Genomic DNA, 288,358 nt, shown 5'->3' on the forward strand with positions numbered 1-288,358 from the left:
TTGTCATCACATACTGAGACTGGTGAGTCGGTGTTCATGACTTTATCTTTTAGTTACCAATTTTTCAGTAATAAAAATCATTGTTATTGATTTTCATAGGCTTTTTTTAGTCATGCACATGGTATAATTATTTAAGTTGATGCTAATTGTATTTTTTGCCCTTTCGAAAGCACCAAATGGGTTTAGTGTCTATAATTTCATCTTCTCATTACTACTACAATGAACGAAACATTCGTCAACATTTTTCAAATAAATCTCGGCTATTAATATTGAAACTATTAATCATTAGCAGCTCTTCGCTGTTTCCTTAATAAATCGTAGAAGCCTCTTCTAATATCCCTCCCATTTCTCTCCCTGGCTTGCCTTTTTGACTGTTCCCAATATTATTCTTCCATTTTTCATCTTTAAGTCAAAAATTTCCTCATAATATGTACAGTATAATGTAGGTACAATGTAGGTACGCCTCGGAAGGCTGGTTTATTCAGAGACATCTGTTACTACGCCTAGGGTACTTCACGCGTTTCCTCTTATTCACATTATTCTCAACTAGCTAACCGATTTCATCTCCCATTCCTTATAATTCGTGATGCGCAGAAATAATTAGTCAATAATATTAATTAGCTATATTTTAATGGTGCATGTACATTTAAAAACTTCTATTTTTCTGCCGCTGTTCAGACAAAACTCTCGAAAAAAATAATTTGTAAGCTATCTTCGTGTGTTGGACTATGATATATAAAACTTATTGCAGTGAACACTTTTGACGACCATCAATCTTTAAAAATTACCGTATGTTTTATCTGATGCCATATTATTATATATTTAACATTATACAATTATTTTGACTATTTGTATGTAATATTCTATGTTGCAATAGATCATTGTAAAAAAGTTGAAGAAAAACGGCGTGAAAGCATTTCGGCTTGCGATTCCCTGACGCCACACGGATTGCTCTCAAAACTTTGATCTGAGGAGCTAATGTTCTATTAAAATGCCAGTAATATTAATTATTATAATGTAACAATAATGAACACGGTTATGCTAAGTCACGTCTATTAAAATGTTTTGTTCTTCATTCATAGATGGCAGCACATGTGTTGACTCAGAATTAAGATTTCAATTAATTCACTTGAATGGGGAGCGAAAATTAAACGGTCGTGTACTTTCTCTAGCTATTATTACCGGTCGTGTGTCATTCAGCTAGTAGAGAGATAAATGGCTATAACTCAACAACGGATTATAGGATTTTTTAAAAAAATGGGTTATTTTTCAACATAATCGCCTAAAGCATTTATGCACTTTTCCCGTCTTCCTTGTAGCTTCCTAAATTCTTTGTCAAAGAATTCTTTCGGTTGGCCTCGAAGCCACGTTTGCACCGCTTCCATGACTTTCTCGTTGTTGGCAAATCTTTTTTCACGTGAGGCGTCTTTGAGTGGTCCAAAGAGGTAAACACCAGAAGGGAAAAGGTCTGGACTGTACACGGGGTGAGGTAAGACCTCCAACCTCTTCAACCCGGCGAGGGTTGAATCTTGAATTTTTTGCGAACGGGAGAAATGGTGTGTTTCCACTCCATACTTTTGTCTTTTGGCCTTAGGATCGTAATGATGGATCCAGACATCCTCGAAAGTCACTATTCTGCCAAAAAAAGCGTATCCTTCAATCAAAATTCGTTGCTTTAAGTCTTGACTAATGGGAAGTCTCGATTCTTTATGAGCATCACTAAGCTACCTGAGAACCCATCTCGCACACGTTTTTCTGCGCTCCAATTCGTTATGAATGATATTCAGAACAGTTCAGTCACTTACTTGAACTTCCTTAACTAGCATTTCAGTAGCAATTCTGCTGTTATCGCGAATAAGTCCGTCGGTAATCGATTCCAATCCGAAGGATCAGAAACTTCGCCTGGACGTTCACTTCAGGGTTAATCAGCCACACGTTTTCGGCCACTGTTAAACCGATAATCCCACTTGTAAACATTCGCACGGTTCATCAACAACTTTCCCGTATTTTATCAATAATCTAGAAAGAATTTCACTTGGTTTTACACCTTCGGCGATTAAAAATCTAATAACAGAGCGCTTCTCTTTCAAGGTGAAATCTTCTAGTGGACTTGCCATGTTGAACTGAAGATTTTGAAATTATATTGTTATAAAATAATCGAACGGCTGGTCATAGTTTATCCCAAGGTTGCCAAATAACATTTCTGAAAAAATGATAAAGATTTATTGAATAGTTTTTAAATGAGAGTATTTGTCTCTTTACTTATCGAATAAACCTCGTATATCGTTTACAAACGTATATTATTATTTATACCGACAGCTGAGCAGACGCTTCGTACATATTGCTGTTTCATTGCTGCTGCTAATTTCGATAGTCCCGGATTATATCTTTGAAAGTTTACTTTCAAAATGCATCAGTTTGTTATTTCGAATTCGGCGTTCATTATGCCCGGAAAAATTAAATCGCATATTTCCAAAGCATCCGCAAAATCGTGTGCACAGAGACAACACCACGATGAAGAAACTTCCAAATACATAAATACAAAAATATCTACAATTCGAATTACATCCAATTAGAGACGTACGAATAACCCTCCCCCACCCACGATGAACAGCGGTCACAGAATTGCCAATTGCGGTGTGGGTGACTGCCAATATCCCATTCATATTGTTCTTCACCCCATCCGAATGCTTCCACACTCCTTTCTCGACGGAGTGTCACTTGATTGCTTGCATGAGGTTTGCTGATTTGGGCGTTAATCTCTGTGAATAGATATATCTCTTCTTTTTATTTTGCTTCATCTTCAAGAAATTGAAATGGAATTATCGATACAAGAGCAAACTGCTGCAACGTACGTTCAAGTTTTCAGGTATCCCAGTTTTATTCTCTGAACTGGGAGTAGATAAAAGTATGTGTTTGAGTTTATAACTCGCGAACTATCTTTAAATGAATAAAAGATGGCTCTACCGTACAGGGCACAGTAGTTAGTATATCTGCCGCTTGAGTAATCATTGTTTCCAATAATCAAAATGGCATGGTTTATTGTGTACAAGAATACTACGTAATGAGTCGGTTTTTACGGTGAGCAAATTTGGAATCCATTCTACAGAAGCGTTATCGGCGGCCATGGAGTCAAGGCTTCAATCTGGAAAATGTATGCGTCCCTAGGAAGAATATTTGAGAAGTAGCAGATGTTTCAACTCTTTTAAATTAATATTTTTTTCAGAAAAAACAGCACAGGAGACTTAAGAGGTGGTAAAACTAATATTTTTATGCAAAGGATAATTTTATAAAATACAGGTCGTTCTGGTTCCAAATTGTGTGCCCCCATGGCTTTTTCAATCGCCCGTAGTATGTCAATGCATCTTTTGAATCCTCCCCCGTTACCCGAAAATCTTACCCCTACCAGTTTCTTTCAACCTGTCTCCAATTGTGCAAATGCCCTCAGCTTCTGGTTGTCCAACCTAATAGTTACGGATACAGCTGCAATCATACTGATGACATGTTGTAAAACTTGACTCACCGTTGCTAAGGAACTTTTAAATGTTTGGTAAGAAGAAAATGTTTATTATCAATAAAAGTCGATTGCTGTATTGGAATTTACTTATATATAATGAAGGTCAGCTGTAAAGCAAGTGGTTTCATCTTATTCAGTAAGTAATAATAAAAAAGATTATTTTTTGGGAGGCAATAAACAGATGACCCTAACCATAATGTTTGTTCTTTACTCTATCTTGATACTGAGAAAGGCAACAAAAAATTTCGAACTTATTTGAATCAAGACGCAATTTTCCTCCACGGGAGAAGAAATTCGAAGCTATTGGGACTTTCAGCTTAGCACTAAATTTGATCGCATGTTAAAATTAATTTAGTTAGTTTAATTGGTATTAATTTAAATAGTGATGATTGTAATACTGGTGAAGGGAATTACAGATAAATATAGAATTTTTGTATAAGTATCAATTGATTTCGGTCCTTAATATTGATTTAATCGTAAAAGCAACGTCAGAAGAACGAGTATTCAGAATTTTGTTGCAGTGGAGCCGACTTTTTTAATTAGGAAATTAAAAAAGTTTTCAAAAGCTCCTCACGAAATCGAAGGTCTTTAATGATTCTCTCGGTGTCGAGAGTTAAAATACAGTGCTTCCTTAAAGTGCTGCAATTAGTCTTGCTTTTTGCCTCCGTGAATGGCCAGCCTTTTCTCCAATCGCGCCTCGTCAGACTCATCATACCGCAAGCTAACATTTTTCTCAAGTTTATACGATGTCCATTGATCCTTATCCCTTTCTTTGATCAACGCTTTCACCGGTGAATCCAGAATGACCTGCCACGTGTATTTTACCAAGGCCGTAATACAAAGCCGACTCTTAAAAGCATTAGCGTGACCAAGATCGACTTAAATTCGACCTTGATACAAAATTCTAGTTTCGCGGTCGTAAAAATAAGGTTCTCTCAAGTGCTGAGGTATTAGGCGATTATCTCAATCAAATGTCAGTCATAAAAATTCATGCAGAAGAAGATACGCACGTAAAAATACATATATATCTGCTGTGCCACAAAAACAAAACTGATATCCAATCCTGGACATTAGTTTTCAAATGGCTGGACAGATTATTCTGGTACTCATGTCGCATACGGTCTATATGTAAATTATTTTCTCTTAAATGATGATAGAGTGGTGCTGTTTATAGAAACGCGCGTCTTTATTGTTGCATTGTTTATGGAAACAAGCGAACAAAAACATGGCTGACCATGTCTAGACTGACCGAATCACGTAGCTAATCAAAAGATATGGGCGCCGTTGAAATTACAAATTTTTAAGAAAATATAACCATTGACGATTTACTCCCATTGTATCTGACAGAGAGATGGTGGAGGCTAAAAAATCCAAAAATGAAGATGTGTTTGAAGAATTACTGCGATGCATGAAATCAGTTTTTTTTATTAATGAAAAATGAAATTCAATTCAATAAAGAAATTTTAACTTTGAGATTATAAAACGGTTTTATTGTGTTATAATATTTGTTTAATGTTTTGCGTTAGTGAAAAGTATTCATGCAGTTAGAACACTCATGTTTTATCATTTTTTTTTCTTATCGTATACCTCACATGACTCATGGATCTTCTTTCTGCGGGTGTTGAATGCGGACTCTTTAAATTTATTGCTGGTATACTTTATTGCAGACCACAATTAACTAGAAAGGTTTTCCAGTGATACATTATAATGTAATTCCGCAGTGTACGAAGACCGAGTTAAATTTGTCCATGTTTTGATTTTGAATGTTCTGTTTACAAAACATTCTTTATAATAACAACATTTGACGTGCTGCTTCCAAGTAACCAAGTAAACATACGGTTTGGCAATTGTGATTGGTCGACGCTTCAAGCTTTGTTGTAAGCACGAATGAAGTTCGCCTGTGTACCTTAGACTAATACGAAAACTGAACCAAACCCACCCGATGAAAAATGAAATATTTCCTTCAATAATATCGCCATATTTTCACACAAACTGTCTCAAATCAAGACTAACTTATTGGACGACTACACGCAAAGATTCTTCCATAATGAGTGGCCCGCGAAAAGTTATAGACAAACGTAACACACAAGTATTGAAGATCTAAATATTCCGAGATTTACTCTGTGTTGGTCCATATTAAGACTAAATCCCGAAAGACTTAGATCTTAAATATTTGCACACCGCCTTCACAAGGAACACACAGGCACTAGAATTTTTCAGATTTTTTTGAAATCCAAGGTATGTAGAGCATTTGTGGAATTTTTTTAAAAACTTCATTCTTCCTCAAAATTTCACTGGCGAAAACATTTTTAAGATCAAGTTGTCATACCCTGTGGGCAATATTTCCACGTGAAACCTAATACCGGTACTTAAAGAAATAAATATCACTGCATTTTAATTGGTTTTTCGGCACAAAAAAACTGAATAAGTCATGCAATATGTATGATTTAGAAATGGATTGTGATTGATAATGAATGCTACTCTATTCGCGAAGTTTCAAAGAGGTTTCCTTGATATTATTTGGTTACATATTTGTTGTTTAATTAACTTTTGTACCTCAGTGTTTGACGAGAAATCCATTGAGTGTGTCATGGTTTTTGCTTAAAGGAATAAGAAACCTTCCAAATAAACATTTTGATCGGTTCCTATGGAGTATTGATAATCTACGTCTAGCTGTATAAATTGACGAAAGTGTCTATTCACGACGGAAGTTTAATGTACAAGTATAGACAGAATGTACAAACTACAATACATTTGGGATATAATTTCTGAGAGGCCCGGCCGTGTTTTATATTCGTAGTGCCCGATAGACCAGATAAAATTACGAGAGATTAAGTGTAGAAAAGATAATTTAAGGAGTCATTTTTGTCATGAGTGATTAAGAAGGGATCAGAATAACGTTTTCCGACCGCGCTAGGGTGAAAAAGTATTGTGGGTGAAAATTAGTCTGTGTGTAATCACCCCTTGCCACACACCCTAGCGGTGCAGGATGAAGTGTGGAAAAATATTCGTCTAACACTAACAAATCCCGCCTTCATAAAACGAATTATTTTAACGAAAATATAATGATTAATGGAAGGCTAATCGCCGAGGTAGGTTTTGGATGGATCCAGGGACACATGTGTTTAACACCCGCACTTACTGATCCCACCTAACGAGTCACTAAACAGACATAACATTATGCATTGCAATAAACCACTCGTTAGTATTCCTGTGTTGCAATTATAGAAGTTATAGTGTTTTCTTTGGAATCAGGTGATCTTTAAAAAAACATTATTGACAGTTTGGGACCACCTTCCTTAAACGTACAAGTAATCGAAATTTAAAATTTACATTCAATTAGCAGAACGTGTTCGCGGTGGTAAAGGTTGTAGGTAGGTCTGAAATAAAGTAATTTTATTATGCGGATGCGAATAATACCCACTCCACTTCCCATTTTGACTCATGGCGTATGGTCGGATTCTCATTAAGAATAACAGCCCACACGTTTTATTTAAAAAACAAGGTTTTTCTTTACACCGTTTTTATATCTCCCGCGGAGTAATTACATCCGAGTTTCGTAAACAATCATAAATTTTGTCCTTATAATTCGATTATTCGTCTTATAAATGCATTAAGGTTTGTTGTAAATATTTATTTTGTTTTTTTAAATGTTTTTTGCAACAGTTCGTTATTTTTTTTAGAATCACTGCTCTTTCCCTTATTTTAGAAAACTAATAACGTATGAAAGAATACCATTAAGATAGGTATAATTCGCTACGGATATACATATTTTACTTAAGTCATAGCTTACATCATTAAACTTTCTTGTACAAACTGGAAGGACGTCTAGTTAGCAGTGATGTTGAAAATGTATTATTACTTCCATCGTACTACGGTAGGAGAGATCATGTCAATAAAATTAGAGAGATCAAATGTAGAAAGATAGATTTGGGATGTAATTTTTCCCACGAACGATTAGGGATCAGAATAACATTATCCGACCGCGGTAGGGCTATATCCGGTCAAAATTAGTCCGGTGTGTGTTCACCCCCTGCCACCCACCCTAGTGGTGGCTTGCAGGGTACTAAAATAAAATAATTTCAGGCCTTTGAACGTAGGAGATCAAGCTACAACAAAATGCAATGGAAGATCGACAAGATGTCGGCAAGTCGAAGCTGCTCGAAATTGGAATAGGCTGCGATTTCACCGACACGAACCGTGCTTTCCCTAAGTCTGCCTAGTGTTTTTCCAGTTGAATCGTCGTCTACTCTTCTTCGTCTATTAACACGTGTGTGCATTTTTCACACGTGAGGTGAGGGCCATGGGAGCAAAATGCACGAATTTTCCCAGTAACATTTCGGTCGTGACATCGGGAAGAATCCGAGTGGAATTTGGTCAGTAGGCGAGTAGGGAGAAAGGGGGGGGAGGGAGGGAGGAGGTCCTTCAATGACTCAGTTCGGCGTGGCAAAATAACCCACATTCGATCGCATGCGAACAATATCTAGCAAAAAAGATTCGCATTCCCACCGAGCTGCGAATTCCGCTCCCTTATCACCCGACAACAATGCAAACAAACAAACCTATCAACGCCCATCACGTGGCAAGGGCGAACGAAGCGTGGAATTTCGTCACACGCATCAGAATCGCATTATTTGAGTGCCGGATTTACGTAAATACTAAATTCTCGTTTTTCAGGTGGTGACGGGGGTGTGATTCAGGTGTAAACTAGGGACTTCGGCCGATATATTTATCACCGTCGACGTATTGGATTTGAAATTGGTCTTTTTCAGATTTTGAAAAAAAATGAAAAATATTAAATGTTAGCCATTGTGCTTTTTTTTAAATGGCAAATAGTTAAATGGTTAATCATCGATTACGATTCTATTGCTGTTAATTAAGGCTTTGTGGTTCACTTTATGTTGGGTCACTACGCGCCCATTTCTCAAATTTTTAATTCGGGTTGGAATTCCATGCTATTTCCTCATACGGAATTTTTTAGTGATAATAAAATGTGCTAGACCCGTTACTTGTCTAGTCACTTGTCCTCTTAGGCATTCCAAGAATTTTAAATTTTACAATACAGCTATCCAAAGGAGGTGGGAAAGGATGATAGTAGTAGTAGTTTTGAGGGGAGGCGACCGACAGCTAAGGTCATTTGCGCCATAGGGGAAGGACAGGAAAGGATGAAGGGTGGAGAGAAACCCGGCGTCGGCATTAGCCTACTCTTTACGAAAGGCGCCAAGGGGTCCGCGGCTTAACGTCCCATCCGACGGACGGCGTACTCACTCAAAGTGCCCTCCACAAAGCACCTCAAGTAGGGATCGAGATACCTCTGAAAAATATTCAACACCGCCGGGATTTGAACCCGCGCCCTCAGGGTGGGAAGCCAGTACGTTAGCCCCCGCACCATCTCGATCCCCGGGAAAGGATGATGTAGAGCGTTTTGATAGAGGATGGAATGCTGAAGAATACTGTGATATATAGATGGGTGGATGCTATGCGGACTAGTTAGGGGTAGGAATAATATAATCACATGTTGAACGGAAAGAAATGAGGAATGAAGTATGTGGAATTGAAAAAAAGGTTTATTGAAGTTTTGGATGTCAGGTTGTGTCCTGTTAGACATGGGAAAAATGACATCTTCTACACTTAATCTAATCTGTTCTACTCTTCTCTCGAATTTCATTAACATGAATCTCCTACCGTAATACGATGTGTCTAATATCGTAACACATTTTCAACATCATTGATAAAGAGACATCTTTACAATTTTCCTATGTCGGAAATGTTTTGGACCAATATGGTCAAATTAGTAGGGGCATCAGAGATGTATTCGGTTTGGCAAAGAAGCTTTTACAACGAGGGATTTGATGACAGGTACCTTGAGAGTAAGGGTGTTAACAAAAGACTAGCGAAAACCGTGATATGGAGTGTACGTCGTTATGTACGGCACGGAGAAATGTTCATTGAAGCAGGATGATAGGCGTATGAGGGTAAAAAAGAAACTTTACACTTACACGCAGCACGAAACCATGGTCGTGAAATATTAAATCTTTATTATGGAAGTGTGAAGTTTCCTTTTTTACCCTCATAATGAAGGATTACCACATAGTTAAACCTAAAACTGTTCCAATAGGCGTATACTGGTGGCATTTTGATATAATGTTGGTGTGTAGAAGGATAGAACAGATTAAATGGACAGAAAGGAAAACAAACGAGGAAGTGCTAAGCATGGCATGGGGAGAGAGCGGTTGGTTGAGAGAAATTCGAAGAAGGCGAGAAAGATGGATTTAGAGCATTTTGATTGGCGATGGCGAATTTTGAATAATACTGTGATATATATTGGGAAGACGGTTAGGAAAGCGAGGATTGGGTAGTAGCAGAATAGGCGCATGTTAGACGGAATGAAGGAAAGAAAGAAGTAGACGGATTTTAAGGAGAGTTTTTTTTGGTGTCGAGTGTCAGATTGTGTTTGGTTAGGAGAGCCTGCGAAATGTAGGAGTCATCTGTGTGTTTCCATCTAAAACCTGGTAGAATACCAGAAAATAATAGTTTTTTTTGCATGAGCTGAGGTACTAAAAAACATCTTAAGGTTTTCACTAGGCACTTACCTACCGATACTTATTTCCTTGTTTTTTGTTTGTGCTTGTGTGGTTGACGGGTCCCTGGCATAGGAGGACTTTATAGCTTTCTTGTAAAATTGGAAGGAAGTTATACCTATATTTAAATGTTAATGCGTACGTAATTAAAGAGCATAATGCAGGAAATGATAAATCTACTTGATTTCCCTAAGTATTCACTTTGTTACTAGTATGTTTCTACAAATTATTCACGTCAAAATCAACCTACAGAACAAGCTCCACGTACTTTGATGAGGGCTCTTCGGATTAATCTCGTGTGGACACGGCTCAAAGGCTTACTTACTTAGGTTCAGATATGTGACCTCGCAGCTATTGACATAAACATCTGCCGTCCAATTAAGAACATTTTCCCGAGCCTCAGAATACGGCCCCACATAAAAAAACCGGCTCATGGCAAAAGAAAGGTGGTTTCTCTTTATTCGCGATATCTAAGCGAGACCAGATTGAAAGATCTGTGAGTGGGCTGTAAATTTCGAAGGAAATCAATTAATTAGTTTGGCATTCCTGCTCTCCGAAACGGCTGCGCTTCTTCTATAGGCACCTACGATTATACCTTTCTTCACCGACGCCAAATGAAATTTTTTTATATAATTATATTTGACTATCTAGAAAAATTCAAACGGGAGCATGCAACTAATAATGGCAAAAAGTACAAGCCTAGACACTGGGGGGGGAAATATTTTGTATCAAAAGCAGTCTAGTGTGTCTAGTCTAGTCCCCCCCCCTGCCACACACCCTAGCGGTGGCTCTCATGGTACCATTTATGCACTCGCATGTGTATGTATGCGTTACGAGATGGGTGGTAGACGAGAGGAACCGCCCCTGGCGGCTCAAACTCCAGCTGCTCTAGCGCCGAAAGCGCAGGTCAGAATGCAAATTTCAATCTTTAGACAGACTTGACTTACGTGCATAGATGTCGACTTCGAGACAAATATCCCTATTCCCGACGCTTGTTTCACAGTTCTGGATTCGCCCCCTTTGCCAGCGTACGATCTGTTCCTCCAGCTTCTCCCAGACCCGGCAACAGGTCTGCTGGCGTGGCTTTAGGATGACAGCTGAAGTGAGGTTTGCGAAAAAAATAAAGTCGTACGCGGTAGCCGGCGTGTGTGTCGCACGGGTGAGTTGAATACTATCAGGAGAGACTCACGCCCCCAGAGGAGGTCGCGGGGCTGATTTCCGACCTTCCCTTTCGGCAGAAAACGCTTTAAAACCCGACTAATGTGCAGGAGGGAGGTGGGGGTGTTATAAATAGAACCTCCTCTCTTATTGACAAATATGGCGTCCGTGACGACGTTCGGCCATGTTTTCCATTGTTGCATTATTTGCACGTGCGGAGGAGCCCAAGGATGAAGGCGTCCCACAGAACGTAACGTGACGAAAAAGTCAACGTTGGGCTGTGCGATCTTCCGTGCTGATTAATTCTTTTTAAGGCCAACGGTCTTTGTCGCCGAGGATTGAGACTTGTCTTCATCTCATTTGTAACCTCAGAGTTCACTACTTATCCAGGTCATACATTTAGTAAATTGAAAGGGAAAATGCTTAAAAGGTCGTGTGACCTAAGTGAGCACGGTATGAACCATGTAATAAGTGTCAAATGCAATCCCTTAATTTAGGCACACCAGGCTATATATCCCTGTTCCTTTCCAGTTCTGCACTACGTGTCCCGAATTAGGGTGATCAGATTGAAAGTTTGGTTTTGGGGCGGGCGTCATTGGTGTATTTGCCACATGTAGTCATTACTGAGATTTGGGAAGATAGCACTATCACACACAAAAAAGAAAAAATATAATAACACTATATTGACTTAAACGATAACTTACGGAAATAGATGTTGGCAGGTATTTTTACTTGCGTTTTTAGAAATTTACTCGATGTCCATAATTTAATGTGAATACTACTTTTAGCTTGCTCTGTTGTCATTATCGACCCATTTGTTGCGCCTGGTGTATCCGTGTGTGTGTAAATATATAAATATAAATATATATATATATATATATATATATATATATATAATTATATATATATTTATTTACTTATAAAGAGAGACTAATATTTATCTAATACGATCTAAATTGAGAATTGAGTATTATAGCATTTTTGCCTTTCTTAAAAATTTTAAAAAAGAGAAAATAAACTCATGGGCATTGATTTTTTTGGACCGCAGTACAATAGGCATTTTTTTGTAGTGATGAGTTCCACTTTCATTTTTGTACGCTCCATTTGTTCCTCCTCCATTTACGAATCTTTCTTCGCAACGAAAATAATCATCATCTCTCAATTAGCGTGCATGGCCGAATCCGTTTCCCGTCTAGATATAACCCATCTAATGTCTTATCTCCCTCCGCGAAAAATAAGGGCTTTAAAACGTTTCGTTCCCCGATCGCGTGCGACCTTTTGTGAGACTTCAATGCAGACAGGGCAGAATTCAAACAACGCCCTCATGGCGTGATGGACGAGGTAAACAGTACTCCCTTTCCAAAACGCAATATTTTTTATTGGATTTAAATTTATTTTAGCGTAGATCTTCCTTTGGAAAAAAATAGGAAAATATTGATATTACCTTAGCTATTACGCACGTTATCTAAATTTATCCTGCCAATTATTATCGGTCGTTCAATATTCAATATTTACGCGTCTTACGCTTCCTTAAAAAGTCTCAATTCCAATATATGAAACCCTTGGTTCGTATTGAGGAATGTACAGTATCGGCTTATTCTGGATAGGATTGGCATCACCCAGAGTCAACAATACCCGGGTTGTGATGTCAGAGTATCGACTGTTCCCAAGTTTTGTTTGCAGATGCCGATGAGGATTTTTGAGGCTCCATGCGTATACATATAACATCATCAATGACCTGAAGTTTTATTTTTTTCGAATGTTTTTAAGATAGGCAATAGTTTCAGTCATTTATATCCAAAGTTTGGTGATATTGACATGTAAATATGTTAATAGAATAACCTACATGATAACAAATGGATTTTTGGAGTTTGAAAAATGCATTTTTGAATCTGTTTCCCTTTAATATGTGATTAATGACTATTCCAGTTCCGCTGTTTGGTGTAAACTAGTCGATACAAAGTTAGATTGCAAACTTTATCGATTTCGAGATAAACGTTGCAAGTTTGCACTGTCCGGGATTGATTTCTATTTGCTAGTCATTTAACCATCTGCCTCCCACTCACCGAGGTGATAACTTCCGTGTCCTTGTTGCTTAACACCGTTTCTTCATTTGCTATCTTCCTTGCGCAAATGTTCGGCCCATAAACTTCTGGCGCTAACGATCCTGATGGTACTGTTTTATTATGTGGTTTCCACGAAATGTACAGATTTTTCTAACAAATATAATGTGCTCTATCCTGATGTGCTTTAAAGACTGATGTACCATGGATTATTACAAAGGTGCATGTTTGTACTGAAACGAACACACAATTTTCACAGAGGGTAATTTGTATTTGCATAGTACTTTACAATGCATCGCAAGGGTTTGTGGCAGGGGGTCATACCCCAGATTATACAACAGACTACTTAATCTTAAACCTATACTGAAGCCTATCTCCTCCAAGTGATATATCGCATCATTTGTCAGGTTATCAGAAAGTATGGCACAGTCTAATTGGCTATTTTCAATACATTTGGTCTATCTTCCCAAAATTTACTGTGATATTTTGTATTTGCGCTCGCTTTTCTTATTTTCCTACGTAAGATTCATTTTTCACTTCCTTTGACTCCTAAGGCTCATTTCAAAATTATAAGCGGCCAAATGCCTCCATTCCCGCTACAGTTGATGTCTTTATGGGAGGATTCTCTATTCGATTGTGAAAATCAATTTCCACAGATGACTAACGTATGCTAATTTCCCGACGTTACTAGCCTTAGCTGATTTGGTTACCGATCATCAAATATGGCAATTCAGATGCTAACAAACCGAGCAACATAGAAAGTACGAGGTACGTACTTAATTTATTTTCATGTATTTTGTTACCTCTCATAACTAAACACAACCTGATATCTAACACTACAGTAAGCGCCTCCTCAATTCCGCATACCTCCTTCCTCCCTTCATCCCGTCTACATCCCTATCCTATTTCTGCCCCTTCCCCGTTTCCTCAACATTTTGCCCTATGTCACAGGCTTCAACATCCGATAGCCGAGTTCAATGTGCTTTACACCCATCTTTCCTGGTTCTTTTCGATTTCTCCCAACAATCTCCTCTCTCCTCCACCATACCTTGCCTAGCAATTCCTCGTTTGTTTTACTTTCTGTCCATTTCACCTTCTCCATTCTTCTCCACACCCACATTTCAAAAGCCTCCAATCTACGCCTATCATCCTGATTCAATGACGTTTCCTCGCTGTGCAAAACCACGCTCCATATCAAAGTTTTGAAGAGCCTTTTCTAAACATCCTTAATCAACGTCCCAGTCATCAATGCCTTCCTCCTTGAGTGAAAGCTTCTTTGCCTAACGTAATTCTCCTTTTCATGTTACTACGTGTACTACTTCGACAATCTTGGCTGGAAACACTTCATCTATAAGTAAAATATTCCCCTGTCCTAGTTTATAAACTTCTAAATTCAAATCTTAAAATTTGAATTTAGAAGTTTAGAGAGAGTTTAGGAGAATATATATGTAAATATATATATATATATATATATATATATATATATATATAATATATATAAATGTATTATTACGAAATATATCACGAAATCCCGCCATACGGCGAACAAATATTCCTTCACATGGAAATAGATATAAGGAAAAGGGATAGGAGCATATATAAATGACGAACACAGTATATATATATATACACATACATAAATATATATATATATATATATATTCTCCTAAACTATCTCTAATATATATGGAGGCAGGAAAAATGAATGAAGAGTACACTGGTCGGCGGTGGGATGTTGAATACAGGGTTAGAATGTTAGGCAAACGAGGAAAGAGAAGGAACAGGATAGGGATGTTGGACGGGATGAAGGGAGGAAGGAAGTGCTCAGAGATGAAGAGGGACCTGATTTAGAGTAGGTTTCTGCATATTCACATAGGTATAGATACAAGGGCAAACTGGAGCTTAGTCATCAGCAAACCTAACTGATTTTACCAATTCCCCTTCGACTTTCATTCCTGCCTCCACTTCTTCCCATGCCTCTTTAATCATTCCCTCCACATATACGCTGAGCAACACTGGTGATAATGGACAACCCTGCCTTACACCTCTTCCTAACACTTTCTATCCGGACTCTTCATCCCCTACTCCCATCTGAGCGATCTGAGACATGTACATGTTATGGATAATTTTCCTATCCCCCAATCCAATCCTATTTTCTGCAATGTACTGATTAATTTTACCAAGCTCACTCTGTGGAACGTATTCGCGAAATATACGAAACTCATATGCACCATACCATTTGATACGCAATGTGTTTATTTTTGATCGTATTTTTTGGTACCCGCGTGAGAACAACAGAAAGTCGCCAGTTAGCTTGGACCCTCCTACCGAATTACCGGATATATCAAATAGCCTGTGGCCAGAGCCTCCAATCCCTGCAGTGCCTTGCAGATGATTCATGATTCCCCGCTCGCGATCTACTTTTTTTCCTCCCCTCAAAGTCCGATTCTCTCCGTTGAAGTCATAATTATTTTCTCTCCACACCAGGCCTCTGATTCTGTCGCTGTCCCAGCTGATTCTTATCATAGTGGAACTCGTGGGATGATAAGCGTATCTTGGCGCATTCCTAATTAGTCAGACACAGGAAACTTTTGGTGTTAGAATGGCAGCTATCGCAAAGCGGTGTCGCGACAATACTGCTACGTTGTGCCATCCTCGAGGAATTGTTTACCATTGCTGTTTTATGGTGATCAAACAAATTAATCCCCCCATCATATTCATATTGTTACTCGAGCGAGGTTGAGGATAGGTACTGCGCCAGTACGAGGCATACACTAAAAGGAAGGCACATTAAGTGATAAACAAAATGTATTGATTATAAAAAGTTTTTTGACGGTTTTAGTTTCCTATAGACCTAATTTACTTTTCACACAATCGCCGTTCACTTCTAAGCTTTTTTTTGTTACGTTCAACCAGCTTAAATAAATGAAACAGTTTCTGGCGTCACTTGGTGGAAATTCTTCATATTGAAATTAAATTTAAAATACTTCGCCTTTCCACATAAACCACTTTTATTACTACCTAGGTTTCGTTATGGTATAACATCATCAGGACTTTGAAGTTGTTTATGTGGAAAGGCGAAGTATTTTAAATTTAATTTCAATTCAACCAGCTTCTTTAATCCCTCAGCATATTAGTTGGCCGTCTGGTAATTGAACCAGTTGATAGAGGCAATCTTGAGTTCCTCGTTGTCTTCAAACTGAAGTTCGTCAAGCCAGTGTTTCAAGTGCAAGAAGAGGAAAAAGGCGCTAAGTACAGTCTTATTCTTGTCTCAAGCAGTCCAAAAACGCTCGTCCACTCGACATTCTTTGCTCTTTGTGTTGGTCTAGTGGTAAGCATTTTCGGTTCCCACTTTGCGCACTATTTGTGATATCCGAGCTTTTCCGTAACAAACGTGTATAAAGAGGGATGCGTCCAACAAGAGGAAATTGATCAGCTAGAATACTAATCGTCGATCACAAATAGGGTCGCAGGTCTTGGTCCACTTGTTGATCGATTTCATCTGTCTGGATACGGAGCCACTCCGTTTTTAATCGTGCACATTTGTGCGACCATTTTTGAAGTCTCGATACCATTGTCTCATCATGGCACCACTTGCGGCGGAGCGACATGAACATAGCTAGTAGATATGCACATATCTTGTTGGATAACACAATTTGGGGCAGCAGAATAATTAAAAGTATGAACAGCCAAGGAAGTTAAGTCAGGGTTTAATGTTGAGATTGGAGGTTTTCTGAAAACAAATTTGTGTACCTGGATTTTTTTGCGGATACCATTGGTTTTTTCTTCCTGCAAAAAAGGCTGCAATATTCCGAAACGTATGCTAATCGGGAAAGTTATCACATATTAGTAAGCATCAACTTCCTGGGATCATGGGTGTTGGTGTGCAACTATAAAAAAGAATCCCTCTTCAAGGTAGGTGCCCTAGACAACAAAATTTTACGCTCAAAAGTCTACAATATCCTAACCAAATCGTAGCAGTACCAGATTTCATTCTGAAATAGGTTACTAGTTTCAGAGAATGTGAATTTTCCTCTCGAATGATAATGTGATGTTAAACGTAGGTTTGGGGAATTTTATTTTGGCTTTTTAGGCAACAGTCTTCGGTGATAATCGAAAGACATCCATCTATTTTATTCATTTTAATATATTAGAAAAAAGAGAATGCTTAGTCTGGGCGTTTTTCCCGAGTTAACCCTACTTTTTCACAGGGTCATTGGTAGCAGGGTAATGCAATTGATTCCTTTCGGCATTACTTAATGCCAAAAATATGCATTGTAATCCGCTCTTCGATTAGTTATCTTTTGCTCAACAATAAGTACTGAACAATCCGTCATTCGATCAATAATATTTTCATCAACAATACCACTTAGACAACAATTAAATTCAACTTGTGGTTTAATTGTCTGTTCAACGATTCACACTCAAATTTGCTCTTATTATGGTCTTAACTGCCCCATTTTCGCAATATTTGCGCCTGGCTAAAGGCATTGTGCCATAAATATGCATGAGGCAGCGCGGGCAGTAATATGGTAATTGTTGAAGCTGTAAATAATAATTCATGAATTAACATGAGCTCAAATATTCTCTTGACTGATGTTCTGATTCTCGTGCACTTGGTCTCGCTTTCTCAGGGCTCTTTTGCAAACATTGCACGGCGTGCATAATATTTCATGGCATGCTGATAATACTTCGGTTTTACTTCTTTTAATTAAGATACTGTGATATCTGAGCTGGTTCGATATTATCTACCGCCCTTGATGATCACGCTTGTCATTATCAATGCACTAAATCCTGAGATAGAATCGACCCAGGTCCTCCAATCGGTCTGTTTCCAGAAAGGCTAAAACAGCAATTTTTCTCTATGACGTCTGTCATTAATTTATTTCGCCCATCTCATATCCGGAGCATCCTTCTCTCTCCGTAGTTCTTCCCGGTCACTTCCCCCTCCCCCACCCAACGAGATGAATGTTATCATTAGGTCATCTTCTTTCTCAAAATGTGTCCAATAATCTAATCCCCTCTCCTTTTCAGAGTTTTCATATGACTTGTTCCTCTATCCGCTCTCATAGCTGTTGGCTCTTCGTTAATTTCCCCCCTTGTTCCATTTAATCTCCACCATTATTCTGTATAGTACACGCTCCAGCATCACATTAAAAATATTTTTCCAGTCAATCTTCAGCCTCAATTATTATCCGGACCACGCTACCGCAGAGAAGCATGCTCCAGTTATGTGCCTTGGTGAAATGCTGCTTACTGTTCATCAAATCAAAACTTATATTTATCTTATCCAACCATTCGTTAGTTATTTCATTTCGTCCGTTTTTGAGAGTATTTTTCAGAAAGAGGACGCCATTTGTTCCTTCGAAAGTGTTTTGGTAAAAATATGCGTGATTTTCCTATTTACTTTCATGTCTTCAATTTTTTTTTGTTCGTAACGTTTCTTAGACATTAATGTGGTAAATGTTTCAAGATTACTTTAATTGCTTACTTTTTTATATCAGTGCTTGACGTGGGATATTCATTGCGTCATTTAATCAGTTAATGAGACTACTTCTGGATAGACGACATCCTGTTCGGTTCCTGCAGAGAAAAGAAGACATTCTACAGACTTCAAGAATTTGTGATCAAGGTGAGGAAATGAGTTTGTATTTTAAGGAGTAGAAATGAAAATTTCATAAAAAATGCTGCAGTACTTCCATGAGTACGTATAACAAAGTATTCATGGTTAGCGTTAAGCAAAATTAATTTGGAAATGGTTGCGTATTTCCTGTGCAGTTGGAGTATGAGCAGTATGCCACGTTCAGTTTCTTCAACAAAGAGTATGGAATGGAAGTGAGAAGGTAGTTGACCGGGAAAATTGCGTTCGAAATGTTTGTGCGTGTTCCTTACTGCAGAATTCAAAACTTATTCTTAAGATTTGTGTCATTTGCACGACGAATGTCTAATATATAGACAGAATGCATCCAGGGCTATGAGTTTTCGGGTGTATTCACCAAGAGATTTGGCAGTGTTTTATATTCACAGTGCAGGATAGAAGAGCAGGTGCGTTATTGAATGTAATTCAGGAATGTATACATTCCAGGGACGTTAATGGTGTATTGATTGTCGGGCAAAGTTACATAACGGCACTCCACTCGTCTTCGAGGCTACAATTTCATGCATTTGAGTGTAAATACAGAGGGAGAATTTTCGAGATCTAGGTATTCGAGAGTACACTAATAATGTCGACGGACTTTGGGTCCTTGAAAAGAAACAAGACGGAATGTGAGAGTTCAAAGTACCCTAATTCTGTAGATTCATATCTGTGAGAATATTTACATGGTTATATATTGTAGTTCACAGTGTGTGGTCTAGCACTAACATATGGAGAATTTCAACAAATAACGACACTTACTTTCTGAACACGGCCCCTGTTTCGTCCTTCTCTTTGGATGCTATCGCACTGATTTCGCTACACGTTCCCATTGCAAACATTGATAGGTCGATGCCAGTGTAATCATTGTGTGAGCATGTAATTTCTTACGCTATGGACGAGTAGACGAACACACGTATGCCTTGGGGCGTTGATCGTTACCTGCAGCTAGGGCATCCGGCTGATCATGCCCTCGGGCGGGGGTGATTCTCGCGGGGGGGACGGAGGAATGGGAGGGTTAAGTTAGAGGAAAGAGGGTGAGGACACCCAATGTATCTTGGCGTGGAAGGGGGGGGAAGGGTGCAGGAGGATGGGATGGGTCCGGCTCTTTCCGCGCACCCTCCAGGAGAGTTTCGACGTGAACATTTCGGTTCGCGCCTGCGCAAATGCTTCCCCTCCCCGCCACTCCCCCTCCTCGCCTCATCCCCTCCGCTACGGACATTGTCGCCAGAGCATCGCGCGCACAGTGAGAGGAAACAGGTGCCGCAGTGTTGTTTGAGAGCGATCGGCTGGTGCAGCGTTTGGGGAGAATAATTTCGTTACGCGTTCTCGCTCATCGCCCTACTTGTTTCCGTTGGAGTGTGTGCCCTCATCGTCGCTACCCTTTTTGACAGCTCAGCGCCTCCGTGTTAGTGTGTGTCCGGGTGGTGGGCTGTCTGCCGTTTGACTCCGGGATCCTCGTGGGGGAGAGAACATTCCTACAGGATGGGGAAGCGAATACAGACTGTGGCCATGATGACCTGCATGAAGACCCTGCTGATGCTCTTCAATTTCGTCTTCTGGGTAAGGCAGAACACCGCCCTTCCCCACCTCACTCTCGCCCCTCCCATATGCTTCGGTTCCATTGCCCGCAATATCACGACTCTTTCATGGGAGTCGAACTTATTGTTTCCCTGTATTTTGGTGGACCCAGTTTAAAGTTGAAGGTTTCGGTTCGTCCTCGTCAATGAGTGGGTAGGGGCATGCTGGATAGATACCCTTACGCGGCGAAAGATCGGAATTGGTATCCGAGAGGCATCTCGTCGGACGCTCGAATCGATTGCGGATTTGTCTTCTTTGGTCGGCGAGGTCAAAGGTCGTAGTTCCCTGCAAGGTGAATGTGAGCTCGTTAACATACGTATGTGTGTGTGTGCGTTCGTGGGTGAGATGAGAGAGAGGTCGCGGAGTCAGGACGATTTTTTCGCGAATACGGATCGTTACTTCCCCGAGCATATTGCGTTTCCCCCCTCTCTTTGACACCACGTCGCACCGCTTCGTCAGCCTTCTTCTCGGGAAATTGTGCGAAAAACGTCGGGGAGGTCAGCGTGTGCGATTGCGCTCTCGACTCTATTTATATCTAAATAAATGTGTGCATGCATACTCTTTCTTGCCCTCCCAAGGATTCGCATATTTGTGCCGACCCTTCTCAAGGAAAGTGTGTTAGTGGGAGGTTTGGAAAGGATGTAAATTGAAAAAAAAATTCGGCCGGCCGACACCGCTGGAGTAGAAGTCTACCAGGAATCCCGAATCGATAACACCGACGTCTTCACTATCTCGAGGGAAATGGGACAACATTCACGGGTTTAATTCGCTCGCACCTAATTAAATGAGCCTGCACTCAGGGGACGGTCGCCTCTGATGATTTCGTAGCGGGGAACGAAATATTTTGGCATCCTTCCCAGATTTTATGGCAGGAGATGAGTGAGGACCGTGCATTCTCGGCTCGCTGAAATGTGCCCTTAATGCGAAAGGTCATAGGCTTTCCGTCCGTTGATCTACGTGTCAACTGTGGGGGCGGGGGACGGTTAGAGGATTTTATTCTGCGATGATTAAGCGTTCGATAAACGCCGACGCGCATGATTGAATAATTGAAGCACGCGGTTTTGGCGATTCTTACTGATAATAAATGTTTTGTGACGCGATTGTTTTATGCTTTGACGCTAAACAGCAATGGGTACTCGGGAGGTCAGTATGCTCTGAGCTAAAATGCAATTTTAAAAATAAATAACTCCGTCTCCCACTTCATGGGGTTATTCTCTAGGTTAGAATATGCCATCCATATTCTCTTACATGGGCCTTATGTTATTTTTAAAGGATTAAATGTGTATTTATTTGGAAATGAGAATAATGACATAGAATCTATGCAGATTTGTCATTCGTTCATACATTTTAGAACTTAAAATTAATCGGACATATTGAGGGATACGTATGCCTTAATCTCACATCTTTCCCCTCCTTCTGCCCACCCTTTTCACCCCCCCCCTCCCTACCTTCCCCTGTCTCCTGCTGCTGCGTGGTCCGTGTAATCGTTGCGGAAATTCACCCGATGTATAAGGAAACCTTTTTTTTGCATACAAGTCCAGCTGATTACCCCCACCCCCGAATCCTATTAATTTTTTTAGGCATTACGTATTTCACTCTGGATGCAAACGAATTCGGCAGAGATAGTGTGTTCTTTGCCCAAAGATGATATGATGTGTAATGTGCAGTGAACGATAAGCAAGATGATATTCTATTCTTATCCTCGTGTCCAATCCGCTCGCCGATTATCGACCGCTGTTCGAAATAATTCGAAGGAAAATTTTTGCTGCCATTTGCTCAGAATTTTGTTGAAGCGGTAATTATTTCAATTCCACCTCAAGGGTGTCGTTTTATCTTTCGATTTCGCATCCTGCGATACTGTGCGACATGCTGTATTCCTCTGGCTTTAGTGCGAATAAGCAAAATATCCTAGTTTATACCCTCTTTGTAATTACTTTGCAGTTTCTTTCGATTTTTTCGCATGTGCCCCAGTTCGCGAGCGCTTCTCGCTCAAAATCAATCCAGCCAGCTTGTTCGCAACAGGCGTCTGTGAACCCAAAGCTCCAATGTCTCGGAAGTTTCTTCAAATGTGCACCACTCATAAGTAATATTATGCAGCTTTTCGCGAGTCTGATTTTTAAGGAATCCATTTAATTAAATGAAAAAAAAACACCCTTGGACATTCCGAAATTTAACTATACGGACTGCGGGATTACCAAAGATGGAAGTAGCAAGTTGTGGTTGTCAGGATAGCCCTCACCAAGGAGACTTTAAAGCATGTTTAAGCCTTCATCATTAAAAAATGACATTAAATTGAACGAAGGAAACGGTTCAAGAAAAAAATTGTTTGTAGTACAGTTTTTGGCTGTTGTAAAAGTACGATACGAAAGGACGGTAGACAAAACGAGATAATAATCGATGAATATGTGATACTACGGCAGGGTGGTGAAAATAAAACGGACAGACTTGAGTTGCAAATTAATATTGTATCAGAAATCTACGGAAGAGTGAGAAGGAAACTAAAAAAGGGGTCATTTCGGTCGTGGACGTAATAACACTTCCTTTCATTATTTTATCTCTTATCCGTAATGTTCACTGCCGTTCATTTCTTGGTCATATTTAATTGCGCTCCATATTAAAGTTTTCACCTGCCTTCTCTTTACGTACATACAGGGTGAATACCAAAAGTAATGCAATCGAATTTCCCGCGCCGCTCGTATTGGTCGGAGTGGAATCAAACCACTTGGAGCAGGTGCAGGGGAACGCTAAGCTTTGCCACGAAACCGGTCTCAGTGCTCTCCAAGCTGTAAAAGCGGCAGAACACCAGTTATTGTAAACCTCTACGCGCCGACCGTATCACGAAAAAATGGAATCAACGATCAAGCAACGTTACGCGATCACTAATTACTTATGGTACCTGCCATCAACACCCGACTTTTTATGAGCCCTTCTTTACCTAACGTAATTCTTCTTTTTTTAATGTCACCACTGCCCCTCCCACAATATGAGATGAAATTGATTTGTGTTGTACAGACGTATTTCCACTCACAATTTGCTATTGTTGATAGATTTATAAATATGGGAAATTCATAGATCTTTCTCTGGTCACTCTCTGGAAATGTAACTTTACTAAAAAATGGTAAATCATTCGACGCAATGAGGTGTGTTGTAATGCAAGGGAAAAAGTTAGTCTATACTTCAAAGATGAAGTGTTCTTGCGTGACCTCTGTTCGTTTTTTAAATTTGCAATTCGAATTTTTTTTCAAAGTGACACCGATGGATTGATGTCAGCTTCGGAAATGGGGGGAGTCATTTTTCATTGACCCTCATAGCCCCCAAGTATTTCAAAATCTGAGAACGTTTTAAATCTTTATAAACTGTTTAAAATCTGAGATCGAGAAGGTAAGTTTTTGAAAAATCACTGTAAGGCTTTGTTATTGAAATGTTCGCTCTTACATGAAACTAGAATTTGTTATAATCTTACGACTATAGGAAAATCGTAAAGGTTGTCATCCCCCCCACCCTTCCCTCCCATGGCTACGCTCTCACATTCCTTCGCTGAATCCTAGTTGCGCTCCTGAATAATATCGTCCTGTAATTACTACGACATTTCTGTCATCTAACGTATTTGTTTCTTGTAGTTTACGGTAGCCCGTGAGCACTTAACCAACACTCCCTCTTCCTTATTCAGAATTGAGATTATCATCTAGTTGAAGCCTATCAGTTTCAGTTGTCCGCTCATAATCCATTTTATGGCGTAGGAAATACAAGTTCTGTTTTGGAGTGCTGGTTTTATGTCAGGTTAAGGTAAAAATCGAAATTCGTTTATTGCATCGGGACGCCATTTTTTTCAGTTCAATTTCCATGCATTGTTCAGACCTGAGTTCCGGATGTTGAATGCGCAGCATTTTCGTGAGACGACAAAATAATAAAGTTTCTAATTGCGCCGTCTAATTAGCTTTTGTTTTCATTGAAAGTTATACTTTTCGTTGCGGTAATTTGATAAATAATACGACTGATACGGATCTCATATTTTAAGTGAGGGAATGTATTATTTTATATAATTCGGGCCTGGGTCGCGATAGTACAGGGGTAGAACGTTGGAATACTAACCGAAGGGCCCGGGTTTGATTCCCGGGCAAGTCTCTCTGGGCACCCTCAGCTCCACCCAAGCTGTGTGATTTTTCGGGTACCAGATCTTTCTGGGAAACCATAACCGGCACAGGGAAAGGAACTGGCCCTCCTACCCTAATGTGTGAATCTCATACGTTAGTGCTGAATGTCGTATGGTAGTGAATTTCACAATTTAGTACTGGGTGAACTCTACCATCACCTACCAAACCGACCTTATGGTTGATTACTGTATTATTGATGCGAATCTCCTTTGTTTGCATTTAAGGAAAACAACTGTTTGAAAGAGATCTGCGATAATTTCCGTTCTTCGTGAGTGGATTCGAGAAAATTATTAGCAATGGCGTCTGTTTCATTGCAGAGGCATTTTTCGCCCTGGCAGAAAGTGGGAGGATCGTCTTGAAAATAAGGAACTTCGGGGGAGAGGGAAATATGTTTGTAACTTAGCGGAGAAAATGTTCACCGCCTGAAGGGTTTTCACGCAATTATCGACCGGGTTCGTTTAAGCAATATTCCGGGAAGGAAGGGAGCGCCTTTCCCGCGAGACTTCACAGTCAAGCCTTCAGAGTAAACACGTCAGAAGGAGGGGGGTGACGTATTTAAAGGCGTGCGGGGGTGTTGAAAGCACCCCCCCTCCTCCCCCACCTAAAACCCTCCAGCCTCAGCTCAAAAGTCTGAAACTCAGAAAACACCTGAATTCGTCCTCATTTGTTTTTTTTTCATTTCCCCGGAGTTGGAGAGGAGAGAGAAACAGATTTCGTGAACATGGAAAACAAAAGCAAGGCATAAAATATGACTTTCGCATCCGGTGCCCTTAGTGAACGAATGCAAGTTTAATATCTCCTCCCCCACCTAGAGGATGATAATAAAATTTCCAAGCGGAATAAAAAACATTCCGTCACTAAGGTTGGGACGGAAGTGTTTTGTTTGTTTGTTTGTTTATTTTTTTCTAGGTTTCCTCCTAAGAGTAGTATGCAGCGCCATTGTCGTTTCGCGTTTTCTGTAGAAGAGCTTGGTTCTTCTTCCTGAACGAAATTTACTTGTCTTTTCGATAATAATATCCGCTTAAGAAAAAAACATTTTAAAACGAATCCTGCGACTTAATGGGTGACGTCGCCGTAGAAACGGGAGTAAATATATTAGTGTTACGTTCTGATGGTCAGAATGCAAGGCGTCTGCTGAATTTCCATTGGTTTTCCCTGCTCCATTGTTGATTTTTGTATCAATGTCGAGCTTTTCGTATCCTTTAAGATGTCTTGCATCACCTTGAGTGACCATTGCAGTTAAAGAAAAGGGTCATAAGTTCATCATTCATTGAGTTGGGTCGTTTGTAATAGTTAGGCACTTTATTCGGATCTAATGCCATGTATCTCCGGGTGGTAGAAGACTCTCTGTTTTAGGGTTCTGTCGACACCATTTTCACCACGGCTTGTCAATCGGAGGACAAGTGAAAGGTTTTCTAAATCCTCCACTGTTCAAGTATGGGTTTGTAGTAGTTCTCCGATCTATGCAAGTATATCCTGTATCCTGCCAATCTCTTCATTCTCCGCAAAGCCCTCCCTTGTACCGACATATTCCGATATACACTTATCATAGTTCGTCGTAGGCCTTCCTCTATGTATACGAGATCTGCGCGGAAGGTATCCATTCATGCAATATTTTGAGAAGTATAACCTACCTAGAACAATGGTGAGGCCTTATTCCCATCCAAAGTACTCCCATTGGGACCTCACACACTTATCCCAGCATCTCTTTCACTTTTCAATACAATCGGCATAGTCCTTTTTATCGTAATGGTCCTCAGCTCCCTTGTTGCATTATCCTTATTATTTCGTCAACCGACTGATGGGACGACAGAGGTTTTCTTTCAGGGTCATAGCCGTAGACCCATGACTCATCTCCAGTTGTGACCTTTTTTAAGGTAACTTGGGTCATCGTTTGCGGCTTGGAGCAAGTCCCCTGCAACTGCAGTTCGAGATAAAAGAGAATGCGACGACGCAGCTGATGACCATTCCGATAACATGGATTTTGCGGATTGTTTTAAAAAGTGAAATAGACGCTGGGATAAGTGTGTGAGGTCCCAAGGGGAATACTTCGAATGGTGACTAAGGCCTCCTCATTTTTTTAGGTAGTTTATTTTCTAAAAATATTGCGTGGCTAGATCTTTTCCAGATGTAACTCGTAAGATTTCCCCTTGTCTGCATTACCTTCTGTTATGATCTTCAAGTTACCTATCGTTCCTCAGGATATTTCCAAAAAAACTAATTTTCTTTTCTTGTTCAAGTGTTCTCCATAGACTTCTCTCTCTTCGCCCATTCCACGAAGTATTCCATCATTTGTCCATCACCTCTGTCCATTTTGTTTTCATTATTCTTCCGCAAAACCACATTTTCATCTGCTCCAATGTTCTCTTCTCTGTTGCCCTTTTTTTATAAGTCTCACATCTGTAAAAAGAATGAGACTCCCTTTAAAACTCTCTCTTCCTCTTGCCAACACTGGTAATATTTACCATTACTAGTTGCCTCTTTTGATAGCAATCCTTCTACATTATTCCTATTCTGCTTACTGTATCGTCTTTGCTCCATCAATCGCTTTTGATCCTGCTGCATAAATATGACAACTCTTCCACTTCTTCTAGCCTGCCACACCTTATTCTGACTGGAAAATTATTTTCCCTAATTCGATTGCAGACTACATTACCTTGGTCTTAGTCTTGTTTGTCTTGAGATGGTACTTATTTATCCCATTATCGATCGATGGTGACTATGTATCCTAGAGAGTTGGCTAGTATATCTGTGATATTTTCCACGAAGTGATCGCATTAGTATTTTTTTGTTCAGATAATACTAGGTGCGCAATAGTCCCTCTCGCTTGAAGTACTATTATAATGGTTTATAGAGTTGAAGTTCCCTCGCGACTCTTCAGATAGCAACAGGATTGATCCATGTACTAAAAATTACATTTCAATATGCGGGCACATGCTTACTATTTACGCATGTAATTGACGTGCTAAAAATTTAGCCCTAGTTCATATTAATCGCGATGCTATTGAAATGCATTACATTTGAACTTTGATCTCATACTTCAGTAAAATCGTCAAAAAAACCTTGACTCTGAATGCTTTCAACATGAACATGGGTTTTAATAACGTTTGACCAGGATGATGTATAAGACACAGCGAAATCTATTGATACCTGATGGAGACAGATTGTGATAATCATGCGATGAAAGTTTTTCTTACATCTACATCTCGTACACTACCCCGCCAGCCATCGAAAGTTCGCATGGCAGGGGGTGTTAGGTGAGCAGCCTTACAGCATCCACTCCAATACTTCCACAAACACTTGACACCCATGCGATCAACCGAAAGGGTGTTTGGAAGGGTGATAACGGGACAACAATTCATGAAATATCCCTTACACGAATGCCACAACTGTTATAATATTAGTGATTACTCCACTGACTACAAGAAGAATGCAAACAAGGAAATCCATTAAAAATGGTGGGCTCACATGCAATGCTTTCTCTGATTATCGGGTAGCATTCCTCTCACGCAGGACGGACATTTAACTCATGAATTATACCTGCAATTTTATTTGTTTACACGACACGCCGCCCCCGGACACAAGGGTGCTAGGCGGGGGGGGGGGGAAGGGGGGTTAAATGTAACTTGTAGGTTCCTAACTGTTTTCTCCAGTGCCTTCCGATTTCCATATTAGTGTTTCTCCCTGTATTGTGTTTGGGAAAAATGAATACTTGACTCTATCCTTTCGGGAATATATCTCTCTTATTTGGTGGCAATAGTGTCTGTCCTGCTAATGTGATTGTGGGGATGAATAATTTCCCTTATACCCTTGCATGTCGGATGCAAAACTACACGAGTGGCTTCTTATGCATTAGGTTTAATTTGGCCCTGAGTCTTCGCATATCTAAAGGTTCTTCTAGATCTTGTGGTGTGTGTGACGCTTTTTTTAACGAATCCGACGGCTCTTATTTCTATCTTGTCCGATTCTGTAATCAAGTGTTTTTTTAGATTGACCCCGTATGCTCCCCACATACTCTTTTTATGTGGGGGTCTTACCAAAGGAAAAAATAGTATGTCTCCAACTCTTTCTCATAGCTGTGTTTCCCAACTATACGTTTGACGATTGCCAGCTTCTTAGGCGCCTCTCCGCAAATATATCTACATAATAGCCCGCAAGCCGCCGCAAGGGCGTGTGGCGAGTGGTGCTAGGTCACCACCCGTAAAAGGGAACAAAACCAATACATAAATGTAAACCAATACCCACAGTGGCGCATAAATTCAAGCAAAAATCCTTTCATTTTACCCGTATGCAAATACATGTACTATCATCGAACAAATAATTGCACCTTAGGATGCAGTAAGAAATTTACCCAAAACGTGTAAGGTAGAATTTGAAAAGCAAGAAGGCGAAATTCCACTTCCACATGGACATGCCACATACAACGGTCTCCTCCCCAAGGGCACAGGTAGGGAACGTGACCCAACGCTGCAGGTAGCGGGAGGGTCCCCCCCCCCCAAAGAGAGAGGCAAGTGATGGAAGGGGAAACTTTCTACATATTCACCCTGTTGTACATTCAGAGACTTTCCAATCCCATCTCCCCGCTCTTTTGCAAGTCCTTGGCAGCCGGTAGCGAAGAAATCTTTCGTTTGCTGTGACAGCCAACGAATAACCTCTACGGCCAACAAATAATATTTTATAGTGGCCCGAACGGATGAAAATGACTGAGGGGTTATTGGGTGGACTGTACGGTGGATGTATCAAGCGTTTGTAATGAAATGTTGTTCGTAACAACTCCTCCGCTTGCCTTACCGACGTTTGCGACTTATTGACCTACCCGCGTATCTCGAGAACGAAAGGACAGACCTAGGGATTAGAAGCGTGTTACTCTACAGTGATTACGTTGTTCATTCAATCGAACACCTGTCTCCAAGAGCCAAGCTCCGGTCGATGGTCTCTTACCATATGGGCTCTTTGAGACCTTCGGCGACGGAAGATGGATTACAACGCTTTTGAGAAGTTTGCTCATAAAGGAAATTCTACGGATATTTTATTTATTTATCATACCGCGATTAAGATGGTAATGGTGGCAATGATGATATATTAATCTCATTTTTGATAAAAATCAAAAAATGTTGGACCTGAAAAAATAAAATAACTTTTCAATGAATTTTGTAAACATTTGGTTTGTAGTTTTTCGCATCGATTATTGTTCCAGCTCCAGCGTCAAGTACATCCCTCTTATTTGTTGACCATATTTTTGTAAATGTAGTCGGAAAATATTTAATAAGGGTTGTGGTTTTAATTGGAAATGTTGGGAGTCTTTCATTTTTTTCGTGTTTAAAATAGTTTTCAGGTGGCCATTGAGAATTTCTCCGGTTATGAAGATGTGATCGATCATTCGACAGCTGGTCACTTGAACATTCATGTTTCGATCATTTCCATTTAAATAATCCAAGTTAGACCCTTTTGCATTCCTGATGTTTCTGCATAAGGGTGAAAATCAAATTTGGATGTTCATCACTAAGGTTCTTAAAACAATACTAGTGGACGATTCGCGTTTCTTGGAACATTTCCTGCCTTGGTTTGCTTCTGTCTGAATTTTCCAACCGAGCCTGTTTGGCCAATGCAGAGTGCAGTGGACATTTTGTATTCTAAAGCACAAAACATAATTTCATCCAACTGTTCTAAGCTTATCTTTCTTAGTTATGAAAATAATCTTCCCGAATTGTATTATAAAACGAATCGAAGTAATTCACCAGGTACAGGGTAATTTTAGGATCGTGCCAATGACCCAAGCAGTACCATGATACCCGATATTCGTCCTCAATCAAAACCGCATGATGTCATCCATTAATTTATATGTCCCAAATCGTCCTCAAGAGCCGCAAAATATTTCAAGTCAGATAAATTGTTGGGCAGTTTTTCCGAAACGTCCAATACGCGTGTCGTTTTTGATCTTGCATTTCTTTAAAAATATGAGAATGTCATTCAGCGCTAGTTTCGTCGAAATCGTTTTGGTTTTGATGTAAAATGCGGTCTGCAGTCGGAATCAAGATGTCGTATGCGATCAATTTACAAGGAGTGCGTTTCTCTAAAATGATTGTTGTGTGGGACTGTTTATAGAAATATGTGTCTGCATCATTGCGTTTTAGTAGAAACAAAAAAAAACGTAACGAACCCTGCCAATACCCATTTGGGAAGGAATTCTACGTGGTTATTCTAACCGAAGAAACTTTGTGTTGAAACGTTGTTTTGCGTTCCTAAAGAAGAAATAAAAGGGACATGACTGGAAGAAGGTGGTCACTAACTTCCACTTTTCTGTCATGCGCTGCGGAGGGAGGAACCAATTTTGTTTTGCAAGATGAAAGGAGTAAAAAACGCTTCGCTATAAGGTTTGTGAAGCGTCGTTGCGAAAAGATGCATTCCTTAAAGAAGGAGAAACATGTTCTTCAAATATATTAACGCATATTTCAGCAGCAGATTTAAATCATAAAACGTTTTGTAATTATGAAGTATTTTTTTCAATGTTGAGATTATAAAACTTTAAATTTGGTCATAAAAATTATGGATGTGTCTTAGATGAAGATATTCGACAGACATCAAGCAAAAATTGGCTCAAGCTAAGAAGGCGATCATGAAGAAGAGACAACTACTGAGTTCCAAGAAACTGAGGTTGTAGTTCAAGGCAGCAGTTCGGCAAAACGTTCGAATGGAGCATGGGTTTCTATGGATCCGAGATATATAACATTGGAAGAGTAGACGATAGAAGAATAGAAGCAGCTTTTGAAACATTGTGATGAAGATTATTAAATGGGCAGACAAATTGAAGAACGAGGAAGTGGTTCATAGAAGAGCTGAAGAGGACCATATGGGGAGACTCTACGGTGAAGTAAAAGAACTATAGATGGATTGGATATACACCTTGGGGCACACAATTGATTAGTTAGAAATGTAGAAGAAGGGTATATCCCGTAAACGAAGACTAAGAGACAAGGGTGCATATGAAACAAAATAAGAAGGACGTAGAGCAGAGAATCAATCAGGCAGGGGGTGAGAGGGAATGAATTGACACTGAATGGAGAAGGATTGAAGGCAGTGGTAAAACCAAACCTAAGATTGAAATATTGATGATGATGGTCATAACTTTTATTTTTAAAATTTTGCTGGGATGAAAGTATATATTCAGTTATAATTTCTTTATACTTTCATAAAACAATTATGCATATGCACTCACTATTTTAGGCCTTGTAGGACACGTATACCTTGATTTCTTTTATCACATTGAGGGAGTAGGCAAGATATGAGATAGTGTGAGATGATTATGGGTTGCTGCTTTCCTAATTGATGTGCTCACTCGAAGGCGAAGAATGTTATCGGCTGGGGAAATTAAAGCTGGAATATGTCGGGAGTGCTTCCGACCCCGATATATCAGTGTCCCTAGAGCGGCTCGTTAGGATCTCGCCCCGGCTAGATTATACTGGCGGGGTCCCATATTGACAGCCAACTTGACAGGAGGCGATTGAGAACATTCGGTGTTTTCGAAAGGTATCTAATCGCCCTCTCTCTCAAAAGTTTCGCCATTATTCTCGTTACACAGGCGAGAATAGTCTTTCGGGTTAATTGCTATCTGTTTGGTAGTAACGAAACAGCGTCAGTCGGCCATTTTGTTGAGAAAATCAGGTAGAGGGAGGATTCGCGAAAAGACTTATCTTAGAAATCGATTCCATTAAATTCGATTGACGTACTTCTCCATTCATTGACAACGGCATAATCCTTCGAGAAGCATTCCAGATCATGAAAGAATGACGTCATGCTCGCCAATTGGTTGACGGCCCATCTCGTCTGCGTTCTCCTAACATATGGATACCGTAACTGAGTGACCTCTTTGACGCGTAAGGGTGCAAAATTCGCTTCTGGGTGTCGATGCCAGAAGCGAAAAATCCCATGCCATCGCTAAGGAGGAGAATGATAAACAAACTCAACCTTGGTTACGCAAAAGCAATCTCATCCAATCTCTCGATAAGAACGAGATTAAGCTTCCTGTTATATAGATTGAAAGGTTTTTTTGATAATTTTATTTGACTTGCATATCCTTTTTTCAGACCGGCATGACTCATATATTGAACATTGCTATCAAAACTGATAAACTATAAGTCGACGAGACTACTACAGTGTTTAAGAGGAGGGTTCTACTTAATTAGCCATATTGTTTTAAAATAATGTATCCATGTCATTCTCCATTTTACCATTAATATGAAGAACACTGCCGTATCGTTACGGAAATATCTAACAGAATCGCAATCATCCATTCGCAATTGGTCAATTAAACCGCGATATCCACCTCTTCAAAGTTATCTGGTGGCATAAAGATATTCGGAAAACTAACAGATAACCCATTATCCATGCCAGGAAGAGATACAAGAACCAAGTTAAGAAATGTAAGAGCTACCGCGGTGCAGACAAAAATAGCGATCTTAACCTGGTGATCATGGACAGTAGACTGCGATACAAGAAGATGAAGAAAGAGACACAACAACCCAGATGAAACATAAAGATACTGGAAGAAAAAGGCTCAAGAGAAGAGTTCACCAGGGCCATTGAAAGGGAAGTAGAAGGAAGTAATGAAAATACCAGCAATGAGGGTCGATGGAAAGAAATGAAGAATATAATTACCAAAGCTGCAGATGAGCTCCTAATGAGTACGGTGGAAATACCTAAGAAGCCATGGATTACAGCTCAAATAAGAGGTCTCATAGACGAAAGAAGAAAATACAATGACCCAAGAAATGAGAGTAAAGAAGACCTCTTTAAACAGATGTAGGACCAGGTCATACGAGAATGCAAGAAGAAAAAGTAAGAATGAATAGCAAACTACTGCAAGGAAATTTATGGCAACATGAAAAAGGGAAATAGCGAGATGGCTTATAAACTAGTGAAGAGGCAATTCGGGGAAAAAGAAACAAAATCGCAAGACATCCGAGTCCGCTGATGGAAAAATACTAATAGATGATGGCGACATTGGGAATAGATGGAAAGAAATCATTGAAGTACTCTATCAAGCTCCCGAACCACTAGAAGATGGCTCAATTAAAAATGAAAGCATGATAGGTAAATACGATCGGGGTCCGCAGATATTAAGAAGCGAATTCGACAGAGTCCGAGGCAGACCTAAGAAACAACTAGCCACCAGGAGTTGAAAATATAAACGGAGGAATAATCAAGGCACTCGGGTCAAAGCGAGGGGTGCCCTCTATGGAATAATCAAAGTTTGCTACGACAGCGGAAGGATACCAGAAGACTTCGAGAAAAGTATAATGATTGCAATATCGAAGAAATCGAAAAAAGATAAATAAGAAGAACACATAACATTGAGCCTGGTGATTCAAGCATCAAAAATCCTTACTCGGATAATTAGGCGAAGAATAGAAGGAAGGGTTGAAGAAAATCTCTCAGAAAACCAATTCGGATTCAGGAAAACCGTGAGAGCAAGAGGGGCAATTTTCATCTTGAGAGTCCCGGCCGAAAAAATGATACGCTTAAATAAGCCATTATATGTGGCATTCGTGAACTTGGAGAAGGCCTTCGACAACGTCGAATGGAATAAGATGTTCAAGATACTAGAAGCGATTGGTTTGGACTACAACGACAGAAGAATTTTCCATAACATCTACAAGAATCAGGTTACAAGAACGTAAAGGAAATATGGAATAAAAATAGAAGCCAAAATAAACAAAGGATGCAACCTCTCGCTAGCAATATTCAACGTATACCTGGAAGGGACAATTAAAGAAACACCTGAATTGGGTATCAAAGGAGTCAAGGTAAATGGAGAAGAACTCAACATGCTCCGGCTTGCAGATGAAATCGCAGTAGTGCCGGGAACGCTAGAGGACTTACAAGTAGCTCTATGTGCCATGGATCAAGTGCTGGGGGAATGTAATATGAACATCAACAAGAAGAAAACTAAGTGGGTGGAAGAGAGGAGCTGAATGCAGATATCGCAATTCGAGGGGTGAGACTAAATCAAGTGGAATCTTTCATCTACCTGGGCAGAAGCATAACATGGGGTGGAAGAAGTTCGACCGACAGTAAGCGAAGAATAGCCCAAGCTAAGAATGCTTTCATGAAGAAGAAGCAATTACTATATTCAAAGAATCCTAACGCTGGAAACAAGGAAGCAATTCCTCAAGACTTTCGTGTGGTGCATGGCGCTCTATGGTTCCGAGACTTACATTGGAAAATTGGACCAGCAAAGAATAGCAACCTTTGAAACATGGTGCTGGAGGAGAATGTTGAATTCCAAGAAACTGCGGGAGATGCCGCAACAGTAAATTTTAACGGTGTCAACCACTAATATGCGTTTCAATGCAACACTTTCAGAGTGTAAAAACCCTTCTCCGGTCAAGGGTGTTGATTTTTACACCCTGATATTTTTGTATTGAGAATGCTGGAGATTAAACGGGCAGACAAAGTAACTAAAGAGGAAGCATATAGAAGAGCGGAAGAGGATAGGACCATATGGAGAACTCTTCAGCAAAGAAGAAATAGATGGATTGGACACACACCGAGGCACAATGAATTGATTAGGAATATAATAGAAGGAAAAATATAAGGGAATATTCCACGAGGAAGACCAAGAGACATGTACATAGGACAAACTAAGAAGGACGTAAAACAGAGAAGATTGAGGGAATTGACATTAAATAGAGTAGAATGGAGGGCTACAGTAAACCTAGAAAATACTGATGTCATGATCTTCTGTAAATTCTGGTTACTGGATGAAAACGACCGTTGACCTAGTACCACTTCTTATATGCAGATTTTTGACAATTTTCGTTCGGTATCGTCTCTTTTTTATTGCGAATTTAATAAATTGCAAGTTCGTGTTGCATGCAGATTACTGTCAAAAGGTTGCTTTAATTTTAATCTTTACAGCAATTATAATTCAAATACTATGGGAGTTAGTTGGGGCACAGGAAGATGACGCGTTAGGCAAAGAAGCTTTCACAAGGAGGAGTTAATCGATGACAGAGACGTTGAGTAAGGATGTTTTGAAAACTCTCGTTCAAACCTCTATATGGAGCGTGGCCATGTACGACACGAAAACATAGTCATTGAAGCAGGACGATAGGCTTAGATTGGATGTATTTGAGATGCGGTTGTGGAGATGGATGCAAAAGGTTAAGTGGACAGAAAGGAAAACAAACGAGGAAGTGTTAGGCATGGTACAGAGAAGGAGAGAGGGCATTGCTGGGAGAAATCCAAACGAGGCAGGAAAGATGAATGCAGAGCGTTTTGGTTGGCTTTAAAATAATTGAAGAACTGTAAATATTAGGCTGGAGAGGTAAGGGAGGGAGGAAAAGAGAATTGGCATGCTGAACAGAACGAAGGGAGGAAGGAAGTAAGGGGCGAGGCGAGGCTAATGAATGTCCAGCCCTATGTCCATCCAAAACCTACCTTCAATAGTAGATTACCAAGTGGTAACAATTCAAATGGAGTATCTAGAATAAGCTCTGATAGTGGCGATGGGCGTTGGTCTCTCGCGATAGTCTGCACGCAGGTTGTATAGGCACCCTGTGTCTTAGCACTTACCACCAGACATTTAATATTTACCTCCACCATCAACAAGGCGATTAGCAAGATCTTGTGATCCGAATGGAAAGGACTACCCCGGTGTTGCAGTTTCTCACCTTTTCTCTGGCGGTGTGCGAGGCATTTTATGAGACAAAAGAGCCAGTTTGTAAGGGGGACCAAATATGCATTTGCAGTATCAGCAAAGAAAGAATTTAAAGCAGAGGTCTTCTTCCAAATCGTTAAATTCCGACTGATGTTCCCTTTTAACTGCAAAGTGATCAAAGACCGAAAGTAAACGATTTCAATTCGAAAATATATTTTTGGCTTACCAGTCCTTTCTCATGCGCAGTTTCACGTCCCTTTTATGCCACCGTGCTATAGAGGTTTCCTTGATGGCATATCAGCAACGATGCGCATCTTCAGACTGCGGTTCAATGGCGCTGGAACACGTAATTCCACTGTTACATCACTCGTGTGATCTCCTAACAAATGCTTTATTTGGCATCATTAGTTACTTAGCAACGTTCATCAATTTCCGTTGAAAAATATATAATAGCTCGGAACTAATTTCGAATTTATGCTGTGGTCCCTTATGCTGAGGTCCCGGCTGTGGCCCCTTAAAATTTTCTCCCTCTACCTCTATTACGCAATATTCTCCCCGCAATATCACAATTTTCAGCATCCCGATGTCTTTAATTTTGTTCGTCCACTGCTCAAAAATCCTTCAATCTACGCTTATCCTTCTGCTTCAGTGACCAAGTTTCCGAGCCTCACTAATTTACGTTCCCATATTTCCGTTCCGAATTTTTCACTGATCTTTTTTTGTCAGCATTCTTACTAATTGTTCCTATAATGGACTCACTAATGGTAAATGCTAATTTGTTTGGCGTTATTCTTCTCTTAATACCCTTTTTAAACAAAGTGAAATATACTGCCTGCTCTAGTTTATATACCCTCCAACACTTTATATGTGACATATTTCAATGCGTCGACAGTATTTTTGTTCGATTGCGCTACGAATTTCCAATACGGTAATCCCCACTGTGAGTATGATTTCTATTTGCAGATTGACAACATTTAGATAGAGATAAGCCATTTTGTCGTGGCTGGAAAAGGCAAAAAAATATTACCTCGATGTTAAAGGAAATAGAGAAAGCTATATTTTGAATGGAGCGATATAAATTTATCAATAAATCAACAGTATTGTGTATGGATCAATAATGTTGAATTTTTCACGAATTTTATGTCGATATATTTATAAAATATATTGACAGACTGATGCCATCCCTATTAAAGCCCAGTCTATTTTTTTTCTTCAAAATCAAAGAGGAAAAGTTGCACCTCCTTTTGATCAATGAGGCACTACAGTTCAGTGTTGAGTGCAAAAGGCTGATGACTGGACGCAACAAGTTGTTTTTTTAAAGGGATGTCCAGAGCCTGGGGGGGGGGGGGTTGGGGCTTCCGAGATGGGAACAAAACACAAGCAGAGACGTTGATCGCGGCATTCATACATATGTCAACTCTAAGCTCTCTTTTATGACGGAGCTTCAATTCGGATAGCAGTTAAGTTTTGCTTCGCAAAAATTCTTGTAAGTCTTCTAAGGCTAAAATTAATCGGCGACAACATGCGCTTTCTCTCAGAATGAATTGTGTCGTTTTCAATGTTGCATTTGCAGAGGACAACTAGTATTATACATGCCGCCGTATGATCTGCTGCCGAAATCAAAAGATCAAATTAAGAAAACAAATTCTTTTCTCTGAAAAGAGAACGTACTTACCGTATATCTGCACTGTTTTATGGAAGCATGCGTCTGCTTTGATGAACTGTTTATTTTAGTAACACGCGTCGCCTTGGTTGTATGGATATGCGCGTCTTCTTTGTTTCCCCGACAATAGCAACAAAAATAAATAAACAATAACTAATAATATTTTTCATGGTCAGTTCTAAAGTCTTTGCGGTTTTGACATGATTGGAATCTGCTGATGGCAATGAATGATTTCAGTAATTCGTACCGACCTGCGTTACATAATACATGTATGCGAAATTTTGTATCCCATTTTATGCTGTGTTCAGGAGACTTGTAAATCGACTCGTAACTCTCTGAAACAGACCAACGATTGCTGGAATCTTGTGACTCTATGCAATGACACTCGAGATGAATAATTTATTTTTCATTTGCATTATTTTATACCTTTTGAGGCTGTTTGAGAAATGTACGAAAAAATTATCAGAAAGCTAAACACTAGCAAAATTAAATATCAGGTACTCTGTTGGCCAATTTTCTATCACCTCACCAAGAATTTTGGCAATGGCTCGCGAATTCCGATATTAATATCTCATGAAAGCACGTACGTACGAATGCTTGTAGAGACATTCCAAGAGATACCTGAAATACCTCGCATCCATCTGTGCTGTATCCGAACTCCCGGAAATGTAATTAAGAAACTGCTGGACAACATAAAATATGCTACTCTTTCTTGGGATATTTATCATTTTTAGTGATCACGAAAAAAAAATCGTACTGGCTTCCCACCCAGAGGGCCCGTGTTCAAATTCCTGCGGTGTTGAATATTTTTCAGTGGCATCTCGATCCCTACTTGAGGTGCTTTGTGGAGGTCACTTTGAGTGAGTACGACGTCCGTCGGATGGGACGTTAAGCTTCGGACCCCTTGGCGCCTCTCGTTTAGAGTAGGCCAATACCGACGCCGGGTTTCTCTCCACCCTTCATCCTTTCCTGTCCATCCTCTATGGGGCAAATGACCTCAGCTGTCGGTCGCCTCTCCTAAATACTACTACTACGAAAAAATAGCCGCTGCTTAAGAGTGCTAAACTGCTTCAGAGTTAAGAAGTCTGGTCTATTGTTCCCCCGTATTGTAATATATTCATCATCATCATCCTCTAAAGACGGAGCCTTGTCGTTGCAGCCATTGGTCCCTCTCGATACCGTTCTTTTAGTTAATTGTAGGTTTTTACTCTCATAGTACTTTTTATATCACCTATAAATTTCTTTCTCGGCCTTTCTCTTCCTTTTTTCCCATTATTTTCCTCTCCATTTTATTTTCCAGGAGGTTGCTCTGTCTGAGAACATATCCAACAAATTAAATTTTGCTTTTGCTCCAACTTGACCCTTATAGTCACGCCATAACCCTCTATTTTTCCCTGCTTTACCCTAGGAGGCTCCAGAAGGTGTCTTTAATCCGTTATGAGAGTTTATTCGGTTATGATTTGCGATTTGATATGTTTTATTCAGAAGTTTCGCGGTATGAATTCGACGTTAATCACTTGTAGTTGGTAGTGCATCGAATCGCGTGGAATGAGAGATGGAGACGGATTCCGGATCTTCTATTTCGGAATGAAATGGCCTGGAGAGTTTACCTTTTTCCTTTTCATAAAAAAAATTGAGATCGACCCATATTAATGCGGTCTGCTTGCCGTGCAAAGAGCCTGCCTCCAACCGTGAAATCCATCATCGCTGCAGTGGCATTCATCAGCGCCACTGCAAATCTCTTTCGCGTGCTTTCGTTCGCTTATCTTCAAATCGCTCGCCATGGCGACCGAGGATGTTTATTTTTAGCGTCGCCATTGTGTGTAAATTGGAATCCACTCCTTCGTGCGGTGGACGATGCAAAATCCGAGTGCCCCACTTCGCCGTAGATCGGTGAGGCGATCAGTGGTGTAAACTACTCACGCAGAAGACCCTGGTCCGAATCTCGGCGTCGGCAAGATATGTATTCCTGATCCCTGCTTGGGGTGCCAGGTGGAAAGCCTCAAGTGAAGCACGCCGTCCGTCAAATTGGACGCTCTGTTATCCCTTGCCACCTTTTTTCATTCGAATAGGTTAATGTTAATGCACCGGGTTTCCCTCTTCACCCTTAACCCCATTTTCCAAAGTGAGAGCAAAGTACATCAAAGTCGATTTGGAAATCATTAGCGATTCGACTTCTGTGTGTTAATCGATATATTGCGTTACACTTCGATAAAATTTACGATTTAAGAGATTTCGATGGTTCTCTCCTTGTACTGTTTGGAGTAGATCACTTAAATCCGAGTCTATTTATCTCTACAGGAACGCACCTTTAAATCTAGTTAATGCTAATCCTGGGCACTTGCTAATAAACCACTGGCGGTCAGCCATTTTGAAAATAAGGATTGCGGAAAGTAATTGTTCTCCCGCACGACATTAAAGATAAAAAAGGTCGTAAGTTTAACGGCTTGGACATTAATGAAAGATACTTTTTTTCTGGGATTTATTTCTACCTCTGCTCGATGTAAGTTTGATGCCAAGATGATTCTCGTCTTCACAATAGGTAGTCTAATGTTTAAAGGTAGGTTTAGCAATGCCCCAGAGTACCATTGCTCATCATGGTACGACTTCCTCTGACCACATCTTACCGACCTAAACACTTGTTTACCTCAATATTAATTCCTTCCTCTGTTATTCATCCTTCCTAACAACCCTGATGACGTATAAAAACGTATCATTTTCTCATTTCTCTCCCACACTTAACCAACATCGCCCCTTCCTCTGTGACCTTTAACATTCCACATCATCATCTCCCTCCTCCCATTTCCCCCAGAAACTTTTCCTTTCCTTCCGCCATCGGTACTAGCCAAAATCGATATTTGTTTCCCATGGCAGGAATACCTTAATGATGCGTAGGTGTGCAAAAAATATATTCCCCATCGGTTGCTCCAACAGGGGAAATATGAAAACCGATATTTTTAAAAAATGCCATCTTGGAAAACAAGGATGCCTCAGTTTATTTTTCGTACGTTTGGATTTCTGTCCCCATCGGGAAATATTTATCTCAATTCACCTGTGAATGTACTCAAAAAGTTACCCGTTCAATAGTAGTAATCCCATTCAAAATTTTTATGTATCTCGGTTTCATCGTATTGCTATAGACTCTTTTTCAAATGCAAGTATGCCTAAGTGCTTATTTTTGCTCAACACTCGTCCTCATTCACTTGCTTAGTTCATTCAAGGTATTCTACCTATTTTGAAGGTAAAAGTTCTGGACGGACCCTAACGACTATTAACTTCTATGTTTCACGATAACTCCCTCTTTCTTTGCTCTGCGTTATTTATTTGTTCGTTTCTTCGTAAATTTTGCATACCTTGCTGTTGTCTAAGAAGCTCACTTTCTTTCTTCTTACTCTATACCCCGAATACTCAATATTTACCCTCGTACCACGCTATATTCAATGGAATAACTAAAATTTGGCGCCAGAAAGACAATCGCAACAAGACAGAAATAGCTTCTGAACAATAGGAATACATTGTCGTTTTGGACTGTTTCCTGAATCATATTTTCCCGAGTATAAACTTCAAAATGTGTTCAACTATTAGGATGATTCGGACCTATTATACATGTATTGTCTGCGATACGAGTACGATGCCCAACGTCATCCATAATATCACTACCTTATCGACATATCCATCATAACGGGAGGATTGGGGGAGAAATGATTGGGAGGATGAAGTGGATTGTTTGGAGAAATCCAAAGGAGGCAGGGGAATAGTGGATGCAGAGTATTTTTATTGTGGATGAGATTGTTAAAGAATTCTGTGGCATATAGACGGCAGGACGTCAAGCAGGAGAGATAAAGGGGAGGTAAAGGGATATGAGAGATTTTGGACATTATTGCAGGAGAAATAAAGTATGAGGAATTGAATAAGGGTTTATTGTAGTTTCTAATTTTAGGATGTTTTGTTAGGATAGGTAATCTCTGCCCCGGCTGTGCCCATCTAAAACTTACGATATGAGAAATTTTGGACATTATTGCAAGAGAAATAAAGTATGAGGAATTGAATAAGGGTTTATTGTAGTTTCTAATTTTAGGATGTTTTGTTAGGATAGGTAATCTCTGCCCCGGCTGTGCCCATCTAAAACTTACCTTAAATGATACACTACCTAATAATAATATAAATTAACGATCAAACTGCTAATTTGTATTGGGACGCCTATAACCTTAGGGCGGCCCTGACCTCAAGGTTCTTATCCTGTATCTGCTATCACCAGTCACCGCCGATTCTATCGCCCCGAAAGGTGAATTTCTCCACCCGCAAGAGGGCGCCAAGACACCGCCAGAAGGTGGTCTTATTTCATCGCCTCTCAATGCCACACCAATGAGCTCTTTTCCTTGAACAGCTACCAACAGTTATTCAAGCTGTTGTTGACTTACCTAGGTGAAATCTGGCGAAGTTATCTCCTCCAATTTTTCTCTGGCAAGTCGCTTATCTTCATCATTTCCACAGGAGATGGAAGATTTGAGAAGAGAATTCTATGCAACTAGGCAAAGTTGTCTTCTTCAGAATCCCTTTGCCTCTCCATATTATTCTGTATTCACTTGACCTGCCTCCTTCGTATCTCTCCCAACAACCTTCTGCTATGCTTGTTTTCTCTCCCCGTCCATTTCCATTCTTCTCCACGCCATCCGCTCTACCCACTAGACCACCACGCCCCGCTTACATCTATTCGGATACTTAACACTGCCAAAAACCAAGGAGACTCTATACTCTCAAGAAACAACAAATGGACGATAAAGGAACGTCCAAATTTCCGGAATCGGGAGGAAGGCTCCCGACACGCTTTCCTCGCGTTGAAATATTCTTAATTTTTCAAGGTCATAACCATGCACAAGCATGAACGTATGGCATCGAGGTCAGTTCTGAATTTGCTCTGAAATAAAATATTATTAGCTCAAAAAAATTGCGTTTAAATCTCCTGGGTGTAAGATATTTATCGAAAGATATTTTTTTAAACTTCTTCAAGAGATTATTTCCGTCAAGATTTCACAAGCTGTTAGGTTACCTTTTCTTTGGAACATTTATCATGTTTCTTGTTCCCTCCCAGGTCATAACATTTTTTTTTAGTTTTTGACTCTATCCGAAGAATTAAATTCAGTGTCTTTGTATCTTTGACGAGATTAGAGCTGTTTCTCCGCTTTGAAAACTTATTATTGATTTGTTTAAAAGTTCTTCCAACTGTATCCGTGGCAACAATGGTAACTGTTATAGCATTACCAGTACACAAGATGGCGTTTTTCAGAAACGGGATTTTCTATGCACGGGTTCTCTGTCGTTGGAACGGCGAATTTTTCATGTTGTTTGAACGCCGCAGAACCATGAAGCGCATCTAACGTCCAGTGCGTGCTGCGAAGCAGGAAATGCAAAGAAGAGTTAGCAGAAACGACGCCCAACTATTCAGAGAGGTTGAAGAAAAGATGTTTTATTATGAGGCGAAGAAAGAAACGAGTTCCGCTCCGATTGCTGCATATTACCTACTCACTGGTCGAGTGAAAAGAGAGAGGGGGGAAGATTTAAATGAAAAAGTAGGAAAAATCCACACAGTCTACCGGTGCTGTTAATTCGTTTCCGGGATTTATATCTCTCGTCGAGCCAGTCAATTCTCTCCAATTTCCGCGCCGGCTTATGCGATCTATCGGTACGATTAACCCCGAGCCCACCGATTGGGTCGCAACGATTTCCAAATGCATTTTCTCCCGCTTTCGCGCAGCTTTTGCGTTTTTTAATAGTTAAAATGGCGCTGTATAGGGCAAAAGATGAGCTGTTCAGTGTAGTGTGTGATCATCCGTTTTCTCTGCTTGCGTGGCTGATATGAATTCATCAGAACAGTATGACAGTGGATAAATAATTTCCAAGGTTCATCTAAAACCCGCCTATCTCTTGACTGGTTGCCTTCTGAGAAGAACGATTCAAGGAAAAGAAATAAAATGAATTTTTTCAAATCAAATTTCGACATAATAGTTTGTGTGCACGCTTTACACGTGTATTAGAGCACTAATCACATTTGAGTGATTTGCCGTAAGTTAATTTTTCTTTCTTGCCTGTTGGAATTTATGCATACTATACAATACCATACCATATCTGATGTTTTTATCAAGTTTTAAGTGTGCATTGGATTTGAAATAGTTGGACATAATTCCCTCCTCGTACGTTTTCACGTCAATCTCTCTCTCTTGTTTTTGTCCATATTCTCTGTCGATTAAGATGGAATTTGTAATGTTTTCTATGCAATTTTCACAATTTTCAGCAATATTATATATATTTGATTCATTTATGTATTAAATTGTGTTCAATTGGCTTTGTAAATGGGTTTATTCCGTGAAATAAATTGAAAACGAGGTACGAGTGCTTTAAAAACACAGCCCATCTGATTTATTCAAAGCAAATCATGGGGATATACAATTTACATATTACCTTCTTGAAATCGTACCTTTGGCTGAATAATCTCCTGCATGAGAGAATGGTATTTCCAGGTCCACTGTAGTAGGGTCATAGTGAACGCAAACGAAGAGGTAAGCACGGAGCTCGGACAGGGTCCATCGTTGACATTGATTCGGTCCTTTCCCCTGAAATGCAGGAGATTTTCCCTAGGGACGTGACGTGCAGGCTGCCGATCTCACAGGATTCGCGAAACTGTTACTGCGTTTAGCCCATCGCAACTGTGAACGTACCTAGTGCGTTCGCACGGTAGACTGCTGTGAAGGTACTTTTTCATCATTCGTCAAAATAAATAAATAACAATTTTCCATTAAATAAACTGTGAAACTAGATTATTTATATTCAATTCATAATTATATTGTATCATTACTGCAGGAATGATAACGTTTATGGAGACACGATACCCTCCGTTTTTGTCGCATATGAGGAATTAGTTTCCAGGGAGTGAGCTGCTGCAAAAAGGTTAGGATAACCCAGATGACTGGTCCAGTATCAAATCCTATTTGAAAGATTTGCTGAAGAGCATATTGGCGATTTTTTAAAAATGAAATCATTCAATCACGAGATAGGTTTCATTTTGGATATACAGGTATAATATTGTACCTTTATACCCGTATAATCTTGTAAAGAATGGGTGAGGAATGAGGAGGTGCTGAAGAAGATTGGATAAGGGAGAAGTCTCTTCAGTGAAATCCAAGGGAGAAAAGTTGACTGAAGAGGACATGCATATAACAGGAGGAGAAGGGATATTAAACAGAGCAATTGAGGAAACAGTGGAAGGGGAAGAGAGAATGGGTAGGAGGAGATTAAAAATATTGGATAGCATCAATGTTAGAACAAGTTATAAAGAAACAAAGGACAGAAACAGATGACTACAAGAATGGAGTATTGGGCCTGCCATCTGACAGAAAACCAAGTGATGATGTCAATCATCTTCAATCTGATTATGATGTATCCACCTGAAAACCTGGGTTGTGGATAAATAATATTATTTGTGTAAAATTGCATATCTATTCTTTGGCAGATATGTTTGAATTCCACTCAGTATCACCAAACTCTTTGGAATTCTTAATATTTCACAGAATAGTTACGGAGATCATGGAGTGTATTTTCTGCAATACACTCAAGTTAAATCCAGAATTTGTTCATCTTGACCCCGTTACATTGAAATAAATGGATGGAAGCAAATTTGTCATTGCCACCTTCTGAAAAATATTATCCATGGTAAGTTTTATCGATATGGCGGATAGTAATACAAGTAAGCTAAATTAAGCCAGTACTGTTCTTAGAGTGACATCATATAGATTTCACACTTCTGTTATAAGTATATTCATTGTTTTGTAAGCATTTAAGATTTCATATTGAAGATTATGTATGGTATATGGAGCATATTGATCTGTGTTTAACCTCATTTCTGCATATGTTCTGGAGTGAACCAATTTGCTGTCTACTTTTCCCTTTGAGTTCTCTCTCTTTTGTATACAATTACTTGTACCATTGTTGTTTGCTTATTAATGCTTGCAAGTTGTTAAGGGCATAACTTCCTTTTTTCAGCTATATTTTACTTAATTTGTCAAACTTCAAGTTAAAATGAATTTGATAGCATATGTTGTTTTTGTCTGTCATGAGAAATATAATCCTCATTTTCTAATATGGAGGTTGCCGTAAATCAAAAATCACATGCATAATTCTCTGAACCTGCCCCAGGAATTACAGCCTAGATGTGGTGAAAGTTTTTGTGCATTTTGATGGACCCTACACCCCTAGCTGTGCTAGCAGGAATAATTTGTTCCTAGTAGGGTTGCCCATGACAGATAGGTTGAAGGTTAGGAGCCAGATCAAAGGTAGTCCACACAGCGGCTACACAGAATGTGCAGAAAATGATGGAATTAGTTAGAATAATAACTAGGAAAGTTAGGACGATGTTGAGGACAGAACAATTAGAGAATATCAAGTGAGAGATAGAGAGAGGAAATATAGATATTTTAGGTCTATGCGAGGTGAGGTAAAAGGATAGCGAGAATTACTGGAGTGATAGTTATAGAGTAATACACAGTGGAGGGGACGAGAGGAAGCCAGGAGTTGCAAAGTATTGAATAAAAAGGTTGGAAGAAGTGTAGTCAACATAGAGGAAGTGGCTGATAGAGTATTATTGGTAGAAGTAAAAGCTGAACCCACGAGCTTGGCCATTCCACTGGAGAGAAACATCTGATAGTGATGAAAGTGCAACAATTTAGTAATAAGGAAATACAGCATCCATTTTAAAAAGAAACCAGGGAAGAAGGGTTATGAAATGGAACATTGAAGTATTAACCAGACCAATAAGAAAAATGTATCAGCTGTCTGTAGAGAATATCATGAAAGGAAATGAAGCTGGGTACTATAGAGGAAATAGGGGAACAAATCAAAAAAGGAATATCGAAAGCCGCAGAAAAACCATAGGAATAGTAAACAGGAAAACAGCAAGGAAACCATAGATTATGGATGAGTTGATAAGAAAGATGAATGAGAGAAGTAAAAGGAAGAATATTAATGCCGACTTAGATAGAAGGAAGTATAAAGAGTTCAATAATAAACTGAGGCATAAAACAAAGAGGGCAAATGAAGTGTATTGGAAGACGCAGAGCAAGGATATGGTTAGTTTTCAGAGGAAGGATAAAATTTGTGCGCTATACCCGCAAGGTTAAAATACTGTCAGGAAGTAAAAAGAAAAAAAATCATTGTGTACAACCAAAGATAAGTGAGGAAAAATATTAGTTGAATCAGTAAAAGAGAAAAGAATTGTACTTTAAAGAAATTAGACTTAGAGAGAGAACAAAGGCCAAAAGAGAGTAGGGGTAGATAACATTCCTATGGAACTATTGGAAGGTTTAGGAAAAGGCAGGAGGAAGAATTTTTATAGACTTACTCATAACATTTATGAGAGATAGAATTTGCTGGAAGATTTTGCCAGATAAGTTTTAGTTTTTATCTCAAAAACGGGAAAGGTGACCAAATGCAAATACCACAGAGCAATAAATTTTGATTTTACACCCAGCTGAAGTGGTTCTAAGGATTATCAATAAGAGGGTGGAGAGCAGGGCAAATGATAACATAGGGGATGATCAGTTTGGGTTTAGGAAAGGGAGAGGCATTAGTGATGTCAGAGTAGCAATGAGGTCAGTAATAGAGAGTAATACAGAATGCATTCAGGATATATTTGTCTGTTTCCTTGATTTTGATAAAGCATTTAATAAACTGGGTAAAACTAATGAATGTATTGCATAAAATAGGAGTAGATTGGTGGAATAGGACACCGACAACCTATACATGCTGCAGACTGATCAGGTGCAAGTGGCAGATAAAGAGTCGGGATGGGCAATGTTAGGAAAAGACATGAGACAGGGTTGTCCATCATCACCTGCACTATTCAGCATATACGTGGAGGTAATGAATAATGAGGTATGGGAAGAACAGGAGGTAGGAATGAAAGTTGGTGGGGGCTTTGTAAAGTCAGACAGGGATGCTGATGACCAAGCTCGAGTTTGTCAGTGAGCCAAACTGTTGCAAGCATTATTGAGCACAATGAAAAGCCTGGGGTCATTGATAGGTATGAGCACATTGATAGGTATGGGATAAAAATAAATGTAAATAAAGCAAATGTTATGCTGTTTTTGAGATTGATAAAGGCTAAGTTGAATATTAAAATAGTGGTTCATAAACTAGATCAGGTGAATCATTTTACCTATCCTGGAAATGTTCTCAACCAAAATGGTCAAAGTAATGTAGACATCAAGAGAGACATTGCATCAGGCAAAGATGTTTTCAGGAGGAGGATAGAATTGATGGCAGGAACGTTGAGGAAGGATGTTAAAATAAGGTTTGTGAAAACTTTGATATGGGGCATAGTTATGAATGGTGCAAAAACATGGTCTTTGAAGCAGGATGACAGTTCTAGATTGGAGGATTAAGATATGTGGGTGTGAAGATGGATGGAGAAAGTGAATTGGACAGAAAGGAAAACAAATGAGGTGGTGCTAGTGATATGTATGGCCAATATTGAATATTTAACAAACAACTAAAAACTCAAAAAATGAGTTTCACTGTAATGTTCAACATTAGCTCTAGGATTAACACCTTACATATTGACAGCCAATAGCTCCCAAAAAAAAAAACAAATTAAACAACTTTTGTCCATTTTCATTCTCTCAGGAGTCCTCAAATGGCCAAAACATTTTTCTAAAGTCAACTCGTTTCATACCAAACCAACCAGTCATATCTCATAATATCCTCTTTCACCATGGTCGCAAAAATTCTCACAATTTATTGCAATTAGAGCCCTCATTAATGTGCGGTAGACTTGTTCAGATGAAGCGACGCTTTGTCAATTGGCATATTTAGAAAGCTTAATCTTAAAGAGGGCATTCACATTTTTTTCTTAACGGCTAGTTTAGTCTGACAGGTATTAGTGTTCTCTGATTTTGTCTTTTTCTAGAAAATGCTTAATCAATCAATGGACTCAACAGTTTTAGTTGTAACATGTCACATACTATACTTCCTTCCTACCTTAAACGTTGAATCAAAACAATTTTGCATTAAGTATAGGTATATGCTTACCAAATATTTTTCCAAGACGTTTTTACACCTGAAGAACATCTGAGTGGAACACAATAAATTAATGGGTGAATTTATTTTCAGGTCACTGGTATCATAATCTTGGCTGTGGGAATATGGATGAAAGTGGAACTGCACAAGTATATGGAACTCTCTACTGAATTCTCATCGAATGCATCCTACATCCTCATTGGAACGGGTGCATCAGTGATTTTGATTGGATCTCTTGCCTGCTGTTGTACGGCCAAAGGACAACCCGTGCTACTCTACATTGTAAATTTTTTATTTATTCTTTTTAATTTCAATACTTGTTTTAAGTTTTTAGAAATTTTAAGCCTTCATATGTGAAAAGAAAAATTAAAGTTTTATCCGAGATGACAAGGCAAAAGAAAATTTTCTGTTAAGTTTAGTATTTGGTGATGAAAATTTTCATAGATACCGACCTCAATAGTTATTTTAGTGCTAGTATCATTTGCCTTTGCAAACCCATTTGCCTGTGTAATATTTAAATATATATTTAAATTAATCAAATGTGCATCTCAAGTACTGCTTTCATTCAGGTTAAATACATAATTTTAAGACATGCATTCAAATGATGGCTCTAATCTTTGTTGGCAGTATGCAACATTCCTGTTCATCATGGTGGCTTTGGAGCTTGGAGGTGGTGTCTCCCTGTATGCATACCGAAATAAACTGAAGGATGGATTCGCCCAGGGGATTAATGACAGCATCCATGAATATAAAGGTTCAAAAGACCCACAGTCTAGCCATGTTGACTTCATGCAATCCCATGTAAGGAAATAAATAAATGAATTAATTAGTGTACTAGTTTCCCACGTTATCTATGAAAAGGAGAGAGGCCTGTAAATGATTTATTTTTCATGCATTGAAGAAATTATTATTGAAATAAAATTTCACTAGTTCACATTTACAGTTATAAAATAAATGAAACTCTATGTCAACGTAGACCTCAATATCTATCTTTTGATCAAGCATGCTGTTATCTTAAGATGACTTAAAAAATGCCAAGGTATTTTGATTAGGTACTTGATCTTTTTTTTATTCATTGAATAGTTATTCTAATATAGTGTTTGTTGGCACAGTTTATCGAATCTTGTTAATTAATGTATAGGTAATAAGTTTGAGCATTCATTCAAGGGTGGATGAAGGAGAGACTATGCCTTTATTTGCCTTAACATTTCTTGAATTTTTTTCTGTAGCTGCAATGCTGTGGTGAGCTTGGGTATGATGACTGGTTCAACACCACCTACAAGCGTATTCCAATCTCTTGCTGCAAGGAGGCTGATGTTGCCTGTGATACATCCAACTATGACTTAATAAATCATAAGGTAAGATCTGACTCACATAAGACTCCTTTTCAAAATTAGTCTCTTGATTTTGGAGGAAAATGATAGACTTTAATTCTTACTTTCAATTCTTTTTAAATAATATGCATACGATTTCATATAATTCAGGATGGTTTCTTCCTTTTTGCTGTGTTTATCAGCTTCTGATCAAAGTAATATGTCGTTAGGAAGGGTTTTCCCAATTATTATCTCATGCTGTTCCTTGTTGAAAATGATTTAGTCTCACAAATTATTAACATCCGTGAGACTTTCTTGCAATATATATTAGTATATATCTCTCCCATCGACTACAACCTTGACGTTGTGGAAGGGCTTGTGCACTTCGATGAACCCTAGAGGTCTGTTGGCTGGTGCAATGATAATGCTCCTGGTAAGGTCACCCATGCCAGATAGGTCCAACGTTAGTAGCAGATGATAGGTAGTCCATGCAGCATCTGTTCCTTAGTGAGGTGGCTGCAAAGGTGTCTGACACCTTTGCAGTGGGGCTGCCATTGAGTGTTGTTGTCAAGTTAAAAACACTATTGAAGAACAAGGGAAACCATCTCAATTACTATTCGCAAGACTTTTATGAAGGACAAAATGGAGAATCTCAGTCCTGGCAACTAAGGGACTCAGCCCAATTGGCCATGTGTTGTGCCCAGCAGGGGGAGAGGCAAGGCTTCCACGGTTGTCATCTCACAAAAACCTTGGAAAGCAAAATCAACAGCAGCAGAGCAGAAGATGCAAAAAAAGAAGTCTAAATAGAAACTTGGAATATTAGGGCAATAATGAGGTGAGGAAAATTAGGGAACATAAAATAAGAGATGGAAAGAGGAAGTATAAACATGTGTAAACCTAACTGGGCTTTCATTGCAGAAAAATAGCATCAGAGCTGAAATTGAGCCCTCTACTTTCTGAACTTTGCTATTAATAATGAATTTTGTTCTTCAAATTCCTTATTTTGTTCTCCAATGATATCTACATATATGTATTCTTTTCTTTAATAATTTGTTTTATTTGTAACCAACATTGACATCGTTTTTCAATTGATCTTCTTTCTTACTCCAAATGAAATATCATTGATCAAAATTCTGTTGGCTGATGGGGGGTCTTTTTTTGTGATAACAAGTATGATAATGATCTTTATTTTCCGAGGACCTCAAAATATATCCCTGGAGGCAGAGAATTTATCATATTATTTAAAGTAGGAATACCATTAAAACTATATTGTAAGTGTACATTAATAAAAGCTCTGTTATTGACTAAGTCATTGAAAGAATGATATTATTTCATGAACGAAAAATTCTTTAGTTTTATCTTGAACATGATAGAGGAGGTTGAAGATTTGACATGGCCTCTGTCAGTAATTGAGCATTTTAATCATCAGTTTTCAACTTACCTAGCCCTCATAACTCTAGGGTTTGGCCTTAATCTGAGGTTAAAGTTAACCTTTGTTTTAGCAAGACATCATGAAAAATTACTTAAGTTTAGCAAATGGAATCCACTTGATAATCTATTTTATTCTTTAGTATACAGTTAACAGTATTTATAAGAGAACTTATTAATGCTTGCCAGTGTTCCTTAACTGAGTTATTATTCATAGCAAATGGCATAGGCTCCAAAAAAAGTCTGATCTCAACAATTACTGTACTGGTCGATAGTATTTTAAATGAGGGAAGCAATAGCTGTATTCATTATATATGATTGAAAACTAATTCATTTGTTTCATCTGATATACTCACAGGGTTGCTACCAGAAGATTGTTGATTTCCTGAATGAAAACATGGGACATGTTGCAGCTTGTGCTGTCGGGATAGCCTTTTTCCCAGCTGTTGGCATCATTCTTGCTTGCTGTCTGGCTCGAAACATAAACCGTGCCAAGTATGAGCAGATGGCCTAAGTTGCTGCTATTTATGTCCAAGTCAACCAAGAGCAGAGTGTGCAAAAGTGCTGTTTCATTTGTTTTCACTTGAATTAATGTTAAACCTTTTTGGCAAATGTTTTGATTTCAGCAAACTAGGATCATTCTTCGGAGTTCTGGAGTCATGTCATGCGAGAGCAGTATTGTTAAGATGGTTTTTTTTTATTCCACTTTGGTGCAAATGATTAATATGTGCATCATCTCAATGGATTTCTTATCTCTCTCTCTCTCATCTCTCTATCTCTCCCTCTTTTAATCCTTGTGTGCATGGGAACGATTTTGGGTTGCCAAGTAATTTGTTAGAGCCATAAATGCTCAATTCATTACTCAGAAGGTGGTGCAAACATATGCCCTTGTGACGATTAAGCACTTTTTTCAGCTTTGATCATTGTTTTGATCATTTGTTGCTCATTATTGAATGTTTCGGCTCAAAAATGCTGAGTGTTGAGCATTCATATTCTGCTGAGAATTCTCAGAGCAGTTATCAATTTTTAAAAAAATTGATTTGTTTTATGTCGCTACAAACTGGTCACTTTCATTCAGAATGGTTTACAATAGGAAAAAATTTATATAATTTGGATATTGGATAAGGGTGATGATTGTATTTCGATGATACATCAGTCTCTTAAAAAATTAAATCTTTCATCAGAACTTATGATGTACGAAGTGTGTTGATAAAGTAATGAGACTGATGTGTTAAGAATTTTTTTAATCGATTAAAATCACAATTCTGCATTATCTCCTTTGAATTAATTTCCTTGTGAAGCCGTACAGTAAAGAACTCGATTTTTCCACTCCATATAGCAGTGCTGGAACTCTAATGCTGTCATTAATTTTAGTTGGTTGGTTTTGGCTGTTTAAAGGTCTTCTAGTATCCCAAAATGCATCCTTTTAGGTGACTTTCCAATCTTAGATAGAGAAAAAAGTCACCAGGACTAACGCTGGGGGAATAAGGAGGGGAAAGCTACAGGAATGTCCTTATTGGCCAAAGATCATTCACTGAAAGTGTTCCTCCGAAAGATTTTTCCAAACCATTTTCGTTCAACTAATCCCCAATTCATTGGTCAAAACCTTATCGGTGGTGGTTTGTGTCAAATGCAACTGTTCCCTGATCATTCTTGACTCTCATGTGACAGAACCCACAAGAGTCCAGATTCTGGTGAACTTTTGTCAGTTTGCAATTGCAAGCCTTCTGCTGCAAGTTTCATTTTCAATCTGTTTTCCTTATGAAAATGCCTTCACCTACCTGAAGACCTGGGTCTTTGGCAAAAAATTGTCACCAGAGTCTTGCTGAAGCTTTGCAAAAGTTTCTGTTGCACTGTGTCCAAATCTGAAGCAAAACCTGACAGCACAACATTGCTCAAAATTGATATAACCGCTTTTTAGAACGTTATAGAAAAAAATTAGTTCTCAAATAAATTCCTGCAGGCAACTTAATAACTCTATGGAGTTCAAAATTGTACTGAAATAGCATCATATGTTGTCTCACCTTTACTTTGAATAAGAAGTCTCCAGTGCAGTCAGATCAAATGTTATGCTAGCTGTCTCATTACTTTATTCACGCACCTTGTATGTATACAAAACTTTACTTCCACCATCACAAACTTCATACTAATGCCATACAATGTTCGCATGAAACTAAAAATTACCATTATGACTGGTAGTAAAGCAAAAGGAACCTCTGTTGTGTGGTTCTATGGCATAGTCCAGACCCCATTCTATTATTATTTATCTGTGTATGGAAAAGAAATAGCTACTAATAGTGACCACCAGACTGACTTATTTCTTACCAGGAAAGGTTAACGAATGATAGTGCTGCTGAATCACTCTTTTGAGTTCCTCAAATCCTAGTGCTTTTAGGAAGAGATATTATAATGCATTGCAATTTATTTCATCTCTAATTTGGGACAAAACTTGAAAGAAGTACCAGGGAGTCTGCTATTGGCATAAAATTTTGAACCTTCAAAAACTTTCATTCGTACTGTCTACTTTGAACAATGATTTACCTGTGTTAGGTTGGTCCTGAGCTAAATATTTTCCTCCCTCATGATTTCTTTTCAAAAACACCGTTGTACATCCCTTGGGGGCACTTAAAGGTGGTGGATTATACAGGGTGAGGCAAAATAACTTCCTCTTTTGAAAGCATTTTGTGTTTGAAAAAAGGAAGTTACGTTGCTGCACCCTGTATCTTAGGGAAAGTGGCAATCCTATTAATGGACATTTTTGTTTCTTTTTCCAGCTCAGCCTGTAAGTTCTTGTGCTTCTCGGGCTTCTTTAGCCCTCTTCCTCACCTCTTTTGGTCTGTTGGGTGAAGTGTACACCCCTCTTATGCCATTGCTCCATCTATCATTCCTCTTCCAGCCTATTAGGCATATTTTTCATTGCATTAGTCAAGAAATTGCATGATGGAATATCGACCTATTAATCAAAAATTGTGAAAAAAATCTTGCATCCTAAAAATAACTATATTTTGATGTATTTTATTGAAACCCAAAGGTATCTATCTATAAATATATATATTAAGATAATTTTGTTTTGTATAAATTTATAAAATAGCTTTTGCTCATTAAAACAAAGTTGTTTTCCGAAAGATTTTGGTCACATGGTCTTTTACGATGTTGAATACAGGAACACAGGAACTTTTAGTCCCTTTATATTTTTTTATCAAGCGTTTGGAAGTGCTTATATATGGTTGAAGCAGGTGAGATAAATCAGTAGTCACTTTATGAAGTCCAGTTTTGGTATTTTCAAATGAATTGGTATGTACCGATGAAAGATGAATTTCCACAGTTGAGAGGAAGCATGGTATTAGTTATTCCTTTGCATGATTTAGTTCTTGTTATAATTTTTTGAGTTTTTCAAACTCAAAACCCCTGCTAAATGATTAAATCTAAGGTTTGCTGGCTTGGTGATACATGCTGGAGCAAGTATATTCAATAAAAATGCCTATTTCTGTCTCAAATGTTTTCATAGGCTTTCATTCATAGTGTGGGGAATGGACAGCACTTTGTTGGGTATTCACTAATTATGTCTTGGGGAGGGAAATATTTTGTGACTTATTTCTTTGATTGAATAAGAAATCTGATAGAGAGCCAATCATTCATCCCCTTAAATAATGGATACCAGTGTTGCCAACTGGTTTTTCCCTCAGCTGTGTGGAATTTTTCATTATGAGCTGAATCAAACGTTGAACTGAAGTGTTTCATTTTTTATTTTTAGATTTAAGCAATGTATTTTACCATATTATGTGTGTAAGCTTGACCTTGGAAAGGATAAGATGAATGCCAAAAAAAATTTCTTCTAACCCCTAACTTTCCTGTGCTCCTGTTTGATATTGTATGTAAAAATGTGGTAAAATTTAAATTGTTGCTATATAATTTACCATGCATGCAAAACCTAACATTTTGTTTATGGCATTATTTCATGAACTTTACTCTATGCATGACGAATGAATGAACGTGATATATGATGCTCCTGTGAATATGTTCAAGGTCAAGTTATGTTGAGTTCATGAAGGAGTGTGTGTTTTGTTAATGACGAAAATATTTGTGATGGTAATTTATATGGGAAATCTCAGTATTTTGGGTAGGAAGGTAGGTAGGTATATTATTGCACATTTACCTGGCCTGACTATGTTTGAGACTGTTGTTATTTTTGTTTGATTCAAATTGAATAAAGGTTGATGATGATAATAATATTTCTAGATGTCATCTGGTTGTAAAGAAACATATCGTAATATTCTGAATATAATGTGCATGTTTGTGGCGCATGAAAAATATTCAAACAAAATTGGAAAAGTAAATCATGGCCACTAATTGATTTGATGTGCCCTATTTTATGCTTGCTTTTCCAGCAAATGTGCTATTTATAATATCCCTCGCCAGCATTGTACAGAAATCTGATTTTATAAACAATGACTTTCTTCTGCTTTGAGCCATTCACTCAAAATGTCTTGCCTTTTCGCTGATTTTTAACCCCATATTGATGACAGAATTGCTGGATATGTGATGAAAACTCAATTTCAGTGCATCAAGATATGTCCGTGTAATGTAGTGGGCAGGTAAATTAATTTTACTTTTCAAAATTGTACCATAGTAATGTGTAAGACTACCATGACTTCAAAAATATAACCAACAAACAAAGCACAGAGATCAGTATGGTTTTTGATTGTTTCTGAGATCTTAAACAGGCCTGCATGAATGGATGTTATATTCAGAAGATTTCGGTATTGAAATTTTATATTCTAATAGCTTTCTGCAACTAGTATATACTATATGTATTCAGAATATTATATCATTCTAAACAAAGAATAATGTACTAAGTATGAAATATGAAGTGGAAAGTGATGGATGGTGCTTGAGGATTCTATATAGATGTTGCATTTATAAATGTGCTGTTAGATCACAGTACATCTTCCTTGCATTTGCATAATGATTTCAACCTCTTCTGCACTAGTGTACAAAGAATATTTTTTTTGTGTGCCACCAGATGCTTTTCATTACTACTACTCTTTGTGGTTGCAAAAGTTGTTGAATTTACCTAAAGGTAAAAAAATTAGCGGTCCACCAATCATATTTTATCGCTATGTCATGAGTATAGCATGTAGCCCGAAACAATCTCAACATGTTGAGGTATCCATTTTTTAGTTAATGATTTTAGAGAAATCTTTAATAAGACCATTGGATCAGATGAACATAAACACATTACAACAGTTTGATTTATGAGTAAATGAAGTCATGATGCATAAAGTTATATAAAAAAAGGTTTCTACTCAAAGTATAGTTTTTTTTAGCCATAGGAGTTGTTTTTTAGGACTTGCACATGACATATATTTTTAAATAATTAAAAATTTATTGAAGTTCTTCTTAATGATTAAATTTGTAAGTACCCATTCTATGAAAATCTCTCTTAAAATTCATAAACTATTATGTGTGTGTTTCCATAATTAAATAGTACATAATTAGACTTGTACATTTTTGAATCTCTGTTTTTTTATTTGCTGCCTTATATTGCCTGTATTTGTAAAAAAAAGTATACCGAACAAAATTATGCTTTGATTTTTGTGTGAAGAGGCAACTTGAAGAAGACATTGCATCTCATCTGGATGTGTTGTGGCTCCTGTTACATTCATAATTGATGGTGATGTACCAAGGAGGAATTCCAGAGTAAGGAAAATGGTATCTCAAAGAGATACATTTGTCATCTTGAGTGACCATCAAGAAAAGTGAAATCGGTTTAAGATGAAGTGGAAAAATTCAAGTTGCACTTCTTTATTTGACGTCGGAATTTCATTTTGGTGCTTAGAAGAAAAAGAATAAGCCACCTCTTTTTCGATTGGGTGACAACATTTGTGATTCTTACTCCATCCCTGTTGTTTCAGAGTTGAATTATTCTGCTTAACTTACATGACATTTACATTTGTAGCCTGTGTTAACATCCTTTCTACATAAAGCTCTCAATTTATTGAATGTGAATGTTGATTCTATTTTATGCACAATGAATTGCCTTGTTACAATATGTCTGTCATTTATATATAACTGTCTGTGATACATATATATATAACTATATATATACACAAATTTTGGAGGGTGGTCATGAATTGTTTACTGCACTACTAAAAATATGTATATCTTGCGTGATTTTGAAAGGTGTCAAATGACATCAAATAAATCAAGTACATATTACAATATGAAATACCTTTGAAATTATTTAAGTGCATGTTTTGGATAATTCCCATTAGTTGAGTAGTTTGCAGGTCTGGGTAAATTTTTGATGTATTCTCTACCCAAGCACTGCTACCTTTCCAAGCCCCAATTAACAAAGACACTATGTACATGAATACTCAGGACTTGCATTACAATTTACCATGCTTCAAATCCAAATATTTCCTGCCTCCCTTCATTTAGATGTCTATTTTTTTATTAATCGACCTTGTTTTTAACTATGTTCTCATCTCTGCAGTCCTTGTCAACATTCCATTCCCTCGCATTTTTCTCTGTATCCATTTTCCATGCATTTTTTGAATTACTTCTTACAGCTCTCTTTTCTGTCCTAGTGTGTCTATAAATTTGTAATTTATTTTTATTTCTTTTCTTCTCACTTCTTCCTTCCTCTTTTCAGTCAAGGTATTCCCCCAATTAAAGGTAGGTATTGAATGATCCACAATGACAATTATCGCAAATGTATCATGAAATTTAATGCTGTGTGTCCTACATTATTTCCTTCTTCATTACTTCTGTCTGCCTCCATGTTGCCTGAAAGTCTGTTCTATTCGTTCCCCTAACCTGCTTACCCAATGTATTCTCCCTTCTATTATTGCCTCCGCCCACTTTTTCTTCCTTCAATATTTTTACTCCAGCAACTTGCTCTCATCTCTCATGTTATTTGAAACTTCAGGATGTACCTCTCTCCTGTGCAACACTTATTCCCCATTCCAAAAGTCTCCTATCTATGCTGATCCTCTTGCCTCATAGAACAGTTATCAGATCCAGAGAGGACCATTATCCCCCTCCACATCTACATTCAAAGAATCTCTAAGCTACATGTTCTCCTGCTGCAATAACTAAGCTCATAAGCCTCATAATACCATTCTCTATTGGTCCTAGCAGTAGAAGTCCGCTAAAAATTTTTAGCAAGTATCCAGTTGATGGGTACTTTTTAGTTGATATTCATGTAATTTGTTGTATCCACTAGAGTCAAATGTATGAGGTCTGTCCTGAAATGATCCAGCCATGCAATGTTTCCAGATAGTCAATAGAACAAGAAACAGAATATAACTAGTAGAGGCAAAGGCAGAACCAACAAACTTGTGTTATTGTTGAGGTATACATGCCACAAAGCAATCAAAAGGAGGAAGGAGTCAATAGGGTATGTGATCCGTTAAGAGGACATAATCACGTGTGTTACTTCAGGGAAATATTAGATTGTGATGGGGGATTGGAATGCAACTGTAGGCAAAGGAAGAGATGGTGATGAGGTGGGGTATAACGGTTTAGGTATGCAGGATTACTATGGGGAGAAAGAAAGCCATTGCTTCTCCAGGAGACAGTGGTGGGTATACGTGGAAAATGCTAGGTGACCCAGAAAGGTAGCAGTTAGATTATATTATGGTTAGGCATAGGTTTAAGAACAGTGTGATAAATTTCCACAGCTTCCTGGAAGTGGATGCAAACTCTGATCACAATAAAGTTATCATGAAGTATAGCGTACGATTCAAAAAAATTAGGCAGGGTCAGTGGGTTAGGAAATGGAATGTAGAAGTATTAACTGGATTGACAAGAAAGGTGTATTGGCAGTTTGTAGAGAAAATCAAGAATGAAGGATAAGAGCAGAGCACTATTAAGGCAAAATGGGAATACATTAAAAAGGGATATCGAAAGCCACAAACGAAACTATAGGAACCGTTAATGGAAAAATGACTAGGAAACAATGGATCATGGATGAGAGAAGAAAATGGAAGAATGTAACCACAGAGTTAGGCTAAAGGAAGTACAAAGAATTAAATAAGAATTTTTCACAGGTAACTAACAGTGCAAAAGAAGGGTGGTGGAAGACGCAGTGCGAGGATATGGAAAGTTTGCAGAGGAAATCCTGAGTTTCTTTTCATCTAGTTGGGTTTGAACAATTAAGAAACCTACCAACAGAACAAAAAAGTTTGTCCTCTTATGTCTGTTTTGTGTTTTAATGAAAAAACTTTGACATAGCTAGGTTCTTATGTCTATTTGTATGATTTATCCCCATATTTTCAGGGTGAAGAATAGAAGTTTAGGCCTTTATGAGAGTTCGATGGATGTTATTGTTTAGTTGGATAGTGTTGCATAATCATAATTCTATTTTAGGGCTACCAATTTTGTCTTGTCTGTGTGTCACAATAACTCAGATGGAGGAAGGTGTTAAAATATACAGCTTTTGAAACAAGGTCAGCAAAAGGTGTGGGTATTGAGACTAATTCCCTCCTTGGCCAATTCAGATTAATTTACCTTACTTTCATGCCCCCCCCCTCTCTTATTTATCCAAAGTTAGTTGGCTGAGGGTTATTACTAGAATTTTTCATCTGAGTAAACTTTTCTGCTATAATGTGAAGGGAAGGAGGCATATAAAGTCCAATATTTTTATTTATACTTCCATGAATTTACCTACTGATTATAATAATACAAATGTTTACGTCCCTTTGTAGTCACTGTATGATGGTCTCACCTTCATTTCAATTAATAGCATTTGAAAATATGCCTTATTTTTGTAAGTAACACACCTAACTATCTTGAGATTACAGATTCAATCCTAATGCTTAGAACATGCTTAGAATCACTTGGGCTCAGCTAGGAAAAATATATCTCTGAAGCTATGATCTTTTTATGGTCAAATTAAAATTAATCTCATCATTTGGCAAAATCTTAGGTGGGATTTAAACGCATAACCTTTCCAGTGGAGAAAAAGATGGTGGAATATATGGAGAACTCATAGAACTTGGTAGGTGGTAACCTAAGGTTGAATCCAAATTAATATTAATTGTTAGAAGTTGAATGCAAATGGAAAACTAGAAATGTATCACATTGAACCCATCCTATTCCCATAAATACTTTGAATGTCCATATGGGATTCATATTTATTGCTTAAAAGATTTTATATACAGTGTTTACCGCCTCACTAACAAAAATATTCACCTTATTTACAGATGAGTATTTCAAGGACAGTGTTCAGTCTCCAGAGAAACAATTTTTCTATTTTAAGGAGGCTTTGACTCTCAAAAAAATGCCATACTAGTTTATGAAAGTACTTCTTTACTGGGAGAAGAGAATTTTCCTAAATTTGCAAAAACTTTCCACATAATCCCACTATTAATTTGATTTTAAATCCATATAGATTCCCAAACTTGTTCTCACTGGGTCCAAATTAACTTCCGAATGAATTGCTGGTTAGATCAGGGGCAGGAATCATCAAAAGATTAAAACGATATAATATTTTAAAATATCTAATCACATTTACAAATGAGTTTAAATGATGTTTACTGTCAACTTTTTAAAAAATATACCAAAGATAGAAAGGAACTGGATACATGATTTTGGGACATGTTTGAAAAAAAAATACATAGTGGCCAGTGAAAGGTGAAATTATTTGAAGACTCGCAATTTTCCCGGTAATCACAACGATTTCATTGGTGGGATAATCTTTGCTCAGAATCATTAAATCTAACTTTTTCATGTTTCTTGTTTTTTTTCTGTCGGTCTCTAACAAGGAATGTTTCTTTACCTACTAAAGTTCAATTTCAATAATCGGTATATGAAATGATTTTTTTTAATGAATCGTCTAGATTAGCTTATAAAAAATTATCATTCGTCATGATTATGTTTTCATCGTTAAATTCTCTGCAGGATGATGATGTGAGGAAGGGAGGGGTAAAATTAAGGATTTTTATATTTATACGTGAAATTTTATCATCAAATTATATGAATGGATATGAAAATGCCTTAAGATGAAAACTTAGTGAAAAAATCTCAAGAGAACACTTCATTTCCCGCATTAAAATGACCGCTAACTCCTAGGTTAGCACGTTTTCTAAAGATAATGATAATTGGTCAAATTTAAAATTGGACTTAGGAAAAGTGATACATTAACGTTGATTGGCTAATTATTTTAGTCTCAGTTTTATACGCTATTGGCGCTACTAATGCTAAGCGGCGGACGTTTGAAATCAATAAGGACCAATCGGATATTAGCGTCATAACAGACAATTATTCCATCAACTTGTTGAATGATGTCAGGAATACTGGATGTAATCAACAAAAAACTGTATTAATTAGAAAGAAAAATAGTATTAATAATGGATAAGAGACTTCCAGAAGGACATACCGTTTCGTGATCGTTTCAGCGCTCAATTGGGAACCATGCCGGTAAAATCAGGTGAGTTAATTCTCTGGCATGACTCGAGAGCAATATTTAGTGGTTAATTTTGGAGTATATATAATAAATACATTCTTTTACAGTTTAGATTGACTCGGTATGCGTAGCGGCTGAAAATACTCTATGTTATTTACTGCAGAAAGCGGAAATGTATTTTGTACGAATAAGTGCAGCCGCCACAGCTGTGTTTCTTGAAGTTTTCATGCTCAAGGGACCCATTATTCATAATTTTACCTAAATATTCATCAGAAAACTGGTACAACTGACTGTTGGAAAATAATTCACCAATTACTCCGAATAAAGTGAGTAAAATCTACAATTATTTTTCCTCCACAGCTGTAATGTTCAACCTTATGTGGGAAGTTGATTTTAAAATGCATAATGGAAAATTATCTCCAGATTTATGCGATCCTTGTTGTTTTATTTACACCTTCGGTAAATTAGGAACTCTTAACATGCCATGAAGTGGACGATTTTGAATTTTTATATAATGGGTAATATTAGGTGGGGACATACTGAAATTAGGAGGGTAAATAATTGAATTATAATGTTTTTTAATGTAACCCTTAGCCATTGCTAAATTAATGTGGAAATTGAAAGATAATGCATGGGTGGGCCTGCCATTTTTTTGTACAAAGAAAAGGCTGGACTAACACCAGTTTACACCCTCCTCACCTGCCATAAGCTGGTTATATAGTGTCAAGACAGTACTTGGGCCCTGATGTGCAGAAGTCTATAAGTGTAGGATATATGTGTGACATATATAAGTACATGAGTAACTTAATTTCATTAGGTACGTACTTAACCCATAGTTCTCTAAAAATAGAATTTTATCAAGCTAAGGATAGAATAACACTTTTGCAGTAAAACTGGGAGTATTTGAGCACTGAGCAAAGAATATATGATTATTTTCCAACACAATTATTGATCCCGTCTTGATTCTTGAAGGTAGCTTGCAAAGAACACTGCACATGTAATGACATAAATGACTATTCCTTTTGTTTTGGTACCTTGTGAAATCTATGAAAGTATTTTCTTTCAATTTAAGCTGTAGCTTCTTCCTAATTTACTTCAACTTTGATGTAATGGTAGGAGTTATGTGTTTCTATTTTAACTTATCAGCTATACATACTGTAGGTGAAAATATTAGTATATGAGTGCTTGGTAGCATGTATACCTGAACAATTACCAATTTTGTTGGTTCTGCTTTCAACTCTCTTAGTAATATTCTATCCGTTGCTTGTTCTTTGTTTACTATGCTTCTTCCTATCTCTTTATTCAATCTTATGGCAACCCCTCGTTGGCTCTCACTGCCTCTGCTGTGTGTTATTCTATAATTATCACTCCAGTAATCCCCGCTATCCTTTCATCTCACCTCGTATAAACCTAAAATATCTATATTTCATCTTTCCATATCTATTTGTCTAATATTCTCTAATTTTCCTGTCCTGAACATCGTCATAACATTCCAAGTTCCATCGGAGGGCATATTTATACATCACATACATTTGGATTAAGATTGCTTTTGTTAGATCTCCTTCATTTCCACCAATGATATTCAATCACTCATATTCTCTCTGTTTCCTTTACTCATTCCCTAGAGTTTGCTTCAGAACCAGCTTCAGTAGTGCAATACTACCTCACATCAAACCCATCTCTCTCATGATTGATTTACATGAAACTTTTACTCCAGTGGTCTTCTCTCTCTTTCCTCTCACATAATACTAGTGGCATATGACTTTGAAAGGAACTAGAGATAAGACAATCTTCATGACCTAATGACCAAACTCCAAATTTCACTATATCATCCGATGGAAAATCTAAAATTTGGTTTTCCTTACATGAAAGTGAAAAGCAAGAAGTATAGGAAAGGGAAATAGATACTTAGATATTTTCAGTTTCAAGATACCCAAAACACCATAAATGAAGTGTTGTTTTGCAATCGCGGACTGTTAACTGTTACATGCATGTAAAGTGAAAATTGAGCTTTCTAGTAAAGTGATAGGTAAGTAATCAGATACTTATTTAGGACATTTAGTGGTCAGCAGGCAATAAGCCAATGATTGAATAGTGAGCAATCAGCTGAGATGAAATAATGCTATTATCAGTTAACAAAGTCACCTCTCTGCATAAAATTGAGACATCAACACAAACATTTTCTCATATATTGTCAGTCAGCCAAGGGGCTGCAAGCATTGCTGAGTGAATTGGAAATTCAGTGCGACAGGTATGGGATGAGAATCAACATTAATAAAACAAAGGTTATGCGATTTTCTAGAAAGAAAAAGGGCAAGCTTAACATTAAAATAGGAGGGCAAAAACTAGAGCAGGTAGAACAGTTTACGTATCTCGGTAGTGTTTTGGACCAACACGGTCAAAGTAGTAGGGACGTAAGGAGAAGAATTGCGCTAGGCAAAGAGGCTTTCACGAGGAGGAGGGAGTTGATGACGGGGACTTTGAGTAAGGATGTTAAGAAAAGACTCGTAAAAACTTTGATATGGAGCGTAGCTATGTACGGCGCGGAAACGTGGTCATTGAAGCAGGAGGATAGACGTAGACTGGAGGCTTTTGAAATGTGGGTGTGGAGAAGAATGGAGAAGGTGAAATGGACAGAGAAGAAAACAAATGAGGAAGTACTTGGTATGGTGGGAGAAGAGAGGGGTTTGTTGGGAGCAATCCTATGGAGGCAGGAAAAGTGGATGAAGGGGGTGTTGACCGGCAGTGGGATGTTGAAGAGTGTGATAGAGGGTAGAATGTTGGGCAAAAGAGGAAAGGGAAGGAACAGGATAGGGATGTTGGACGGGATGAAGGGAGGAAGAAAGTACTCAGAGATGAAGAGGGACCTGGTGTAGAGTAGGATGATGGATTTTGGGTTTTGTTAGGAGTAATAAAATATTTGTTTGGTAGTTGTGTCCATCGAAAAACCTACCTTAACCGGTAGATTACCTTAAAAAAAAAAAAAAAAAAAAAAATATATATATATATATATATATATATATATATATATATAATATTTAATATCATTCTTTGTGCTTTCAAAAATGTCCAAAATAGTATACTTATCCTCTGTTTGTGAAATCCTTTCATTAGGTTGTTTTTGTCATAATTATTTATGTGAAATTATTTTATGAATAAATGATCATTTCTGACTTTAAAAGAAGGATGCATAAAAATTAATACATGCTAAAATTTCTGGGGTATTATCATGTGAATTCACAGCATTGAAGTGTACTATTAGTCAAAAAGTATTTAAGAGGAGGTAATTTAAATAGATTAATCACCACATCATAATTGTGTTGGGAAAGTGAGGTAGGAATGGAAGTGAGATATGGAATAAAGGCAGGTAGGAAATATGCTGATCTAAAGAATGAGTATTTGGGATCTATAGTATGGTGTTTCAGGATATTTCCTGTCATGTCAGTTAGGGCTTAGGATTACTTTAGCCTGTAATGCCAGGGTTAATCAATAATGATAATGGTGTTTATTAGCTCCTGAAAGACATGCTGGCTACATGCATTGATCATGTCATATTGAGTGCAAATATTCCTGATAAGAATACAATTCAATTGCAATTAGAGTTTGAATACCAATTAAACAGTGACAAAGAAAAAAGAAAACAGTAAAAAGGAGCAGTTACAGCATATATAAGAATAAAATTATGTATTGACAGAAAGAGAAATTAATTCATCCATGGTATAGATTTGATGTTCGCACAGGACTTATAAAGTTTAGACTTGAGTAACAAAAAATTTCAATTTCCCTTAATTATATAGGTAATGATATCAGCAATTATACACCAGCATAACATGAATTTTCAGCAAACATAGCCGATATATTGCATAAATTAAGCAGGCAAATAAATAATAATAATTTATTTCATCCAATGGCATCTGTAATCTATATGCAACTATCCTCAAATATTTTTTTACCCCAATATATAATGTGATCTAATTTTTTAGTGAGGGGATCAAATAAAGATGCAAATTCAGAATTGCTATGTCCTATAGAACAATATGAAGTCTTTAGAATTTGAACACTTCTGGTGGGTCTATTTGCTCCAACCCATAACCCTAACATTTTAAATGATTTACTAATGGTATAGTGAATACGAGTAATGAATCTCAAAACAATATCATAGAAGCAATTGTTATCAGCAATTATTATCAATGTTCATTATTAAAAAATCATTATCCACCATTTTGTTATCCATCCAGAGAAGATGTGTCTTACTTAAACATTTTTCAAGTGAAATAATGAATGAATGATATGTATGCATGAATGTATTCTAATTCATTCTGCCACTTTAATCTTGTTAATAATGCCTCCTCTCCTGCTGGCTATGCTACCTATGTCCGTTTATAGCATCATCTTCTTTCAAACCAGAGTTTGCATGCCATCTTGAAGATATAATTACACTGTGCCAACTGATCTTTATACAAAAATAAGAAACCCCAATTTTTTTCTCCAGTTCTTGAAAGTTGTTTCCATACTTCCGTGCTATCAACATCCTCTGAATATTCATTACAATGCAGAAATTTCAAAGCATAAAAATCATTCCCCTTGACCACGAATAATTTTTAACCTTTCGCTTTTCTGTATTTTATAGCATATTAGTGAATGACTCCATTAAAAGTAACCGTTGCAATATCTCCCGCAGTTTCTTAGAATTTGAATATTCTACATGCATTTTTTGTCAGCTGTGGTAATGAATAACTGATTGTAGCACTTATCCATTGGTAAAATTTGTATTTTACGACTGGGTTTCAATGTATTACATCATCATCAGGTGACCTGACCTGATGATGTAATAATGATGGTGTAATACATTGAAACCCGGTCGTAAAATAAAAATTTTATCAAGTGGAAAAGTGCTACGATCAGTTATTCATTATGTTCGACTTCCACCATATTACAGCTGAAGCTACTCAATTTGAGCTGAGGTAATCTCCCATTCTTCTGCTGCTAATATAACTGTACCAAGATTTTCATGTCATAATATTGAAATACTTCTGATTATTGGCAACTAACTCAAGAGTACTAGGCCCTTTCCTTTCTAGGATACATTATTATTCCATTGTGAAAATTTACTTTTTCTCTAAATGCCATCAAATGTAGTCTTAAAAAAATTATTTGTCAGCAGGAAACTTCAACAATCACTGTTTGAAATTTGCAGCAACCATGCTTTAAGGTGATATTTCCTTGGTGAAATTAAAAAATTGAAGAATCCTTGAAAATTAATCATCCTCAGAATTTAAAGTTGAATTTTACCACAGCTCTCCATTCTCCTCTATCCTCTATTCAGTGTTAATTAATACCCTCATACCTCTTGCCTCATAGGTTCTCTGTTTTATGTCCTTCTTAGTTTGTTTCCTATTTGATCGTCTCTCATGGTCTTTCCTTCAATTATTACTTTTATTATATTTCTAACTAATCAATTGAACCTCAAGATGTGTTTCCAACCCATCTTCTTTTTTGCCGCTGAGTTCCATACAATTGATCCTTTCCTCTTCTGCAATTCTACATAAAAATTCCTCATTTTTCACTTTGTCCATCCATTTAATTATCTTCAGCACTCTCCTCTTCAGCACCTTGTCTGAAAGTCTTTAATTCTTCACTGGTCCACTTTTCAAATGGTTCATGTCTCTGATCTGCAGTGCCCCATGCTCCACATGAATATTTCAATTTAGTGCTTCCTTGTTTGTAACCTCAGATGTTCTTTAACTATAGCAGCTGCCTTTTCTTCGTCAATGCCTTCTAAATATGATGTATATAAGGCTGGAATTGAAATTTATGCGACTTTGGACTCGGACATTTTGAATATTTGGCAATATCAATCAATTCAGTGCCAAATATGTGGAGTGGAGTCACATAAACCGTTAAAAACTAATTAAACTAACTAATTTTTTAAAAAATATGCGCAATAATTCACTCCTGGGAAATTTCTTTCATCCTTCAGGATGGTTGGACTTGGGGGAGGGGGAAATATAAATATAAAAGGTCAAATAAAATACTTGGGGGTCTCACTGGCATCAGTTCTAAAATGGAAAAAAGGCATCATTAGCATCTGTTGAACAGCAGTGAGGAAACTTGGCTTCATCTGACAAATAGTGGACAAATGTTCAAATAAAACAGTTGAAAGAAAGGAGTTCTTACACATATGCCAGACATCATCTAATAATTCCATCAAGAATTTGTGATCCTGTACAGAAGGACCTACTTTAATAGGGAAAAGCAGCCTATTTTGTGAAAAGTCACCATGAAAGCATTCTATTTCTGGAATTCATGGTCTAAGGGTCCCTAAAAGTGTGGCAGAAGAGACATTTAACAATAAGTACAGGAAAATTGACTCTTGGACATGCCTTTACAGGTAATACTTTTTATCCCTAACACGTTACAACAAATCATTTTCAAATTTACACACCCTCTACCTTCCAGCAAGTGCTTTTTCTTTTCCTTCATCCATGCCCTTGATCCTATACCTGTCATGTCTTCACCATCTCACTGCCTCTCCTCTATCAATTTGTCCTACCTCCTTCAGACTTACCTTCATCCTTGTCCTAGCAACCAATTTCTAATCTTCCATCCTACCATGCCTAGCTCTTCATTTTTTAGCTTGTCATCCATTTATTTTTTCCACAATCTCTTCATCTACATCTTGAAACCTCCAATCCAGTTTTATCCTTTACCTCGATAACCACGTTTTGGAACCATGCAAAACTATGCTCCATTTTATAGTTTTTACTAATCTTTTCTTTACTTTTCTCCAGATCGTCACTATCATCAGCTCATCATCTGTAAAAGTTTCTTTACCTAATCCAATCATCCTTTTAATGAACTTTAAATCCCATACTCATCTTTGTCTAAAAAACTTTCATAAAATTGTAAGGAGTTCTATCTTATTTTGATTTATGCCATCCAGTTTCAATGCTTAACTTAGAATTCCTATTTGTTGAGAACCCCATTACCCTCATTTTCTCGTGACTGATTCTACCTCACAAGTATTCCAGTATTCCTTAGTCTGCTCTAGAATGATTGCATTAATTTTACTGACTGTTTGACCAAAGCTTGACCATCTGAAAATGTCAAAGACGTGATTAATTGCGCATCTGTTTCATTCCTACCTACCTCCTGACCTTTCAAAATTCCTTTCTTTCTGTTTCCTCTATTTACACAATGAAATCACCCTGTCACACTCCCTTCTATAAGGCTGCCCATTCTTATTCTTCGTGCAATATGTACTTCCAAATAGACACACATGCAGGTTTCATCAATGTTGCCCATCCATACAACCTAATCTCATCTTCTCTTGCCTCTGGTGTTTCTTAGCACTGCCTTGGCTGCAATCATGAAACTTATATATTTGCTAAGATATTAAACTTATTTTTAATAGTCATGAATTTGAAAGCTGTTCAATTTGAGTTGTCATAAATATTTTTATTCAAATTCTTTTACAATGCAAGTTTCATTTTACGTTATCATGGTACGTTAATGTGCAATGTATATGGTGCTCCTTTAAATTGGGTAACAGGAAAAAGTTACATGCAGTTAGGTCTGGACCATAGGGAGGATGAGGGACACACGTCATCATTGATTTTTGTGAGATAATTTTGATTTTACCATGGTTTTCATGGAACATGCCATGCACAATTTTGCTCTTACCAGGATTTGTTTGGCACCCAGTGATATTATCAATATCAATAATAGTGCTCCTAACATCATTCGATGATATTCTCTCACAATGGCAGCAGTCATGTTGATTGTGAAGGCTAAATGCTTTCAGATTTCACCATGTGTCTTGTTTTATGCTGATAACAGTCTTGCAGTAACAGTTTAGCATTTTCTACCAAGAAGATGGGTGACATCCTACCTAAACCTAAAGAACCAATTCCACACACTGCCTATGAAGGAATTAAGAGATAAAGTGCAGCTGTGGGAAGTTCTAACGTAAGGGAGACAGGCAGATCAATTTAGTGCCACCTCAAGGAACACCAGAGAGCCCTGAAAAACAAACTTGTTCCACCTTTCAGCAGCAAAAGAACATGCGAGGTCGGATGAGGGTAAAAAAGAAACTTTACACTGCCATAATAAAGATTTAATACTTCACGACCATAGTTTAGATGCTTTGAGCATCAAAACCATGGTCGTGAAGTATTAAATCTTTATTGTGGAAGTGTAGAGTTTCTTTTTTACCCTCATCATGACGGAATTCCACAATGTAAAACCTGAAACTGTTATGTTTCGCCCAGGTCGGAGACTGGGCAAAGGATACACCTGGATGAAGGATCTCTAAAAAATCATCCTATTATCCCAGGCTTATCCATAAAGCTGTTGAAATTGCCAAACATTCAGTAAATTTTGAAAGAAGGCTGTTACCAGCTCCACAGCACGTGGAAACAGCTGCTTCAAAATCTGACCAATCAGAGAGCAACAATGCCATCAAGCCACCAATAAAAGGGCAGCGATAATTGCATTGTCACTTTGATTTTAGGACACAAGCTGTAACATTGGTGAAACAGTTTTCAGCAAAAAGCAATACATGCTGTAAAACCCGAAAGCATGCAGCCTTCACCTTCAACCTTCTCTCCAAAAGAGCAGAGACTGGAGCTCCAGGCTCACCTTCCTATGAAATTGATTGCCTCTACTCTTTTGTCACATTTGAAATCATCTTCTAGCTGTGCTATAGGGAATAACAGACTCTCCATTAAACCTCCTGTGGTACTAAAGAGTCTTTGGTTGATTAGTTGTTCAGGAAAAAGCAAAAATTCGATGCAGCGTCATGTAATTCTATCTTAACCATTGGGGAACTCTTACCAGATTGGATGTGCAGAAGTTTTGCCATTCTACCATTATGAATAATCATATATTTTACATGAAGCTGTTAACATTTAAAAAATATTTGCCCAACAGCATAAAAAATACCTCTTCCTTGGAAATTTTTAGAAATAAGCTGAAACATTTTGTTTTACGTAGTCACTGAAAAGTTATTACAGCAACAAGGACTTTCTGGAAGAGTCTTCTTATTATTGAAATTTGACTTATCCTATATTTTACTGTTGTCATATCCTTGGATGAATGAATAAACAAATTCAAATATTCAATTATCTAGATGATATGAACAGCAAATATGAGGGTGAGGCAATTAATAACTTGCAAAACTGGAAAAAGGCAATAATAACCACATTAATTTCCTATGATTTATTTCACTTTTCTACATATTCACCCTGTTGAACATTCAGAGACACTTCTCTTTACAAGTTGATAGCCGGCAGCAAATAAGTCTTTTGTTCACTGTCGCAGTCAATGAGTAACCTCTACGGTCTACGCTCACCCTAATGATTTTTTTTCGGGGTCCCAAACAGATGAAAATCACTGGGAGCTAAGTCAGTGGACTGTATAGTGGATGCTCCCAAGCATTCCCAATGTAATATTTTCATAACAGCTCCTGAGTTTGTATTGTTCGATATTTACAACTTACTTATTGACTTACCCTTGTATTATTTGACTTGCCCGAATATGCTACCAAGCAGGATTAAGCTTTCACCATCAAGTTTCTCTCCATTAACATTGTGACTCCTGGGAATTTACGATTGTTGATAAATGATCTTACCTGTGGGTTGATGAATAGAATTAATTTCTGAGCAATGGTCACGACTCGTCCATCTTGATGGGTAAGTTGCTGGATTCTTCAATGAGGACTTAAAAACTTGCATACCAGATTTTTTGGGTGGAATTTATTTAAATAATTAAAATAATTACATAGGCATAATTAACCATATTCAAATGGTCCACAATATTCATTTTTTCACCAAAAATACTCCTCTTTTATGCCTTTTGAGAGGCTAACAAGGCACAACGTGGGGTAACAATATTATACATGGAAATTACATTAGGTGATGACGAGTGCGGAGCCCAATTCAAAGGTGTAGTTTGTTGTGATTAGTCCCTTAGGTTACCCGAATTATTTTATTAGAGGGTCGCCATGGCCCAATAATTATTACAACTTATTAAGAGGTTTTTGGTTACACTAAACCTCATCTCACAGCCATGATTGATGCACTTTGACACTGACATATTTCGTATCTCTTTAAAAAAAAAAATTCTCAAATTAACAATTTGTTGGAGATGGAACAAATTTAACACCTTAATAACATTGGGGGAAAAAAACACTCCAAACAATTTCAAATATTTTTAATAATCCTGCATTCATAGTCATATAGCACAGGACTCGGTGAAAGTGATTTATTTACAAGGTGGGTGTGTGGTAAGCATATAAAATTCCTACTGTAAGACGGCTGTGCTATCTTATGAGGATTTCTGTAGTAATTCTGCCATTGATTTCCATTTGTTATCCAAGTCATCTTCAGGGTCAATCTTGTATCCCAGTTTAATCAGTGCTGTGATGGAAGGAAAAGAATCAGGGTTCAATCATTGGGATGCATTGAAAAATGTTTAAGAAAGTGTGACATACTTATTATTCGGCCAGGTGGTACGAATGACCTGCAGCACATAATATTCAATTGATACTCAATGGATATTCAGAGTATAGACCATGTATCCAATCCATGAACCAACATATAATGTACATTGCATATCAGCCAAGGGTTTATGATTGTTGAGCACATGAAATGAATCAATGTGATGATAGGTATGGGATGGGAATTAATGCCAAAAAAAATAAATTTTATGAAGTTTTTGAGAAAAAAGAAGGCAAAGTTAAACAAATTCAAAGAAACTGCAGGAGATATGATAACATAAAATCAGAGTCATCTGCTAATGTGTAATACAATGGAACAATGTCAAAGTGTAAAAAAATGATTCACCTTGAGCATGATTCGAACCGGGATTGTGTTTGTTCAGAGAATGACTCAATTAAAATTACCGCGACGGCATTCTCCCACAGTCACTCTGAATTTGTCAAAGGCAAACACCTTTTTGTTTAAATGTTCGCTTCAACCTCATTGGATTGTGGCATAGCAGATACTTGTGACATTGTACGTATTGTCGCCATAACATCTTGATCCTCCGAAGCCCCCCCAACATTCCAGAGCTTAAGGGAATGCCTTGGTGGCTTAACTGGTTTAAAGCACTTGGCTGAACATCAAAGAATCTGGGTTCAAATCCTGGTCAAGGAAAATGATTTTTAAACTTTGAAATTGTTGCACTGCCAAGTTAAATGTAGAAATAGGAAAATAGGAGTTTATTAATTAGAACTGGTGAAAAGTTCACTTATCTTGGAAAGTGTCTTGGATCAAGATGATCAGAGTAGGAAAAATATGAGAAGAAGAATTGCATTAGGTGGAGATGCTCTTACAATTAGCATAGGCCACCGATAGGAGGTTTTTAAGGTAATGTGGCTGTGGAGAAGGATGGAAAAGGAGAAATAGACAGAAAGGAAAATAAACAAAGAAGTGTTAGGTATACCTGTATGTGGGAGGAGAAAGAAGGTTTTTGGTAGAAATCCAAAGGAAACAGGAAACTTGTATGCAAAGCATTTTGATTATCAATGTATCCAGATGTTAGGAATACTGTGATAGGTAGGTCGTAGACTAGGATGTTGTGTTTTGTTAGAAGGCACAAGGGGATTATGACTGTACTGTTTGGCAGCTTGTGTTCATGGTAAAACCTACCTTAACCAGTAGATTACCTAGAATAATGAATAATAATAACATGCCATCAAACATGGTAGTTATCTGGTAAAAATTGATAAACTCCACTTTTGACAGCCTGTGCAGTCTTAGACAGGAAGTTAAAAAAAATTCACAAAAAAACTGAATGATTAAAAATTAACTTTGGCCATATATCGCCGAAGTTCATTGATAATTTTCTATAAACTCTTGCACTCATGCCGTGCCGTCATTGAAAATTAATCACTTACAGCATATTACTGTTTCATCTCTCCTCAGGATTTCGATCCAGTCATTATAGCTGTATTCCTTGCGCACTCCTCCGTATTTGACGGGGAGATACCTTGGATCAATGTGCGTGTGTAGAGATGACATATTTTGTCCGTGGATGTATATCTGTTGAAGTTGAAAAAGAATTTAAATTAATAATCAATGATTAACAGTTCTGTCCATAGTAAGGGAAATACCATGTGCTTTTACCAATTAAATCAGTGCAGCATAATTCTATTGGATAAATTACAGACAGTCTTACAAAACTAGCTCATCAGAGAGGAGTCAACTCTAATTATTATTTTAGCTAAACTTGCACTATTAATGAAATTCGGTGCTAAAAAAAGGACTTCTAATGCACAATAAAACAATATGGTTTACGTCATGAATATGATGAAAACTGAATCAAGGAAAACTGAAATCCAAACAGAAAGATTGAGGATAACCAACATTTTTAATTAAAAATAGCAATTTTCCACAAAAATAAAATTTAATGCGACCGGTTTCAATGTTACTACATCATCATCAGGTGATAGTTAAACCTCAGAGTCCAGTATATATATGATTAAAGGCAAGTAAGGGGAGGGTGGAGGAAAAGAGGGGAAGAGGGGGGAAGGTGGAAGGCAGAATGGGTGACTATGTGAGTGGGGTGGGGGGAAGAGGGTTGGGGAAGACAAGGTGCAAAGACCCTAGGAGTCTGGAGAGCGCGTCGTGGCCGAATGGAGGGGGGTGTCTCGTTGAGGGTGTCCCACGGTGCGCCGCAAAGCTCTTCGGGCCGCGGGGGAAGAGGACGGGATCGGGGGTTTTTCCCTATGGTCGTGGTCTGGGAACAAGGTATCAATACACAAATAAGCACTGAGTTGAAGGGTAAAGATTGGGATCACTGTATAGTTTTAAGGGGGCGCCCTAGCGAGGTTTTAGGGAAAGGGTGTAGGAGGGAATGTTATCACTAGCACATGCCGAATAGGGGGGGGGTTGGATTGTCCCGCAGCGGTGAACCTTCCCTCCTCGTCCGTGAGGAAAGGGGTGGGGACTCGGGGTTTCCCACTTGTCCGGGAAAGCATGGTCTCCGTCTGCAGAGGGGGGGGGAAAGGAAGGAAATATCCAATGAGAAGGGGCAAGGGATCACTGGTCACATGTACGTCTTGGGAAGGTGATGGAGAGGAGGGGGGAGGGTGAAGATAAAAATTGGACTTCGTTGATCAGCTCCAAGTCCTTGCGATGTAAGATTTCCAGCTGTTCCATGGCATCCAGCTTCCTTCCTTTTTCCAAATTGTGAAGCACTTTGAATTCGAAATTGCTGAAATGGTTAGAATCGAGAAGATGTTTGGCAAATAAAGAGTTGGTATGACCTGTTATGTAGCCTTTCCTATGTTCCCCGATACGTGTCGAAAAACTCCTGCCAGTCTGACCAATGTAAATGGCCCCACAATCACACCGAATTTCATATACACCACTTTTGGTGTTGCAGTCTATAGGATCTTTGTTTGAGCATAGGGCTTTATATAGAGTATTGGGGGTATAAAAAGAAATGCGGAATTTGTCTTTGGGAAACCTGTTCGCGATTTTATATGACACAGAGTTATGGAATGGAAGTTTGCACCATTTGCGCTCAGAGACTGTAGTGACTGCAAGGGAGATGTTTAATTTCAGGGTCTGTTTCTTAAGTTTTTTCTTCAGTATATTATCAATTATGCGGACATGGTAACCGTTCTTAAAGGCTATGTGCTTGATCGTATTGAGCTCTCGTTCGAAGTTGGATTTGGACAAGGGGATACTGATTAATCTGTGGATCATGGAATTGAAGCTGGCTAGTTTGTGGGTGAAGGGATGGCAGGAGTCTGAGGGTATCACTTGGTCTGTATACGTGGGTTTCCGAAATATTGAAAAATGATGTGTGCTTCTTTTTATTTCAATAGTGAGATCCAGGAAATTGATTTTATGGTCCACTGCCGATTCCATGGTGAAAGTTATAGATGGGTGGATGGAGTTTATGAAATGTAAGAAAAGGTCTAACTGTCTATCACTGCCTGTCCAGCAGCATAAGATATCGTCCACATATCTAAACCAGTATAAAATGTTATTCTTGAATCTATTTTCACTTAGGATCTTGTCCTCTAAATTATCCATAAAAACTTCTGCGAGGAGAGGGGAAAGGGGTGACCCCATAGCCAGACCATCCTTTTGTTTATAGTAGGTGCCACAGAATAAAAAATAATTTTGGTCTACACAAATTTTGAGAAGTGAACTTAATTCATTAATGTGGTGTTGGTTCACATTAGCGTTGATTAATATATTTTCAGCGTAAATTAAAGTTTCATGCGTCGGAATGGAAGTAAAGAGACTACACACGTCAAACGATACTAGCTTAGCGTTGGGTGGTAAGGTGAAGGGCAGAAGACGTTCAGTTAAGGAAATGGAGTTTTCTATTGAGAATCTGGGTTTGAAGCCTGAGAGTTGTCGATAGATCGAGTTTAATTTTGCTGCTAATTTTTGCACTGGAGCACTGACACTAGATACGACTGGTCTAATGGGCACGTCTTTTTTATGTAGTTTAGGTAGACCATAAAGTCTTGGGGGTAAAGGGTTCATGGTGGTTAAGAAGAATTTTTCTTTATCGTTGAATATGTGGACGCAGGAAGCGATGGCCTCTTTGACACGCTTTTGATAATTGGGAGTAGGATCTTTCGGGAGTACATCAAAGGCGTTGGCGGATATGAACTTTAGGCACTTACTGGTATAATCGTCCCTATCTAGGATGACAGTGCAGTTTCCCTTGTCAGCTTTACTGAGCACTAGTTGGTTTTCTGTCGCATCGGTCGGTCGCATTAAATTTTATTTTTGTGGAAAATTGCTATTTTTAATTAATCATGATATTCCACCATATCACGCCTGAAACGTCTCTTTTTATAACCAACATTATTACCAATTGCTATTCTGATAGCGACATCATTGTAAAATTTCAGTTATTTGACTTGCCTGCATGATAAACATTTTGAATGTTCAACACGGTCTCTATTTATGTTAGGAAGATAGATTTAGGCTTACAATCTTGGTGTTTTGGAGAAAATATTTTGCTTAAAACTAAGCTACAGTTATTATATATGAAGGATGGTTTGAGGGTAGACTTCACATAGTACTAAGTCTTGTTACAGCAGGTAAAAATCACCCTTTGGTGTAATGAGGGAGGTCATTTCCTTTTCCTTTGGCATTACTGTGGTTTCCCAGGTAGATCTAGTACCTGAAGGATTTAACATACCTTGGGTGAAGCAGAGGCATAAAACTGGAATCAAACCCAGGCCCTCAGGTCAGTAGCTCAGCACCCTACCCACTGGACTACCATTCCTCATGTCAATTTAGTGGAAGGTGCATACGTACTAAACATTTATATATGTAATATAATAACTAAAAAAACAAATTGCAATGCTCTGATTTGTCTCCAACATATCCATACTGTTTTTTACACACAGCTAAATTTTTATAAACATCATCATAATTATAGATTAACTGGCATTTGGTTTTTTTTAGCTGGCTTTGCTCATTTGCCCCTTCTCTTTTCTTTATGTCCCTGTTTGGGCATAGCTACTTGCATTGTTGGTGGCAACGAGCCCCTCTGTAGTGTGAGCCAAGTTCAGAAAGGTCGGACAAGTTCAGACAGTTTGCACCAATGGGCATTAAAATTATATTTTCTTCTCTGGTTTGCCGCATAAATCAATTTAACAATTTTTGCTATGATATAAAAGTGTTGCAAATTAATACTTAAGTAAACTTTGTATTTTTTCACAAAAACTTCATTATACTACCACTGTTTCTACCCATGTACCTGATGATGTCACCTGTGTATCAAAACAGGGAGTATTGTCATAAAGATTTTGTGTAAAATTGAAGTTATCAATGTGAAGGTTAGTTAAATAAGTGAGGACTCAGCTCATTTAACACTAAGCCCAACCCAAAGTATGGGGTTCAGTTTATTTCCCTGTTTCATATATGGTTTTCTAGGCAGATCTGGTAGGTGATAAATCACACAGTTTGTGTGAAGCTGAAAGGGTGTACAGAGACAGGTAGAGAGCATTATGTTACAGAGAATCCTTTCTTATGCTGATGGGTTCTTCAAATTCTTTTTCCATTGCTAGTTATTTACAATATGCTGCTAGTGTATGGGGTCCTCATGAAGTGGAATGGCACGCAGCATAGAGGAGCTAGATTTCTAAACTATTCTTATGATAAATTTATTAGTTTATCCAAAATATTAGAGGAGCTAGGCTGGGAATTAATCACAGAGTGAAGGTTAAATTACAGATTAGATCTCTAGCATAAATTGGAATGATGCCACTTTATAAGTGATGCTGAAGATGTACCCCCTTCGTAGCACCATAGGCGAGATCATGTCAATAAAATTAGAGAGATTAAGAATAGAACAGATGGATTTAAGATGCAATTTTTTCCATGAATGATAAGGTACCAGAATAATATTGTCCGACTGCGGTAGGGGTAAAAATATTCGGGTAAAAGTAGGCCTGGTGTGTAACCGTACCTTACACCATAGCGGTGGCTAGAAGGGTACTATATAATATCTATCTGTCCTCCTAGATGTGGTTCGAGTCCTTGTATTTCTATCCAGTTACTGTTGTTCATCATTGTTCTTTGCAGTTTGTCATTGTTTTTGGTACACAATTCATTGGTAACAAATTATAGCCTTCGTGAATAACTGCTCATGTATAATGATTGCTATCCTGTACTCAATTTATAAATCTCTGACATTTAATGATGTGGCCATCTTAATATCTTCTTGTATTATCTTTTTCCCTGTATTTTGTTGATACTCGGTGCTTTGGTAGCATCAATTGATATTACATTTCAAATCACTGGTTATATCTCTTTTTCCATTCAGTTTGCCATAATGCATGTTTTCTTCCGTTTAAATTTGTTCAGTCAATCTGGATCAAGCCAAAACAATTCTTTGAATGTCATTGGTAAAATATAAAATTTATTCTTAAAACTTAAATTAATGAGTCTTTCAGTTTTACTTACACAGAAGGAATAGTTAGTTAAGAGTTTTTACAGTTAGGTTTAATTTCATACGCTGCTTTTGGAGTATATTGGGTTTTGCACAGAGGGTGATACTGATGTTGGTTGTTAGTAAGTAGTACGATTTTTAAAATGCATGATGCCTCTCTTCAAATGTAAATACTAATAATAGATGCATTAATCACTCACCTTTTCCCTTGTCTTTGCATCCAGGATTGCCTTAAAGAAGGTGTAGATCATATCAAACAGAAATGACTGGAGGACAATATGGATGGCATGTATCTTGATAGGAAAGCTAGCCTGGAAAGAGACCGATAGTGACATTGAAAAACAGGGCAGGGCTTTAAATAAAGGTTTTCATTCAGTGTTTAAGGAGAACCAAATTTTTTCAACTCCGAGGTCCCAGTTTTCAAAATCAAGAGTACACACAAACCAAAAAATTTGGTTTGTGTGTACTATTTATATATCATGTGAAGGAAAGTGTCCGCCATCTGATGATCTCATCTTTATATGTATGTACACATACATACATATATATATATTTATACAAGCTAAGCTAAAAATTAAAATACTTGTAGGAGGGCAAAAACTGGAGCAGGTAGAACAGTTTACGTATCTCGGTAGTGTTTTGGACCAACACGGTCAAAGTAGTAGGGACGTAAGGAGAAGAATTGCGTTAGGCAAAGAGGCTTTCACGAGGAGGAGGGAGTTGATGTTGAGTAAGGATGTTAAGAAAAGACTCGTAAAAACTTTGATATGGAGCGTAGCTATGTACGGCGTGGAAACATGGTCATTGAAGCATGAGGATAGACGTGGACTGGAGGCTTTGGAAATGTGGGTGTGGAGAAGAATGGAGAAGGTGAAATGGACAGAGAAGAAAACAAATGAGGAAGTACTTGGTATGGTGGGCGAAGAGAGGGGTTTGTTGGGAGAAATCCTATGGAGGCAGGAAAAGTGGCTGAAGGGGGTGTTGACTGGCAGTGGGATGTTGAAGACTGTGATAGAGGGGAGAATATTAGGCAAAGGAAAAAATATATACATACATTCATTCTGCATTTATTAAAATGTTGTCGAGGATGAAAATGTTAACTATTTCAGCTAATGACTGATGTGGCCATTTGCAGCAACATTTCCCCAGGAAACAAGCTGATCATAGGTCACGGATCATTTTCGTTCGTTTTGTGAAGTCATAAAAAACTTATTGCCCACAATCTCCAAGAGTCACTGAAAATAAGCGCGCGAAGCTTGAAGGTTTTGAATAAGGCGAGGAGTTATCTCACATTCAAGGGAACGCACGACTGCATCAATTAATTTTGTATAGCTTCCGAATGAGAAGGCGTAGCTAATGAAGTCGTGACACATTTTATTTAGTAATTCCTTCAGAGCACCTCTGATCTCGTTAGGGCTTAAGAGGGTTATAATGATCTCAATTGAGATACACGTAGAGGAAGGTGAACAATGTCATGGAATTTCAGAAATGCCAAAAGATTGGCCGAGAGACATACAATTTTCCGTTAAAGTTAAAAAAAGCATGATAGAGATAAGTCTCGGTTGATGGCAATAATAGTAAAAATCATGGCTTTTCAGATAAACAAGATGGCGTGTTTCGTAAAAGGCATTTTCGATGCATACATATTTACATTAACGAAGGATGTGACATTAAAGGTATAAAAAAATAGGTTCATTTATTTCATATATAGAATTCGAGCTTTTTCTCCATTGATGGAATCCTTTTTTTACTCGTTTATAATTGCTCCCATTTATATCCAACGCAACAATGTCAACAAATATAGAATTCCAAATAAACAAGAAGTTAAGTTCCAAGAAACTCATTTTCTATGCTTACACAGGAAGCCCAAGAGTTTTATAGAGGTTTTATGTGAAGTAACCATAACGCTTTCGGTAACTTCCATCATCTCGTGAAACTTAATACATTAATTTCAGGCTGCGAGGAAAAGATATCGGAACAACTTTCCCACGCTTTGATTAAGAATACACGGAGTTTAATGGCGGAGGAATATCGAGTTGCATTTTCTTTTAAAAACGGTGAACGCGCCCGCACTGACACCCATTACCTACTTACGTTTTTTTTGCTTCGGAAATAACGAGGAGTTGGATATCACGCCACCTGAAAGCGAAATTTACCGAAAACTCACTCGTTATCCCCTCGCAGTGGAAAGCAGCAGCTGGCCAGAAAAAAAGGAAAGATCTTGAGTGATGGTACGTAGCGCGAAGAGGATTTTGGGGGAAGGAACGGAATGGCGGGGGAAAGACGCCGATGATTTCTACGAGTCTAGCGCCGGGCCGAAAATCAAAATGTTTCGGTACACCTCAATGTCAGAAAAACAGGAAACACCATTACGCGTGGTTGGTCGCCCATTTTTTCCCATTTTAACTTTAAAACTAAGGAAAACCACTACCTCTAATTTCAAACACTTGGATGAGAAATTTTCCGAGACTCTCTTTAGGCCGAATGAACGAACCTTGAAACAATTAACTATCGAAATTGACAAAATTTTTCGAACAATGAACCGTTTGAAGTTATTGTGATAACCAATTGTTTCTCCCACATTTTCGAGGGAAGATTGATTGGCTCTTTTTTATTAGGCTATCATATTCCCACAATAGCAATGGATATTTTTTTATCAATGTCGTATTATTTAAAAAAATGGATCACTTTTATCATTCCTACCTCCAGTTCTACCCATGCCTCTCTAATCATTTCCTTCACATATACGTTGAATAGCATCGGTGATAATGGGCAACCCTGCCTAACACTGCCCATCCGGACTCCCCGTTCCCCACTCACTCCTGAGCAGTCTGAGACGTGTGCAGGTTGCGGATTAGCCTCCTATCCCTCCAATCTATTCCTATTTTCTGCAATATACCCATTAGCTTTTCCCCAATTCACTCTATCAGACGCTTTTTCGAAATCTACGAGACAGGCAAATACCTCCTGGTTGTATTCTATATTCCTCTCGATTAGTGATCTCATTACTGCAATGGCATCACGCGTACCTCTCCTCTTCCTACACTCAAACTGATCATCCCCTAAGTAATCATATGCCCTACTCTCTATCCTTCTGTTTATGATCCTGAGAACAACTTTAGCTTCGTGGAAAATCAAACTTATTGTCCTGTAGTCCTCACATGACGTGGCCTTTACCTTTTTTGGAATAGGAACTAACACCGGCCGGATTCCTTCCTCATAGATACTACGAATCAGCCCATATAGCCTCTTATTCCGACATTTTCCTAAACATTTTAGTAGTTCCGCAGGAATGTTATCCACCCCCACGGCCTTATTTAGTTTCATCTCACTTAATGCCCTTTCTATCTCATCGTCTAGTATGCCTGGACCTCAGCTATCTTCCTCTATGTCATGTTCCTTTTCTATGTCTAACTTTGTTGGTCTAAGTTCTTTACTATACAGTTCTTCTATATACTCCTTCCATCTCTCTTAGATCTTTCCTGTGTCAACTATTATCTTACCCGCCTTATCTCTAACTGTCAGCATAGATCTTCCTTTCTTACTTCCCGATAATGATTTAAACTTGCTGTATAGCACACCAATTTCACCCTTCCTCTGCAGACTTTCCATATCCTCGCACTGCGTCTTCCACCATGCTTCTTTTGCTTTATTTGCTGCCCGCCTCAATTTATTGTTCAATTCTTTGTACTTCATTTTGCCTAACTCTTTGTTTACATTCTTCCATTTTCTTCTCTCGTCCATCTTTGCAATCATCTCATCCAAGATCCACGGTTTCCTTGTCCTTTTTCCGTTAAGGGTTCCTATAGTGTCTTGCGGCTTTCAATATCCCTTTATTGATACATTCCCATTTTTCTCCGATAGTACTCAGCTCTTCACCATCCTCCATTTCTTCTACAGCCAGTTGGTACTCCTTCCTTGTCAATCCATGTAACGCTTCTACATGCCATTACCTAACACGCCGCCCCTACCTTATCTTTTTGAAACGGACGCTACATTTCATAACAACTAAATTGTGGTCTGAGTCCGCATCCACTCCCGGGAAGCTGTGCGAATTTATCACACTGTTCCTAAACCTGTGCCTAACCAGAATATAATCTAACTGATACCTTTCCGAGTCACCTGGAATTTCCCATGTATACCTGCGCCTTTTGTGGTGTCTAAACCAAGTGTTGGTGATGACTAAGCCCTGTCTCCTGCAGAACTCAATTGCTTTCTCCCCGCGGTCATTCGTCGTGTCTAAACCGTAGTCCCCCGCCTCATCATCATGTCTTCCTTCGCCTACCGTCGCATTCCAATTCCCAGCAGGAACACACGCGATTATGTCCTCTAACTGATCGTTTATCCTATCGACCTCTTCTTCCTTATGGTTGGTCGGTGGCATGTGTGCCTGAAAAATGACCAACTTCTTCGATCCTGCTCTTATCTCTATAAGCACTAATCTATCCGTTACCTGCTCTATGTTGACTACACTTCTTCCTACCTCTTTATTTAATACTATGGCAACCCCTCGTTGGCTCTCGTCCCCGCCGCTGTATATTATTCTATAATTATCACTCCAGTATTCCCCGCTACCTTTCCATCTCACCTCGCATAGACCTAAAATATCTATATTTCCCCTTTCCATCTCTCGCTTAACATTCTCCAATTTCCCTATCCTCATCATTGTCCTAATATTCCACGTTCCTATTCTAACTAATGTGGTCTTCTTCTCCTGCGTCTTCTGTCCTGCTGCTGCTGGTTTTCCCTTGCAAGGGTTCCGTGGGATGACGACCGCGGAAGCCTTGCCTCCCCCGCTGCCCGGCAAGACACCCGGCCGATTGGGCCGAGCCCCGTAGTTGCCAGGACTCAAAATATCTGTATAGTCCATCATGTTAATCTTGGGAATGATAATTGAGGTGGTTTCCCGTTGCCTTCCTCAATAGTGTTTTTAACGTGACACCATCACTTACTGGCCGCCCCACTGGGGTCAGACGCCATTGCAGCCGCTTCACTGAGGAACAGACGCTGCGTAGACTACCTTTCGTCTGGCTCCTAACCTTCGACCAATATAGAATGGGTGACCCTACCAGGAGCAATTATTATTACTCCTGCCAGCACAGCTCTTGGGGTCATTGGAACGCACGAGCACTTCCACCACGTCAAGGTCGTTATTATAAATAAATAAATAAATAAATAAATAAATAAATTAATATATATATACATATAGGAAAAATGGATGCAAAGTATCGGCAATGGGGCGTTGAAGATTGTAATAGAAGGGATGATGATAGGCAAACGAGGAAAGGGCAGGAATAGGATAGGGATGTTGTATGCTATGAAGGGAGGAAGGAAGAACAGAGAGATGAATAGGGGCTTGTAGAGTAGGATGTCTTTTGAAAGAAACAATATTTATTTGGTAGTTGTGCAAATCCAAAACCGACCTTAACCTATAGATTAATTAATAATACCGTATTTTCCCATCGATAACGCGCACCCAGAACATTGTAGTCATCATGAATGTATAGATACCGCGCGCCCAGAGCTTCATCTTTATCTTGAACGTGTATACAGTAGATGCCGCGTATCTGTATACACATATATTTATGCGCGTAAAAATTATATATAGTGGGCGTAAAAATACGTCTATATAGGATGCGTGTGTGCGTGTACAAATACGTCTATGTTTGGAATTTTTTCAATTTTCATTACATAACGCGCATCGTCATTTTTCCGATCATCTGAACATTTTTGTCTGCAGATAACGCGCGCATATACTACCTTGAACAAAAAGTTCCCGGAATAACCACCGTGTGGCGCTCCCATCGTTCCGATTTGAGTTCTGTTTTTTTTGTTAAATTGGTACATCTGTTGTTGATATTCCCTTTAAATCTTAGTGTCATAACTTGACATTTGCAAAAGTTACGTAGCCAAGAGTACATCTATCTCTGTGTGTGTTGGCGATTTTTTACAATTTCAGAAATGGATTTAAATTTGCAACAACGAACTTGTATTAAATTTTGCGTAAAAAACGGATTTAGTGGCGCACGGACGTTGGAAATGTGGGAAAAGTGTTTCGGCAACGATTCTCTAAAAAAAACGGTCGTTTACCAGTGGCACGAGCGGTTCAGAAGTGGTCGTGAGTCAATCGAAGATGATGAACGCAGTGGCAGACCATCGACATCGAAAGTCGGTGAAAAAATTGATAAAGTAAAAGAAATGTTGGTCAATAACCGCAAATTAACCATCAGAGAAATAGCGGAGGACTTGAACATTGCCTATGGATCCGCCCAAGACATTGTGGTTAATGATTTGGGTTTCCGTCGTGTAGCAGCAAAATTGGTGCCAAAAGACCTCAATTTCATGCAAAAAAGAGACCGTGTTGACGTCGCAAAAGACATGATTTGCGAGGCTGAATCCGATCCCACATTCATCAAAAGGATCATTACTGGAGACGAGACGTGGGTTTATGAGTACGACACGCAATCCAGACATCAGGCAAGTGAATGGCGTTCACCAAATGAGCCGAGACCAAAAAAACCACGTCGTTTTCAGTCAAAAAAGAAGGCAATGCTGACGGTTTTCATGGATTACAACGGTGTAGTGCATCATGAATTTTTGCCAGAAGGCCAGACAGTAAACAAAGAGTATTATTTGGGCGTTATGAGACGTTTGCGTGAAGCAATTCGCCGAAAGAGACCAGAAATGTGGGCAGAAAACTCGTGGATTTTGCACCATGATAACGCACCGTCGCACAGTGCTATCATTATTCGTAATTTTTTGACGAAAAATGCAACAAATACCATCCAACAGCCACCGAATTCACCTGATTTGGCTCCCTGTGACTTCTTTCTGTTCAATCGAGTTAAAAAACCATTACGGGGAACGCGTTTTAGCAGCCGAGAGGAAGTAATGGAAAAATCGCAGGAAGCACTGATGGACATACCGAAAACCGACCGTAACTTTTGCAAATGTCAAGTTATGACACTAAGATTTAAAGGGAATATCAACAACAGATGTACCAATTTAACAAAAAAAAACAGAACTCAAATCGGAACGATGGGAGCGCCACACGGTGGTTATTCCGGGAACTTTTTGATCAAGGTAGTACATATGTGTGTATGTTTTCTTACCCCCATTAGCTCCACTATCTGTGAGGCCATAGCTGGTGTGATATGGTAAACGTGTGACAGGGAGATGCCAGACATGTCGAAGATACAGATTCCACCCTTGATTTGGGTTTTAGGCTCCAAGGTGGCCAATTCCAGGATGACCACGGTAGCCCTGAAGAGCTCGATCACGCTGTACTTCCTTGGCTTCCAGTTACCTAAAGGGGAGAGGTAACATGATCAACATGTGAGTCCTATCGTTTTGTTTTCTCCTTCTGTTTACTAAAATTAACAAAAATCTTTTATTTTGAATGCAAACACTACAGTAAGAACTGGGAAATGGTATGTTACACTTGTATAAAATCCCGTTTTTGAATGTTTATTTATATTACTCTTGTATGTATTTGTGCCCAGTGCATGCAAAACATTAGAAGCCGTTACTCTTGCCGTGACGTGTTCACAAACAAAAAAAAAATGAATTCATTTTCTGAGTTATATGTTAGTGGCGGAAATACATTCGTACATAATGGTGAGTTGTGATTTTTTCGGGTACCAGATCTTCCTCGGAAACCATGACTGGCAGAGGAAAGGAACTGCCCCCTCCCCCGCCCTTAACCTGATGTGTGAATCCCACACAAGCCGTTGAGCTTATTTTATTTTAGTATTTTTTTATACCCTTCAAGCCATCGCCAGGGTGTGTGGCAGGAGGTGAATACACATCAGACTAATATTGACCCGATTATTTTTACCATTACTGCGGTAGGACAATATTTTTCTGATCCCTTATCGTTCTTAGAAAAAGGAAATCTTAAATACATATGTTCTACTCTTAATCTCTCTAATTTTATGTACATGATATCTCTAGCCTATCTACCGTAGGACGATGAGGCTAATAATGCATTTTCAACATCACTGCTAAAGTGACCTCCTTCCAATTAATGCAAGAGCTTCAATCTGTAATTTACCCTTCGCTGCATTAAGTGACAACCAACCTAACTTATCTAATAAATTGGATACGCTACTAACGTTTTACAAATCTAGCTCCTCTACGATATCTAGCTGCACCCGATCCAATTTAATGCAATTAATCCAACTTCCATAATACTGGCAGCATATTCTAATTGAGGCCTAACCTGTGAAAGATAACATTTCTCTTTGACCTTTTCATCACATTTAATCAATAATCTTCTACTAAATCCTAATATTTTGTCTAATTGCCGGCATATACCTCGTATGTCTTTCACCCACGAGAGTTTGTGAATTAGGGTAACGCCAAGGTCGGGTAATACATTAATTGAGTCTACACATTCCATTTCGACGTTCCCGATGCAGTAGGCGTTCGGGAGGGAATTGCTCTTTTCCCAAAAATCTATCACTACGCACTTTTTTAAGATTAGTTCTAATGGCTAAGTGTCGCAACTGCGTTGTATTGAATTTAGCTTATATGCAATAACTGCTTAATCCTTAAGACTTCGCATAATCCTCTAAACCACTGCATGGTTGGCATATAACTAATGTTGCTATTAAATACAGACTTAATTTTCTTAATATCAAGATGGATTAAAGATGCCCATGGGGTGGTTTTTTTACACTGAAGTGATTTTTACTGCAATTGAGCTAACTCCATCAATGACTACTCTTTGTACCCGATCATTCAAAAAGTCTTTAATCCAACCCCTCTATGCCGAATGCTTCTAGGTTTGTGAATAGTTAATTATGAGGTACTATGTCGAAAGCTTTCTTAAAATCTAGAAAAACTGCATCCACTGCAACAAATTCTGTTCCAGTGGACGTCCCCTCTTTCCTGAAATAAGAATATCATGATCAAAAAACGTAAGTTGTGTCTCGCAGGATCTACCCTTTCGGAAAACGTGCTGATTTTTCATTAATAACTCCTGACTATCGAGGTGTCTCAGGATCGAACAGGCAGCTATGTATATATTCCATTACCTTGCATGAAATGGATGTGAGGGAAATTGGTCTGTAATTGCTCCGTATCTGTTTTTAAATATTATTGTTACATCAGCCATTTTCCAAGCACTGGGAATTTTGAGACCTACCACCGATTAAAAAAAATATGATTTCTAGATGTGGTGCAATTTCCGATCCTAGTCACTTAAATATAATAGCGGGTATTTGATCGGGTCCGGTGCATTTATTTAGTGTTGCCAATAAAACGCTCCCAACGCTCTCACACTTTCATTGTCACCAACACAAGAATTTCTACAGCAAGCTTCTGCAAGGTCAGACAAGAATCGCTGTTGTGCGGAGAAAAGTAGAGATGCAGCCACGAGCAAGGCGGTGTTGTATATCATACAGACGCCACTAGAAGGAGACACCTCACTGACTTTGATCCAATGCGTTCGTAGAAAGACCAGTCGCATCTTTTTTTTGTACAGATCATGTAAGATATTTCAAATTTTCTTGAGCACGATTGATACAAATCGAAGATGGTATTGTCAGCCTTTGATTGTTGTCATTATTTAGGTATTCTACCGTTTTAAGGTGGGTTTTGGATTGAAACACTGTAAATATCCACATTTCTTGGCCATTTTGACATGAAAAAACCTGACAATCCCAAGCTACGAGCACATAAAACCCTTCTTTCATTCCGCCTAGTTCCTGCATCCCTTCATTTCGTCTAACATGCCCCTATTGTATTTTCCTCCCGCCCACCTTACCTGCCTTAAAGTTCACATTTCACGCTTAAGTATTGGGATGCGTTAGTTGAGTATCTTGGATGAACTTCGTATTTATATGCTATGATCCACAAGCTAGTCGCAAGAAATCGAAAAATGGACGAGGTTAAATATTTTCGAAAGAAATAAAAGTATTTTTCCACACGCGTTTTTAAGAGTGCTTGTTTATCAATGGACGGATGAAGGGTTGTCACCGTTGCGACGGTAACGCCGTAAACCCGGATTGTTGACGGGATTAAATCCCGTTTGAGAAGAGAGACACCTCTTCGCTTTCGTCGTGGGCGTTAGTCGTCCCGAAAATCGCTCGATCGCGACTGAGATGATGTTCTTTTTTCTTTAAATCTACCTTTTATTTTTTCAAATTTTTTCTGATGGGCCCCGAAAAAAATCTCCCTTCACGCGGTGGATCGTGTCGCGAAAGGGAAAGGGAAGTGAAAGGAAGAGGAGAGAAGGTTACGCGCACCGAAGATGGGGAACCTTAACGAAAAAAAACACAAATTCAGAAGAAAAAAATGTGTGTACGATTCGAAAAGAGTGGTGGACTCGCATTTCGGCGCGACCGACGATTCAGAAGCCTCTGTGCCTGTCGCCTCCCCTCTCCCATCATTCCTCAAGAAGTCCATCCTCTTTCCTCTCAAAACTTTCGAAGATTCTAATCGGAGGCAGCATCTGACATGCAACGCGTGTTTTACTTTTGTATTCATCGCCATTATTAGTATTTCGATTCTAATTTTGGCTTTAATGCAGCCCTCAATAATCCTCCATTCAGTGATGCAGTTTCTCTTTCCCCAACTACCTGATAACTAATTCATTCTTGCTGCTACGAAATAACGATAGTCTTTGAAACTTCCTTAGCAACGGTGAATAAAATGTCATAGCGCGCCGATCGATTTTATTATTCTATAGCATAAATTATCGTTCAGGAATGTAACATGCTATGCTTTTTAAGTAAAATTTCAATACATCACTAATATAGCTCATGGTAATAGGGTAAAGATTTCTTCGATTTAAGTCCTAGACCACATTAATTAATGAAATCCAAGATTTATCCCCGGAAAAGTTCATTTGTGCCTTGTGCGTCGGTTATTTACCCAGCCTGTAGATGATGATCCTGTGTCCGTCCTGGTCTGTATAAGGGGGTACACTGCAGACGTCGTCATCGCCGATGTAGGTCAATCGCAGAGGATACACGTCCTTATGGAAAGCCGGGTTCAATTCCTTGAACTTGTAGTAGCGAACCATCTGCGAGGGTGGAAGTGAGACATGTAAAAAATGAAAAGATGAAATTGATACAAAACACGTCCTGCATATTCTCTACATAAATGTAAAGGACCGTGTCTTCCTTGTGTGTACATGTAAAAGTTGGTTGGAAATGGCCAAGTCATGGACAAAGTAAGAGATTTTCTCTATTCATGGATTTTTCGGATGGATTCGCTGGTCACGGATTTTTCTATTGGCAACAAAAGATAATTAAAAAATGTCGATTTTTAAGACAAAATTGACATGCGCAGTCCTTGAGTTAGTTTTCCAGTTACATGGGTCAAAAATATATAGATGGCAATGGTATATTTATTCGATTAAAAAAACTGTACAGTTTTGAAAAAAATACTCCAATTCAACGACAAGAAAAAATATATGAAACATATACCACCAAACATATATTTTATACAAATATATCCTTGGCAACGCAGAAATCAGCCTTCTTGTCCTTTTCCCTTTAACAGTTTCAATAGTTTTTTTTTCTAACTTCGAAATCCCTTCTCTTATATACTTCATATTATCCTCGATTTTGTTCCGCTCTTTTCCCTAATTAAACCTTTTTTCTACACCCTGCTGCTACTCCTTCCTTGTCATTCTAGTTAAGGCTTCTAAATTCCATTTCCTTACCCGCCTCCCTGCCACATATTTTTGGATCGGACGCTACACTTCATGAGCATAAATTGTGGTCAGAGTCCGCATCCGCTCCCAGGAAGCTGTGTGAATTGATCACACTTCCTAAACCTGTGCCTAACCAGAATATAACTTAACTGATACCTTTCTGAGTCACCTGGTATTTTCCATGTATACCTGCGTCTTTTGTGGTGTCTTAACCAAGTGTTGGTGATGACTAACCCCTGTCTCCTGCAGAACTCAACTGCTTTCTCCCCGCGATCATTCTCCGTGCCTAAACCGTAGTCCCCCACTTCATCACCATCTCTTCCGTCGCCTACCGTCACATTCCAATCCCCCATCACTATCAAATGTTTCCCTGCAGGAATACACGCGATTATGTCCTCGAATTGATCGTATATCCTATCGACCTCTTCTTCCTTATAGTTGCTCGGTGGCATGTGTGCCTGAACAATGACCAAGTTCGTCGGTTCTGCTTTCATATCTACTAGTAATAATCTATCCGTTACCTGTTCTATGTTGACTACGCTTTTTTCCTACCTCTTTATTTAATATTATAGCAACCCTTCGTTGGCTGTTTTGACTTCCACTCCATATTAACCTATAACCGTCACTCAAGTAATCCTTGTTATCCTTCCGTCTCACCTCGCATATGCCTAAAATGTCCGTTCTTTTCTCTTTCCATCTCTCACTTTAAATTCTCTAATTTTCCCGGCCTCAGTATTGAGCTAAAATTCCAAGTTCACATTCTAACTAATTTGGTCTCCTTCTTCTGCGTATTCTTTGCTGCTGCTGTCGGTTTTGCTTTGCAAGGCCTTCGCGAGATGATGAGCACGGTAGCCTTTCCCCTCCTACTACCGGGCACGACACACGGCCGATTGGGCCGAGTCCCGTAGTTGCCAGGATTCATTCAGGATAAAGGGCGTATTGATTGGCAGTGGGATGTTGAAGACTGTAATAGAGGGGAGAAAGTTAGGCAAACGAGGAAAGGGCAGGAACAGGAGATGGATGTTGGACGGGATGAAGGTAGGATGGAAGTCCTCAGAAAGAAGAGTGGCTTGATGTAGGGGTTGCTGGATTGTGTTTTGTTGGGGGTCACAAAATGTTTATTTAGTGGTTGTGTCCATTCAAAGCCTACCTTAACTGGTAGATTACTTAAAAAATGCAAACAAACATATATTATATATATATACACATACATTTTCATACATATATATATATACACATACATTTTCATACATATATATATATATATATATATATATATACATATATATATATATATATATATATATATATATATATATATATATATATATATATATATATACATATGTATACACATATATACATATATATACACACACATATATACATACATATATACATACATGTATATATATATTTACACACACACCCATATATAGTATAAACACAAAAACCCGTCAAGTGGTGTACACTCATTCATTCGCATACAGTTGTAAGGAAAAGGGATAGGAAGTTTTATGTCACCATTGACGGGAAATGTATCTTATGCAATGTTAACGAACATAAATATGCGCTATTGACTCACCAATCTATATGCCTTTTCTGCGCTGAAATCCCGAACCCTGAGGAACTTGATGAGGAACGTTTCTTCTGTTCGGTTAGGCAGTTCCATTCTTGCTGTAAAGGGTAAATGACATTTTAGTAGGAACTTAAAGCGAAGGGCCTTTCTTGCCAATAGTGATTTTGTGAAACTGGACTGTACACAACATCTTAAATACATTCATATTTGTATTATTTTGGGTATTAATTAATCATTTTAATGCATTTTCCCAAAGGAACTATCTTTTTATTTGAGACCATGGCTCAGGTAAGGTACATTTTTGTATTAGCGCAAATGTATTCCAATCTTTCTATTGCATTCGGAAGTGGAGTAATATTTAAAAAAATTTTACTGAGCTTTTTTGTGATTGATTTAAGTTTAAAAAGAATGTAAGTTTCATTAAAATAAGTTAAATTAAGAGCAGATATTCTGAAAGTGGATTTTTATAGCATCGACCACTAATGCGGCAATAGAGATGCAGTGATGTTATTGATTCATAATCGTCGAATCTCAAAAATTACGGAATCATGACGTCACACCGTCGGCACCACCTATTATTGTACGAGGTATTTTCAAAAAGTATGGCGAATTTTGAATTTTCGCGGGTTACGTGTTTCATTTTCGATTTTTTTGTGGCGTTATGTTGGTACGTATGTCTCTCTTTTATGCCGAAAAGTTCGGCCATTTTGAATATTCAGTTGATTGTTGACTGTTTTGCTTGGACGTGTTTCGGCTTGTCTTCGATTTTTGCCTGTTCCAAAAAATTGATCAAAGAATCTGTATCAAATTTTGCGCGAAAAACGAAATGAAGTGCGCGGACGCATTCCGAATGTTGGCTGTGGCATATGGAGAAGCTACCCTGGACCAAAGCAACATTTATTGATGGTGCTCTCAGAGGGCCGAGAAGATGTGAAGGACGAAGAGCATGCCGGACGCCCGAGCACATCAACAACAGACGTAAACATTGATGAATTGAAGAAAATAGTAATGGTCAATCGTCGAATTACCGTTAGAGAAGTTGCTGAGGACCTAAACGTATCAATTGGCTCGTACCAACATTGCTCAATTTCGATCAAAAACAGCAACGCATTAAAATTTCTAATGAAGTGTTGGACTCTGTCCGCGACCACCCAAATTTGCTCCAGAGGGTATTAACTGGTGACGAGTCATGGTCGTTATGACGTAGAAACTAAAGCTCGATCATCCCAATGGAAGCTGCAGCACGAGCCAAGACCGAAAAAACCCTACCAGTTCGGTCGAATGTGAAAGTTTTGATTACAGTTTTCTTCGATTGCAGGGGCGTGGTGCATCGTGAGTTCTTTCACAGGGTGGAACGGTAAATGAGGAATATTACCTGCAAGTTATGCGCAATTTGCGTGAAGTAATCGGCCACAAACGCCCAGATTTGTGGAAGACCAAAAATTGACTTTTGCACCATGACAACACCCCTGCTCACACATCGTTACTTGTGTGGCCAAAAACAACACACTAATGATGCCGCAGACACCGTATTACCCAGGTCTGGCCCCCAGTAACTTATTCTTATTCCCGAAACTGAAGAGGCCCATGAAAGGACGACGCTACGCTACGATAGACGAGATAAAGACTGTATCGAAGGAGGAGCTGAACAAGATCACAAAAAATAATTATTTGAAGTGCTTTGAGGATTGGAAAAAATGTTGGCCGAAGTATATAATATCTAATGGGGAAGTAAACAAAACTTTGAGATGACGACCCAAAGTTGATTCGCATACGAATGTAATTGGGCGATATTTTTTCGGACGAATATGCTTATGGATACTTTGACCCATTAGACCCGACGTGAGACTCATCATTATTGCCGCGTTTGCGACTAACGTTAGTTCGTTCTTTCACGCTGTAAATCCTAGAGGTGTTAGGGATTTGCAACGGTAGCAGGTAGGGATGGGACACATACTGTTAATCATGTGTCGTAGATCCTCGAGGGCCGCGGAACGAATCTCCGGCGTTTCCCCCGTCAACTCTCGACACACCTCCCACTCCTCGGCCGTCGCGGGTTCGTTGAAGTCCAGCCGGTTGCTTATGTCCCCGGGATCTTCTATGGTGTTGGAATTGCTTAAGTCATGTGGCGGCATGGCTGCTTGCTCACAGGGCGCCCTTTACCTGCGAAATAACCAAATGAGAAGAGAGACATTTGTAATAGGATTTAACTATAAAAATACTCCTCCTCTGACATGAAAATTAGCTTATCTAAGATAAATGATGAGGAAACTCGATTTGGGATATATATATATATATATATATCCCAAATCGAGTTTATATATATATATGTATATATATATATATCTCATATGTATGATATATATATATATATATATATATATATATATATATATATATATATATATATACATGTTACATATTACATTTTATATTATTATATTATATATTATATTTTTCTAACTCACATTTATAAAGTGAAAAACATAAATACATAAACTTTGTGCAAGGGGATATTTCCTTTAAGTAGATACCTGCTGAAGGGTATACCCTTCAGCAGGTATATATATATATATATATATTGTATATATATATTATATATATTATGTATTATATATATATATATTGTACATATATTACATATATTATATATATATATATATATATATATGTAAAGTAAATTAGACAGCAATAAACAATATAGAAACACAGAAAAGGTCACTCACACACACACACACACATATATATATATTATTTATTATTCGGTAATCTACCGGTTAAGGTAGGTTTTTGGATGGACCCGGCTACTATATAAATATTTTGTGATTCCTAACAAAATTCAGTATCCTACTCTACATCAAGTCACTCTTCATCTCTGAGTACTTTCTTCCTCCCTTAATCCCGTCCAACATCCCTATCCTGTTCCTTCCCTTTCCTCGTTTGCCTAACATTCTCCCCTCAATTACAGTCTTCAACATCCCGCTGCCGGTCAATACCCCCTTCATCCACTTTTCTTGCCTCCATAGGATTTCTCCCAACAAACCCCTGTCCTCGCCCACCATACCAAGCACTTCCTCGTTTGTTTTCTTCTCTGTCCATTTCACCTTCTCCATTCTTCTCCACACCCACATTTCAAAAGCCTCCAATCTACGTCTATCCTCCTGCTTCAATGACTACGTTTCCGCACCGTACATAGCTACGCTCCATATCAAAGTTTTTACGAGTCTTTTCTTAACATCCTTACTCAAAGTCCCTGTCATCAACTCCCTCCTCCTTGTGAAAGCCTCTTTGCCTAGCGCAATTCTTCTCTTTACGTCCCTACTACTTTGACCGTGTTGGTCCAAAACACTACCAAGATTCGTAAACTGTTCTACCTGCTCTAGTTTTTGCCCACCTATTTTAATGTTTAGCTTAGCCTTTTTCTTTCTAGAGAATCGCATAACCTTTGTTTTATTAAATAAATAAATATATATATATATATATATATATATATATATATATATATATATATATATATATATATATATATCTATCTGCGTGCTGATAAACTTGAATGTAATGTTATCAATTACTGTTTATTTTCCAGGAAATTTTGCCGACGAAGATGAGCAGAGTAGTTATGAAGAGTCCCGTTGGGAAGAGAAGCTTTTGGTAAGTAGAGGAAGTTGATTGGGAAACCATAAGTGGAGACGTAAAGAAAATACTAGCAAAAGCTTTGATCGTAGGAGCGTAGGTTTGTACGGTTCGGACACTCGTTTTTCGAGGAAGGAGGATAAGCGTAGATTGGAGGTTTTGAGGCAGCGAGGCAGAGCGCACTTGGAGAAAAAGCATTGTTTCACTCTAATGTGTGATTTTAGGGTATTTATTATCTTGCGTAGGGATTGAAGGATTTTTGATTGGGAATGGAATGTTGAAGACTGTGATAGAGGGGGGAAAGTTAGCCAAACGAAGGAGTACGAATAGGGTACGCGAATATTGGACGGAATGAAGGGAGGAAGGAAATATATAGAATTGTGGAGGGGCCAATTGTAATTTCAGATGTTAATTGTGTTTAATTCGGGGAGGCAAAGGGATGTATTGTTGTATAGTAGTGTCCATCCAAAATCTACCTTAAACGTTAGAATACCAATGAAATAAAAAAAACCATAAACACAGTAATCAACCCGAAGGCGGGTTTGGTAGGTGATGGTCGGTTGGTTGGGGTGGGAGGAGGTTTGGGAGAGTTCACCCAGTCCTAAGCCCTATACGGCGTGTGAAATTCACACATCAGGGTAGGGGGACCAGTTCCTTTCCCTGTGCCGGTTATGGTTTCCCAGGAAGATCTGGTACCCGAAAAACCACAAAGCTTAGGTGGAGCTGCAGGTGCCCAGAGGCTTGCCTGGGAATCGAACCCGGGCCCCTCCGGTCATAGTCCAACGCTCTACCCCCTGGACTACCGCCACCCACACTAATGAAATAATAAGTTGAAATACACATATGGGATTGTCTCTTAGGAGGACGGAATAATTAGACTATCCTCGTCTGCCATGGCTTAGAGTGAATCTGTTTGCGTTAATTACTGAATTATTCGTCTACTGACATCGTCGTACGAACGTTGTCCATTGCTGTAGGGCGTCCTACCGTAGTTTGCTTCAGGAATGTTTCATTAAAATAACACAATGGGCCATATTGATGAATAAATGTTCCAAAAGGGGAAGCTATGACGAAGGAAAAGGGATCGATTTGGGTTGGGCAATCATTATACTTAAGATGGAAAAAGGACGATGATGAAGGTGGTCAGGCCCACTAAATGACGTTTTACCGTAGGATTATTCAAAGAACTACGAAATATGTCGCTGTAGTGAATTTGAACGGAGGTATCCGCTAATATGCATTAAAATGCAAATATTTCAGTGTAAAAATCATTCGCCTAGACGGGGATTCGAACCTGGATCCCAAGTCCCCAAATATTCATAGTGTAGGAGGACGCCTCCGGCTAAAGCTCTGGACATCGAGGGTTCCGGGTACGAATCCCAGAGAAAGCGAACGATTTTTTACACTTTGAAATTTCTGAAGTCTAATCTCTACGTGTTAATATCCGTGACATGGAAAGAATGTCGGTTTAAAAAAATGCTGATTCGAATAATCACTATGCAGTTCTTTTTCGGCAGAGGCTAGCCGAAGGAATGATTTCGTCCTTCTTCTTGTTCCAAAGATCTCAATGAAAGCAAGGGGAACGGTTTACTGGTTTCCATTTTGCTCGGCACTCAATAACCCTCGCGAGTAAGACGTGACTCCCTTTCACCTTGTCACAATTTAAAGGATTCTCTTTCGCTCGTAAGAATGTCGTCGATGCTTAAGGAGCGGGATGAATTCACTCTGGTGCTGCTGCAGGAAATGTGCATCGACAAGTACTCTTCACATTTAAAGTAAAGCCGGCGGCATTATGCTCCATCATCAACTTGAACTGCGTACCTTCATTCACTTGAGGGAGTTGAGGGGGTGATATAACCGATGGTGGAGCAAATAAGGGATTGGGAAAGGAAAAGAGGTTTTCGAGAAAGTCACTTCAAATCACAGGGATTCAGGACGCCGTGCTATGCTGAGAAATTGAAATCCTACGGCTTTGTTTTTCGGAGACTTAAGCTCGACGGAAATGGAACTTGGCAAAAAACTAACCATGCTCTGCCCCTTCGAATGGGCTCATGCCGAAAAAGCAATAATTTGAAGTATCGAGGTATTCCTGTAAAGAAATCGAACTTTTTAAATGACACGGGCACTGCGCAATAACTACTGTGGCGCCATTTTAAGTGGCTGGGAACTCTTTCCAGCTTGCCTTTTAACAATGGTCGTATCAAGCCACAACAATTTCGTAACGAGCTTGTGTGTGTACACGTGTTTACCGTCTTCCGCGAGTTTAAAATTGAAGGATATCGGTTAACGTGAAAATTAATTAAAAATTGGGGTTTCACGGAGAATTTTGGGTGAGACGAAACATGCCTAACGAGGGTATTGGTAAGGGCATTTCAAAACGTGTGCCAAAAGCCAATGGAAGACGATCCGAAATCTGGGCTTCTTATTATTAATTCTCCTCTAACATAAAATTTCGAAACTTTTCAAATACTATCCGTCTTTCCTTTTTAACCTTGTATGTTTCTCGTGTTACAAAGGCACCACATTTCGGAAAAAACATTTAGAAAATCTCTTTCCTAGTTATATTAGAATTCCAATTTCTGTCAAAGGTCTTTATTCGTCTTCTAGTTATATTAGAATTCCAATTTCTGTCAAAGGTCTTTATTCGTCTTCAAAACGCTTTCTTACCCCTATACATCCTATCCCTTTCATATTTCCTCGGAAGATACAGCTTCCATCACTAGCTACTAAGAATACTAGCTACTGAACAATGCATTTTATCTCTGGGTGAGACGTTGCTCTTTCGCCACTCAATTGTAATCACCCTAGCGATGGCTTGCAAGGTATCATGTAGAGTGTAGAATAAAAAAAATACTTCAATCGGTTCCAAACTCAAAGAAGTTCTCCCTCCATTTCCCTTGGGCTGCTGTCCTCACTTTCGGCGGTATCGAATGAAATGCTTATGCCTATGGTTTACTTTCATTTGAATTAAAAAAACCAGATGCTACTATATCATCATTTATTCATTAATTCTATTGTTAAATGTAATGCACTTGGACTTTTAATTCTCTTTTTATTGCAGGGAAAGGACTTCGGCAAGCTGCGATACACCCTTTATTCCTTTTTTGCTACTGGAAGGATGTCTGTGAAACGATGTAATCATCGTGGCAAGAAGAATGTCCACGAAAAATGTGAAACCGTACTTGGAAGAGTGCATGACCTTTTACGGCATGATATCTAAGAGAGTTTTATTACTGGAGAATGCGAGCAACGCTTCACACGTTGACATGAACCGGACAGTCTTATGTGTCGTCATTTTCCACCCTGTTTAGCCAAGCGAGATTAATAGGCACACCTCACTGGAAAGAATTAAGTTAAGATTTCCTTGAGGGTGTTTTGGCGTTTGGTAGTGTGCCTTGTGACCCACCCCCTGCCACGCACCCTAGCGGTGGCCTGCGGGATGCCATGTAGAATGTAATTTTTGCTGTTTCGGGAAATGTCTTCGAGATTTGAAAACTATTATTTCACCCACTCCGAAGTGAGCTCTTTTGAAAATTTCCGGACTCGTTTATTTTTCGCAGATTATATTTAAAAAAATCTTATTAATTGAGATTTTCTGGAGATGTAAGGGAACTTATTGATATTTGCTAATCGGATCCATCACCCTAATTACACCAATACCTTGAGTGAATTGACAGGGTTTCCTTATGGAGTTCCAGTGGAACCAAAGTAGTGTTTTCATCAATTAACATTTATTTTTTTGTGCTACACAGTACCCTTTTTCAGTGAGTTGATTTCTTGTGCATAACATTCCCTCTTCTCGTGTGTTTGTGTCTGTGTGTGTGTGTGTGTGTATGCGAATTTGTATATCGTGCTCCGATGTGTCATTCAAGGACATTGTGAATAGTTTATTTTTAACTGATTTATTAGTGTACCGCGTCAGTTTCATTTTCAATCAATTGTTTCTTGCCCATATTAATTCCCCTCTCCTTAAATGTATGAACAATTGGGAAAGTTTGTGTTTAGGAGTGATGTGAAGTGTCGCTTAAAATTGAACTGAAATAGTGCTTTTTGAAAAAAATGAATTTATTGGCGTCACTACGGTGATCTTTTCTCTTAGTTATTACTTTGCAATTTAATTAATATTTCCCCTCTTCTCTTTTTGTGATTTCGAGCCCCGTTGTGTTTGTGGCTATTATACTGGCTTCCTACGTAGAGGGCCCGGGTTCAAATCCCGGCGGTGTTGAATATTTTTCAGAGGTATCTCGATCCCTACTTGAGGTGCTTTGTGGAGGGCACTTTGAGTGAGTACACCGTCCGTCGGATGGGACGTTAAACTGCGGACCCCTTGGCGCCATTCGTAAAGAGTAGGCTAATGCCGACGCCGGGTTTCTCTCCACACTTCATCCTTTCCTGTCCATCCCCTATGGCGCAAATGACCTTAGCATTCGGTCACCTCCCCTAAATGCTACTACCCGTTGTGCTTAATAACTTTATCAATTCCCACGAAACTGCCATGATATGGTGTTTTTTATTTTTTTTGGACGTCTCGTTAGGGTATCTTTTCAGTTAAGTGCTTGTTGGACACTATAGTTCATTTTTCTGAGTGTACAAGGTTTTATAGTGGTGCTGTGAAGTGGAAGAATAGTGTTGTGATTTGCTTGTGCAATTCTAGTGAAGTGGAGGCTCATTCATTGTTCGAATGTTTCCTATTTTTGAACACCAAAAGTGCGGAGGATATTGTTATATTCGGGAGATTGTGTACGTGAATGTTTGTGTGATGTGAGATTCCCTGTGCTACGTTCGGACCCGGGATCGAGAAGAATTGCCTCCACTTCATTTCCTTAGAGGACGGATCTTCTGGGAATTTCTCAGCAAAGGTAAAGACTTAGAAGTTAAAAGGTATACGGTCGCGGAAGATGGTGGTGGTGATGTCAGATAAACTCAAGCTACTAAAAGTTTTTATTTATGTTCATTAGTAATACAGTCCACTAAAATATGCCCTTGCTTTAGAAAATGGTGTATTAAGTCTATTTAAAATAGGTTATTTGATTGCAAGAAAGCATTTTGAGTCATATAAAAGATTATTCTGATTCTCTGAATGTATGCAGATTCCTTAAATTCACAAAAGACTTTTCATTGCGTACATTGACTAGAATTAATTAGTATAATGCAGTAAATAGGAATATATTGGAGGAAAAGGAGGCTAATCTTCAACCTGTACATGTCTCAGACTGCTCAGGTGCGAGTGAGGAACGGGGAGTCCGGATGAGCAGTGTTAGGAAGAGGTGTAAGGTAGAATTGCCCATTATCACCGTTGCTGTTCAACCTGTATGCTGAGGAAATGATTAAAGAGGCATGGGAAGAACTGGAGGTAGGAATGAAAGTGGGCGGGGAATTCGTAAAATCAGTTAGGTTTGCTGATTACCAAGCTTTAGTTTGTCAGTCAGCCAAGGGGCTGCAAGCATTGCTGAGTGAATTGGAAATTCAGTGCGACAGGTATGGGATGAGAATCAATATTAATAAAACAAAGGTTATGCGATTTTCTGGAAAGAAAAAGGCTAAGCTAAACATTAAAATAGGAGGGAAAAAACCAGAGCAGGTAGAACAGTTTACGTATCTCGGCAGTGTTTTGCACCAACAGGGTCAAAGTAGTAGGGATGTAAGGAGAAGAATTGCGCTAGGCAAAGAGGCTTTCACAAGGAGGAGGGAGTTGATGACGGGGACGTTGAGTAAGGATGTTAAGAAAAGACTCGTAAAAACTTTGATATGGAGCGTAGCTATGTACGGCGCGGAATGTGGTCATTGAAGCAGGAGGATAGACGTAGACTGGAGGCTTTTGAAATGTGAGTGTGGAGAAGAATGGAGAAGGTGAAATGGACAGAGAAGAAAACAAACGAGGAAGTGCTAGGCATTATGTGGGGGATGATGGAGTGAGGGATTGTTCGGAGCAATACAAAGGAGGCGAAGAAAGATGGATGCAGAGCATTTTGAATGATGATCATGAATGTTGATGAATACACTGTGATACATAAATTGAAGAGAACATTAGGCAAACAAGGAATTGAGAGGGAAATTGGATAGTCTTTATGTTGGGCGTAATGCAGGACGTGCAATTGAAAAAGGGGTTGTTGTAGTGTCTAGGTTATCAAGTTGTATTTTATTAGGCGATGCTAAGCAATGTAAACGTGTTCTATCTATGTCCATCGAAAACCTACCTGGAGCGTTAGGTATCTTTGACAACAAAATAATAATAATAATAATAATAATAATAATAATAAAGTATAATACAAAATAACAAGGTAAATGATGGAGGCCTATGGAAAATTTGCCCTCCAATTTTCATCACCATATAAGTTCTTTAATTTATAGGACACTGTCTCAAGCTTAACTTGATGAAAGCCTTTCATACTAAGTGTGAGGGAGAACAAACTTGACAGATTCCACTATAACTTTTAATTTTCACGACCGTGATTTATTTTCAAGACCTGATAATTTTGCCTTACGAAGAAACAATAGTCGTGAAAAAATAAAATTGTATTGGAATCTGCCAAGGTAGACTCCCCTCACTAATGCCTAGTGATTAATTTACTTTCAATTACTGACTGAATTTTGATGTTAAAGGATTAACTTAATATATGTTTTTCTCTCTCGTTGGTTTATAGGTAGGGACAACGCTGGACGACGGACAAGATTTTACCACAGCAAAGGTAGGGATCGTCCCAGGGGTGTACCCGAAGAATAGTCTAAAGTAATATATTTTTGGGATAGATGATTAAAAAAGGCTATGGAATAAAAAAATGATTCCCTCATATTTAGGTGATTACTTGCTCTTCATAAATTTGATAATGAAGAGCATGTACCTAAATGTGGATGTAGCTTTTGCTTCAAAAATGCCATGGTTTTTCATATTTCTCAGGGAACTTGCTCGAATTTCTTAACCTTAATCCAACCAAAAAGCATAATATAATTCATAATCGATTTGCTACGGAAGGGGTTGTTTGAATTAGCTTTGCGCAGTCATTGTATTCGAATAATAATCGCGTTTTTTCTCGGCTGTTAAAGCTTTTTCGATCTAACAGCAAACTGAAGGAAATATGTATAGATTGGACGACATTATGTTGTCCTAAATTTTAAAAGTTGGTTCGTAATTGTTGGAAGTAATTGAACAAAGTTGGGTTGAAAAGTTAATTTGCCTATTTTGTCTCGACTTTTGAACCAATCTTGTAGCTATTAGAAGCAAATTCAGATATCGTTTGAAAGATCTGACGCAGTTAAATAATATAGCTTAAAATCTCTTGATCAGTTCTTGAAAACAGGAGCGAAACTAAAATGTTTTTAAAATTGATTATTTGAGTAAAAAAGTTTCAATAGCTGACGGGAAAAAATATATTGTATAAATGAATGTCTAATTTAATTAATATTAGCTTTTGAACAACGTTTATCGGGCCAAACTATAGATCAAAATACGCGTTTAAGAAGTTAATCGTACTCCTATTACGATCATCTAAATCGAAGGGAGATTCGGTTTATATTCAGCTTTTTTCCTAGCTAATATCTTCATTAAAATTTCGGTAATGCAACTTTTACAATAATAAATAGCTGAAAATATTGACTATTTGTTAAATTCAGCGCCGGTAATCGGGCAGGCTTCAAGTACAGTCATCTCCATAATTCTAAAATACCCTGGCATTGTTGACTCGTTGTCACCATCAACAAACAAACAAAAATGTTGCTAGTTGCGCAATGTTGGCGCGAAAAAAATCTTTTGGGTACACTCTTGGATTGCCTCCTGCCAACACCCGTTCTTTTTCAGATACGTTTTTATTTTTTTCAGGTTCTTCACTCGCTTTGAAATTTTGTCTACCTTTTAGGTTGTTTCTTCAGCGACAAATATGGCTGATTTTCTTCGTCTGTTAGGTGGTAGGGACACAAGAGATATTTACACGACTTTTGCGTTACTCTCTATGCCTGTAATCGCATCTTTTTTCAACGAAACATTTCAAGTTAAGCAATCAGGATGCGTACTTTATACGAAGCAAGACAAAAAGGGACGAAAATGTTTTTTTTTAACTCTTGCGGTTTAAGAAACTGAATTTTCATCGTCGATTTATGGTTGTATGAGGTGGTAGGAAGACGAATTTTTGCTACAATTGACACAATCTATCTATATTACCTACAATCAGATAGTGTAAAATCTGATTTTAAATCTTGTAGGATAGGCTTTAAACGTATCTACGACATAATCACCCAAATTTTTGGTCTGGTTTTTGTTATACTAATTTTTATATTGATTTGGGGAAAGGACATATTTAGAGATGATTCTCAATATGCCTTTAGTTTGTAAGTTTTTTCATTTAAGGTTTTCAATCTATCATAATCCAATTCTAAACCAATTTATTCATTTCAGGAGTCAATGTATTTAGCAGGGCAATGTTTGTTTAGAGCATTGCATTTTGTGTAATGCGAAATATACATGTCACTAATCACTGAGAGTCACGAACGTGAGCTGCTCTTGTGGGGGTTTCTTGAAGAGGTTTTTTCAGGTGGCAACAGATTCAAGTTCGAAGGAAACTCATAACGAAGAGTATAATTCTTTGTACTATATTCCTCCTATGGATCCTCTCACGATTTCGCTGTTGAATAAAATGTCTCAAACTATGACGTGGACGTCTTGGGCTCTTATCTTGTCCAAAAACTGAAAGAATGCTATCCTAAGAACAGGCGCTAAAAACCTAAAGGTAATTAATCTTGGTAATGGGTATATTATTAACTAACTTTGATGATGGTATTGGTAATTAACTCATGCAATGGATATTCATGTCGTATGCGATATACTCGATTATAGAAGAATTATGTTTTAGCTGCGTAAATACTTTTTATCCACTTGGAACAATATACAGAAATATTATAACTAAATAAAAAAACCATAAACACAGTAATCACCCCGAAGGTTGGTTTGGTAGGTGATGGTAAAGTTCACCCAGCACTTAAGCCCTATAGGGCATGTGAAATTCACACATCAGGGTATGGGGGCCAGTTCCTTTCCCTGTGCCGGTAATGGTTTCCGAAAAATCACATAGCTTGGGTGGAGCTGCAGGTGCCCAGAGTGCCTTGCCGGTATGGGATGAGAATCAATATTAATAAAAAAAAGGTTATGCGATTTTCTAGAAAGAAAAAGGCCAAGCTTAACATTAAAATAGGAATGCAAAAACTAGAGCAGGTAGAACAGTTTACGTATCTCGGCAGTGTTTTGGACGAACACGGTCAAAGTAGCAGGGACTTAAGGAGAAGAATTGCACTAGGCAAAGAGGCTTTTACAAGGAGGAAGGAGTTAATGACGGGGACGTTGAGTAAGGATGTTAAGAAAAGACTCGTAAAAACTTTGATATGGAGCGTAGCTATGTACGGCGCGGAATGTGGTCATTGAAGCAGGAGGATAGACGTAGACTGGAGGCTTTTGAAATGTGGGTGTGGAGAAGAATGGGAGGAAGAAAGTACTCGGAGATGAAGAGGGACCTGACATAGAGTAGGATGATGGATTTTGTGTTTTGTTAGGAATAATAAAATATTTGTTTGGTAGTTGTGTCCATCGAAAAACCTACCTTAACCGGTAGATTACCTTAAAAAAAAGTGAGTGACATGACGTGAAATTAAAGGTGACACGATGAACCGTGCATTCACGATCCAACCTCCCGAATAACCATACGTGAAACGAAGTCGTTGACGGGACAGAGGGAAATTTTTCTGTGGAACGAAAATGTTGGCCGAAAATTGAGTATTGTCACGCATTTTGAAGTCTGAAGTGTGCTTTCTCTTAATAGATGGCGGTGACGGTCTTGGTTACGCGCAATGCGATATTGGACGCGCGATCAAATGAGACGCGATAGCACGGAGGCGGACGATCGACCACCTTGGTCGAATTTTACGAATCGAATTTCTGATTCGTTAAGGCTTTGGGGGTGTGAAATGCTTCGCGCTGATCGGTTAAGTGGAGGATGACACGCCGACTTCTTATATTATACACCGTTCCCGAAACGAAGACAATAAAAAATTCAGCGTGAGTTAATTCGAAAGGGTTTTTTTGACAAACGAGTTGCGTGGAAAAAAATGAATGGATGGAAAAGTGAACAGAAAGAAATTAATGTATATCATACCGCTGAAATGGGTTTTCCCTTTAATAATATTTAAAGCGTCGCTTTCACCTTATCCATGCTTTCTTTTTTGTTTTGGAGTGCAATTGATATTTGAAAAAATATTATTATTTAATAGATTAGGTAGTCTACCACCATTTGAGCTAGATTTTGGATGAGCAAATACTGACCGGTACGCATTTCTTTACCTCTTCAAACAAAACAAAATTGACACCCTAGACACTAAGATAAACCCCATTTCATCAATTCAGCATACCTCCTCCCTCCCTTCATTCCGTCCAAATTGCGTATATTCCATTCACCTCCCTCCCCCTACTTCGTCTACCTAACGTCCTCCCTTCTTTATATGACGGTCTTCCCCAAAATTCGAAATAAATCAAACTGCTGTGTGTTTTCTTGGATATCTCCCGAAAACCCTCTCTCTTTCCCATATTCCATGCATAGCACTTCCTCGTTTGTTTTTCTTCCCTTCTGTTTTACATTTTCCATCCTTTTCCGCACCCACATTTCAAAAGCCTCCAATCTACGCCTATCGTCTGGCTACCATGGCAATGTTTTCGCGCGGTACAAAACCACGCTCCACGCCAAATTCTTAATGAGCCTTTTCCTAACAACCTTCAGTCGACGTTGACGGTCTTCCGGAACGCTCGTCGTCTTCCACTGATTGCTGCTTCTTATTGAATCGGGTAAACCACTCATAACACGCAGTATATTTCATAGCGTCCTCACCATGACTCTTGGTAATCAGTTCAAGTTTCCCTGAAGGATTTTCCGAGTTACACACAGAACTTCACTGAACAATGCTGCTCCGTCAAAGAGCTCTTTACCGCGTATCCGATATTTCGCTGATTTCCATGATTATTGTTGCCTCTATCCAGATTTAACAGTTATCTATTGACTCACCCTTGTATACCAACCATATTGTATAATTCTTGCCTCGAACGGGAATATGCATGGTTCAACCCCGGCCGTAATATCATTTCGTAGTCGACGGAATACGTTTCGTCGTGCGGATAGCCCAGCTTCGCCGGCCTCTCTACCTATCGCCATGACTGTAACGGGAGGCGCGCTATCCATACAGTTCGGGAACTTTTTCAACAGACCTCGTATAGTGGTCTAACTGATAAGCAACCATAAAAGGTTAATGGTTTTACAGAATTGACACATCCACCGTCCAACTTTTTATTAGGTTGAACTATTACACAAATAACTAGCCTACCCACTAAAAACTGATAGGTACACCTGCGAGACACAAGAACCGAAGTTTAACCTTTTGATTGATGCTATTCCACGTCAGCGATTTCTGGCGCTGCCATAGAGTATCGTGAAAACCTTAATTTTGAATTTCAGTTCTGTATGGCATAAAAACTTTGTTGGTGTGAGTAGAGGATAAGCACGGAGTGGTAGACCTTTGTAGATGTAGGAGTGGAAAAGGTAAAAGCGATGCAAAGGAGAAAAATTGAAGTCATCATAGGTAGGGTCAATGGAAAAGAAGTCTCAGATCTCCCGTAAGTTTCCACTTCTTGCTTCTGTGGAATGGGTCCCCTCCTCTACAATCATTGGGCCAAGGCGTCGATATTATGGAAAATCTTTAACTTCTGCAGAAATATCCTTCTGCTGAGTAAGAAAAGCTTTTCAACCTTCTGGTGCGAGTAGTTTTTTTATCGAAAAAAAATTACTTGAGCTGAAAACTTGAACACACCTCTTTAAGTATTCTTTATCGCTGAGCTGCGCGACATAACTTTGCAGACAGTTCACTTCACTCGAATATGAAGAGATAAAATTAAGCAAGGTTAGGTATTTTGTTCGGAAGCTCAATGCGACTTTTTATATAAGACAATAACGTGCATTGTCAGTTTCCCCATCATAAGAATGTCACCGATTCATTCGTCCGACATTATATTTGGTGCTACGCTTTATCCAAAACACACTGTCAAAGTCAAGGTTTACGGTCTGGCCTAAGGCAAAGAAGACCATCGGTAAATTTTCTCATCAAAATTTTCTACTGCCTGAATGGTTTTCCTTGATTACCTGCTATTCTTTACCCTCCTCCTCACCCATTCCCCGCCCACATAAGTCGGACAGCCTCGGATGATATACCGGGGCTTTTCTTTTCTTATTAAGCGACCGCTTTAGCCAAGGGTTTTTTTGCAAGGTCAGATAAATGTCCACGGAATATTAAATCGCACGTTCACTCATTTGAAATTAATTCTCTAACCCTTTCGCAATAATTTCTTAATACTAGCACGAGAGCGTGTGTGTTTTTCTTGGGTACTAGGAAAAATTAAAAATAGAAAAACTCATGCCAAGGTCGATGCCACTTTTCGATGCATCGCTGACTTGACTTCACACAGTTTTGAGGGGGGGGGGGAGGTTGGTATTTGCCCCTTTCAAGAGGGAGGGACACCTTAACTGAAAGCATGCCTTCGAAATTGGCTTGAGACATCTTCTCTGTGTGTATATGTATGTGTATATATAAAAAAAACCATAAACACAGTAATCAACCCGAAGGTCGGTTTGGTAGGTGATGGTAGAGTTGACCCAGTACTAAGCCCTATACGGCGTGTGAAATTCACACATCAGGGTAGGGGGGCCAGTTCCTTTCCCTGTGCCGGTTATGGTTTCCTAGGAAGATCTGGTACCCGAAAAATCATTTTAGCTTGGGTGGAGCTGCAGGTGCCCAGAGTGCCTCGCCCGGGAATCGAACCCGGGACCCAGTAGTCCAACGCTCTACCCCCTGGACTACTGCGACCCATGTATATATGTGTGTGTGTGTGTGTGTGTGTGTGTGTGTGTGTGTGTGTGTGTGTATATATATATATATATATATATATATATATATATATATATATATATATATACATACATACATACATGTATACACACACACATCTGCTTAATGCCAACCGTAGTGCATAACGAAGCAAGCGGCAATGAATGCGGCGAGGCGTGATGCTGGCTCTGTTTTGTTCAAGCATCTTAATTAGTGTTTTTTTAATATTCATCTGCATCCCTACCACCTTAGCAGGACATTCGCCAAAGGGTTTCCTAGGCCTTATAATGTATCGATGATAACACCGTTTTACACTATTTTGACTACAACTGATATCAGGACTTTCATATATGTTGGAAATTTGAAAACTTGGTGCTAGATCTGCAGATGAATCCTTTTGGACACACAATCCGACTCTCGACTTACAACTTTAGAAGTTTTTTTGTGTATGGGCAAACACTTCTGTTGCCAGTAAATGCCATTACTCACATTTTTAATTCACACAGATATTTTAGCAGTCGTCATGTCAGATTCAATTCATGCATGGTTCTGTCGAGTCCGGCTGTAAGCAGCACTGTTAAAAAAAAACGAAGACGGAAAACGACAAATGTTGAATTAATGAATTGGGTTCGGAAGAAATCGTTAAGGAACGTTCTGGCGAATCCACACAATGATCTCCTGAAGTAAAGGCTTTGGTAGTTATAGAAATTGTCGGCGACTGTTCTTCAATTTATAAATTGTGAGATATTTCAATCTTCGTGCGCCTTATTCTTCTAAGACCATAGGTTGACTGACATATCACGAACATTTGTTTCCTGCAAAAATACTATTGATTCAGGCGCAACAATCTTTATCTCTAGACATGCCCATGCTACTCTGTGATTGGCATTTGAATAATAAAATGCGATAGGAAATAATCCGGAGAGTTTAATGCTCGACGACGGCCGCCACCTTGTGATTTCTGCCATTATGAATTACCAAAAAAAGTTATGAACTACTCATGTAATAAAAAAATTCCCACTGATGGGGAAATGAAATGCACTCAAGAAACCTTAATCCTTGAAAAAAATACAGTGATAAAGACTAAACCGCTAAAATGTTCAATGTCTATACATAACTGATTAGTTCATATTGACATTTGAAAGACAACTACGGCTCCCTGAACCTTTAAAAAGATTCGCTTTGAACCTTGCGTCTTAATTTAGCAACTGAAGCTTTGAGTGATGTAGGTTTAGGTTCTGTGAGGACCATATGGAAAATATATTAGTAACCTGTCCTGAGAAAGAAAGAAGAAGTAAAGAAAGAAAGAAAGAAGTAAATATACTTTATTTCATGTGGTAGTGGTGTTTCACATTCTTGCTTGTTGTGTCCTGGCTTGCGTGTTGTTGGATGGCTTTCGTGTTGCATCCTGGGGTGCAGTTTTTTGTTGGTTTGCGGTATATGTGTTTTCATGAGTGTTGGATGAAGGGATTTTTGCATGAGTGTGTGCGCTTCTGTGGGTGTAATTTTCCACGTTGTTGTTTTGCATGTGGTATTGTTCCTTTTTACAGTTGGTGACCTAACACCCCCCGTCACACACCCTTGAGGCGGCTTGCGGGGTGTTATGTAGATGTAGATGTATTTTTTTAAGGTAATGTAAGGTTTAAGACAGGTTTTGGATATACACAGAATATGGCTTTAACTTTGATCATGATAGTAACTTTTTAATAGTGATTTTTTAAAAACTATTTGTTGATGAATAGGTCACGGATTAATGGAATGATAAATCAAGCCAAGGAATTATTATTAGGTTTGGTATTCTATCGTTTAACGTAGGTTTCGTTTGGACACAGGCTGACAAGAGATATATTTACTTGTCTTTTCTAAAAAAGGCAAATCCTGATACCCTTAGACACCACAAGAAACCGTTTAATTACGCACACTTCCTTCTTCCCTTCAATACGTCTATCATCCCTTTTCTCTTTTCCTCCCCTTTACAACGCTTGTATAACATTCTCCCATTTTACCAAACCAAATGGAACTGATGTATAACAATTTGGGAAGCACCATTTTCTTTATACCTTTCTACATAGTCCAGAAAAACTAACTTGCAAGGCAGTAAAAGTTTTCCCTTCTGGCTCTCGAGTTCCGTAATAAAAGCTGGGAGGACGAAACTTGGATCACAAAGACGAGTTCATGATATGGTGTAAGGTCAAAGAATTCTGAAAAATTTTCAGTATTTTCTAAAAATTTAGATTTTCCAACGTCAACTAAAAAATATTTATTCGGATAAATCTTTTGAGAAAACTATTCATATATCCAATCGCAATTATGATTCTCTACCCCACTACAGTCTGTCTCTCAAATTTTTTTAAAAATCACTATAAAAAGGTCCGAGTTACAGAATTTAAAAATATTTGGTCCTAAGTAGGGGAAAGCGATTGACTATTGCATGATTTTTCCATTTCCGTCCTGAACTTGATTCACGGCGCGCGAAATGGCGCTGTTTTTCCCTTTCATAATAGTTCCTATTGAGAAATTTAAAAGTGGATCGAGAGAAGTATGGTGTTCACCAAATTAAACGCAAACACGCCCTTGGCTTTGGTCAACCTTGTGGATATGGGGGGGGGGAGGGAGAGGGGCTGACTATTTGTAGGACAGTGTTTCGCAACCACCTCAGAAGTTCCTGAACCCCAACCCTCCCATGGTAGAAAGAAAAATAGATTCATGTTCTGGAGAAAACACAAGATAAGATTTGTATAATTAAATTTTGTAGGGCAAAACTATTTAGTTTTGACACAGGTGAATTGAAACCGTGAGAGAATTACGAATTTGGAAATGGAAAATAAACTTATTGAGACAACAAGTCTTTGGACCCGGAACGTGTCATTACAGATTAAATAGGGAATTATTATCCCTATTTCCCCATTAATGCTCGCCGTGACAGTGATAAATTTGAATTCTGATTGAGACGATGACGTCATAAAAGTGACAGCAAAATGCCTGAATTAAGCGTTCGCGGCGTATTCGACTCTCGAAAATAATGCATGCGTTGTACGTCTTGTAAAAATGGGTCTATTTTAGTTTTACGCAGGTTATCGACCAAATATTTACACTCACAATACTAATTATCCTATTTGCGACTGCAATCATATTTATTTCGATATCTAATCTTTCGAGAAAAAAAACCACATTTTTGAATCTATCCGTTCTACTATCTATCTCCCTGATTTTACACACGTGATCTGATCTACCATAGTAAGTCGGGCCCAGTAATATGTCTTTAACATCCTCAGGTAAGCAACCTATCTCAAATTTACGCAATAAATTTAACCTGTATTTCAACATATGGCCAAATATTGGTTCGAATCCTAAGTCCTACAATCGTGTCATGATACTACTACCTTGTTTATAACAACTTCTCACAAACCTAGCCACTCTACGTTGCACTCGATGTAGTTCAAAAATTAAGCCTACCTCGTAAGGATCCAATACACTAGCAGAGTACTCAAGTGGGACCCAATTAACTTGAAATAACAAAGGTTTTTTAACCTCTAATTACATTTCCCAATCATTATTATTAGGTAATCTACCGATTAAGGTAGGTTTTTGGATGGACGTAATTACTAATTAAATATTTTGTGACCCCTAGCAAAACACAACGTCCTACTCTACATCAGGTCCCTCTTCAGCTCTGAGTACTTTCTTCCTCCCTTCATCCCGTCCAACATCCTTATCCTGTTCCTTCCCTTTCCTCGTTTGCCTAACATTCTCCCCTCTATTACAGTCTTCAACATCCCGCTGCCGGTCAATACCCCCTTCATCCACTTTTCTTGCCTCCATAGGATTGCTCCCACCTCTCTTCGCCCACCATACCAAGTACTGCCTCGTTTGTTTTCTTCTCTGTCCATTTTACCTTCTCCATTCTTCTCCACACCCACATTTCAAAAGCCTCCAATCTACGTCTATCCTCCTGCTTCAATGACCACGTTTCCGCGCCGTACATAGCTACGCTCCATATCAAAATTTTTACGAGTATTTTCTTAACATCCTTACTCAACGTCCCCGCCATCAACTCCCTCCTCCTTGTGAAAGCCTCTTTGCCTAGCGCAATTCTTCTCCTTACGTCCCTACTACTTTGCCCAATCATACTTCTGATAAATTCTAAATTTTTAGTAGTCATTCCGCAAATTTCGCGTATATTTTGTACCCCAGGACATATACTTAGTTTTTGTAACACCGAAATATTTTTACCGATTATACGTTTGCTATGTTGGTTTCCTGTAGGCTGTAGATGTTTTTGGGTTAAAAAAAACTCCTCCTTCAAAAAGTTAATCGAAACGCATTTCTTCAAATTTAATTCTATGGAATTCAAATGAATCATGAAGTTGATTCGGTCGCAGTGCAGATATATTCACTGCGAGTCATTATAGTTTTATATTATTAGTCGTTGTCATATATACGTTCCTGTCGCTATAGTGAATGAGGCATAAGTTCATTACTGGAAATGGAATCGTTTAGTGTATAAGACCAGGTTTATAATCACCCGCTTTCAATCCAGTTGTGTGGTTCAACACACTTCTATCAAAACTCGGAGGACGACGTATGACAACGAACCCTAAAAATCAAGCCTCGTGGACACTGAAAAGCCGTTTTATCCAGTGGGCAAAAGTGGGACCCATTATTGGCGCTGATGGTGTAGTTAGTAATCGGCGTAAATGAATCGATGGCGTCGGTTCAAAACAGTTTAAAGTCTACATATAGGGAAAATAATGCTTAGAAATAACAGGAAAATCAACTTTTCAGTGCGAGTTGTTTGGTCAGAAAATAATCAAGAGAACTCGGAAACGAACCTTTTGTTTGATTTTTTTAGTGAGTTGTTTTTTATCTCTATATAGTGCGTTGACTTTTGCTCATTTGTATTGAATGTCATTAGTTTATTGTCCTCAATGGCAAAAGTGTTTAACTGTGTTATAATTATCATTGCTTAAATAAATTTTTTATAGTATTCTTTTCACTGCTAATCGTTCAAAAATATCTCTTTTTTTTCGAGGGCAAAATAAACCAGTATTTAACGTTAATTTATAAACCGAAGTGAGGACTCGGCTGTGACAGCTTAACAAGCATTGGTCATGCTATTTATGGCCTTTTTTACTAAACGAAATACGCTACCTTGGGAATAAGTGAAAAAATATTTAAAAAAAGATTTTGAATATTTATTTTGTGTACATAGTGAAATGGAAATAATTGTTCAGTAGTTATTTACGAATATAAATTGACAGAATTTCTTTAGAAACAGCTTTTGATGATATATTGTCTAAACTTGATACAAAAACTTTGTTTTAAATTCGTTTTCTTAAAATTTGGGTCGAAAGATAGTATTTTCAAATGGTAGAATTTCAACGTTGGACGAATTGTTGGAAGAAATGTGAGGGCTGTTGGATGTAAATGGGATACAATGGCATTTAAATTCGTTGAAAACAGTAAATTTTCAATCAATAAGGTTTTTTTTGGAATGTTTTCACGTAGGGGTAAAAGATTACTCGTTTTTTTTTAATGCTTAGAAACGTATACAGGTGGCCTCTTTTTAAAATTTGCGAAGAAAAACATGAGAGAAAGGAATTGTTGCGTCGGAGATTTAGTAGCCACAGAAACCGTTTTCATAATAAACCCAGAACAATGAAATCGTAATGGAAAAGTTCCCAGGAGAGAGAGAGAGTGAAAAAAAAGAAAACTCGGGAAAAATGGCGTGATGAAATCAAAATACGTGACTCGGCGGCCTTGAGAGAAGAGGGAGAATCACTTATTTAGTATTGCCATTCATTCAAAGTGGGCATCTTTGCCTCGACCGTATTTATTGCTATGGCTACGAAATGGGAGTGACGGGATGTGCGGTAAAGTGACGAAGCAAGCATTCGCCAGCATTCAAGTTGTTACTTTTTAATATATCCATAAATGCACAGGCGTGATTTGAATAAAACTTTGAGCAGTGAAAGGAATCGTGTTTCCGAATAGGTTCTTTATGGCGCCAAATTACATATCGTTCTTCAACTGCCCTTGATGTCCACGGAATGATGTTTTAAGAGATTTAATTCACTCAGCGGGAATGAGAGATCATTGGAAACGACTTTCGGTAGACGAATCAATGGCAACCAAGGCTGTTCAAGTCGTAATTAGCATTTGGAAATGACCCGGAACTCTCTTCAATTCACAGAAGACGAATTTTGCAACACGAATTTCAACAATTTGCCGAGAGTTCGCAGCACCTTTCTGCACCCCAATATCATCTGCGATGAACGCTTATCATTTCAATAGACTCAAATGCACCAAAAAAAACAAAATAGATAGGTTGATGCAAACAATATTAGTTTGAATCGAGACATTTTTTTTCAAATCATTTCATATTTCTATTATGAGCGCACTTGAAAATTTATTCGCCGAATACACCGCGTTCACTTTTTAATTTCCCTTGTTACTCGGTTGATGTATCACGCCTTCAAAAAGGCTTCACTTTTTAAACATCTCTGACTAGAATGTGAATAGTTTCGCACATATATATTAAAAAAAGATATGCTCTTAACGCCTAAATCACCTAATAGCAAAGAAGATTACCTCCTCGGCGATCCTTCATAAGAGAGATTACGAGCAGAATGTTTCCATTTTAATATTCAACTTTCCAAGCGATATGGAGATCAGTACGCTTTCAATAAACATTTCGTAGACGAAGGTGACTTGCTTAACAAAATATATACGTTAGACTTAGTGAAAAAAAACAACCTAACTTGAATAAGAAATACTTGTTTCGTGTGTGAAAACGCGTGTCTGACTTATTATAATGTATAAGTCAATGTTATTACGATATCATTCATAGAACGTCGCTGGGATTACAACTATAATTTAATCTATGATTTTTATAATATAGGAGCTTTCATAATGAGAGAATTGATAACAGGGACGTCGAGAATGGATACTATTAAAAGACTGTATTAAACCTTGAGCGTGGTTTCGTACGGCTCGGAAACTTGGTCGTTTTTAGCGTGGTGATTTTATTATTGCTATTACAAAGTACCCTGCAAGCCAGGGTGCGTGGCAGGGATATTGATAGGCATAGGCTGGAAGCTTTTGAAATGTGGGTGTGGAGAACGTTGGAGAAGGTGAAATGGATGGAGAGGAAAACAAACGAAGACATAATATACATGGTGTGGGGAGGGGGAGAGATATGTGAAGGCTGTTGAATGACGTATTGATTATGATATAAAGAAATATATGTAACCAAGGAGTTCAGACATTAAAGAAAATAGAGAGGTGGATTAGAGCATAAAGGAGCTGGAATGTAATGAAATAATTGACTTTGTAATTCCACACACTTTATTTAAAAACTCGACCCAGGTTTCGACGTTGAACGTCATCATCCTGATGATGACGTTCAACGTCGAAACCTGGGTCGTGTTTTTAAATAAAGTGTGTGGAATTACAAAGTCAATTATTTCATTACATTTCAATATGTTATGCAAATTCCACAAAGTTACGCCTGAGACAACAAATTTTTTTTTATAAAGGAGCTGGATTTGTAAAACGTTATTATGAAAAACTATATAGAGTATCAAATATATTAGAGGAGCTAGGTTGGGAATAAGTCAATGGAGCGAAGGTTAAGTCGCAGATTGAGTAATGTCAAAATAAATGAATGAATAAAAGCCTCTTGCATAGGTTAAAAGGATGTCTCTTTCAAAATGATGTTGTAAATGCATTATTAACCCCATAGTACTACGGTGGGAGAGATCATGTCAATAAAATTAGCGAGATTAAGTGTAGAACAGATAGATTTAAGATGTCATTTCTTTCCACGAACGATAAGGAATCATAATAACATTATCCGACCAAGGTAGTGTCATGTTACGTACAGGGTAGTAAATACTGAGTACTTACTGGGTACTAAATAAAAACTTAATACTAAGATTAGATGAAATATCTCATTTTTTATGTAATTTATCGTTCCGAAATATATCTCCTGCATTGATCTCAAAACGTTCGCGTCTTATTCTGCAGACGTTAAAAAATTAATCAACAAACTAATTGGAAGGCTTAACCTTGAGCAAAGGAAAGTTGCCAATTATATGCCAATACATACAGTACCGACCTTTATCATCGACGGTAAGATTTGAGTTAAGGTTCCCAAAATTCACTGCCGGTTTCGTTAGTACGATACAAATGGTGCTGCTCAAAATATTTGCTTTTGGCACTTGTACTGCAACAAGGTGACAGCAGTAACGAAAGTAGTTTTTTCAATAAGAAAAGTCATGGATTTTTCAAGTCGAGAAGTTTTGGTTAAATTGCAGTAATTACGGTTAATTTCGATATGCAACATTTATATTTGCATTCTAAATACCTCTCTCATGCGTACATAGTACTACAGTTGATTTAAAAAGTCGACCTATACACGAGTTTAAACGGTAATATTTTGAAGATTATTTGAATGGAATTGTAGCCCCGGAAATACTAAAACTTTTCCATTCGTAATTATAATTATTTCCACAACGCGTAAGGGATCTAATCAATCCTTGGGTATATGGCGCCATTTATTAAATGCATGTCGGTGTCACGTGTTTTCGCCATGGAGACGTGACATTTATAAGTCCGGTTATTTCCTCCCGAGTCTGTATTCTGAGCTTCCACGAGTTAATGTACTTATTTTCCGCTGTAAGGTTACTGCATGCTATTTCCAGAAGTAACACCAAAATGGTATCCCCATGGAGTTCAGTTCACTGCTCGGTTCATACAATTTATTTCTCACCCGGAACAGTCACGTTGCCGAGGAAACAGTTTTTCAAAAAAATTGGAAAGAATTTGGATTTTTTTTTACCCGACCAAAATTGAATCACGTGTTACCTTCCAAATTTGTCGGCTGCCAAATTAACTTGCACCGGGTTAACGTACGTATATCTGCGTAATGGTTCCTCGCGACGTCAAGCGGCATCTTTTTGATCTTTTCGCGGAGAATTTTCACGGTGTAATTACGAAAAAAGCCCGTTGAAATTTGTTTTTATATTTTTTTCCTTATTATTTTTCCGTATTCGAATTAATAAAAAAGTCATTCAAGCGAACACAGTCAAGAATTACTTTCCCTCATTTCGAAAACTGTCACTTTTCACCAGAAAAAATATTTAAGGGAAGATCAAACTGTTTAGGTCTTATTGCTCCGAGATAAAAATGCTCGGATACTTCCAGATATTATTTCATAGAAAGCACAGTTAATATGCTTGTTTACCAACCCGACACTGCTTCACATTATGAGGCTAGCAATGGATCATAGATGCTTACAAATGCGACTCCAGAGACTATTGCAATAATAAAACTGGTGTGATATCATTTTATATTGTTGAAGTTAAAGGAAGGTTTTAGATGGACACAAACTTAAAATCCTTACATTCGTTTAGCACCTAACAAGACACAATCTGGCTCCACATTATTTCTTTAATCCCAAACTATTACATCCTCCTTTCATTCCCTCCAAGATGCTTCTATCTTTTGTTTCTCCATCTATTCCCTGCTTGCCTAACGTCCTGCCATCTATGTTTCATAGTATTAATCAATGTTCGCCGTTGCGAATCAAAATACTCTGCATCCATCTTTCCTGCCTCCATAGGATTGCTCCTAACAAACCCCTCTCTTCGCCCACCATACCAAGTACTTCCTCGTTTGTTTTCTTCTCTGTCCATTTCACCTTCTCCATTCTTCTCCACACCCACATTTCAACAGCCTCCAGTCTGCGTCTATCCTCCTGCTTCAATGGCCACGTTTCCGCGCCGCACATAACTACGCCCCATATCAAAGCTTTAACGAGCCTTTTCTAAACATCCCTAATCAATGTCCCTGTCATCAACTCCCTCCTCCTTGTGAAAAATTCTTTGCCTAACGCAATTCTTCTCCTTACGTCCAGTCTGAGGCATGTACAGGTTGCGGATTAACCTCCTGTCTCTCCAATCTATCCGCATATATCCGTACTGATTTGACCATTTAGGTCGAAAACACTCCCGAGATACGTAAACATTTACTTCTACTCAAGTTTAAGAACTTCTATTTTAACATTGAAATGCTATGAAGTGCTCTATTTTAACAACGAAATTCCGCTTTCTCGAAAACCGCACACCCTTTGTTTTATTGGTATTGATTCTCATTCCCATACCCATCGAACTGACTTTTCAATGCACTCGGCAATTCTTGTGACCCCTTCGGTTGATTGATAAGATAAACCAAAGCTTGTTCAATCGGCAAACCTAACTGATTTTTTGAATTCCCCGCCTACATTCATTTCTACCTCCAATTTTTCCCCCATTCCTCTTCAACCACTTCCCCACACACACACAGTAAAGGTGATGATGGAAGTTTTGTGAAAACGTATACGTCTAACGCAATTTTTTCACTTACGAGATCCATGTTACTTGGCTCGTCTTGATCGAAAACATTTCTAAAACGATTTTACGAACAAGAATTCGTTAGTTACCGAGGCTGCGACGTCAGGAGTCGGCAGTATTGTAGAGCGACAATGATATGAGCGTTACTTTAATAATGACCCAGCAGTCACACCAAAAGCCTAATGGAAAATCGAAAATATTAGAAAATCAAATTAGGTTTTGGAATTTTGAATGATTTGACAACCCTTTCAGTTAAGCGCAACTTTAGGCCTAAAGTTTGACTTTTTGATCGGAGTCCTTGTAGTTTGCTTTTCAGTGTATTTTTTTTAACTCGCAGTGATAAAGTATTTTGGTCTTACCTTTTTATTTTTGCAATTAACGGTTCAGGGGGACGAGTGAAAGTGCAGCGTAAATGAAAGGAAACGTCATTCCTCATCTGATGAACGAATAGGAGTTGACACACAGACATTCCTAACGGTCACGAAGACAGATTTACTGCTCAGTTAAAAATAATATTAAATAGCTCGAATAACATTGCTCGAATTGTTTCATAGTGATAAGGTTAATTAAACTGACGATAAAAATATCTATTGCTGAGGAACTTTTGAAAAAAAAATCAGAACTACCATTAAGGCATTCTCCACCATTATTTTAATGGTGGAGAATGTAGTAACGATATAATTACAACGATTTTAAATGAAGAATGATCATTTCTACCAGATCGCAAGAAAACTTGCGTTGACTTCCGCTGACGGAACACTGGAATCCACATCTACTTCTATATAAATACACCGCGATCAACCAAAAAGGTGTGTGGCAGGGAGTGCAAGCACCGTGTGGGATAGTAGAAGGAAGGATAAGGGAGAGGAAGGGAAAAAAGGTTAAAGCATTCACTAAAACACCTCGTAAAAAATGCAAAATCGTATACTTATCAGGTGAAAACTTAGTTCGAAACAAGTGTTAATATCACCAAATGAAATAATTCTCAAAATGAATCACAACCATTTACACGACAGACCTCCGCCATACCAAAACGGGCCATTCAGAACTGGAAAGTAAGAAAGGGGGAAATTCTAACAATTCATGGGAATTTTCCCCGCTCCTAAAGTCACAGGTTGAAAACGTGACACCCCGCTGTTTGCAGCGGAAAGTGTGAGGCATCACCCCCCTCAAGTGGGGGGGGGGGGAGACCTTCGGAAAAAAACATCAAAAAAGGGTAGGAAATGTTTTTAAGTGTACTACATTAATTTATATTCCAGTCCCATGCGGTCATGCGAGAAGGGATTCGCCAACAAAACACACGAAATCAGTGTAAAATGCACGTATTTAAGTTAAAAAAATTATTCCCTGGACGCTACGGGTTGGAAGAGGCATTTTTGCAATCTCCAATCCTACAGTTACTATTGTCCGTGGGAAGGAGAAGTCTTTGAGCCTGCTGGTTCTGGCATTTATTTCTCGAATCTTATATTGATGATACAAGCGAAAAATATATGTTGGATTTGAATAATGGACGAGACCTCGGAACTGAAACAAATGGCTATGAATCTAACAGCAAATTATCTTTCTTCTAATGACCTCCACCCCAACTCAAAGAATCATTTCTGTGACGCTTTTCATTTATTCATAAGTTAATTAAAAAAAAAATTAAACAGAACGGGGGGGGATCGAGATGGTGCGAGGGCTAACGTACTGGCTTTCCACCCTGAGGGCCCGGGTTCAAATTCCTGCGGTGTTGAATATTTTTCAGAGGTATCTCGATCCCTACTTGAGATGCTTTGTGGAGGGCACTTGGAGTGAGTACGCCGTCCGTCCGTCGGATGGGACGTTAAGCTGCGGACCCCTTGGTGCCTTTCGTAAAGAGTAGGCTAATGCCGACGCCGGGTTTCTCTCCACCCTTCATCCTTTCCTGTCCATCCCCTATGGCGCAAATGACCTCAGCTGTCGGTCGCCTCCTCTAAATATACTACTCCTTAAACAGAACGGTCTACCCTGCGTTGAACCTTTTCAATTTCCCAAATAAGGCATTTTTGCAGTCGAATGAATCTCATGAATTACGCTTGTACCACGTGTACATTACGCATTAAACCAACAATGCTAACGTAAAACTGTATTTTTTCGCGTAATAAATAACATCAATAGAAAATATACAGAACACACTATCTCTATCGAACAGCCATTATCAACCCAGATCTCCATTGTCGCTTTCTGCGCCACTCTGCTGCGCCACAATCTTTCCCGTTCATATGGAGATGTTCGCGCATGACGTCGCCACGGCAACGACGGCTTCTTAAAGGCAAGAGAGAGAGAGACGCTGCCCCCGTTGGCCTGTTGCCTCTTTCGCTTTAAGTTTTCCTCCTCCCCCCCTACTTACATTCCATTTCTTGTCCCGCGGGGGGAAAGACCTTCAAGCGCCATCTAAGAAGGCGCTCTGATCTAAGACAAGGAGCGGTAAGATCTATTGGTCACACCTTCGACTCGCCGCTGCTCCCCTTTTAGAGGGGTGGGGGACACTAAATAGGAAAGCCTGCTCCCGGCATTCGAGGACTTGGGACTTCCCGGAATGATTTATACTATTTTCTATTCCATCCCACATGGTACTCGACAAGCTACCCCTAGGGTGTGTGGCAGGGGGTGTTTACACACTAGGAATGCAACACCAATTACTTAGTATTTCCTCATTTTTTAGCCCACAATATATTCCTGTACAATAGTTCTAATAAGGAAGATCGTTTTGACTACAAGTGCATTCACTACGGTGTCTACTGAGTGAGAGACATTACTCCCAAGTATACGGGACGAGTTGTATGTAATAAGAAGGAAAATCATAAAAGCTAGATGGACTTATGACAAAATATGCACTTGGCTACTTACAGGTAGCATGAAGTAGGAGATATAATTTTCCTCCATAGGGCAATAGTTTACAGTTATCTGGATCCCTTAATCGTTTGTGGGAAAAATTACATTTTAAACTAATCTGTTCTACACTTAATCTCTCTAATTTAATTTGCATGATCTATCCTACCGCAGTAAGATGGGAGTGTATATGGGAGTACAATATTATTATAACACATTTTCAACATAATTTCTATAGAGACATCCTTAACAAATATTGGAAGAGGTTTAATTTGTAATTTAATCTTCGCTCCATTTAGTGATTCCCAGCCTAGCTCCTCTGATAATTTGGTAAGCTTCTAAGTTTGTCATAACAGCGTTTTACAAATCTAGGTCCTCTACGCTGAACGCGATCCAATTCGGCAATCGAGCCAGCTTCGCAAAGATCCAATATGCTAGCCGCAGCATATTCTATGTAGTACATGAGGCACAACTAGCGAAAGAGGATGCCTAAAAATGCTGCATCTAAGCATCTCAAAAAATTAAGATAAAGGTGTCAGCTAATTTTGAAGTGACCTTCGCGGCCGGATGCTTGTGTTTGCGTCCGAAGCGGGTCAAGTTTGTGTTGACGCAACAGGAAATCCCATTATACATTGCACAAGTGAACGGCATAGGATCAAATATTTTACTAGCCCACGGCACGAAAAATAATTTGTCCACTTATATTTAGTTCAACGCGGCCTTGAATTTCTCTTTTTTGTGTGCCGTTTAATGACGACCACAGTCATGATAACCCAGATGGTTGGTTGACATGCGAGGGCAGTAAACTACATACTAAGGCATAAATGCATATATGTATAAAACACATATACACATATACATATATATATATATATATATATATATATATATATATATATGTATATATGCGTGTATATATATAGTATATCTAGATATACTTATACATATATATATATATATATATATATAATATATATATAATATATACATATATATAATATATATATATAATATATATATATATAATATATATATATAATATATATATATATTTTTTTTTATTTTTCATATATATGTGTGTGTGTAGTACACGACGCATGCCCAGTCTGTGTGCATCCGAAACCTGCCATAAAATGTAGGTTACCAGATAATTAATTCAATTTTGGGGAGTAATGGCACGTGAATAACCTATTAGGGGCTGAAAACACGCCTCTATCTTTTTTTCCTTTCATGGTTGCGTAAATGTCTATTACCTTTGCTTGTTTCGCATAATTTTCATCCGTTTTATATCTTAAATGCGATACCCTTTACCTTCAAAGAAAATTTATCGGATGCCTATAATGACTACGTACACTTTTCTGGATGAGTAATTTTCCTCAAGTAACCAGGTGAAAGTTAACGGAGACGGTTAGGATTTTCAAATCCTTAAGAAACTGATGTTAATAATTCCTATTGTCCAACCAGAAGGTTCGCGTGGTCCCATCACGAGCGGTTCCAGATTGTTTCGCAACGATGTCTTTCATCTCATGTCTGACGTAACGCCTTTGTTACCCAACAGTGTTTTATTTTCGACCGGTTTGAAGCCAAATTCACGAGGAAAAAAATATTGTGACCGATTACACACCGAGCCAGAAATTGTATATTTCTTTTGCCCTGGAGACCCCGAGCTAAATCATTTTCTTTCCTCTCGTTCTGGGTAATTTGTTCGAAGGTGTCCCCTAAATCATGGGCGCCATTTTTTTATTTTTGTAAATGGAAGTCATCCTTAATCACCTTTTCCCTTCACTGTCTCAGAAGTTTAAAACAGAATACTACGTAAAACATAACTCATCTATTTCATTGATAAATAATCGATTGTAAATATCCGAGGTACTTGATCTTTGCCGACACTTAAAGATGCGGAAAAATTTAAGTATGATAATCATTACCCTTCACCCTCGATATTGATAATTACGTCAGAGTACTAATTTAGAATGTAATCATAAGAAAAACCAACAAATAAGAAGTTAGTCATTTGACAGCGTCAGTTATTAACATTTAATAAAAACTTAATTTTTGATGTTGCATTCCTTGCGGAGATTGCATTTTTGGTTTGAATATTTAAATTTATAACGGCTTAGGAGGATTTTTGTTTTTTCAAGTGAAAGTAACACCCTGTTAAGTCGTTATGACCGAATGTAAACACATGCATTTTGGGCAATTTAATTCCTGGATATCCTTCTTTTTCTTAAAAACGTCACTCCATGATTTTTTTCGCGGCTATAAGCTAGTAAATTCAATACAAATATTTACTTTGTAAGTCGTCGTCAAGGGCAACCGAAATATGTTTAGACGCATTTTTGTAAATCAAAATGGCGGTATGTAATTCAAATGGCTTCTTCGTTTCATGCCACATCAGACATACCCCATTTTATTCCTGAGAAAAAGCGTGCGGTGAGTAAGTGAAACAAGACAATTTAATTTGCTTTTCATTCGTCTCACAAAGGAACCGTGTAAGTGGTCAATTTCAGTTCAAATTCCGTCATGTTGATTATTATATACCTTTCGAATTGAAGAAAGGTTCTTTGGTGTAATGGCGGAAGTGATATCCGCATATTTAAAAAATTGCACCCGCACGCTTCAATTGCATTTCATTCCGCTTCTTCGATATACTTAAATTTAAAAAAAGTTTTTGTTCCTCAACTGTCTTTTTGACTCGTTTAACTACATTCGTATGTTTTCCGTAATTTTCAATTTAATTATTGTAATTTTTTTGGAGCTGTTACGCGTAGCGAAAAAGAAATTTCATTTACCGTTGACGTCGGAGTCGAAATATACATTCACACATCATTTGTTGCCTCGCCATCCGTTAAACACTTTCGACAATTCTGCGAGAACTGTATCGCCGTTTTTAAAACCACGATTAGCCGAAACCAAGCCCTGACTTCATGCCCATAAGAGGGCCGAAACCACGGTTTGGCAGAATTTGTCACTATGTGAGGAAATCGAAAGATGGGGCGAACTGCATTAATAAGGATATGGCGTTGGAGGTAATTTGGCCGATGCGGGATATTTTGAGGTTAAACGTGCCGAGAGAAATCCGGCAATCGGCATCTAGCCTAATAACGAAGGTCCTCAAGGGGTAACAATATCTAACGACCATTCCAAAGGACGGTTTAATCCACTTGAGGCTTTCCTTACAAAGTACCCGATGGGTATATCACTAAAAATAAGTCTGCCACCACCAGGAATCGAAGCCGGGCGCTCGGGGTGGGGAAGCCAGTTGCTCCAGTCATAGCGATAACCCATCTTGTGGCAGGGTAAAGAGTGATTTGATTTCTAAAGCGTGGACAGTGCGAAAGTACTTCTAAAAATAGACAACATGTGGACATAAGTCTGATTCCATCCGGTAAAGATAAATTGATTCAACTTATCCTATTTTTAAAAAAATTTCTAAATAACATTTTTACAAACTTACGCGATGAGAACCTGCGAGCAACTACGACTGCTATGGATCAAGTACTTCGGGAGTATAATATGACCATTCATCAGAAGAAAATTAAAATCCTTGAGTTGGGAAGGAAGAGACTGTTAGCAGATACAACGATTCGAGGAGTGAAACTAGAGAAAGTGGAATATGTCATCTATGTATGTACCTGGACAGCGGAGAATAACGTGGGATGGATGAGAAGTTTGAACGATATTAAGCGAGGAATAGCTAGCAATTTAAGAAGGAGTTAATGAAGAGTACGGAAGCAATATCGTATGTCCCAAGAACACCTAAGTTTGCAAACAATGAATACATAGTTCGTCGGAATGTTCGTATGGTGCATGGCGCACTCTATGGCTCGGAAACATGGAACGTTGGAAGGGTGGAGGGGATGAAGAATAGAAGCCTCCGAAACATGGAGCTGAGGAGGAGACTGCTGAAGGTTATTAAGAGGGCAGACAAAGTGAGGAATGAGGAAGTGGTACAGGGAAGGGCAGAAGAGGAATTAGAATCATATGGAGAAAGAACCACGGCTAATAAGAAGAGTAATAGATGGATAAGACGCATATACACAATTGATTAGTTAGAAACATAATGTTAGAAGGGAAGATCCCCCATTAGAAGTCCAATACAGGAAAAGCACAGAGGAAACAATTTAAAGAGGACGTAAAACAGAGACTCTATTAGGCAGGGGGTGAGATGGAATTAACTAATAATGAATAGAGAAGGACGAAGTAATGCATTTAAACCAAACTTTAGGATTGAAATACTGGCGATGGCGAGGACATGCTAAACAGCAGGAAAGCCTCTACAAGTTATTCTAGAAAATAAAAAAAATAAAATACCAATTATCATATTTTTAATCAGTGTTAAAGGAAGTCCCCAAAAGGTCGACGAGATTGCAATAATATTTCTTAAAGACAACTGTTCTATACATCTTAGACAGTAGGGAACCTTTTATTCTGTTTGGTTAAGATATCTTCAAATATAAAAAGAGAGGAAAGTTTTTTATTAGGTTGTGAATTTGAAAGATTCTTTCAAAATAGGTTTTCATCGAGTGATGAAGAATTCTGCCATTTAAGAGTTTCATTTTTTTTTAAAGGAGGAAATTAAAGAGATATTGGAGATATAAGTGTACCTTTATTGATTTGATTGAATGATGAGACCGGATGCCCGAATGATAAAAAAATAATGCATTGGAATGTTATTAATTTTTTACGGACTATATATAGGAAAGAAAGTTAATAACTGGTGCCATAATCAAGAAAATTTAAGAATACCCTTCTGGGGGTGAACGTAGGAATTATTAACAACGCTTTGATGAATTTAACCAATCCACTGACTTCATTCTCGTTCAATTACCGAAGATTTTTTTTTTCAAAATAAAGTAACCCAATTAAAATTAAAGGGGAGTTTTCACTTACTTTCGCCTTTTTATTAAAAAAAACAAATGCCTTTACCACGCTCAATTTGAATTAAATTTCTTTTTTATCCGATCCGAGCAGTCATTTTGATATTACAATAGAGGTATCCAACGTACTTTTCACTCATTAAATGGCTAGAATAAAAAGATGACTTTTCTCAATAAGCTGCACATTCGTGGGAAACGTGTCTAATTCAAATTCAGAGGTAACATAATTTATTTTTAAGGAACGGGAGAAGGTAAAGATGGCTGTGTTTCGAGTTTGCAATATTTGACCACTCATTAGGGTTAGAAGAAATAGATGGCATCACCGTTCAGTGCACAGGATTTGCGTGGTTTATGCGCTTGAAGGAGAAGAGTTTTGAAAGCTTAAAATGGCGTCGTTTAGTATCAGGAACGTCATGTATTCATGATCCATTTTATACACTTGCGTGGTTTGGAGATCCATATCGACAACGATTTTTAATTTGAATGAGAGATATGCAGTGTCAGACCAAACATTTGCTTAATTACGTGAGGTAAATTCAATTAAAAAATCTTTTTCTCGAGTTTGAAAAATAAATGATCAGTATTATGATGGCGAGTACTTGGGGAAGGGAAATCATCTGAACAAAGCGATGGCCGAAAGTTTAAATTTAATTTGACAGCTCTGAATGGTGCCTCATGTGATAAACCAAATGGGAGTCAATTTTATTTTTGGTATGAATGCCTATTTACTGCCATTATCAACAACCCGATTTAAATCTAATAAATCTCTGCAAATGCCATAAATTTTCAATAATTTAAACAATGGAGTAATATCAGTGCGCATGCTCGAAAGGAAAACAAGGCCCTATCAACGAAGGTTGGATGCCACACCGCTTGATGGCGTCACTGTTTAATGGGTATATAAATAACTTTGCATGTGACCAGAAAAAGAAAGCGAAATAAGAACATTTGCTATTTTTATCCAATTAATTACCACTATTCGATATTTAATTTGTAGCGCTTTTATTAGCGCTCTACGACTCTGTTAATAGATATAATAGCATTTACCTTAAAACCCTTCAAGAATAAATTAACCTCAAAATATAAAAGGGCGTGCCGAAATAACATTCTTAAAATCATATTAATGAATCTTATGTTGGAGATGTGATAGTTCAATTCCATTTTTTTGAGAGGTACCCAGAATTACCACCCATCAGGACCACGCCATGGTGTTCCGCCAGCGACGCCCTCAACGCCGGCTCTAGGTGCTCATAGCCCCAGCTGTAGAGAGTCTTTTTAGTCGAAATGCGGCGTGGTTCCCCCTAGTGGGAACCACACAAGCTACATCTCCGGTATTCATAAAATCAACATGACCTAATTTATGAACTTGCTTCTCGGATATATGTAGTTTACGTACTTAATATTCTCAAATCTCTAAAGTCTCCAATTAATCGCCTATTGCTTCAATTACCATGTTTCCGAACCGTACAAAACCACGCTCCATTTGAAAGTGTTGACGGGCCTTTTCCTAACATTCTTATAAATATCCCAGTGCTCAACTCCCTCATGTTTGCGTGAAAGCGTCTTAGCCTTGCGCAATTCTTCGTCTTGTCCCCACAACTTCGATCATTTTGGTTCAAAACACTGCCAAGACACTCTATTTCACTTACATCGTCTTAACTTTCATTCTGGTATATCGCAAAAACTTAAGTATTCAGGCTATCGATTTGAACATTACGGCGCTATGATTATTAAATTTTTCTCGATTCAAACGGGTTCTCGCGTTCAGCTGCTGCATGCTTCAGTATTGGGTGAGTAAGACCATTATCTTCTGTCATGACTAATTTCCCTTTCCTTCGTTGCCAGCGGTTCGCGCGGTTGCATGGTAAATGAACCGATAAGACAGTGAGTCATGGTGGCTTATGGGAAGGTTTCACTTTCATGCTCTTCTGGTAGTCATCAAAACGATATCCATTTCGGTAGACAAGCTAGTTAGTAACTCAGGTCACAACTCATATATTTCGTTCCAATCACGCCTCGGATTATTCAAATCGTTCAAATCCGACTCAACAATGGAACGTCAACAACCAATTTAAAGCGGCAGTCAAATGCAGTACAATTGTATACGCCCGCTAATACTCACAGAGGGTCTTGCCCCTAACAGTGAACGAAGCCGGTATATATTAGATCGTTGATTAGAAAGCCTTGAATTTCCGTTGAGAATCATTGTTCACGAGTGGCGAGTCATCTGTTTTACATTAGTTATTTTTTATTATTAGATATGACCCTGCAAGATGCCGCCTGGGTGTGTGGCAGGGGGTGATATCACACACACACTGGACTACTTCTGACCCAAAATACTTTTCCCACCTAGTTCGGCCCGACAATGTTCTTCTGATCCCTTATATTTCGTGGAAAAAATGGCATCTTAACACTTCCTGTGATAAACTTGATAACTATTAATTTTATTGACATGAGTTCTCCTACCCTAGTACGATGGGGGTAATAATATATTTTTAACACCATCGCTAAAAAAGAGATATTTCCAAGTTGTACAAGAGATTTAATCTGTAATTTAACCTCCGCTTCATTAGTGATGCCCAACCTAACTCCTCTAATAATTTTGATACGTCACTCGGTTCATCATAACAAAGTTTTGCTAATCTAGCTCCTATACGCCTCACGCGATCCAATTCGGCAATCAATCCAACTTCGTGAGGATCCCATGATAAGCCAGCAGCATATTATAAATGAGGCCTAACCAGCGAAAGATAACATTGCTCCTTAAACTAATCCTCTCTTTTCCTCAAGACTCCTCTTATTAATCCAGAAATAACAAATCCTATTCTTCCACTAAATCTCCTCGTCTAATAAATCAAACGGTATCTGTTTCAGCGGCCAAGCATGCTCGTCACTTGGGCTGGCATTGTCAAATGCTTCGAATATTTCATGGGTTCCACACATTACCAACACAATAAAAGCAGGATTTGAATGCAATATAACGCCTGGTAATATTCACAGCAGATCTTGCTAAAAAAATGAACAATATAAACATATTCGATCATTGATTAGTTTTGCGTGAAACTAAAGAAAAGTTAAATTTTCTTTGATAATGTTAAATATGAAGAGTATTATGTTTTACTTTATTTTCTCCTGGTTTTTACATTTATTTTGCAATTTGCGAATCAAAAGTATCATGAACTAAAGATATTCATTCAAAAACTTGCGAATAATGGAATATAACGAAAAGGTTTTTCGAATAGTTTCTTAAGTAGGTAAAAGGTTCTGTCATATTGTCAGATATCCTCGAGAAACATCCAGTAATTTCTAACAGATTACTCAGTGCGTTCAAGTTCCAAGGTGACCTTTTTTCTATTAAACTATTTCCACCAAGAAGTTGAAATTCCTGTTACTTATCAACATTATCTCCTCGTACACGAATGCATTTTTCACATAGTCAACGCCTGGATTCCATGGCCGCCGAGAATGTTTATGTGCACAGTGGATTCTCATTGTCAGGCACTGGAATATTTCTGATCGTCTATAAACTTTCTTTGGATTTATCCCGAAAATCCTCCCTCCCCTCCCCACATACTATACTTGGTTCGTCTTCGTTTGTTTTCCTAAGCTGACGTAGTCCATACGAGGTCTGGTCAATAAATGATGGGATTTTGAGGTATTCGGAAAGAATTTTATTAAGTCGTCTATATCAATGTTATCCTTTTCGAAGTATCACTCCATTAGATTTTATACCACTTACGCCAACGCTTTTTCCAATCCTCGGGACACTTCTGGAACTCTGAGCTTTGGTATAGCTTTCAGCTCCCTCAGCGATGCGTTTTCAATCTTATATATACTTGTAAAACGACGACCGTTGAACGTTTTCTTAATTTTCGAGAACAGTAAAAAGCTATGTCTGGCGAATATAGAGGCTGAGACATCGTTACAGTGCTGTTCTTGCCCGAGAATTCACGCCAACAAGCAGGTGGATTATCGTGGCGGTGCAAAAGTTATGAATTGTTTCATCACAAACGTGGGCGTTATTTTCGGCATTGCTTAACGCAAAAATATTCCAATCGCATTTCAGCGAAAGAATCCTATTTCCCTCCCGCAGTTCGTGATTAGCACTATATTAATTGTTGAGGAAGACGATTCAGACAAATTCTGGGAAAATATACAATGACACAATGAGAGTCACTGATGAGTTACTGATCAAGCTTAATGGCCTAATTCGCCTAGCCCCCTCTGCCACGCGCCCTAATGGCGGATTGCAGGGGGAATATGTAGATGTAAGTCCATGTGAACTACACATTTGAAGGATTATGACAGGAAAATGACAAATCAACAAATATATACTTTTTTATTTACAAAGTATCCTACAAACCACTGTTAGGGTGTGTGGCGGGGGTTATTACATACCATACTCCTCCTCATGCAAAATGAATTTTTCTCCTAGCCCGGTCGGACAACATTATTCTGATCCTTCATTCGACGTATCTCTTATAATAATTCCGCTTACTCACGACCTCTCCTGAGTGAAACATACACGGGGGATATGTGGTCAAGTTCATAAAAAATTAGGCTTTATTTGAAGAGTACTGGGTAAATGTGTTGAAAATGTCAAAGAGAAATGTTATCTTTCCCTGGTTATGTCTAATTTAGAATATGCTGCAAGTATATGGGATCCTCACGAAGTTGAATTGATTGCCGAAATGGATCGCGCGCAGCGTTGAAGAGCTAGATTTGTAAACGTCGTTATGATAAACCTAGTAGCGTATCCAAAATATTGGAGCAGCTAGACTGGGAATCACTCACGGAGCGAAAGTTAAATTAGAGATTGAAGCTCTTGCATAAATTGGAATGGCGTCTCTTTAGCAGTGGTGTTAAAAATGTATTATTACCCCCATCGTACCACGGTAGGACAGATCATGTCCGTAAAATTAGAGATATTAAGTAGGGAACACATAGATTTAAGCTGTCGTTTTTTCCTCGAACGAAAAGGGATCAGAATAATATTATCCGACCGCGGTAGGGTTATATTCGGGTCAAAATTAGTCTGATGTGTATTCACCCCCTGCCACACACCCTAGCGATGTCTTCCACGATCCAAAAAAATAATATCCTTAAAAGAATTTGACGTTTAAAAATCTCAGGTGCAAAAAGATCGTAACTGTAGATTTGAAATCTGTTAGGCATGGCCATTGTTAAATATCTGTGCTGTACAAAGCAACCTGGTGTCCTACCCTGTATACTGCCATTTCCCTGAATTTTTTTCTTTTCCGTCAGTCACATACTCAAACAAAGGACTGTTACGCTTAAGCCCCTATGCTTTGCCTCCCCGAAACTTCTGATACATTCCCTCGTCTTCGCCAGCGGAATCTCTTCGACCACATTCACCCGTGACTTCTTAAGACGTCTGCCCCTTGTCCCACCCCTCACTCCAACCATTTCTCATCATTTTTCTTTCCCTCGTATGTACCATTTTGTTTTTGTTTTGTTATTGAATCCAATTCTTTATCTCTATGGTTATGAAATACAAAATTTGATCGAAACTTGCCCATTAACGCCATTGGGATAAAAATTTCTTTTCGAAATCTTTTTGAGATTTTCTAAAAGACTATACGAAAAATGCTTATTTCTGTCCGGAACAAAAAAGTAGTTCAGTGTCCTATTTTAGACTAGGTTTTTGATTGGCTCAATTGATGGAGGTTTCGGATGAAATATTTTTTCTATTCCTTAAAATGTATGCCCTATAGTTTGCGAAAATACCATTTTAATTTGAAATTACTAACTTAAATAACCAACATCCACTATAAATTTTCAAGAAAAATATATTTGTTTCATAAGTTCCTGGAACAGAATTGAAAGACCCACTTCCCGCCTTCGGAACAGAATAAAATTAAGGTTTGAGTTTTAGTTACTTCCATTCTCAATTTTAGTTTTAATTTTTTTCCTCAAAGGTTATCGCCTTGCTAACGCGGATGGTGCCTCACCTTCCGCGTTGGTCACGATTTACGCAATTATTTCACGGCGTTCTCAAGCACACTCTCTCTCTCTCTGTCGAGTTTTATTTAAAAAAAGCAAAAAAAAACTCGTGATAAATTTTCGGTGTGCAACTTGGACATGTGCATTTCGTTTCTCCTTCCGGAAGCGGTTCCAATCTCTCAATGCATCCTCTTAACCTTAATACGCAACAGTTGTGTCGTAAGAATAAGAATTCCAGAGGGAAATGGATGGGGATACTTTCTCCTAACCTCCAAAATATAATTTATTCGGACAGGAACTGATCATGCATTGACCCACTCCATCCTTTCAGCCAAAAAGTATAATTTCGCAAGGGAAATTACGTCATGGGAAGATCGGCGAATCGGCGAGTGATTTGTGGAGCGCTGTGATTCAAATTTGTATCTACCGACTTAGGATAAGTTAATGATAAACCCTAACACCAAAAACCGCTAATACGGCACCAGAACCCTGGCTAATACGTCACCGAATATCCTTAGACCCCGATATTACGAGTATCAGTCAATAAGTAACTCACTAAACTGGATAGAGGCAATAATAACCCAAGAAGTAACTCCAGGAAATTGATCTCACTTTTCTACATATTCACCATTTTGTGCATTAAGAGACGCTAATCCTATCTCTTTGCTACAAGTCCTTGATGGCCGGCAGAAAATGTATTTTTTTTGCTGCCACAACCAACGAGTATCATATACGGCCACCCTAATGATTTTTTAATGGGAGCCCGGAGACATCAAAATCACTGGGGACAAAGAAATGCCCCCTGTAAAAGTTAACAAGATCATCTCTTCTGCCATAGAAAAATCAGCGAATATACGAATGATTGTTTGAATTACGTATCGATTAGAGATACGTGCACGCGTGTATGTTTTACTAAGTTCTTCACCTCCGACGTTTCGGTTAGTGCTTATTGTTGACCTATTTTCGTAGGTATTTGTACATGGGGCGAAAAATTTTTTTTTGGTATTTCTTGCAGTCAAGTATGTGATTCATGAAAGACGCATTAAAAAAATTAAATTAAATAATAAACAATGAGAATTAGCATCCCTTTTTCCGTTCACGCCCTTTGAATATTCAGATAATTGCGGTTATCTCGTCATATTTTGGTGTATTAATATTAACAGGATCGGACGCCCGTGATGTCATCCATCTATCCTGGAAAAGACGTAATAGAATGCAGTTTAGGTTGCGAGCTATCCATTAGAGATAGCAATTGATGAAGGGTTTCCTCGAAATTTCAGCCACATAATACGTTTTCTATCTGCTTATAATACGTCCAGAGATATCACAAAGTGAGCCAGCTATTGTTTCATTTCACTAATTCCTGCGTTTTGTTTCCTTTCAAGTTCTCTCTCCCTCCTCTGCCTCTTAATCTCCTCACGCTGTCCGTCTTCTCCCCGTCACTGTCTTATGTAACCATTTATACACTATCAATATTGAAAAAAAAACAGTTACAGTTTTAAGTTAGATTGGCACATCTGTTTTTGGAACTTTATGGCGCACCTAGTTCGTCGAAAATGGAAAGAAAAAATAATCCGCGTTTAACTTTGAAAAGATTGTCCCGTTATCCAACTTCCCACTTCAAGCGACCTTCAACTTGGTTATATACGAGGGTCATCCGGAAAGTAGTACCCGTTCGTGAAATAAAGACACAAAAGTAAATATTAACAAACATAAAAAATTTTATTTGAAAGAGGATACTTTAAACTACTTCTCAACATAATCTCCAAGCAAATTAAGGCATTTGTCATAACGTGTGACAAGTTTCTGTATTCCTGCTGCATAGTCCTTCGCCGCCAGCTCATTGAGATACGCGAGGGACCCATCTTGCACAAATTTTTGCATAATGCAGATGGTGTTTAACAATTTCATGAACAATTGTTCGAGAAACATTGGGAAAATGCTCACAGATGTCATCAATTGTGACGCGCCGATCGTTCCTCACGAATTCGTCAACTGAGCTCACCAGTTGGTCTGTAATGACAGACGGTCTCCCCGAACGCTCATCGTCGTGTGTGTTCCCCCTCCCCATGTTGAAGTTGCGACACCACCGCCGAACAGACGACTCGTCCATTACATTGTCTCCATACACCTCCTTTAATTGGCGATGAATATCACATGGGCGAACGTTTCTTGCATTGAGGAATTTAATCACTGCCCTCACTTCACAACTGGCGGCGTTCTCAATTTTTTTAAACATTGTAAACAATCACAGAAACAACACAGGCAATGCTAGCGTCACGCAACTTGGCTCAGAGAAGGCAGACAAGCCACTGAAGCTATCTGACCTCGTCCAGCGGCTACTCGCGTCGTCAGCACTTCATGCGGCACGAACGGGTACTACTTTCCGGATGACCCTCGTATATATTATTATTAAGTAATCTACCGGTTAAGGTAGGTTTTTGGATGGACACAATTACTAATTAAATAAATAATTTGTGACTCCTAGCAAAACACAACATCCTACTTTACATCAGGTCCCTCTTCATCTCTGAGTACTTTCTTCCTCCCTTCATCCCGTCCAACATCCCTATACTGTTCCTTCCCTTTCCTCGTTTGCCTATTATTCTCCCCTCTATTACAGTCTTCAACATCCCACTGCCGACCAATACGCCCTTCATCCATTTTTCCTGCCTCCTTATATTTTTCCCAACAAACCCCTCAATATATATGTGTATATATATATATATATATATACATATATACAACCTTGATCAAAAATTTCCCGGAATTTATTCAGAAAATTAAAAATACAAGTTTATTCATCTAAATCTATATTGTCCCCTTCAAAGTAATCCCCATCGACTGCAACACACTTATGCCAGCGCTTGATCCAATCCTCGAAACATTTTTTATATTCGGTTTTCGGTATGTCCATCAGTGCTTCCTGCGATTTTTCCATTACTTCCTCTCGGCTGCTAAAACGCGTTCCCCGTAATGGTTTTTTAACTCGATTGAACAGAAAGAAGTCACAGGGAGCCAAAGCAGGTGAATTCGGTGGCTGTTGGATGGTATTTGTTGCATTTTTCGTCAAAAAATTACGAAAACTGATAGCACTGTGCGACGGTGCGTTATCATGGTGCAAAATCCACGAGTTTTCTGCCCACATTTCTGGTCTCTTTCGGCGAATTGCTTCACGCAAACGTCTCATAACGCCCAAATAATACTCTTTGTTTACTGTCTGGCCTTCTGGCAAAAATTCATGATGCACTACACCGTTGTAATCCATGAAAACCGTCAGCATTGCCTTCTTTTTTGACTGAAAACGACGTGGTTTTTTTGGTCTCGGCTCATTTGGTGAACGCCATTCACTTGCCTGATGTCTGGATTGCGTGTCGTACTCATAAACCCACGTCTCGTCTCCAGTAATGATCCTTTTGATGAATGTGGGATCGGATTCAGCCTCGCAAATCATGTCTTTTGCGACGTCAACACGGTCTCTTTTTTGCATGAAATTGAGGTCTTTTGGCATGCTACACGACGGAAACCCAAATCATTAACCACAATGTCTTGGGCGGATCCATAGGCAATGTTCAAGTCCTCCGCTATTTCTCTGATGGTTAATTTGCGGTTATTGACCAACATTTCTTTTACTTTATCAATTTTTTCACCGACTTTCGATGTCGATGGTCTGCCACTGCGTTCATCATCTTCGATTGACTCACGACCACTTCTGAACCGCTCGTGCCACTGGTAAACGACCGTTTTTTTTAGAGAATCGTTGCCGAAACACTTTTCCAACATTTCCAACGTCCGTGCGCCACTAAATCCGTTTTTTACGCAAAATTTAATACAAGTTCGTTGTTGCAAATTTAAATCCATTTCTGCAATTGTAAAAAATCGCCAACACACACAGAGATAGATGTACTCTTGGCTACGTAACTTTTGCAAATGTCAAGTTGTGACACTAAGATTTAAAGGGAATATCAACAACAGATGTACCAATTTAACAAAAAAAACAGAACTCAAATCGGAACGATGGGAGCGCCACACGGTGGTTATTCCGGGAACTTTTTGATCAAGGTAGTATATGATATATATATATATATATATATATATATATATATATATACATATATATATATATATTTCCCACATGAGGTCGTCCAAGCTCTAAAAGTCCAAAATAAATGAATTTGTAGTTAATGATAGATTATTTAACACAATCACGCCATAGGAACAATGAAAACTTTAATTTCTACCAAATTATATAGTATTTATATAATATGTATCTATTATTCTCCATTAAATTAATTTATTCGTACCAACTTACTGCATCAACATCAACAATTAATACAGCCGTTTTTCCATATCCATCCAGGTTTTATTCATGGCTGAGTTCATGTAATTTCCTCGGCTGCTATTTTATTCCATGCATAAAATCACAAAGGTTTTTGATGTACATTCATCGCTTGAACACGCGGAGAATATCCAGTTTTACTTGAACAAGACGAAAGAATTATAAAAGGAGGCGACTGAAAGACATTGAAAAATTAAAGGTTAAAGAAGGATGTTGAAAGATGTTGCCGTTCTCTGCTTACGTATGCGAAGGCTTTCCATTTCCCTGTGCAGGTAATTTTACATTCGATTGAGGGAGAAACCAAGGGCTTCAGAACGCTGATAGAACGAACACATTCACGCCGAGGAACAATTACAATATAAGGGCCACTGATTTGAAATAATCAAGACTCTAAAACATAAAATTAAATTAAACGTTACTATAATCGCATTGAAAACAGTTCCAGCTGGATAAATTAGAAAATTATGCATCTTCATAGAGCTCCTGGTTTATTTGGATCGTCTTCAAAAAACTGAGATTAGTGCTACGGTGATTTTCTTTTTTTTGCGTGGTATTAGGTGGTTAGGAAGTGTTTTGGAAAACGGTTGGCAATGAAGTTGGGACATTAAAAAACGAATTGATGAGAAGTTAGGAAAAAAGCGCTTACTAAGCCTCGGGAGTTGATTGTGGGCAACCTACGTCAATTAACAAAAGAAAGACAGGCGAATTATCATGTAGTGTAGTTTTGTACGGATCGGAAACGTGGTAGTTAGGATTAGAGAATAATGTTAGAATATTAGGCTTTCTAGGTGTGGGTTGGGAGAAGAATGGCCAAGATGAAATTGACGGAACGGAAAACAAAGGATGAGGATATAGGCATGGTGTGAGGAAGAGACAGAAGGTTGTACCGAAGAAGCTCGGGCAAGTGAATGCAGGGAATAATAGGTAGAGAAGAAACGGTATGCTGAAAAAGACGATGATGAAGAGGGGCGAATGCTACGAAATTGAGGAGAGAGAAGAAAATACGTAAGGATAGGCCTGTTGGATAGGTTTTGGATGGTCACAAGATACCAAATGGTACAGCAACAATTTCCTTGTACCTCCTAACAAAACACAACCCAACACCCTACTCTACGACGAGCCCCTCTTTATCTCCGTATACTTCCTTCCTCCATTCATTCCGTCCAACATTCCAACCCTATTTCTCCCCCTTCCTTGTTTGCCTGACATTCTCCCCTCATCACCGAGTTCCACATCCCATCGCTAATCAATATAATTTGCACCTATTTGTTCTATCTCCTTAGAATTTCTCCCAGCAATCCCCTTTCCTCCCATTTCACTGGCACTTCCTCGTTTGCTTTCCTTTCAGTCCACTTCACCTTTTCCATCCTTTTCCAAACTCACATTTCAAAAGACTCCAAGCTACGCCTATTACCCTGCTTCAGTGACCATGTTTCCAGGCCGTACAAAAATATGCTTCATATCAAAGTTTTTACGAGCCTTATCTTAACATCCTTAGTCAACGTCTTGGTCATCAATTCTCTCCTCCATGTGAAATCCACTTATCCTTATGCATTTCTTTGCAATTCAATATGCTTATATAGTATGAAATTAAAATATTTTTGTGCTATATTTATTGGTGCTAGGCTTACAAGGACACAGTAGTTCGTAGTGCCAGGATACATTAAAAACCTATCCTAAGTCGGTAATGCTAGTAATAAGGTGGCTATGGCAGCAGATTTTGAAAATCATGTAAAATTTCACACAGCAGGTAATTTTATGCTCAGGAGGCAGAATCTATTCGAAATTAGTTTAGGATGCCAAAGTTATTTTTTAATTTTCTTAAATTCACATATTTTCCTCTGTCGTGTCGGAGGTAGGGGTTTGGGCAATTTCCTTCAATATCCCCTTCCCTCGATTGGCACACCTGGTTCGATATACTTGGGGAGTTTTTTCATCTCAAATAATTTATTTCCTTCGGAATTTTCCTGTCAAGTGGAGAATGCGCAGGCTTTTAATTCTCCGACATTATTCTCATTCCAATTTTCATGAACACCGCACTTTAAAAGCCTTTCAATATTGTCATTATACCATTGAAAGCTCAAGTAAAACAGAATGTCACACCAACAATGAAAAGCTTAATAAAACAATGATGGACTCATCATGTGAAAAAATTATAATAATGTAATCATTCAACATTAAAAAGCTTGATGAAATAATGCGAGGACTCCTCCGCTTCCTGAAGTACGACCGCGCATGTAATCGTGCTACGAACAATGAACTAGCCACGTATGGACAATGTCCTTGATAATTTAATTTTTAGGGTCACCACATGAATATTTAGTGTCCTCGAAAGTCTCGTGCTCCTTAACTCATGCGTCAGCGGAGGTCAAGGCATCCGACATTGCTGTGATCCTGCTTAAGGTTCATTGAATTTCATTTTGAAGGGGGAGCAGTGATTTTACTCGGAAATTCATCTTAAAATTAGGTTTGATAGAAGAGGATTATACTCAGCTGGTACTCGAACCCTACGCTTAATTAACGTAGAGTGTATTAAGAGGGGAATTGAGAGACATTTCCTCTCTTATGTCCTCGTCCAAAGTTACCCAGGATGATTGATCTGTTACACGAAAATCACACAATTCCAGTTAAGCTAATTTGAACCTGGTGTCTCTTGGTCAAGCTCTACCCACCTAGGCTACCACGCTCTTAATTAAATGAAGAATACAATGTATCTTTCCACTGTTATTTATTTACGTACAACTAGTTTCAACGCTTGAGCGTCATCATCAGGTAGATACATTGTGTTCTTCATTTAATGAACATGAACTTCCACGAAGTTGACCAGGGAACAATTGAACACCACGCCCTTTCTAAACCAAAATACACAAACAATTGATTTAAAAAATTGCAAGTATGAGGGTGCCAGTTCCCTCTCTCACCCGTAGTTGATCAGAAAGTTGAGGTACTCGAAATTCAGACGATTGGTTACTTGTAAACGCGTCCAAAACCATCACTCGAAAATAAAAAATTATTCAGATTTGGGATGTCATCAATATTTTTAGCATATTACCTCTTTAAGGTCGGTTTTTTAATGGACGCAGACTAAACACCGACACAATTCTTACCCTCGTCTTGCAAAGCAAAACAGTAAAGCGGATTTTAAAATAAACCATTCTTCGATTGTGTGTACTCCCTGCCTACCTTCATTCTATCATACATACAACTGCTGTCTTTACAATCGCCTGCTAAACATCCTGCTCTCTTAAATCACAGCCCTATTCAATCGTTTTCATCGCTAATCAAAACGCTCTGCATCCACCTTTCCTGTCTTCTTTAGAGTTCTTCCAACAACAAACACTCTCTCTCCTACCACACCAAGTTACAGGTATGCCTAGAACTTAATCATCTGTTTTACTTTCCATCTATCTAACCTATTCTATCCATGTCCACATTTCAAAAGCCTCCACTCTACGCTTATCAACTTGCTTTTACGACCATATAGTATTTCTACGCAGTACAAAACCACACTTCATATGAAAATTTTCAAGAGTATTTTCGTAACATTTTTTTACTCAAGTCCATATCATCTACTTCCTCATTCTTGTGTGAGGTATTCATTGCCTTACACAATTTTTCTAACACCCCTACTACTTTGACCATTTCGGTACAGAACACTTCTTAGACAAGTAAACTTTCAACTGATCTAGGCTTTGCCCTCCAACTAGAGCTTTTATCTTTGTTTCTTCCGTCTGGAAAACCTGGTAGCCTTCGTTTCATTGCATTGATTCTCATCCCATACCTTTCACACTGGTTTCTTATGTACTCATCATCAACTGAAACTCCTCTTTGGGTCACTTAAGTGACCTAGTGGGTGTTCTTTATCTTTCTCCTTACTTGTAACTTTATTTTTACCTCCCCCCCTTTACAAACCTAGTGCCAATCAAGTTTGTGGTCTCGGCTATTACATTTTTCATTGGATCACTCGTCCACCATGCTGGCCAACAATGGATCACGCCACGTTGACTTTCGTCGAAAACAAACGAATGTTGACTTAACTACTTCAACAGCTACATTGCATAATCAGTAACTAATTATATTGCAATCATCGAGAATGACCTCAAAGGATATTGGCTACCATTTCATTCACATGATTCATACGTTAATTCACATTCAATTCGCAAAACCGTATATGATTATTGAGAGTGAAAATGCCTTCAAAATATATTAATTTTAGCAATTGAGCCAGGGTAATGTTTTATGTTGTGTTGTATAATTACCAAAATGTCAATACGTATATGATTAATTATCGCAAAACTATGTCGATGATAACATACTTCAACTTTTATTAATATGTTGCCTGTTTATTGATTGGTTTTGGGTCTTATGGCAAACTAAAATACAGTTTTTCATGCCATTCACTTCCGCATGCTTGAGTCTCTAGCTTAACACCTATCTTCACGCCCTTGGGACTACTGCAAGTCATACGCGACTGGAAGGCTAGGTCCTCTCCCTTTCTAATGAATGGAAAAATTCCATTTGATTACCCCCCACGTCCATTTTGCATCTTGCTAGCCCTGTGTATCATTTTGAGGAAACGAGACATTTTCCAGTCGGAGTAAGGCTTTACTTTTCCATTGTTTTTTTTAAACCGTTTCCACTTGCGTAGCCACCGTCATTCCAGGAGGTACCAGGACCCCGAACCGGTTTTGCAGGTCAGCGAAACTGTGTATGTATTTCGTAATACCTGGGTCCAGCACTATTTTTTTCATCCGACTCGGGTCCGCTCGATTCGGAACCGCAAATGCCTACCGAACCAGCGTTCATGGCACGGTAGATATCATTCGGATTTTCCCACCAAAAACCTTCGGTAAAAGTTATATAATTGGCGGTCTACAGACCGATGGAAAGGTTACTCATGCAGTTTTTTAGGCAATGAATGAACTCCTGTCAGCCGGTAACAGTTAAAATGAATTCTGTCTAAGCATTCTGTCAAGCTTTGTCAAGAAAACTGAATATCTCCTGCTCGAAGGAAGATGAATCGGCCTATTTGGATGTTTCCATCAACAGCACAAAACTGTGCCTCGATTCATCGCGCGCACCAACAATCGTAAGGTCTGAATACGGAAATTGAGAAAACTAACTTTATTCGCCGTGGTACCGTGGAATTTCCTCGTTATATCACAAAACCATTGACTTAGTATTTTTTTCACTCAATGACGTGGAGTTGTGGCGAAACCTAAGTGGTGAACTAAATATTAAAAAAAAAAATATATATATATATATATTATTTATAAAATATATTATATATATAATATGTATTATAAACATATAATATATTATATTACATTTCTATATATATATATATATATATATATATATATGTAGAATTACCAAGGCACTCTTGATATTTCATACGAAAGTTCAAACTACACGACCTTAAAGAAGACATTTCTCCGTAAATAAGTCGCGGATTGAAGATAAGTGCGTTCGTGTGACAGGTTATTCACGCTGACAAATTTTTTACGCAATAATTACATTCTGAAATGTTTTGATCCATACAATTGCAATTATTTGGTTGTCTACTGTTTCAGCTAGGTTTTGGATGGAAAAAGACATACGTTTATTATTTCAGAGTTTCAGATAATAATATCTAAGCTTCTCCCAAGAAATCACATACAATAAGCCCCTCTTAAATTCCGCATGCTTCCTTCCTTACTTCCTCCCTCCCTTCATTACCACCCATGAATTGCTCAATATTCCATTCCCAAATGAAACGCTTTGAATCCATCTTTCCTAATCTTGCCTGTCTCCTTCGGAAATATTTCAAAAGTCTTCTCTCCTCCTCCATGTCATGCGTAGCACATCATAGTTTGTTTTCCTTTCTGTCCAGTTCTATTTTTCTATTCTTCTCCATACCCGCATACCACAAGTCTACTACTGCTTGCTATCTACGTCTATCCTTCTGCTTCAATGAACATGTTTCCGCGCCGTACATAATTACACTCCGTATCAAAATTTAAACGAGACTTTTATTAACATCCTTACTCCACGGCCGTCATCATTTCTTTCCTCTTTTTGAAAGCTTCTTTGCCTAGCGCAATTCTTCTCCATATGTCCCTACCACTTTGACCAATTTGGTCCAAAACACTTTCGAGATAGGCGAACTGTTCAAAATTTTCATCATGTATAAGTTTGCTACTTTTATGACGTTTATTCATATTTTCCATAGCTTAGAAGCGTATAAGAACTTCGTTTATCTATTAATATATATATTGGGTGGAATCTGTGACAACAATGCAATCAGCGACAACAATGTAGAATTGGGCGAATTCCAGATAATTTCTAGTGTAGACAATGTAAAAAAATGAATTTTTTCCTTACCTAAGAGTGATTCTTCATATCCTGAAAATCTCTTTGTACCATCACTGACTAAGTGAGCATGGGGCACAGAGCATTTGGTCGTTAAATAGAATTTAAGTGCTAAAATATTCTCTAGGATATATTCTGGTATCACTAAAAAATTCAGCCCACATTGGCAATCGCTTTTTATACTAGATGCCTGGTTCTTTTTGGGAACGGGAATTCGGTCACTAAGATTTTTTCTTCTCCCTTGCAAAAGTACGTAAAGAAGACTAAAATGTTGGCCAGCAGGAACATTTTAAAGACTTGGGAAAGGTTAGAAAAACTAATTTTTTTTCGGAAGTGGTATGTGTAAATTTAACCGTATGGTTCCCAGCAAATATTTCGTTTTTCTTTTTTTTTCTCTCTCTCTCTCGCTGTCGAAAGCACTCGGTATGTGACTCCCCCCCCCCATCCTTTACCCTTAAAATACCCCATCAGATGGAATGCAAACACTCTTACACGACCGACAAGAAAAAGGATGGATAAAATAAACAAAAATTATGGGGCAATTTCAAAACAAAAATTCGACGAGACGGCTTTCCTGTCCCAGAGCCGGTTTCATTTTGACTTAAAAGAATGAAGGGGAAGACTTGACTCCCGTTAATGGAACCTGTTCTGCAGTTTGGAAATTATCAAGCGGATCCCCGGATACCATCGTCCTCGCGTTGATGCGATTCCGGGACGGATAAATACAGCATAACACACACACATACATCTGGGTCTGCGTGTGTAAAATACACACACACAGAGAGTGGGTATTGGTAGTCCGAGGGTTGAGCGTTGCAAATTATACTAATCCAACTTCACTAAGATCCCATATCCTAGCAGGATATTCTCAATTAGGCCTAACCAGTGGAATATAACATTTCTCTTTGAACTTGTCATCACATTTATCCAGTACTCTTCTAAAAAATCCTAATTTTTTTGCTAGCTAGTCCACATATTCCCCGCATATGTTTCACCCAGCAGAGATCGCGAGTTAAGGTAACGCCTAGGTATTTCATTTGAGTCCACACAATCCATTTCCTAATTACCGATGCAATAGGCATTATGGAAGGAATTGCTGGTTCTTTAAAAATTCATCACTACGTCCTTTTTTAAGCTTAATTCTAATTTCCAAGTGTCGCACCAGCGTTGTATAGCATTGAGGTCATCTGATAAAGCCGCTATATCCTCAGGATAACGGATATCACGGTAAACCACTGCATCATCGGAAAGAATTAAACTTAAAAAAAGTGCATAGTGATGAATTTTCGGAAAAAGAGCAATTCCCCTCCCTAACAACTACTGCATCGGGAACACCGAAATGGAATGTGTAGACTCGATTAAATACGAAGACGTACCCTCACTCACGACGTCTCTAGGGTGAAACATATGCTGGAATATGTGGACAAGTTAATAAAAAATTAGCATTAACTAGAAGGCTACTAGGTTAGTCATATCAAAATTTTAAAGAGAAATGTTATTGTTCGCTGGTTGGGCCCTATTTAGAATATGCTACCAGTACATGGGATCCTATTCCTTTGATTTGAGATGATGGAACTTACCTAGTACAAAGCCCAACGGCATGTGAAATTCGCACATTAGGGTAGGGAGCCCATTTATAGACTAGATTACCACGCCCCCTAACTATATATATATATATATATATATATATATATATATATATATATATATGAATCTGTATTTGGCCAATGTGGCTCATCTCTTTCTTCTGGTTATGCGTGCCATGAAACGCACTGTTCCTTCCTGGATGATGTTGTATGAATTCTAACCCACTGTCCTTTCCTCTTGTGCGTTGTCTATTTCTCCTTTGGTGGGTGAAACAGCCCCCTGACGCCATCTCTTGGCGAAAGAATCTAGGCGACATATTAGACCCACGGATCTCAGGGTAACTTACGTTTCCTCGATAGCTCAAGTGGTTAAGAGCATCCTCCTGGCAAGTGGAAAGAACCGGTGTTCGAGTCCCGGTCAAGGAAATATTTTTACTCTTGTGATCCGTTCGATTCCGCCTTCCCCACCTCTATTGTGCTCGTCCTTTATTTGTGTTCCTATCCGTTTTCCTTGTATCTATTTCCTTGTGAATGAATATATATATATATATATATATATATATAATATATACACACATATATATATATATACATATATACACACATATACATACACACATGCATCACAAAGCCACATCCCGTTACAACCATGGATATGATAACGGCAGTTTGTGGTCATCACTAGGTGAGCGGCTTAAGTGGACACCAGGAGAACTGTAGGCACTTGAGACGTGAACTTCATCAATGTTACTAGGCACAGAAATGCCATTCAATAGGCTTGATTCCCATCATATGGTGTAAATTCAAGGCTTAATTTACAGGTTTCAATGATAATTACTTAATTTTTATACGCACAATGCACGCAGGAGAGACAAGTTATAAAGCGACGATAGGCAATGGCTGCACTTGGGAATAGAATAACTTAATAAAATATTGAGTTAAAGAGATTATTGTTGTGTCTTTCGTTGATTAATTAATAATTATTTTCAATTAATCAAGGTTAAATACAATAAATACCTGATTTCGCTTACAAAATTTAAAATAACATTAAATAAATAAACTGTAATAATTATTTACATCGTGTAAGTACGTTTCTAATATTACATCCATTTTTCCCCTTAAGATGATTAATTAGCCTTAGATACTTTCATGATAGTTTCATGTCTAATTACTACCAATAATTTGCAAATTTCTAAAAATTATCGAAAGTGTAAACCTTTTTTTTTCTTTGAAATAAATTTCATAAATAATTATAAGTTCCGGTTGGTCAACTTTGAATGCAGGATTTTCGAGAAATCCTGCTCTTGCAATTGACATTCAAAATAGCGAAGTGTTCAGTTCCTAAGAAAAACAAATTAACTTCAATTTTCAACCAAGTTCATAAAAAACGCATATGAATTTCGAATAGGACGTGATAGGGCAAATGCTCAATAGACTTTTCTATATTTTCCACTCAATGTAATTCTTTTCACGTTCAGCAGGATAGTGTAGGCCTTTAAGCCGATTTAAAATTGTTTTTTCCAAATGTATGTCTGTATGTATATGTATATATATATACTATATATGTATATATATATATATATATATATATATATATATATATATATACATGAAAAAGGATGCCAAGAGAAGGCTTGTGAAAACTTTGATATGGAGCGTAGTTACGGCGCATAGTCTCTCTTGAAGAAGGCCTCTGAGAGGGCCGAAAGCTCGAACAATTTACCGTGTGAGTGTTCTTTTAAATGTGTCTATTCTTTTCTATTTGTGTTATATTGAGTCAGCCCATTATATATACATATAGGTAGGTAGGTGCATGCAAGAGACTTAATCTGTAATTTAACCTTCGCCCCATCAGTGATTCCCAGCCTAGCTCCTCAAACAATTTTGTTGCATTTTCAGTTTCCTATTAATCTACGAAACAAATACGTGCTGTTTGTATTTCATGTTCTTCTCTGTCATTGACAATGACTCTGATGTTATGTTAACATTTGGCTTTCATTAATAGAGTCCAAATCAAAAGCTGATGAGCTGACATTTGGAATTAGGAACCATTCTAGAGTATTTTAACTTTTACAGCACTGAACTAAATAATGTAAACAACAGAAAAACAGAACATAACAACTTGGCAACACCCAATTATTTTTCGACAATTCAGCCCTCTCTTCGGGAAAAGTCGCATGAAACATCTAGAACCGACAATTCGAAATAATTCCCATTGTTTGGAGGTCGTCCACCTCCGAAATGAGTAACAAAGCGATTGCGTTCACTCCACCCCAAAAAAATCCAAGCATCGCATGCGCATGCGCGCGACACATTGTCACCTTTCATATTTACACCTTCATCCATTTGTCGAAAACTTCGCCTAGCCATTATTTTTTTTTAATCGTTTCTGAAATGACAAAATGGTTAAAAATGAAGTTAGAAATATGTCTTAGTCTAGAAGCGCGCAGAAATATGTTTTTAATCCGTTAAAGGTATATATTTAATACGTTTCGATCTGATGAAATTTCCTGAATTGATGCGATGCAGTCCAGAGTGTAACCATGGCGTAGAGAAGCTGAGGATGACGTTGCTACATAAGCTATTGTTATAATTCGTGATTTCCTGCGCACATACGCCTGCGGCACTTAGCATTGCTTGCTTACTTGCTAGTGGCATGCTTCGGGTCACCTGTGCAAAGCTCTCTAAACCTTGACTTCAGAAAAGGTCTCAGTCCCTATGTACTGGTTATGCAAAACAGGTTCGTTTTCCAACTTTCCCATTCGTTGGATGATTGAATGAGGCGATGAGAATCGGTTTCCGAGTAAATAAAACAACTTTTTCATTTCAACATCTTCGTATAGACTTGCGCAATTGATAAAGTTGTCTAGTTCGTCCAAGGCTAACTTAATGCGAAGCGCGGTGGACTGATCCCTCGGCCGACTTACTTCGCATGATGCAAAAATGTCAAAGTGATGACCTCGAAGGTGACTTTCAATATAATGAATCAGTTCCCTTCTTCAAAATACCCAAGTGTGTCGAATGACAGTGACTGCTGCTCTGCTGTTTCCGCGTTCAGCGCCCAGCCTCATATGCGCTATCGTACATGGTGGAAATACATAGGGTCGACCCAAGAATAGCAACTCTAAATACCTGTCTCTCTGACTAAAATACTGAAAATCATAATCTCAATTCAAGCTAAAATGTTCAAAATGAAACTTTTCCTGAGCCTAGAGTTTATTCGTTGAGCTTAAAGATGATCCACCTTGTATTTTAAGAAATATCTTAGCCTTAGGACGAATCTCATACGAATAGTTTCTTCTAAAAATCGTTATTTAAGCGCTAAAAAACCATACCTGCGGTGCCTATTGGACCGGATTTTCAATATTTGAAGTGTAAAACGAAAAAATTAAATCCCCGAGGGATGATTTTTCATATCCATTAAATGTTAATGATATCATAAAATAAATTTAAGGTATTTTTATAAAATACAACCTTAATATTAAGACTCAGATGCTAAAAAAAAGGCCTTCATTATTTCATAGGAGCTCATAAATGTGATTACATGCATATATATTTGTCACTCAGCACAAAAACAAAACATACAGACACATGTATATGTAATTAGGTAATCTACCGGTTAAGGTAGGTTTTTGGATAGACAGAACTACTAAATAAAACATTTTGTGACTCCTAGCAAAACACAAAATCCAGCATCCTACTCTATATCAGACTCCTCTTCATCTCCGAGTACTTCCTTCCTTCCTTCATCCCGTCCAACATCATTATCCTGTTCGAGCCCTTTCCTCGTTTGCCTAACATTCTCCCCTCTATTACAGTCTTCAACACCCCACTGCCGGTCAATACCCCTTTCATCCATTTTTCCTGCCTCCATAAGATTTCTCCCAACAAACTCCTCGACTACCATACCTACCTATATATATATATATATATATATATATATATATATATATATATATATATATATATATATATATATATATATATATATATACATATATATATATTTATATATATATATATATATATATATATATACATATATATATATATATATACATATATATATATATACATATATATACATATATATATATATATACATATATATATATGTATATATATATATATACATATACATATATATATATACATATATATATATACATATATATATATGTATATATATATATATACATATACATATATATATATACACATATATATATATACATATATATATATACACATATATATATATACATATATATATATATACACATATATATATATACATATATATATATATATATACATATTTATATATATATATATATATATATATATATATATATATATATATATATATATATATATATATACATATTTATATATATATATATATATATATACATATATATATATATATATACATATATATATATATACATATATATATATATACATATATATATATATATACATATATATATATATATACATATATATATATATACATATATATATATACATATATATATATATATACATATATATATATATATATATATATATATATATACATATATATATATATATATATATATATATATATATATATATATAGGCCCTCTCAGAGGCCTTCTTCAAGAGAGACCCAGAGTCTCTCTTGAAGAAGGCCTCTGAGAGGGCCGAAAGCTCGAACAATTTACCGTGTGAGTGTTCTTTTAAATGTGTCTATTCTTTTCTATTTGTGTTATATTGTGTCAGCCCATTATTGTGCCGCTCGTGTGAGTTTTTCCGTACAATCATTTTATATATATATAAATATAGACTCATGTGGTGTCTCACTTGAAGAAGGCCTCTTGAGAGGGCCGAAAGCTCGAGCAATTTACCGTGTGAGTGTACTTTTAAAAGTTGCTATTCTATTTCTCTTATATTGTGCCGTCCCATTATTTGCTGCTCGTGTGAGTGTTTCCGTATAATCGTTGGAAATATATATATATAAATATATATAAAATAAATATAAATATATATATAAATTATGTAACTTATATACTCAAAACACAGTAATCAAACCAAGGGTTGGTTTGGTAGGTGATGATAGAATTCAGCCAGTACTAAACCCGACGGCGTGTGAAATTCACACAGCTCATGCCTTCGAAACGCCAGCGCCGAATATCCGGTCTGTTGGAAAACCCATAAGGACGTCATTTAACAGTTTCATTCCTCTGTATTTCTGTTGAAAGGGTACCATGGAATCTATTGAAAAGTTGGAAGAGCAGCAGATTAACAAAAGCCGTGTACTGTCTTATCTCTTTCTTTAAATTAATCACTTTATCAGCTATCAATCATATTACTTCGCCTATCTGTAGTTTTGTCACGCACAAACATCCAACAACGAGAATGAATGTACCTTCGTGGTTGCCACTTCTATCCACTGTTGCCACACTTACGCGCAGGTAAAAGAAAGGAATGCACCATAGAACTTCGACCTCTTCCCCTATGTTACCCCATGCCGAGGTCGGCCACTTCCTTGTTCCCAAGGAGATGACACGTGACTTCGCTCGGTTTTTTTTATTTCTTCCACTATCCCTCCCTGTCCCCTACCCCCCAAATCTATCTCACCCCGGCAGTCATTTGTTATTCCCTGGCCATCCTCGTCACCGGTGATTAATTATTCGTGTCTCCCTCTTCGTTCTTTTGATCGATTCGCGTGCCCCAATCGTCAGGGCACCCAACGTCCTCGCCTGAACCGTGGGGAGAACACGGGAGAGTGCGCCTTGTGAAAGACTTCGGCGCTTTTGGAGTTCCGATCTGAAAACAATTCTGGTTTTGGAACCACGAAAATGTGGTACATATTCTTTATTTTTTGTCTGTGGCGATGTGCAACAAATTAAGATGGGCTATTGAATTGCGGAAATTAAAGTTTACGACTAAAATTAAGAAAAAAATATTATTCTATCCATAGTAATCGACTCCTAATTCTTTCGACGTCTTTTAGATTTAATTTTTGTGGAAGACCTTCGTCATCAAATGGACTGAGCAAACATTGGAACAAATGAACTGAGCAAAATTTTCTTCTTCTCTCGAATTTCTAATTTCCAAAACCTTATAACGATTTAAGACGCTGTGACGACGTTATAAAAGGGTTTAACTGAAACGAAGCTTTGCTTAACGTGGTAGATGTGTGTGAAGTTCACGGTTTGCCCTTGTAGCCGACATGGGTAATCACGTGAGGATTTGCTGGTGAATGGGAGAAAATCTTCGTGACATTATTACTTATTATTATTATTGGGTAATCTACCGGTTAAGGTAGGTTTTTGGATGGACATAATTACTAATCAAATAATTTGTGACCCCTAGCAAAACACAACGTCCTACTCTACCTCGGGTCCTTCTTCCTCCCTTCATCCCGTCCAACATCCCTATCCTGTTCCTGCCCTTTCCTCGTTTGCCTAACATTCTCCCCTCTATTACAGTCTTCAACATCCCGCTGCCGGTCAATACCCCCTTCAGCCAATTTTCCTGCCTCCATTGGATTGCTCCCAACAAACCCCTCTCTTCGCCCACCATACCAAGTACTTCCTCATTTGTTTTCTTCTCTGTCCATTTCACCTTCTCCATTCTTCTCCAAACCCACATTTCGAAAGCCTCCAGTCTACGTCTATCCTCCTGCCTCAATGACCACGTTTCCGCGCCATACATAGCTACGCTCCATATCAACGAGTCTTTTCTTAATATCTTTACTCAACGTCCCTGTCATCAATTCGTGACATTATTCTTGAACGATTCTCTTCTTGGCTTCTTGGATTCTCTTGATAGGTACGCCGTCTAAGGTGTTCTATTACAATGACCTAAAGGTCACGGAATATGATTGGGTGATGTTTCATCAATATTTTATCATAGTATCGGTTTGGTCCAGCCCTCTATTCTGTCTTGTAATGCCCTTTCAACCCTTGCCTGCTAGTTTCTCTGTTATACATCTTCAATTTTTTTTATATGTACACTTATCTCTGTTGGCCTTCATTTACGTGATATCCCCTTCAATATTCTCCTCTGTTGTTGTGTTTCTAACTAATCTATTGTGTGTCTCAAAGATGTGTCTAATCCATCTACAGTTCTTCTTAGCCGTAGAGTTCCCTCCAGATGGTCCTTTCATCTTCTACTCTTCTGTATACTACTTCCTTGTCCTTCACTGTTGTCTGTCAATTTTAATAACCTTCAGCATTCTCCTCCGTAACCATATTTCTTAAGTTATTCCCATACTTTAACCTGTTTAATCTTACATTACTCCACGTTTCTGATCAGTAGAATGCCATACTCAATACGAACGTTTTGACGAAATGCTTTCGTGTTTGCAATCTCAAGCGTTCTTTGAACATAGTAGCTGACTCCTCTACAGGAAATCCTTCTTACTTCGAGCTATTTCATATCTACGTCTACACAATACCTTGCAAACCTTTGCAAGGGTGTGTGGGGGGGATGTTAGGCCACCAACCATTAAACAATAAATCCAAACGCAGAACTAACAAGTGTATTGTAGAAGCTGCATTACGATTACTACAGTGCAGTGATTTGTCAATTACTGGCATATGCATTACAATTGAAAGCAATTTTACCGGTCAAGTTTTGTTTTGAAATGGACCCATGAAATAAGATCTACTAAACTTAGAAACCCTGAAACAATATTAAAAGACAAAATTTCCTGGCACCCAACATTATAATTACCATGTTTGAACCCCCCCGCATACTATTTGCTTTAATTCTGACCATGTTTTCATCGTCTACTCGCTCTTCTATGTCCCAGTATTCTCCGGAGTTTCACAGCTCTCCCCAACTTAACCAGTAGCGCCTTTTATTAAAAGAGGAGATGTGAGTGCTTGCATTTTGGAAGGGGAGGGAATGCATGTTATCCTACCACCCCCTCCCCCAACATTTAGTGCACTAGCACACCTTAACCTTGAGACTAGTTTGACCGCTACGCTCACCGACGCTTTTACTTAGTAACCCTCCTCCCATCGCTCCCTTTGCCGTATCACATAGCTGCGTCTCTGACTGGCAAAGAAAAGAGAACACCCCATCCTTATAGCGGCGCCGAGGTGAAAGTCAAAACCGCAGTCCTAGATGAGGTCTGATGTCCACCTATGTAGCCACGCGCAGTATTCAGGCCACTTGCGGCTGATTGAATGCAAACTGATGCATTCTTGATATCGATTTGTCTTGATCAAAAATAAAAAAAAGAAAACTTCTTAAAGATTTTCATCAAGTCTTAACACATGAAATTTTACTGAAGCAACATTGAAAATAGTCGCAAACATCATCACATTTTCAGAATTAATGCAATGAGAGAGGAGGTGAAAATATGACGGCTAATGCACTATTCACGCATTTTCTTACAAAAATAAGATATTGCAGAACAAATTAGAAAAGAATTACGAAAAAGAAGATATGCAAGAAAAAACATCAGTTTGAATCTAAAAAAAGATGGTCTCACGTTGATCGAGATATCTTTGGCATACGAAATAATTACAAAAAAAAACCAGAGAAAGTTATTTAAACTTACTACGAGTATAATAGTTCTATTTAAAGAGGTGATTCAATATGGTTGATTGATTTTAAGGAAAATCCGCGCCATTATTCTCGATGAAAACAACCGAACACGCGCTGTCCTATTATTTAGGACGTCAGAGCGCTAAATTGCGGAATTGTTGACACTCATTGTTGTCAAGTAACACGTCGAGTTGTCAAATGCCTCAGGTAGTCTTGCCTCGCCTCTAACAGTATACAATATCGATCATCACTATTATTTTTGGCAGCATTACTGACTGAATATATGTTTTTTTTTTAAATGAGCCCAGGAAATAGGCCAAAGTTCTAATCCCTGTATAAACGGGACACTCTCCTCCTTGTGAAAGCCTCTTTGCCTAGCGGAATTCTTCTCCTTACGTCCCTACTACTTTGACCGTGTTGGTCAAAAACACTTCCGAGATATGTAAACTGTTCTACCTGCTCTAGTTTCTGTCCTCCTATTTTAATGTTAAGCTTAGCCTTTTTCTTTCTAGAAAATCGCCTAACCTTTGTTTTATTAATATTGATTCTCATCCCATACCCGTCGCACTGAATTTGTAGTTGTTTGCAGCAATGCTTGCAAACTCTTGGCTGACTGATAAACCAAAGCTTGACCATCCGCAAACATAACTGATTAAATGAATTCCACGCCGAGTTTCTCTCCTTTCTCCATCGCCTCTCATGTCTTCGTTTCCATTAGGCCTTCGAAGTAGATTATCAAGATCTATTCCAGGTGTAACCTTTGGGAAATTTGTGGGCGTTTTCGGGTGAGAAAAAATATTTCACCTACGCAGACCACATCCATGGGGGTCGTTGAGAACCTTGATTGTATACTTTCGTATTTTTTTATTGTTCTAATCTATTTTTAGTACGGTTTATTTACGACTTAAGAGTTACATGGATATACCTTTGTGATGAGCTGCATTACCCTGAGTTACACGAAATTAAACATTATTTCGTAGCTCTTACTTTTGTGTCAAATGATACCATAACCACAATAATTGCGTGAAAAAATCATTATTCGTTGTAGTCAATTCTTTTACATGCGTAATTCAACTTTACGGATTGTAATTGTACCCTCATCCCTCTTTCAATCTCTCTATTCTGCTGGAACCTCTTGGTTTGAATATACATAGATCGTTTTATCCCAATCAACCTTGAATTACGCTATGCCATCGTTTTTTATCATCGACTCGTTATTTTGCATTTATTTTATTACTTCTTCTATGCATTGTGGATTTTTTTATTTTTTTACATGTAAAAACATGTCATTGTTGATCGAATTATTCAATTTAGAAAATGGACAATTGATGATGGAATCAGGTTTATTTTGTCAATCGAAATGTATCCGGTTTCGCGTAATTAATTAAGATTCTTTGAATCTTCTGTGGATTATATTTATCTTATACTAGACTGAAAGTTGTCAGGAAATGCATGCTTTAAGGGGAGAAATGTAACACTGTATACGTGAGCCGAGTGTTTGGACAAACAACAATGAAGCCATTGTTTACTCGTTTTAACAGACTTTGTTTACAATTCTCTAAGTAAAATGAAACTAAAACATTCTCCCGCAATCAAAATTCAAACTCGCGGGGTTAATAATGCATTAAAGATATATAGATAATGACAGGCGGAAAGTATAGTTTTAAATCTACACTCAGCCATATATATGGGAATGCATAGAAAAGCAAAAAAAAAAATGCGGCCATAAGATATTCGGTCGCTACGCAATCTTGTTTACAATCCTCGAGTCAACTTAAATTCTTATCGGCAGTATCATTGCGATTTATCGGGCTACAGCTTGATGTATTATAACATGAATAAGATGTCGAATAATTTCTCCGACTGATGTGTGTTGGAACAGGGTGTAATTGGCGGCCTTAATGTGAGTCTATATAGCCTAACACTCGTCTTCCAAGGCCGCTTAAACCGGAAAGAGAAGCTTAAAAAAGATATATTTCGGCGGCCTTCCTTCAACCATTGCGGTCAACATATAATTTTTCACTATTCGCACTTTTTTCAGCAGTTAGTGAATCGGTTCGAACTAGTTTCTCGCGAGGTGAAGAATGCCTTTTTTGAAATTTTTATCCCTTAATCCAATTTGCGATATTTTGGATTAATTAACAGCCTATTGAGAGAGAAAATTCTCTGTTTTTAGATTTAATGCCGTTTCGAAGTATTCAAAAATTATCGAAATTAGGTTGAGTTCATTAGAGGTAGATATGATTTCAGTGCCTCAGGGAAATGCTGTAGGTCCCTTATTCTCCTTGACATACATTACACCTAATATCCCACGTTAGCATCAATATTAGATTATTTGCAGTCAACACGACTGACTGACAGACAGATATGGCCATTGGCAGAAAGCATGCTACTCTCTAGCGGTCGAGAACCAGGTATCGGAGTAATGTGGGGAATAGGGGTCAGAATTATAATGTAAGGAGTTGTAGAGACACTGAAGTTTTGGAATGAAAGAAAAACTAAAGAAAACGTACATTTTAAAATAAGATGGGATCGAGATAAGCATTTAAGATCAGATCGAATACATGGGTATTACGCTGATATAAAGACCATTTATGGGGCACACACACAAAGGAGAATATCCAAGTAAAGAAGGTTGTTTGGAACTCTACTGGTTTTATGAAAATGTAGTAAAAAGAGGAAGGAGTCACTATGATTCCAAGCCTAAAAGTTATATTGTTTTAAAAAAGCTTCAATGCCTAATAGTAAAAAGAGGAAGGAGTCACTACACGCATATGCCACGTTTGGAACTTTAAGAAAGGTACCCGGCTCCTGAATTTCCTTGAAACACCGAGGGAATTGTTATGCACCAAATTATATATTGGCAGTTGTTCATTAGTAAGTTCACTTTTTATGCATGCATGGCTGCTGACCTAACACTCCTCGCCACACTTCCCCGCGCCGGGTCCTGGGTATTGTGTACGTGTAAGATGTAGAAAAATAGTGAACTAATAGATGACGTTTTCAGCCATTTTGGGAAATTTTTATCTGGCGAGGGTGTTTCAGTGCTCAAGGGAATTTTTTTAAAGTATAGTTAAAACTATCTAAAAAAACAGCATTGTCTGCTGGAGGCCCAAAATGTTTCACATACTGGAGTCCTGGAATGATAACGTTGAGGATAGGATTGGTATAAGTTGGAATTAAATTGAGTTATAATTTTTCTGAAAAGAAAGTTGTTTTTTTTTCAAGATATGAATGGGTTTGAGAGTATATACTATATAGTATAGAACAAAGCAAATTTACAATCGGATGATTTTCTTGTATTCTGATGTAGTGCTACCACTAGAGAGGTAGGGATGGAGGGAGGACGTTGAAAAACGTGTCTATACCGGCTGAAATGAAAATTCGTTGATAGTGAATGGAGTACGTGTATAAAGCAGTGAATGTTTGACCAATAGACGGAGAAAGGCAGTGGATATAAACGTGTTCCCTACCGCTTTATTTTGTGTGGAGGATAAACTCAGCTGTATCAGACTAAGGACAAATGTTGGAAAAATGTTGGACAAATGTTGGACAAATGTTGGACAAATGTTGGACAAATGTTGGACAAATGTTGGGAAAATGTAGGACAAATGTTGGGCAAATGTTGGGCAAATGTTGGGCAAATGTTGGGCAAATGTTGGGCAAATTTTGGACAAACGTTGGGCAAACGTTGGGCAAATGTTGGGAAAATGTTGGGCAAATGTTGGGCAAATGTTGGGCAAATGTTGGACAAATGTTGGATAAATTTATGTTGACATTCATTGAAATTCTAAAGCTAAATATAAGTTTTGGATGAAGCAGGCCGAACGTCGCCACAATGCCTACATTTTCTTTCTTCTTCCAACAAAACACAATCTCATATTCGACGCAAAATTACTCACATTTTTTTATCCCGCATGCTTCATTCCTTCCATACAACCTGCATATTGTTGTCTTTTACTGCCTCTTCCTCACTTGCCTTTAAGAGTCATCCCCTTTATATATATCACAGTATTCTTCAACAGTCTTCATCACTTATCTAGATTCTTCACCTTTCTCCTGCCTCATTTGAAATTTTTCCAAAAGATTCCGAAATTTTGTTTTCTCCCCTCGAATGAATGACACAGTATAGAAGTTGAGGATCATCATCTACTAACAGGTTTATTATTCTTTGTGAGAACTTGAGTTTCTTCATTCCGAAAACTGTCGTAGAATTCAGCAGAGCCATGGACACATTTTGTCCGTTGCTATGAACAATACAGACAAAAATCTCTAAAAACAGCACTTTACGACAATCATTTCAGAGAAAATTGTTTCCGGTAGACATATTTCTTTCGACTGAATAGATAGATATAATAGATAGATTTTGGGGCGAGATTGAGACTATGGAGTCTCTTCTACCACCTAACTCTGAATAGACCGAATACACCGCATACGAGATACACATAGATACCCAGATAGCAATAATTATATGAATAGGACCGCACTTAGTCCACCATTGGTGATTTTTGGCCCACTCATGTTCTTCTTCCATGCATGCGTATCCAAGAGTTCCAACGCTAAGTCCCTCTCACTTTCTTCTGGGAACGTGACCTTGATGCCATAACATTCCCGAAAGCTTCGGTCGGAGCGAAAGCAAGACAGAATCGAATTATCGCAACATCTGTGCTTTCTCTGTTAATTGGATCAGTGTGCAAAAGGGGAAGGAGGGTTATTATGTAGTTGAAACATGATTGTTTAGTCACGAAAATGGCTAAGTTTTAGCGCCACGACTTACACTAGTCTCAGTGTTTGCGTACGCAATAATCGAGGCAATAATTGTACCTAGGAGGCACATGTTTGTTACCTAGGTCACACCTCCGGTCGGTATTGTCAATGGACGACAGTGTAAAACGTGCGCGATTGTTAAATATTGTTAAAATGCCAAGGCAACTCTACAAAAATAACTGTAACAATGACAATTCTATCCTATTAGGTAAGGCTCTTGTTTGGGTATTGGCGCAACACTGTTCTGCACTCCTTATGTATTAACTTACATGGCACAAATTATACTTTAAAATCAATTCTACTTATTAAAATATCTCACTCCTTAGCTTAACGTTCCTCGTAACTATGAATGTGAAGGTTGGCACATTCATTTGAACGCTCATGATTTTAAGAAAAAGAATTCAGCGTTTTCATTTGAGATATTAATCTTTTAATATAGTTTATAATGTTCTTAAAATACCAGGTTTACCATTGCGGACGATTCGGTTGGTACATCGGAAATGGTCGTATTCAATTTTATTTTTAATTTATCTGAATTTAAATATTTTATTTTCCTTTTTTAATTTGCAGCATCATACCGACTTGTTGTTTGACCCTGGTGTGACTAATGTACTAATGAACTCCTGACCTGTAACTAACATGACACAACATATCCTTAGACCCCATTCCACGTATAAGGCTTGTATAAAAAGTATCGGTCACAATTTCTTCCTGAAGTGCGCGTGAAGTGCTGACTTTAGACCGTCGGTTAAGTGTGCGCATGATCACTGCTCGCATTGACATCGATAAGATGACAGTGCACAGCAATATCACTGAAAATTAAGCGATGCGAAAGATCTGCGCTAAACTCGTCCCAAAACGGTCTTGACGGACGACCTAAAGCAGAGTCAAATGTCTGCTTGTGGAAACCTTCAACGGCATCGCGACGATTCCCCAACCCCCTTAAGGTCCCAACTTGGCACCAAAAGACTATTTCCTATTCCCAAACGCTGGTGCTACACAGCATACTAGCATTAAACTTAAAAAAGAATGCGTAGTGATGAATTTTTAGCAAAAAATACATTCTCTAACGGTCTTCCCTTAGTGAAATATATGCGGGGAATATACGTACAAACTAAATAAAAACTAGGAACTATTAGAATAGAAATTGGTAAATGATGAAAACACAAAAGAGAAACATTATATTTCACTGATTAGCCCTCATTTTGAATATGCTGCTAGGTTATTGGGATCCTCATATGAATTAGATTATGAGTTTGATTGATTGACACACTACGCGAGCAATTTAAAGGGGCTGGATTTGTAAAACTTTGTTATGATAAACTTAGTAGCGTATCCAAAATATTAGAGCAGCTAGGTTGGGAATCACTTAATAGAGCGAAGGTTAAATTACAGATTGAAGCTCTTGCATTAATTGAAAGGGAGTCTCTTTAGCAGTGAAATTGAAAATGTATTATTACCCCAATCGTACCACGGTAGGAAAGATAATGTTCATAAAATTATAGATATTAATTAGGGAGCAGATAGATTTAAGATGTCATTTTTTCCACGAACAAAAAGGGATCATAATATCAATTGCCCGACCGCGGTTGGGCGGTTAAAATTCGGGTAATTATTAATGAAGTAATCATTCGGGTAATATTAAGAAATTAAGGAAACAATATTCGGGTAAAATTATTAAGTGGCAATTCACCCCCTGCCACACACCCTGGCGGTGGCTTGCAGAGTATATATAAATGTGAATAATATAATTACAATAGGATTATAAACCCCGAACCACCTGAGAGAAAAGTTAGACCACTCAGAGCAGTGGAATTCATACCGCCCCAACAATTAAAGATGCATTCAATGGAAATTCATGGAAGCCTCAACCAATAGCTAGCACATTCATAACAATGTCACGCTAATAATTACTGAAGGAATAAACAAGATCATTAGATTCCATGGATCGTCATTAACATGACATCATGGGCCCTCGTAACCACACCTGTAGATCCATAGAGGGTTGATCTATCATTCTCCAGTTCGTTGTTCCTATTCTGGATGACCTCTCGCCTGGTTTGGCTTCGGGACAGACTGGCTGGAACGAAGGACTAGTTCTCTTTTCCCTCAGAAGGAAAGGGACCTACTCCCCGGCAGTTCAGTCTTTTATCGTAGGTAGGCGTAAGCCGCCCGTTACGACATCGTTCGCGGAGTTCCTCAAGGTCGCGCTTTCACTGTTCACTCCCTCTTACCTCGCCCCACCTTCGCCTTCCGGGCAAAAGGTGCACCGCTGGAGAGATTCAGCAAGCCAATCTAGCGAAGGCGGTGATAGATCTACTTCTGCAAACAAATACCCCATAGCCCCCCCCCCCGAACAGGAGTGTAGGGGGGGCTGGTAGGGCATTAGCCAGGCATGCAGAAACTATTGGCTTCTACTCATTAGTTTTGACTCAGTCTGCTATTTACATATTTTTTGTTCATAAACATCACATATATATATATACATACACATATATATATATACATATATATATATATATATATATATATATATATATACATATATATATACATATATATATATATATATATATATATATATATATATACATATATATATACATATATATATATATATATATATATATATATATATATATATATATACATATATATATATACATATATATATATATATATATATATATATATATATATATATATATATATATATATATATATATATATATACAAATATATAAAAACACAGATGTAGATTTTTAGAATATAGAGACACAAAGAAAGGACACTCACAATTTGTTATTTTACGTTTCGACAGCACGGCTGTCGTCTTCAGTAGCCGTGCTGTCGAAACGTAAAATAACAAATTGTGAGTGTCCTTTCTTTGTGTCTCTATATTCTAAAAATCTACATCTGTGTTTTTATATATTTGTGTGTCGCCGATGAGCGTTCCATTTCGAAGATATTTTATATATATATATATATATATATATATATATATATATATATACATATATATATATACATATATATATATACATATATATATATATATATACATACATACATATACATACATACATATACATATTTTAAGATAAAATGCCGGGCACAGAGGACAAATAAAAAAAAAAATTTTCATTTCTAAATAGAATTGTTGAGTGGAACACCTTACCTGCAAAAATATTCGAGCCCTTTCCTAACAGAGTGTATACTTTTAAGAATAGATGTAAGGTATATATGTAAAAATTTGATTTATGTGTGGTGTATGGTATTATATGTTATAGCTTAATTTTTTTTTATGTATCTTTTTTTTCTTGCTGGTTAATGGTTGTAAATGGGATGGGGATTCACTTGTTTTGTTAAAGAGATCTGTGTTTGTCTGGTTTTATGTATTATATTTTGCAATTGTTTGGGACTTGTGTGCCACCTGACAGTGTCTATTAGCACATGTGTATTTATAATAATAATACATACATATATATACATACATATATATACATACATATATATACATGCATATATATACATGCATATATATACATACATATATATACATACATATATATACATACATATATATACATACATATATATACATACATATATATACATACATATATATACATATATATATATATACTATATATATATATATATATATATATATATATGTTTGTGTGTGGATCGCGGTAGTCCAGGGGGTAGAGCGTTGGACTGCTGACCGGAGGGGCCCGGGTTCGATGGGGACGGAGAGGACGGTTCGGTCTGTGGGCACCTGCAGCTCCACCCAAGCTATGTGATTTTTCGGGTACCAGATCTTCCTGGGAAACCATAACCGGCACAGGGAAAGACACTGGCCCCCCTACCCTGATGTGGGAATTTCATACGCCGTTGGGCTTAGTACTGGGTGAACTCTACCATCTCCTACCAAACCGACATTCGGGTTGATAACTGTGTTTGTGGTTCATATATATTATTATTATTTAGTAATCTACCGGTTATAGTGGGTTTTCGATGGACCCGACTACCAAATAAATATTTTGCTTCTGCTAACAAAACACAAACTACCATTCTACTCTACAAAGCCCCTCTTTAGTGTAATCCCTTCTTCCCGCCCAACATCCCCTTCCTTTTTCCTGCCCCTTACTCGTTTGCCTAACACCATCCCCTCTATCACATTCTTCATCATCCCAACGCCCTACTGATACATAAACCGAAAATATACATATATATAGTTCACCCAGTACTAAGCCCGACGGTGGGTGAAATTCACACATGGGGCTATTCCCTTACCCTGAGCCGGTTATGGTTTCCCAGGAAGATCTGGCAGATCAGGAAGACCCAACCTAGTTCCTCTAATAATATAAATACGCCATTCAGTTTGTCATGACAACATTTTTTCATTCTAGTCCCTCCACGAAAATTTCGAGTTTGTTGAGAGATTATTGCGTCACGCAGGGAGATCAAATTGTGCACTACAGAGCACTTGTGCTTCTACTTCCTCTCCACCGCGTCGCTTGCCCGTCCATCATTCTCTGGCGCCTGGTGTGGAAGTCCGAATGGATGCTGGCGCCTTTCCAATTTCAATGGGCACATACTTTCATTTTTTTATCCAAGGCGTTCTTTACCTTCCTTGTCTATACTTTTTACCTCCTACGTTCGGCTCGCGAATGCACTCACTATCCGCACCTTTAAATTACACCCGGGAGAACACCACTGGTCTGACGCGCCATGTAACATAATCTGGGGCAGTAAGAATCTAAAGATTCACTATGGGATGTTGATGTTTTCCTTCCATTTGCATTTTCTTTTTTGTCCAATTTTCCCTCACTTAAGATGCTCTCATTTTCGTCCCGGTTACCTTGGAAAAGAACGGAATGATCTCACAGGTATAATTTTGACGCCCAGAATCCATTTCTGTTGGCCGGAATTAGAAAGGCGAAAGGGAATATTTTCCTCCTGCCAAGGTTAGGTAACACCTTTGGTCAATCGGGTTGAGTGGGCATTTAAAATGAATTTGCCTCGCTTATTTTCCCAGCTGTTAACTTTGGAATGCTGATTAGCAGTAGTTGTTTAAACGATCTCTATTGAGTTTTAGATTTAATCTTGACAACGGTTTGCATTTATATTTCATATGATTGCTATAGTCGATACGAGACATAGTACACAGTGGACATAACACTGTGCTCCTGACGGGAAGGTCGGGGTTTGATTTTCGGATCGCCTCTGGGATAACCTCAGCTCCGCCCTAGCTGAGAGTGATTTTGTGGGTACTAGATCTTCCTGGGAAACCATCCGCGCCCAAGGAAATAAACTGGTCCCTAATAATGTATTAATTTCACAAGCCGTATTAGATCTTGATACTGAATCAGTTCAGACCTCATCTATACAAACAACCTTAATGTCGATAACTTTGGCTCTCTATAGTTGGTAGCATGTGTAATGGGTGCTTAATTTAAAAAAATATATCTTTTTTGTCTTATATACGTAGAAGATGTTTTAGTTCATAGATGTTACCCCAAGCCCAGCATACCGCAGGGAAGACAAACTCGAATAAGATAAGATAAATACTTACGTCCAAAAAATGCGGTGCACATAGTATGGGAGGCTTGTTTGCGATAAAAAAAAACATCTGCATCGATCTAAATCATATCCTATGTGTGCAAATTCCGGTTGTGTGTGATTCGGCATGTGGCAGGGGTTTAGATTTAATACTAGTATATCAGTCATGCAAGCATCGTAAATATATTAATTATTAATTTATTATCGTATCTTTATCTTGAATATAGTTTTTAATCATTCAGGTCCATTGACAAATGAATTTGGAAAAACTAATGAGTATTCTGCAGACAATAGGAATAGATTGGAGGGATAGGAGGCTAATCCGCAACCTGTACGTGTCTCAGACTGCTCAGGTGCGGGTGGGGAACGGAGAGTCCGGTTGGGCAGTGTAAGGAAGAGGTGTAAGGCCGGGTTGCCCATTATCACCGTTGCTGTTCAACCTGTATGCAGAGGAAATGATTAAAGAGGCATGGGAAGAACTGGAGGTAGGAATGAAGGTGGGCGGGGAATTCGTAAAATCAATTAGGTTTGCTGATGACCAAGCTTTAGTTAGTCAGTCAGCCAAGGGTATTCAAGCATTGCTAAATGAGTTCAACAGATTCAGGCTTGAGGTCGTGGAAGTTCATCATAATGAAATAAGGACAATTTGCACTTTTCCACAGTTTATTTAACGTACGACGCGTTTCAACTCACAGAGTCATCATCAGGTACAAGACAAACTGGTTTTGGTTTGTCTTGTACCTGATGATGACTCTGTGAGTTGAAACGCGTCGTACGTTAAATAAACTGTGGAAAAGTGCAAATTGTCCTTATTTCATCATTGCTAAATGAATGGGAAATTTAGTACCATAGATATGGGATGAGGATTATTATATAAAAACAAAGGTTATGAGGGTTTCCAAAAAGAAAAAGTTTAAGCTAAACATTAAAATAGGAGGGCAAAAACTAGAGCAGGTAGAACAGTTTACGTATCTTGGAAGTGTTTTGGACCAACACGGTCAAAGTAGTAGGGACGTAAGGAGAAGAATTGCGCTAGGAAAAGGCTTTCACTAGGAGGAGGGAGTTGATGACAGGGACGTTTGGTAAGGATTTTAAGAAAAGGTTCGTCCAAATTTTGATATGGAGCGTAGTTATGTGCGGCGCAGAAACATGGTGGTTGAAGGAGGAGGATAGGCATACGTTGGAGGCTTTAGAAATGTGGGTGTGGAGAAGGTGAAATGGACAGAGAAGAAAACAAATGAGGAAGTGCTGGGTATGGTGGGCGAGGACAGGGATTTTTTGGGAGCAATCCTATGGAGGCAGGAAGAATGGATGAAGGGGGTATTGACCGGCAGTGGGATGTTGAAGACTGTGATAGAGGGGAGTATGTTGGTCAAACGAGGAAAGGGAAGGATCAGGATGGGGATGTTGGACGGGATGATGGGAGGAAGAAAGTACTCAGAGATGAAGAGGGACCTGATGTAGAGTAGGAGACTGGATTTTGTATTTTTTTAGGAGTCACAAAATATTTCTTTGGTAGTTGTGTCCATTCAAAACCTACCTTAACCGGTAATTACCTAATAAATTGCATTGGCTCTGACCTAATTGTGTGACATCAAGCTCTTTAACAGTATCGCGTTTTTATAGCTTAATTTTTGGCAGATTTTAACGATGAAGAACGGAAAAGAACTTAGTTACACCCCTTGTGATTGTTATCCATGTGTTTCAATTAGTGCGAGTGTAGGAAAGTCTGGACACAAAAAAAGAATGGCAAAAAGCAGAAAACATGAATTCCACGAGTTGCTATGTCATGGAATATCTGACTAAAACCAAAAAATGATTAATTTCCCAAAGGCGCACAGCAAGGAAAAAAACCCGTCTGCAAATGACACTCGAGCGCTGTATTCCCGAAATTTTCTCAAATTTTTGTTTCAAGTTACATGTAACCATTTTCATTTATCAAAAACATGTTAGACATGCCTTCCGCTGATTTTCCTTACGCGTGCGCGCGTTTGTGGGGAAATAACCCGCCTATCGAAACCGCACTATACCCTCATTCATTCCTTAGAAGATATTACAAAAAAGACAGCATTACCATGGTTTCTGAGGGAATTTGAAAATCGCTTGAAGGCTCAATTTACAACCACCAAAGTGACGTCGGATGGTGGAATTTAACCGAAAAAACAGCAGAGCAGAGTTAACGCGCACGATAGTGTGCGCGAACTCCCGTGGGGCTATTCTGTAAGTTCTCGACGTTATGTCGTTGTATCCTAGGTAATTCCCGACTCTTACATTCACAAATACTGGAAATTGTCGAGGATTCGACCGCAAAAATTTGCAATTGCCGAGGTATGAAAATTGATAACATAAAAACACGTTAATTGGCATATGCAGGGCAAAAAGGGGAATCAGGGTTGGTGACTAGATATACTGGGTTCCCCTTATAAGGTCCCCCGTTTAAATCGCGGTACCTGCAGGATATTTCAGTGGTATCTCGATCCAAATTTCGGTCGCTACGCTAAGTGCACCTCGAGTGGAGTTCGCTGTCCGTCGGATAGGACTTTCAATATCGTGTTCCCTAGGCGAATTCCGTTAAAAATAGGCTAATATCGACGAAGAGTTTCTCTATTCACGGTAAACACGTTCTATAAACATCCCAACCCTACTCCATTACCCACATGGTTCGCTAATGACGCGAATGAAATAGGTTTTTGGTTGCCTCCGTCAATAACTATTAGTGTGTGAATTACTTGTTTAAAACATCCTATCCAGCAGTACAACGTACTTACCCCATCCCAAAAAACACAACTTGACATGTAACACTACCATAAGCCCCTCTTCCATGTCGCATAATTCTTTCCTCCTTTTATTCCGTCCAACATACCTATCCTATTTCTGCCCCTTCCTCGTTTGCCTAACGTCCTCCATTCTATCACAGTTTTCAACATCCTATTCAAATTCAATGCCATCTGCACCCATCTTTCCTGCCTCCTTTAGACTTCTCCCAACAATCCCCTCTTCTCACCCTCCGTACATAGCACCTCCTCATTTGTTTTAATTTCTATCCACTTAACCTCCGACATACTTCTCCAAACCCACATTTCAAAAGCCTCCAATCTACATCTATCCTCCTCCTTCAATGACCACGTCTCTGCGCCGTGAATAACTACGCTCCAACAATTTCAGAGCGTAAAAATCATTCGCCTTGACTGGGACTGGCTAAAGCACTCGACCGGATATTGAGGGATCTGGGTTCGGGTCCCAGTCAAGGCGAATGATTTTTACGCTCTGAAATTGTTGCATTAAAATGCACATTAGCGGATGACTCCGTTAAAAGTTACTGTTGCGGCATCTCCCGCAGTTTCTTTGGAACTACGCTCCATATCAAAGTTTTTACGAGTCTTTTCTTAACATCCTTACTCAGCATCTCAGTCATCAACTCTCTCCTCCTGGTGAACCCTGCTATGCCTAACGCAATTCTTCTCCTTACGTCCCTAACACTTTGACCATTTTGGTCCAAAACACTTCCCAGATACGTAAACTGTTCCACCGGTTATAGTTTTTGCGATCTTTAAATGTTAAGCATAGCCTTTGTCTTTATGGAAAATCGCATAACCTTTGCTTTATTTATATTGATTCTTATACCATATGCATCGCTCTGAATTTCCAATGCGATCAACAATATTTGCGAACCCTTGGCTGACTGGCAACGTAAATTATTACACTATAATACCTACATGTTTTTTAGTTCAAAGAAAGTCACAAAAATGATATGCCGTCACAAGACTTTGAAAATATCTCCCTCTGCTTTGCTAAATGATTACAGTACGTAGAACGATGTAAAATATAGTGCTTGCTATCCTTGCATCCTTGGCTTAATATTGAGTAATTCAATCAATTTTTTTTGATTTTACGACCGTTCACATGAGAAAAATACATCAAATAATGAAGTCGATTCACGAAAAGATTAATTCGGGAAAACAAGAGCATGACAATGCGTATCGTGTGAAATTAAGTGATGGCACTAACGTAAATAATTTTTGGTCCTTCGATGAGCGTTACGAGTTAACATCCGAATTAAATGCCACACATGCGTGCCAAATGGGTCAACGTGGGCAGAAAGATCGTCGTCTCGGTTTGGTTTCATGTCAAGGTCGTCAGACGTTCAGTGCTGTCCGGTTTGTTTCAATTGGTTGACCGTAATGAAAAAACACATGAAATGTCGCGAAGGGAGAACTGTGACTCTCGCGTTTGTTTGTATATAGTAATAAAGCATGCAAAACATCACAACTTCATAAGCACCTCGCTCTAAGTAAACGCTAAAAAGAGTGGCAATGAGCTGATAGTTATATGCCGAGTCATCGAAGCTGGTGGTTAATCGTTCATGATTCAATTGCTCGGGGCATAAATCATTGCGAAGATACTACTCGCTGAGTGCGTAAACTTTTTGCCTTCATACATATTCGTGGAGAGAGAGTACTTGTTAGAATTCGTTCAATTGACATTCTTGAGGTTAAGTGGAATAAAAAATGGAGGATACGTGAAAATAGGGAATGTTGTTGCGTAGAGATTCGCTCGAAAATTGCTAGGCGATAGATAGATAGGCCCATTGTTAATTCCTTGTTCTGTTGAGTAAATACCCACCCAATCATTCATCTGATAATTATCCTCGAAATATATTTTTTTGTCGATGGTGTCTACCGTACTGGCTTCCCAGCCAGAGGGCCTGGGTTCAAATCCCGGCGGTGTTGAATATTTTTCAGAGGCATCTCGATCCCTACTTGAGGTGCTTTGTGGAGGGCACTTTGAGTGAGTACGCCGTCCGTCGGATGGGACGTTAAACTGGCGCCTTTCGTAAAGAGTAGGTTAATGCCGACGCCGGGTTTCTCTCCACCCTTAATCCTGTCCTGTCTATCCCCTATGGCGCAAATGATGTCAGCTGTCGGTCGCCTCCCCCTAAATACTACTACTTCTTTTGTCGATGTCCCGCATGAATTTTAAAAAGAACAACCTTTGTAACACTCCTTCCGTATGATTGGAATAATTTTAAATATAAATAGATTCTTTCGTCTTTCGACTGATTTCGTTCTAGTGCACGATCGAAATTATAACTGTACAAATGTAAGTGCAATCGTTATGCATGAATTAAGGTAACCAGACTCCTCCCGACACACGTCCTTGCGATGGCTCTCAGGGTACAAAAAAGTGAAGGAGGCTGGTCACAAAAAATATTAACTTTTTTGTATCCAACAACGGGAGATGGATTTCCACGGACTAGTCACATTGGGTATACTGAAACAATGGATTTTGATACTCTTATGTGGGAGAGAAACTGTTATGGGTCGCTGTCGTATCGATGTACGGATTTGAATGCACGCTATTGGTCAAGATATCTTTGGTAGCCTCTGTTATTCTTAGATCCTTACGGGTCTTCTTTTACCAACAATACGTTTTTACTGCAGCTAAAAAACTTGTCGACTTTGATTAATGGTTTGACAGTTTTAGCAAGAAGATTTCCCCAGAAAGTTGCAGCCCAAATCGATTACGACCAATTTCTACACTTGAGCGAGACGAGATAGACGTTCGTATTAGTATTAAGCACACGACTGGTATCGTTATCTTATTGATTCAAGAATCAGCTGGCGCCAGAGTCACGCTTTCCCACGCGTGGAAATGAAAATCTTGTTTGTGTTTGGCTTGAAAATATATATCAAATATATCCTACATGAAGATATGGAAATGGAACCCTGGGAGACCACGGGCGGCACAGGGAATAAGAAATTGGCCACTTATTGCCCTGTAGTTGCGTGAATTCCACACGCCGTCTCAGGGCTTAGTACTAGGTGAGCTCTACCGTCGCCTGTTAAACTGACCTTCTTCAGGTTGACAAACGCCTTCTATGTACTGCAGTTTTTAACGAATTGTATTCAGTAATAAACGCGTTATATATATATATATATACATATAGAAACATACATACATGTATATATATATATATATATATATATATATATATATACATATATATATATATAGGTTTGCTGATGACCAAGCTTTAGTTTGTCAGTCGGCCAAGGGGTTGCAAGGATTGCTGAGTGAATTGGAAATTCAGTGCGACAGGTATGGGATGAGAATCAATATTGATAAAACAAAGGTTATGCGATTCTCTAGAAAGAAAAAGGCTAAGCTAAACATTAAAAAAGGAGGGCAAAAACTAGAGCAGGTAGAACAGTTTACGTATCTCGGTAGTGTTTTGGACCAACACGGTCAAAGTAGTAGGGTCGTCCTCTAAAGGAATTACTCAATAAAATAAGTGTCACGACTTCATTAGCAACGCCTTCTCATTCGGAAGCTATACAAAATTAATTAATGCAGTCATGCGTTGCCTTGAATGTGAGATAACTCCTCGCCTTATTGAAAACCTTCAAGTTTCGCGCGTTTATTTTCAATGTCTCATAAAGATTGTGGGCAATAAGTTTTTCATGACTTCACAAAATGAACGAAAATGATCCGTGACCTATGCTCAGCTCGTTTCCTGGGGAAATGCTGCTGCAAATGGCCACATCACTCCTTGGCTGAAATAGTTAACATTTTCATCCTCGACAACATTTTAATGAATGCAGAATGTATGTAAGCATATTTTTTTTCCTTTGCCCCGTTTGCCTAATATTCTCCCCTCTTTTACAGTCTTCAAGATCCCACTGCCGATCAATACACCCTTCATCCATTTTTCTTGCCGTCTTATGATTTCTCCCAACACTCCCCTAGCCTCGCCCACCATACCTAGCACTTCCTCATTTGTTTTCCTTTTGGTCCATTTCACCTTCTCTATCCTTCTCCTCACCCACACTTCAAAAGCCTCCAATCTTCGTCTATTCTCCTGTTTCAATCACCATGTTTCCGTGCCGTACATAACCACGCTCCATTTCAAAGTTTTAATTAGCCTCTTCTCAACGTCCCTGTCATCAACTCCCTCCTCTTTGTGAAAGCCTCTTTTCCTAGCGCAATTCTTCTCCTTACGTCCTTACTACTCTAACCATGTTAGTCCAATACACTTCTGAGATACGTAAACTGTGCCACCTGCTCCAGTTTTTGCCCTCATACGAGTATTTTAATTTTTAGCTCAGCTTATATAAATATATATATATATATATATATATATATATATATATATATATATATATATATATATATATATATATACTAGCTGAATACCCGGCTTTGCACGGGTTAGGGAGAAACAGTAATATAAATATACTTCATAAATAAAAACAACAAATTATAAAGTACAATAATACACTACTTCATACAAATTTAATAATCTTTTTTATTTAACACCTGTTTATAAACTACATTTTTTGTTTCATATCCAGGAGAAAGAATATATAAATTTTTAGGCGAACCTACTCTGGAGCAAGCAACATAAAGTTGCCCGTGGCTAAAACATGGCGATCTTAGATCAACACCACAAAACTTTAAAGACTGTCCCTGTGATTTATTAATGGTAATTGAAAAAGCTACCCGGACTGGAAACTGTAATCTTTTAAAGTTGAAGGGAAGATCAGTTGGGATTAGAGGTATCCGTAGGATAAAAATTATTTCACCTTTTCCTTTTCCAGTTAAAATGACTGCCTGGATTATATTTTTCATTAATTTTGTCACACACAATCGTGTCCCATTGCAGAATTTTGGTGGATCTAAATTTCGCAATAAAATGATTGGAGATCCTACTTTAAGTATAAGGCGATGTTGTGGCAATCCAGCTGGATCAAGTGAATTTAGGAATTCCGTTGGATAATTGACGGCTTCGTCAGCATCCACTACGGTATCAACCGATTTATATTCAATCACGTCTCCTGGCAGCATGGCTAGTATCTCCTTGTTAATTTCATTAACATCATCGTTCTTAGGAGCAAGAATGGCTCTTTCTCGCAACCATTCTAAATTTTTATAATTTGGATTAACGTTGGAATAGACTGCTTGTATCATATCGCGGACAGTTTTCACCGATACACATAAATCTGATGACAATTTTATCATACCAGATGCTTCAATAACTAATCTATCTTCTCCAATCTCCAAAAGTTTATTTGCAAAATTTTGAGCATTCCCATCTCTTAAGAGGATTCGCATGTTTTGTTTAAGGCTAATTTCTTGGACATGATTCCATAGAACAGAATGTTTTAAACAGGCATAAATTTCATCGGCTGGAGTCGATTTTGGAATGACAGGCAGAGTTTGATGGAAGTCTCCACACAGGAGTACCAGAGCTCCTCCCATTAAACTGCAGTTTCCTCTAAGATCTTGAAGTGTTGCGTTGAGGGTCTCAAGAGATTTTTTATGAGCCATCGTACACTCATCCCATACTATCAATTTACATTCTATAAGAACTTGTGCCTGGCCGCTTGTTTTATTTATATGACATGTGGGATTTTCTTGTCGGGAAATATTAAGTGGCAACTTAAGGGCAGAGTGGGCTGTTCTTCCTCCTTCCATTAATGTCGCTGCAATACCTAAAGATGCAACGGCTAGAGCAATTTCTCCATGAACCCTGATTTCAGCGAGAACTAAATTAATTAAAAATGTTTTTCCCGTGCCACCAGCAGCATCAAGAAAAATGATACCTCCTTCTTGTTTATCTACTTGATCCATTATTGTTTCGTACGCGAATTTCTGATCTTCATTAAGAAGTGGCTTTTTATCCGCGATGTATGCTTCTAAGCCTAAGACATTGTAGCTAGTTTCACGTGTATAATCTGGATAAAATACACCCTGTTGATCTTGTACAGGTGCAAAAAGACCGAGTTCCACTAAAGTCCTGTTAACCATGGTGATACACTTTTCCTCCAAAATAATCAAAGTTTTATTAAAAATGTTGGAGTTAAACGTAATATCCAATGTAGGATTTTCACTTCGAACTTTAGCCAGTATATCCTCACTCATTGATTCTTTATATTTTTCCCATATTGTTTTTGGGTTAGATGGATTACAGGAGGTTATTATGATGGCAAACAAAATTCGGATTTGTCCTGGAAGAGAAATCAAACTGGCCTCTCGCAATGAGTCATCCCAGTGTTGATCTCCTTCTAGCAACCCTAAATTCTGGCAAGCTTCTCTGAATGTTTCACATATTTCTCCGTTTACCGTTCTTAATTCTGCAAATGAGCGAGGTCCTCTAATGGTATGTAGAAGCATTCTTAAAAAATAACATTCGGCGTTGTTAGGATGGACTGTGTAGACTCGGCCCAATGCGTCACATGAATAAATATTATTCTCAGGATCAAAGTTGCCCATTTTTCTTCTACAAAAGACTTCCTTGATGTATTCCACGTATAATATCTCGGCAATTCTGAATACAATAGTGTTCTTGCAAAAGTATCCTGCTGGCATAGTTGGAAAAATGCTGTTTCTATGACAGCAAAAAAGTAAACAAATTACATACATACAAACAAACACTCTCCTTTATATATATATATATATATATATATATATATATATATATATATATATGTATGTGTGCATATGTATAAAGATGAGATCATCAGATGGCAAACACATTCCTTCACTATATATATATATATATATATATATATATATATATATATATATATATATATATATATATATATATTGTAAGGCAGGGTTGCCCATTATCACCGTTGCTGTTCAACCTGTATGCAGAGGAAATGATCAAAGAGGCATGGGAAGAACTCGAGGTAGGAATGAAAGTGGGCGGGGAATTCGTAAAATCAGTTAGGTTTGCTGATGACCAAGCTTTAGTTTGTCAGTCAGCCAAGGGGCTGCAAGCATTGCTGAGTGAATTGGAAATTCAGTGCGACAAGTATGGGATGAGAATCAATATTAAGAAAACAAACGTTATGCGATTTTCTAGAAAGAAAAAGGCCAAGCTTAACATTAAAATAGGTGGGCAAAAAATAGAGCAGGTAGAACAGTTTACGTATCTCGGTAGTGTTTTGGACCAACACGGTCAAAGTAGCAGGGTCGTAAGGAGGAGAATTGCACCAGGCAAAGAGGCTTTCACAAGGAGGAGGGAGTTGATGAGAGGGACGTTGAGTAAGGATGTTAAGAAAAGACTCGTAAAAACTTTGTTATGGAGCGTAACTATGTACGGCGCGGAAACGTGGTCCTTCAAACAGGATGGTTTGTTGGGAGCAATCCTATGGAGGCAGGAAAAGTGGCTGAAGGGGGTATTGACCGGCAGTGGGATGTTGAAGACTGTAATTCAGGGGAGAATGTTAGGCAAACGAGGAAAGGGAAGGAAGAGGATAGGGATGTTGGACGGGATGAAGGGAGGCAGAAAGTACTCAGCGATGAAGAGGGACCTGATGTAGAGTAGGATGCTGGATTTTGTGTCATGTTAGCAGTCACAAAATATTTATTTAGTATCTGTCCATCCAAAAACTTACCTTATCCGGTAGATTACCTTACAATATAATATTATATATATATATATATATATATATATATATATATATATATATATATATATATATATATATATATATATATATATATATATATATATATATATATATATATATATATATATATATATATATATATATATATATATATATACACACACACACACACGAGGGTCATCCGGAAAGTAGTACCCGTTCGTGCCGCATGAAGTGCTGACGACGCGAGTAGCCGCTGGACGAGGTCAGATAGCTTCAGTGGCTTGTCTGCCTTCTCTGAGCCAAGTTGCGTGACGCTAGCATTGCCTGTGTTGTTTCTGTGATTGTTTACAATGTTTAAAAAAATTGAGAACGCCGCCAGTTGTGAAGTGAGGGCAGTGATTAAATTCCTCAATGCAAGAAACGTTCGCCCATGTGATATTCATCGCCAATTAAAGGAGGTGTATGGAGACAATGTAATGGACGAGTCGTCTGTTCGGTGGTGGTGTCGCAACTTCAACATGGGGAGGGGGAACACACACGACGATGAGCGTTCGGGGAGACCGTCTGTCATTACAGACCAACTGGTGAGCTCAGTTGACGAATTCGTGAGGAACGATCGGCGCGTCACAATTGATGACATCTGTGAGCATTTTCCCAATGTTTCTCGAACAATTGTTCATGAAATTGTTAAACACCATCTGCATTATGCAAAAATTTGTGCAAGATGGGTCCCTCGCGTATCTCAATGAGCTGGCGGCGAAGGACTATGCAGCAGGAATACAGAAACTTGTCACACGTTATGACAAATGCCTTAATTTGCTTGGAGATTATGTTGAGAAGTAGTTTAAAGTATCCTCTTTCAAATAAAATTTTTTATGTTTGTTAATATTTACTTTTGTGTCTTTATTTCACGAACGGGTACTACTTTCCGGATGACCCTCGTATATATATATATATATATATATATATATATATATAATTATATATATATATATATATATATATATATATATATATATATATATATATATATATATATAGATATATAGATATATCCATATACATACACACACAAACACACAAGGCCTACCTGTAATAATCAGGACCTAATTCCCTTCAAAGTACTCCCCTTTGTACCTAACACACCTATCTCTTATTCACTTATCAAAAGAATCGGCCAACATGTAAAAATTAATTTAATTAATTAATTTAAAAATAAAAAATCGGCTATAAAGAACAGAGGGATAAAATATGTCATTTTTTCCACCAACGATAGGTGATCATAATAACATTGTCCGACCGTGGTAGTGTCATGCTCGGGTCAAAATTAGTCAGGTGTGTATTGACCCATTGCCAATCACCCTAGTGGCTTCTTGGTACGTAAATAAAAAAAATTCGGAATGGTCATTATCTGACCTGTCGCAATCTTCTTTAGCTCGTCAACCGACAGACTGTTGGGAAGAGAGGGTCAACTAAATCACGATAAACAAACATTTTTATGGTTGATATATTTTTTGGAGCTTTATTTAAACCACTTAAAATGTGTATTGGGCAACGACGAATTCTATGGAAGTCAACAAAACTTATGGTGATATTTCGAAGTGAAGATAAATGTATGATGATTGCAGTTTATGTATCATTGTTATTGTTATCCATTGAAACAATTAGAAGCCTCGAAATGAATCAACCGTTGTGATTATGGTAACGTGATGCCATGGCAACGATCGGAGAAAGTTTAGACAGTCGGCGGTTGCCTTTTCCCCCCAGGGGTAAGGAAAAATCTATAACCGAAATCAGACCTTTTGATTCGGACATATTAACGAAATGATTCATCATCCTGATGACTATTTAGCAGGCGAGAGACATCTTTATCTTAGTTTTACAACTACAGAGTTGCTATGCAACTTTAAAGTTGGTGCCAATGGTTTTTCGTGTTAGTTTTTTAGCGGTTAAAAATCCTGATAATGTTCAATTGACTGAATCTTAATCAGAATAGGTAGAGTTGTACTGCGGTATCCAAAATATCCTGCATTTTACCGCAGGTAACCGCTGGTTCAATTCTTGGACGTCCCCTGCCGAAACCAGCATTAATACAGAAATGCATCATCAGATATCATACATCAAACAACTCGAAAATGAGACATTAAAACACAGCTATGAATACATTCATGAATTGGACTAGAATTTATTCAAGATATGAGGTAGGTAGACGGATCCTTTGAAAAATACCAAGTCCACGAAAATGGAAAAGTATGAACATTAAGAAGTAATGATTAATTGGATCAAAATACCGAAAATATGATGAAACAATAGAAATAAGAAGGCTGACTTGATTCTGGGTATGTATACACAATCGATGACCTTTAAGCATCTTCTGAAAAGGAATCCAACTCAAGAAATTTGGTCAAAGAAATAAAAAGAAAAGACATAAAGAATCAGGAAGAAGGAGGAAGAAAAGGTATAATACTGAAGTGAGAAAGCATTGAAAAGAAGGGATTTTTCAGGTTGAAACAAGAGGGAGGGAGAGCGTATAAATGACTTTATTTTTAAGTAATCCGAAGGAAGAAAAAAAAGGAACAGAAATGAGATGAGAGAATATAATAAGAAAAAGAAAGAGACAAAGGAATATAAATCAACACTTGGACCCTAGATAGCGAGAGGAGAATGTGAAACATTTAAGTTCAAAGCAGACATTCAGAAAAGGGACGTCGACGCCTGCGAATCCCATTATTGCGTCAGCAGAATCGGGAACCCGCCATTGGCTCGTTAACGTCGTAGACCACAATCCTCCGGAATAACGCGAGCAAGCAGTTCAGAGCAAATGCGTCGGAGGCGGTTAAGGTTGATATTTGACTCAAGGCGTCAAGGCGTGTATCGGTTAAACCCCCAAATTCATTTACTAACTCTCCGTTATCGTGTTATGGGTCGAAGATAACAAAAAAAGACCTATTTTGCACATAGCCTTTTCCTACGCATGTGTTAATATCTCCCCGCCTTACCCGGATTTGGCGAATCACTATCTTATCTCCGGATCGTATTGTTGTTTTCGTCAAACACCCACAAAAAATGTAACGAATCTGCGTCCTCTGGGAAGAGTCCCTTTGGACAATGTTGGCCTGATTGTTACTTCATTAATGATGACCATCGTACCTTTTATATATATATATAATATATATATATATATATATATATATATATATATATATACACCTGTATCTTCGAAATGGAACGCTCTTCGGCGACGCACAAATACTACCTTGATCAAAAAGTTCCCGGAATAACCACCGTGTGGCGCTCCCATCGTTCCGATTTGAGTTCTGTTTTTTTTGTTAAATTGGTACATCTGTTGTTGATATTCCCTTTAAATCTTAGTGTCATAACTTGACATTTGCAAAAGTTACGTAGCCAAGAGTACATCTATCTCTGTGTGTGTTGGCGATTTTTTACAATTGCAGAAATGGATTTAAATTTGCAACAACGAACTTGTATTAAATTTTGCGTAAAAAACGGATTTAGTGGCGCACGGACGTTGGAAATGTTGGAAAAGTGTTTCGGCAACGATTCTCTAAAAAAAACGGTCGTTTACCAGTGGCACGAGCGGTTCAGAAGTGGTCGTGAGTCAATCGAAGATGATGAACGCAGTGGCAGACCATCGACATCGAAAGTCGGTGAAAAAATTGATAAAGTAAAAGAAATGTTGGTCAATAACCGCAAATTAACCATCAGAGAAATAGCGGAGGACTTGAACATTGCCTATGGATCCGCCCAAGACATTGTGGTTAATGATTTGGGTTTCCGTCGTGTAGCAGCAAAGTTGGTGCCAAAAGACCTCAATTTCATGCAAAAAAGAGACCGTGTTGACGTCGCAAAAGACATGATTTGCGAGGCTGAATCCGATCCCACATTCATCAAAAGGATCATTACTGGAGACGAGACGTGGGTTTATGAGTACGACACGCAATCCAGACATCAGGCAAGTGAATGGCGTTCACCAAATGAGCCGAGACCAAAAAAACCACGTCGTTTTCAGTCAAAAAAGAAGGCAATGCTGACGGTTTTTCATGGATTACAACGGTGTAGTGCATCATGAATTTTTGCCAGAAGGCCAGACAGTAAACAAAGAGTATTATTTGGGCGTTATGAGACGTTTGCGGGGATCGAGATGGTGCGGGGGCTAACGTACTGGCTTCCCACCCTGAGGGCGTGGGTTCAAATCCCGGCGGTGTTGAATATTTTTCAGAGGTATCTCGATCCCTACTTGAGGTGCTTTGTGGAGGGCACTTTGAGTGAGTACGCCGTCCGTCGGATGGGACGTTAAGCCGCGGACCCCTTGGCGCCTTTCGTAAAGAGTAGGCTAATGCCGACGCCGGGTTTCTCTCCACCCTTCATCCTTTCCTGTCCTTCCCCTATGGCGCAAATGACCTTAGCTGTCGGTCGCCTCCCATCAAAACTACTACTACTACTACGAGACGTTTGCGTGAAGCAATTCGCCGAAAGAGACCAGAAATGTGGGCAGAAAACTCGTGGATTTTGCACCATGATAACGCACCGTCGCACAGTGCTATCATTATTCGTAATTTTTTGACGAAAAATGCAACAAATACCATCCAACAGCCACCGAATTCACCTGATTTGGCTCCCTGTGACTTCTTTCTGTTCAATCGAGTTAAAAAACCATTACGGGGAACGCGTTTTAGCAGCCGAGAGGAAGTAATGGAAAAATCGCAGGAAGCACTGATGGACATACCGAAAACCGAATATAAAAAATGTTTCGAGGATTGGATCAAGCGCTGGCATAAGTGTGTTGCAGTCGATGGGGATTACTTTGAAGGGGACAATATAGATTTAGATGAATAAACTTGTATTTTTAATTTTCTGAATAAATTCCGGGAACTTTTTGATCAAGGTAGTATATAAAAACACAGATGTAGATTTTTAGAATATAGAGACACAAAGAAAGGACACTCAAAATATGTCATTTGACGTTTCGACAGCTCGGCAGTAGTCTTCCGTCTTCCTTTCTTTGTGTCTCTATATTCTAAAAATCTACATCTGTGTTTATATATATATATATATATATTTCTATCCAAATGGATTCAGGTGATTTAGACTAGCATTGAGTGCGCAAATTATTTGCCCAAGGTTCCTTCCATTTCAAATGTCATATTAATTTATTCTGGAGACAGGAATGAGATAAAAATATTAACTTAAGCTGAAACTACGGGGGAGACTCATAATGAATACCATGTGTAAAAGACTTCACCATGCAGTGCACGGCGGTTACCTATCATATTCCCGAACGTATTTTCCCGAATAGCATTTTTCCCGAAAGTCCCCTTCCCGAATGACAAATTCCCGAACGCAATTTCCCGAATACTACTTTCCCGAATAATAGTTTTCCCGAATGAGTTTAAAAAAAAACAACCCAACCTAACCCAAATGAAAATTATAGATGCAACGAATTGGAATACTTGCTGAATATCGCACACAATATTGTATTGTGATTAAAATAGTGTAAAAAAATTTTGATTTAAATGAGATTTTGTAAGATTTAAATAAGATTTTGCACTCATTCGGGGAAAAAATAATTCGGGAAATTGCATTCGGGAAAATGATGGTATACCGTGCACGGCTTTTGCTACATTTAGCGATGATTTTAAGTTTTTTCCCAGCAATTAATGACAGAACTGTGTAATTTAGCCTAAATTAGTGGGGAATTTAATGTAGGATCTAATAATTGAATAGAATTCCTACAAGCAAGTGCTTCTATTGGTACGTGCAGTGTCAACCATACTTTTGCTTGTTTCTATAAACAGTTCAACAATGCAGAAGCATGTTTCTGCCAACAGCGCCACATTGCAATCATTTGAGAGAAAAGAATATCCTATAGTCCGTATTCAGCAACTTGATTTCGGTTGTACAACTCATATGAAATGAATGTCCTTTTTAATTAAACGATTTTATACGGCTTTAAATTGGCAGTAAGAAGTTGGTGAGGACGATTTTTTAGAATCAGTGCCATCTAACGGCAAAATCGAAACCTCAACCCATACCGCTCCACAATCGAATGGTAACCACAGAACAGTTGAGGAGAGATAAACAGCGTTCACCCGCATCCATTTTGTGGTAATTGTTTTTTTGGGCATTTCTTTGGCTTGGGGTAAATATGCTAGATATAAACTCTATAACCATCATTCACGAAATTAGCGTCCGTAGTGTGAGTTCAGCAAAGAAAGAGTGCGCTCGAGTGGTGGCAGGTTTGCATTAATTCGCGTTTCATTTTTTTTTCTTAGATTACTGTTCACGCCTTTTACTAGATCACCAGCTCGCTTCAGCTAAGCGTGACGTTCTCGCCAAGTCGCTCGTGACGGAAGTGGATGCACTAACCTTGAGGAATGAATCACGAGAATCTTGTTGAGTTACTGGCTTACCAGTTTAAGAAAAATTCAAGTTATGTTAGATAGTATAGAGATAATGTCAACGCAACGAATTCATCTACGCCTTTATTTCGCACGGGGTGATATAAAATTTAAAAAAAAACTAGTTTTAATTTGCACCATTAGAAAAATTATTTCATTTTTATTGAGAGTGGACGTTCATGTGAGCGGTTTATCGTGAAGATAAACACTTGATCGAAAGCTTTGTCGGAAAATAATCTGTTGATATCTTCTGACTGGAATCTCTCTTATGAATTCACTCCCCGAGGGAGATAACTTATTGAGAAGATAACTGGTTGAATATCAAAACCTACTTCCGATAAGCAAATACCTTGTCAAGTCAAAATAAATACTGATTAACATGGCGAATGTTGGACAATTGATGTAGGATAGAATTGCCAAAATATTCTTCCTGTATTCAAAGACGTCAGCAAGGTAATAGCATATCATTTTCTGTATCTTTTTGCGGTGAATTTTAAAGAAAATGGTCAAAGTGAAGAAAACTTGTATGTGGTTCTTGGTTTTCTACGGCTCGGAAACTTGGTCGTTGTAACAAGATGATAGGAACCGAATGGAGTCTTTTGATTTGATAATTAGATTGCTTTGCCGTTAGACGTCATTTTTCTGTTTAAATATAGAAATCATGAATGATTGCAACGGTACGTGAAGAAAAGAATACAAAAAGTTGAAATTTTTTAAGCATGGAAAATGGCTAAAATATAAAAGTACGAGGGTCATCCGGAAAGTAGTACCCGTTCGTGAAATAAAGACACAAAAGTAAAAATTAACAAACATAAAAAATTTTATTTGAAAGAGGATACTTTAAACTACTTCTCAACATAATCTCCAAGCAAATTAAGGCATTTGTCATAACGTGTGACAAGTTTCTGTATTCCTGCTGCATAGTCCTTCGCCGCCAGCTCATTGAGATACGCGAGGGACCCATCTTGCACAAATTTTTGCATAATGCAGATGGTGTTTAACAATTTCATGAACAATTGTTCGAGAAACATTGGGAAAATGCTCACAGATGTCATCAATTGTGACGCGCCGATCGTTCCTCACGAATTCGTCAACTGAGCTCACCAGTTGGTCTGTAATGACAGACGGTCTCCCCGAACGCTCATCGTCGTGTGTGTTCCCCCTCCCCATGTTGAAGTTGCGACACCACCGCCGAACAGACGACTCGTCCATTACATTGTCTCCATACACCTCCTTTAATTGGCGATGAATATCACATGGGCGAACGTTTCTTGCATTGAGGAATTTAATCACTGCCCTCACTTCACAACTGGCGGCGTTCTCAATTTTTTTAAACATTGTAAACAATCACAGAAACAACACAGGCAATGCTAGCGTCACGCAGCTTGGCTCAGAGAAGGCAGACAAGCCACTGAAGCTATCTGACCTCGTCCAGCGGCTACTCACGTCGTCAGCACTTCATGCGGCACGAACGGGTACTACTTTCCGGATGACCCTCGTATTTTCCAACAATAAATTCAAAATATAACGGTGAACATGCAACTGTTTAATTACTTTTTACATGTTAAATACGCCAGTGAAAAATAATGAGAAAAAAATTTGCTGTAGAACAAGGTTATTACAGATTACATAACTTGATTATTATAGTTCGGGTCCTAGACAACGTCAAAAACACTACGTCATTCGAACATCAATTGGGTGACGTCCGGGAACTATATCGTTGGCTTTGTTAGGTAGCGTTTCTACGCGAGGTTTTCATTTGTTAATGCGTGTTTGACGAAAATAATGTGTTGCAATATTATTTCTGGAAATAAATATTCTTATTTTGATTGCTTTGTTTATTTGACGAAATGAAAAAAGCGTGCATCAAAATATACAAGTCCGATTTAAGTTACATTTCAACTCTTTTGAGGAGCTCCGTCCACCATGATGTGATTCGTAAACATAATGCCATATTCGATTCATGAGGGCACATTAAAAATATTATTCATTCGTTCTTCGCTTCAAGTAAAAAAGAAGCCTGCCAGATCCCTACACCCATGTCCGTTTTGAATAATACACTCTCAAATATTATTTATTTCTTGCGGAGGATTATTAAACATTTTTTTCGAGCATTCATTATTTTTTAGGACTAAAATTCATTGATTTTTTTTACATAATATTACATCGTTACAAATTTAGTCAAACGATCTCCTTGAAAATAATTGAATCAATGAACATAAACGACGCTCGTTTGATGTTGAAATGAGTAGCGCCGTGTGACATCAACTAGCTGGTGTTGTTGTGACTTAATTGGGTTTGGTGCTCTTGGTGCCAAACCTCTTGAACCAATACATACTTTAATCGCAAATATTGCGGGAATAAAAAATATTCTCTGATTATATACGATTCATACTATCGGTACGTGTCAAATTAATAATTCAAATCAACTGAACCCGTGAGTAAACATTATGAAATTAAGCAGGGTGATGAAAAATCCGTTGTTAGTTCACGTATGCGAATACAAGCGGCCAAACGAAATCGCTGCCCCATTTGACTGAAACATTCGTGGTTTTGGCTTGATTTGAAGAATAAAATGCAGCAACAGTTTTCATCGCGGTGTCGCCTTGCATGAAAATGAAAAAAATTGACGAATTTCCTCATATCAACAGGCAATAAGTACGGAACGTGATACTAAAAATCTCCTACCTAAAACGACCTGCTTTAACATGGGATTCCGTCAGAAGCCCTAATCGAAAGTACGAGATTTTAACAAAGTTCTGTAACAGATATATGTTCGGCAAAAAAATGAACGAATTTCGAGTTTTTTTTACGATAGGAAGGAGAAAGAATTGCAGAATACTTTTCCTTTCATTATGTACAGAATTATTTGCGAGAAATAGTCCAATATTGGATTGCATTCCGAAATAGTCGATCACTTAGTATATATTAAGCCTTAATGAAGGAATTAGGATATCGGAAAAGGCTTTTCATAAACGAAATACAAAAATATGTCCTATTATCGTTGGGAAACTCGAAAATGTTCGTATTCGTAATCGTCAGGTGTTAGACGTGGGAGGAAATGAAAATGGGAATTAGAGTCGGTGGGGAATTCAACAAATCAGCAAGGGTCGTGGATGACCAAGCTGTAGTTGACCTGTCAGCCATTGGGGCACAACCACTGCTGAGCGCGTTGGATAGTCAGTACGATAGGTATTGGGTGATAATAAATGCCAGCAAAACATAGGTTATGAGGTTTTCAAAAATTAGCGGAGCTATGTTAAACTTTAGAATAGGGCAAAAACTAAACCAGGCGGAACATTCCAACTCTCTCAAAAGTGATTTGGACCAATATTGCCAAAGTAGTAGGGACATAATGGAAAATAATTGCTTTAGGTAAAGAAGCTTTCACAAGAAGGAGGGAGTTGATGACAGGGACGTTGAGTAAGGATGTTAAGAAAATACTCGTCAAGACTATGATATGGAGCGCAGTTATGTACGTCGCGAAAACATGGTGAATGAAACACGATGATAGGCGTAGATTGGACGCTTTTGAAAAGTAGGTGTGCAGAAGATAAAATGGACCGAAAGGAAAATAAACGAGGAAGTGGTGGATACGGTGGGCGAGGAGAAGGATTGTTGGGAAAATCATTAGGAGGCAGGAAAAATGGATGCAAACCGTTATGATTGGTAGTGGGATTTTGAAGACTGTGATAGAGGGAACATACCATCCAATATCCCTATCCTATTCCTACCCTTACCTCGTGTTGGCCTAAAATTCTCCCCTCTATTACTGACTTCAACATCCCATTGCATATTAATACGCCTTTCATCAATTTTCCCTGCCTCCTCCTATAATGAATGACTTTTCGTTTACGTCGCAGTTTTTTCAAGTCCCATTATTTTCAAGTTTATCGTGGCGAAGGATTTGAAATCAATCTGGTTAGGATCAAACGTTCATGTATGTGTTTATTTATTATGTATGTATGTATGTATATATATAATAAATTGGACGGCAACAAACAATATAAAAATACATAAAAAGATCACTCACACGTTATTTCTTGATAATTTCGACGGAATTCTGCCCCGTCTTCATCGGAAGATATAGAAATAATTACTTCTATATCTTCCAATGAAGACGGAGCAGAATTCCGTCGAAATTATCAAGAAATAACGTTCGAGTGATCTTTATATATATATATATATATATATATATATATATATATATATATATATATATATGACCCACGGTTCTCAGGGTAAATTACATATCCTCGATAGCTCCAGTGGTTAAGAGCATCCGCCCGGCAAGTGGAAAGATCCGGTGTTCGAGTCCCGGTTGAGGAAATAGTTTTACTCTTGTGATCCGTTCGATTCCGCCTTCCCCACCTCTATTGTGTTCGTCCTTTATACTTGTTCCTATCCCTTTTCCTTATATATGTTTCTGTATATATGAGTATTTATTCGCCGTTTGGCGGGATTTCGTGTTTGAATGTGTATATATATATATATATATATATATATATATACACACACACACACACATACACCCTGCAAACCACCACCAGGGTATATGGCAGGGGGTGAATACATATCAGAATAACTTTCCCCGAACATGACCCTACCGCGGTCGAACAATGTCATTATGATCCCTTATCGTTCGTGGAAAATATGACATCTTAAATCTATCTGTTCTACACTCAATCCCTCTAATTTTATGTAAAATTTCTTTCCTACCTTAGTGCGATGGGGGTAATAATACATTTTCAACATCACGGTATATTAATTAAATGAAGAATACAATGTGTCTTTCCACTGTCCTGTATCTGAGGTACCTGATAATGACGCTTGAGCGTTGAAACTAGTTGTACGTGAATAAAGGACAGTGGAAAGATACATTGTCTTCTTCAATTAATTTCTAAAAAGTTGAGCCGGGAACAATTGACTACGGTTTTTTTATTAACATTACTGTATATAGTATAGGAAACCGCGATTATGCTAAAAATTAAAAATGGTAAACATTCTTTTCCACTCTTTATCGAATGGGGTGGGGGAAATCCTTCATTAAACAAAGTAAGCCAAGGAAGGAAGCCCTGGCTTCCCTCATTTTCCATTCCTTGACCAATCGGAATCGCATTGGTCGCCTCGCGCGGTTGTGCTACATTGTCCGTTTACGTATGGAGCAAATCCTAATTTGTCTCCGGCGGTGATTTTTGGGGCGTATGCCGATCCCGATTGTTGCGTTTCGCGACGACCGCAGAAAACGCCAGCTGGTGTATTGATAAACAGCTAATCCGTCCTTGACACGAATTTATTTACGAAATGAAATCACTGTTCACGTGGTTCAAGTCAAGAGATTCATGGCGAATGAAGTAAGGAGAGATAGAGAATATTTATGTGCAGTTTTCACCATAGAAATCGAATTTTTTTTGCTTATTTCTTTGATCATACCATTTGGAAGAGTGTTGGCCACTATTTCTTCAAGAGATTCAAGTCAAGAGATTCATGGCGAATGAAGTAAGGAGAGATAGAGAATATTTATGTGCAGTTTTCACCATAGAAATCGACTTTTTTTCGCTTATTACTTTGATCATACCATTTGGAAGAGTGTTGGCCACTATTTCTTAGCCGAAATCGCAGTGGCTTTGACCTGGGAATTGTGAAAATCTTCTAACAAACCGCACCAAGTTTCACACCATTTCCGAATCCGACTGAGAACATCAACTCTTACAATGAGTATTCAGGCCGTAGATAACGAAAAGAATAGGATGGAAATAGGGGAAATAATAACCTCCGTGTCCGTGAAATGTGCATGCCTTGTCATCTAATAGAATGTTAGGCCCTATCACTGTGATTGAGAGTGCATTCGGTGGATGTGTGATTTCGACCGTGGGATAGATATTTTGTTAGTTTTTTTAATCCGTGATTAGTATTTTTTTTAAATCACTTATTTCCCGTAAATACTACTGTGTCGTGACTAATGATCTCATTGCTTCGGCGATTCAAGTTGAGAGGTGAATCTGAAAGTAATTAAGTAGATTGGTTCACACGGGTAAAGGTGATTTACGTGACTTTATTCTTCATTCTATAGTCACTCCTTACCGAGCTACCAGCTAAAACAGCGAGACAGTCACGGCAACAACAAAAAGAAAAGCCTCGCGCGAGTAATTAGTACAATTAATAGTATTACACTAAATATCAAGAAACCATTAACAAGTAATTCATTGCTCACATAAAAGACGAACGAAAAAAGTACATTTACGAATGTCGTTAGTTACTATGCATATTTTATATTCAACAATATTGTCCACGCTATCTTCATTGTTGGTCGACATCGAGCACTTTTGTAAGATGTGCGACAAGGCTTCATCAACTTTCGTTCGCATTTGGGGTTAAATTTGTACATTACTCAGGAATGCGTGTAAATTACTCAGGAATGTAAATTACTCAGCTATGTCGATAGAGCGTATTGGTCTCAAAAGACTATTTATGTTCATAACGCATTCGATTCACCCTCCAATACTTTTGATGAATTTGTTCGACTACACTCATCCCATTAAAATTTTGCCGATGCCTAGACTTTCAAGTATGTCAAACGTAGTCCGGAAGCCCGTGGCCTTGAACGCGTGCATGTGGAGGACATGCCGGCAATGATCGGCCTTGAGAAAGGTTTTACCTGGGTATGTATTGTATGTATGTGTGTGCTAGCATATATGCACTCGCACATACACAAACACATATGCATAAATGATCGCTAAAAATGAGCACGTCGAAAATATGGCCATTTAAATTAGTTTGTTTAAGCTTACGTAAACAAATATTTAATGTTTTTCGCGACAGTCAAGTTTTGGTGTCAGAAGGCCGAGTACATGAGCAAGAAATTCCTCGTAAACTTCTATTTTTCAAGGTCCGCCAAAGAAGTATCAGATTCTTCGTATGTTTATGCAGACGCCGCCTAGTGGCCCCGAAACATCTTTTTGAGTTTCAGGAAAAACTTTAAATATTTGGTTAAATATATAAGGATGGGATATATAAGGGTCGCGGTACGGGTAGAGCGTTGGACAACTGGCCGGAGGTACCGGGTGCGATTTCGGGGCAAGCCTCTCTGAGCACCTGTAGCTCCGCCCAAGCTATGTTATTTTTCGGGTACCAAATCTTCCTGGGAAACTTTAACCGCCAAAGGGAAAGGAACTGGCCCCCCTACCCTGATGTGTGAATTTCACACGCCGTATAGGGCTTAGTACTGGGTGAACTTTACAATAGCCTACCAAACCGACCTTAGGGTGATTACTGTGTTTGTAGTGTATCATGTATGTATGTATGTATATGTATGTATATATATATATATATATATATATATATATATATATATATATATATATATATAACTTGGGTAAAAGTCTCACGGATGATGTGAATAATAATATTTGACTACATAATTTTTTTTCAGATTTCCTTACTTTTCGAATCGCCCTCGTATTTCAAAGTTTGACGCAGTTAAATCATCACTCACGTCTATTTTGCCTGCGACGTCTTGTTGTAACGGAAGAAAGACCGGAAAATAATCAATTTCCTATTTATTGAAAATGTTTATTAATTCAACGGCAAACTCAAAACAAAACGATTGTTCATTCTTTTGTTAAACAATCCGTTATCTCTTTTCACTCCATTAAATCTCTACCCTGTGTAATCACATATTTGTAATGATTTTTAAAAACTATGGCAACACATGAGCAGTAAGTGTTGGTAACAATTTTTAAAATAATATTCCTAACCAGGTTCGAACAGGGCTATAAATGTGTTGACGCAGAACGCTATTCGCCATTGAAGTGCAGAGTTTTTAGTTTTCTTATTGCTGTTGGGGGTGCGTTGACCATCAAACTCTGTGGCGATACCGAAAATTGTCAAATGCCAAAAATCCTCTCTCGTTTTATTTCTATACCCGACAAGCCACCGCCTGGGTGCGTGGCAGGGGGTAAATACATAACAGAATAATTTTACCCGAACATGGCCATATCGCAGCCGAACAATGTTATTATGATCCCCTATCGTTCGTGGAAAAAATGACATCTTAAATCTATTTGTTCTATACATAATATCTATAATTTCATTGACATGATCTCTCCTACCGCATTACGATTGGGGTAATGATACATTTTCAACATCACTGCTAAATGGACGTCCTTCCATAATTACGCAAGAGCTTTAATATGTAATTTAACTTTCGCTCCGTTAGTCATTCCCAGCCTAGCGGCTCCAATATTTGGGATATGCGCTCCTAAGTTTATCCTTACACAGTTTTACAAATCTAGCTACTCTACGTTGCACGCTCCAATCCAATCCGGCAATTAATCGAACTTCCATATACTAGCAGTATATTATAAACTAACCAGCGGAAGATAACTTTTCTCTCTGACCTTTTCAATACTTTTACTCAGTACTCTTCTAATAAATCTCAAATTTTTTGTCACCTTGTCCACATATTCCCCGCATATATTTCACTCACGAGAGATCTTGAGTGAGGTTAAACGCCTAGGTATTAAATTGAGTGTGCATATTCGATTTCGGTGTTCCCAATGCAGCTGGCGTTCGGAAGGGAATCGTTCTTTTTCCAAAAATTCATCTCTACGTACTTTTTTAAGCTTCATTCTAATTGACAAGTGTCCAACCAGCGTTTTATAGCATTAAGGTAATCTGATAAAGCTTCTGTGTCCTCAGGATCACGGATATCACGGTAAACCACTGCATCGCCGGCAATTAAACGTATTTTACTAGTAACTACGGAGTCAATGTCGTTAACGCAATAAATAACGGAATAATAGAGGTCCAATAACACTTCCCTGGGGAACACCTGAAGTAACCTCTACTGAATTTGAGTTTACTCCATCTATCACTGCTCTTTAAACCCGACCATTCAGAAAGTATTTAATCCAAACTCTTATATTTTAATGTATGCTATATACTTCTAGCTTTACAAGTGGTTTTTCTGAGGAACTTTGTCGAAGGTTTTCTTAAAATCTAGACAAAATCACGTCTACTGCAACATTCCTCTCTCCTGGAATAAGAATATCATGAACAAAAAGCGCAAGTTCTGTCTCGCAGGGTCTACCTTTTCGGAAACCGCAGTGATTTTCCATTCATAATTCCTGATTACTGTGGTACCTCACGATCGAACTAGCAACTGCATGTTCCATAAACTTGCAAGAAATGGATGGAAGGGAAATAGCTCTGTAATTGCCTGATATGTGCTCAGGATGGCCGCGGGATATCGGAAATATTATTACGTCCAGATGCCCGCAACAATCGAAAATTGTCTCGAGGGCGGTAGGAATAACCATAATGACAACGAAATAAATAGTGACACTCAGTCAACGTAGTCACTGTAGCCAAAATAAAAACTTCGCCCCGATTGGGCGGTGGTTTTGAACAATGGAAACCGTGGTAACAACCACCGTTGCAACCATGGCAACCTGACTTTTCTTTTCAAATACATGTATGCACATAAGACGCGTGCTCGTGAGGGAAACAGAAGAGTGAACGAACGTAAACAACTCACGATTTGCTCGGTGTGACTTCTTCCTCCTCCTTCTGCTGTTCTCTCCCTCTCCTCTATTCGCCAAAGTTGATTCGAATACGATTTTCTTATTCCCGGTCGTTCCTGCGGTGGTATAATATGTGCTTCTCAATCCTTTTATGTTCTCTTCACTGCAAGTTCCACGCTCTTCTCAAAATAAGGTGTTCGTAAGAGGAAAAAAAAACCTCTTGCTTCTCCCCGCGAAGCACTCAAAAAGACATCTCCGGTCGGCGGACTAGCACCAACTGTTGAACTCGGCAGCTTCGCGCACATGGTCTTTAATGGCGGATGGAATGGAGGGGAAATGAGTGGTGTGAGGTGTACGGATAGGAGGAGGGGGAGGTGACGGGCGAAAAGGTATGCACGAGAAAGGGGGGAGGGCGGGGGTGGGGGTGAAGACTTTCCTCCTCAGCGATGAGTGAGGTCACAGTCACGTTCGCCACCCCTCCTCCAATCCCCTCTTTTCCCTCCCTCCCCCCGTTACGCTAGCTCTCCGTGGCCTCCCTCCAATCCACCCAACCCCATACCTTCCCCTCATCCCCTCTCCCGCCTCTACCGTCACGCTTCAACAATTCTCCCTTCTCGCTGAAAACAATCCCCCACTCCCGTATCGAAAAATTAAACTCACCTCGCGAAAAAATGATTACTGCCTCGCGTACAGTGATGCCTTCTTCTAGAAAAATTATCTCCTGGTTTATGCAAATAGGTTCCTTGGTATTATACCGATTGAGATAGGTTTTGGATCGATACAGATTATATATAACGGTACAAAGTAACGTTTCTTTACCTTTCCAAGAAAACACGTTGTAAAACGTTGTTATGATGAACGTAGCGGTGTATCCAAAACACTAGAGTAGCTAGGATGGGAAATACTCACGGAGCGAAAGTTAAATTACAGATTGAAGCTCTGGCATTCATTGGAAGGAGGTCTCTTTGGCAGTGATGTTGAAAATGCATTACTAACTCCATCGTACTACGGTTTGGAGAGATCATGTCAATAAATTTAGAGAGATTAAGTGTAGAACGTATAGATTTAAGATGTCATTTTTTTCCACGAACGATAGGGGATCAGAATAACATTGTTCGACCGCGTTAGGGTCATAGTCAGGTAACATTATTCTGTTGAGTATTCATCCCCTGCCACACACCCTAGCGGTGGCTTGAAGGGCACATAAATAAATAAATCATACACGCTCTGCAACAAACCTGTCTTTATTTCCTAATAATTTCAATCTACCTTCACTCTGTTCAAAATGGCTATTCATTTCCTACTACTACGGCTACGCTCGTTTCTCGAATTACATTTTTCTTTAGCAGTCTTTATCGTCAATTAAATTGTTCTGCATCCGTTATTCTTGCCTCCTTATGATTTCTCCCAACAATTCCCTCACCTCCCCCGCCATACTATGCCTGGTACTATCTCGTTTGCTTTCCTCTCCATCCATTTAACCATTTACATCCTTCTCCGCACCCGCACTGTCTCGAAAACCTCAAAACCTTGCACTGACTACCATACTTAACTGCTAAGTCCTTATTTGAGGAGGTAGGCCAAAATTGATTGTATCATATTAGCTGGTAAACACTTCCTTCCTGTTGTTTCATTAGCAGCGAGTAAATTACCAAATTCTCTTCTGTCCTTTGACTAAATGCGAATCTTCAGGGTTGAGTTAACCCTTAAGTAGGTAGTCTCTAGAACTTAAAAGAAAAAAACTGAAATTCTTAGGAATTCCTTCGTTCAAATAGTATACAAGGTGTGATCAAAAACAGACCGGACTGATTTTATTCTGCGCAAACCGTTCAACGGATCGAAACGAGACACATTGTGCCATATAGCGACACATCTGGTGACTAAAACGAGAGGTGTGCGTTTGTTTACGCCGAGTCGTTATGCAGCAGCAGCGGTACGTGTCTTAACCTGTTCGTCGCCGCGTGCAACGGCAGCCATGAAGGAGCTAGAGGAACAGCGTGTGTGCGTGAAAATTTATTTCAAACTTGGCAAAAGTGCTACGGAGATATTTGGAATGGTCCAAACTTTTTTCAGCCAGATTCAATCCTTTTTACATGCAGCTTTGAGTCGAAGCCAGTGTTTTGAGAGGTACAGTCGTTTTCAGTCGGGCAGAACCTCGACAGATGAAGATTCGCGAACGGGGTGAGCTTCCACTTAGACAGACCCAAGCCATGTCAAATTGGTGAACGATTTGGTGCGGGAAAATCGCCGTTTAACTATTAGGGAGATAGCCGAGGGAGTGAACATTAGTTTTGGGTCCTGTCAGACAATTTTGACAGATATTTTGGGCATGACGCGCGTTGCATCTAAATTCGTCCCGCGGGTGCTGACTGATGAATAGAGACAAAAACGTGTGGACATTTGTCAGGAACTCCTGGACCGAGCCAATACCGACCCAGAATTCCTCAAAAACCATCGTAACCGGTGACGAAACCTGGGTTTACGGTTATGATGTTGAGACAGAGGCCCAGTCTTCTCAGTGGACAGGTCCTCATTCTCCGCGACCAAAGATAGCTCGCATGTCCCTGTCCAATGTGAAAGTCATGCTGTTGTGTTTCTTCGATTGGCAAGGGCTGATTAATTACGAATACGTCCCTCAAGGTCAAACCGTCAACCAAGATTTCTACTTAAAGGTTATGAAGAGGCTGAGGGTCGCAGTGAGCCGAAAGAGGCCGGATATGTGGAGAAACAATGCTTGGCGTTTCCACCACGATAACGCGCCGGCTCACACGGCACTGACGTGATAGAGATATTTCGTCAGAACCGGAACTTCCGTGATCCTGCAGCCACCCTGCACTCTAGATGTGGCTCCATCATACGTTTTTTGTTTCCATAGTTAAAATCAACCTTGAACGGGCGCCGATTATTTTTGTTTACACAATTACGTTGCAATTAGGCAAATTTCCTGGTGGCAACGGTCAGGTTAGGTCAAAGATAACTCTACAACGAAAATTACATACGAACACATAAAAACAGAAGAGATAAAATATTTTTACATAATGACACTTCCACATCACATACAAACAAACTTCCACATCACATACAATATGCCGTCCACATCACATACAAACAATATTTTCATGACTACAATGAAGTTTATTACCCAGTGGCTGCTTTAAATTTCAACTTCAAACTTATAAAATTGGATGGAAAGGGCTCAAACAAACCTCCAGGCAGCTGGTTCCAATCAATTATGGTTCTATTTAAAAAAGAGTATTTTTTCTTATTTGTTGTTTGAGTCCTTATTTTTATTTTGAAACTATGGTCGTTTTTTACCTTAAAGTTAGGCTTTTCTATCTCTTTCCATAAATCTTCCCACGCTTTTTCCTTTTTAACAATTCTATGTATCGCGTCTAACCTACTCCCCTTTCTTATATTTTTCAAACTCTCCCATTTCAGTATATCTAGAATTTCTATGACACTATCTGTTCTTTTGTGTCTTCCGAGTACATATCTTGCTTCCTTTCTTTGAACTTTTTCTATCTTTTTAGTATGTCCCACCTCATATGGATCCCATACTATGGAGGAGTATTCTAGGATAGGGATAACCAGTACCTTATATATACCTTTTTCTTTTGTGGCTACGCTACTTCCTTTTAAATTTCTCATCACCCAATGCAATACTTTAAATGCCTTCCGTTTCAAATTATCTACTTGGACTCCCCACCCAAGATCCCTAGTTAAATAAATGCCTAAATATTTGCATTGACTAGTACATGGGATTCTTTCTCCCAAGACTGTGTAAATTTCCTTTTCTGCATTCTTTTTATTTGAAAATTTTATATGCTTACTTTTACTTATATTAATGCCCATATTATTATTTGTAACCCAGTCACCAAGGCGATCGATGTCATTTTGTAATATTACGTGGTCATTTACATGTTCTATCCGTCTGTATATAATGCAGTCATCAGCAAAGAGTCTTATTTGGAAATGTAAATTGTTTGGTAGATCGTTTACGTAAATTAGGAAGAGTAATGGCCCTAGAACACTGCCTTGTGGAACTCCTGCTAATACGCTCGTCTCATTTGAAAATGTATCCCCTAATTTTACTTTTTGAGTTCTGCCTCTGAGAAAATTTTTTATCCATTGTTTTACCCTCAAGTCCGATTACACTCCATTGCGGACATTAAAACTAATTACGTCGGACCTGAAGAGGATCCCTAAGGCGCCTTACCGGGCAGCTGGAAAAAACGCTGGCAATGGTGTGCCGTCAGCCAAGACTTGTAATCTGAGGGCGACAAGTTCGATTAAGCTGTATCCGTCGAAATAAACAAGTTATAAAATCAGTTCTGTTTATTTTTGATCACACCTCATTTGTCTTTCTTTGGTGTGTCGTCAGGCAAGGCATGTACTTTGTGGGCGACAAGTTCGATTAAGCTGTATCCTTCGAAATAAACAAGTTATAAAATCAGTCCTGTCTATTTTTTTTAACACAAGTTTTATTAGGATATATATAATGTTTATGCGATCCTCATCGCAATCAGTCTCAGAAAACAATTTAAATCGTCCAAAGGAAAGCCGCTCGCTTCATTTTTTAGGTCAATTCAAAAGGTGAAATAGCGTTGTTTAGGCTGATTAGGCAATTGTGATGAGATATATTAAAGAAGACACGGACGAATGGAAGTTTGGAGAATAAGTTTGGATTAATTACTGCGGGGAATGAGTCATGGGGATTCAAAACAAAGGGAAAACAATAGCTGAATGTAAAACAAAGGAGGGTGAGATCATACACATACAAACAAAAATGACTCATTGACATAAAGGATCTTAGGTTTTCCCGGTTTATGGTATTCAAGAAGTTCTCTCGGGTTTCCCACCGGGTCAGGTTGCAGTACACAGACGTTTCGAAGGCTGACTCTGCCATCGTCTTCAGGTGAAGACGATGGTAGAGTCAGCCTTCGAAACGTCGGTGTACTGCAACCTAACCCGGTGGGAAAGCCGAGAGAACTTCTTGAAGAACTCATTGACATGTAATGAAAATATTGGTTATGTAACTCCACGCACTTTATTCAAAAACACGACCCAGAGCGTTGAACGTCATCATCAGGTGGTCCTCATAGACGTAAAATTGGTATATACTATATATCTTCTGATCGTGGGGAGGGGGGTTGGTAAGGGGACGGCGTGGAAGGGTAAATAGGTTTGAATGTACCTGGGAGGTAAAGAGAGAGTTACACCTTTCGGTGTCAATCGTTGACTTGGAAGAGTGGTAGGTCTAGGAACAGGGATAAAAAATTTCCTTAGCAAGTTCAATTACGGACAGCTTTTTCTGTAAGAAAACTTATTACCTAAATTCGGATACGGGGGATGTCAATATTGTGTGTCCTGAGACCTATGTGGGAGAGTTCATGTCGTATTTATTTCAGAGTACATCTACATCTACTAAATATCCCGCAAGCCGCCGTAAGGGCGTGTGGCGGGAGGTGTTAGGACACCACCCGTTATTTAGAAAAGAAAAAAACCGCATGCAAAAACCACAAATTCATACATCCACAAAAAAAACATGCCAAACATTCATGCAAGAACACTCCCCCACCACACACACATGCAAACACTCAAACTACCAACTAACATACACATGCACCTAAAAGTATACCTAACATAGTAGTTTCACTTAGATACTAAATTTACTTTTCTCATTTAGATTCGAATGTGTATATAGAGTAACATTATGGTCCGGATATGATTTCATGAATATCTAGAATATCTTGAAAATATAGTAAAAATAAAAAATAGACTTCGTCGATTTACATCTACATCTACATTAATACACTGCAAGCAGAAAAGGTCACGCACCATGTATGAGTTGCAAACACAGAAAAAAATTCAAAATACAATGGACTAGTGATCACTTAACGGTCTCAAAAGGAATACATATGATAGCACCAACTTTTATAGTAAAGTCATTCAACAAGAGTGATATGTAAGCTTACCTTTGAATCAGTGATTAGAATAATGTCAAACTTTCTCTATCAATCATTAGTTAGATTCGATTATAACCAAGACGACGAGTTTCACTGTTCTACCAAAATAACTGCCGTGTGCCTTTATCCTATCCATACATTTTGCAATTTCAGTGAAGAAATAAGCGATATTTGAAATCTTATTTGGATTTTTCTGGTTGATAGTCAGTATGTATCCAAAACATACTCATGTGCGTGTAATTCTGAATGATAAGTTGTGTTAATGAAAGAAAGAATGGTAGTCGTAGTGAAAATGAATGTATGTCTTATAAAGTCGCAAATAAAACAATGCTCAATATATTTAGTGCGTTAAAATCCAAAGAGATTAGTGGTTTTTTTTCTGAAAAAGTTCTTATCAGAAGAAAGTCGAAACTTTTGTTACTCCTCAGCATAATTTCCTTGCAGAAGTACCCGTTTTTTTCACAAAGCCAACGCCATTTGTCAACGATCAAAGCTTCTTTAGAATGACTCACACTTTTGACAACTTGAAAAACCGGCTCTTCCGTCGTTTGGAGGTTTATTGGTTGCGCAGTCATTTGAACTAACCGTCCAACACCCGAGGAAGCACTTTTTATATTCAGCTCCGTAATACCATAACATCGCTTACGTCTCCCACTCAAATCGCGTCGAATATCTTCATTGCTTTCCTGTGCATTGTTAAATCCACATATGTTGAGAATACAAATGAATACTCACTGTCTTGCTGCTTGTGCACTACATCTACATACATAATACCTCGACAGCCGCCGCAAGGGCGTGTGGCAGGGGGTGTTAGGTGTCCACTACCACATGAACATGCACCACGAAGCACTCTACCCCCCGAGGAGACTGTAAAAGGCTGGGAATGCGAACCAACGTTTGCAGGTAGCATGAATTTGCCCCCGCGGAGAGGGACGAGGGATTGAAAGGGAGACTTAAAAACAGATGAACATAACACGAATGAGTTCATTCGGAAAGAATGGGTTATTATAACAAAACACATGAGGTTAGTGGAAGAGCATGCATTTCAGTAGAACTAATTATTTTTTAGACGCTAAGGGTGGCAAGTGGAATTTTTGCTATCTATAACCCTGCAGTTGCTATCCCGTATTGTCCGTGGGAGTCCTTGAGTCGGCTAGTTCTGGCATCTATTTCCCGCATTTTACATGCATGATCCAAGCGACCAATGTATGTAGGAGTACGAATAATTTGCGAGACCTCGGTGCTGAAACATGCGGATCTGAATTTATTTATGGAAATCTAACTGGACAATTAATAGAAATCTAACTATGCCACTAACCGATGCCATTTTAAGCATTAAAAACTCTTCTCGCCATAGTGGTTGAAGTCCTAAAATTTAAGTAGTATTTTTTCTGGTGAACTCTGTGTACTCTATAGCGAGGTCATCTATATCTCGTGTTTATAATGAGTGACCGCGTGTTTGAATTCAGTTTATTCGCACGCATCATTCCCTTAATATCTTTGGTTTGCCTATGCCTCAAACTGTTTGAGTTTTATAGAACAGACCGGTTGGTCGCTGTTATCAAATTCGTATTATTCAGAACGTCTACGCTTAAAAGAAAGGAGAGCAGAGGAATAAATTGCATGGGAGTGGTAAGGCAAATGGTTTGCGGCAGAGCTGTTCGTTATCACCCTTGTTCCCTCGACTCCGTCAGTTCGGTGAGGTTCATGAGAGACATTATAAGGGACGGGTTTTGGAAAATAATTAGGTGGGGTGCCAATTAAAGACTGATAAAACCATAATTCTTATTGCAGAAGTATCCCTTAGCCAATCAATCACTGTTGTGCCATAATTCGAAAGAACCTCTCAGTTAGATAAAGTGTCAGAGGCATTGGGCGTAAATAATGATAAGATGAAACAATTAGGATTCTCAGGGAGAAAAAGCTCGTATTACAGCGGGAATATGTCGTAGAAGGTAAAAAACGTGTACCTAGGCAGTATTTTGGAGGGGGGCACTCCCAGATTATTAAATGATATCTATGAAGATGAGGGACAGTGGAGCTTTGGTTGCAACGGTTGCAGCCCAGAAGCCTGATTTTGAAGGACCTCTTCTTTAGATAGGTGAAAAAATGCGGAATCATAGGCTACAAGAATGTATTTCCTGTACTTGATATACGAGAATAGGTCAAATAATAAGTCACTAGCGTTAGATTACCTAAAACCAAGCTTAAATTACGCTTGCACATTTTGCCAGCAGATAGCGGCATATGTATATGTCGTATATGATTGTCGTATATGCCGTATATGATTGTCGTGGGGATCGAGATGGTGCGGCGGCTAACGTACTGGCTTCCCACCCTGAGGGCGCGGGTTCAAATCCCGGCGGTGTTGAATATTTTTCAGAGGTATCTCGATCCCTACTTGAGGTGCTTTGTGGAGGGCACTTTGAGTGAGTACGCCGTCCGTCGGATGGGACGTTAAACTGCGGACCCCTTGGCGCTTTTCGTAAAGAGTAGGCTAATGCCGACGCCGGGTTTCTCTCCACCCTTCATCCTTTCCTATCCATCCCCTATGGCGCAAATGACCTCAGCTGTCGGTCGCCTCCCCTCAAAACTACTACCATGATTGTCGTAACCAGTGCAAGATGGCGGGTGTTTTACATGAATGCACATGAGAAGGAGAGCTGTTACGATGACATTTCATTAGGAACGCTTTGAACATTCAGTGTTAAGTCCAGAGTTAGTCCCCAGTAATTTTCATCTGTAAAGGCCCATATGATAAATCATTTGGGTGGCTGTAGAGCTAAATCATTTCCTACGACAGCAAAGAAAAGACATCTTTCCCGTCGAATATCAAGGACTTGTAATTAAGAGATGTGATAAGTATTTCTCAATGAAAAACAGGGTGAATATGTGGAAAACTGAAATTTCAGGAAATTACTTTGATTATTTTTGCGTCTATCTAGTTTTGTGAGTTATTTGTTGGTTTATCGTACATAATTTGGGGCATGTAGCCAACCGGCTCGCCCTAAATTACTTCCGGTCATTGATCTCATTACCAGTCAAGTGATCGTGGACTTCTTTCCGTTCACTCAGTAACTCTTATAGTTTGCAGTTTCAAACGCATGTGTTCATGGATAAAATATCAGCCACGTACTAATGATATTTGATTTCACGTGTCGAAATTGGAAATTTGATGATCTAGCTCTGTGTTGTCGAGAATTTAACCCAGTATGTTTTTCTGATGAAAATATGAACAAGTGAAGAATATCGAGTTTTCAAAAAATAATGATCTAAAATTCCCATTTACTTCCAAGTTATACACAGTGAAAAACCCCGCTCTCTTTGGAGGAAAATAGCAAGTTTCAAAGCAGAAATTTAATTGCTTGAAAACCGTTGACTTCGACTTGGACTCTGACCCTGAAACCCTCAATTCTCTGAAGAGTGCCAACTTAACCATATAATCCTTTAGAGATACAATTAATTCGTATTGTAAAGAGAACCCCTCTGTAGCGCAATTGGTCAATGTTCACTGCAGCCAGTAACTCCTGGTACCACTTCAGTTGTTTTCCCTTCGGCCCGTTTCACCTTTTACATCCTTCTCCGCACCCACGCTTATCTCAAAAGCCTCCAAATCTAAATCTTACATCCTGATTCCATGGACAAGTATCCGCGCCGTAAAAAATCTTCTGGTCAAAACCTATTGTGTTGGTGGATATTGGAAATGTCGAGTCTCCTACTGTTTTCTCATATACATTATTGGGTGAGCGGATTGTTATTATAAACTGTATTTATCAATACAGCACATTTAAAAAGATTTAATATGTATGGAGAATCCATAAAATATTTGTAAACAGTCGTTTCCTAGCTTACTTCCTCCTTGTGAAAGCATTTTGGCTTAACGCAAACTTCTTTTTGTGTCCCTACTACCATGGAAATTTTAAATAGAAGAACCTCCGAGGTACGCTTTTTTTCCACCTGCTCTAATTTATCAGCTCCTATTTTTATATTCGCATCAGCGTTTCACACCCTCGGAAACCCAATATCTTTCGTTTTCATTACATTTATTCTCATCCCATTCTTATCGCAAAGACATTCCAAAGCACTCAACAATGCTTGCAACCCCTTGGCTGATTAATAAACTAAAGCTTGGTCATCTGTAAGCCTAAGAGATTTTACAAATTCCAAATTTTTACTCTCCTTCCTAGGTCCGGGTTTTTTCCATGTCTCTTATACAATTTTCTCCACATACGAGGGTCATCCGGAAAGTAGTACCCGTTCGTGAAATAAAGACACAAAAGTAAAAATTAACAAACATAAAAAATTTTATTTGAAAGAGGATACTTTAAACTACTTCTCAACATAATCTCCAAGCAAATTAAGGCATTTGTCATAACGTGTGACAAGTTTCTGTATTCCTGCTGCATAGTCCTTCGCCGCCAGCTCATTGAGATACGCGAGGGACCCATCTTGCACAAATTTTTGCATAATGCAGATGGTGTTTAACAATTTCATGAACAATTGTTCGAGAAACATTGGGAAAATGCTCACAGATGTCATCAATTGTGACGCGCCGATCGTTCCTCACGAATTCGTCAACTGAGCTCACCAGTTGGTCTGTAATGACAGACGGTCTCCCCGAACGCTCATCGTCGTGTGTGTTCCCCCTCCCCATGTTGAAGTTGCGACACCACCGCCGAACAGACGACTCGTCCATTACATTGTCTCCATACACCTCCTTTAATTGGCGATGAATATCACATGGGCGAACGTTTCTTGCATTGAGGAATTTAATCACTGCCCTCACTTCACAACTGGCGGCGTTCTCAATTTTTTTAAACATTGTAAACAATCACAGAAACAACACAGGCAATGCTAGCGTCACGCAACTTGGCTCAGAGAAGGCAGACAAGCCACTGAAGCTATCTGACCTCGTCCAGCGGCTACTCGCGTCGTCAGCACTTCATGCGGCACGAACGGGTACTACTTTCCGGATAGCCCTCGTATATGCTGAACAGCACCGGTCATAATGAAAACAATAATTGAAAATTTCTGAGGAAGGGAGCAATCGTTGACGAGAGCCGTGACAATATCATAACAAATATTTTTCACTACGCCTATCAGCAAAAATTCTGAAAAATAATGAAAATAAAGGGACCATATAATAACTTTTTGTCAATTAAGACAGCCGAGGAAACATTTTCTACGACTAATAATTAACTGCAGATATAATTAAATAATTAAAAAGAAGATGAGCACATGGAATCAAATAGTATGTAAAATGGTAACACATGGGTACATATTTTTTTAGGATATAATTTTCAGTTAAAATAGGATTTCCCAGAGTTACTTGTTTGGGAGCACATAGCTCATTCAGTTTTACTTTTGTAAATACTAACTTTCTATCTCTCTCTCTCTCATTATATATATATATATATACGCATAAATATATATATATATATATATATATATATATATATATATAGGATAGAGAGTAGGTATAATGATTACTTAGGGGATGATCAGTTTGGGTTTAGGAAGGGGAGAGGTATGCGTGAAGCCATTGCTGTAATGAGATTATTAATGGAGAGGAATATAGAATACAACCTGGAGGTATTTGCCTGTTTCGTAGATTTCGAAAAAGCGTTTGATAGAGTGACTTGGGAAAAACTAATGAGTATTTTGAAGAAAATAGGAATAGATTGGAGGAATAGGAAGTTAATCCGCTACCTGGACATGTCTCAGACTGCTCAGGTGCAGGTGGGGAACGGGGAGTCCGGATGGGCAGTGTTAGGAAGAGGTGTAAGGCAGGGTTGCCCATTATCAGCGTTGCTGTTCAACCTGCATGCAGAGGAAATGATTAAAGAGGCCTGGGAAGAACTGGATGTCGGAATGAAAGTGGGTGGGGAATTCGTAAAATCAGTTAGGTTCGCTGATGGCCAAGCTTTAGTTTGTCAGTCAGCCAAGGCTGCAAGCATTGCTGCGTGAATTGGAAATTCAGTGCGACAGGTAGGGGATGAGAATCAATATTAATGAAACCAAGGTTATGCGATTTTCTAGAAAGAAAAAGGGTAGGCTAAACATTAAATTAGTAGGGCAAAAACTAGAGCAGGTAGAACAGTTTACGTATATCGGTAGTGTTTTGGACCAGCACGGTCAAAGTAGTAGGGACATAAGGAGAAGAATTGCGCTAGGCAAAAAGGTTTTCACAAGGAGGAAGGAGTTGATGAGAGGGACTTTGAGTAAGGATATTAAGAAATGACTCGTAAAAACTTTGACATGGAGCGTAGCTATGTACGGTTCGGAAGCGTGGTCACTGAAGCAGGAGGATGGACGTAGATTGGAGGCTTTTGAAATGTGGGTTTGAAGAAGAATGGAGAAGGTGAAATGGACAGAGAAGAAAACAAATGAGGAAGTACTTGGTATGGTGGGCGAAGAGAGGGGTTTGTTGGGAGAAATCTTATGGAGGTAGGAAAAGTGGATGAAGGGGGTATTGACCGGCAGCGGGATGTTGAAGACTGTAATTGAGGGGAGAATATTAGGCAAACGAGGGAAGGGAAGGAGAAGGATAGGGTTGTCGGGCGGGATGGAGGGAGGAAGAAGGTACTCAGAGATGAATAGGGACCTGAAGTAGAGTAGGATACTGGATTTTGTTAGGAATCACAAAATACACTATTTAGTAGCTGTGTCCATCCAAAAACATACCTTAACCAGTAAATTACTTAATAAATAATATAAAATAATTTATATTTGAGGCTATATATTTCTTGTATAGAGCATCAATTTCAACTTTTCTCTGAAAACCTTCCACATCCTCGCACTGGGTCTTCCACCATGCTTCTTTTGCTTCAATTGTTGCCGGTCTCAAATTATTATTTACATCTTTGAATCTCTTTCTACCTAACTCTGTATTTACATTCTTCCATTTTGTTCTCTAATCTATCTTTCTAGTCTTCACATCCGTGTTCAATGATTTTCTTCTCGCATCGAGTGATAAAGTTGTGCGTAGGTTGTTTTCAGAGTGGATGAAGAATTGTACGTCGGTAAAGCGTTAGTTTGCAATGAACTGCTCCAGATTATGGATGGAAAAGTCCGTGAAAACTGGCGTTTTACCCGATATCTGAGGTCGTTATAGTTTTTCCGCAGACGTATAAATTTCTATTGCATAGAATTTTGACTGAACAGTTAGACTACCACAAGTTTTATGTCTTAGTCTGGACTGTAAATTGAAGATATCGTCATCGTTTGGCTGTAATCTCTGGTGGTAGAATTATATCCAGAGGGAATTTCTCAACTTGTTCAGAGATATGAAAAAAAATTTAATCTTTTTGGCGATATTGTACAAAATGATAGAGATGTGTCGTTTTTAAAATAGATAATACATTTTCTGTATTTATTTCGGTGATTTTTTAATGGCATAATTGAGGTTAACACGTGAAAAACCCTCGTATATAATGTAAATTAGGAAAAGAGCTAGATATTCCAGTATTAATGAAAATATCCGATACATCACGGAAGATGATTCCTTCATTGATATTTAAATTTCTAAGCCTGAACATGGAATGTTGTAATCTCTTCCGATTTTCTTTGAAGTTTCTGATGTTTTGATGAGGATGAGGTGGGGGATGGTTGTTAAATAAATATCTATAAGAGCTCATTTCTGTGAAAGCTCAAGATAAGGGTGGCTCATTTCTAATCATGAATACGTGTATTCGTCAATTTCATTAATAATAGTATGCAGACAGTTGACATAGATGTCTAATATGTTTCACATTTTGAAAAACATACCTACATATATTATTTTTTTTTAAATTTGGCACTGAAAATGACAAATTTTGCATGGCCTATTTATTGAATCATCGATTAAAAGAATAAAATATTATCGAAGGAGAATCCCTCATCTACCATACCTATGGAAAACATAGTGACATAATTATGGATTCAAAATTTGTGAAACTATCTCATAGGTCATGGTATATAATTCATGAAAGGTAACGTAAATATCGACAGAATATTCAAATGTTATATTAGCTCCTGCTCAGAGACGCTTTTATCGCTATATGAGCTGAGAACCTTGTTGAAACCTGTTTACGACAGAATAATCTGGCTACTTCTTCATTTTGAGAAAATATAAAAAATGATTAAAAAAATTAAAGGACTTTAAAAACTTAAATGAGCTTATGCAAAAAAAGCCGAACCCAAAACAACTACACCACTAGGATAACACCCAGAGATAGTAAAAAAATGAGCATTGTAATGATTATTGAGTCATTATACGAGGGTCATCCGGAAAGTAGTACCCGTTCGTGAAATAAAGACACAAAAGTAAATATTAACAAACATAAAAAATTTTATTTGAAAGAGGATACTTTAAACTACTTCTCAACATAATCTCCAAGCAAATTAAGGCATTTGTCATAACGTGTGACAAGTTTCTGTATTCCTGCTGCATAGTCCTTCGCCGCCAGCTCATTGAGATACGCGAGGGACCCATCTTGCACAAATTTTTGCATAATGCAGATGGTGTTTAACAATTTCATGAACAATTGTTCGAGAAACATTGGGAAAATGCTCACAGATGTCATCAATTGTGACGCGCCGATCGTTCCTCACGAATTCGTCAACTGAGCTCACCAGTTGGTCTGTAATGACAGACGGTCTCTCCGAACGCTCATCGTCGTGTGTGTTCCCCCTCCCCATGTTGAAGTTGCGACACCACCGCCGAACAGACGACTCGTCCATTACATTGTCTCCATACACCTCCTTTAATTGGCGATGAATATCACATGGGCGAACGTTTCTTGCATTGAGGAATTTAATCACTGCCCTCACTTCACAACTGGCGGCGTTCTCAATTTTTTTAAACATTGTAAACAATCACAGAAACAACACAGGCAATGCTAGCGTCACGCAACTTGGCTCAGAGAAGGCAGACAAGCCACTGAAGCTATCTGACCTCGTCCAGCGGCTACTCGCGTCGTCAGCACTTCATGCGGCACGAACGGGTACTACTTTCCGGATGACCCTCGTATTTCCAAACTGGATTGGCAAGTATATGGTTTTTGATTGTGTTGTTGCCCAGGTGATTTTCGGAGTCATTCGTATGTTGAGTAATAAATCACTAACTGTATGTCACTAAATGATGAAGCAAGAAGAAATAACATATTTGGAACAATCTTCCAAAGGGAATTATAATTATGACTTAATACTATCTTAAAAATACAATTCCATTTTAAAACAATATTGGGACTTGCGTTATGTATATTAGTAGACTTCAAATCAATTACTGAATTTATCTTGATACAATGACCGAAGTTAATGGGGCCTTTGCAGTTAAATATCATTCTTTTGGGGTGAACCAAACAAATTTTTTTAAAACGCTGACTATTGAAATGTTGTTCGGAACAGCTCCTTCGTTTGTCTTGCTGAACTTTGCGATTTATTTATTGACTCATACTTGTGATTAGATCCCATTGTTTTGCTAGGAAGAAATCCCAGTCGATAGGAGTTATAATGTTCGATAATGGAGTAATGGTGACAAAGGAAATTGAACTAGCAAATCTGCCTTAACAAAATAAATGTTGTTCACCTTTAATAATTTGTTTTTTTAAAACTGGAATTGCATTACAAATGAGAACAATAATATTCGAATTAAAATTCTCTTTTTAAATGTAGAAAAAACATTATCTCTGCCGTGAAACCTTCATTTAATGCTATCGAATACATGCAAGATGGACCCTGTAATTAGTACACTAGGAAAAGAATTACTTTTACGAAAGGAATAATTTAATAAAAAGAATAGAATTAATGACGGTTACAATGAATAAAAATGCGAAGAATAGATTAGTTAAGTCTTATTTATGGGACGTAATGCTTTGTACGGGTGTGAGACCAATTTTTTTAACTAAAGAGATTGAGCGTAGATTTTGGCATGTTGGCATGTTGTACGGGTGTGAGACCAATTTTTTTCAACTAAAGGGATTGAGCGTATATTTTGGCATGTTGGCGTGGCACGGAATGGATAAAATAAGCTTGATAAAGAGGACACTTCAACAAGCAACAATTCCCCTCGCTATATCTGCTCCAACAGCGTTTTTATTAGCTTCTTCGGTTTCCCCTAGCAACGTCCTTTCGTCGTTCGTCTCATTGAAAATTTTTTCGTAAGTCCACCTCTATCCAAAACTGATTTTCTCGATCCTTATTCATACTAGCATCTTATAAATCTCTTACTTCACCCCCCTCCCCCACAGTGTTGTGCCCCTACAGCATTTTTCTCTTCATGAAAATTTTTACTGATCTTATTCCGTCTTCTACAGGGTTCGTCCGGAAAATAAGTGTACTGAGCTCAGGAAAAAAAATTTATTACACTTTTACATATCTTAAGCTAATATTCCTCAAAATAGGACCCTTGTGAGTCGATACACTTGTTCCAGCGGCGTTCCCATTCCTGGAACGCTCCCGCGAAGGCATCATCGGGAACCTCTCGAAGACACGTCGTCATGGCCTCTTTGACGGCGTCCAAAGTCCCGTATCGCGTTCCTTTCAAACTCCTCTTTATCTTCGGGAACAGAAAGAAGTCTCTAAAAAATGTGGATCATTTTTGCAGTGATCCGCAAGTTGAATCGCGATTTCCAAACGATTGAGTCTTTGATCATCACTGAGCACTTTCGGCACCAACTTTGCACAAATTTTTCGCATCTGTAATTGCTCCCTAATAATCTCGTGCACTATTGTTTTTGGCACATTACACTGCTCTGCTATCATCCGAACACTAAGACGACGATCAGAGTTCAGTACATCGCGAACTTTTCGCACATTTTCGTCGGTGAGTGTCGTTGATGGGCGTCCAGGCCGTGGTTCGTCGTCGACCTCTTCTCTGCCCTCCACGAACATCTTGTGCCACCGAAAGATCATGTTTCTGGACATGGCTGACTCCCCGTAAGCCTGGTTAATCATACCGACAGTTTCGGTAGACGATTTCCCAAGCTTTACCGTAAATTTGATGGAATAACGCTGCTCCAAAAACTTCGGCATCGCGTTCCGTGACGTGGGTCGAGCGTGGAGGCTCGCGTTAACAGAGCTCCTCACTACAGCACAGCTCAGAGCCGACTGCCTTTTTCAGCGTCGCTTGCCAACATACCCCCCTCCAATCGCAGCCCGTCAGAGCGGTGCTGGGCGCGCCTGGAGCGGCGGGAAAAAATCAGTACACTTATTTTCCGGACGAACCCTGTATGTTTTTTTAATTACCTGTCATAAATTTTATTATTTCTCCCACACCATTGTTCTCAATTTTTCCTCATAGGTAAGACAATTTTCTTCTAAAATACTGGCCAAATATGCAAAAATTTTCTTTTCCGTCTTGAGCTTACGAAACCATGCCCATCCAAGACAGACAAAATATCTCTTACTTAAAAGAATATCTTCAAGAATCTGAAGAGGTATTAAAAGAAACGTATGACCTTTCATTCGGCATTGTTTTTCTCGAAGATGGACTCATCAATGACTTTGCAAGTTTATATCGATCTCCACGAATGATGCCATCAACTTTCAAATGCCCCGAAAACCGTTTGGGAGCGTAGGAATGCTATAGTGGGGGTTTCCCGGCTTTGAGGAATTTGCCGAAATTCTCTTACGCTAATAATAACTTGAAAACTTTGCGTGAGAATTTGATGATACGTACCTCAAACTTCGTTTTCCGGTCTCAACTATGGGGTGGGGATGAGGACATGGCCTATAACAGGAATTCTTGTTTTCGTCAGAAGCGTCAAGCTACCTTTTTTTTCAAGATTGAAATTGTTTTCAGGCCAATGATACTGTGTTGTCTAAATAAAACGAAATTATTCATTAATCTCATCTCTATTTTTCTTTTTTCAGGAAATGAGCTACACAGTCCAGTCGTTGAGAGCACTGACCGGAGAATCCAGATTCGATTCCCGGTGATGTTTCTGAACTAATCCTCAGATTCGCTAAAGTTGGATGATTTTTCCATAGTAACAGGTCTTCCTTTCGGAATATCATTGGGTAAGGAACTGTGTCGCTTACTTAAAGGTGTGAATTTCACACGCCGTCTTAAAAAGGACTTAAAATTAGATGAACTGTTCTAATTTGAGACGAAATCATCTTATAATGATTAAGTCAACAACGAGCTTTTAGGGGTAACCTAACCATTTAACTAACTTTCGGATTGAATTCTGCTGTTTTATTGGTTATATTTTTAATATCCCAAATATAAGGTAGTAAGTTCATTTAGTGACAGGCTGACAGGCCGTTGCGGAGGTGTCTGATTTTTATGGGCATACCATTTCGAGTGATAATGTGTCACGTCCATATCACGTTCAGCGATCACCAATGAAACCGTGTGTTGGTTGCATCTTTGTCTGTTTATGTCTATGAATATACATGCATACGTACATATATTTAAAGTTGTCGAGGCTATATTTAGCAAGAAACATATCACTCTTGTTGCATAACTTTACAATAAAAGTTGGTGCTACCATATGTATTCTTTTTGAGACCGATAAGTGGTCACTAGTCGATTGAATTTTGAATATTTTTTCTGTGTCTGCATCTCGTACATGGTGCGTGACGTTTTCTGCTTGTAGGGTATTAAGGTAGATGTAGATGTAAATCGACGAAGTTTATTTCTTATTTTATTTTTAATATATTTTCAAGAAATTCGAGATATTCATAAAATCATATCCGGACCATAATACTACTTCATACATACGTTCGAACCTAATTGGGAAAATTAAATTTAGTATCTAAGTGAAACTACTCTGTAATAAATATGATATGAACTCCCATACATAGGTCTTAGGATACCCAATATCGACATCCCCCGTGTCTGAATTTACGTAATGTGTCTTCTTACTGAAAAGGCTGTCCGTAATAGACGTATTTCATTTAGAGAGTTCAATGTCCCGCGGGAGGGACATTGACCTCTCTTGATTATATTAAATTTTTGAAAACACCGAATCATTAACATGCTAACTAAATTGATCAGGGGGAGCTTCCATGTGGAATAACTGGCAGCAGATTAAGCTGTTAAGTTCTGAGTCGATTGAGCACTTGAATTTTCAAAAGGGAAACATATATATGATGTAGAAAATGACAGTGGTCCTATAGGTAACCTACCTACGACTGTAGAGAAAGAATTATTATCGATAATCTACCGTTTAAAGGTAGGTTTTTGTTATTGAGGAGTATGAATCGACAAAAAGATATATTCACTGTCCTCTCCTATCAAATACAACCTTACGGAAGTGCTACAAATGAACTCCTCTTCAATTCCCCATACTTCTTTCCTCCCCTAATTCCGTCCAACATGAGCCTATCCTGGTTTCCACTCCCTGTCTAATGTCCCTCTCTCTCTCTCTATAAATCTTGGTCTTCATCATCTTATTTTCAATCCGAATGCTTTAAGTTCAACTTATTTTGTTTCATAGAGATTCCTTCCAAAAATCCCCTCTCCTTCTCGCGTACCAAACCATGCCTAACACTTCTTCGTTTGCTTTCCTTTCTGTAAGTTTCACTTTTTCCATCCTTCTCCAAACCCACATGTTAAAAGCATCTACTCTACTCCCATCATGTCATATCATCGACCAAGTTTCCGAGCAACGCTCAAAGTTTTAGCTGGCCTTTTCTTAACAACGCTGCTCAACTCTCGTCATCAATTCTCTTCTCCTTGCGTGAAAGCTTCTTAGCCTAATATATTTCTTCTCCTTATGTTCCTACTAATTAGATCACCTCGGTCCAGAACTGTGTGTGTGCGTCTATGAAAAGTCCACCTTAAATGGTAGATTACTGATAACAATTCGAACAAAACTTAAAGTTGGACATTTTTTGCTGCCAAATTGAGAGGGGTTTTTGGGTAAAAAGTGTGCAAAACTTTTAAATCGATCAATTATCCTCAGTGGTAAATGTCCGTATTACGAAACAGTGGGCAGCGATAGCTCAAATCCATAATTTTGCGGCGGCTGTGCGATCAAAATAAGTGTTTACTCTTTTTTAAACGGTTTGGAAGAAAATAAAAAAAGCCAACTCCAAAAAACAATGAGAGGAATGAAGGATCATTGACCGAATGTCTCGGAAGAATCGCGCGTAATCCAGGACAACAACAGGGTTGCTGGATATATCAATTGATTGTGTGTATATCTCAATAAAACTTGTTTCATGTCCTATAGTCATACATGAGCACCTGTTTTATGTATGTTTTTTAACATTAACATTTCGAGGGCATAAACTACGACTGTTGTAATTTTACTCATTTTAGTAAATGTTTAGACGAAGCCTGGTAAGAGTTGTAATAGAGACTGAAGGAGAAAAATTGTTTATGATGAAAAGGATTTAAAAAAAGGAGAGCTTTCGTGAAAGGGACTAAGGTAATGATTTAAAAATTATATTAATGAGACATTTTATAAGCAGTGTAGCTTATTGCGATTGCATAACCTTTGTCGTTAAAGGAATGTGATATGTTTTTGAGATGTGGGCGTTGAGAAGAATGGAAAAATGTTAAATGGACAGGAAGGAAAATCGAAGCAAGGTGAAAAATGGATGTAGAACATTTTGATTTGGGATGGAATGTTGGAGAATATTGTGGTATAATAGAAAGAGAGATGGATTATAGGTAAGTGATTAATGGGTATGAAAGGAGATTATTGTGCATGTTGGACGGAATAAAAGGAGGTGGAAAATTTTCGGAATTGTACAAGGATTTATTATAGTCTGGGATGCTAGTTTTTGTATTTTTTTAAGTAGCTCCGAGGTGTAACCATGCTCAGTCTATTACTCCATGAAAAGCCTCTCTTAAAACGGTCGACTTCTATTTATAATAAATATATCTAATTTGTTGCAATTGTTTACCACAATGAAGTTTGGTAATGAGCCATGAGGAAAGGTACAGATATACTAAATAATATACAGTATGAACCAACCAAGTTACAGTTAAACCAATCAACTAAAAGGGGCTGTGAAATCAATCAATACTTAAAAATTACTGTTGTGACAAAAAAATTAAGTTTACAGTCAAGAAAAATCCAGTAAAACCAATCAATTATTAGAAGTAAGCATGGTAAAGAGCCAGATTAAAATATCGGAAAGAAAAAGTAATTCAGTCCAGGTGTTTGGCCATTGTCTTCTAGAAGCTCCTTACGTTTACAAGGGAAAGATTTCGAAGCAATCTGTTCAAGTCACTCCTTCCCTTCTTTAGGAAGAAGTGCTTACTCATGTCACTCCTTTGAGTGAGTCATTTTTTTTAATTGTCTCCGGCGTAAATTTTATGAAATTAGCTTAATATATTGAAATAAAATGACATTATTGACATTAAATTAATGAAAATGAACTTCCAAAAAGTTGAGCCGGGAACGATTGGCATTATTGACTTTTTAATTCCACACACTTATTTAAAAAATAGTTTAGTTCACTTGCGAATTTTAACCTTAGATATTATTTACACTTGCCAACTACCGGTATGTTATCTTTTCCCAATTTATTGTTATATTAGAACTTACTTTTAAAATAATCATTTTGCATTTCTTATAGTTTATGCTCATTTCATCACCGTAAAATATTCTTACCATTTATTATTTCTTTACCTACATAGAAGCATTTCTCTAAATTATTTCCCGGAAATTGCTCTGATTATTTCCATTAAGTTTCACATAGTTAATTTTGAACAACAAAAATATTACGGTGGTTGTCATTAATACCAGATTTATTTTCAATATTCTCTTCTAAATTTATTTGGAATTTTTTTTTACGATCTTACGAATAATAATGGCATTATCATGGAGTTTTTTAAGTATTCAATACGACTTGCAGCGAACCTTCTAAGTGTAATCTGGACTATCCATTACTAAATTGCTGAGTATGTGGTATCTAGTCTCAACCGTCCATTTGTCATGAGATGGGAATTGGGTTCTTTGCAGTTCACATTTAGTAATGAGAAAACTCAAAAGAAAAAAAAAGTCCCGTTTCCAATTTCTCGAGGTAAATCACCGGGCAGCATAGGTAATTCAAGTGGACGTTTGTTCCCCGACCACGGACGTTTGCCAACAGGTCATTAAAAGAAAGAATAGAACGTCTGCGATTTCCATTTGGACATTTTTCTTTGCCAGTGAGCAAGGTATCATGTGCCCTTTGCCAGTTCACAATCCGCCCTTCAAACTCATGATTCTGCTTTATTAGTTCCTTCGGAAAAGTAACCGTCCGAATGAATTTCTTTATATATATATATATATATATATATATATATATATATATATATATATATATATATATATATATATATATATATATATATATATATATATATATATATATATATATATATATATATATATATATATATATATATATATATATATATATATATATATATATATATATATATATATATATATATATATATATATATATATATATATATATATATATATATATATATATATATATATATATATGAGTCTTACTTGAAGAAGGCCTCGGAAAAGGCCGAAAGCTTAAACGATTTACCGTGTGAGTGTCCTTTTAAGTGTTACTATTTTATTTGTGCTCTATTGTGACGTCCCAATATTATACTGCTCGTGTAAGTGTTTCCGTATAATCGATATATATATATATAATCGATATATATATATATATATTCATTCATATAGAAACAGATATAAGGAAAAGGGATAGGAACACATATAAAGGACGAACACAGGAGAGGTGGGGCAGGCGGAATCGTACAAATCACAAGCGCAAAAATATTTCCTTGACCTTTGTATATTTATATAGTACAATTGATGGAGAGGGGATTGTTGGAAGAAATCCAAAGAAAAAGACAGGCAAGCTAAATGCAGGACGTTTTGATAAGACAATGGGTTCTCGGCAAGGAAAACACATAAAGCGATGACGGAATAGTTCTGAAAGGGATCTTAAGTGATAATTTTTAAGAAAAGATTGGTGAAAATAGATACGGAGAGTGGTTTTCGTACGGTGAGAAACTTGACTATTGATAATTATTTTTTGAAGGAGGTATTAACGGACCCAGGTTTCAATTTTTATATAGGTCGCCGGAGGCAGAGGAGGGGATTGAAAATGATACGTACTGTGGCAAGGTTTGGTGCCGGGAATGGTATAAGGGAGTATATCTTTATTTCCTCAGCTTAGGGGGGGGGGGAGAAAATGTTAGACATGACTGAGTCAGGTATTATCTTTTATTCTTTGAACAAATTACGACAGCGATTAATCACTGGGATATAGTGGGATAGAATGGAAATTGAGACTTTTAAAATGTTTAGCCAAATATGGTAAATACCAAACAATTCAATAAGATCAATTTTATTGGTTGCAATGGATAACATTGGCTCTTCTTTCTGGACTAGAGTGGGGTAGCCTAGTGGGTTTTGCTGCTATAATTAGAGCGCAGTTCCTATTCTCGGTGGCACTTAGCTTCACCCTAGCCATTCGTGTGATTCTTCGGTGACCACATCTTAGTGGGAAACCAATGAGAAAAGAACTGCTCCTCTTATTATCCTATTACCGTATTTCATAGTGGAGTGAAATATTGTAGTTTCAGTTTGCAAAATTTTTCGAATTTTACGATTTTATTAGTGGGAAGTCTGCAGGTCAAGTTAGATCTTCAGTGGACTCATGGATAGAATTAAAATTGTTGGAACTATGAGCTCGCATCGTCTTCCGATATCCAAGATGAACACATTTTTATAAGCCATTCTTCAATTCCGTGTATGTTCCTTTTGTATCTAACCCAGAATGGGTGATTTTTTATTTTATTTACACTATTACGTTGCAATTAGGCGTTTTTTCTGGTGGCAACGGTCAAGTTTGGTCAAAGATAACTCTTACAATGAAAATTACTTACGAACACATGTAAAAACAGATAAGAGACAAAATATTTTTACATTCAATGACACTTCCACATCACATGCAAACAAACTTCCACATTACATGCAAAATGCCGTCCACATCACATACAAAGAATATTTTCATAACTACAATGAAGTTTATTACCCAGTGGCTGCTTTACATTTATACTTAAAAAATTGGGCAATGGAAAGGGCTCAAATAAACCTCCAGGCAGCTGGTTCCAATCAATAATAGTTCTATTTAAAAAAGAGTATTTTTTCTTATTTGTTTTTTGAGTCCTTATTTTTATTTGGAAGCTATGCTATTCCATCCCTTTCCCAACGATATCCCAACTCTATCAGTCTTCTTTGAAATTTTTGATAATCAAAGTTCATTGCTGTATCTCTTGCTTTTACTGGCTCCTATTTCTCTCCACAACCCTGTTCTCTTCCCCATAACGTGCCCACCACTTCTCCCTTTGTTTCATTTATATCAATTTTATTTTTGCTTTCTCCTCCATACTCAACTGAGATAAGGTTTTGTTTCTATCAGCTAACATCATTTCTCTTCTTCTATATACAAGTATCAATAAAGATATAATTTACAATGCAACAATTTCCGATTGTGAAAATCATTCGTCTTCACCGAGATTAGAACCCGGATCCCTCGTTCGGGCGAGGGCTTTAGCCAGCTATCGAGGTGTCCTATTTAAAACTCAAATTTTAAGGGCTTTAAAGGAACAAGATTTTGTGACATTTCATTTTCATTTCAAGTGTTCATTTATCCAAGTAGGTGTACATGCATTTAACAAGGAACAATTGTAACAATAACATTCTATAAAATGTAACAGTGAACCTACTAGGAAGCCCTGTTTTCGGCAACACGCCTCTTCAGGGTAGAAATCAGGCATTTCTTGTCGTGCGCGAAGTGCCACAGTCCACGAGGTTAAAGCCAGCATTAAATACTGGGGTGTTCTACCTTTTTCTTTTAAATTCCAAGGAACTTCGGCAGGTGCCACAACAGTAACCTATAGCGGAGTCATCTTTCAACGGAATGATTTTTACACTCTGCAATTGTTGCATCCTAATGCACTTTTAGCGGATGACTCCGCTAAAAGTTACGTTCATAAATATCCGTATTTAAAACAAAGATGTTTTTCATTTTACTTTAATATCCAGAGCCGATTAAAGAAGCGCAGGAATTGGGTATGAAATTAGTCAATGTGAATTGCGAAGATATTAACATGCTCCGGTCGGCAGATGTCATCGAAGTAGTTGCGGAAACGCGAGAGGAACTGCGAGAAATTCTGAAAGCCGCGTACCAAATACTTCGAGAATATAGGTAATATGAGCATCAACATGAAGAAAAGTCGGGGTGAAAACGTCCTTGCGTGTGACAGCGAGAAAATGAAGGCAAATGTCACAATTCGAGGAGTGAAACTAGAGAAAATGGAATCCTTCATCTATATAAGGATTGAATTGCAAGTTGAGATGGATGAGAAGTTCGACTGACATCAAGCAAAGAATAGCTGAAGCTAAGAATTTGTTCGTGAGGAAGAGAAAATAAATGTGTTCAATGAACACCTAAGGTTGCAAAGAAAGAAATAGCTCGTCAGAACATTCTTACAGGGAATCGCACTCTACAGATAGATAGATAGATAGATAGAGGTCTTTATTTGGGTGAAATTAAGACCAAATGGTCCCTTCTTCCATTTAACCCATCGTCGTATACATATTATATTAGGCATTAAACTTATAGTAACATTCATATGTACACATAAATACATATAGACAGACATAAATTCATTTGGCACAGATTAACACATCGAAAAGAAAAAAAGTAAATATATATATATATATATATATATATATATATATATATATACACACATACATAAACATACACACACATACATTCATAAACATACATACATGCATGCATACACATACGAGGGTCATCCGGAAAGTAGTACCCGTTCGTGAAATAAAGACACAAAAGTAAATATTAACAAACATAAAAAATTTTATTTGAAAGAGGATACTTTAAACTACTTCTCAACATAATCTCCAAGCAAATTAAGGCATTTGTCATAACGTGTGACAAGTTTCTGTATTCCTGCTGCATAGTCCTTCGCCGCCAGCTCATTGAGATACGCGAGGGACCCATCTTGCACAAATTTTTGCATAATGCAGATGGTGTTTAACAATTTCATGAACAATTGTTCGAGAAACATTGGGAAAATGCTCACAGATGTCATCAATTGTGACGCGCCGATCGTTCCTCACGAATTCGTCAACTGAGCTCACCAGTTGGTCTGTAATGACAGACGGTCTCTCCGAACGCTCATCGTCGTGTGTGTTCCCCCTCCCCATGTTGAAGTTGCGACACCACCGCCGAACAGACGACTCGTCCATTACATTGTCTCCATACACCTCCTTTAATTGGCGATGAATATCACATGGGCGAACGTTTCTTGCATTGAGGAATTTAATCACTGCCCTCACTTCACAACTGGCGGCGTTCTCAATTTTTTTAAACATTGTAAACAATCACAGAAACAACACAGGCAATGCTAGCGTCACGCAACTTGGCTCAGAGAAGGCAGACAAGCCACTGAAGCTATCTGACCTCGTCCAGCGGCTACTCGCGTCGTCAGCACTTCATGCGGCACGAACGGGTACTACTTTCCGGATGACCCTCGTACATACTACCTTGATCAAAAAGTTCCCGGAATAACCACCGTGTGGCGCTCCCATCGTTCCGATTTGAGTTCTGTTTTTTTTGTTAAATTGGTACATCTGTTGTTGATATTCCCTTTAAATCTTAGTGTCATAACTTGACATTTGCAAAAGTTACGGTCGGTTTTCGGTATGTCCATCAGTGCTTCCTGCGATTTTTCCATTACTTCCTCTCGGCTGCTAAAACGCGTTCCCCGTAATGGTTTTTTAACTCGATTGAACAGAAAGAAGTCACAGGGAGCCAAATCAGGTGAATTCGGTGGCTGTTGGATGGTATTTGTTGCATTTTTCGTCAAAAAATTACGAATAATGATAGCACTGTGCGACGGTGCGTTATCATGGTGCAAAATCCACGAGTTTTCTGCCCACATTTCTGGTCTCTTTCGGCGAATTGCTTCACGCAAACGTCTCATAACGCCCAAATAATACTCTTTGTTTACTGTCTGGCCTTCTGGCAAAAATTCATGATGCACTACACCGTTGTAATCCATGAAAACCGTCAGCATTGCCTTCTTTTTTGACTGAAAACGACGTGGTTTTTTTGGTCTCGGCTCATTTGGTGAACGCCATTCACTTGCCTGATGTCTGGATTGCGTGTCGTACTCATAAACCCACGTCTCGTCTCCAGTAATGATCCTTTTGATGAATGTGGGATCGGATTCAGCCTCGCAAATCATGTCTTTTGCGACGTCAACACGGTCTCTTTTTTGCATGAAATTGAGGTCTTTTGGCACCAACTTTGCTGCTAACCCAAATCATTAACCACAATGTCTTGGGCGGATCCATAGGCAATGTTCAAGTCCTCCGCTATTTCTCTGATGGTTAATTTGCGGTTATTGACCAACATTTCTTTTACTTTATCAATTTTTTCACCGACTTTCGATGTCGATGGTCTGCCACTGCGTTCATCATCTTCGATTGACTCACGACCACTTCTGAACCGCTCGTGCCACTGGTAAACGACCGTTTTTTTAGAGAATCGTTGCCGAAACACTTTTCCAACATTTCCAACGTCCGTGCGCCACTAAATCCGTTTTTTACGCAAAATTTAATACAAGTTCGTTGTTGCAAATTTAAATCCATTTCTGAAATTGTAAAAAATCGCCAACACACACAGAGATAGATGTACTCTTGGCTACGTAACTTTTGCAAATGTCAAGTTATGACACTAAGATTTAAAGGGAATATCAACAACAGATGTACCAATTTAACAAAAAAAACAGAACTCAAATCGGAACGATGGGAGCGCCACACGGTGGTTATTCCGGGAACTTTTTGATCAAGGTAGTAAATACATACATAATTACATGCATCAATTACAGATCAGAGTACAAAGAAATATTAGAGAATTGGTCAGATCGAATAATAGAAGAATCCTTGGTGAACATGGTGCTGAAGATTATTGAATGGACAGACTAAGTTAGGAACGAGGAAGTAGAAGAAATATAGATGGATTGGACGCATATCGTGAGGAATACATTGGATTAATTAGGTACATTATAATAGAAGGGAATAATATAGAATGCAGGATCCCATAAAGGATAACCAAGAGACAAGCACAAATGAAGAAGACGTTAAAACAGATAAAAAACTATCCAAAGGAATTAAAATTATCCAGCGGAACCCTGGACAGTTTTTTCTGTTTTAGGGAATCACCGCCAAATGGAGAATAATGGAGAACTTTAGTGAACCAATTCCAGGATTGAAATACTGTTAATTGAAATTTAATATGTATCCTCATTCCTAGTACGTACTAACCGGAGATAATGACTAAATCTCTAGGAAATAGCCCCCCCCCCCGTCGAGTAGTGTTTTTTTTATTTATCTGCCGGAAAATATTTTAGCATTACTGTTTTCCTGTAAAGTTAGGCCTATAACAGTACGCAGTACGGAGAAAAATATTTTCTAGGATGGCCTCGTCGAATATTCGTTCGTGAATGTCGAAGAACAGTAAGTGTTCTTGGACCTTATGGAACACCAGCGCTTGCCCTTTTGCCGTTAGCGTGCTGGTAAATGCTGTTGGGGCCATCTCCTGCAACTACTCACCCAATACCATTACGTACAGTCGGCTTTAAAAAGCAGTGAAAGGAAATTTGATCAGATAAAAAAATTCTCCGTGATATTTAGGACGCTTCAGAGTCCTGGAGGCTTTTACCGAAGGCTATGTCAGAAAATCCCCGGGTATTTTCTATCTCACTCGTCGATATGATCGTAAAATTATCCTTCTGCAAGGGTGTAATTCCCATCGGTTATGATTTACGCAGGATCGCACGCATGGGAAGGGATGTTAACGCTGCTTGCTTGCCCTCACTCACCCTGGCGTTCAAATCTCCTGCCCTCGGTTCGGATTTCAACCCGAACATCAACTTCCTCCTTTCGTCCATCATATTTTTAACCCTAGCGTTTGTCATAATCTCCCGTCAGATTATTTTCTCCATTGGTCTTTTTAATTCCCTAACATCTCAAGGAACCTTTCATGCTCGTTTTCTTACTGCCTCAAAAGACCAGATCTCGGGTATGCATGAAGCAATAGGTCTTTATTCGATTCATTTGAAAATGAATTGTGGAACTATTGGTTATTAAATTATATGACGGAGGCGAAACCCTAAAACGTGTAAGTTTACCGATATTTAATAAAATAATATGCACGATATACCCAACGGATCTTGGGTTGGAAATATTATGAAATAATTCTAAGTATAAATAGAAATGTGTACTTTTTTAAATTAAACTGGTTTAACGTTGGTTTTACTCCTTCACGACGAGAAATTGAGTTTTTATGTTTATTTTCCCTTCAGTGTTTTACGACTGTTTCGTTAAATTGATTAAAAATATGTCGTTCATAAAATATGCATAGATTTGTAGAAAATGTCGGTCCTGGAACACGCCCTCTCGTTTATTTGGATATTTTTGTTGAGGTTTTTGTCATGGATGTAACTGGAAGGGATTGTAAAAAAAGTAAAAAAAAATACTTTGTTAATGGGAAAAAGCTCAAATTCCATGATTGAAACACAGAAACCAAATTTTAGGGAAGTTTTTGTAAGTTTAACGTCACATATCTCGATTATTCAAATAAGTACGTATATTTTAAAAAAAATTCTTTTCTGAAAAGTACTATTATGTTTATCTGGAACTCTATGATATTTACTCTTGTTGCCATCCACTGAGACGTGTCTCTTATACATCAAAATCACAATCAAATAATACTCTTTCAATCAATAAACGTTGATTCTAATCCAATTTTTTTGAAAATAATACGCGTGAAATTCGTTGCATTTTCTCCCAATTATGATGTAATTCTTTCGGAAACCTTCACAAAAGATTTTCCGTAATGTGTGTTCGTAATGCACCTTTTCTTCTCCTGTGTATTCTTGACATTTAAAGGAATTCAGATGTAGGTGATTTCCACATTTTTCGGGCTGCGTCCGCGTATGTCGTTTAAATGTACAACAGTTTCGCCAGCTATCCTGCTGGCGTCCTCAGGTCAAGGATGAAAAGAAGCTTGTTGTCCCGTCTTATATAGGAAAAATCCGGCGCCAATACCGGGAAATTTCTTGGCCAATCAGGGAACGTCCTCATATTTGCGCGGAATAATTCTTTTCCACGCACTGTGGAGTGGATATCCATCCTCTCTGTTAAAATTTTCTGGCCTTTTAACGATTTCAATGGCCTCTCTGATTATTCTCTGGAAGTATTTTCCTTCTTTCGCTATTATTTTAGCGTCGTCGAACAGAATAGTGTGTCCAGGTTCACTCCAGGCGTGCTCAGCGAAATCCTGGAAAGTCCGTAGGGATTCCGCGGGAGGTGAGTTCCTTGATGATATTCAACGATTCCTCAATAGGGACGCTGGTGAACATTACTCACCTCTACGGGGAGGGGATTCACAGGAAGATAAGGAGATTCGAGAAGCTCAGAACGAGGAAGGAGAGACTTTTGACATCGTTAGCGTTCCTTCAACGATGCAGAGACACGGAGACGATTCCTACCTGCGTAGAAGTCAAACACCACCTGAACACACCCAAGGCTAAGAAGATCCTCCGCCGCTGCAGTGAAGACCTTCTGAGAGAGAGAATTCACGATAAACGTTGGAACCTCGACCGCCTCTCCGAAGAATTGTACTATATTCATTTGGAGCTGGCTGCCACCCTACAAGCTGACGATTGGGACACAACCGAGCGGATTACGTACGACTCTTCCCGAGCCAGTCTAATGGCGACGCGGGAAAAGCAAGTCAACAAATTCAACAAACTTCATTGTAAGCAGCATCCACTGACCTCGATTAATGGGGCTGACAATGGCCAATCGGTTGTGATCTTGACGGACCTTCATTTAGATGAAGCCACCCTCGCAGTCTTATCTAAGGGTCTGAACTTCGCTTTGACCCCAAGGACGATACCACTTGAGAAGATCATCGCGGAGGTAGAGTCATCGATCCGGAGACTTCCGAAGGCGGCCGCCGACGAAATCCGAGAAGATGTCGCACGTATCCTCCATGGCGCAAAACCACCAAGATCAAACACCATCGGCAAAGAAAGGAGAGCACTGAAGGAGCTAAGGGACAACGAGAGTATAATCATTTTACCAGCTGACAAAGGCAACGCAACAGTCCTGATAAACAGAGAGGATTACGAAGGGAAAATATCGCTCATCCTCAGCAGTCCGACTTATAGGAAATTGAAAAGCGATCCGAATGCCAAGACGGAGAGAAGCACAAGGGCTATCATTAAACGATCGCTTATTCCAAAAGAAGAGCAACGACGCCGACGTTTCGGTGCTTCCGACTGCACCGAAACCACCGAGACTGTACGGCCTGCCCAAAATTCACAAGAAGGATGTACCTCTCCGACCGATTGTGAGCCAGATTGACGCTCCGACTTACCAACTCGCCAAGTACTTGGCGCGGTCTCTGCAGGACCACGTCGGACAGACACCCAGCTTCGTAAAAAACTCGACGCATTTCATTGACGTAATAAGAAACATCACCATCCACGACAACGATCTCATGGTCAGCTTCGACGTTGAATCGCTTTTCACCAGCGTCCCTATTGAGGAATCGCTGAATATCATCAAGGAACTCACCTCCCGCGGAATCCCTAAGGACTTTCCAGGATTGGTGGAGCATTGCCTCCGCAATTCCTTCTTCCTATGGAATGGTGACCATTACGAGCAGACAGAAGGAGCTGCGATGGGCTCACCCCTCTCCCCGGTTGTGGCCAACCTCTACATGGAGAGCTTCGAAAAGAAAGCACTGGAATCCTGCGACAAGCGGCCCTCACTGTGGCTAATATATGTCGACGACACTTTTGTCATTTGGTCACACGGAGAGGGAGAATTAAAAAAGTTCCTGAAACATCTGAACTCACAGCATCAAGCCATCCACTTCACTATGGAGGTGGAAAAGGATCATCAACTGCCCTTCTTGGACGTCATGGTGAAGAGAAATAAAGGGAATGGGAGGCTTGGACACAGAGTATACAGGAAGCCTACTCACACCGACCGCTACCTTAATGCTGCATCGCACCACCATCCCAGTCAGAAGACCTCACTGGTAGACACACTTGTCAACCGAGCATATAAAATATGTGACTCCGATTCTATTGCCAACGAGAAGAAACACTTGACAAATGCCCTGCAAAGGAATGGATACAGCGCTCATATGATCCAAAAAAGGGCCGAGAAGGAAGAAACCCGCTGTTCCTGACAGGGAGGAAGACTCCAGACCACGACCGAAGGCTTACGTCACCATCCCCTTCATCGCAGGGACTTCGGAAAGAATCGCGAGGGCTTTAAGGAAGCATGATGTGGTGACCAGATTCAACTGCGTCACCAAGATAGCTGACACCCTACCCGGACCCAAGGATGGAATTTCACCGTTAATATCAGAAGGCGTGTACCAAGTGCCATGCTCCTGTGGCAAATGGTACATCGGTGAAACATGCAGAGCGCTGAAAACACGCATGAGTGAACACCAGAGGGCAACCAAGGCCAAACAGTTTAGAGCATCGGCCATCGCTGAGCACGCCTGGAGTGAACCCGGACACTCTATTCTGTTCGACGACGCTAAAATAATAGCGAAAGAAAGAAAATACTTCCAGAGAATAATCAGAGAGGCCATTGAAATCGTTAAAAGGCCAGAAAATTTTAACAGAGAGGATGGATATCCACTCCACAGTGCGTGGAAAAGAATTATTCCGCGCAAATATGAGGACGTTCCCTGATTGGCCAAGAAATTTCCCGGTATTGGCGCCGGATTTTTCCTATATAAGACGGGACAACAAGTTTCTTTTCATCCTTGACCTGAGGACGCCAGCAGGATAGCTGGCGAAACTGTTGTACATTTAAACGACATACGCGGACGCAGCCCGAAAAATGTGGAAATCACCTACTCATCGCCGCGGAAACCTTCGAACGAATTCAGATGTAATTAAGAAAATTCCCTTCCCAACGCTGATGTTCACACTACAACACGTTTAACGGGCAATGAATCCGAGAATGAATTTAGCCGGATTATCTGTAACGGTGTATTATTTAATAACATTTTTAATGGATCAATTGTGCTAATTGAAAGTAATTCTTTCATCAAATGAACGCTAAAATAATTCTGGCGACACAAATTCAACATTAATTACTAATCGCCAGATGACTACAGTAGCTCTAACATGCAATGGTAATGTGATAAGTTTATTTCTATTCCTGTATATTAAAGAAAAAATCTCATATTTTCACCCAAGCTGTGTGATTCATCGAGTACCATATCTTCCTGGGAAACTGATAGGAAGTAGAGGGATGGTAACTGGGCTCCCATATTGCCATGTCAATGTGTGTATTTCAAACGCCGTTGAGCTAAGTATTAGGTAAGCTTACCTATCAAACCGAATTTCCGGTTGATTAGTGTAGCAGTCGGTTGTAAATATAAATTTGGAGGCTGCAACATTCTTAATTGTCGAATTGGATAAAATGTTTAAACAATACATGACTGCGTATCATAAATAATAAGCAATAAACCTATTGGCAGAAAAGGAAGTATCAGTGATCATTACAAGTAGTTAAATGCTTTATAGAAAGGGAGTTGATGACAGGGACGTTGAGTAAGGCTATTAAGAAAAGTCTCGTTAAAACTTTGAAATGGAGAGTGGTATTCTAATACTTGGAAACATGGTAGGTGTAGATTGGAGGTTTTTAAGATATCCTTGTGGAGAAGAGAGGAAAAAATTTAATCAACAGTAAGGAAAACAAACGAGGAAGTGCTAGTTATCGCATGAGGGTTATGAGAGAAGGTTGTGTTCGAAGAAGCCTTAAAGGAGTAACGGAAATCTACCGGCTAAGGTGGGTTTTCGACGGACACAACAACCAAATATGTAAAAAAAATTTAAATAGTTTCAGGTTTAAATTTTTGGAATTTTTTCATGACACTGAAAGAAACTTTGCACTTTCACATAAATATTTAATATTTCACGACCATAGTTTCGATGTTGCGCATCATCATTGGGTAAAAAATGATGACGCCGTAGCATCGAAACCATAGTCGTGAAATATTAAATCATTATGTGAAAGTGCAAAGTTTCTTTCTTTACCCTCATAATTACCAAATATGTATCTCCTAACAAAAGGCAAACCCAACGTTCTACTCTGAAACAAGTCCCTCTTCATCTCTGTGTACTTCCTTCCTCCCTTCATCCCGTCCAACATCTCTATCCTATTCCTACCCTTTCTCTGTTTGCCTAACAATCTCTCCTCTATTACAGTTTTCAATATCCCGTTGCTGATCAATATGCTTTGCACCCATTTTTCCTTGTCACCTTATGATTTCTCCTGATTAAGAGACATCCTTCCGATTTATTTATAAGTTTTCTTCGGAATTATTAAATGTTTGTAAATTTTCAATGGTAGTCTACCGCGTAGGTAATGTTGGTATAACATTAGTATACAGTCTAACCCCCAAAACATTTCTAAGCCTCATCTAACATTATGGACAACTTCAAACCCAACGCTAAGTAATATGCTTTAATTCCTGCCTCCCTTCATCCCGTCCAACATAAGCCTATCCTTGGTTTCCTCTCCTACTTTGCCTGCCAAAACGTCTCTCCTCTCTGTATTCTCCTGTACTCTCACAGTATTCTTCAACATTCACCATAGCCAATCGAAATGATTTTCACCCATCTTTCCCAACTTCTTTTGGTTTCACTCCCAACAAACCTAACTCTTCTCCCCTGCCCCTCACCAAGCCCAGTACTTCCTCGTTCGTTTTCCTATCCTTTCGAAATTCCACCGCTTCGGTCATCGTCTAGCTTTAAAAAACACACCCATGCTTTAGGGCGTGGCCAAGGAATAAAAAAATAGAACTAAGTGCTTTGGAGGATGGGTAATTCGATATCGGAACGGCACTGACTAAGTGCTGGAAAGATCGCGAGCATTATTTCTCTTTCGGGTCAACTACAATCTTCGCATTGGACCAGGATCCGATCCCATTACCTCTTTATGTTGGATCGTTTTCTTTCGAATGGAGGATTACGCGTCTTTGCTCGTCGGAATAATTTTTTACCATTTGAAAGAAAACAACAAACAAGTGCTCCATACCCACATGTGGGTGCTCTCTTAAGTTGTATTGACCAACATGGGAGAGGAGTTAAATGTCAGTGCATTTTACGCCGGTTTACAAAACCAAGCTTTTCCCACGTGTTCGAATCCTTTTTCCTTTTTGTTGTCAATTTCGGTTCCGCAATAGAGGTTGGAGCATTAAATATCCATGAAATAGGATCGGTGTAGTCGTATGCGAGGGCTATTAAGATAGTAACTTACGTTTTGAAATAAAATAATAAACCTAGTATTATTATTATTAGGTAATCTACCAGTTAAGGTAGGTTTTTCGATGGACATAATTACCAATTAAATAATTTGTGATCCCTAGCAAAACACAATATCCTACTCTACATCAGGTCCCTCCTCTTCAGCTCTGAGTACTTTCTTCCTCCCTTCATCCCGTCCAACATCCCTATCCTGTTCCTTCCCTTCCCTCGTTTGGCTAACATTCTCTCCTCAATTACAGTCTTCAACATCCCGCTGCCGGTCAATACCCCCTTCATCCACTTTTCCTGCCTCCGTAGGATTTCTCCCAACAAACCCCTCTCTTCGCCCACCATACCAATTACTTCCTCGTTTTGAAATGTAATGAAATAATTGACTTTGTAATTCAACACACTTTATTTAAAAAACACACGACCCAGGTTTCGACGTTGAACGTTATCATCAGGTGGTCCTCATAACGTTGATGACGACGTTCAACGTCGAAACCTGGGTCGTGTGTTTTTTAAATAAAAGTGTGTGGAATTACAAAGTCAATTATATCATTACATTTCAATATGTTATGCAAATTCCATAAATTTACGCCTGAGACAACAAAAAACTTCCTCATTGTTTTATTAATGAACCTAGTAACAATGGGAATTTTTATTATTTGACATTTGAAAGGCACATTCTTAAACTATTTTTCTACGTAGACTTCGTTGAGGCATTAAACGTAACAATACACATGCTTTTTATTTTCGTCTCTGAAGAAATGTGCCACCTTACATTTAAACACTTGGTAAAATCAGCATGTAATCCTGAGTCACCGTCGAAGCGTTCGGATTCGTTACAAGCCTCGTCTTTATCGCTGGAAAGAGGAAGAGCGGGGATTCTCACGAATTTTTTCCTTCATTTTCACCGTCAGTTCGTCTGTAACTAGGCAAGGCTGACAACTGCGGTCCTCGTCGTGAACATTGGTGCGGTCATTTTTAAACTGAATGCACCTCTGCCTAACTCCACTTTCAATCATTATTTCGTCGCCGTATGTTTCACAAAGTTACATATGAATATCAATTGGCTTATATTAAACCTATGCCGGCGAGATGCAGTGGAACTTCTTCATTATGAGTACCTAATAATATTAAAAATAATAATTATATATATATATATACACACACATATATATATATACATATATATATATATACATATATATATATACATATATATATATATATATATATATATATATATATATATATATATATATATATATATATATATATCTTCGAAATGGAACGCTCTTCGGCGACGCACACATATGTAAAAACACAGATTTAGATTTTTAGAATATAGAAACACAAAGAAAGAACACTCACAATTTGTTATTTGACGTTTCCACAGCACGGCTGTCAGAATAAAGAAAAAAAAATATATATATATATATATACATATATATATATATATATATATATATATATATATATATATATATATATATATATATATATATATATATATATATATATATAAATGTATATAAATGCATACAAATGTATATAATGCATATAAATTAAGCATTGGCCACCGAAAAAAATACGGAAACACATAAAAAGAAAATAAACTCACGTTTTCGAATTTTCGGTGGTCAAGCCATCTTTCTCCAGGGAGTCTTCCGGCCAGATTCTTTCCTCATAGATGTTACGAATCAGTCCATATAGAGTCTTCCTCCCACATTTTCCTAAACCTTTTAGTAGTTCCCTAGGCATGTTCCCCACGGCCTTATTTAGTTTCATCTCCCTTAATGCGCTTTCTATCTCATTGTCTAGTATGCCTGGACCTAAGCTATCTTCCTCTACGTCATGTTCCTTTTCTATGTCTAACCTTGTTGGCCTAAGTTCTTTACCATAGAGTACTTCTATATATTCCTTCCACCTTTCTTGGATCTTTTCTGTGGGAGCTATGTAAAAAGGCGATGGATTATTCTTATGTAGTTTTGTCCATTTTAAGCACTGCTAGTATCTTAAACACATTATTCCATTCCAGGCCTTTTCTAAGGCCAAGAGTTTAAAATATAATATTTGCACTATATTTTCGACCAGCAAGGAAAAGCTTAGTATTTTATATTTTTCTTATGCCATCAACTCTTTAGTTTTACCCTGTCCAATAAATACCTGAACTGAGGCCATCCAACTTGATTTTGCCAAATTTAGTCTACATCGATTTTGTCCACTTCAAAGTACCCTCCATTCATTGCTATGCACTTATTTCTTATTTTCTCTGTTTATCATCATATTTTCCCTGTTCAAAGTACCCTTGGAAGCCCTCGGCAGTTAGGTTTATAAGTTTTCTGGTCGTTCCTTGCTTTATTGTGTCCAAATCTTCGCAGTGATGTCCCCTCATCGCATTTTTGCAGTTTGGGAATAGGAAAAAGTCGTACGTAAATTGCTGTTTTTGCTAGATTTATTGCATTGGTAAAGCTACTCAATTTTCGAAGCAAGGCCTGTGCCATTTTTTTCATCACAGTTGGCATTTAATACCTCAAAACGAATTGGAAAATTTAAAGAATTTCTCAAAGGGAAAAACGTGCGAAATTTTTGTCGGATTGGCTACATACACATTTAATTATCTCTGCATGAACTTTTGAAAATATCGGTATTCTTAAAGAGTAAAGAAAGTAATAGTTTCTTAGCTCTTACTTGACTTTGATAGTCCCAAAAAGAGACCATTTTCAGTTTTCCATCTATCCTATGCTTTTCCTGGTGTAATTTCTTATCTCTTCAAACTTGCACAATTATTCTGTGTTAAACTCTTAGGCACATTTATATTGGTAAGTTTGAAAAACGGACCTGTTCAATAGCCTTTCCTTTTGAGATCATTGATTTAATATCTGGCAGATTATAGGGATTCTCTGTGGATCTTATCTTTTTTTAATTTGCCTCAAAAGCTGTGAGATTAAATATCTACAGTTTTCCTCATGTGTGATCAGTCTTTAAATCGTAGCCTAAGGAGGTCTGTACTTAGAGATAAGGTCTTTTGCGCAATGAGGAAAGGGGGTTATTTATTTCTTACTCATTAATAGAAGATTGCTCGTAGTATTAAAAAATATTTGGTAGTTGAGAGATGGCATCGTCATAGGAGCAACATGAGATGCAGCTGAGGTTTCCATCAGTTATAACCCTTCTCCATGTTTTCTCTGGTAATATTTGAGGGACGTGTCTAGAGGAAGATTCTCGAAGCAAAGATACTCCGTCGATGATTGAGTATGTGTATATGTATGTGTATATATATATATATATATATATATATATATATATATAGTGTGTGTATGTATATAATATTGGGCAGCACAATAGAACGCAAGTAAAATAGTAATACTTAAAAGGACACTCACATTGTAGATTGTTTGAGCTTTCGGCTTTCTACGAGGCCTTCTTTAAGTAAGACTATACATATATATATATATATATATATATATATATATATACAAATATATAACCTATGTAACTATAAACACAGTAATCATCCCTAAGGTCAGTTTGGGCGTACTAATTAGCAGAGGGAAGTTGAAGACTGTGATAGAGGGGAGAATGTTAGGCAAACGAGGAAAGAGAAGGAATAGAACAGGGATATTCAACGGGATGAAGGGAGGAAGGAACTGCACAGAGATGAAAAGGGACTTGTAGAGTAGGCTGTTAGGTTGTATTTTGTTACGAGTCACAAAATATTTATTGGTTAGTTATTATTATTATTATATAAATCTTGTTGAAATTAGGCAATTGTCCTGGTGGCAACGGTCAAGTCTGGTCAACGGTCACTCTTACAATGCACATTCATACATAGAGAAGAAGAACAGATATGAAACAAAATGCTCTTATATAGAATGACACACGTAAAGATTACCAACCACACCTTTACCATCACACATGGGCTAGGCTCACACCATGCCTACATCGCCCCGTCCATCGCTGCACTCCGTCCATAATCACGCTCTCTTCAATTTCATATACGGTTTAAAGTCACGCACCGTTAACACATCATTCACTTTTGCAATACAACTTCTTTAGCCATTCACATCACTTGCAAACAATATTTCAATAAGTACATTAGTATAATAATCAGTGATCAATGAACTTTATCAACCATTGGCTGCTTTACACTTATTCTTAAAACTAGTAAAATTGGATGGAAAGGGCTAAAAAAAATGTCCTGGCAGCTGGCTCCATTTAATAATAGTTCAGTTTAAAAACTGTTTAGTTCTGATTCTAGTTGTGTCCATCCAAAACCTACTTTGACCAGTAGATTACTTCATAAAATTATATATATATATACATATATGTATATATATATATATATATATATATATATATATATATATAATACACAGTAACACATAATATAGAAACAAAAAAAGAGAACACTCACACGTATTTTCTTGATATTTCGACGGAAACAATCCGTCTTCCTCTGAAGATATAGAAGTAATGACTGCTGGAATTGTTGAGGTGAGGGGTGCGAGAGAAAGGGAAGGGGGCCAGGGGAAGGGAAGAACGGGAGGATTCCTCAGATTGCTCCACTCAACTTCACTCCCTCCGGACACCCAAATTACTATGGCTACAATCGATGTCACCTCCTTATACACATCCATTCCTCACCAAGAAGGCCTTTCTTCCCTACGTTACTTCCTCTCCAAACGCCCTACCCCTCAAATCCCCAGTACCGATTTTCTCATTGATCTTTCCAATTTCATTCTCACCCGCAACTCCTTTTCTTTCAATAATAACCATTACCTCCAAATAAAGGGCTGCGCCATGGGTAGCAGATTCAGCCCTTCATATGCAAACCTCCACCTCGGTGTCCTGGAAGAGAATTTCCTTTCCAACTATCCTCTGCAACCTCTCCTGTGGCTCCGATACATTGACGACATCTTTCTACTATGGCCACACAGCATAGATTCCCTCAATTCCTTCATCTCCCAACTCAATGATTCCTCATCTTTGTCTTTCACCTCAACCATTTCATCCTCTCAGATTACCTTCCTCGATGTTAATATTTCCCTCAGCAACAACAAATTCCTTACCTCTGTTCACACCAAACCTACTAATAAGCAGCAATACCTTCATTACAGCAGTTGTCACCCCTCCCATACCAAGCGCTCCCTCCCTTACTCTCTTTCTATCCGCGGTGACCGCATTTGCAACCATTCCGAATCCCTTAACAAATACCTTAACAACCTTCACCACTCCCTCCTCCAACGAGGATACCCTGATTCTCTCCTCCATAAAAAAATACTTAAACATTCCTACACCCCCAAGCCTGCGTCAACCACAGACTCCCAGCCTCTCTCAATCTGTACTACCTACTTCCCAGGCATTCAGTCTCTCAAATTCATCCTCAAAGACCTATTCCCCATCCTCAAAAATCACAACACTTCCTCCAACCTTCTCCCCAATTGCCCCTCTGTCACCTTCAAACGTCCCGCCAACCTAGCAGATATCCTCAAATCCACCAGGCCACTCTCAAAATCCCCTCACACCCCCAGAGCCATACCCACTCCATGTCATCGAGCAAGATGCAAAACCTGCCCTATTTTCACCACTCCACCCCACTCCATCCCACCATTCAACTCTCTCCCGCCCTTCCCCTATTCCTCTTGCACTTCCAAGAATGTTGTTTATCTTCTTACCTGTAAACTCTGCCCGTCCTTTTACATAGGCCAATGTTCCACACCACTTAACATTAGGATTAATAACCACCGCGCCTCGTGCAATCCCTCCTCCCCGTCCGCGGGTCTCCCCATCCCTAAACATGCTTCCCATCATAATACCCCCTTCAACCAGTGTTACAATGTTTCCGTCCTAGCGTCCCTTCCCACATCCGATAACCCTATAGAATTAAAAACCCTTGAATTGGCATTTATTTACATCTGTATGGCCTATCAGCATCCGGGCCTCAATGTCGTTCACTGATGGGAGTGGCCTAAAATTGTTACTTCCACCCCTTCCCTCTCCCTTTCCTCTCCCCAACCATTCCTTTCACCCCTCCTTCGCCTCCCGTTCTCCCCTTCCCCTGGCCCCCTTCCCTTTCTCTCGCACCCCTCACCTCAACAATTCCAGCAGTCATTACTTCTATATCTTCAGAGGAAGACGGATTGTTTCCGTCGAAATATCAAGAAAATACGTGTGAGTGTTCTCTTTTTTTGTGTTTCTATATTATGTGTTACTGTGTATTGTACTATTCGGCACTTCCGTGTTACGTCTATGAAAGCATATATATATATATATATATATATATATATATATATATATATATATATATATATACATATACATGTATACATGTGGGTCGCGGTAGTCCAGTGGGTAGAGCGTTGGACTACTGACAGGAGAGTCCCGGGTTCGATTCCCGGGCAAGGCACTCTGGGCGCCTGCAGCTCCACCCAATCTATGTGATTTTTCCTGAGAAAGGTCCCAGGTCTTCCTGGGAAACCATAACCGGCTCAGGGAAAGGAACTGGCCCCCCTACCCAGATGTGTGAATTTCACACGCCGTCGGGCTTAGTACTGGGTGAACTTTACCATCACCTACCAAACCGACCTTCGGGTTTATTACTACTGTGTTTATGGTATATATATATATATATATATATATATATATATATATATATATATATATATATATGTATACATTTATATATATATATATATATACACATAGCAATCAATTATCCCCTCGAAAAAGGGGAGATTAAACATGAACTGACGGCACGTCAATAAATATTTATTTTTTTGTATTGCATTAGTCCAAAAACATCACTTCGACCTTTACATCGGACTTTGATATAACAATTTGACAATTAAATACACCCAATTTACAAAGTTGAGGAAAAACCACCTAGGTGGGAACCGAAACCGCGACCTCTTGGTTGGCAGAGAAGGACGTCACCCCGCCGCCACTGGGGCCGGCAAATTCTAATGGCAAGTAACCAAACGCCCCCTGCCAAACACCCTATCCTTGTCAGGGTTTAAGATAAACGGAGAAGTATAGTACGTGGTATATTCACTTCAATTTTTCCTTCCCAGCTGACGGCACAAGCAAACACTCACCTGTTATCCTCGTTTGAAAATATCTATTTTCTTTTTTGACCGCAATTCTCGACTAGATGGGTGTATGTTGATCATTGCAGTCTCCAACCGGACTTCATGCATCTGAATGTCGCTTGAGCTAGCAGAGGTCTGTCAAAGTTGGCGGGATAAGGGCAAGTACGTCGGTGAACGCTCGAGTATTTGCAGTTCTTGTTGGCTTTTATTGCTGCTGTTCGTGAATATTTGATGCTGGAGGGATTAATGAAGTGAGACTTAATAATAAGGTTTGTGGGAATATGGGTTCCCTTTTTCATTGAACTCGAATCGCGAATAGTGAATGCGTTTCACCTGTTGAAAATGCATTTAACTCGCAGGAGCTTAGAGAACGTAAGTTATTACGATCACTTGAATGAATATATAATGATTCGATGATGAAACACGTTCTATGAAGTAGGTAAAGTAACGGTTTTATTTGATGGGAGAAAATGCCACTTGAGAAAAAATAACATCAGCACGTTGGACTGCAATTGGGACGGCAATGTGCATTCCATCCTTCGACGATTATAATTACCATTACCGGTTGCACTCATATCGACTTCTTGGATGGGCGTGGTAGCGTAAATCGAATAAGTATGGACCGTTTACTTTTATTTTAAATATTGATGCTTCCGAGCAAAACTGTATGCAAGCAACGCCATCTGTTGATTTATTTCCCAAAGCCTCCGAAGTAATTATTTTGATTGAATAGACGTTCACCTATCGGCGAATGCAGATAACCATGTCCGCGATAATCGTTCCTACCGCCAAGGTGTGCTGTGATTCGATCATTTTTTATAAAAAGAACATTGACTGCCCGAATTCATCCGGAGCTGTATCTTGTTTATAGGCCTAAGAGTATTGAGTGAAGGAAAGGTTAGACAATAGTTTCCAGCCTTCAGAAAGGGCCGCACAAATATGCATGATGAAGAGTGGAGGCAGTGTCAGGCCGATGGAATTGTTCAACAAGTCGAGAAAGAATTACGATTGTATCGACTATAAAACGATTAGTTCTCTCGCTGATTAATTTCCTCTTGTTGAATGCACCAATATTTACACGGTTGTCACGGAAAAGCTAGGATATCGCGAATTTTATTAGACGTGGGTACCAAAAACGATTACCGAACAGCAAAAAAGAGCGAAGAATGTTGAGTGAACGAGCGTTTCTGGACTGCTATCGACAAGACGGAGATAACTTGACCTCATACCAAGCGACTATTTCCTCTAATTGCAATTAATTTATTTTTTATTTATTTATTAATGTTCCCTGCAATCCACCACTAGGGGGTGAATCCCACCAGACTAATTTCCACCCGAATATGACCCTGCCACGGTCTAACAATGTTATTATGATCCTCTATCGTTCGAGGAAAAAATGGCATCTTAAATCTATCTGTTCTACAATTAATCTCTCTAACTTTATTAGCATGATCTTAGTACCGTAGTACGATGCGGGTAATGATACATTTTCAACGTCACTGCAAAAGAGACCTCCTGCCAGTACATGCAAGAGCTTCAATCTGTAATTTAACCTTCGCTCCGTGAGTGATTCCCAGGCTAGCTGCTCTAATATTTTGGATACGCTACTAAGTTTATCATAACAACGTTTTACAATTCTAGCTCCACTACGCTGCACGCGATCCAATTTGGCAATCAATCCAACTTCATAAGGATCCCATATACTGACAGCATACGGGCCCGCATGTATTTCACTCAGGAGAGATCGTGAGTGAGGGTAAACGCCTAGGTATTTAATTGAGTGTGCAAATTCATTACAATGCAGCTGGCGTTCGGAAGGGAATCGCTCTTTTTCCAAAAATTCATCTCTACGCACTTTTTTATTCAATTCCAAATGCCAAGTGTCACACCAGCGTTGTATAGCATTTATGTCATCTGATTAAGCTGATCCGTCTTCAGGATCACGGATATAACTGTAAACCACTGCATCGTCGGCAAAGAAACGTATCTTACTTTTACTACGGAGTCAATGTCATTAACGTAATACATAACAGAATAAAAGAGGTCCGCTGACACTTCTCTAGGGAACACATAAAATAACTTCTACTGCATTTGAGCTATCTCCATCAATCACTACTCTTTGGCCCCGACCATTCAGAAAGTCTTCAATCCAACCCCGGATATTTTTATGTATGCCATATGCTTCTAGATTTGCGACTAGTTTACGATGAGGTACATTGTCGAAGGCTTCCTTAAAATCTAGAAAACTCGCGTCCACAGGAACATTGCTCTCTCCCGAAACAACGATATCATGAACGCCTCGCGCCAGGTGGGACGCGCGAGATTTAACTTTTCGGAAACCGTGCTGATTTTTCATTAATAGCTTCTGATTTTTGAGGTGTCTCATGATAGAACTAGCAACTATACGTTCCATAACCTTGCTCAAAATGGATGAGAGGGAAGTAGGTCTGTAATTACTCGCTTCTTCCTTGTCACCGTTTTTAAATATCGGAGTTTCGTCAGCCGTTTTCCGATCTCTGGGAACCTTGTGATCTACCAGCGACTTCTTAAATTGTACTTATAAATACGGCGTAATTTTCACAGCTAGATCCTCAACTCTAGGAGCGGGTATCTCATCGGGCCCGGAGGATTTATTAGGCTTAATATTTTTCAGCAAAACTTCAATTTCAATACATGAGATTTCAATTTTGGGTATCGGTTGACCGGTTTGGTAAGCTATTGTAGGTATTCGGTGATACATTGGTGAAGACGCTTTGAAAGAATGAATTTAATAAGTCAGCCTTTTCGGAACTGCTGGTTACTCTTTCGCCTTTATTATTTTTGAGTGAATTCACTGTTGACTTATTTCCCTGAACTACTCTGACGTATGACCAAATTGCTTTTGTACGCTTTTTCAAAAAAATTGCTGATCTTTTACTATTGAATTCGCTTAACGCTTTCCGAAATTCCTTCTTGGCATATTCCTAATATATTTTGTAAACATTAGTGATCTCATTTCTTTGTCACTAGAGATATCATCCCTGATATTTTTCAAATTGGCTTGACATAGCCTTTGACATCGTAATGCCTTTCTAACGTCGGCGTTGTACCATCTAGGTTCCGTGTTATCTTTTATTAATTTACTGGGAATAAACTTGTTGACTTCTGAGCGCGTGATCTGAAGGAAATGATTCCACGTATCCTCAGTATTTCGGTGATTACTATCTATCTTAAAACATATTCATTGATTCTGTAGCACGCACTGTAGGCCAGTGAAACAGTTGCTTGGCGGACAACGATTTGAAGAACGACGAGGAACTCATGACCGCCATTGTAACTGGTTTATTTCCCAGGGAGTGGCGAACTTCCATGCTCTGAGGGGTCAAAGAAACTAGTGCAGAGTTAAGAAAAGTGCTTAGAAGTGAAGAGAGATTATGTAGGAAAGTGAAAAAGCTTCGTAGGAAACTAAAACCGTCCATAAAAAAGTTTTAAAACTAATATATTTTTTTGAATGACCAAGCGGCTGGTACATTTCGAATATTCCTCATACTTTATAGATAAAATGTTACATCAACATTAACAGTACTCCCATACAAAATTAATATCAACAGAATTTGAATAGTAAGTTATCAAATTCCAAAAAAAATACCATCTTTCAACTCAACTGATTTGCATTTCTGAACTATGAGGGTAAAAAGTAACAGAAACTTTACACTTCCCCACACTTTTAATGTCCTAGGACCATGGCTTCGATGCTGCGTATCATCATCAGGACATTAGGACATTAAAATTGTGTGGAAGTGTAGAGTTTCTGTTATTTTTGACCCTCATCATGAAGGAATTCTACAAAGTTAAGCCTGAAACTGTTAACTTTCTGATCTATTAAGTTTTTCTTTTGCGCATTTGAGAACATCTGGATGACCCGGTTATGTTGCCCGGTAAACACCTCTACTAAGTAATTTCCCCACAGGTCAGGGTTCATGTCCAATCTCAGGCATGAACCCTATCGTCGTCCCGGAATGGTTTTCATTGCAAGGTATACGCTTTCGAGGCACTCGCTAAATGTAAGATAAGTCTCGAGTATCGCTTGGGTACGAGTACAGCTTCCAAATTGCTCAATTACCGTGAAACACGGATTTCAAAAATAAATTACAGACCACTTTATATCAGATATCGAGAGCGATCTCAATTTCGCGACGGTGAAAGGCAAAGTTGTTGCGGAACAGAAAATAGGAAACTCCTTTGCGAACAAAAATACTCGGAAAGAAACACATTGATCACTCTCGCAAAAGATTGAATGATTTTAATGTTACATATTTTTAATACTTAAAGTTTGGGCGTAGGGTTGCAGTCATGGAAGCAGTTTGACGAAACGTTTTTATCAAAGTTCACAGCTTAATAAAAGTGGATATGGACGAAGAAAAGAAGAAGCCTCCGAAACATAGTGTTGAAGAGGTGAATGCTGAAGATTGAATAGGCACACGCTCAGGCAAGAAGTAGAGGTATATTGAAGAGAAAAATATGGGAGGAACTATATGAATTTGCTCGAATTTTAGTAACCAGCAAGCCACCGCCAGGGTGTGTGGCAGGGGGTGAATACACACCAGACTATTTGAAGAAAAAACTCAGCAGCACACAGAAATAACTATCGGACACACACCTTGAGGCACGCAATGGGTTAGTAAGACACATGATAGAAGGGAAGAAAGACCAAGACAGGCGAAAATAATAAAGAAAACAAATTAAGAAGGATGTAGAACAGATCAAGTCAATCAATCAGGGGGTTAGTGGAAATTGATTAACACTAAATAAAAAAAAAATATCGGGAAGCAGTAAGAAAATATTAGAAAGGGCAGCCGATTTCCATGCTCGAAGAAGGGGAGAAATAATACCTACTTCAAGCGGAGTATTGGGGCTTGAATAAAGAATCAACCGACGGACCTTATTTTTGCCACGGTCATTCGCTTACCACTGCGCCATCCCGAAGCCATTATATTAAACAGTAATCTGCCTGACCAATAGATGGCAATCGTCTGCTTTCACCAAATATCATAGGAAGAACGTTCACAAATAAAAAGAGGATCGGATAAAGGGGAAAGAAATCAGGCTACATAATAAATAATATAATAATTTTGTTTGAAGACAATCACAGCCTAACAGAAGAAAATGAGCCGATTTGGCCAAATTCACAATTTTATATGCCTAAATCCCCTTACGGCCAAAATATTTTCAATTATATAATCAAGGCACGAACAAGAATCAAAAATGTTATGTACAACAACCTGGATAAATAAACACCGTTTTGAATTTGAATTTTGAAGAATCAGATGTATCCCTAAAAAGGGGGGAAAAACCATAATAGAAGAACACCTAAGACCGATATCCCTCCTCTCCAACCTCGGTAAGCTATTAGAAAGGGTAGTTGCACCACATATTAGGAGACATGCGGAAATGAACGAAGTAATTCCGAAAGAGCAGTTTGGTTTCCGCCAGGGCTACTCCACCGACCAGCAAATTCACAGAATCACAGATTTCATCAGCGACGCTTTTAACAAAAAAGAACGAACCATTGGTATCTTCCTAGACCTATCAAAGGCTTTTGATAAGGTATGGCATTGGGGACTTATACACAAAATGGAAAAGTGGAAATTCCCGAAATGGACAGTAAAGTGGACGACTTCCTACTTAAACGGAAGAACCTTTAAAGTAAAATGGGGGGAAGAAACAAGTACTAGCACAAGTGCCAAAGCCGGCGTTCCACAAGGCTCCATACTAGGCCCCCTCCTCTTCAATATATATACAGCCGATTTTCCAAGAAACAGAAATGACTGGCGTAGCATAATTGCCCTATACGCGGACGACGCTGCAATCCTTGTTAAAGGAAAAAATATTAGCTCGATGCAAGAAAGAGCGCAAGATGCACTGGATGAAATAGTGGAATGGTATAAAAAATGGAAACTGCATATAAATACAAACAAGACAAAAGCCATACTATTCACGCCCCCTAGAACTACAAAAACTACTTGCGAATGCATCAGGATCAGACAGCAGCCGATTGAATGGAGTAACACCATAAAATACCTCGGAGTTGTCATTGACGATAAATTAAACTTTAACAGCCATATTAAGGAAATAAGACAAAAAGCGGCCATACAAACATCACAACTGGCAAAAATTCTAAGAAATAACGCCACCCCTCAGGAAATAAAATTATTAATCTACAAAACCACTATAAGACCAATCCTAACCTACGCGTCACCTGCATGGACGGGGCTAGTGAGTAGATCCCAAATGGAAAAATTAAAAACCACTGAAAGGAAAATACTAAGACTGGCTTGGACTACCTCCGTGGGAGAAAAACGAAAATATATACAAAATAATAGACATAGAGACACTACACAACTTTTTACTGAGGCAAACTAAGAATTACTTCGAAAAACTGAAAGGAAATTCTAACGAAGCTATGACATACATTAAAATCAACAAAATTGGTCCATACGATAAGTACAAAAGACCAAACATGGTGTTAAACCCCTAACACATAGGAAAAAAAATAAATAATATATAAATAATGAATATAATGACAATTAAAAAATGGAAAAGGGAAATAAAAACGACGCTGGATTGGTAGTCCAGGAAAAGACGGAAAAAATACACAGGACACAGAGCAAAAGCCCAAATAAGGCGATCTCTGAAATAAAAAAGCCGCCTAAAAAACGGCAAGACATCTTCGTCGTCGTTCATAAATGATATCTTGTAAATGTATCAGGATTGGACAACAACCTTTTGAATGGAGTAGAAGCATCAAATATAGATGACAGACTGAACTTCAAAATACATATTAAACAGATACGAGATAAGGCGGCCGCTATAAGGTCGCAATGGGCACCGATTCTCAGACAAAACGCCACCCTTCAAGACATAAAAATACTAATATGCTCGACAGTAATAAGACCAGTATTGACCTACGCAGCACCTGCGTGGATGGGACTAGTCAGTAGATCCCTGATGGATAAATTAAATATTACAGAAAAGAAGACGCTGAGGCTGGCTTTTGGTCTCCCCCCCTGGGAAGAAAACGAGATGGAATACCAAAAAACAGACATAGAAAAACTTTCAGACTTCTTACTGACAAATTGTAAAATATACTTTGATAAATTAAAAGAAAACACTAATGGGGTTATGACATACACCAAACAAAAAAAATAAGCCCCTATGACAAATATAAGAGACCAAATAATGTTACGCTCCTAAACAATACGAAAAAATAATTAAATAAATAAAAAGAGGGAAATACAACGACGCTGGTGGTGCTGCAGGAAGATAAAGGAACTAAATATTGTGACACAGAGCATAAGCCCAACTAGGCGACCTCTGAAAAAGAAAGCGGCTTAAAAAACGGCAAGGCATGTCGTCGTCGTTGTTTTAATTGGTCGATTTCTAATCCATGAAAATATATAAACTTTACATTTTAAGTCGATTAGAATGGTGTTTGCAAATCTGTATTATTGCTTTTTGCCATTACTTGATAGTGGTATCTCTGCATGTGTGGGTCTCCATTTCTTTCTCTCCCTCATAATTTTTTTCCCTGTCAGTTTGACTACAGTTATTTTATGTGACTAAATACTTTACCATCGTAAAACTATTTTTTTTCCTCGCAGCGTGATTGATATTCAAGTCACGTACATGTCTTACCTCGCGCATATCTTTTACGAGTACAAATTCTCTTGCAACTCGCTATCCTCGAGTCAGTTTGTTTTGAGTAATTGTTTTTTTTTATAAACTTTGAAGGTCGCTCTTTGGGATACTTAAGCGTTGATTTGTTTTCTTGGTTGTGAAATAATTTTTGTTGATTCAATAAGAGGCATTACCGGAGGAATTACATGAACGCCATGCATGAATGGTATGTGTAAGCAGAAGGCGGCGTTTTAATTTTTTTCCTTGTTTTGAACGTCAGCGTGGTCAAGTTCTCGATGTATTGGGATTCTTCCAGGATGTTGGAAATTGCTCACAATTTGGAAGAAGTCCCACTTCATTTGCATCCATCCGCCATAAGCAGGAGACAGCTTCCATAAGAGCTTGTAACTTGCATTTACCGCAGTCATGGAGTCGAATCACAGCGCAGAGACATACTTCCACACGTACAATCAGGATTAAATATGACTTTACCGGAATCCGTTCCGCAATCGTTCTGGACCAGAAAACTCCCAGTGGGCTTTTTTCAGAAACCAAATCATACCAACAGAATAGAAAAACAACCTCACGGTCACTAGGAATAAATATAAAAAGTATTGACAGATGTCTTCAAGGGAACGAGATAGTTATTTTTCACGCCTGCGTATTTGGGAAATTTTTTTATATAACCCTGAATCATCGTAATTACATCGCAAGTAGATCTATATGGTACCCGAAATGCCACCACTGGGGAGTGTAGCAGGGGATACAAAGGGTAAAAGGGTTAAGATAAATTTAATTATGCTTCGATGCTGTCAAATTTTCATTGCTGTCGATGTTGTAAAACCCCTAGCGGCGGCTTGTGGCCAATGTGTAATGTAAAGTTCCTTTGAGCAGTCCATTTTTTTCATTGAATGAAGCGTGAAGTTTGTTTTAGTATCATCACCGTGCAGTTTCAGCTATCAAGGATTAATCATGGACAAAACAATAATGCTATGTAAATGAAGCATTATGGAAGACTGGACTAATTTTATTATAATGAATTAGCATAAAAAATGTTCTGGTTTTCAGTCTTGAAAATTATCTACGAGCAAAATTAACGATGAACGACATTGATAAAACTTCATGCTGGATAAAGTTGCTAATGCTCATTTGTATACATCGACTATTTTAGCATTTTTAGTATATATTTCTTGTAAACATGCACATTTTGTTCAATTAAACCAGATTTGTTTAAAAATCATTTTTAATGTTATTGAAGCAAAATCTTAAATTTCAACCAGGCAGATTTGAGTGCTTTAAAAAAATCCGCTAGAGTGTTCTTATCAAAATACGACAACAATATCCACATTAGTGAGACTTATCTTTTCTCATTTATCATTCATTTGACTGCGCAAGGATATTGGTATCATTGCAAAAGAAAACTCGTTCTCAATAAATTGGGTGAACGAGTTGTTTTTCTTATCTCTTAAAATTAAAAAAAAGACATGAAGCAAAAACGATTTCTACTCAAATGAAGCTAGGAAAATATCTGTAATTTTCTATGAAAAATTAGGCCCACCCAGATAAAGGAGGCGTTTTATGCTAGGAGGGAATTTTTTTAGTGAAAAGGAAAAGAAGATTCAAACTCTGGCCTTTAAGTCAATGAAAATAATTAAGCTTTTAGTTCTTTAGTAGCAATTTTTTGTTGTACCTCAGTAACTATAGAACTTGAAATTATTTGTGCTTAGAAAGAGAAAGTTCTCAAAATTGTAAAAACCGTCAACCCATCGACCAGACTAGACCAGAACCCCATTTTGTCTGGGCGTTTGTCCTGCCTTAGTAAACTGCGACTATGTCCACTCTTTCAGCTTCAGTGATTGTGCAATCGGCACGTGGGATACAATGACGAACGGAAGTGTAATTGACGAACGTGTACCTTTCCAGTGTTAGTGAAGGAGAAATTGAAAGAAAGACCACTAGAGGGTTGGCAATTGGCCGTAACTTAAGAAAAATAACTAAATTACCTTAACTTTAAGGACGCGAACATTTTGCCCATTTACTCGTCAACAGGACGGAATAATATTTACTAATCGTAAGCCTTAAAATTAAGCATTAACTTATTAACTCTGGTCTACAATCTACTTTTTTTCTGTTTTGCATAAGTTTATTATTATTATTTTTATTTTTTCTTTTTCTTTTTTTCCAATCGTTTATCTTTTTTTAAATATATATATATATATATATATTTTTTTTTTAATCTCTTTTTTTTCCAGAGACCTTTTGGCTTTTGGTTGTCCGACAAGCCCGCAAACATCGGGTCTAGTCGGGGCCAATTGCCCCAACTGTTGTATATACAATGCCTTCTTATATATATAAACTTACAATAAAACAGTTTGAAAAAGCATTTACGAAATATTTACAAAACAGAAACCCTTGATTAAATACACTAAAAATTGTTGTACTTATAAAAGAAATAAAAGTCATAGGAAAGATTTATTAACCATCATATTTATAAAAGTCCTATCGCATTAAAAAATCGGCCAGACATTCGTTATGAGGTTTTTTTTTGAGAAAGAGAAGGCTAATTAAAGTAAGTTAAACGTGTGAATGGGAGGGCAAAAACAAGAGCAGGCAGAACAGCTTGCGTATCACTAGAGGGTTTTGGACCAAAATGGTAGGGACGCAAGGAGAAGTACTGCGTTAGATAAAGCAGCTTTCACAAGGAGGAAGGAATTGATGATAGGGACATTGAGTAAGGGCGCTAAGAAAAGAATTGTCAATACCTTGATATGGAGAGTAGTTCTGTACGGCGCGGAAATATGGTCATTGAGGCAGGATGATTGGCGTAGATTGGAGGCTTTTGTAATGTGGTCGTGGAAAAGTATGCAGAATGTGAAGGAAAGACTGAAAACACTGAAAGGAAAACAGATAAGGGAGGATATGGAAAGGTTGTTGGGAGATATTCGAAGAAGGGAGGACAAGTGGATGTGGAGCGTTTTGATTGGCGATAGAATGTTGACCAATACTTTGAGATAAATAGAGGGGAGGACGTTAGACAGGAAAAGTAGGGGTAGAGATAGAAAGAAAGTTATCTTTGTTCCGTTTTTGTTTAATTAAGACCTAAATAAGCGTAGAGTAACATTTAATTTAGGAGGAAAGGGACATTAAATTAGGTTTTTCAGAAGTGGATAAATGGAGATATTTTATGCGTGAATAGATCGAATATCGAAATGACTCTCTGAAAACAAAGAATACACAATCTACATTTTTGTCTCGGGAAGAACGGAAATTAATTTATTAACACTTCTATGGATCTAAGAAAGAGTAAGTATTTAACACTGGGGCAATATTGTTATACCTACTCAAAAAAACTTAAATAACAATGAAATAACACTTTAGTTGGGTGCAATTATTATGAGGCAATCTACAGGTTAAGGTTGGTTTTGAATGGACTTAAGTACCAAATAAATATCTCCTCTCTACTGACAAAAAACAACCCAGCAATCAACTCCACAACAAGCCCCTCCATATACTTCCTTCCTCCCTTCGTTCCTTCCAACATTTCTATCCTATTTCTGTCCTTAACTTGTTTGCCTGAAATTTTCCCCTCTATCGCAGTTGTCAATATCCTACTGTCAATCAATATGATTTGCATCCATTTTTCCTACCACCTTAGGATTTCTCCCAACAAACCCCTCTCTTCGTTCACCATACCAAGTACTTCCTCATTTGTTTTCTTCTCTGTCCATTTCACCTTCTCCATTCTTCTCCACACCCACATTTCAAAAGCCTCCAGTCTACGTCTATCATCCTGCTTCAATGACCAAGTTTCCGCGCCGTACATAGCTACGCTCGATATCAAAATTTTTACGAATCTTTTCTTAACATCCTTACTCAACGTCCCCGCCATCAACTCCCTCCTCCTTGTGAAAGCCTCTTTGCCTAGCGCAATTCTTCTCCTTACGTCCAGTCTGAGACATGTACAGGTTGCTGATTTTCCTCCTGTTTCTCCAATCTATTCATTCATTGTGTTTTCTCAATTCACTCTATCAAACCCCTTTTCGAAATCTACGAGAGAGGCAAATGAGTCCTGATTGTATTCTATATTCCTCTCGATTAATAATTTCATTACCGCAATGGCATCACGCGTTCCCTCTTCCCTTCCTGTACCCAAACTGATCATCCCCTAAGTAATCATTTACCCAGCGTGCAATATCAAACTTATTTTTCTGTAATCCTCACATACGGCTACCTTTTTGACTGCTGTAAATTCTGATTTTTAAAGCTATATTTAACCTGCATATGGATTCATTGTTATAATTTAGCAAGGAAAAAGACTTTTTCCCCGATAACGCGTGCTGGAATTAATCTTATGGTCTGGAGCAATATTTAAGACAAGCACATAATCATCTGAGTGAGTGGAATTAAATGCATTCCTTCGGCATTTTTGAAAAAGATGTAATTGTTTCGTTCGAATTCAAGGAGTTATCTTTTTATGTTTAAGTTGAATATGGTTTGTTATTTCAGGTTTCACGAAGTCAGAAGCGTTAAAATTCTTTGCTCAGGGAAAAATTTAATTGCAATATAAACAAACTTTCAATCTGAAATGCAGACCTCTTCCCTTGTTTAAAAAATGCTCACCTTCCAATGCATGGAAATTTAACGGCCATGAAAAGATTTTTCCGTGAAGACGAAGGCTAGGTTTAAATAAGGGCAGTTTTCGTTAACCTGTAACTTTCGTAACAATGTATAATCTTATTTATATTTTCATTGGAAATGTTTGGACACGTTACGTAATTTAGGTGACGTAGGTCATGGAACGTATTGTTGACCTTGTTATATATATATATATATATATATATATATATATATATATATATATATATATATATATATATATATATATATATATATATATATATATATATATATATATATATATATATATATATATATATATATATATATATATATATATATATATATATATATATATATATATATATATATATATATATATATATATATATATATATATATACAAACACACACAGACCCACACCTATATATAACTATGAATATATTTTTTAATTCAGACAATGTCTTCCACCTCTGGTGTTTTTTAGTTTATTTCAGATGTTTTTCTTGTTTCCCCTTCTGCTGCATATGCATTTCATCTCGAAACAATGCCCATCTGAGATTCAACGGGATCGTTAGTGGGCAATAGGTCAAGGATAATCCGTTCTAGCCATCGCACAGCTCATTTCTGACATGTAAGATCTTCACAGAGGCTTCAAGGAATGAAGATCATCTCAGTCCAAGGAACTGTGCTCAGGGACTAAATGGTAACGGTCGAGATTTCTACATCTACCCCAACTTCGTTTCCCAATACGAGACGCAACCAATTCGTTTTTTGCGGACAACTCAACAGGATGACGACTAGGTGGCTGAAGAACTATTAACATATTTTTTCAATAGAAAATAAATCTAAACAAAATGTAAGAGGCAAAATTGAAGAATATGAATTTGTTTGAAGAGATATTTTTAATGATAAGTAGTAGTCTTGGGTGTCCATCCGAAACCTTACTTTAAAACAGGTAGAATACCTATTTTGATTGGGATACGTTGCTAGTTGACAGATTGTGTAGTTTGTTTAAATAGAGTACTATTTTTTTATGGGAAACACTTTAAACCTTAAAATATAAGACACGTAATCATGAGTATTCGCATGTCTACATCTACATTACACCCCGAAAGACACTTTAAGGGTACGTGGAGGGGTGTTTTAGGTCACCAGTCATACATGTACGATATCAATCATGACATTTCTACACCAATATCCATTGGAACATGCACTTCAACCAAATTAAAAGCACGAAAGAAGATGCGGCACTGTTCAATGACTGGATCCATTCACTCAAACGATGCGGGAACATTGTTATAAAAAGAGGTCTGTTTAAAGTTCTATGCCTAATATTTTACCCTATTTCGTTTGCACAACTTTCTACCTTTATATATCTCTTCATTCTTTCAATATTTTATTTCTAAGTCTCCCGCATCCATTCTGGGTATATATTATTCCAATTTCTTCCGGTAACCTTCTTCGTCTTCCAGTAATCCTTCATTCGTTTTTCTTTCTGACAATTTTATTGTAACCTATCCCCTTCCCAACGAAACCAAAACCTCGATAACCTCCAAATATACGTTTATAATCTAGTCTCAGATACCAAATTTCCCAATCATACAAAACCACCTTTCAAACTAAAATTTCCATTCAGCTTTTCTTTTGGCATATTTAATATACTAGAGATTGATGTAATCAACTCCGTCCCCTTTATTTCCTTAAATGAAGAAATTTTCTTTTGCTGCCATCACATATATTCAATGAGTTATCACCAAAGCATTTACAATGATATACTTTCTAAGCGAACTTTCCACTTCTTTTTACTAAGCCTTTTTTCCAAGATTAATGCGAACGAATCACATTCCATATTGATAAGGACATTAAAAACCAGTTAAATAATCAATCTTCTCCCCCGAAATAATACCTTCAGAGGACGAAAGATAATGTTTGAAGTACGTGGCCGTAGAAGAGATGAGGGATACGTGGCGAAGTACTTATCGTTGGGGAATGAGTAGCGTGTTGTCGCCGCCGGCGAATAACAAAAGATATTGTCTCAAGGAAGAAATTTAGTATTACTCGACGGAAGATATCGCCGCTGAGTCTTGTTCCTCGCAGGATTCCTTGGTGGAGAAAGAACACCCCAACATTGCGATGTCGGTGACCCTCTGAATGAATATTCGCCACGTACTGACGAAGTGCAAAAATTACCAGGATTCTCAAAACCAATCTTTTATTAAAAGGTAACTCAGAGACATACTAGGCGATGATCCTGGCAGCATGGGCCGTGGTGATATTTAAGAATGACAGGCTATTAAACTTTTATTAGTCGTCTTTTACTCATACAGAATTAAGATTTAGTAGTAGATTAGTATTTAATTTAGTAATAGACTTAGGAGAGGCAGACCGACACCTGAGGTGATTTGCGCCATTAGGTATGGATGGGAAAGGAGGAACAGTGGAGAGAAACCCGGCGTCGGCATTAGCCTACTCTTAACGAAAGGTGCCAAGGGGTGTGAAATTAAACGTCCCTTCCGACGGACGGCGTGCCCCCTCAAATTACTATCCACAAAGGACCTCATATACGAATCGGGATACCACTGAAAAATACCTTCTGTCGCCATGATTCAAACCCTGGCCCTCTCAGTGGGAAGCCAATACGTTAGCGACCGCACAATTCCAATCCTCGATTCTTATTTCGGGAAAGGACAATGTTCCAGTGGAACCGGTTTTTCAAGATTTTAAGAAAGCTTTTTCGGCAAAGTACCTCATGGTAAACTACTCGCAAAGCTAGAATTATATGACATAGATAAGAATATCCAAGGTTGGATAAAAGACAATGGTCGGGTACAAAGAGTAGTAATCGGTGGAATAAGCTCAAATGCAGTAGAATTCACGTCGGGTGTACTCCAGGGAAGAGTCATCGGGCCTCTTTTATTCCTATTTTACGTAAACGGCATTGACTCCGTAATCACTGGCAAAAATACCTTTATTTGCCGACGATGCAGTCGTTTACCGAGATATCCGTAATTATGAGAATATTACAGCTTTATCAGATAACTTTATACCATACAACGCTGAGGCGACACCTAGAAATATAGAAATAAACGTGAAAAGTGTGTAGGGATGAACTTTTGGTATAAGAGCGAGTCCCTACATAATACCTACTGCATTGAGAACACCGAAATGGAATGTGTAACCTCGATTAAATACTGTGACATTATCCTCACTCACGACCACTCCTGGGTGAAAAATACACGGGAAATATATGGACAAGCTAAGAAGAACTTAGGATCAGGAGCACATGGTAAATGTGATGACAGCGAAATGTTATATTTCACTCCCCCCCTCATTTGGAATATGCTGCTAGTATTTTGAGATCCTCACTTAGTTGGATTGATTGCCGAATTGGATCGCGTGCAGCGTAGAGGAGATAGATTTGCAAAACGTTGTTATAATAAATTTAGTAGCGTATCCAAAATATTAGAGGACCTAGGCTGGATAACCATCATGGATCGAAGGTTAAAATTACAGATGAAATCTCTTGCACAAATTTGCAGGATGTCTCTTTAGCAATGATGTTAAACATGCTTTATCAGTCCCATCGTACTTCGGGATAGAGATCAATAAAATTAGAGCGATTACGTCTGGGACAAATGGATTTTGAATGTCATTTTTCCCACGGACGATAAGGGGTCAGAATATCATCGTCCGACCACGGTAGGGGTAAAAATATTTGGGTAAAAATTAGTCTGGTGTGTATTCATCCCCAGCCACACACCCTAGCGGTGGCTTGCAAGGTAAATAGATTGCCTACTTAAAAACTTAAGCTAAACTAGAGCAACAATTCCCTATCTAAAAGGTTTTTGTTGATGCCCCCGTATACTTCGCTGGCATAGAAACCTGTTATCCTATCACCCATACACGTGTTGATGCTGCGCCGTCTTCCCTTTTCAATATTGAGGACGTTCGGGAGATTACTTAAGATTGATGTTGTCGGTCATTAGGCAGTAATTGTCGTTTTCTAAGAGTAACCCTGCCTATATTTTTGACTCTTACCGTTTATTTTTAGGTGGTATTTACCTCGTTCATTGCAACCGTGAAGTGTCGGCTGTTATCTCTGTCGTCCAGGTGGGTTTGAGGCTATTTTACGAACTAAATATTTCCCTTCAATCTAGTAAGCACACAGGTACATGCCTGTGCATTGAGTGGCGTTTTTACAAACCAATTAATATTTTCATGATTTTATTAAGGCCAGTTTAATTTTGCTTTCAGCTATTTATGAGAATTTTGATAGCATTGTTTTCAATTAAATGTATTAATTTTCAAATTTCCCGTATGTATATCGATGATTGCTTATAAGTTACGAGATGTACGCATTTCAATCCTAAAATGCTTTCATTTTTGTCATTCATGATATACTCTACTAGTGTTCTATATCGAATATATACCACTCGGATAAGTTTTCCTCATTATATTGTGAGACAACAACTAATATTTCCGAAATTCTAAATCAACGCACTAAATCCAAATTTTTCTGTCCCGTAAAAAAATCTCTTCAATACATTTATTAAATTCTCAAAATTATTCAACACTGTGGAAAATATAAATTCAGAAAATAAAGTAAGTGCATAAAAACTCAAGCCTCGAGTCAATACGAAGTTAAATTTATTTCTGCAGAAGGATCCTAATGTTCCTTCCAATGTGTATATATATGTATATATGTATATGTATATGTATATGTATATATATATATATATATATATATATATATATATATATATATATAAATATGAGTATATATGGGCATTAAGGGAGATGAAACTAAATAAGGCCGTGGGGGTGGAAAACATTCCCGCGGAACTTTTAAAAGGCTTAGAAAAATGTGGGAGGAAGAAACTATATGGGCAGATCCGTAGTATTTATGAGGAAGGAATCTGGCCGGAAGACTTTGTGAGATCAGTTTTAGTTCCTATTCCGAAAAAGGTAAAGGCTACATCTTGTGAGGACTACAGGACGATAAGTTTGATATCCCACGCAGCTAAAGTTGTTCTTAGGATCATAAAAAAAGGACAGAGAGAGTAGGGCAAATGATTACTTAGGGGATGATCAGTTTGGGTTTAGGAATGGAAGAGGTACGCGTGATGCCATTGCAGTAATGAGATTATTAATCGAGAGGAATATAGAACACAACCAGGAGGTATTTGCCTGTTTCGTAGATTTCGAAAAAGCGTTTGATAGAGTGAATTGGGAAAAACTAATGAGTGTTTTGAAGAAAATAGGAATAGATTGGAGGAATAGGAAGTTAATCCGCTACCTGGACATGTCTCAGACTGCTCAGGTGCAGGTGGGGAACGGGGAGTCCGGATGGGCAGTGTTAGGAAGAGGTGTAAGGCAGGGTTGCCCATTATCAGCGTTGCTGTTCAACCTGCATGCAGAGGAAATGATTAAAGAGGCCTGGGAAGAACTGGATGTCGGAATGAAAGTGGGGGGGGAATTCGTAAAATCAGTTAGGTTCGCTGATGGCCAAGCTTTAGTTTGTCAGTCAGCCAAGGCTGCAAGCATTGCTGCGTGAATTGGAAATTCAGTGCGACAGGTAGGGGATGAGAATCAATATTAATGAAACAAAGGTTATGCGATTTTCTAGAAAGAAAAAGGCTAAGCTTAACATTAAAATAGTAGGGCAAAAACTAGAGCAGGTAGAACAGTTTACGTATCTCGGTAGTGTTTTGGACTAACACGGTCAAAGTAGTAGGGACGTAAGGAGAAGAATTGCGCTAGGCAAAGAGGCTTTCACAAGGAGGAGGGAGTTAATGACGGGGACGTTGAGTAAGGATGTTAAGAAAAGACTCGTAAAAACTTTATTCTGGAGCGTAGCTATGTACGGCGTGGAAACGCGGTAATTGAAGCAGGAGGATAGACGTAGACCGGAGGCTTTCGAAATGTGGGTGTGGAGAAGAATGGAGAAGGTGAAATGGACAGAGAAGAAAACAAACTAGAAAGTACTTGGTATGTTGGGCGAAGAGAGGGGTTTGTTGGGAGCAATCGTATGGAGGCAGGAAAAGTGGATGAAGGGGGTTGTGACCGGCAGCGGGATATTGAAGACTGTGGGGATTGGGGGAGAATGTTAGGCAAACGAGGAATGGGAAGGAACAAGATAGGGATGTTGGACGGGATGAAGGGAGGAAGAAAGTACTCAGAGCTGAAGAGGGACCAGAAGTAGAGTAGGATGTTGTGCTTTGCTAGGGGCCACAAATTATTTAATTAGTAATTACGTCCATCCAAAAACCTACCTTAACCGGTAGATTACCTAATAATAATATATATGAGTCTTACTTGAAGAAGGCCTCGGAGAAGGCCGAAAGCTCGAACAATTTACCGTGTGAGTGCCCTTTTAAATGTTGCTATTCTGTTCTATTTGTGTTCTATGGTGCCGTCCCAGTATATATATATATATATATATATATATATATATACACACACATATCTATATACATATATATATATATATATATATATACACACACACACACACACACATATATATATATATATATATATATATATATATATATATATATATATATATATATATATATATATATATATATATATATACATAAAGATGTGTCTGTAATTGCTTGGGACCTCCTTGTCTGCGTTTTTAAATATATTGATGTTACGTTAGCCGTTTTCCAATCTCTGGGAACCTCGTGATCTACCTGCGACTTCTTCAAAAACGAGTATTATTTCTAGATATGGCGCAATGTCCGCAGCTACATCCTTAAATACACGAGCGGGTATTTCTTCGGGCACGGAGGATTTATTAGGGCTTTTCGGCAAACGTTCTATTCCATTATATTAGATTTCAATTTTTGGCATCGGTTGACCGGTTGTTGACGTGGTATGCCTTCGGGGCTATTCTGTTAGATATTAGTGAAGACGCTTTGAAAGAAGGAATTTAGGAAGTTAGCCTTTTCCAAACTGCTGGTTACACCTTCGCCTTTATCATTTTTGACTGAAATAAAATTTGACTTATTTCCATGAATTTCTCTGACGTATGACAATAATTTGGATTCTCTTTCAAAATTTCCTTATGAAATTGCAACTCCTTACGAAATTCATTATTGGCATTCGCCCTATAGATATCATATAAGTTATCTCACTCTTTTTCTACCTAGAGATGTCATCCCTAACATTGTGGCGTCGCGATCGTTGTACTAAGATAACAAACCCTTGATTTGTCGATCTAATTCTATTTATGAATTATCTTTGACGTCCGACGGCTTTAAAATACACTTATGTTCTTCAGGTTTCAGGACCGTTAATTGAAAAAACCAAACGTTTTCCAAATAATTATTTGGAATTCTCCTATCCCTTCAGACGAAAAATCTTAATTCTATTATTTCTGTCTTTTTTGTAAGCGGAGGTGTAGTAAAAGAAGAATTGGACCCTAAAAAATACGATGTTTCGCCGGCAATATTTTGCCATTGCATGCAACATTTCCACCTTAATATGTTAAACAAGGTGAAATATTTGCAATTTTTACTTCTCTTCCTTGCTCTATTCGCAATTTAGGTATGCGATTGTTTGACGCATTAAATATAGAATTGTAAGGTCTACCGAACTCCGGTAACCTCGATGGCGCCATCTCTTAACGGATACGGCGAACAAACCACGCACGTAAATTAAATTTGCAGTAAACCCTTTCCGCTCTTCTCGCATCCTGCATATACGGTTTTATTATCATTAATTTGAATTCAAAGCGCTAAATGTATTTATAAAGGTTAACTTCCCATTTTGTCTCTTGATCAGGTTCGGAAATCAGATAGAAACTGGTTGGATATTTTATGGAGAAATCGTAATATTTCCATCTTCCGGAAATAACTCTCCGCCATCGAGGAGCAGCGAAAAAAAATCAGATGCATTGTGAAAGTGAACCTTGTATACGGATCGAATGATATACTACCTTGATCAAAAAGTTCCCGGAATAACCACCGTGTGGCGCTCCCATCGTTCCGATTTGAGTTCTGTTTTTTTTGTTAAATTGGTACATCTGTTGTTGATATTCCCTTTAAATCTTAGTGTCATAACTTGACATTTGCAAAAGTTACGTAGCCAAGAGTACATCTATCTCTGTGTGTGTTGGCGATTTTTTACAATTGCAGAAATGGATTTAAATTTGCAACAACGAACTTGTATTAAATTTTGCGTAAAAAACGGATTTAGTGGCGCACGGACGTTGGAAATGTTGGAAAAGTGTTTCGGCAACGATTCTCTAAAAAAAACGGTCGTTTACCAGTGGCACGAGCGGTTCAGAAGTGGTCGTGAGTCAATCGAAGATGATGAACGCAGTGGCAGACCATCGACATCGAAAGTCGGTGAAAAAATTGATAAAGTAAAAGAAATGTTGGTCAATAACCGCAAATTAACCATCAGAGAAATAGCGGAGGACTTGAACATTGCCTATGGATCCGCCCAAGACATTGTGGTTAATGATTTGGGTTTCCGTCGTGTAGCATGCCAAAAGACCTCAATTTCATGCAAAAAAGAGACCGTGTTGACGTCGCAAAAGACATGATTTGCGAGGCTGAATCCGATCCCACATTCATCAAAAGGATCATTACTGGAGACGAGACGTGGGTTTATGAGTACGACACGCAATCCAGACATCAGGCAAGTGAATGGCGTTCACCAAATGAGCCGAGACCAAAAAAACCACGTCGTTTTCAGTCAAAAAAGAAGGCAATGCTGACGGTTTTCATGGATTACAACGGTGTAGTGCATCATGAATTTTTGCCAGAAGGCCAGACAGTAAACAAAGAGTATTATTTGGGCGTTATGAGACGTTTGCGTGAAGCAATTCGCCGAAAGAGACCAGAAATGTGGGCAGAAAACTCGTGGATTTTGCACCATGATAACGCACCGTCGCACAGTGCTATCATTATTCGTAATTTTTTGACGAAAAATGCAACAAATACCATCCAACAGCCACCGAATTCACCTGCTTTGGCTCCCTGTGACTTCTTTCTGTTCAATCGAGTTAAAAAACCATCACGGGGAACGCGTTTTAGCAGCCGAGAGGAAGTAATGGAAAAATCGCAGGAAGCACTGATGGACATACCGAAAACCGAATATAAAAAATGTTTCGAGGATTGGATCAAGCGCTGGCATAAGTGTGGTGCAGTCGATGGGGATTACTTTGAAGGGGACAATATAGATTTAGATGAATAAACTTGTATTTTTAATTTTCTGAATAAATTCCGGGAAATTTTTGATCAAGGTAGTATGTATACATTTTTTCATCCCTACAGAATAATTCTAAGGGGACGGAGAAGCAGGCGTCCTTGACGGGCTTGACGAAGTTGAGGTACAATTAAATGTATATTAATATTTACTAAAGATTAAAGCACTTCTCACAGTACAGCACACAGATACAAGGGCAACTAGTACAAGGCCCTTGTGAAGAGATACTAAAGAAGCTGAAAGATACTTCAAAATGTTTAAAGAAGGAAGGAAATCTATTCCAAAGGAAGGTGGTGGGCAGAGCTCAAATTTCTGCTCATGAAGTAATAAAACATTATTAATGCTTATGCTGCCATAACGGGAGAAGATCGTCTAATAACTTAGATCAATGTCATAAATGGAACACTATACGAGAGTTGATTAGGAGTTTTTATAGGAGGCGACTGACAGCTAAGGTAATTTGCGCCATTAGGGATGATTGGGAAAGGATGAAGGGTTGAGAGAAACCCGGCGTCGGCATAAGCCTACTCTTGTCGAAAGGCGCCAAGGGGTCCGCAGTTTAACGTCCCATCCGACGGACGTCGTACTCACTCAAAGTGCTCTCCACAAATCACCTCAAGTAGGGATCAAGATACCGCTGACAAACATTTGTTGTCTCCAGGATTTGAACCCGGGCCCACTCGGTGGGGAGCCTGTACGTTATCCACCGCACCATCCCGATCCACCTATTTAAGAGTACTACTATCAGAAATATTTCAAATCAAATTGGGTTCCACGGACAGGTTTCCAACAGAAAATTAATTGCATATGAAACCTGTTTTTTGCGCGATGGGTTCCTTGACATCTCATATCCAAACAACAGGAATACCGAATACCATCGGGAACACCGAAATGGAATGTGCGGACTCCACTTAATACTTAGGTGTTAACCTCACTGACGACCTCTATAGGGTGAAATATACGAAGGGAGACTATAATTGTTTATCAGGAAAGCACAGGGAAAATGTGATGAAAATATTAAAAGAGTGATGCTATCTTTCGCTCGTTTGGCCACATTTAGAATATGCTGCTGGTGTATTATGGGATCCTAATAAACTTGGATTGATTGCAGCATTGGATCGCATGTAGCGTACAGAGTTAGATTTTTAAAGCGCTGTAACGACAAACTGAATGGCGTATTAAAATTATTAGAAGATCTAGGCTGGGAATCACTCACGGAAAGAAGGTTAAAATACATACAGATTAAATCACATGCATTAATTGGAAGGCTATGGATGTTGAAAGCGTATATTTAGTCACATCGCATGATATGGTAGGAGAATCCATATCAATGAAATAAGAGTGATTAAGTGTAGAACAGATGGATTCATGATGTCATTTTTCCCAAGAAAGATAAGGGATCAGAATAACCTTGTCCGACCGCGCTATGGGGGAAATTATTTTTGTGTCATTAGTAATACTGTGTATAATCAACCCCTGCCACACATCCTAGCTGTGGCTTACAGGGTACCATGCATGCATGTAACAGGATATTGACGTGCAGGTTTGTTTTCGGTAGAATTAATGTTACATACAGGAAGATTATGGGAATATTTCTAAGGTAATCACTTTATGCTAAATTAGACTACATCATTGTGATTACTGGGAGAATCTCCGGCATCACCAATACCTAAGTGTTTGATTATCCTGGGAAAGTTATGATTTTATCACTTCCGTAAATTCAAGGGACAAAGTATCAGAATGTGATAACTTAGTATAAAACATTGCAAATAGAAATACTACAGAGATGCCCTGAAAAATTCACTGAGGTCACATAAATCACACGTTTCCATGTGGGTTTACACTGAGGTCACACGTTTCCAAGCAAAAGCTGGATTCTGCATCGGTATAATGCACAACTACACTTCAAAGGTGTTCTTTACCGAATATTTTGCCAAAATATATACTATATTGTGTCCTTAATAGTCCTCATTCTAGTCCAGACCTAGTCACATTTGAGTTAATCCTGTACCCCAATATTAACTAACGCCTTCGTGAAAAGCGTTTTTAATAACATTTAAAAGAAAACATTTAAAACTGAATGATTTTGTGGAAAAATTCCAAAGAAACTGCGGTAGATGCCGCAACAGTAACTTTTAACGAATTCATCCGCTAATATGCATTTCAATGTAACAATTTCAGAGTGTAAAAATCAGTCGCCTGAATGATTTTTATACTCTGAAATTATTACATTGATTTTGTAGAACCTATATTTAAAAAAAATGTCTTCTGACATGTCTTCAAAGATTGGAAAAACGTTAGGACGAGTTGATAGCATGCAATCTTCATCTACATCTACATAATACCCCGCAAGCCGCCGCAAGGGCGTGTGGCGGGGGGTGTTAGGTCACCAACCGTAAAAAGGAACAATACCACATGTAAAACAACAACATGGAAAATTACACCCACAGCAGCGCACACACTCTTGCAAAAATCCCTTCATCCAACACTCATGAAAACACATACCGCAAACCAACAAAACAAAATGCACCCCAGGATGCAGCACGAAAGCCATCCTACAACACGCAAGCCAGGACACAACAAGCAAGAATGTGAAACACCACTACCACATGAACATGCACCAAAAAACACTCTATCCCCCCGAGGAGACTGTAAAAGGCAGGGAATGCGACCCAACGTTGCAGGTAGCAGGAATTTCCCCCCGCGGAGAGGGACGAGGGATTGAAAGGGAGACTTACAAACAGATGAACAGAACACGAATGAGGTCATTCGGAAAGAATGGGTTATTATAACAAAACATATAAGGTTAGTGAAAGAGCATGCATTTAAGTAGAACTAATTATTCTGTAGACGCTGAGGGTGGCAAGTGGAATTTTTGCTATCTATAACCCTGCAGTTGCTATCCCATATTGTCCGTGGGAAGAAGGAGTCCTTGAGGCGGCTAGTTCTTGCATCTATTTCCCCAATTTTATATGCATGATCCAAGCGACCAATGTATGTAGGAGTAAGAATAATTTGCAAGACCTCGGTGCTTAAACATGCGGATCTGAATTTATTTAATAATTTCAATCTTGCATTGAATCGTCTCTCTTCTAATGATTCCCACCACAATGGTGACTACTTTGAGAAGAAATTATATTTGAAAGGTGATTTAAGGCATATTCTTTAAAAAAAACACAAACTCATGATCGGTCTCCATTGAATGTCACTACTAATCACGTGAGGGCTCATGAACTCTCCATATTTCCCCTTTTTTTATTTGGTAACTAAAAAACCTTTCTTTACCGTGGACATCGCGATTTTTTTACAGCCGAGTACACAATCAGGAGTTAGCTTTTGAAATTGGAAAATGGTCAGAAATCGTATATTTTATTGCGTTTATCAACGACAGAGCTTATACTTCGAATTATGAGTGCATTGCAATACTTCGTTATCATTATCGGAGCATGGAACATGAAAAATGGTGGAAAATCATTTGATATAATAATTTATACGACGCGATAAAAAATTTCTTTACGTCGAACGCTCTAAATATTATTTTTTTGTTTGTTGAATCAAACATTCAGCCAGAAAGATGTTATTTAAGTCCACTTTTATCTCTCAAAAAGAAACAAAGGTTTTTACTTTGTCTCTTTCAAATAAGTTTGTAGGAAATTGTTCCTCAATACATTGATTGATATTAACAAATTATCTCCCGTCTGAAAATTACTCAATGTAATTCGAGATTCCAAAGGTTAATGGAGGAGCATAGCGAGTAAGTCAATGAAAGTTAATGATTATATTACATTAATACAGGATCCGTTAACATTGCTTCCTTTTTTCAAACGCAAAATACTTTCAAAAATGGAAGTTATGTTGTCGCACCCTGTATATATATTAAAATTTTCTTAAATAATTTATTTTATCTTGTGCAAATTTATTTTTGAACGAAGTGTCCCTCATTTTTTGTCGAACTTCTCTTTAAGAAGGCTGACTTTCCCACATTCTCTAAATGCAGTTGCCATTATCGCCATTCCAAAAACCTAAATTTCGCGCGAATTCGAAGAGACCACTGGAGCCTATCAATACTTCATGGATATGCAGCGTGTTTGCCATCTGACGGCAAAATTTATTACTATATGCCCTACCTACTTTCCTGGTGGGTGATAAATTCCCCGTCAGATGGTAGCACATGTTGCTCTCATGCGTTGCTAATCGGCTTCTGGACTACTCGAACTTCGTTTGTGTGAACTTGAATCATGGAGTGTAGTTCAGTATCTAGAATGACAGCAGTATTCATAAAAAATTGCCGAAATAAAATCATTTGATTTCTCAAATAGTTCTCATAATATTTTTTTTAAAATACCATATCATTTATGAATGAATATTGCAAGTTAAATTTTTCTAAGGTTGACCTTTCCTGTGTGGGGGCAATAGCAATAATAGAATCCTAATTAAAGGAGAATCTACTAATATAGCATATTGATACAGCCTCCGACAGTTTCAAGTAGTCTTCAGTCATTCTTCTTCCCCCCTCAACCTTCTCCAAAGGTAATTTATGAAGAACAACCCAAGTGACCGAAATACTTGTGTTTCTTGGAATACTAAATTTTAATGAATTAATCGAGAAAAGTTGTAGCCCGATGCACTAAGGCATATATGCATGTGCCCTAGCGTATTTGTATACCCTTCCATCCCCCGACACATAGGTGGCATATTGTTTGGGCTTGTTTCTGAAATATGGCTTTGGTATTGGTGACGTAGAAATGGTTGGATAGTCACGGGCCTTTGAGCGTTATGCTGTGGCGTAAGAAGCATATTTATGGTTTGCTAGGTTTGTTCTTAATTATGGCCGTCTTCAGAAAACACGAAATGGAATTCTACAATTCCTAATTGGAAATTATTGCTAGGCTAGAAGGATAGGCAGGCGAGATTGGAGGGAAAGGAGGCTAATCTGCAACCTGTACATGTCTCAGACTGCTCAGGTGCGAGTGGGGAACGGAGAGTCCGGATGGGCAGTGTTAGGAAGGGGTGTAAGGCAGGGTAGCCCATTATCACCGTTGCTGTTCAACCTGTATGCAGAGGAAATGATTAAAGAGGCATGATGAGAACTGGAGGTAGGAATGAAAGTGGGCGGGGAATTCGTAAAATCAGTTATGTTCGCTGTGGACGAAGCTTTAGTTTGTCAGTCAGCCAAGGGGCTGCAAGCATTGCTGAGTGAATTTGAAATTCAGTGCGACAGGTATGGGATGAGAATCAATATTAATAAAACAAAGGTTATACGATTTTCCAGAAAGAAAAAGGCTAAGCTTAACATTAAAATAGGAGGGCGAAAACTAGAACAGATAGAACAGTTTACGTATCTCGGAACTGTTTTGGACCGACATAGTTAAAGTAGTAGGGACGTAAGGAGAAGTATTGCACTAGGTAAAGGAACTTTTGCACGTTTATAGTTATATTAACTAATAGAATATATCGTAAATTCAGTGAGGAATAGTAATAGGATAGATTATTATTATTTAATTCATTGAATAAAATTTAATAATAGAAATTAATAATAGAATATATTAAATCGAAATTAATAATATAACATATTTAAAATCTCGCTTATCTCTCTACTGTCACGGTATCTCCTTCCATTTCTCTACGCTCCTTGCACTCCCGCTATTGTTTTAAGTCTTCGAGCTACACGGAAGCGAACTTCTAACAAATAGAGGTGGGGAAGGCGGAGGTGTTCTTCTCCTAACAAAACACAACCCAACATCATACTCTGCAACAAGCCCCTCTTGAATTGCTCATGCTTACGTCTTCCCTTGATTCTGTCCAACATCCCTATCCTACTCCTGCCCTTTCCTTGTTTGCTTATCATTCTCCCCTCTATCACAGTCTTCGACATCCCACTGCCTATGATTATGCTTTCCCTCCATTTTTACTGCCTATCTTTGATTTCTCCCAACTATCCCCTCTCCTTCTCCACCTTTACTAGCACCTCCTGATTTGTTTTTCTCTCTGTCCAGTTCATCCTCTACATCCTTCTTCACACCCACATTTCAAAAGCCTCCAATGTAGTCCCATCAATCTGATTTAATGACCATGTTACCGCAACGCACATAACTATGCTCCATATAAAGGTTTTAAGGAATATAATGAAAACGGGAAAGATTTGAAGGGCGTGTGGTGTACAGCTAATTGCTAATATGAGATCAATTTTTTACCACATTGTTAAGGAACTCCTTGTTCTCATTGTTAAGGTTCCCATGGCTCACGTAGTTGTTAGAATTTTTTAAACATCAGAAAAAAAATGCCTCTTATAAAACTCGAATAGACCTTCGCCTTATTAAGATTATTTCGATGCATACATTTTTTAATTCAAATTCACGCTCATCCCTTCCCAATTAATCTTTTTTGGTGGTTTTATGCAACCGTAATAGCGCAAATAATCCGAACTCGAAGACTGTTTCTGAAACATCTGTTATCCAAGACCGTCTAAGTGACTCTTGTTGACTCTCCTTAGACGCATTTATTTAGAAAGGAGATGGCATTGACCTCGTTCAATAAGGGTCGCGCAGAACGGGGCTAGCAGAAAAATTGAAAACGAACTGTATATCTCGATCGCGTCCTCTGCATGAGATCTTTTAATGTTTAATCTTCTTTCATTTTGATCTCGGGATTGGCACTAATAAAAATAGCTTTACCTAAACATCAAGAAATATCCATGACGTTTTCTATAGTTGCCATGGACTGGGAATTTTGTCCAAGGTTACGGAGACCATTTCCTTGTTGCTATGTAGGAGAAACCAGTTTACACCCGGAGTAACATCTAGCTTATTCTGTGATACGCATCTAAGAAGAAGGTTTAAGTTTTTTTTAAAGGAATAAGGTTTATTTAGACGAGGTGTGTGTAGATATAATGCCAAATGCCAAAGTAGAGAGAAAAGTGTTACATCGTTTTAGTATGGACAATTTTTTAATACGCGAGACAGTCATTTGCCGAAGGTTTTGAGAAAATACGCCAGAATTGTTAAAAAATATTTCTGCAAGATTAGGTTAAGTGTGACGAGTATGTTTTAAAGAATTAGGTTGAGAATACCTTGATTCACAAAGAGAGCAGGCAAGGCTTAAAGGCTTTTAGAAAGAATACAGCATATATAAGCTTTCTTGTGAATCTGAGGATAGTATTCTTGTGATTATTATCTTTTGTCTACTGATTGAATAAGTTTTTGCATGGACACTATGCCAACAGGACAGCGGTAATTCCGTTGTCTTTCTTGGTGAAAGAAATCCTGACCATCATCCTAAGCCCCTCTTCAATTCCGCATACTTTCTCATTCCTTTCATTGCATCCCCTATCTCTTCCTCATTTACCTAACATTCTCCCCTTTATCTCTCTGTCTTCAAATTAGATTGGTTGATTCGACTACTTTGAATAAAATAGAATAATATGCAGACATCATCACTGTCAATTTTATATTCTCCTTTTTTCCTTCATGAGGCTCGCAGTAATAACAGGTTCCACACAGTCGCCGGAATATCTTTGTCAAAGAAACATAAAAAGAAGGATTTAGTAAAACTCAATAAATAATCGGGTTGTGCAGGTGGATGAATGGTTGGTGCCATTACACTCACCGCCACACTCCCTTGCATCGGTTTCCTACAACCGTGTAAATGTAGATGTTACATTGCATTAGAATGCCGACTTGGATACTGGTTCCGAAGTACAGGTAGCGTTCTTGAACTAAATACCTTGACCCATATTACATTTTGAACAGTTTTCGCCTTTTTATTAAAAGAAATGTTTCAATGTATCGCTCATAGATGTCAGGCTAAGCAACTTTTAAAATTAGGTTTCCGTCTACCCTCGATTTCCGCGAATTTTGCCGCTTCCTATTACGCAGTCCATCTCTAGCAAGTGGTAAAATATTAGTTTTTTTCCATTTTTAAAAGGTGGTTGTAGGGGTGCATTTGGGCAAGAATAGGTATTCAGGTTACAATTAGGAATGCCCGTGAATTAAGTTGGGGGTACTGCATTTTAATTCGCTGAACAAAAACTGCCGCAGCTAAACCAGTCGCCAAATCAGTGGCTAAAGTTGCAGCGAAATCTGCACCCAAAGGAACTAAGCCCGCGGCAAAGCCGGCACAAACCAAAAAGCCGGACTCAACCAAACCGAAGGAGGATGTTCCGAAGAACGCTAAAACTTCAAAGGCGCCCAAAGTTGCCATTCAGCGCGCCAAAAAAAATCAAAAGAAGGTTATTGAGGGAACCCATGGCACCCGTGTGAGAAAAATTAGGACCTTGGTTCAGTTTAGGCGGCCTAAAACTTTTAGGCCACGCAGAGAACCGAAGTACCCCAGGAAGTCAGTTCCCAGGAGAAATCGTATGGATGCTTTCAACGTCATTAAATTTCCGTTGACAACTGAAGCAGCCATGAAGAAAATTGAGGACAACAATACCTCGGTGTTTATTGTGCAGACTAAAGCCAATAAGCATCATATTAAAGCTGCGGTGAAGAAGTTATACGACACTGATGTTGCGAAAGTAAACACTCTAATTAGGCGTGATAGTAAGAAGAAGGTATACGTTAGGTTAGCCAGGGACTATGATGCATTGGATGTGGCCAGCAAGATTGGTATTATATAAAAGTTGACTTTGTATGCTGCAATTACTATAAACATTTGGATAAATACTGAAAGTTGCGTTTCCAATCGTCCAACAAACATCCTATATCTGCCCCTTACTTCTTTGCCTATCATTTCTATTCTTTCTATTAGTTCTATCACGGTCTCCAACACCCCATTGCCAATCTCTGTGCTCTTAATCCAACTTTCCTTTATCCTTAAGATTTTTCTCAAGAAGCCCCTCTCCTCCCTCATCATACCTAGTAAGTACCATCTCGTTTTCTTACCTTTCTGTCCACTTTACGCTCTCCATCCCCACATTTCAAAAGCTTCCAATCTACTTCTATCATCCCTCTTCAATGACTATGTTTCCGCGTCATGCATGGACTACGCTCCATGTCAAAGTTTTAACGAGCCTTTTCTTTAAATCCCAACTCAATTTCCCTGTCATCAAGTCCATCCTCCTTGTGAAAGCTTCTATTCCTAAGGCATTCTTCTCCTTACATATCTACTTCTTCGGCCATTTTGGTCCAAAACACTTACGAGATATGAGTGTGTTAAAACCCCGCAAGTGAAGAAAACGTGTTTTATTGCACGCTTTTCTTGTGCACTAAACGAAGCCATTTTTAGCATTGCAAATTCTTATCATTCTATCAAAACCAATACGATCACTGTGCCCTGTACCTTGCGGCCGTCTGTGGAATATATTCATAAATAATACCCTCTTATTTGAACTTGAGCCAGATGTATGTTATCTGAGTTCCGAGTAAAATTGGGTTGCCCAAGAACAGTGATCGTTTGCCAGCCGTGTTGGTAAATCTTTTGGGACAAGAAAGTCAAATGAGCTGGAAGGTAAGAAGAATATTTCCTTAGGAATGGGAAAATAACAGAACTTAGGGAGTTGATGATTCATCACTTCAGAAGTTTTGGATGTCTTTTTTTTTAACGTTAAATTTGCGTTCAATTTGGACTGTTCATAATTCAATCTAGGTTCTTGGTTTCGATTAAAGTTTCTCCTGTTATAATTAATATTTTGCACAAGGAACTGTTTTTGGATACAATTACTGTTGTAATTGGATACAATTACTGTTTTTCTAAAAGTTTGACATGCAATCACTTGCGCTGTTACCTTACCATTATCTATCCCAGCGTTGAAATCTCCAGGTTAGTCAAGTTAGCTAGCCTTTTCTATCCACTTACGTATTACCATAAACTTTGTGCATACATTCAAAAGTGCCGTTCACCCGCTTTCTCCTTCTATCCTCCTATGCCCTAGACGAGGAAGGTTGGGGCGGATGGCCTTGACCAGTCCCCATCGGTCTGCTTTGGAAGGTAGGGAACTGCTGAGTGGCTGTAGTGAGATGAAGTTTGAAGGGGGGGGGGGTAACAGACTAATGGGGACGGAATGCACTTTAGCGAAGTGGACTCTTTGGATGGGCTAGCAGTTTTCATTCTGAATCGTTTAATAATTATAAGAGATCGGTACCTAGGAGAACTGTATCTTTGCAATAGTATCTTTGGCAATAATCGCCCACCGAATACCGGTAACTACCCTTACTTGGAGTTAGAATTTTAGATCCCGATACCTCGGCATCATTAGGTAATGGTAATTTAATGTAATGCTTGAATATAACCGGGCATTTTGCATCTGTTTCCAGGGCAGTAAGATTCATTTACCCTTCAAACAGCAATGCCTATGCTGATAAAGTACGTAGGCAACGTAAATGACACATAATATGTATTTCTTTCACATTTCTATGTGTAAATTGCTTCCAAGTTTTATCTTCCCATTTATGTCTGGAGTTTTCGTCTGAAAATTGGCGTAAAGATGAATTGAAGAGGTATACTACAAGGAGTTAATGACAAGGACATTGAGTTAATGTTTACAAAACATTTAAGTGAGAACGCTGAAACGGATCGTATTTTTTTCCGCTCAGAAACTTGGTCTTTGACGCTAAGAGCTAGGGGTAGATTTTAAAGGCTTTTACTATAAAGGTTTAGAGAAGAATGGAAAAAGTAAAATAGATGAAAAAGGCATTAAAGTAGTCAAAGTATGGATAGGAAAGGCAAAGGAAAAGAGAAGGATATTGGAAGAAATTCAAAGAATGCTGGGAACATTCGGTGACAATGAATGTTGAAAACTCTTATATAGAGCAAGTAATACTGAGGTAGAGGCAGGAAAACATTAAAGTTGTTGGACAGAATGAAGAAAGGAAGTAAGTATAAGGAGTAAAACAAATTGTACATGGTTTTTTCTGGCCGCTTTCATATCTATTTAGGCGTGACTTGGAAGTTTAGCTCCGCTTATTGACTGTTCCGTTTAAAAAACTTATTAACGTAGGTGACCAGTTTATTTCTCAAGTGGTGGTAAAAAAGTTAAAATTTTGGAAAAAAATTTATTTCTGAATTTTCCTGAACTAGATGACCTGAAAAGTTGATCCTACACCCAAAATCCTACACCTCAATCCATCGTACACCCTACACCAGTGGTGATAGGCAGTGATTTCATAAACGATTTATTAACGGTTAAATAAGAACCTCCGAAACCGTTTCATAATTTTCTCATCAATGCCATAGTATCTTAATTCTTATATCAATTTCTATGGCAGTGACCTTGCCGAAGGTTTTTTATAAATATGTGCGTACACATCCTTGATTGCAGGATATTATGAATAAAAAAGACCCTGTCGTGTTTATCTTGATTATTTTCTTAAAAACTATGTTGGCTATTGTAGAGTAAGTTCCTAATTTAGACAAAGGTTTGTAACAACGATATTTTATGATAGTAATGCTTTTATAAATGTCCTATTTGTTACTATCAGCTCACCCCTCATGCGCAGAGAAGTATGTTGCACTTGGGTTCAGAAGTGAGTGCAGGCTTGTTTAGAATGAACTCCATTCACTGATGAATATATAGTATAGTGTTTTTTTGAGTGTGTTCAAATTGAGAAAATATGGACGACTGCCACTGCAGCTGTATGTATGAATTGATCGTATCAATGCGTTGTAGGTGGTACTTGGGAAATCACTAAAAATAATTTCCCTAGAAGATGCAGCCTTACATTCAAACATGGCGTGAAGACATTATTCTCTGTAAAATAGCCTTATATTCGTATCCCCGGGTGGGGACTACTTGGTAGAATAATCAGTCAAGGTGGACAGACGCAGGATAGAGAAATACGGGGGGGTATTGTTTCCTTTTAATCATTACTTAAAAAATTATGGAGATAGAAATTTAATTTTCATTTTTCATTCTTGAGACTTCTCTACATTGACACCATCCAGAGTTATACATTTCTCTTAGCGTTTCTTAAACTTTCTAAGACCGTCATTGTAGAACTCTGCAGATTGCGTCGGAAACCATTGCTCCACCTCTAGAATGACGTCCTTTGTGTAGCCAAATCTGCGACCCCGCTATGATATTTTTACTTCTGAGAATGGGAAAATGTTGCTTTTCGGGGGAGACACGGGCGGATGTGGCAAAAACCTAAAGCATATCGCTTTGAATGCCGGTTGCGCCGTGGTCGCGATTGCAGGTCGCGCCGTTTTTGCCTCTGAAAAGGAGTTGGTAGTCGTGGAATCCAGAGCGGTGACACCTTTGACATGTGCAGTTCTTCGTGAATAATTTTCCACGCACTGCCGTTACTAGGATCAGTGTAATTCATGATCATTTGGATGGTTGGTCTTTTGGTCTGATAGGATAGAGGCTTCCACTTTCTTCGCTGTATCAGCATCGTCCGTGAGTGATGATCTTCCACTTCTTGGATCGCCTATGAGAGACATGTGGCCAGTTTTTAAATTCCTTTTCCACCTTTACAACTGTGACATTTGATGGGCTATCATTTTCATGAATAGCCATTATTTCATCTTGGATTTCCCGGGCACTACAAAGTCCTTTCAAATGAAGGGAATTAATCACACTGCGAGCCTCTGATTTCTTTTACGTACTTTGAGTTTTTTAATTTACGGTTTCCTGAAACAGAATAAATCTACATTAATAGCTGTCATTTACAACATAATTTACATAAGAATCAATTAATTTGCAGGACACATTTTTGTTGAGATATCTAAATTATTTCTGAGTAATTATCACTTAAAAACGATACCCCCACGTATATCAGGAGGTGAGAGGGAATTTCAACACCGAATAGAGAAAATTCTAGGACTGCAGTAAAACAATCTTCAGGTTGAAATATTGATGATGTTGTGAGGGAAATCCAAATCGCGAGATACGTAGAGACGTGGTGGTTTTTCCCTTCCCGTCTTATTCGAAGTGGGGAATTCATTCCTTAGCTTCTAGCCACTAGTATTAAAAGGACAAGGACAAGGTAAACCTTGTAATTGGTATTTCCCGTGACATCAAGTTTGATTCAAAACCTAGGCGGGTCTACAACCCGGTGATTTGTTAAATTCGCATTCCCTATTACTGGTGTGATGGAATATAGCCAGTCAACCTTGAGACGATTCTGAATCGCAAAAGGTCAGCGCTTTTGTAATGAACACCGGGATATAGGTAGTGAGTGTTGGCTTGATTAAAAACTTAGGCGTTAACGTCACTCACAACGAGGTCGTGAGTGAGGTTAACCAATCTTGAAAGGATAACAAATATACTCGATAATGCAAAGATTGGAGAGATATTACCGTTAATATTAATCCTAATTATTTCTTTATCCTGATATTTCCTAGCCTTATTTAATGAGACAAAGCTTGACATCTCATGATTCATTGAATTTTTCTAAAATATTGCACTCATTTCCATTCTTCATTAAGTCCTAGAAGCCTATTCTCTTTTCCCGTACTAAACTTCATTTCCTCAACGCCCTCCTCACTTTATTTTAGTATTTTACAATATCCCATCGCCAATGAAAATGCTTCCTATCCCATCAATCTTGTCTGCCTCCTTTGGGTTTCTCCCAACAATGTTCCCTCAACTCCCCCATTCGATGCCGAGCACTTTTTCGTTATTTTTGCTTTCCGGTCATCTGATGCTTCTACATAATCTACAGACAAACACACACAAATGTTTACATATATATATATATATATATATATATATATATATACACAGGGTTCGTCCGGAAAATAAGTGTACTGAGCTCAGGAAAAAAAATTTATTACACTTTTACATATCTTAAGCTAATATTCCTCAAAATAGGACCCTTGTGAATCGATACACTTGTTCCAGCGGCGTTCCCATTCCTGGAACGCTCCCGCGAAGGCATCATTGGGAACCTCTCGAAGACACGTCGTCACGGCCTCTTTGACGGCGTCCAAAGTCCCGTATCGCGTTCCTTTCAAACTCCTCTTTATCTTCGGGAACAGAACAGTTCTCTAAAAAATGTGGATCATTTTTGCAGTGATCCGCAAGTTGAATCGCGATTTCCAAACGATTGAGTCTTTGATCATCACTGAGCACTTTCGGCACCAACTTTGCACAAATTTTTCGCATCTGTAATTGCTCCCTAATAATCTCGTGCACTATTGTTTTTGGCACATTACACTGCTCTGCTATCATCCGAACACTAAGACGACGATCAGAGTTCAGTACATCGCGAACCTTTCGTACATTTTCGTCGGTGAGTGTCGTTGGTGGGCGTCCAGGCCGTGGTTCGTCGTCGACCTCTTCTCTGCCCTCCACGAACATTTTGTGCCACCTAAAGATCATGTTTCTGGACATGGCTGACTCCCCGTAAGCCTGGTTAATCATACCGACAGTTTCGGTAGACGATTTCCCAAGCTTTACCGCAAATTTGATGGAATAACGCTGCTCCAAAAACTTCGGCATCGCGTTCCGTGACGTGGGTCGAGCGTGGAGGTTCGCGTTAACAGAGCTCCTCACTACACCACGGCTCAGAGCCGACTGCCTTTTTCAGCGTCGCTGGCCAACATACCTCCCTCCAATCGCAGCCCGTCAGAGCGGTGCTGGGCGCGCCTGGAGCGGCGGGAAAAAATCAGTACACTTATTTTCCGGACGAACCCTGTATATATATATATACACGAATCAGCCCATATAGCCTCTTCCTCCCATATTTTCCTAAACATTTCAGTAATTCTGCAGGAATGTTATCCACCCCACGGCCTTATTTAGCTTCATAACATACAGTATCTATGAGGAAGGAATCCAGCGGGAAGACTTTGTGAGATCAGTTTTAGTGCCTATTCCGAAAAAGGTAAGGGCTACATCATGTGAGGACTACAGGACAATAAGTTTGATACCCCCGCAGCTAGAGTTGTTCACATGATAATCAACATAAGAATAGAGAGTAGGGCAAATGATTACTTAGGGATGACCAGTTTGGGTTTAGGAAGGGGAGAGGTACGTGTGATGCCATTGCAGTAATGAAATTGTTAACGAGAGGAATATAGATCACAACACATGGATATTAGGAAAAGACTGGTAAAACCTTTGATATTGAGCTATGTACGGCGCGGAAACGTGGTCATTGAAGCAGGAGGATAGACGTAGACTGGAGGCTTTTGAAATGTGGGTGTGGAGAAGAACGGAGAAGGTGAAATGGACAGAGAAGAAAACAAATGAGGAAGTACTTGGTATGGTGAGCGAAGAGAGGCGTTGGTTGGGAGAAATCCTATGGAGACAGGAAAAGTGGATGAAGGGGGTATTGGCCGTAAGTGGGATGTTGAAGACTGTAATTGAGGGGAGAATGTTAGGCACACGAGAAATGGGAAGGAACAGGATTGGGATGTTGGACGGGGTGAAGGGAGGAAGAAAGTACTCAGAGATGAAGAGGGACCTGATATAGAGTAGGATGTTGGATTTTGTGTTTTGTTAGGAGTCACGAAATGTTTTATTTTGTTGTTGTGTCCATCCAAAAACCTACCTTAACCGGTATATTACTAAATAACATATATATATACATACATATATATATATATATATATATATATATATATATATATATATATATAATATATGTGTGTGTACATATAAGTTGCTTATCCTCAACTTCTCCTCCCTGCGTGTACAATCTGCTGAGTGTCAGTGTGACCTCGCGAATCTGTCTGCTGTGGCATTTTCCATGCTCTATCGTTTCCCAAAGACCGGTTCTTCCGATCGCAGACGTCAAGTTTCACGCGGTGACGGTGGGAGGAAGGTATAATAATCATTTCTTAAGGTGTAGCTATCTTGCCAATTCATACGCAGTTTGACGTCACTTAATCGCGCAAGCTCCGACCACCCCTTCCCACCCAACCAACCCCAACAGTACATTGCCGACCTGATTTATATATCTATATATTTTACCTCTCGCTGCATCTGACTTCCGGACGGTTTATCGTCGAGCTAACCTCACATTCATAGGCTTTATGCATGAGGAAACGATTTTCCTCTTGGGAAATCAAAGGTTGAAAGAGTACCTTGAAGGTCGGATGTATGATATTAGTGGGGTGGGCACCACTGATGAACGGTTAAATGCGAGATACGGTGTTGCAAATGTATTGTTAAATTTTCGCAAAAGCATTGCGTACCTCAGATGGTATGTTTCGATTAACCTTAGGGTGTTCTGAAGCAATTAATTCTTACCCGTAATAAGTGATTTTCTTTTCAAGTTCATAGATATGGCTCGGGCTATTAATGCGTATATACTGATTTCATTAGATTTTTGCATATGAAAATAAAATGATTAATTTCAATCGAAAGAGTCGGTATTTTGTTTACGTTGTTATTAAAAAAAATCTCCTTTTTTGCTAAAAAATAATTTATAACATACTTCGGTTCAGTTGGGGTATTTTCTAACGTGACTCACCGTTGCTACGGAAGTTTTTACGGATATAAAAATTGTCAGTGTTGTTACGATTCAAATATCAAATTTTAATTCACTAATATATCTCGGAAATGAGTCCTGAAATGTAAACCCTATCCATAGTTCATTAATAAAGACTTGGCTTCTCTATTGTACCTTGGCTATAAAAAAACCGTTAACACAGTAATCAACCGAAGGTCAGTTTGGTAGGTGATGGTAGAGTTCACCCATTACTAATCCCGTCGGCGTGTGAAATTCACACATCAGGATAGGGCGACCAGTTCCCTTCCCTGTGCCAGTTATGGTTTCCCAGGAAGATCTGGTACCCGAAAAATCACATAGCTTGGGTGAAGCTGCAGGTGCCCAGAGAGGCTTGCCCGGGAATCGAATCCGGGGCCTTCCGGTCAGCAGTCCAACGCTCTACCCACTGGACTACCGCGGCCCACATTTAATTATATTGCTTTAAAATGTAAACGTAATTGCATCAAAAATTGACGAACGTATTTAGATAAAGACGCCTTTCTTCCATTTACTGCGGAAAATTCATAATTTTTTAGGCATTTACACACAATTATCTTCCTACACTACTAGGCAGGAAGAGTATCTATTTCCGTCATGAAAACGAATATACGAGTACTCGTACTAGAACATCGACAATTTTAATACTAGCGGGCATGTTATATTAAACAACAGTCTAGTCTACTAATCCTTAATAATAGAAACCAAATATCTGATTTATGTTTGATTCTACAGAGATGTAGAAATTGATCAGTATTTTTTTTTAAAACTACATTTTACGGTGTTTTTTTTATTCTGATGTTTCTTGTTTCACAATTCAAAAATCATCACTTTTATCAAAGATTATATCCTTATTTATTTTAATTATATTCGGAAAACGTTAGTTTTTTATACGTCTTATCTTATTGCTTGGTTGTAGAAATAAAATAGCTATTCGGAAGTTTAAAATTCGATATTCAAAACAGTCGTAGGGATTACTGATTTTTCCATATGCTTAGGGTTCCGGATATATGGTCAAGATGTCACCTCACCTTGGCGTCATAGTTTTCTTCATTTTAAAAAATAATCCTTGAATCTATTCCATTTTTATGCGGTGGATAATTGCGTCTGATATTTATCGGTTCTTCTTTAAAAATTTAAGAAACAGCCGAAAAAAACTGTCAAGAAAATCGACATGCATACATTTCTTGAGAATCAATTAGAAAGTGCCTTTAGAATAGAAATACTATTCTTCAATCAGATTCCTTGAGCTATATGAGACAAGGGCGATGCGGTTATTTCATCAGATACTTCCCTCTCCAGTGTATATAGCCTATTTAATTACTAACCCGAGGTCATATTTACGGTCAAGTTTATAGCGTGCGTCGGCGATGAAAACTGATTAATCTTTGACGTGTTTAAGTATCTTATATCATGTTGGCTCCAAGAGTCCTGGAAAGGGTTGCAAAAATTACCTTCAGTGATTGGAATAAAACCTCGGTTATAAAAATACACCAAGGCTAATTGGAATATATACGTGTGAATCAGCAAATTTGAAGAAATCGTATGATTTATTCCGGCATAAATTAGTTATTTTACGAGAAAGCTTCCGAGATTTTACAGTTGACTAGGGTCAAAAAAGCGAAATGACGGAGAGAATAGAAACGAAGGAATTTTATTCTTGATGGGGGAAGGAGACAGAAGGTCATTGGGAGAAATTCTAAGAAGGCAGATAGATTGGATGACGGTGGTACTAAGAGTCAACAGGAGTATCAGAGGCTGTTATATGGAAGGAAGCTACGAAAGCAAGGGGGGGGGGAGAAAAAGAATTCGCGTGTCGGACGGAGAGAAAGCAGTAAGAAATCAAATACAGCTAAAAAATATATTTGCCTCTGCATATACGCAATACCTCGCAAGGGAATACTATATATCTTCAAACAGTTTTAGTCCAGGGGACGGCCGACCGGAGTGGGAATCCGGGAACCTGTAGCTCCACCCAAGCTATGTGATTTTTCGGGTACCAGATCTGGGGAATACGGTGGCTGCGGCATCATTAGTGTGTTGTTTTTGGCCAAAAATTTGCGCTACAAGTAACGATGTGTGAGCAGGGGTGCTGTCATGGTGCAAAAGCCAATTTTTGTTCTTCCTCAAATTCGGGCGTTTTTGGCCGATTACTCAACGCAAATTGCGCACAACTTGCAGTTATTATTCCTTATTTGCCGTTCTATCCTGTGGTAAGAGCTCATGATGTACCACACCCCTGCAATCAAAGAAAACTGTAAGCAAAACTTACCCATTCGACCGAACTTTTTTCGGCCTTGGCTCGTGCTGCAGATTTCATTGGGATTATTGAGCTTTAGTTTCAACGTCATAGCCATAAACCCATCATTCGTCACCAGTTATAACCCTCTGGAGCAAATTTGGGCCATCGCGCACTGAATCCAACTCCTCATTAGCATTGTTTATGCGTTGCTGTTTTTGGTCGAAATTTAGCATTTGTGGTACGAATTTCACGGCACCCTGTGTATTGCCCAAATCATTGGTAAAAATCGAATGGCACGAGCCAATCTATATGTTTAGATCCTCAGCAACTTCTCTAACGGTGATTCGACGATTAGCCAATACCATTTTCTTCACTTCATCAATGCTTTCGTCTGTTGTTGGCGTGCTCGGGCGTCCGGCATTCTCTTCGTCGTTCACATCTTCTCGGCCGTCTGAGAACATTTTGTACCACCGTTAACGTTACTTCGGTCGAAGGTAGCTTCTTTATATGCCACAGTCAACATTCGGAATGCGTCCGCGCACTTACTTTCGTTTTTCACACAAAATTTTATACAGATTATTTGATCCATTTTTTGGAACAGGCAAAAATCGAAGACAAGCCAAAACACGTCCGAGCAAAACAGCTGTCAACAATTAACTGAACATTCAAAATGGCCGAACCTCCCGGCATAAGTAAGAGACATAAGAACCAACATAACCCTACAAAAAAATCGAAAATCAAATATAAGTAACCAGCGAAAATTCAAATTTCGCGATACTTTTTGAACAGACCTCGTATATTGTTAAATAAAAATATTTGTTCGTCATATACATATGTACATATACTACCTTGATCAAAAATTTCCCGGAATTTATTCAGAAAATTAAAAATACAAGTTTATTCATCTAAATCTATATTGTCCCCTTCAAAGTAATCCCCATCGACTGCAACACACTTATGCCAGCGCTTGATCCAATCCTCGAAACATTTTTTATATTCGGTTTTCGGTATGTCCATCAGTGCTTCCTGCGATTTTTCCATTACTTCCTCTCGGCTGCTAAAACGCGTTCCCCGTGATGGTTTTTTAACTCGATTGAACAGAAAGAAGTCACAGGGAGCCAAATCAGGTGAATTCGGTGGCTGTTGGATGGTATTTGTTGCATTTTTCGTCAAAAAATTACGAATAATGATAGCACTGTGCGACGGTGCGTTATCATGGTGCAAAATCCACGAGTTTTCTGCCCACATTTCTGGTCTCTTTCGGCGAATTGCTTCACGCAAACGTCTCATAACGCCCAAATAATACTCTTTGTTTACTGTCTGGCCTTCTGGCAAAAATTCATGATGCACTACACCGTTGTAATCCATGAAAACCGTCAGCATTGCCTTCTTTTTTGACTGAAAACGACGTGGTTTTTTTGGTCTCGGCTCATTTGGTGAACGCCATTCACTTGCCTGATGTCTGGATTGCGTGTCGTACTCATAAACCCACGTCTCGTCTCCAGTAATGATCCTTTTGATGAATGTGGGATCGGATTCAGCCTCGCAAATCATGTCTTTTGCGACGTCAACACGGTCTCTTTTTTGCATGAAATTGAGGTCTCTTGGCACCAACTTTGCTGCTACACGACGGAAACCCAAATCATTAACCACAATGTCTTGGGCGGATCCATAGGCAATGTTCAAGTCCTCCGCTATTTCTCTGATGGTTAATTTGCGGTTATTGACCAACATTTCTTTTACTTTATCAATTTTTTCACCGACTTTCGATGTCGATGGTCTGCCACTGCGTTCATCATCTTCGATTGACTCACGACCACTTCTGAACCGCTCGTGCCACTGGTAAACGACCGTTTTTTTTAGAGAATCGTTGCCGAAACACTTTTCCAACATTTCCAACGTCCGTGCGCCACTATATCCGTTTTTTACGCAAAATTTAATACAAGTTCGTTGTTGCAAATTTAAATCCATTTCTGCAATTGTAAAAAATCGCCAACACACACAGAGATAGATGTACTCTTGGCTACGTAACTTTTGCAAATGTCAAGTTATGACACTAAGATTTAAAGGGAATATCAACAACAGATGTACCAATTTAACAAAAAAACAGAACTAAAATCGGAACGATGGGAACGCCACACGGTGTATATTCCGGGAACTTTTTGATCAAGGTAGTATATAATGTATAACAATTAGCACTAGTGGACAAAGACAAAAACACAGAAGCACCCAAAAGAGAGGCTCATTATTTTTCGAATTTTCGATGGTCATGGCCACCTTTATCAAGGTAGAGAGGGACAGAACTGACACCTCTCTTCTCCTGACACCTACCTCTCTTCCTTGATAAAGATGGCCATGACCACCGAAAATTCGAAAAATAGTGAGTCTCTTTTTTGTGTGTTTCTGTGTTGTTGTCTTTGTCCACTAGTGCTAATTGTTATACATTATTATTCACGTCCGTGAGACTTTCAAAAAGTGTTATTTTTTTGTTAAGGTAGGTTTTTGGATGGAAACAGATATGTATAGAACTGTGTCAATTCAAAAACCTACCTTAACTGGTAGATTACCTAATAATAATATATTTAAATGTGTGTGTGGTGTGTATATAGGTTTACATACTGTAAGTAGAGAGACAGAGTTTTCAAAGTTGTGGGCTGAAGGAGATTGGAAAAGATACGATGGATGGAGAGGAAACGAACGAAGAAGTGCTAGAATGACATGGAAGAGAAGAGGGGGTTGTTGGGAGAAATTAAGAAGGCAGACAGGTGGATGTAGAGCATTTTCATTGGTGATCGAATGCTCAAGAGTACGGTGATATAAGGAGAGGAGGAATGTTAAGGACCAGCGCGTAAGGGAGATTAAAAGGAGATAGATATGTGAGATGGAATGAAGGGGAGTTTGAAGAATGGGGAATTGGACAACAGTTTAATCTAATGCCTATGTCAGTTTTTGTGTCAGGTTTTGTCTTGCTAGATCAAGCGACGTTAGACATAAAGAGATGATGTCTCCGCCAAACCAATGCGGCGGAGACTTATGCGGAAGACTTACTTAAACGGAAGACTTTAAGATAATTATATATATAGATAATTATAGATATAATAATCTCAAGGAAGAAGATCCTAAGGCCAATAAAAATAATTACGAAGAACTCCTATACCGGTATTTCGGTCACCAGGTGACCATCAACAGGGAGAAAATCAAATAGGGCACTTGAACTTGGCGGAAGAATGTGCACCAGGCACTGTCCAAAGTCAAGTGGGTGTTCAGATCTGGGGGTGAGGTATACCTGGAGGGTCAAGGGGGAGAGGTTAAGTGATGGTCGGTAGGTGGGTGGGAGTTTGTTGAGGTCACGTGGGAAGGAGTGGGGGAAGAGTGGTGGCTATTAGGAGAGGGCTGCCTGTTTCTGAAATGACTAACAAAGTTAAAAAGTGAACTGTTGATGATGCCTGGTTCATTGTTCATAAGTTTATTCTTGTTTAAGTGAATGTGTAAACTCTCATATGCATCGAGTTTACAGTATTTTATCGGTTTTAATAATGTTAAGTCGTTAGGAGTGATAGAGTGTTCCGTTTCAAAAATGTGTTTGGCGACCGCTGATCTATCGAAACGTCCGTTCTTAAAGTGTGCTATGTGTTCCTTGAATCTGATTTTGGGATTACGTTTGGTCTCTCCAATGTAGGAGAGTTGGCAGTGTGAGCAAGTTATTTCGTAAATACCTGATTTGTCTAACTGTGGTGTTATGTCTTTCGTGTTCCCTAAACACGTAAGAAGAGTGTTACGGTTCGAGTAAGTGACCTTGGTGCCAATTTGTTTAAAGACCTTATCAAGGCCTCGGGTTAATGTGGGGGTAGAAAGGTAATGCGATAAATTTATTATTGTTGTCTTCCCGTTGTGGTAGGAGTGGAGTATGTTTATTAGCAAGTTTTCTTTTTTTGTTTCTAACTAATTTGTCTATAATTTGGGATGTGTATCTGTTGTTAATGGCTATTTATTTGATGTTTTCCAACTCTTTGAAATAGCGTTGTTTGTTGAGTGGTGTCGTCAGTAGTCTGTGTATGAGAAAATTAAAAGCTGCCATTTTTTGTTGAAAGGGGTGGTGTGAATCTGCTTTGATGTAGTTGTCGGCGTGGGTCTGTTTTCTAAAAATGTCAAACTCGAAGCCCTCTTGGTTTCTGGTGACCGAAATACCGGTATAGGAGTTCTTCGTAATTATTTTTATTGGCCTTAGGATCTTCTTCCTTGAGATTATTTCTATTATCCTTTTATCAAGAAAATGGCGTTCTATCAAACTTTACTTCTCAGCGCATTCGTTTGTGGAAGGGAAGCGATTAATTTGCAGAAATTGAACCTAATTGTCAAATGAATGTGGTAGTTAAATGGGAAAATAAGGATCCGTTTGTCGTGAAATAGGGCACACATGGTGAGGAATTAGTTGAAAACCTAAAGTAAGTGAATATGAGGCATTTAAATGAAAGTACAAAATGTATTTTAGACATTCTGGTTCGGGGATATCGAGAGTTTGTATTAAGAACCTTATGTCATTGAATTTTTGGTAAATTATAACTGATTTATGTAGTCGTTTACAAAATTTTCAAATCATAGCAAATAATAATGAGAATTCCGATAGATTATTTCTTCCAATATGATGGTTAGCTCTACAAATACTTTAATTATAACCTGGCCAAGACCATTTTCTTCGCAAGGAATGCGTTGTAATTATTAATTCATTTTGCTCAATGAAGTTATACATGCTTTATAACTGTTTGGCAGGAACAACCATTATGCTCAGTCTAATGTCTTCATGTTGTTTCGTTTTTATTACGCACGAATTAATTAAAAATGTCCTTGGCTTCGAAGTGAATAATATCAGGCGGCTTTTTGTTAAACGTCCGCAGCTCTAATGAGTCTAATATCCTACCGTTGTTCATTAAATATTTTGCAATCTCCGTGCTCTTTTTATGATTTATTTTATAGCGCATCGAAAAACAAAAAGCATTATTGGTTTAATCAAGTCGGTTGAGGTGTGCATTGGTCACGTTCACCTTGAAAACAGGAACGTTACGTGATATAGTATCACCGTCATATTACGTATTACCAGAACATTAATATGTGTCACAGGTTAAGACTGTAAGACAAACTGCTTTTCCTTTTCCTTAATATCCATTACGGAAGACTCTATTCAGATACCTTGGCGCTTTACCAGTAAGATGGTGGCAATTGAAGCTATGTCTTTGCGAAATTTATGCTCCGACGCATACTTTCGATATTATGCAAAAATCGATGTATCAAATTGACGTAAGTTTTTCATACAATCGAGTTATACCGCCAGTATTTTCCATATTGTGAGAAACGAAACTATACTCGTCTGCAACTCAGTTTTCATTTTCAAGTTTTGATATTATACAAATTGGTGTATTTTATTGACATCAAATAGCAACATATTTCTCATTTTGTTGCACAGTAAAAGTATATCTGTGCCAAGTTAATTTCCAATATAAACTTTTTATATAATACAAATATCGATTTATCGAATTTTCGTTTATGTATTATTATTATAGAGAATTACTGATAATTTTGTCCGTATCGGCTATATTTTTACCATATAATCATCCGTTGTCGTGATAGAATGTCAATATGTTTCTTTGGAATACTGTCACATCATTTACGTACGTTGCGAATTCTTGTCTAGAGTACTTAGCATATTTCATACAATTATCTAGAATTCTTGACGATCCTCAACTATATCGATAAGAATAGACATTATCGTCCACAATATTTATCTTTTATTATACACTCATCCGGTACATTATCCGAATGTTTTATGTGGTTAATATCGTCAAACGTAGTGCGTATGCCATTACGTTTCCATTTTTCACATCGCCACACATCTGAGTACATACACTCGTAGTATTATAGATCGTAAACATAACATAGACCTCAAGATCAGGATAGTATAAGGTATTTGACTCTAATATGCTGGAAGGTGTCTAATACTTATCCGATATCAGCAGAAGGAAGAAAAAACTCCGATATCCAAATTATGGTTACCCAAGTCCAAATTTCTTAGAGTATTCTATGAGATTAATAGAAATAGTCGTAAAAGTAGGAGGTAGGTTTTTAGTGCACCAAGAATTAAGACAACAAAGACCCACCAAAAACTACTTCAAATCAGCTAAAACCCTGAATTACATTAAACCCTTATGTATTTAAGCGTATTTATTTCCTTATATCATCCCGTAGAACATACGCTTATCCTCTTTCCATCCCCGTCCTCAATTACCCAACTTTCTCTCCAGTTTATCTATAACAGTCGTCAACATCCCACTGGCAATCGAAATGCTATGTACCCACCTTAGACAGCAAGCACATCTCTTCCCTCACAATGCCTAGCACTTCCTCATTTGTTTTCTTATCTGTCCACTTCATCTTCTCCATCCTTCTCCACCCCCACATTTCAAAATCCTCCGATCTACTCCCATCATCCTGCTTCAATGACCATTTTTCCGCGCCGTACATAACTACGCTTCATATCTAAGTTTTAACGAACCTTCTCTTAACATCTATACTCTATGTTCCTGTCATCAATTCGTTCCCCCTTATGCAAGCTTCTTTGCCAAAAGCAATTCTTCTCATTCGTCTATACTACTTTTCCTATCAAATTGATTTTCTGATGTTCTCAGCAATGCTTTTAAACCATTGACTGACAGACGAAATACTGCAACGTAATCAGCAAAACTAACGTGATATTATAAAAGGATGAAATTGTTAATAAAAATTCTGAAATTATTTTTTTCGATTTTCGATTCCAATCCTTTGGGCAAAAACAGAAGTAAGACGTGTTTTACGTAGAGTTGATTAACTTTCGAAAAAAATGTCTTTGGGGTTGGGGAGGAGAGAAACATCGATATTGTTGATGTCGATTTTCTATGATGGTCGTTTAAGACGACTTCCGTTTCGTTTATTCCTCGCATTTGGGGGGAAGCTTACGCCTAAAATTCCTTACGTCGTTGAGAATATTATGTAAAGAAGGAGAAGTGAGAAATGCGGGCGAATCTTACGTCCACCCCCCGCCACTCCCCCTTCCTTCCTCCGCCAGCATTCTCTAGTGACGCGGGTGGACTATTTAAATCCGAAAAAAAATCCCTTTCACCCAAGAAGAAGGAAACCTTTAAGCGTCCCTCTGGAGTGGTGGAACGGAGTTGGGAGCGAGAGTGTAAGTCTTCATCTCAGTGTACTCCTTAGAAGACAAAACATTCACTCTCGGACAGTGAGGTTGAAGACTTGAAAATGGGTTTCAATTTAGAGTTTGATTTCCTCTCTCTCTCTCTCTCTCCCTACCCACGAGTACCCCCCCTCTTTCTCTCTCTCCTTGGATTTACACGGTCGATTAGGACAAAAATTTTAGTCTACACCCAAGATAAATTCATAAAGGTAAACCCAACGAAGTGTTTTCATTGGGTTCTGTCTTGCTCCACCGCACTCAGTCCAGTTATTATCGATAATCCACCGATTTAGGCAGGATTTTGTTCTACACAAGCTTTAAAATGGCACAGCGAAAATTCTCCTGTCCCTTCAAATAATAGACAATCCAGCATGCCATTCCACAAACAGCCCCTATTCATCTCTGCATACTTCCTTCCGCCCTTCATTCCGTTTAAGATCTCTATCTTATTCCTGCCCCTTCCACGCTCTCCTAGCATTCTCCCCTCTATGACAGTCTATGAAATCTGAATATCTGAAAGTCTTGGAATCACATATTAGGGTAGGGGGGGCATGTACGTCATTACGTATGTACGTGATTGTGTGTCGTAATAACGTGTGCTCGAAAGATTTTGCGAGTTTCTTCGATCACCTGGCTCGTAGTTGAGTTTATACACGCTAGACCTGTTGATCACAAAAAGAAAACGAAAGAGCAATGTGAAACACGTATTTTCATCTCTTATTCGGATTGAAGGTCAAATCATTCCATGTTTGCCTTCAATCCAAGAAGCCAACCATTGCAATGCGAATTTAGGTAACTGCTAACTTAATGCTTGCTATGCAAACCGGCTAAAGCCATATTGAGCCGATCAATTTTGCGCCACCTGTATTATTATGCGTGAATGTGCATTTTATTGTCACATAGACTTTAATTGGCTTATATACTTTTAAAGAAATAATACTCAGTCATTGAGACGAAGGTTGGCTAGTTGAGTCTGGTTTTTATAATACCTACGCGTTCTTTAGCCTGCACCATCCCAAGGAGAATTAGTTTCGCATTCTTGATCTCACACTTGCGTTTTTCCTTGGGTGTATTTCCTTCAAAATCACCTATTCAGATACATTGTCATCATGAGTTGATATGTGGTTGAGCTCTGACAGGAAATTAAACTTCTCGAAGGTCATTATTTTTTTTCTAATCACTTGGCCTGACTCCAGAGTGGAGGTGAGTTACGTATAATGTACCTTAGTCAGTAGATAGGGTCACTATTGTGGCGTACATTCAGTGGATACTTGCTCATTGCGATCATTTTTAAGGATTATGTACAGATGAATGGATTTAAAATTTAAATGTCAGTTGATGCGAGCGATGTGCCTTTGGTTGACTGTAAGTAAATGAAAAATGTTTTTAGGGAAACAAGGAAATGAGTGATATTATCATAGAGAACAGAGTGTGGGAATTTAATTAGATTAACGAGAAACCACCTAAGCCACTCTAAGGGTGTTACTATACTAAGAAAATTATTATACTAAAAGAAATGTATTTGATTTAAGTATAAGCATGAACATTTTGAAGATTAATTTACTCTTTAAGACTGATATTTATAAATGATTTCACTTAATTTTGCTGTGCTGGGAGATTAGAATTCATTTTAATTTTATAAAGTTAATTGATGAAAGATCGTATATCATATAGTATATTGATACAATTAGTATAGTGTATAAGTATATATTATTATTAGGTAATCTACCGGTTAAGGTAGGTTTTTGGATGGACATTATTACTAATTAAATAATTTGTAACCATTAGCAAAACACAACATCCTACTCTTCTTCAGGTCCCTCTTCAGCTCTGAGTACTTTCTTCCTCCCTTCATCCCGTCCAACATCCGTATCCTGTTCCTTCCCTTTCCTCTTTTCCCCAACATTCTCTCCTCTATCACAGTCTTCAAAATCCCACTGCCGGTCGATACCCCCTTCAGCCACTTTTCCTGCCTACATAGGATTGCTCCCAACAAACCCCTCTCTTCGCCCACCATACCAAGTACTTCCTCGTTTGTTTTCTTCTCTGTCCATTTTACCTTCTCCATTCTTCTCCACACCCACATTTCAAAAGCCTCCAGTCTACGTCTATCCTCCTGCTTCCATGACCACGTTTCCGCGCCGTACATAGCTACGCTCCATATCAAAGTTTTTACGAGTCTTTTCTTAACATCCTTAATCAACGGCCCTGTCATTAACTCCCTCCTCCTTGTGAAAGCCTCTTTGCCTAGCGCAATTCTTCTCCTTACGTCCCTACTACTTTGACCGTGTTGGTCCAAAACACTTCCGAGACACGTAAACTGTTCTACCTGCTCTAGTTTTTGCCCTACTATTTTAATGTTTAGCTTAGCCTTTTTCTTTCTAGAAAATCGCATAACCTTTGTTTTATTGCTGTTGATTCTCATCCCATACCTGTCGCACTGAATTTCCAATTCACTAAGCAATGCTTGCAGCCACTTGGCTGACTGACAAACTAAAGCTTGGTCATCAGCAAACCTAACGGAATTCACGAATTTCCCGCCCACTTTCATTCCTACCTCCAGTTCTTCCCATGCCTCTTTAATCATTTCCTCCTCATACAGGTTTAACAGCGACGGTGATAATGGGCAACCCTGCCTTACACCTCTTCCTAACACTGCCCATCCGAACTCCCCGTTCCCCACTCGCACCTGAGCAGTCTGAGACATGTACAGGTTGCGGATTAGCCTCCTTTTCCCCCCAATCTATTCCTATTTTCCGCAGAATACTCATTGGTTTTTCCCAATTCACTCTATCTAACGCTTTTCCGAAATCTACGAAACAGGCAAATACCTCCTGATTGTGTTTTTTATTCCTCTCGATTAATAATCTCATTACTGCAATGGCATCACGCGTACCTTTCCCCTTCCTAAACCCAAACTGATCATCTCCTAAGTAATCATTTGCCCTACTCTCTATCCTTTTGTTTATTATCCTTAGAACAACTTAAGCTGCGTGGGATATCAAACTTATCGTCCTGTAGTCCTCACATGATGTAGCCTTTACTTTTTTCGGAATAGGAACTACAACTCATCTCACAAAGTCTTCCGGCCAGATTCCTTCCTCATAAATACATAACAATTTTCCACTAAAGATTGATTTATTTAATCCACGACCGGTTTCGTTGCACTGCATCATCTTCATGTGAAACCAACAGTCATGTGCCGACTTATACGAGATCTGTTCGGAAACGATCCAACAATGCTATTATTTGAGAAATACAACCAACCTAGAACAATCATAAGACCTCAGTATCCATTCGAAGTATTTCCCTTGGGACTTCACACACTTATTCCAGGGACTCTTACATTTTTTAAAACTATCGGCAAAGTCCTTTTTATCGGAATGGTCGTCAGCTGCCTCTTCGCATTCTCCTTTATTCCTTCAACCGACTGTGAGCAAGACTGGGATTTTGTTTCAGGGTCATAGCCGTAGACCCATTACACAACTCAAGTTATGACTTTTTTTTTGAGTAAACCTGGGTCATCGTTTACGGCTTGGAGCAAATTCCCTTCAACTGCAGCAAGTAATTCTTGACATTGAGGAGAACATCTCTCAGTTCAACGAGGAATATTTATAATTTTCCGTACACTTCCTATTGTTGTATGTGTTTATGGATAAAATATCGGTCATGTGGTAATGATATTTGATTTAATGAGTCGAAATTGAGCATTTTTACGATATATCTCTGGAATGTGGAGATCTTAACAAAGTAGTAGTAGTATTTAGGGGAGGCGACCGACTGCTGAGGTCATTTGCGACATAGGGGATGAATAGGAAAGGATGAAGGGTGGAGAGAAACCCGGCGTCGGCATTAGCCTACTCTTTACGAAAGGAGCCAAAAGGGATCCGCAGTTTAACGTCCCATTCGACGGACGGCGTACTCACTCAAAGTGTCCTCCACAAAGCACCTCAAATAGGGATCGAGATACCTCTGAAAAATATTCAACACCGCCGGGAATTGAACCCGAGCCCTCTGGGTGGGAAGCCAGCTTAGCAAAGTATGAATACAAAATAATACATTTCAGGAGGTTACTGCGGTTATTATGGCCTATGCCTCTATCCTGTTTTGCGAGTTATTTATTGACTTATCTTCGTAGTATGTCTTTTAAGTTTACATGGTTCCATCGGTGCACGAAAATGCTTCCCTCCTCCGATGCGTGTGAAAGGCGTCCGTGCGTTGTGGGGGAGAAGGTAGCGATGGAAGTTGGGGAAAGCGGGTTTTTAAATATAAGTTCACTTTCCATCCAAGAATATCTCCAGGGAATCCATGGATGACAGGACAGAAACCGCCAGATCCATGATGTGACGGCATGACTACCTGAGCATGAAGGCAGTCAAGGGTGGACTTCAGTGGGGATTAGTACCCCATATCCCTCGTTTCCTCATTCCTTGAGAACTACTTCTTGTCTTTAATAATTAATTAAAAATTAATATTATTGCCATAAATTAATTTTCAATACCGGTTGTCCCCATGGACATATAATTATCGCGAGGAGGATACGTTTAATTATTTGAATTAGTGTGATTTATTTCCACTTAAAAAATTAATTTCATTTATTCAGTTTTCTGAAAAAAAGTTTTTAAAAATTATTTTTTGTCTTATTAATATGACACTCTATTGTATTATAGTATGTGTATGTGTGTATGTTGTATATATGTAGTAATAATTTGTGTATTGGTAGTAATTGAACTGGGTAACTCATGTATTGTTTTGCTGTAAGTTAATCCTTAGATATTGTTTGTGTTAATGTCGTTGTAATTTCTGCATAATTTGTGAAAAACATCTTTAAGTTTAATCTTGTAAATGTGTAGCGAAGGGTTAGATGGTTGATGTAACCTCATAATCTCGATCTCACCCCAAGATAAAGACAACTTTCTCTCTATCTATCTACGAGGGTCATCCGGAAAGTAGTACCCGTTCGTGAAATAACGACACAAAAGTAAATATTAACAAGCATAAAAAATTTTATTTGAAAGAGGATACTTTAAACTACTTCTCAACATAATCTCCAAGCAAATTAAGGCATTTGTCATAACGTGTGACAAGTTTCTGTATTCCTGCTGCATAGTCCTTCGCCGCCAGCTCATTGAGATACGCGAGGGACCCATCTTGCACAAATTTTTGCATAATGCAGATGGTGTTTAACAATTTCATGAACAATTGTTCGAGAAACATTGGGAAAATGCTCACAGATGTCATCAATTGTGACGCGCCGATCGTTCCTCACGAATTCGTCAACTGAGCTCACCAGTTGGTCTGTAATGACAGACGGTCTCTCCGAACGCTCATCGTCGTGTGTGTTCCCCCTCCCCATGTTGAAGTTGCGACACCACCGCCGAACAGACGACTCGTCCATTACATTGTCTCCATACACCTCCTTTAATTGGCGATGAATATCACATGGGCGAACGTTTCTTGCATTGAGGAATTTAATCACTGCCCTCACTTCACAACTGGCGGCGTTCTCAATTTTTTTAAACATTGTAAACAATCACAGAAACAACACAGGCAATGCTAGCGTCACGCAACTTGGCTCAGAGAAGGCAGACAAGCCACTGAAGCTATCTGACCTCGTCCAGCGGCTACTCGCGTCGTCAGCACTTCATGCGGCACGAACGGGTACTACTTTCCGGATGACCCTCGTATCTATTAAATGTGTTCTAAACCCTCTGCTGGTACTAAATAGGCGCCAATAAAAAAGGTTTATTAAAAAGATGGATGAAAACGGTACTAAGATGAGACATTATATACATATAGGTTTCGGATGGATTATTACACTAAAAATCAAGTTTAACGAGAGTAGTAGAGAAACTGCGATATTTGTCTTAAACGTATCTACCCTCAACTGAAGATGGCAGCACACTTCAATAAAAGTGAAGGAATATGATTGCGTATGAGTTGAAAGGTACTCACCAAAATTCAGCCATTTTGGACTCTCAGTTGTTGCTTGACTATGGTTTTAATGAGGCCTTATGAGGATTTTTGTGAGAATGGAACAATAAACGTTCACCATATATATATATATATATATATATATATATATATATATATATATATATATATATATATATATATATAATATTATATATATATATTTATATATATATTTATATATATATTTATATATATACATATATTATTATTAGGTAATCTACCGGTTAAGGTAGGTTTTTGGATGGACATAATTACTTATTAAACAATTTGTGATCCCTGGCAAAACACAACATCCTACTTTACATCAGGTCCCTGTTCAGCTCTGAGTACTTTCTTCCTCCCTTCATCCCGTCCAACATCCCCATCCCCATCCTTCCCTTTCCTCGTTTGCCTAACATTCTCCCCTCTATTACAGTCTTCAACATCCCGCTGCCGGTCAATACCCCCTTCAGCCACTTTTCCTGCCTCCATAGGATTGCTCCCAACAAACCCCTCTCTTCGCCCACCATACCAAGTACTCCCTCGTTTGTTTTCTTATATAAATATATGTATATATAATTAATTTATAACATAATAATTAATATTATTATTCAAAAATTATGGGCATGGTCCATCACTAACCTCAAACACGCAGCCATTGAGACGGATACCCTAACGACCTATGCCGCACACATTCTGAGCAGCTTGCATGAAAGCTGTTAAAATTCTAAGGTGGTAGACTGATAAAAATATTAATTTAAATGTTCCAGGTACTGTTTTGAACTCTTTCACAATGCCTCTTTCGTAAATTATCAGAATTCATATCTTATTTTTCTCACAATAGTTCCCATTTCCCGCCGAAGATTATTCTCAGGATTTAAGTCGAATAGAATCCCATTTTTATGAAATAATCCCAGACAACCGGACAAATTTTACCATTATCCAATTAATCAAAGAAATTTTGGTGGAGGTCGAATAATACGACTAATATCAATGAGAGTATCCCCGCGGGTTAGGTCCAACGCGCGCGACACCATATTCGGCCTGAACTTCATTGTTGAGAATATATTTTCGGTAATAATGTGGCACCCAGTAAGTGTTGAAGTTAACTAATTGAATTGACAGAAGCAGGGCTCGTGATTTTAGAATCAATATGCCGTGTTAATCAGTAACGAATCAAATATGCCTTCAGGCCGACAATGGCGTCCCGGGTTAAAAAGTGTACGAATTTAAATTCGCTATTTATCCTTAATGCTAATGCTACCAAGGGAAATTTCACTTTTTCTATGCTTCGCTCTACGACTTATTTTTATACTCGTATGGGGAAAACGAGTATAAAAAATATTTAAGTGATGCATTATATAAAAAAATGATAGACCTGTTTCCTTTGTACTTTCTATTTACAAGGACGTTTAGATTGAAAGGGAAAAGTCATGCGCGTGTACTCGTAATGGCACATTTATTCCGACGAGTTTCACCAGATTGCCCTCGACAACTTTTGGTGAATATTTTGTTTAGAAAGAAGTGACGAGCTTGAATCTTCCCGAAGGATTTAGAAACATACGTCCACGTACATATCGCTCGAAAGTTTTTCAACCGGGGCAGAAAACTTTTATTTGTGAATAAGCAAAGTAGAGGAATAGATATTAGAGATTCTATTTTTATTAAATTAAATAGAGCGAGCGAAGAAAAACGCTCCATACATTTTTCCATCCTATATTTAATTTTCATATTTCTCCAAACAGCCTTTAATTCCATCCCTCACCAAATATAGAATGTCTTTATTTTTCTAATATATTTGTCCAACATTGCACGAGTATATCAACAGCAACATCTCAAAGTACTCAAAAAGTGGTTCCCATTCCTTCCCTTAATTTCGTCGTAAGTTTTGCCTGCTTTCGTTCTCCTTAAAAATTCCCTTAATCTTGCTATGCACCCCACTTACTATACTACATGTTCTCCCTTATATATATTACGGTGTTATCAGCATACCACCATCATACCTTTCAATATATTTCCTCCATCTGCATTTCATTTCGCCTTATTCGTATTTCCCCTACGTCTTTATCATCTTACCTCAATGACCGTGTTTCCACGCT

The 288,358-nt window shown here is 38.4% G+C and overlaps 2 protein-coding genes across 2 annotated transcripts; one reads left to right on the forward strand and one right to left on the reverse strand.

The window, feature by feature from the left end:
* The first annotated feature begins 20,196 nt into the window (after positions 1-20,196).
* On the forward strand, positions 20,197-58,026 carry LOC139698638 (tetraspanin-7-like). Its single transcript, XM_071597490.1, has 5 exons — positions 20,197-20,517; positions 49,172-49,360; positions 49,706-49,879; positions 50,308-50,436; positions 52,178-58,026. Exons 1-5 carry the CDS (start codon positions 20,440-20,442, stop codon positions 52,331-52,333), a joined length of 726 nt encoding a protein of 241 aa, XP_071453591.1. The 5' UTR covers positions 20,197-20,439; the 3' UTR covers positions 52,334-58,026.
* Positions 58,027-71,989: 13,963 nt separating this feature from the next.
* LOC139698788 (alpha-tocopherol transfer protein-like) lies at positions 71,990-190,802 on the reverse strand. The gene is made up of 8 exons (XM_071597702.1): positions 190,564-190,802; positions 94,367-94,572; positions 92,416-92,507; positions 90,044-90,194; positions 86,278-86,471; positions 79,366-79,476; positions 74,130-74,274; positions 71,990-72,648 (listed from the first exon to the last, which is right to left on the reverse strand). Exons 2-8 carry the CDS (start codon positions 94,542-94,544, stop codon positions 72,557-72,559), a joined length of 963 nt encoding a protein of 320 aa, XP_071453803.1. The 5' UTR covers positions 94,545-94,572; positions 190,564-190,802; the 3' UTR covers positions 71,990-72,556.
* Between the last annotated feature and the right edge of the window lie 97,556 nt (positions 190,803-288,358).

The sequence above is a fragment of the Hetaerina americana genome, unplaced genomic scaffold (assembly GCF_022747635.1).
Source record: "Hetaerina americana unplaced genomic scaffold, ioHetAmer1.1.p SCAF_9, whole genome shotgun sequence".
NCBI classification, from domain to species: Eukaryota; Metazoa; Arthropoda; class Insecta; order Odonata; family Calopterygidae; genus Hetaerina; species Hetaerina americana.

Excerpts from the sequence above, each read along its gene's own strand:
- LOC139698788 (XM_071597702.1), bottom strand. The coding sequence starts at position 94,544 with ATGCCGCCACATGACTTAAGCAATTCCAACACCATAGAAGATCCCGGG. Across the intron at positions 92,508-94,366 it reads TCTACGACACATGATTAACA|CAAGAATGGAACTGCCTAAC; the intron begins GTATGTGTCCCA and ends TACCCTTTACAG. Across the intron at positions 72,649-74,129 it reads AGATGAAACAGTAATATGCT|CACTGATTAAACTGGGATAC; the intron begins GTAAGTGATTAA and ends CTTCCATCACAG.
- LOC139698638 (XM_071597490.1), top strand. The coding sequence starts at position 20,440 with ATGGGGAAGCGAATACAGACTGTGGCCATGATGACCTGCATGAAGACC. Across the intron at positions 20,518-49,171 it reads TCTTCAATTTCGTCTTCTGG|GTCACTGGTATCATAATCTT; the intron begins GTAAGGCAGAAC and ends ATTTATTTTCAG. Across the intron at positions 50,437-52,177 it reads ATGACTTAATAAATCATAAG|GGTTGCTACCAGAAGATTGT; the intron begins GTAAGATCTGAC and ends ATATACTCACAG.